Source organism: Rhinoderma darwinii (genome assembly GCF_050947455.1).
Source record: "Rhinoderma darwinii isolate aRhiDar2 chromosome 2 unlocalized genomic scaffold, aRhiDar2.hap1 SUPER_2_unloc_20, whole genome shotgun sequence".
NCBI lineage: Eukaryota > Metazoa > Chordata > Amphibia > Anura > Rhinodermatidae > Rhinoderma > Rhinoderma darwinii.
The window spans coordinates 308,421-596,778 of record NW_027461686.1 but is presented as its reverse complement, the minus strand read 5'-3'; positions in this window follow the sequence as shown (position 1 = coordinate 596,778).

Genomic DNA, 288,358 nt, shown 5'->3' with positions numbered 1-288,358 from the left:
CTATAGAATCAATACATTTTGTAAAAAAAAAGTGCTTGTAAAGGGGTATACACTTCTGGGTGAATTAATTCTGTGTTTTCCTGTTTATTGTAAAAAAGTTGGACATTTTTTGGTATAGTTTTCAATTTTGTTTTATACTTGCACACATTTCATGTTAATGTTGTACTCTCATTTGATTTTGATTGGCTGTGTATAATCATGGAGATTTTATCTAGATTCTTTTACTATATTTTATATGTTATTCTGTTACATTGAAGTTAGATGTACCTCAAATCATTATAGTTACATTGGTAATATGGTGAGATTGCTATCATATCACTGTGTCATTTCCATTATGTTCATCTAATTTCCAATGGAGATGTCTGGTCAGAAGTGGTTTGTTTGGTTCAGTTGCTGGGCCCTCCTTGGATATTGGTGCTTCATGTGAAGTGGAATTACTTAGGGTAGGTCCCTTTTGCTGGATTTGGTCAGGGCAATAAAGAGAGATGTAATGCTTATGTTATTGCTCCTCTCTCTCAAGGTAAAATTGTGTGGTCTGAGATGGTATCATGTTTGTTTTGGAGAAATACCACAGACCAATAACCTTGAAAGGTATTGGGAATAAAGAGGTCTGCTTTTTTCAAAATTCTGTGTAGGTGTCATAGTATGGCGCCATTTGCTGGTTAGGAAGTCATCTGATTTTATTTTAGTGATGGTGTTCACTGTTTTTTTTTTTAGTCTTTGAAACCAGTGACTCCACAGGGACTTGGTTTTGGTAAATTTGTCACCAGTCTCTACTTCTGTGTACCAGAGTAGTATGTGATATCTGATAGCCAGGGGTTTGAAACTATTTTTTTAAGAATTCTGTACTGACTGGATTTCCGGATTATGAGGTCCTAGGCTATAGGAACTTTAGTATTTGCTGCTATTTACAATAAGTGACACATAAGATTGGTAAAGACACCAATTTTGGAGATGGAGAGGCAAGGCTGAAGGGGAGGAGGAGGCCTTTATTTGAACATAACAATTCTTGTGTTGTTATGTTCAAAAGTCTTATCTAGTAAGTTTCCCATAGGAAGGTATTCGGAATAGAGACATATTTTTTTTTCAAAATTCCATGTAGGTGTCGTGGTATGGCACCATTTGCTTGTTAGGAAGTCATATGAGTTTATTTTACATGATGGTGTTCATTATGTTATTTTAGTCTTTGAAGCCAGTGACTCTATAGGGACTTGTTTTTTGATTACATTTGCCACCAGTCTCTACTTATTTGTCCCAGAGTAGTATGTGATATCTCATAGGCAGGGATTTGAAACTATTTTTTTAAGAATTCTGGACTGACTGGTTTCCTGGATGATGAGGTCTTAGGCTATGGGAACTTTACTGTCTGCTGATTTTTATAATAAGTAACGCAAAGAATTGGTAAAGACACCAATTTTGGAGATGGAGAGGAAAGGCTGAAGGAGAGGAGGAGGCCTTTATTTGAAGATAACAATTCTTGTGTTGTTATGTTCAAAAGTCTTATCTAGTAAGTTTCCCATAGCTCGCTATCTTTTTTTCCAAATTCTTCATGTACCCACTATCTGACAAATATAATAGAAGTAGCATTATTTACTCACCTAATATTCCAAGAGCTGTTTTACAAATGGTTGGAGACTCATATGTATATTGGGCTTAAAGCCAATGCCTGTAGTGGTGCCATAGGTTTAGATAAAGAACCAGGACTGAAGCAGATTTTGAGAGCTTTTGTGTGATGATAAATTGTGTAGACTTAGGATATCCAGACCTTGTACGTTTTCCAATGCGTAGCTATCATGTGTTGTACTATAGAATCAATACATTTTGTAAAAAAAAAAGTGCTTGTAAAGGGGTATACACTTCTGGGTGAATTAATTCAGTGTTTTCCTGTTTATTGTAAAAAAGTTGGGATTTTTTTGGTATAGTTTTCAATTTTGTTTTATACTTGCACACATTTCATGTTAATGTTGTACTCTCATTTGATTTTGATTGGCTGTGTATAATAATGGAGATTTTATCTAGATTCTTTTACTATATTTTATATGTTATTCTGTTACATTGAAGTTAGATGTACCTCAAATCATTATAGTTACATTGGTAATATGGTGAGATTGCTATCATATCACTGTGTCATTTCCATTATGTTCATCTAATTTCCAATGGAGATGTCTGGTCAGAAGTGGTTTGTTTGGTTCAGTTGCTGGGCCCTCCTTGGATATTGGTGCTTCATGTGAAGTGGAATAACTTAGGGTAGGTCCCTTTAGCTGGATTTGATCAGGGCAATAAAGAGAGATGTAATGCTTATGTTATTGCTCCTCTCTCTCTCAAGGTAAAATTGTGTGGTCTGAGATGGTATCAGGTTTGTTTTGGAGAAATACCACAGACCAATAACCTTGAAAGGTATTGGGAATAAAGAGTTCTGCTTTTTTCAAAATTCTGTGTAGGTGTCATAGTATGGCACCATTTGCTGGTTAGGAAGTCATCTGATTTGATTTTAGTGATGGTGTTCACTGTGTTTTTTTAGTCTTTGAAACCAGTGACTCCACAGGGACTTGGTTTCGGTAAATTTGTCACCAGTCTCTACTTCGGTGTACCAGAGTAGTATGTGATATCTGATAGCCAGGGGTTTGAAACAATTTTTTTAAGAATTCTGTACTGACTGGATTTCCGGATTATGAGGTCCTAGGCTATAGGAACTTTAGTATTTGCTGCTATTTACAATAAGTGACACATAAGATTGGTAAAGACACCAATTTTGGAGATGGAGAGGCAAGGCTAAAGGGGAGGAGGAGGCCTTTATTTGAAGATAACAATTCTTGTGTTGTTATGTTCAAAAGTCTTATCTAGTAAGTTTCCCATAGGAAGGTATTGGGAATAGAGACATATTTTTTTTTTCAAAATTCCATGTAGGTGTCGTGGTATGGCACCATTTGCTTGTTAGGAAGTCATATGAGTTTATTTTACATGATGGTGTTCATTATGTTATTTTAGTCTTTGAAGCCAGTGACTCTATAGGGACTTGTTTTTTGATTACATTTGCCACCAGTCTCTACTTATTTGTCCCAGAGTAGTATGTGATATCTCATAGGCAGGGATTGGAAACTATTTTTTTAAGAATTCTGGACTGACTGGTTTCCTGGATGATGAGGTCTTAGGCTATGGGAACTTTACTGTCTGCTGATTTTTATAATAAGTAACGCAAAGAATTGGTAAAGACACCAATTTTGGAGATGGAGAGGAAAGGCTGAAGGGGAGGAGGAGGCCTTTATTTGAAGATAGCAATTCTTGTGTTGTTATGTTCAAAAGTCTTATCTAGTAAGTTTCCCATAGCTCGCTATCTTTTTTTCTAAATTCTTCATGTACCCACTATCTGACAAATATAATAGAAGTTGCATTATTTACTCACCTAATATACCAAGAGCTGTTTTACAAATGGTTGGAGACTCATATGTATATTGGGCTTAAAGCCAATGCCTGTAGTGGTGCCATAGGTTTAGATAAAGAACCAGGACTGAAGCAGATTTTGAGAGCTTTTGTGTGATGATAAATTGTGTAGACTTTGGATATCCAGACCTTGTACGTTTTCCAATGCGTAGCTATCATGTGTTGTACTATAGAATCAATACATTTTGTAAAAAAAAAGTGCTTGTAAAGGGGTATACACTTCTGGGTGAATTAATTCTGTGTTTTCCTGTTTATTGTAAAAAAGTTGGACATTTTTTGGTATAGTTTTCAATTTTGTTTTATACTTGCACACATTTCATGTTAATGTTGTACTCTCATTTGATTTTGATTGGCTGTGTATAATCATGGAGATTTTATCTAGATTCTTTTACTATATTTTATATGTTATTCTGTTACATTGAAGTTAGATGTACCTCAAATCATTATAGTTACATTGGTAATATGGTGAGATTGCTATCATATCACTGTGTCATTTCCATTATGTTCATCTAATTTCCAATGGAGATGTCTGGTCAGAAGTGGTTTGTTTGGTTCAGTTGCTGGGCCCTCCTTGGATATTGGTGCTTCATGTGAAGTGGAATTACTTAGGGTAGGTCCCTTTTGCTGGATTTGGTCAGGGCAATAAAGAGAGATGTAATGCTTATGTTATTGCTCCTCTCTCTCAAGGTAAAATTGTGTGGTCTGAGATGGTATCATGTTTGTTTTGGAGAAATACCACAGACCAATAACCTTAAAAGGTATTGGGAATAAAGAGGTCTGCTTTTTTCAAAATTCTGTGTAGGTGTCATAGTATGGCGCCATTTGCTGGTTAGGAAGTCATCTGATTTGATTTTAGTGATGGTGTTCACTGTTTTTTTTTTTAGTCTTTGAAACCAGTGACTCCACAGGGACTTGGTTTTGGTAAATTTGTCACCAGTCTCTACTTCTGTGTACCAGAGTAGTATGTGATATCTGATAGCCAGGGGTTTGAAACTATTTTTTTAAGAATTCTGTACTGACTGGATTTCCGGATTATGAGGTCCTAGGCTATAGGAACTTTAGTATTTGCTGCTATTTACAATAAGTGACACATAAGATTGGTAAAGACACCAATTTTGGAGATGGAGAGGCAAGGCTGAAGGGGAGGAGGAGGCCTTTATTTGAACATAACAATTCTTGTGTTGTTATGTTCAAAAGTCTTATCTAGTAAGTTTCCCATAGGAAGGTATTGGGAATAGAGACATATTTTTTTTTCAAAATTCCATGTAGGTGTCGTGGTATGGCACCATTTGCTTGTTAGGAAGTCATATGAGTTTATTTTACATGATGGTGTTCATTATGTTATTTTAGTCTTTGAAGCCAGTGACTCTATAGGGACTTGTTTTTTGATTACATTTGCCACCAGTCTCTACTTATTTGTCCCAGAGTAGTATGTGATATCTCATAGGCAGGGATTTGAAACTATTTTTTTAAGAATTCTGGACTGACTGGTTTCCTGGATGATGAGGTCTTAGGCTATGGGAACTTTACTGTCTGCTGATTTTTATAATAAGTAACGCAAAGAATTGGTAAAGACACCAATTTTGGAGATGGAGAGGAAAGGCTGAAGGGGAGGAGGAGGCCTTTATTTGAAGATAACAATTCTTGTGTTGTTATGTTCAAAAGTCTTATCTAGTAAGTTTCCCATAGCTCGCTATCTTTTTTTCCAAATTCTTCATGTACCCACTATCTGACAAATATAATAGAAGTAGCATTATTTACTCACCTAATATTCCAAGAGCTGTTTTACAAATGGTTGGAGACTCATATGTATATTGGGCTTAAAGCCAATGCCTGTAGTGGTGCCATAGGTTTAGATAAAGAACCAGGACTGAAGCAGATTTTGAGAGCTTTTGTGTGATGATAAATTGTGTAGACTTAGGATATCCAGACCTTGTACGTTTTCCAATGCGTAGCTATCATGTGTTGTACTATAGAATCAATACATTTTGTAAAAAAAAAAGTGCTTGTAAAGGGGTATACACTTCTGGGTGAATTAATTCAGTATTTTCCTGTTTATTGTAAAAAAGTTGGGATTTTTTTGGTATAGTTTTCAATTTTGTTTTATACTTGCACACATTTCATGTTAATGTTGTACTCTCATTTGATTTTGATTGGCTGTGTATAATAATGGAGATTTTATCTAGATTCTTTTACTATATTTTATATGTTATTCTGTTACATTGAAGTTAGATGTACCTCAAATCATTATAGTTACATTGGTAATATGGTGAGATTGCTATCATATCACTGTGTCATTTCCATTATGTTCATCTAATTTCCAATGGAGATGTCTGGTCAGAAGTGGTTTGTTTGGTTCAGTTGCTGGGCCCTCCTTGGATATTGGTGCTTCATATGAAGTGGAATTACTTAGGGTAGGTCCCTTTTGCTGGATTTGGTCAGGGCAATAAAGAGAGATGTAATGCTTATGTTATTGCTCCTCTCTCTCAAGGAAAAATTGTGTGGTCTGAGATGGTATCATGTTTGTTTTGGAGAAATACCACAGACCAATAACCTTAAAAGGTATTGGGAATAAAGAGGTCTGCTTTTTTCAAAATTCTGTGTAGGTGTCATAGTATGGCGCCATTTGCTGGTTAGGAAGTCATCTGATTTTATTTTAGTGATGGTGTTCACTGTTTTTTTTTTAGTCTTTGAAACCAGTGACTCCACAGGGACTTGGTTTTGGTAAATTTGTCACCAGTCTCTACTTCTGTGTACCAGAGTAGTATGTGATATCTGATAGCCAGGGGTTTGAAACTATTTTTTTAAGAATTCTGTACTGACTGGATTTCCGGATTATGAGGTCCTAGGCTATAGGAACTTTAGTATTTGCTGCTATTTACAATAAGTGACACATAAGATTGGTAAAGACACCAATTTTGGAGATGGAGAGGCAAGGCTGAAGGGGAGGAGGAGGCCTTTATTTGAAGATAACAATTCTTGTGTTGTTATGTTCAAAAGTCTTATCTAGTAAGTTTCCCATAGGAAGGTATTGGGAATAGAGACATATTTTTTTTTTCAAAATTCCATGTAGGTGTCGTGGTATGGCACCATTTGCTTGTTAGGAAGTCATATGAGTTTATTTTACATGATGGTGTTCATTATGTTATTTTAGTCTTTGAAGCCAGTGACTCTATAGGGACTTGTTTTTTGATTACATTTGCCACCAGTCTCTACTTATTTGTCCCAGAGTAGTATGTGATATCTCATAGGCAGGGATTGGAAACTATTTTTTTAAGAATTCTGGACTGACTGGTTTCCTGGATGATGAGGTCTTAGGCTATGGGAACTTTACTGTCTGCTGATTTTTATAATAAGTAACGCAAAGAATTGGTAAAGACACCAATTTTGTAGATGGAGAGGAAAGGCTGAAGGGGAGGAGGAGGCCTTTATTTGAAGATAGCAATTCTTGTGTTGTTATGTTCAAAAGTCTTATCTAGTAAGTTTCCCATAGCTCGCTATCTTTTTTTCTAAATTCTTCATGTACCCACTATCTGACAAATATAATAGAAGTTGCATTATTTACTCACCTAATATACCAAGAGCTGTTTTACAAATGGTTGGAGACTCATATGTATATTGGGCTTAAAGCCAATGCCTGTAGTGGTGCCATAGGTTTAGATAAAGAACCAGGACTGAAGCAGATTTTGAGAGCTTTTGTGTGATGATAAATTGTGTAGACTTTGGATATCCAGACCTTGTACGTTTTCCAATGCGTAGCTATCATGTGTTGTACTATAGAATCAATACATTTTGTAAAAAAAAAGTGCTTGTAAAGGGGTATACACTTCTGGGTGAATTAATTCTGTGTTTTCCTGTTTATTGTAAAAAAGTTGGACATTTTTTGGTATAGTTTTCAATTTTGTTTTATACTTGCACACATTTCATGTTAATGTTGTACTCTCATTTGATTTTGATTGGCTGTGTATAATCATGGAGATTTTATCTAGATTCTTTTACTATATTTTATATGTTATTCTGTTACATTGAAGTTAGATGTACCTCAAATCATTATAGTTACATTGGTAATATGGTGAGATTGCTATCATATCACTGTGTCATTTCCATTATGTTCATCTAATTTCCAATGGAGATGTCTGGTCAGAAGTGGTTTGTTTGGTTCAGTTGCTGGGCCCTCCTTGGATATTGGTGCTTCATGTGAAGTGGAATTACTTAGGGTAGGTCCCTTTTGCTGGATTTGGTCAGGGCAATAAAGAGAGATGTAATGCTTATGTTATTGCTCCTCTCTCTCAAGGTAAAATTGTGTGGTCTGAGATGGTATCATGTTTGTTTTGGAGAAATACCACAGACCAATAACCTTAAAAGGTATTGGGAATAAAGAGGTCTGCTTTTTTCAAAATTCTGTGTAGGTGTCATAGTATGGCGCCATTTGCTGGTTAGGAAGTCATCTGATTTGATTTTAGTGATGGTGTTCACTGTTTTTTTTTTTAGTCTTTGAAACCAGTGACTCCACAGGGACTTGGTTTTGGTAAATTTGTCACCAGTCTCTACTTCTGTGTACCAGAGTAGTATGTGATATCTGATAGCCAGGGGTTTGAAACTATTTTTTTAAAAATTCTGTACTGACTGGATTTCCGGATTATGAGGTCCTAGGCTATAGGAACTTTAGTATTTGCTGCTATTTACAATAAGTGACACATAAGATTGGTAAAGACACCAATTTTGGAGATGGAGAGGCAAGGCTGAAGGGGAGGAGGAGGCCTTTATTTGAACATAACAATTCTTGTGTTGTTATGTTCAAAAGTCTTATCTAGTAAGTTTCCCATAGGAAGGTATTGGGAATAGAGACATATTTTTTTTTCAAAATTCCATGTAGGTGTCGTGGTATGGCACCATTTGCTTGTTAGGAAGTCATATGAGTTTATTTTACATGATGGTGTTCATTATGTTATTTTAGTCTTTGAAGCCAGTGACTCCATAGGGGCTTGTTTTTTGATTAAATTTGCCACCAGTCTCTACTTATTTGTCCCAGAGTAGTATGTGATATCTCATAGGCAGGGATTTGAAACTATTTTTTTAAGAATTCTGGACTGACTGGTTTCCTGGATGATGAGGTCTTAGGCTATGGGAACTTTACTGTCTGCTGATTTTTATAATAAGTAACGCAAAGAATTGGTAAAGACACCAATTTTGGAGATGGAGAGGAAAGGCTGAAGGGGAGGAGGAGGCCTTTATTTGAAGATAACAATTCTTGTGTTGTTATGTTCAAAAGTCTTATCTAGTAAGTTTCCCATAGCTCGCTATCTTTTTTTCCAAATACTTCATGTACCCACTATCTGACAAATTTAATTGAAGTAGCATTATTTACTCACCTAATATACCAAGAGCTGTTTTACAAATGGTTGGAGACTCATATGTATATTGGGCTTAAAGCCAATGCCTGTAGTGGTGCCATAGGTTTAGATAAAGAACCAGGACTGAAGCAGATTTTGAGAGCTTTTGTGTGATGATAAATTGTGTAGACTTAGAATATCCAGACCTTGTACGTTTTCCAATGCGTAGCTATCATGTGTTGTACTATAGAATCAATACATTTTGTAAAAAAAAAAAGTGCTTGTAAAGGGGTATACACTTCTGGGTGAATTAATTCTGTGTTTTCCTGTTTACTGTAAAAAAGTTGGGATTTTTTGGTATAGTTTTCAATTTTGTTTTATACTTGCACACATTTCATGTTAATGTTGTACTCTTATTTGATTTTGATTGGCTGTGTATAATCATGGAGATTTTATCTAGATTCTTTTACTATATTTTATATGTTATTCTGTTACATTGAAGTTAGATGTACCTCAAATCATTATAGTTACATTGGTAATATGGTGAGATTGCTATCATATCACTGTGTCATTTCCATTATGTTCATCTTTTTTCCAATGGAGATGTCTGGTCAGAAGTGGTTTGTTTGGTTCAGTTGCTGGGCCCTCCTTGGATATTGGTGCTTCATGTGAAGTGGAATAACTTAGGGTAGGTCCCTTTAGCTGGATTTGGTCAGGGCAATAAAGAGAGATGTAATGCTTATGTTATTGCTCCTCTCTCTCAAGGTAAAATTGTGTGGTCTGAGATGGTATCAGGTTTGTTTTGGAAAAATACCACAGACCAATAACCTTGAAAGGTATTGGGAATAAAGAGGTCTGCTTTTTTCAAAATTCTGTGTAGGTGTCATAGTATGGCGCCATTTGCTGGTTAGGAAGTCATCTGATTTGATTTTAGTGATGGTGTTCACTGTGTTTTTTTAGTCTTTGAAACCAGTGACTCCACAGGGTCTTGGTTTTGGTAAATTTGTCACCAGTCTCTACTTCTGTGTACCAGAGTAGTATGTGATATCTGATAACCAGGGGTTTGAAACTATTTTTTTAAGAATTCTGTACTGACTGGATTTCCGGATTATGAGGTCCTAGGCTATAGGAACTTTAGTATTTGCTGCTATTTACAATAAGTGACACAAAAGATTGGTAAAGACACAAATTTTGGAGATGGAGAGGCAAGGCTGAAGGGGAGGAGGAGGCCTTTATTTGAACATAACAATTCTTGTGTTGTTATGTTCAAAAGTCTTATCTAGTAAGTTTCCCATAGGAAGGTATTGGGAATAGAGACATATTTTTTTTTCAAAATTCCATGTAGGTGTCGTGGTATGGCACCATTTGCTTGTTAGGAAGTCATATGAGTTTATTTTACATGATGGTGTTCATTATGTTATTTTAGTCTTTGAAGCCAGTGACTCCATAGGGGCTTGTTTTTTTATTAAATTTGCCACCAGTCTCTACTTATTTGTCCCAGAGTAGTATGTGATATCTCATAGGCAGGGATTTGAAACTATTTTTTTAAGAATTCTGGACTGACTGGTTTCCTGGATGATGAGGTCTTAGGCTATGGGAACTTTACTGTCTGCTGATTTTTATAATAAGTAACGCAAAGAATTGGTAAAGACACCAATTTTTGAGATGGAGAGGAAAGGCTGAAGGGGAGGAGGAGGATTTTATTTGAAGATAACAATTCTTGTGTTGTTATGTTCAAAAGTCTTATCTAGTAAGTTTCCCATAGCTCGCTATCTTTTTTTCCAAATTCTTCATGTACCCACTATCTGACAAATATAATAGAAGTAGCATTATTTACTCACCTAATATACCAAGAGCTGTTTTACAAATGGTTGGAGACTCATATGTATATTGGGCTTAAAGCCAATGCCTGTAGTGGTGCCATAGGTTTAGATAAAGAACCAGGACTGAAGCAGATTTTGAGAGCTTTTGTGTGATGATAAATTGTGTAGACTTAGGATATCCAGACCTTGTACGTTTTCCAATGCGTAGCTATCATTTGTTGTACTATAGAATCAATACATTTTGTAAAAAAAAAAGTGCTTGTAAAGGGGTATACACTTCTGGGTGAATTAATTCTGTGTTTTCCTGTTTATTGTAAAAAAGTTGGAAATTTTTTGGTATAGTTTTCAATTTTGTTTTATACTTGCACACATTTCATGTTAATGTTGTACTCTCATTTGATTTTGATTGGCTGTGTATAATCATGGAGATTTTATCTAGATTCTTTTACTATATTTTATATGTTATTCTGTTACATTGAAGTTAGATGAACCTCAAATCATTATAGTTACATTGGTAATATGGTGAGATTGCTATCATATCACTGTGTCATTTCCATTATGTTCATCTAATTTCCAATGGAGATGTCTGGTCAGAAGTGGTTTGTTTGGTTCAGTTGCTGGGCCCTCCTTGGATATTGGTGCTTCATGTGAAGTGGATTAACTTAGGGTAGGTCCCTTTAGCTGGATTTGGTCAGGGCAATAAAGAGAGATGTAATGCCTATGTTATTGCTCCTCTCTCTCAAGGTAAAATTGTGTGGTCTGAGATGGTATCATGTTTGTTTTGGAGAAATACCACAGACCAATAACCTTGAAAGGTATTGGGAATAAAGAGGTCTGCTTTTTTCAAAATTCTGTGTAGGTGTCATAGTATGGCGCCATTTGCTGGTTAGGAAGTCATCTGATTTGATTTTAGTGATGGTGTTCACTGTGTTTTTTTAGTCTTTGAAACCAGTGACTCCACAGGGACTTGGTTTTGGTAAATTTGTCACCAGTCTCTACTTCTGTGTACCAGAGTAGTATGTGATATCTGATAGCCAGGGGTTTGAAACAATTTTTTTAAGAATTCTGTACTGACTGGATTTCCGCATTATGAGGTCCTAGGCTATAGGAACTTTAGTATTTGCTGCTATTTACAATAAGTGACACATAGGATTGGTAAAGACACCAATTTTGGAGATGGAGAGGAAAGGCTGAAGGGGAGGAGGAGGCCTATATTTGAAGATAACAATTCTTGTGTTGTTATGTTCAAAAGTCTTATCTAGTAAGTTTCCCATAGGAAGGTATTGGGAATAGAGACATATTTATTTTTCAAAATTCCATGTAGGTGTCGTGGTATGGCACCATTTGCTTGTTAGGAAGTCATATGAGTTTATTTTACATGATGGTGTTCATTATGTTATTTTAGTCTTTGATGCCAGTGACTCCATAGGGACTTGTTTTTTGATTAAATTTGCCACCAGTCTCTACTTATTTGTCCCAGAGTAGTATGTGATATCTCATAGGCAGGGATTTGAAACTATTTTTTTAAGAATTCTGGACTGACTGGTTTCCTGGATGATGAGGTCTTAGGCTATGGGAACTTTACTGTCTGCTGATTTTTATAATAAGTAACGCAAAGAATTGGTAAAGACACCAATTTTGGAGATGGAGAGGAAAGGCTGAAGGGGAGGAGGAGGCCTTTATTTGAAGATAACAATTCTTGTGTTGTTATGTTCAAAAGTCTTATCTAGTAAGTTTCCCATAGCTCGCTATCTTTTTTTCCAAATTCTTCATGTACCCACTATCTGACAAATATAATAGAAGTAGCATTATTTACTCACCTAATATACCAAGAGCTGTTTTACAAATGGTTGGAGACTCATATGTATATTGGACTTAAAGCCAATGCCTGTAGTGGTGCCATAGGTTTAGATAAAGAACCAGGACTGAAGCAGATTTTGAGAGCTTTTGTGTGATGATAAATCGTGTAGACTTAGGATATCCAGACCTTGTACGTTTTCCAATGCGTAGCTATCATGTGTTGTACTATAGAATCGATACATTTTGTAAAAAAAAAAGTGCTTGTAAAGGGGTATACACTTCTGGGTGAATTAATTCCGTGTTTTCCTGTTTATTGTAAAAAAGTTGGAAATTTTTTGGTATAGTTTTCAATTTTGTTTTATACTTGCACACATTTCATGTTAATGTTGTACTGTCATTTGATTTTGATTGGCTGTGTATAATCATGGAGATTTTATCTATATTCTTTTACTATATTTTATATGTTATTCTGTTACATTGAATTTAGATGTACCTCAAATCATTATAGTTACATTGGTAAAATGGTGAGATTGCTATCATATCACTGTGTCATTTCCATTATGTTCATCTAATTTCCAATGGAGATGTCTGGTCAGAAGTGGTTTGTTTGGTTCAGTTGCTGGGCCCTCCTTGGATATTGGTGCTTCATGTGAAGTGGAATAACTTAGGGTAGGTCCCTTTAGCTGGATTTGGTCAGGGCAATACAGAGAGATGTAATGCTTATGTTATTGCTCCTCTCTCTCAAGGTAAAATTGTGTGGTCTGAGATGGTATCATGTTTGTTTTGGAGAAATACCACAGACCAATAACCTTGAAAGGTATTGGGAATAAAGAGGTCTGCTTTTTTCAAAATTCTGTGTAGGTGTCATAGTATGGTTCCATTTGCTGGTTAGGAAGTCATCTGATTTGATTTTAGTGATGGTGTTCACTGTGTTTTTTTAGTCTTTGAAACCAGTGACTCCACAGGGACTTGGTTTTGGTAAATTTGTCACCAGTCTCTACTTCTGTATACCAGAGTAGTGTGTGATATCTGATAGCCAGGGGTTTGAAACTATTAATTTAAGAATTCTGTACTGACTGGATTTCCGGATTATGAGGTCCTAGGCTATAGGAACTTTAGTATTTGCTGCTATTTACAATAAGTGACACATAAGATTGGTAAAGACACCAATTTTGGAAATGGAGAGGCAAGGCTGAAGGGGAGGAGGAGGCCTTTATTTGAAGATAACAATTCTTGTGTTGTTATGTTCAAAAGTCTTATCTAGTAAGTTTCCCATAGGAAGGTATTGGGAATAGAGACATTTTTTTTTTTTCAAAATTCCATGTAGGTGTCGTGGTATGGCACCATTTGCTTGTTAGGAAGTCATATGAGTTTATTTTACATGATTGTGTTCATTATGTTATTTTAGTCTTTGAAGCCAGTGACTCCACAGGGACTTGTTTTTTGATTACATTTGCCACCAGTCTCTACTTATTTGTCCCAGAGTAGTATGTGATATCTCATAGGCAGGGATTTGAAACTATTTTTTTAAGAATTCTGGACTGACTGGTTTCCTGGATGATGAGGTCTTAGGCTATGGGATATTTACTGTCTGCTGATTTTTATAATAAGTGACGCAAAGAATTGGTAAAGACACCAATTTTGGAGATGGAGAGGAAAGGCTGAAGGGGAGGAGGAGGCCTTTATTTGAAGATAACAATTCTTGTGTTGTTATGTTCAAAAGTCTTATCTAGTAAGTTTCCCATAGCTCGCTATCTTTTTTTCCAAATTCTTCATGTACCCACTATCTGACAAATATAATTGAAGTAGCATTATTTACTCACCTAATATTCCAAGAGCTGTTTTACAAATGGTTGGAGACTCATATGTATATTGGGCTTAAAGCCAATGCCTGTAGTGGGGCCATAGGTTTAGATAAAGAACCAGGACTGAAGCAGATTTTGAGAGCTTTTGTGTGATGATAAATTGTGTAGACTTAGGATATCCAGACCTTGTACGTTTTCCAATGCATAGCTATCATGTGTTGTACTATAGAATCGATACATTTTGTAAAAAAAAAAAGTGCTTGTAAAGGGGTATACACTTCTGGGTGAATTAATTCTGTTTTCCTGTTTACTGTAAAAAAGTTGGGATTTTTTGGTATAGTTTTCAATTTTGTTTTATACTTGCACACATTTCATGTTAATGTTGTACTCTCATTTGATTTTGATTGGCTGTGTATAATCATGGAGATTTTATCTAGATTATTTTACTATATTTTATATGTTATTCTGTTACATTGAAGTTAGATGTACCTCAAATCATTATAGTTATATTGGTAATATGGTGAGATTGCTATCATATCACTGTGTCATTTCCATTATGTTCATCTAATTTCCAATGGAGATGTCTGGTCAGAAGTGGTTTGTTTGGTTCAGTTGCTGGGACCTCCTTGGATATTGGTGCTTCATGTGAAGTGGAATAACTTAGGGTAGGTCCCTTTAGCTGGATTTGGTCAGGGCAATAAAGAGAGATGTAATGCTTATGTTATTGCTCCTCTCTCTCAAAGTAAAATTGTGTGGTCTGAGATGGTATCATGTTTGTTTTTGGGAAATACCACAGACCAATAACCTTGAAAGGTATTGGGAATAAAGAGGTCTGCTTTTTTCAAAATTCTGTGTAGGTGTCATAGTATGGCGCCATTTGCTGGTTAGGAAGTCATCTGATTTGATTTTAGTGATGGTGTTCACTGTTTTTTTTTAGTCTTTGAAACCAGTGACTCCACAGGGACTTGGTTTTGGTAAATTTGTCACCAGTCTCTACTTCTGTGTACCAGAGTAGTATGTGATATCTGATAGCCAAGGGTTTGAAACTATTTTTTTAAGAATTCTGTACTGACTGGATTTCCGGATTATGAGGTCCTAGGCTATAGGAACTTTAGTATTTGCTGCTATTTACAATAAGTGACACATAAGATTGGTAAAGACACCAATTTTGGAGATGGAGAGGCAAGGCTGAAGGGGAGGAGGAGGCCTTTATTTGAAGATAACAATTCTTGTGTTGTTATGTTCAAAAGTCTTATCTAGTAAGTTTCCCATAGGAAGGTATTGGCAATAGAGACATATTTTTATTTTCAAAATTCCATGTAGGTGTCGTGGTATGGCACCATTTGCTTGTTAGGAAGTCATATGAGTTTATTTTACATGATGGTGTTCATTATGTTATTTTAGTCTTTGAAGCCAGTGACTCCATAGGGACTTGTTTTTTGATTAAATTTGCCACCAGTCTCTACTTATTTGTCCCAGAGTAGTATGTGATATCTCATAGGCAGGGATTTGAAACTATTTTTTTAAGAATTCTGGACTGACTGGTTTCCTGGATGATGAGGTCTTAGGCTATGGGAACTTTACTGTCTGCTGATTTTTATAATAAGTAACGCAAAGAATTGGTAAAGACACCAATTTTGGAGATGGAGAGGAAAGGCTGAAGGGGAGGAGGAGGCCTTTATTTGAAGGTAACAATTCTTGTGCTGTTATGTTCAAAAGTCTTATCTAGTAAGTTTCCCATAGCTCGCTATCTTTTTTTTCCAAATTCTTCATGTACCCACTATCTGACAAATATAATAAAAGTAGCATTATTTACTCACCTAATATACCAAGAGCTTTTTTACAAATGGTTGGAGACTCATATGTATATTGGGCTTATAGCCAATGCCTGTACTGGTGCCATAGGTTTAGATAAAGAACCAGGACTGAAGCAGATTTTGAGAGCTTTTGTGTGATGATAAATTGTGTAGACTTAGGATATCCAGACCTTGTACGTTTTCCAATGCGTAGCTATCATGTGTTGTACTATAGAATCAATACATTTTGTAAAAAAAAGTGCTTGTAAATGGGTATACACTTCTGGGTGAATTAATTCTGTGTTTTCCTGTTTACTGTAAAAAAGTTGGGATTTTTTGGTATAGTTTTCAATTTTGTTTTATGCTTACACACATTTCATGTTAATGTTGTACTCTTATTTGATTTTGATTGGCTGTGTATAATCATGGAGATTTTATCTAGATTCTTTTACTATATTTTATATGTTATTCTGTTACATTGAAGTTAGATGTACCTCAAATCATTATAGTTACATTGGTAATATGGTGAGATTGCTATCATATCACTGTGTCATTTCCATTATGTTCATCTAATTTCCAATGGAGATGTCTGGTCAGAAGTGGTTTGTTTGGTTCAGTTGCTGGGCCCTCCTTGGATATTGGTGCTTCATGTGAAGTGGAATAACTTAGGGTAGGTCCCTTTAGCTGGATTTGGTCAGGGCAATAAAGAGAGATGTAATGCTTATGTTATTGCTCCTCTCTCTCAAGGTAAAATTGTGTGGTCTGAGATGGTATCAGGTTTGTTTTGGAGAAATACCACAGACCAATAACCTTGAAAGGTATTGGGAATAAAGATTTCTGCTTTTTTCAAAATTCTGTGTAGATGTCATAGTATGGCGCCATTTGCTGGTTAGGAAGTCATCTGATTTGATTTTAGTGATGGTGTTCACTGTGTTTTTTTAGTCTTTGAAACCAGTGACTCCACAGGGACTTGGTTTTGGTAAATTTGTCACCAGTCTCTACTTCTGTGTACCAGAGTAGTATGTGATATCTGATAGCCAGGGGTTTGAAACTATTTTTTAAAGAATTCTGTACTGACTGGATTTCCGGATTATGAGGTCCTAGGCTATAGGAACTTTAGTATTTGCTGCTATTTACAATAAGTGACACATAAGATTGGTAAAGACACCAATTTTGGAGATGGAGAGGCAAGGCTGAAGGGGAGGAGGGGGCCTTTATTTGAAGATAACAATTCTTGTGTTGTTATGTTCAAAAGTCTTATCTAGTAAGTTTCCCATAGGAAGGTATTGGGAATAGAGACATATTTTTTTTTCAAAATTCCATGTAGGTGTCGTGGTATGGCACCATTTGCTTGTTAGGAAGTCATATGAGTTTATTTTATATGATGGTGTTCATTATGTTATTTTAGTCTTTGAAGCCAGTGACTCCATAGGGGCTTGTTTTTTGATTAAATTTGCCACCAGTCTCTACTTATTTGTCCCAGAGTAGTATGTGATATCTCATAGGCAGGGATTTGAAACTATTTTTTTAAGAATTCTGGACTGACTGGTTTCCTGGATGATGAGGTCTTAGGCTATGGGAACTTTACTGTCTGCTGATTTTTATAATAAGTAACGTAAAGAATTGGTAAAGACACCAATTTTGGAGATGGAGAGGAAAGGCTGAAGGGGAGGAGGAGGCCTTTATTTGAAGATAACAATTCTTGTGTTGTTATGTTCAAAAGTCTTATCTAGTAATTTTCCCATAGCTCGCTATCTTTTTTTCCAAATTCTTCATGTACCCACTATCTGACAAATATAATTGAAGTAGCATTATTTACTCACCTAATATACCAAGAGCTGTTTTACAAATGGTTGGAGACTCATATGTATATTGGGCTTAAAGCCAATGCCTGTAGTGGTGCCATAGGTTTAGATAAAGAACCAGGACTGAAGCAGATTTTGAGAGCTTTTGTGTGATGATAAATTGTGTAGACTTAGGATATCCAGACCTTGTACGTTTTCCAATGCGTAGCTATCATGTGTTGTACTATAGAATCAATACATTTTGTAAAAAAAAGTGCTTGTAAAGGGGTATACACTTCTGGGTGAATTAATTCTGTGTTTTCCTGTTTACTGTAAAAAAGTTGGGATTTTTTGGTATAGTTTTCAATTTTGTTTTATGCTTACACACATTTCATTTTAATGTTGTACTCTTATTTGATTTTGATTGGCTGTGTATAATCATGGAGATTTTATCTAGATTCTTTTACTATATTTTATATGTTATTCTGTTACATTGAAGTTAGATGTACCTCAAATCATTATAGTTACATTGGTAATATGGTGAGATTGCTATCATATCACTGTGTCATTTCCATTATGTTCATCTAATTTCCAATGGAGATGTCTGGTCAGAAGTGGTTTGTTTGGTTCAGTTGCTGGGCCCTCCTTGGATATTGGTACTTCATGTGAAGTGGAATAACTTAGGGTAGGTCCCTTTAGCTGGATTTGGTCAGGGCAATAAAGAGAGATGTAATGCTTATGTTATTGCTCCTCTCTCTCAAGGTAAAATTGTGTGGTCTGAGATGGTATCATGTTTGTTTTGGAGAAATACCACAGACCAATAACCTTGAAAGGTATTGGGAATAAAGAGGTCTGCTTTTTTCAAAATTCTGTGTAGGTGTCTTAGTATGGCGCCATTTGCTGGTTAGGAAGTCATCTGATTTGATTTTAGTGATGGTGTTCACTGTGTTTTTTTAGTCTTTGAAACCAGTGACTCCACAGGGACTTGGTTTTGGTAAATTTGTCACCAGTCTCTACTTCTGTGTACCAGAGTAGTATGTGATATCTGATAGCCAGGGGTTTGAAACTATTTTTTTAAGAATTCTGTACTGACTGGATTTCCGGATTATGAGGTCCTAGGCTATAGGAACTTTAGTATTTGCTGCTATTTACAATAAGTGACACATAAGATTGGTAAAGACACCAATTTTGGAGATGGAGAGGCAAGGCTGAAGGGGAGGAGGAGGCCTTTATTTGAAGATAACAATTCTTGTGTTGTTATGTTCAAAAGTCTTATCTAGTAAGTTTCCCATAGGAAAGTATTGGGAATAGAGACATATTTTTTTTTCAAAATTCCATGTAGGTGTCGTGGTATGGCACCATTTGCTTGTTAGGAAGTCATATGAGTTTATTTTACATGATGGTGTTCATTATGTTATTTTAGTCTTTGAAGCCAGTGACTCCATAGGGACTTGTTTTTTGATTATATTTGCCACCAGTCTCTACTTATTTGTCCCAGAGTAGTATGTGATATCTCATAGGCAGGGATTTGAAACTATTTTTTTAAGAATTCTGGACTGACTGGATTCCTGGATGATGAGGTCTTAGGCTATGGGAACTTTACTGTCTGCTGATTTTTATAATAAGTAACGCAAAGAATTGGTAAAGACACCAATTTTGGAGATGGAGAGGAAAGGCTGAAGGGGAGGAGGAGGCCTTTATTTGAAGATAACAATTCTTGTGTTGTTATGTTCAAAAGTCTTATCTAGTAAGTTTCCCATAGCTCGCTATCATTTTTTCCAAATTCTTCATGTACCCACTATCTGACAAATATAATTGAAGTAGCATTATTTACTCACCTAATATACCAAGAGCTGTTTTACAAATGGTTGGAGACTCATATGTATATTGGGCTTAAAGCCAATGCCTGTAGTGGTGCCATAGGTTTAGATAAAGAACCAGGACTGAAGCAGATTTTGAGAGCTTTTGTGTGATGATAAATTGTGTAGACTTAGGATATCCAGACCTTGTACGTTTTCCAATGCGTAGCTATCATGTGTTGTACTATAGAATCAATAAATTTTGGAAAAAAAAGTGCTTGTAAAGGGGTATACACTTCTGGGTGAATTAATTCTGTGTTTTCCTGTTTATTGTAAAAAAGTTGGGATTTTTTGGTATAGTTTTCAATTTTGTTTTATACTTGCACACATTTCATGTTAATGTTGTACTCTCATTTGATTTTGATTGGCTGTGTATAATCATGGAGATTTTATCTAGATTATTTTACTATATTTTATATGTTATTCTGTTACATTGAAGTTAGATGTACCTCAAATCATTATAGTTACATTGGTAATATGGTGAGATTGCTATCATATCACTGTGTCATTTCCATTATGTTCATCTAATTTCCAATGGAGATGTCTGGTCAGAAGTGGTTTGTTTGGTTCAGTTGCTGGGCCCTCCTTGGATATTGGTGCTTCATGTGAAGTGGAATAACTTAGGGTAGGTCCCTTTAGCTGGATTTGGTCAGGGCAATACAGAGAGATGTAATGCTTATGTTATTGCTCCTCTCTCTCAAGGTAAAATTGTGTGGTCTGAGATGGTATCATGTTTGTTTTGGAGAAATACCACAGACCAATAACCTTGAAAGGTATTGGGAATAAAGACGTCTGCTTTTTTCAAAATTCTGTGTAGGTGTCATAGTATGGCGCCATTTGCTGGTTAGGAAGTCATCTGATTTGATTTTAGTGATGGTGTTCACTGTGTTTTTTTAGTCTTTGAAACCAGTGACTCCACAGGGACTTGGTTTTGGTAAATTTGTCACCAGTCTCTACTTCTGTGTACCAGAGTAGTATGTGATATCTGATAGCCAGGGGTTTGAAACTATTTTTTTAAGAATTCTGTACTGACTGGATTTCCGGATTATGAGGTCCTAGGCTATAGGAACTTTAGTATTTGCTGCTATTTACAATAAGTGACACATAAGATTGGTAAAGACACCAATATTGGAGATGGAGAGGCAAGGCTGAAGAGGAAGAGGAGGCTTTTATTTGAAGATAACAAATCCTTTGTTGTTATGTTCAAAAGTCTTATCTAGTAAGTTTCCCATAGGAAGGTATTGGGAATAGAGACATATTTTTTTTTCAAAATTCCATGTAGGTGTCGTGGTATGGCACCATTTGCTTGTTAGGAAGTCATATGAGTTTATTTTACATGATGGTGTTCATTATGTTATTTTAGTCTTTGAAGCCAGTGACTCCATAGGGACTTGTTTTTTGATTAAATTTGCCACCAGTCTCTACTTATTTGTCCCAGAGTAGTATGTGATATCTCATAGGCAGGGATTTGAAACTATTTTTTTAAGAATTCTGGACTGACTGGTTTCCTGGATGATGAGGTCTTGGGCTATGGGAACTTTACTGTCTGCTTATTTTTATAATAAGTAACGCAAAGAATTGGTAAAGACACCAATTTTGGAGATGGAGAGGAAAGGCTGAAGGGGAGGAGGAGGCCTTTATTTGAAGATAACAATTCTTGTGTTGTTGTGTTCAAAAGTCTTATCTAGTAAGTTTCCCATAGCTCGCTATCTTTTTTTCCAAATTCTTCATGTACCCACTATCTGACAAATATAATAGAAGTAGCATTATTTACTCACCTAATATTCCAAGAGCTGTTTTACAAATGGTTGGAGACTCATATGTATATTGGGCTTAAAGCCAATGCCTGTAGTGGTGCCATAGGTTTAGATAAAGAACCAGGACTGAAGCAGATTTTGAGAGCTTTTGTGTGATGATAAATTGTGTAGACTTAGGATATCCAGACCTTGTACGTTTTCCAATGCATAGCTATCATGTGTTGTACTATAAAATCAATACATTTTGTAAAAAAAAGTGCTTGTAAAGGGGTATACACTTCTGGGTGAATTAATTCTGTGTTTTCCTGTTTACTGTAAAAAAGTTGGGATTTTTTGGTATAGTTTTCAATTTTGTTTTATACTTGCACACATTTCATGTTAATGTTGTACTCTCATTTGATTTTGATTGGCTGTGTATAATCATCTAGATTTTATCTAGATTCTTTTACTATATTTTATATGTTATTCTGTTACATTGAAGTTAGATGTACCTCAAATCATTATAGTTACATTGGTAATATGGTGAGATTGCTATCATATCACTGTGTCATTTCCATTATGTTCATCTAATTTCCAATGGAGATGTCTGGTCAGAAGTGGTTTGTTTGGTTCAGTTGCTGGGCCCTCCTTGGATATTGGTGCTTCATGTGAAGTGGAATAACTTAGGGTAGGTCCCTTTAGCTGGATTTGGTCAGGGCAATAAAGAGAGATGTAATGCTTATGTTATTGCTCCTCTCTCTCAAGGTAAAATTGTGTGGTCTGAGATGGTATCATGTTTGTTTTGGAGAAATACCACAGACCAATAACCTTGAAAGGTATTGGGAATAAAGAGGTCTGCTTTTTTCAAAATTCTGTGTAGGTGTCATAGTATGGCGCCATTTGCTGGTTAGGAAGTCATCTGATTTGATTTAAGTGATGGTGTTCACTGTGTTTTTTTTAGTCTTTGAAACCAGTGACTCCACAGGGACTTGGTTTTGGTAAATTTGTCACCAGTCTCTACTTCTGTGTACCAGAGTAGTATGTGATATCTGATAGCCAGGGGTTTGAAACTATTTTTTTAAGAATTCTGTACTGACTGGATTTCCGGATTATGAGGTCCTAGGCTATAGGAACTTTAGTATTTGCTGCTATTTACAATAAGTGACACATAAGATTGGTAAAGACACCAATATTGGAGATGGAGAGGCAAGGCTGAAGGGGAGGAGGAGGCCTTTATTTGAAGATAACAATTCCTTTGTTGTTATGTTCAAAAGTCTTATCTAGTAAGTATCCCATAGAAAGGTATTGGGAATAGAGACATATTTTTTTTTCAAAATTCCATGTAGGTGTCGTGGTATGGCACCATTTGCTTGTTAGGAAGTCATATAAGTTTATTTTACATGATGGTGTTCATTATGTTATTTTAGTCTCTGAAGCCAGTGACTCCATAGGGACTTGTTTTTTGATTACATTTGCCACCAGTCTCTACTTATTTGTCCCAGAGTAGTATGTGATATCTCATAGGCAGGGATTTGAAACTATTTTTTTAAGAATTCTGGACTGACTGGTTTCCTGGATGATGAGGTCTTAGGCTATGGGAACTTTGCTGTCTGCTGATTTTTATAATAAGTAACGCAAAGAATTGGTAAAGACACCAATTTTGGAGATGGAGAGGAAAGGCTGAAGGGGAGGAGGAGGCCTTTATTTGAAGATAACAATTCTTGTGTTGTTATGTTCAAAAGTCTTATCTAGTAAGTTTCCCATAGCTCGCTATCTTTTTATCCAAATTCTTCATGTACCCACTATCTGACAAATATAATAGAAGTAGCATTATTTACTCACCTAATATACCAAGAGCTGTTTTACAAATGGTTGGAGAGTCATATGTATATTGGGCTTAAAGCCAATGCCTGTAGTGGGGCCATAGGTTTAGATAAAGAACCAGGACTGAAGCAGATTTTGAGAGCTTTTGTGTGATGATAAATTGTGTAGACTTAGGATATCCAGACCTTGTACGTTTTCCAATGCATAGCTATCATGTGTTGTACTATAGAATCAATACATTTTGTAAAAAAAAGTGCTTGTAAAGGGGTATACACTTCTGGGTGAATTAATTCTGTGTTTTCCTGTTTACTGTAAAAAAGTTGGGATTTTTTGGTATAGTTTTCAATTTTGTTTTATGCTTACACACATTTCATGTTAATGTTGTACTCTTATTTGATTTTGATTGGCTGTGTATAATCATGGAGATTTTATCTAGATTCTTTTACTATATTATATATGTTATTCTGTTACATTGAAGTTAGATGTACCTCAAATCATTATAGTTACATTGGCAATATGGTGAGATTGCTATCATATCACTGTGTCATTTCCATTATGTTCATCTAATTTCCAATGGAGATGTCTGGTCAGAAGTGGTTTGTTTGGTTCAGTTGCTGGGACCTCCTTGGATATTGGTGCTTCATGTGAAGTGGAATAACTTAGGGTAGGTCCCTTTAGCTGCATTTGGTCAGGGCAATAAAGAGAGATGTAATGCTTATGTTATTGCTCCTCTCTCTCAAGGTAAAATTGTGTGGTCTGAGATGGTATCATGTTTGTTTTTGAGAAATACCACAGACCAATAACCTTGAAAGATATTGGGAATAAAGAGGTCTGCTTTTTTCAAAATTCTGTGTAGGTGTCATAGTATGGCGCCATTTGCTGGTTAGGAAGTCATCTGATTTGATTTTAGTGATGGTGTTCACTGTTTTTTTTTTAGTCTTTGAAACCAGTGACTCCACAGGGACTTGGTTTTGGTAAATTTGTCACCAGTCTCTACTTCTGTGTACCAGAGTAGTATGTGATATCTGATAGCCATGGGTTTGAAACTATTTTTTTAAGAATTCTGTACTGACTGGATTTCCGGATTATGAGGTCCTAGGCTATAGGAACTTTAGTATTTGCTGCTATTTACAATAAGTGACACATAAGATTGGTAAGGACACCAATTTTGGAGATGGAGAGGCAAGGCTGAAGGGGAGGAGGAGGCCTTTATTTGAAGATAACAATTCTTGTGTTGTTATGTTCAAAAGTCTTATCTAGTAAGTTTCCCATAGGAAGGTATTGGGAATAGAGACATATTTTTTTTTCAAAATTCCATGTAGGTGTCGTGGTATGGCACCATTTGCTTGTTAGGAAGTCATATGAGTTTATTTTACATGATGGTGTTCATTATGTTATTTTAGTCTTTGAAGCCAGTGACTCCATAGGGACTTGTTTTTTGATTAAATTTGCCACCAGTCTCTACTTATTTGTCCCAGAGTAGTATGTGATATCTCATAGGCAGGGTTTTGAAACTATTTTTTTAAGAATTCTGGACTGACTGGTTTCCTGGATGATGAGGTCTTAGGCTATGGGAACTTTACTGTCTGCTGATTTTTATAATAAGTAACGCAAAGAATTTGTAAAGACACCAATTTTGGAGATGGAGAGGAAAGGCTGAAGGGGAGGAGGAGGCCTTTATTTGAAGATAACAATTCTAGTGTTGTTATGTTCAAAAGTCTTATCTAGTAAGTTTCCCAGAGCTCGCTATCTTTTTTTCCAAATTCTTCATGTACCCACTATCTGACAAATATAAAAGAAGTAGCATTATTTACTCACCTAATATACCAAGAGCTGTTTTACAAATGGTTGGAGACTCATATGTATATTGTGCTTAAAGCCAATGCCTGTAGTGGTGCCATAGGTTTAGATAAAGAACCAGGACTGAAGCAGATTTTGAGAGCTTTTGTGTGATGATAAATTGTGTAGACTTAGGATATCCAGACCTTGTACGTTTTCCAATGCGTAGCTATCATGTGTTGTACTATAGAATCAATACATTTTGTAAAAAAAAAGTGCTTGTAAAGGGGTATACACTTCTGGGTGAATTAATTCTGTGTTTTCCTGTTTATTGTAAAAAAGTTGGACATTTTTTGGTATACTTTTCAATTTTGTTTTATACTTGCACACATTTCATGTTAATGTTGTACTCTCATTTGATTTTGATTGGCTGTGTATAATAATGGAGATTTTATCTAGATTCTTTTACTATATTTTATATGTTATTCTGTTACATTGAAGTTAGATGTACCTCAAATCATTATAGTTACATTGGTAATATGGTGAGATTGCTATCATATCACTGTGTCATTTCCATTATGTTCATCTAATTTCCAATGGAGATGTCTGGTCAGAAGTGGTTTGTTTGGTTCAGTTGCTGGGCCCTCCTTGGATATTGGTGCTTCATGTGAAGTGGAATAACTTAGGGTAGGTCCCTTTAGCTGGATTTGGTCAGGGCAATAAAGAGAGATGTAATGCTTATGTTATTGCTCCTCTCTCTCAAGGTAAAAATTGTGTGATCTGAGATGGTATCATGTTTGTTTTGGAGAAATACCACAGACCAATAACCTTGAAAGGTATTGGGAATAAAGAGGTCTGCTTTTTTCAAAATTCTGTGTAGGTGTCATAGTATGGCGCCATTTGCTGGTTAGGAAGTCATCTGATTTGATTTTAGTGATGGTGTTCACTGTGTTTTTTTAGTCTTTGAAACTAGTGACTCCACAGGGACTTGGTTTTGGTAAATTTGTCACCAGTCTCTACTTCTGTGTACCAGAGTAGTATGTGATATCTGATAGCCAGGGGTTTGAAACTATTTTTTTAAGAATTCTGTACTGACTGGATTTCCGGATTATGAGGTCCTAGGCTATAGGAACTTTAGTATTTGCTGCTATTTACAATAAGTGACACATAAGATTGGTAAAGACACCAATTTTGGAGATGGAGAGGCAAGGCTGAAGGGGAGGAGGAGGCCTTTATTTGAAGACAACAATTCTTGTGTTGGTATGTTCAAAAGTCTTATCTAGTAAGTTTCCCATAGAAAGGTATTGGGAATAGAGACATATTTTTTTTTTCAAAATTCCATGTAGGTGTCGTGGTATGGCACCATTTGCTTGTTAGGAAGTCATATAAGTTTATTTTACATGATGGTGTTCATTATGTTATTTTAGTCTCTGAAGCCAGTGACTCCATAGGGACTTGTTTTTTGATTACATTTGCCACCAGTCTCTACTTATTTGTCCCAGAGTAGTATGTGATATCTCATAGGCAGGGATTTGAAACAATTTTTTTAAGAATTCTGGACTGACTGGTTTCCTGGATGATGAGGTCTTAGGCTATGGGAACTTTACTGTCTGCTGATTTTTATAATAAGTAACGCAAAGAATTGGTAAAGACACCAATTTTGGAGATGGAGAGGAAAGGCTGAAGGGGAGTAGGAGGCCTTTATTTGAAGATAACAATTCTTGTGTTATGTTCAAAAGTCTTATCTAGTAAGTTTCCCATAGCTCGCTATATTTTTTTTCAAATTCTTCATGTACCCACTATCTGACAAATATAATAGAAGTAGCATTATTTACTCACCTAATATACCAAGAGCTGTTTTACAAATGGTTGGAGACTCATATGTATATTGGGCTTATAGCCAATGCCTGTAGTGGTGCCATAGGTTTAGATAAAGAACCAGGACTGAAGCAGATTTTGAGAGCTTTTGTGTGATGATAAATTGTGTAGACTTAGGATATCCAGACCTTGTACGTTTTCCAATGCGTAGCTATCATGTGTTGTACTATAGAATCAATACATTTTATTAAAAAAAAAGTGCTTGTAAAGGGGTATACACTTCTGGGTGAATTAATTCTGTGTTTTCCTGTTTACTGTAAAAAAGTTGGGATTTTTTGGTATAGTTTTCAATTTTGTTTTATACTTGCACACATTTCATGTTAATGTTGTACTCTCATTTGATTTTGATTGGCTGTGTATAATCATGGAGATTTTATCTAGATTATTTTACTATATTTTATATGTTATTCTGTTACATTGAAGTTAGATGTACCTCACATCATTATAGTTACATTGGTAATATGGTGAGATTGCTATCATATCACTGTGTCATTTCCATTATGTTCATCTAATTTCCAATGGAGATGTCTGGTCAGAAGTGGTTTGTTTGGTTCAGTTGCTGGGCCCTCCTTGGATATTGGTGCTTCATGTGAAGTGGAATAACTTAGGGTAGGTCCCTTTAGCTGGATTTGGTCAGGGCAATAAAGAGAGATGTAATGCTTATGTTATTGCTCCTCTCTCTCAAGGTAAAATTGTGTGGTCTGAGATGGTATCAGGTTTGTTTTGGAGAAATACCACAGACCAATAACCTTGAAAGGTATTGGGAATAAAGAGGTCTGCTTTTTTCAAAATTCTGTGTAGGTGTCATGGTATGGCGCCATTTGCTGGTTAGGAAGTCACCTGATTTGATTTTAGTGATGGTGTTCACTGTGTTTTTTTAGTCTTTGAAACCAGTGACTCCACAGGGACTTGGTTTTGGTAAATTTGTCACCAGTCTCTACTTCTGTGTACCAGAGTAGTATGTGATATCTGATAGCCAGGGGTTTGAAACTATTTTTTTAAGAATTCTGTACTGACTGGATTTCCGGATTATGAGGTCCTAGGCTATAGGAACTTTAGTATTTGCTGCTATTTACAATAAGTGACACAAAAAATTGGTAAAGACACAAATTTTGGAGATGGAGAGGCAAGGCTGAAGGGGAGGAGGAGGCCTTTATTTGAACATAACAATTCTTGTGTTGTTATGTTCAAAAGTCTTATCTAGTAAGTTTCCTATAGGAAGGTATTGGGAATAGAGACATATTTTTTTTTCAAAATTCCATGTAGGTGTCGTGGTATGGCACCATTTGCTTGTTAGGAAGTCATATGAGTTTATTTTACATGATGGTGTTCATTATGTTATTTTAGTCTTTGAAGCCAGTGACTCCATAGGGACTTGTTTTTTGATTAAATTTCCACCAGTCTCTACTTATTTGTCCCAGAGTAGTATGTGATATCTCATAGGCAGGGATTTGAAACTATTTTTTTAAGAATTCTGGACTGACTGGTTTCCTGGATGATGAGGTCTTAGGCTATGGGAACTTTACTGTCTGCTGATTTTTATAATAAGTAACGCAAAGAATTGGTAAAGACACCAATTTTGGAGATGGAGAGGAAATGCTGAAGGGGAGGAGGAGGCCTTTATTTGAAGATAACAATTCTTGTGTTGTTATGTTTAAAAGTCTTATCTAGTAAGTTTCCCATAGCTCGCTATCTTTATTTCCAAATTCTTCATGTACCCACTATCTGACAAATATAATAGAAGTAGCATTATTTACTCACCTAATATTCCAAGAGCTGTTTTACAAATGGTTGGAGACTCATATGTATATTGGGCTTAAAGCCAATGCCTGTAGTGGTGCCATAGGTTTAGATAAAGAACCAGGACTGAAGCAGATTTTGAGAGCTTTTGTGTGATGATAAATTGTGTAGACTTAGGATATCCAGACCTTGTACGTTTTCCAATGCGTAGCTATCATGTGTTGTACTATAGAATCAATACATTTTGGAAAAAAAAAAGTGCTTGTATAACGGTATACACTTCTGGGTGAATTAATTCTGTGTTTTCCTGTTTATTGTAAAAAAGTTGGGATTTTTTGGTATAGTTTTCAATTTTGTTTTATACTTGCACACATTTCATGTTAATGTTGAACTCTCATTTGATTTTGATTGGCTATGTATAATCATGGAGATTTTATCTAGATTATTTTACTATTTTTTATATGTTATTCTGTTACATTGAAGTTAGATGTACCTCAAATCATTATAGTTACATTGGTAATATGGTGAGATTGCTATCATATCACTGTGTCATTTCCATTATGTTCATCTAATTTCCAATGGAGATGTCTGGTCAGAAGTGGTTTGTTTGGTTCAGTTGCTGGGCCCTCCTTGGATATTGGTGCTTCATGTGAAGTGGAATAACTTAGGGTAGGTCCCTTTAGCTGGATTTGGTCAGGGCAATAAAGAGAGATGTAATGCCTATGTTATTACTCCTCTCTCTCAAGGTAAAATTGTGTGGTCTGAGATGGTATCATGTTTGTTTTGGAGAAATACCACAGACCAATAACCTTGAAAGGTATTGGGAATAAAGAGGTCTGTTTTTTTTCAAAATTCTGTGTAGGTGTCATAGTATGGCGCCATTTGCTGGTTAGGAAGTCATCTGATTTGATTTTAGTGATGGTGTTCACTGTGTTTTTTTAGTCTTTGAAACCAGTGACTCCACAGGGACTTGGTTTTGGTAAATTTGTCACCAGTCTCTACTTCTGTGTACCAGAGTAGTATGTGATATCTGATAGCCAGGGGTTTGAAACAATTTTTTAAAGAATTCTGTACTGACTGGATTTCCGGATTATGAGGTCCTAGGCTATAGGAACTTTAGTATTTGCTGCTATTTACAATAAGTGACACATAAGATTGGTAAAGACACCAATTTTGGAGATGGAGAGGCAAGGCTGAAGGGGAGGAGGAGGCCTTTATTTGAAGATAACAATTCTTGTGTTGTTATGTTCAAAAGTCTTATCTAGTAAGTTTCCCATAGCTCGCTATCTTTTTTTCCAAATTCTTCATGTACCCACTATCTGACAAATATAATTGAAGTAGCATTATTTACTCACCTAATATACCAAGAGCTGTTTTACAAATGGTTGGAGACTCATATGTATATTGGGCTTAAAGCCAATGCCTGTAGTGGTGCCATAGGTTTAGATAAAGAACCAGGACTGAAGCAGATTTTGAGAGCTTTTGTGTGATGATAAATTGTGTAGACTTAGGATATCCAGACCTTGTACGTTTTCCAATGCGTAGCTATCATGTGTTGTACTATAGAATCAATACATTTTGTAAAAAAAAGTGCTTGTAAAGGGGTATACACTTCTGGGTGAATTAATTCTGTGTTTTCCTGTTTATTGTAAAAAAGTTGGACATTTTTTGGTATAGTTTTCAATTTTGTTTTATACTTGCACACATTTCATGTTAATGTTGTACTCTCATTTGATTTTGATTGGCTGTGTATAATCATGGAGATTTTATCTAGATTATTTTACTATATTTTATATGTTATTCTGTTACATTGAAGTTAGATGTACCTCAAATCATAGTAGTTACATTGGTAATATGGTGAGATTGCTATCATATCACTGTGTCATTTCCATTATGTTCATCTAATTTCCAATGGAGATGTCTGGTCAGAAGTGGTTTGTTTGGTTCAGTTGCTGGGCCCTCCTTGGATATTGGTGCTTCATGTGAAGTGGAATAACTTAGGGTAGGTCCCTTTTGCTGGATTTGGTCAGGGCAATAAAGAGAGATGTAATGCTTATGTTATTGCTCCTCTCTCTGAAGGTAAAATTGTGTGGTCTGAGATGGTATCATGTTTGTTTTGGAGAAATACCACAGACCAATAACCTTAAAAGGTATTGGGAATAAAGAGGTCTGCTTTTTTCAAAATTCTGTGTAGGTGTCATAGTATGGCGCCATTTGCTGGTTAGGAAGTCATCTGATTTTATTTTAGTGATGGTGTTCACTGGTTTTTTTTTAGTCTTTGAAACTAGTGACTCCACAGGGACTTGGTTTTGGTAAATTTGTCACCAGTCTCTACTTCTGTGTACCAGAGTAGTATGTGATATCTGATAGCCAGGGGTTTGAAACTATTTTTTTAAGAATTCTGTACTGACTGGATTTCCGGATTATGAGGTCCTAGGCTATAGGAACTTTAGTATTTGCTGCTATTTACAATAAGTGACACATAAGATTGGTAAAGACACCAATTTTGGAGATGGAGAGGCAAGGCTGAAGGGGAGGAGGAGGCCTTTATTTGAAGATAACAATTCTTGTGTTGTTATGTTCAAAAGTCTTATCTAGTAAGTTTCCCATAGGAAGGTATTGGGAATAGAGACATATTTTTTTTTCAAAATTCCATGGAGGTGTCGTGGTATGGCACCATTTGCTTGTTAGGAAGTCATATGAGTTTATTTTACATGATTGTGTTCATTATGTTATTTTAGTCTTTGAAGCCAGTGACTCCATAGGGACTTGTTTTTTTATTAAATTTGCCACCAGTCTCTACTTATTTGTCCCAGAGTAGTATGTGATATCTCATAGGCAGGGATTTGAAACTATTTTTTTAAGAATTCTGGACTGACTGGTTTCCTGGATGATGAGGTCTTAGGCGATGGGAAATTTACTGTCTGCTGATTTTTATAATAAGTAACGCAAAGAATTGGTAAAGACACCAATTTTGGAGATGGAGAGGAAAGGCTGAAGGGGGGGAGGAGGCCTTTATTTGAAGATAACAATTCTTGTGTTGTTATGTTCAAAAGTCTTATCTAGTAAGTTTCCCATAGCTCGCTATCTTTTTTTCCAAATACTTCATGTACCCACTATCTTACAAATTTAATTGAAGTAGCATTATTTACTCACCTAATATACCAAGAGCTGTTTTACAAATGGTTGGAGACTCATATGTATATTGTGCTTAAAGCCAATGCCTGTAGTGGTGCCATAGGTTTAGATAAAGAACCAGGACTGAAGCAGATTTTGAGAGCTTTTGTGTGATGATAAATTGTGTAGACTTAGGATATCCAGACCTTGTACGTTTTCCAATGCGTAGCTATCATGTGTTGTACTATAGAATCAATACATTTTGTTAAAAAAAAGTGCTTGTAAAGGGGTATACACTTCTGGGTGAATTAATTCTGTGTTTTCCTGTTTACTGTAAAAAAGTTGGGATTTTTTGGTATAGTTTTCAATTTTGTTTTATGCTTACACACATTTCATTTTAATGTTGTACTCTTATTTGATTTTGATTGGCTGTGTATAATCATGGAGATTTTATCTAGATTCTTTTACTATATTTTATATGTTATTCTGTTACATTGAAGTTAGATGTACCTCAAATCATTATAGTTACATTGGTAATATGGTGAGATTGCTATCATATCACTGTGTCATTTCCATTATGTTCATCTAATTTCCAATGGAGATGTCTGGTCAGAAGTGGTTTGTTTGGTTCAGTTGCTGGGCCCTCCTTGGATATTGGTGCTTCATGTGAAGTGGAATAACTTAGGGTAGGTCCCTTTAGCTGGATTTGGTCAGGGTAATAAAGAGAGATGTAATGCTTATGTTATTGCTCCTCTCTCTCAAGGTAAAATTTTGTGGTCTGAGATGGTATCATGTTTGTTTTGGAGAAATACCACAGACCAATAACCTTGAAAGGTATTGGGAATAAAGAGGTCTGCTTTTTTCAAAATTCTGTGTAGGTGTCATAGTATGGCGCCATTTGCTGGTTAGGAAGTCATCTGATTTGATTTTAGTGATGGTGTTCACTGTGTTTTTTTAGTCTTTGAAACCAGTGACTCCACAGGGACTTGGTTTTGGTAAATTTGTCACCAGTCTCTACTTCTGTGTACCAGAGTAGTATGTGATATCTGATAGCCAGGGGTTTGAAACAATTTTTTTAAGAATTCTGTACTGACTGGATTTCCGGATTATGAGGTCCTAGGCTATAGGAACTTTAGTATTTGCTGCTATTTACAATAAGTGACACATAAGATTGGTAAAGACACCAATTTTGGAGATGGAGAGGCAAGGCTGAAGGGGAGGAGGAGGCCTTTATTTGAAGATAACAATTCTTGTGTTGTTATGTTCAAAAGTCTTATGTAGTAAGTTTCCCATAGGAAGGTATTGGGAATAGAAACATATTTTTTTTTTCAAAATTCCATGTAGGTGTCGTGGTATGGCACCATTTGCTTGTTAGGAAGTCATATGAGTTTATTTTACATGATGGTGTTCATTATGTTATTTTAGTCTTTGAAGCCAGTGACTCCATAGGGACTTGTGTTTTGATTAAATTTGCCACCAGTCTCTACTTATTTGTCCCAGAGTAGTATGTGATATCTCATAGGCAGGGATTTGAAACTATTTTTTTAAGAATTCTGGACTGACTGGTTTCCTGGATGATGAGGTCTTAGGCTATGGGAACTTTACTGTCTGCTGATTTTTATAATAAGTAACGCAAAGAATTGGTAAAGACACCAATTTTGGAGATGGAGAGGAAAGGCTGAAGGGGAGGAGGAGGCCTTTATTTGAAGATAACAATTCTCGTGTTGTTATGTTCAAAAGTCTTATCTAGTAAGTTTCCCATAGCTCGCTATCTTTTTTTCCAAATTCTTCATGTACCCACTATCTGACAAATATAATTGAAGTAGCATTATTTACTCACCTAATATACCAAGAGCTGTTTTACAAATGGTTGGAAACTCATATGTATATTGGGCTTAAAGCCAATGCCTGTAGTGGTGCCATAGGTTTAGATAAAGAACCAGGACTGAAGCAGATTTTGAGAGCTTTTGTGTGATGATAAATTGTGTAGACTTAGGATATCCAGACCTTGTACGTTTTCCAATGCGTAGCTATCATGTGTTGTACTATAGAATCAATACATTTTGTAAAAAAAAAAGTGCTTGTAAAGGGGTATACACTTCTGGGTGAATTAATTCTGTGTTTTCCTGTTTACTGTAAAAAAGTTGGGATTTTTTGGTATCGTTTTCAATTTTGTTTTATACTTGCACACATTTCATGATAATGTTGTACTCTCATTTGATTTTGATTGGCTGTGTATAATCATGGAGATTTTATCTAGATTCTTTTACTATAGTTTATATGTTATTCTGTTACATTGAAGTTAGATGTACCTCAAATCATTATAGTTACATTGGTAATATGGTGAGATTGCTATCATATCACTGTGTCATTTCCATTATGTTCATCTAATTTCCAATGGAGATGTCTGGTCAGAAGTGGTTTGTTTGGTTCAGTTGCTGGGCCCTCCTTGGATATTGGTGCTTCATGTGAAGTGGAATAACTTAGGGTAGGTCCCTTTAGCTGGATTTGGTCAGGGTAATAAAGAGAGATGTAATGCTTATGTTATTGCTCCTCTCTCTCAAGGTAAAATTTTGTGGTCTGAGATGGTATCATGTTTGTTTTGGAGAAATACCACAGACCAATAACCTTGAAAGGTATTGGGAATAAAGAGGTCTGCTTTTTTCAAAATTCTGTGTAGGTGTCATAGTATGGCGCCATTTGCTGGTTAGGAAGTCATCTGATTTGATTTTAGTGATGGTGTTCACTGTGTTTTTTTAGTCTTTGAAACCAGTGACTCCACAGGGACTTGGTTTTGGTAAATTTGTCACCAGTCTCTACTTCTGTGTACCAGAGTAGTATGTGATATCTGATAGCCAGGGGTTTGAAACAATTTTTTTAAGAATTCTGTACTGACTGGATTTCCGGATTATGAGGTCCTAGGCTATAGGAACTTTAGTATTTGCTGCTATTTACAATAAGTGACACATAAGATTGGTAAAGACACCAATTTTGGAGATGGAGAGGCAAGGCTGAAGGGGAGGAGGAGGCCTTTATTTGAAGATAACAATTCTTGTGTTGTTATGTTCAAAAGTCTTATGTAGTAAGTTTCCCATAGGAAGGTATTGGGAATAGAAACATATTTTTTTTTTCAAAATTCCATGTAGGTGTCGTGGTATGGCACCATTTGCTTGTTAGGAAGTCATATGAGTTTATTTTACATGATGGTGTTCATTATGTTATTTTAGTCTTTGAAGCCAGTGACTCCATAGGGACTTGTGTTTTGATTAAATTTGCCACCAGTCTCTACTTATTTGTCCCAGAGTAGTATGTGATATCTCATAGGCAGGGATTTGAAACTATTTTTTTAAGAATTCTGGACTGACTGGTTTCCTGGATGATGAGGTCTTAGGCTATGGGAACTTTACTGTCTGCTGATTTTTATAATAAGTAACGCAAAGAATTGGTAAAGACACCAATTTTGGAGATGGAGAGGAAAGGCTGAAGGGGAGGAGGAGGCCTTTATTTGAAGATAACAATTCTCGTGTTGTTATGTTCAAAAGTCTTATCTAGTAAGTTTCCCATAGCTCGCTATCTTTTTTTCCAAATTCTTCATGTACCCACTATCTGACAAATATAATTGAAGTAGCATTATTTACTCACCTAATATACCAAGAGCTGTTTTACAAATGGTTGGAAACTCATATGTATATTGGGCTTAAAGCCAATGCCTGTAGTGGTGCCATAGGTTTAGATAAAGAACCAGGACTGAAGCAGATTTTGAGAGCTTTTGTGTGATGATAAATTGTGTAGACTTAGGATATCCAGACCTTGTACGTTTTCCAATGCGTAGCTATCATGTGTTGTACTATAGAATCAATACATTTTGTAAAAAAAAAAGTGCTTGTAAAGGGGTATACACTTCTGGGTGAATTAATTCTGTGTTTTCCTGTTTACTGTAAAAAAGTTGGGATTTTTTGGTATCGTTTTCAATTTTGTTTTATACTTGCACACATTTCATGATAATGTTGTACTCTCATTTGATTTTGATTGGCTGTGTATAATCATGGAGATTTTATCTAGATTCTTTTACTATAGTTTATATGTTATTCTGTTACATTGAAGTTAGATGTACCTCAAATCATTATAGTTACATTGGTAATATGGTGAGATTGCTATCATATCACTGTGTCATTTCCATTATGTTCATCTAATTTCCAATGGAGATGTCTGGTCAGAAGTCTTTTGTTTGGTTCAGTTGCTGGGCCCTCCTTGGATATTGGTGCTTCATGTGAAGTGGAATAACTTAGGGTAGGTCCCTTTAGCTGGATTTGGTCAGGGCAATAAAGAGAGATGTAATGCTTATGTTATTGCTCCTCTCTCTCAAGGTAAAATTGTGTGATCTGAGATGGTATCATGTTTGTTTTGGAGAAATACCACAGACCAATAACCTTTAAAGGTATTGGGAATAAAGAGGTCTGCTTTTTTCAAAATTCTGTGTAGGTGTCATAGTATGGCGCCATTTGCTGGTTAGGAAGTCATCTGATTTGATTTTAGTGATGATGTTCACTGTGTTTTTTTAGTCTTTGAAACCAGTGACTCCACAGGGACTTGGTTTTGGTAAATTTGTCACCAGTCTCTACTTCTGTGTACCAGAGTAGTATGTGATATCTGATAGCCAGGGGTTTGAAACTATTTTTTTAAGAATTCTGTACTGACTGGATTTCCGGATTATGAGGTCCTAGGCTATAGGAACTTTAGTATTTGCTGCTATTTACAATAAGTGACACATAAGATTGGTAAAGACACCAATTTTGGAGATGGAGAGGCAAGGCTGAAGGGGAGGAGGAGGCCTTTATTTGAAGATAACAATTCTTGTGTTGTTATGTTCAAAAGTCTTATCTAGTAAGTTTCCCATAGGAAGGTATTGGGAATAGAGACATATTTTTTTTTCAAAATTCCATGTAGGTGTCGTGGTATGGCACCATTTGCTTGTTAGGAAGTCATATGAGTTTATTTTACATGATGGTGTTCATTATGTTATTTTAGTCTTTGAAGCCAGTGACTCCATAGGGGCTTGTTTTTTGATTAAATTTGCCACCAGTCTCTACTTATTTGTCCCAGAGTAGTATGTGATATCTCATAGGCAGGGATTTGAAACAATTTTTTTAAGAATTCTGGACTGACTGGTTTCCTGGATGATGAGGTCTTAGGCTATGGGAACTTTACTGTCTGCTGATTTTTGTAATAAGTAACGCAAAGAATTGGTAAAGACACCAATTTTGGAGATGGAGAGGAAAGGCTGAAGGGGAGGAGGAGGCCTTTATTTGAAGATAACAATTCTTGTGTTGTTATGTTCAAAAGTCTTATCTAGTAAGTTTCCCATAGCTCGCTATCTTTTTTTCCAAATTCTTCATGTACCCACTATCTGACAAATATAATAGAAGTAGCATTATTTACTCACCTAATATTCCAAGAGCTGTTTTACAAATGTTTGGAGACTCATATGTATATTGGGCTTAAAGCCAATGCCTGTAGTGGTGCCATAGGTTCAGATAAAGAACCAGGACTGAAGCAGATTTTGAGAGCTTTTGTGTGATGATAAATTGTGTAGACTTAGGAAATCCACACCTTGTATGTTTTCCAATGCGTAGCTATCATGTGTTGTACTATAGAATCAATACATTTTGTAAAAAAAAGTGCTTGTAAAGGGGTATACACTTCTGGGTGAATTAATTCTGTGTTTTCCTGTTTATTGTAAAAAAGTTGGAAATTTTTTGGTATAGTTTTCAATTTTGTTTTATACTTGCACACATTTTATGTTAATGTTGTACTCTAATTTGATTTTGATTGGCTGTGTATAATCATGGAGACTTTATCTAGATTCTTTTACTATATTTTATATGTTATTCTGTTACATTGAAGTTAGATGTACCTCAAATCATTATAGTTACATTGGTAATATGGTGAGATTGCTATCATATTACTGTGTCATTTCCATTATGTTCATCTAATTTCCAATGGAGATGTCTGGTCAGAAGTGGTTGTTTGGTTCAGTTGCTGGGCCCTCCTTGGATATTGGTGCTTCATGTGAAGTGGAATAACTTAGGGTAGGTCCCTTTAGCTGGATTTGGTCAGGGCAGTAAAGAGAGATGTAATGCTTATGTTATTGCTCCTCTCTCTCAAGGTAAAATTGTGTGGTCTGAGATGGTATCATGTTTGTTTTGGAGAAATGCCACAGACCAATAACCTTGAAAGGTATAGGGAATAAAGAGGTCTGCTTTTTTCAAAATTCTGTGTAGGTGTCATAGTATGGCGCCATTTGCTGGTTAGGAAGTCATCTGATTTGATTTTAGTGATGGTGTTCACTGTGTTTTTTTAGTCTTTGAAACCAGTGACTCCACAGGGACTTGATTTTGGTAAATTTGTCACCAGTCTCTACTTCTATGTACCAGAGTAGTATGTGATATCTGATAGCCAGGGGTTTGAAACTATTTTTTTAAGAATTCTGTACTGACTGGATTTCAGGATTATAAGGTCCTAGGCTATAGGAACTATAGTATTTGCTGCTATTTACAATAAGTGACACATAAGATTGGTAAAGACACCAATTTTGGAGATGGAGAGGCAAGGCTGAAGTGGAGGAGGAGGCCTTTATCTGAAGATAACAATTCTTGTGTTGTTATGTTCAAAAGTCTTATCTAGTAAGTTTCCCATAGGAAGGTATTGGGAATAGAGACATATTTTTTTTTCAAAATTCCATGTAGGTGTCGTGGTATGGCACCATTTGCTTGTTAGGAAGTCATATGAGTTTATTTTACATGATGGTGTTCATTATGTTATTTTAGTCTTTGAAGCCAGTGACTCCATAGGGACTTGTTTTTTGATTAAATTTGCCACCAGTCTCTACTAATTTGTCCCAGAGTAGAATGTGATATCTCATAGGCAGGGATTTGAAACAATTTTTTTAAGAATTCTGGACTGACTGATTTCCTGGATAATGAGGTCTTAGGCTATGGGAACTTTACTGTCTGCTGATTTTTATAATAAGTAACGCAAAGAATTGGTAAAGACACCAATTTTGGAGATGGAGAGGAAAGGCTGAAGGGGAGGAGGAGGCCTTTATTTGAAGATAACAATTCTTGTGTTGTTATGTTCAAATGTCTTATCTATTAAGTTTCCCATAGCTCGCTATCTTTTTTTCCAAATTCTTCATGTACCCACTATCTGACAAATATAATAGAAGTAGCATTATTTACTCACCTAATATTCCAAGAGCTGTTTTACAAATGGTTGGAGACTCATATGTATATTGGGCTTAAAGCCAATGCCTGTAGTGGTGCCATAGGTTTAGATAAAGAACCAGGACTGAAGCAGATTTTGAGAGCTTTTGTGTGATGATAAATTGTGTAGACTTAGGATATCCAGACCTTGTACGTTTTCCAATGCATAGCTATCATGTGTTGTACTATAGAATCAATACATTTTGTAAAAAAAAGTGCTTGTAAAGGGGTATACACTTCTGGGTGAATTAATTCTGTGTTTTCCTGTTTACTGTAAAAAAGTTGGGATTTTTTGGTATAGTTTTCAATTTTGTTTTATACTTGCACACATTTCATGTTAATGTTGTACTCTCATTTGATTTTGATTGGCTGTGTATAATCATGGAGATTTTATCTAGATTCTTTTACTATATTTTATATGTTATTCTGTTACATTGAAGTTAGATGTACCTCAAATCATTATAGTTACATTGGTAGTATGGTGAGATTGCTATCATATCACTGTGTCATTTCCATTATGTTCATCTAATTTCCAATGGAGATGTCTGGTCAGAAGTGGTTTGTTTGGTTCAGTTGCTGGGCCCTCCTTGGATATTGGTGCTTCATGTGAAGTGGAATAACTTAGGGTAGGTCCCTTTAGCTGGATTTGATCAGGGCAATAAAGAGAGATGTAATGCTTATGTTATTGCTCCTCTCTCTCAAGGTAAAATTGTGTGGTCTGAGATGGTATCAGGTTTGTTTTGTAGAAATACCACAGACCAATAACCTTAAAGGTATTGGGAATAAAGAGGTCTGCTTTTTTCAAAATTCTGTGTAGGTGTCATAGTATGGCGCCATTTGCTGGTTAGGAAGTCACCTGATTTGATTTTAGTGATGGTGTTCACTGTGTTTTTTTAGTCTTTGAAACCAGTGACTCCACAGGGACTTGGTTTTGGTAAATTTGTCACCAGTCTCTACTTCTGTGTACCAGAGTAGTATGTGATATCTGATAGCCAGGGGTTTGAAACTATTTTTTTAAGAATTCTGTACTGACTGGATTTCCGCATTATGAGGTCCTAGGCTATAGGAACTTTAGTATTTGCTGCTATTTACAATAAGTGACACAAAAGATTGGTAAAGACACCAATTTTGGAGATGGAGAGGAAAGGCTGAAGGGGAGGAGGAGGCCTTTATTTGAACATAACAATTCTTGTGTTGTTATGTTCAAAAGTCTTATCTAGTAAGTTTCCCATAGGAAGGTATTGGGAATGGAGACATACTTTTTTTTCAAAATTCCATGTAGGTGTCATGGTATGGCACCATTTGCTTGTTAGGAAGTCATATGAGTTTATTTTACATGATTGTGTTCATTATGTTATTTTAGTCTTTGAAGCCAGTGACTCCATAGGGACTTGTTTTTTGATTAAATTTGCCACCAGTCTCTACTTATTTGTCCCAGAGTAGTATGTGATATCTCATAGGCAGGGATTTGAAACTATTTTTTTTAAGAATTCTGGACTGACTGGTTTCCTGGATGATGAGGTCTTAGGCTATGGGAACTTTACTGTCTGCTGATTTTTATAATAAGTAACGCAAAGAATTGGTAAAGACACCAATTTTGGAGATGGAGAGGAAAGGCTGAAGGGGAGGAGGAGGCCTTTATTTGAAGATAACAATTCTTGTGTTGTTATGTTCAAAAGTCTTATCTAGTAAGTTTCCCATAGCTCGCTATCTTTTTTTCCAAATTCTTCATGTACCCACTATCTGACAAATATAATAGAAGTAGCATTATTTACTCACCTAATATACCAAGAGCTGTTTTACAAATGGTTGGAGACTCATATGTATATTGGGCTTAAAGCCAATGCCTGTAGTGGTGCCATAGGTTTAGATAAAGAACCAGGACTGAAGCAGATTTTGAGAGCTTTTGTGTGATGATAAATTGTGTAGACTTAGGATATCCAGACCTTGTACGTTTTCCAATGCATAGCTATCATGTGTTGTACTATAGAATCAATACATTTTGTAAAAAAAAAGTGCTTGTAAAGGGGTATACACTTCTGGGAGAATTAATTCTGTGTTTTCCTGTTTACTGTAAAAAAGTTGGGATTTTTTGGTATTGTTTTCAATTTTGTTTTATACTTGCACACATTTCATGTTAATGTTGTACTCTCATTTGATTTTGATTGGCTGTGTATAATCATGGAGATTTAATCTAGATTATTTTACTATATTTTATATGTTATTCTGTTACATTGAAGTTAGATGTACCTCAAATCATTATAGTTACATTGGTAATATGGTGAGATTGCTATCATATCACTGTGTCATTTCCATTATGTTCATCTAATTTCCAATGGAGATGTCTGGTCAGAAGTGGTTTGTTTGGTTCAGTTGCTGGGCCCTCCTTGGATATTGGTGCTTCATGTGAAGTGGAATAACTTAGGGTAGGTCCCTTTAGCTGGATTTGATCAGGGCAATAAAGAGTGATGTAATGCTTATGTTATTGCTCCTCTCTCTCAAGGTAAAATTGTGTGGTCTGAGATGGTATCATGTTTGTTTTGTAGAAATACCACAGACCAATAACCTTAAAGGTATTGGGAATAAAGAGGTCTGCTTTATTCAAAATTCTGTGTAGGTGTCATAGTATGGCGCCATTTGCTGGTTAGGAAGTCATCTGATTTGATTTTAGTGATGGTGTTCACTGTGTTTTTTTAGTCTTTGAAACCAGTGACTCCACAGGGACTTGGTTTTGGTAAATTTGTCACCAGTCTCTACTTCTGTGTACCAGAGTAGTATGTGATATCTGATAGCCAGGGGTTTGAAACTATTTTTTTTAAGAATTCTGTACTGACTGGATTTCCGGATTATGAGGTCCTAGGCTATAGGAACTTTAGTATTTGCTGCTATTTACAATAAGTGACACATAAGATTGGTAAGGACACCAATTTTGGAGATGGAGAGGCAAGGCTGAAGGGGAGGAGGAGGCCTTTATTTGAAGATAACAATTCTTGTGTTGTTATGTTCAAAAGTCTTATCTAGTAAGTTTCCCATAGGAAGGTATTGGGAATAGAGACATATTTTTTTTTTCAAAATTCCATATAGTTGTCGTGGTATGGCACCATTTGCTTGTTAGGAAGTCATATGAGTTTATTTTACATGATGGTGTTCATTATGTTATTTTAGTCTTTGAAGCCAGAGACTCCATAGGGACTTGTTTTTTGATTAAATTTGCCACCAGTCTCTACTTATTTGTCCCAGAGTAGTAAGTGATATCTCATAGGCAGGGATTTGAAACTATTTTTTTAAGAATTCTGGACTGACTGGTTTCCTGGATGATGAGGTCTTAGGCTATGGGAACTTTACTATCTGCTGATTTTTATAATAAGTAACGCAAAGAATTGGTAAAGACACCAATTTTGGAGATGGAGAGGAAAGGCTGAAGGGGAGGAGGAGGCCTTTATTTGAAGATAACAATTCTTGTGTTGTTATGTTCAAAAGTCTTATCTAGTAAGTTTCCCATAGCTCGCTATCTTTTTTTCCAAATTCTTCATGTACCCACTATCTGACAAATATAATAGAAGTAGCATTATTTACTCACCTAATATTCCAAGAGCTGTTTTACAAATGGTTGGAGACTCATATGTATATTGGGCTTAAAGCCAATGCCTGTAGTGGTGCCATAGGTTTAGATAAAGAACCAGGACTGAAGCAGATTTTGAGAGCTTTTGTGTGATGATAAATTGTGTAGACTTACGATATCCAGACCTTGTACGTTTTTCAATGCGTAGCTATCATGTGTTGTACTATAGAATCAATACATTTTGGAAAAAAAAAGTGCTTGTAAAGGGGTATACACTTCTGGGTGAATTAATTCTGTGTTTTCCTGTTTATTGTAAAAAAGTTGGGATTTTTTGGTATAGTTTTCAATTTTGTTATATACTTGCACACATTTCATGTTAATGTTGTACTCTCATTTGATTTTGATTGGCTGTGTATAATCATGGAGATTTTATCTAGATTATTTTACTATATTTTATATGTTATTCTGTTACATTGAAGTTAGATGTACCTCAAATCATTATAGTTACAATGGTAATATGGTGAGATTGCTATCATATCACTGTGTCATTTCCATTATATTCATCTAATTTCCAATGGAGATGTCTGGTCAGAAGTGGTTTGTTTGGTTCAGTTGCTGGGCCCTCCTTGGATATTGGTGCTTCATGTGAAGTGGAATAACTTAGGGTAGGTCCCTTTAGCTGGATTTGATCAGGGCAATAAAGAGAGATGTAATGCTTATGTTATTGCTCCTCTCTCTCAAGGTAAAATTGTGTGGTCTGAGATGGTATCATGTTTGTTTTGGAGAAATACTACAGACCAATAACCTTGAAAGGTATTGGGAATAAAGAGGTGTGCTTTTTTCAAAATTCTGTGCAGGTGTCATAGTATGGCACCATTTGCTGATTAGGAAGTCATCTGATTTGATTTTAGTGATGGTGTTCACTGTATTTTTTTAGTCTTTGAAACCAGTGACTCCACAGGGACTTGGTTTTGGTAAATTTGTCACCAGTCTCTACTTCTGTGTACCAGAGTAGTATTGTGATATCTGATAGCCAGGGGTTTGAAACTATTTTTTTAAGAATTCTGTACTGACTGGATTTCCGGATTATGAGGTCCTAGGCTATAGGAACTTTAGTATTTGCTGCTATTTACAATAAGTGACACAAAAGATTGGTAAAGACACCAATTTTGGAGATGGAGAGGAAAGGCTGAAGGGGAGGAGGAGGCCTTTATTTGAACATAACAATTCTTGTGTTGTTATGTTCAAAAGTCTTATCTAGTAAGTTTCCCATAGGAAGGTATTGGGAATGGAGACATATTTTTTTTTCAAAATTCCATGTAGGTGTCATGGTATGGCACCATTTGCTTGTTAGGAAGTCATATGAGTTTATTTTACATGATTGTGTTCATTATGTTATTTTAGTCTTTGAAGCCAGTGACTCCATAGGGACTTGTTTTTTGATTAAATTTGCCACCAGTCTCTACTTATTTGTCCCAGAGTAGTATGTGATATCTCATAGGCAGGGATTTGAAACTATTTTTTTTAAGAATTCTGGACTGACTGGTTTCCTGGATGATGAGGTCTTAGGCTATGGGAACTTTACTGTCTGCTGATTTTTATAATAAGTAACGCAAAGAATTGGTAAAGACACCAATTTTGGAGATGGAGAGGAAAGGCTGAAGGGGAGGAGGAGGCCTTTATTTGAAGATAACAATTCTTGTGTTGTTATGTTCAAAAGTCTTATCTAGTAAGTTTCCCATAGCTCGCTATCTTTTTTTCCAAATTCTTCATGTACCCACTATCTGACAAATATAATAGAAGTAGCATTATTTACTCACCTAATATACCAAGAGCTGTTTTACAAATGGTTGGAGACTCATATGTATATTGGGCTTAAAGCCAATGCCTGTAGTGGTGCCATAGGTTTAGATAAAGAACCAGGACTGAAGCAGATTTTGAGAGCTTTTGTGTGATGATAAATTGTGTAGACTTAGGATATCCAGACCTTGTACGTTTTCCAATGCATAGCTATCATGTGTTGTACTATAGAATCAATACATTTTGTAAAAAAAAAGTGCTTGTAAAGGGGTATACACTTCTGGGAGAATTAATTCTGTGTTTTCCTGTTTACTGTAAAAAAGTTGGGATTTTTTGGTATTGTTTTCAATTTTGTTTTATACTTGCACACATTTCATGTTAATGTTGTACTCTCATTTGATTTTGATTGGCTGTGTATAATCATGGAGATTTAATCTAGATTATTTTACTATATTTTATATGTTATTCTGTTACATTGAAGTTAGATGTACCTCAAATCATTATAGTTACATTGGTAATATGGTGAGATTGCTATCATATCACTGTGTCATTTCCATTATGTTCATCTAATTTCCAATGGAGATGTCTGGTCAGAAGTGGTTTGTTTGGTTCAGTTGCTGGGCCCTCCTTGGATATTGGTGCTTCATGTGAAGTGGAATAACTTAGGGTAGGTCCCTTTAGCTGGATTTGATCAGGGCAATAAAGAGTGATGTAATGCTTATGTTATTGCTCCTCTCTCTCAAGGTAAAATTGTGTGGTCTGAGATGGTATCATGTTTGTTTTGTAGAAATACCACAGACCAATAACCTTAAAGGTATTGGGAATAAAGAGGTCTGCTTTATTCAAAATTCTGTGTAGGTGTCATAGTATGGCGCCATTTGCTGGTTAGGAAGTCATCTGATTTGATTTTAGTGATGGTGTTCACTGTGTTTTTTTAGTCTTTGAAACCAGTGACTCCACAGGGACTTGGTTTTGGTAAATTTGTCACCAGTCTCTACTTCTGTGTACCAGAGTAGTATGTGATATCTGATAGCCAGGGGTTTGAAACTATTTTTTTTAAGAATTCTGTACTGACTGGATTTCCGGATTATGAGGTCCTAGGCTATAGGAACTTTAGTATTTGCTGCTATTTACAATAAGTGACACATAAGATTGGTAAGGACACCAATTTTGGAGATGGAGAGGCAAGGCTGAAGGGGAGGAGGAGGCCTTTATTTGAAGATAACAATTCTTGTGTTGTTATGTTCAAAAGTCTTATCTAGTAAGTTTCCCATAGGAAGGTATTGGGAATAGAGACATATTTTTTTTTTCAAAATTCCATGTAGGTGTCATGGTATGGCACCATTTGCTTGTTAGGAAGTCATATGAGTTTATTTTACATGATTGTGTTCATTATGTTATTTTAGTCTTTGAAGCCAGTGACTCCATAGGGACTTGTTTTTTGATTAAATTTGCCACCAGTCTCTACTTATTTGTCCCAGAGTAGTATGTGATATCTCATAGGCAGGGATTTGAAACTATTTTTTTAAGAATTCTGGACTGACTGGTTTCCTGGATGGTGAGGTCTTAGGCTATGGGAACTTTACTGTCTGCTGATTTTTATAATAACTAACGCAAAGAATTGGTAAAGACACCAATTTTGGAGATGGAGAGGAAAGGCTGAAGGGGAGGAGGAGGCCTTTATTTGAAGATAACAATTCTTGTGTTGTTATGTTCAAAAGTCTTATCTAGTAAGTTTCCCATAGCTCGCTATCTTTTTTTCCAAATTCTTCATGTACCCACTATCTGACAAATATAATAGAAGTAGCATTATTTACTCACCTAATATACCAAGAGCTGTTTTACAAATGGTTGGAGACTCATATGTATATTGGGCTTAAAGCCAATGCCTGTAGTGGTGCCATAGGTTTAGATAAAGAACCAGGACTGAAGCAGATTTTGAGAGCTTTTGTGTGATGATAAATTGTGTAGACTTAGGATATCCAGACCTTGTACGTTTTCCAATGCGTAGCTATCATGTGTTGTACTATAGAATCAATACATTTTGTAAAAAAAAAAAAAGTGCTTGTAAAGGGGTATACACTTCTGGGTGAATTAATTCTGTGTTTTCCTGTTTACTGTAAAAAAGTTGGGATTTTTTGGTATCGTTTTCAATTTTGTTTTATACTTGCACACATTTCATGATAATGTTGTACTCTCATTTGATTTTGATTGGCTGTGTATAATCATGGAGATTTTATCTAGATTCTTTTACTATATTTTATATGTTATTCTGTTACATTGAAGTTAGATGTACCTCAAATCATTATAGTTACATTGGTAATATGGTGAGATTGCTATCATATCACTGTGTCATTTCCATTATGTTCATCTAATTTCCAATGGAGATGTCTGGTCAGAAGTGGTTTGTTTGGTTCAGTTGCTGGGCCCTCCTTGGATATTGGTGCTTCATGTGAAGTGGAATAACTTAGGGTAGGTCCCTTTAGCTGGATTTGATCAGGGCAATAAAGAGAGATGTAATGCTTATGTTATTGCTCCTCTCTCTCAAGGTAAAATTGTGTGGTCTGAGATGGTATCATGTTTGTTTTGTAGAAATACGACAGACCAATAACCTTAAAGGTATTGGGAATAAAGAGGTCTGCTTTTTTCAAAATTCTGTGTAGGTGTCATAGTATGGCGCCATTTGCTGGTTAGGAAGTCACCTGATTTGATTTTAGTGATGGTGTTCACTGTGTTTTTTTAGTCTTTGAAACCAGTGACTCCACAGGGACTTGGTTTTGGTAAATTTGTCACCAGTCTCTACTTCTGTGTACCAGAGTAGTATGTGATATCTGATAGCCAGGGGTTTGAAACTATTTTTTTAAGAATTCTGTACTGACTGGATTTCCGCATTATGAGGTCCTAGGCTATAGGAACTTTAGTATTTGCTGCTATTTACAATAAGTGACACAAAAGATTGGTAAAGACACCAATTTTGGAGATGGAGAGGAAAGGCTGAAGGGGAGGAGGAGGCCTTTATTTGAACATAACAATTCTTGTGTTGTTATGTTCAAAAGTCTTATCTAGTAAGTTTCCCATAGGAAGGTATTGGGAATGGAGACATACTTTTTTTTCAAAATTCCATGTAGGTGTCATGGTATGGCACCATTTGCTTGTTAGGAAGTCATATGAGTTTATTTTACATGATTGTGTTCATTATGTTATTTTAGTCTTTGAAGCCAGTGACTCCATAGGGACTTGTTTTTTGATTAAATTTGCCACCAGTCTCTACTTATTTGTCCCAGAGTAGTATGTGATATCTCATAGGCAGGGATTTGAAACTATTTTTTTAAGAATTCTGGACTGACTGGTTTCCTGGATGATGAGGTCTTAGGCTATGGGAACTTTACTGTCTGCTGATTTTTATAATAAGTAACGCAAATAATTGGTAAAGACACCAATTTTGGAGATGGAGAGGAAAGGCTGAAGGGGAGGAGGAGGCCTTTATTTGAAGATAACAATTCTTGTGTTGTTATGTTCAAAAGTCTTATCTAGTAAGTTTCCCATAGCTCGCTATCTTTTTTTCCAAATTCTTCATGTACCCACTATCTGACAAATATAATAGAAGTAGCATTATTTACTCACCTAATATACCAAGAACTGTTTTACAAATGGTTGGAGACTCATATGTATATTGGGCTTAAAGCCAATGCCTGTAGTGGTGCCATAGGTTTAGATAAAGAACCAGGACTGAAGCAGATTTTGAGAGCTTTTGTGTGATGATAAATTGTGTAGACTTAGGATATCCAGACCTTGTACGTTTTCCAATGCGTAGCTATCATGTGTTGTACTATAGAATCAATACATTTTGTAAAAAAAAAAGTGCTTGTAAAGGGGTATACACTTCTGGGAGAATTAATTCTGTGTTTTCCTGTTTACTGTAAAAAAGTTGGGATTTTTTGGTATCGTTTTCAATTTTGTTTTATACTTGCACACATTTCATGATAATGTTGTACTCTCATTTGATTTTGATTGGCTGTGTATAATCATGGAGATTTTATCTAGATTCTTTTACTATATTTTATATGTTATTCTGTTACATTGAAGTTAGATGTACCTCAAATCATTATAGTTACATTGGTAATATGGTGAGATTGCTATCATATCACTGTGTCATTTCCATTATGTTCATCTAATTTCCAATGCAGATGTCTGGTCAGAAGTGGTTTGTTTGGTTCAGTTGCTGGGCCCTCCTTGGATATTGGTGCTTCATGTGAAGTGGAATAACTTAGGGTAGGTCCCTTTAGCTGGATTTGATCAGGGCAATAAAGAGAGATGTAATGCTTATGTTATTGCTCCTCTCTCTCAAGGTAAAATTGTGTGGTCTGAGATGGTATCAGGTTTGTTTTGTAGAAATACCACAGACCAATAACCTTAAAGGTATTGGGAATAAAGAGGTCTGCTTTTTTCAAAATTCTGTGTAGGTGTCATAGTATGGCGCCATTTGCTGGTTAGGAAGTCACCTGATTTGATTTTAGTGATGGTGTTCACTGTGTTTTTTTAGTCTTTGAAACCAGTGACTCCACAGGGACTTGGTTTTGGTAAATTTGTCACCAGTCTCTACTTCTGTGTACCAGAGTAGTATGTGATATCTGATAGCCAGGGGTTTGAAACTATTTTTTTAAGAATTCTGTACTGACTGGATTTCCGGATTATGAGGTCCTAGGCTATAGGAACTTTAGTATTTGCTGCTATTTACAATAAGTGACACAAAAGATTGGTAAAGACACCAATTTTGGAGATGGAGAGGAAAGGCTGAAGGGGAGGAGGAGGCATTTATTTGAACATAACAATTCTTGTGTTGTTATGTTCAAAAGTCTTATCTAGTAAGTTTCCCATAGGAAGGTATTGGGAATGGAGACATATTTTTTTTTCAAAATTCCATGTAGGTGTCATGGTATGGCACCATTTGCTTGTTAGGAAGTCATATGAGTTTATTTTACATGATTGTGTTCATTATGTTATTTTAGTCTTTGAAGCCAGTGACTCCATAGGGACTTGTTTTTTGATTAAATTTGCCACCAGTCTCTACTTATTTGTCCCAGAGTAGTATGTGATATCTCATAGGCAGGGATTTGAAACTATTTTTTTAAGAATTCTGGACTGACTGGTTTCCTGGATGATGAGGTCTTAGGCTATGGGAACTTTACTGTCTGCTGATTTTTATAATAAGTAACGCAAAGAATTGGTAAAGACACCAATTTTGGAGATGGAGAGGAAAGGCTGAAGGGGAGGAGGAGGCCTTTATTTGAAGATAACAATTCTTGTGTTGTTATGTTCAAAAGTCTTATCTAGTAAGTTTCCCATAGCTCGCTATCTTTTTTTCCAAATTCTTCATGTACCCACTATCTGACAAATATAATAGAAGTAGCATTATTTACTCACCTAATATACCAAGAGCTGTTTTACAAATGGTTGGAGACTCATATGTATATTGGGCTTAAAGCCAATGCCTGTAGTGGTGCCATAGGTTTAGATAAAGAACAAGGACTGAAGCAGATTTTGAGAGCTTTTGTGTGATGATAAATTGTGTAGACTTAGGATATCCAAACCTTGTACGTTTTCCAATGCGTAGCTATCATTTGTTGTACTATAGAATCAATACATTTTGTAAAAAAAAAAGTGCTTGTAAAGGGGTATACACTTCTGGGTGAATTAATTCTGTGTTTTCCTGTTTACTGTAAAAAAGTTGGGATTTTTTGGTATCGTTTTCAATTTTGTTTTATACTTGCACACATTTCATGATAATGTTGTACTCTCATTTGATTTTGATTGGCTGTGTATAATCATGGAGATTTTATCTAGATTCTTTTACTATATTTTATATGTTATTCTGTTACATTGAAGTTAGATGTACCTCAAATCATTATAGTTACATTGGTAATATGGTGAGATTGCTATCATATCACTGTGTCATTTCCATTATGTTCATCTAATTTCCAATGGAGATGTCTGGTCAGAAGTGGTTTGTTTGGTTCAGTTGCTGGGCCCTCCTTGGATATTGGTGCTTCATGTGAAGTGGAATAACTTAGGGTAGGTCCCTTTAGCTGGATTTGATCAGGGCAATAAAGAGAGATGTAATGCTTATGTTATTGCTCCTCTCTCTCAAGGTAAAATTGTGTGGTCTGAGATGGTATCATGTTTGTTTTGTAGAAATACGACAGACCAATAACCTTAAAGGTATTGGGAATAAAGAGGTCTGCTTTTTTCAAAATTCTGTGTAGGTGTCATAGTATGGCGCCATTTGCTGGTTAGGAAGTCACCTGATTTGATTTTAGTGATGGTGTTCACTGTGTTTTTTTAGTCTTTGAAACCAGTGACTCCACAGGGACTTGGTTTTGGTAAATTTGTCACCAGTCTCTACTTCTGTGTACCAGAGTAGTATGTGATATCTGATAGCCAGGGGTTTGAAACTATTTTTTTAAGAATTCTGTACTGACTGGATTTCCGCATTATGAGGTCCTAGGCTATAGGAACTTTAGTATTTGCTGCTATTTACAATAAGTGACACAAAAGATTGGTAAAGACACCAATTTTGGAGATGGAGAGGAAAGGTTGAAGGGGAGGAGGAGGCCTTTATTTGAACATAACAATTCTTGTGTTGTTATGTTCAAAAGTCTTATCTAGTAAGTTTCCCATAGGAAGGTATTGGGAATGGAGACATACTTTTTTTTCAAAATTCCATGTAGGTGTCATGGTATGGCACCATTTGCTTGTTAGGAAGTCATATGAGTTTATTTTACATGATTGTGTTCATTATGTTATTTTAGTCTTTGAAGCCAGTGACTCCATAGGGACTTGTTTTTTGATTAAATTTGCCACCAGTCTCTACTTATTTGTCCCAGAGTAGTATGTGATATCTCATAGGCAGGGATTTGAAACTATTTTTTTAAGAATTCTGGACTGACTGGTTTCCTGGATGATGAGGTCTTAGGCTATGGGAACTTTACTGTCTGCTGATTTTTATAATAAGTAACGCAAATAATTGGTAAAGACACCAATTTTGGAGATGGAGAGGAAAGGCTGAAGGGGAGGAGGAGGCCTTTATTTGAAGATAACAATTCTTGTGTTGTTATGTTCAAAAGTCTTATCTAGTAAGTTTCCCATAGCTCGCTATCTTTTTTTCCAAATTCTTCATGTACCCACTATCTGACAAATATAATAGAAGTAGCATTATTTACTCACCTAATATACCAAGAACTGTTTTACAAATGGTTGGAGACTCATATGTATATTGGGCTTAAAGCCAATGCCTGTAGTGGTGCCATAGGTTTAGATAAAGAACCAGGACTGAAGCAGATTTTGAGAGCTTTTGTGTGATGATAAATTGTGTAGACTTAGGATATCCAGACCTTGTACGTTTTCCAATGCGTAGCTATCATGTGTTGTACTATAGAATCAATACATTTTGTAAAAAAAAAAGTGCTTGTAAAGGGGTATACACTTCTGGGTGAATTAATTCTGTGTTTTCCTGTTTACTGTAAAAAAGTTGGGATTTTTTGGTATCGTTTTCAATTTTGTTTTATACTTGCACACATTTCATGATAATGTTGTACTCTCATTTGATTTTGATTGGCTGTGTATAATCATGGAGATTTTATCTAGATTCTTTTACTATATTTTATATGTTATTCTGTTACATTGAAGTTAGATGTACCTCAAATCATTATAGTTACATTGGTAATATGGTGAGATTGCTATCATATCACTGTGTCATTTCCATTATGTTCATCTAATTTCCAATGCAGATGTCTGGTCAGAAGTGGTTTGTTTGGTTCAGTTGCTGGGCCCTCCTTGGATATTGGTGCTTCATGTGAAGTGGAATAACTTAGGGTAGGTCCCTTTAGCTGGATTTGATCAGGGCAATAAAGAGAGATGTAATGCTTATGTTATTGCTCCTCTCTCTCAAGGTAAAATTGTGTGGTCTGAGATGGTATCAGGTTTGTTTTGTAGAAATACCACAGACCAATAACCTTAAAGGTATTGGGAATAAAGAGGTCTGCTTTTTTCAAAATTCTGTGTAGGTGTCATAGTATGGCGCCATTTGCTGGTTAGGAAGTCACCTGATTTGATTTTAGTGATGGTGTTCACTGTGTTTTTTTAGTCTTTGAAACCAGTGACTCCACAGGGACTTGGTTTTGGTAAATTTGTCACCAGTCTCTACTTCTGTGTACCAGAGTAGTATGTGATATCTGATAGCCAGGGGTTTGAAACTATTTTTTTAAGAATTCTGTACTGACTGGATTTCCGGATTATGAGGTCCTAGGCTATAGGAACTTTAGTATTTGCTGCTATTTACAATAAGTGACACAAAAGATTGGTAAAGACACCAATTTTGGAGATGGAGAGGAAAGGCTGAAGGGGAGGAGGAGGCATTTATTTGAACATAACAATTCTTGTGTTGTTATGTTCAAAAGTCTTATCTAGTAAGTTTCCCATAGGAAGGTATTGGGAATGGAGACATATTTTTTTTTCAAAATTCCATGTAGGTGTCATGGTATGGCACCATTTGCTTGTTAGGAAGTCATATGAGTTTATTTTACATGATTGTGTTCATTATGTTATTTTAGTCTTTGAAGCCAGTGACTCCATAGGGACTTGTTTTTTGATTAAATTTGCCACCAGTCTCTACTTATTTGTCCCAGAGTAGTATGTGATATCTCATAGGCAGGGATTTGAAACTATTTTTTTAAGAATTCTGGACTGACTGGTTTCCTGGATGATGAGGTCTTAGGCTATGGGAACTTTACTGTCTGCTGATTTTTATAATAAGTAACGCAAAGAATTGGTAAAGACACCAATTTTGGAGATGGAGAGGAAAGGCTGAAGGGGAGGAGGAGGCCTTTATTTGAAGATAACAATTCTTGTGTTGTTATGTTCAAAAGTCTTATCTAGTAAGTTTCCCATAGCTCGCTATCTTTTTTTCCAAATTCTTCATGTACCCACTATCTGACAAATATAATAGAAGTAGCATTATTTACTCACCTAATATACCAAGAGCTGTTTTACAAATGGTTGGAGACTCATATGTATATTGGGCTTAAAGCCAATGCCTGTAGTGGTGCCATAGGTTTAGATAAAGAACAAGGACTGAAGCAGATTTTGAGAGCTTTTGTGTGATGATAAATTGTGTAGACTTAGGATATCCAAACCTTGTACGTTTTCCAATGCGTAGCTATCATTTGTTGTACTATAGAATCAATACATTTTGTAAAAAAAAAAGTGCTTGTAAAGGGGTATACACTTCTGGGTGAATTAATTCTGTGTTTTCCTGTTTACTGTAAAAAAGTTGGGATTTTTTGGTATCGTTTTCAATTTTGTTTTATACTTGCACACATTTCATGATAATGTTGTACTCTCATTTGATTTTGATTGGCTGTGTATAATCATGGAGATTTTATCTAGATTCTTTTACTATATTTTATATGTTATTCTGTTACATTGAAGTTAGATGTACCTCAAATCATTATAGTTACATTGGTAATATGGTGAGATTGCTATCATATCACTGTGTCATTTCCATTAAGTTCATCTAATTTCCAATGCAGATGTCTGGTCAGAAGTGGTTTGTTTGGTTCAGTTGCTGGGCCCTCCTTGGATATTGGTGCTTCATGTGAAGTGGAATAACTTAGGGTAGGTCCCTTTAGCTGGATTTGATCAGGGCAATAAAGAGAGATGTAATGCTTATGTTATTGCTCCTCTCTCTCAAGGTAAAATTTTGTGGTCTGAGATGGTATCAGGTTTGTTTTGTAGAAATACCACAGACCAATAACCTTAAAGGTATTGGGAATAAAGAGGTCTGCTTTTTTCAAAATTCTGTGCAGGTGTCATAGTATGGCACCATTTGCTGGTTAGGAAGTCATCTGATTTGATTTTAGTGATGATGTTCACTGTGTTTTTTTAGTCTTTGAAACCAGTGACTCCACAGGGACTTGGTTTTGGTAAATTTTTCACCAGTCTCTACTTCTGTGTACCAGAGTAGTATGTGATATCTGATAGCCAGGGGTTTGAAACTATTTTTTTAAGAATTCTGTACTGACTGGATTTCCGGATTATGAGGTCCTAGGCTATAGGAACTTTAGTATTTGCTGCTATTTACAATAAGTGACACAAAAGATTGGTAAAGACACCAATTTTGGAGATGGAGAGGAAAGGCTGAAGGGGAGGAGGAGGCCTTTATTTGAACATAACAATTCTTGTGTTGTTATGTTCAAAAGTCTTATCTAGTAAGTTTCCCATAGGAAGGTATTGGGAATGGAGACATATTTTTTTTTCAAAATTCCATGTAGGTGTCGTGGTATGGCACCATTTGCTTGTTAGGAAGTCATATGAGTTTATTTTACATGATTGTGTTCATTATGTTATTTTAGTCTTTGAAGCCAGTGACTCCATAGGGACTTGTTTTTTGATTAAATTTGCCACCAGACTCTACTTATTTGTCCCAGAGTAGTATGTGATATCTCATAGGCAGGGATTTGAAACTATTTTTTTAAGAATTCTGGACTGACTGGTTTCCTGGATGATGAGGTCTTAGGCTATGGGAACTTTACTGTCTGCTGATTTTTATAATAAGTAACGCAAAGAATTGGTAAAGACACCAATTTTGGAGATGGAGAGGAAAGGCTGATGGGGAGGAGGAGGCCTTTATTTGAAGATAACAATTCTTGTGTTGTTATGTTCAAAAGTCTTATCTAGTAAGTTTCCCATAGCTCGCTATCTTTTTTTCCAAATTCTTCATGTACCCACTATCTGACAAATATAATAGAAGTAGCATTATTTACTCACCTAATATTCCAAGAGCTGTTTTACAAATGGTTGGAGACTCATATGTATATTGGGCTTAAAGCCAATGCCTGTAGTGGTGCCATAGGTTTAGATAAAGAACCATGACTGAAGCAGATTTTGAGAGCTTTTGTGTGATGATAAATTGTGTAGACTTAGGATATCCAGACCTTGTACGTTTTCCAATGCGTAGCTATCATGTGTTGTACTATAGAATCAATAAATTTTGTAAAAAAAAAAGTGCTTGTAAATGGGTATACACTTCTGGGTGAATTAATTCTGTGTTTTCCTGTTTACTGTAAAAAAGTTGGGATTTTTTGGTATCGTTTTCAATTTTGTTTTATACTTGCACACATTTCATGATAATGTTGTACTCTCATTTGATTTTGATTGGCTGTGTATAATCATGGAGATTTTATCTAGATTCTTTTACTATATTTTATATGTTATTCTGTTACATTGAAGTTAGATGTACCTCAAATCATTATAGTTACATTGGTAATATGGTGAGATTGCTATCATATCACTGTGTCATTTCCATTATGTTCATCTAATTTCCAATGCAGATGTCTGGTCAGAAGTGGTTTGTTTGGTTCAGTTGCTGGGCCCTCCTTGGATATTGGTGCTTCATGTGAAGTGGAATAACTTAGGGTAGGTCCCTTTAGCTGGATTTGATCAGGGCAATAAAGAGAGATGTAATGCTTATGTTATTGCTCCTCTCTCTCAAGGTAAAATTTTGTGGTCTGAGATGGTATCAGGTTTGTTTTGTAGAAATACCACAGACCAATAACCTTAAAGGTATTGGGAATAAAGAGGTCTGCTTTTTTCAAAATTCTGTGTAGGTGTCATAGTATGGCGCCATTTGCTGGTTAGGAAGTCATCTGATTTGATTTTAGTGATGGTGTTCACTGTGTTTTTTTAGTCTTTGAAACCAGTGACTCCACAGGGACTTGGTTTTGGTAAATTTTTCACCAGTCTCTACTTCTGTGTACCAGAGTAGTATGTGATATCTGATAGCCAGGGGTTTGAAACTATTTTTTTTAAGAATTCTGTACTGACTGGATTTCCGGATTATGAGGTCCTAGGCTATAGGAACTTTAGTATTTGCTGCTATTTACAATAAGTGACACAAAAGATTGGTAAAGACACCAATTTTGGAGATGGAGAGGAAAGGCTGAAGGGGAGGAGGAGGCCTTTATTTGAACATAACAATTCTTGTGTTGTTATGTTCAAAAGTCTTATCTAGTAAGTTTCCCATAGGAAGGTATTGGGAATGGAGACATATTTTTTTTTCAAAATTCCATGTAGGTGTCGTGGTATGGCACCATTTGCTTGTTAGGAAGTCATATGAGTTTATTTTACATGATTGTATTCATTATGTTATTTTAGTCTTTGAAGCCAGTGACTCCATAGGGACTTGTTTTTTGATTAAATTTGCCACCAGACTCTACTTATTTGTCCCAGAGTAGTATGTGATATCTCATAGGCAGGGATTTGAAACTATTTTTTTAAGAATTCTGGACTGACTGGTTTCCTGGATGATGAGGTCTTAGGCTATGGGAACTTTACTGTCTGCTGATTTTTATAATAAGTAACGCAAAGAATTGGTAAAGACACCAATTTTGGAGATGGAGAGGAAAGGCTGATGGGGAGGAGGAGGCCTTTATTTGAAGATAACAATTCTTGTGTTGTTATGTTCAAAAGTCTTATCTAGTAAGTTTCCCATAGCTCGCTATCTTTTTTTCCAAATTCTTCATGTACCCACTATCTGACAAATATAATAGAAGTAGCATTATTTACTCACCTAATATTCCAAGAGCTGTTTTACAAATGGTTGGAGACTCATATGTATATTGGGCTTAAAGCCAATGCCTGTAGTGGTGCCATAGGTTTAGATAAAGAACCATGACTGAAGCAGATTTTGAGAGCTTTTGTGTGATGATAAATTGTGTAGACTTAGGATATCCAGACCTTGTACGTTTTCCAATGCGTAGCTATCATGTGTTGTACTATAGAATCAATACATTTTGTAAAAAAAAAAGTGCTTGTAAAGGGGTATACACTTCTGGGTGAATTAATTCTGTGTTTTCCTGTTTACTGTAAAAAAGTTGGGATTTTTTGGTATTGTTTTCAATTTTGTTTTATACTTGCACACATTTCATGTTAATGTTGTACTCTCATTTGATTTTGATTGGCTGTGTATAATCATGGAGATTTAATCTAGATTATTTTACTATATTTTATATGTTATTCTGTTACATTGAAGTTAGATGTACCTCAAATCATTATAGTTACATTGGTAATATGGTGAGATTGCTATCATATCACTGTGTCATTTCCATTATGTTCATCTAATTTCCAATGGAGATGTCTGGTCAGACGTGGTTTGTTTGGTTCAGTTGCTGGGCCCTCCTTGGATATTGGTGCTTCATGTGAAGTGGAATAACTTAGGGTAGGTCCCTTTAGCTGGATTTGATCAGGGCAATAAAGAGAGATGTAATGCTTATGTTATTGCTCCTCTCTCTCAAGGTAAAATTGTGTGGTCTGAGATGGTATCATGTTTGTTTTGTAGAAATACCACAGACCAATAACCTTAAAGGTATTGGGAATAAAGAGGTCTGCTTTATTCAAAATTCTGTGTAGGTGTCATAGTATGGCGCCATTTGCTGGTTAGGAAGTCATCTGATTTGATTTTAGTGATGGTGTTCACTGTGTTTTTTTAGTCTTTGAAACCAGTGACTCCACAGGGACTTGGTTTTGGTAAATTTGTCACCAGTCTCTACTTCTGTGTACCAGAGTAGTATGTGATATCTGATAGCCAGGGGTTTGAAACTATTTTTTTTAAGAATTCTGTACTGACTGGATTTCCGGATTATGAGGTCCTAGGCTATAGGAACTTTAGTATTTGCTGCTATTTACAATAAGTGACACATAAGATTGGTAAGGACACCAATTTTGGAGATGGAGAGGCAAGGCTGAAGGGGAGGAGGAGGCCTTTATTTGAAGATAACAATTCTTGTGTTGTTATGTTCAAAAGTCTTATCTAGTAAGTTTCCCATAGGAAGGTATTGGGAATAGAGACATATTTTTTTTTCAAAATTCCATATAGGTGTCGTGGTATGGCACCATTTGCTTGTTAGGAAGTCATATAAGTTTATTTTACATGATGGTGTTCATTATGTTATTTTAGTCTTTGAAGCCAGAGACTCCATAGGGACTTGTTTTTTGATTAAATTTGCCACCAGTCTCTACTTATTTGTCCCAGAGTAGTAAGTGATATCTCATAGGCAGGGATTTGAAACTATTTTTTTAAGAATTCTGGACTGACTGGTTTCCTGGATGATGAGGTCTTAGGCTATGGGAACTTTACTATCTGCTGATTTTTATAATAAGTAACGCAAAGAATTGGTAAAGACACCAATTTTGGAGATGGAGAGGAAAGGCTGAAGGGGAGGAGGAGGCCTTTATTTGAAGATAACAATTCTTGTGTTGTTATGTTCAAAAGTCTTATCTAGTAAGTTTCCCATAGCTCGCTATCTTTTTTTCCAAATTCTTCATGTACCCACTATCTGACAAATATAATAGAAGTAGCATTATTTACTCACCTAATATTCCAAGAGCTGTTTTACAAATGGTTGGAGACTCATATGTATATTGGGCTTAAAGCCAATGCCTGTAGTGGTGCCATAGGTTTAGATAAAGAACCAGGACTGAAGCAGATTTTGAGAGCTTTTGTGTGATGATAAATTGTGTAGACTTACGATATCCAGACCTTGTAAGTTTTTCAATGCGTAGCTATCATGTGTTGTACTATAGAATCAATACATTTTGGAAAAAAAAAGTGCTTGTAAAGGAGTATACACTTCTGGGTGAATTAATTCTGTGTTTTCCTGTTTATTGTAAAAAAGTTGGGATTTTTTGGTATAGTTTTCAATTTTGTTATATACTTGCACACATTTCATGTTAATGTTGTACTCTCATTTGATTTTGATTGGCTGTGTATAATCATGGAGATTTTATCTAGATTATTTTACTATATTTTATATGTTATTCTGTTACATTGAAGTTAGATGTACCTCAAATCATTATAGTTACATTGGTAATATGGTGAGATTGCTATCATATCACTGTGTCATTTCCATTATGTTCATCTAATTTCCAATGGAGATGTCTGGTCAGAAGTGGTTTGTTTGGTTCAGTTGCTGGGCCCTCCTTGGTTATTGGTGCTTCATGTGAAGTGGAAAAACTTAGGGTAGGTCCCTTAAGCTGGATTTGGTCAGGACAATAAAGAGAGATGTAATGCTTATGTTATTGCTCCTCTCTCTCAAGGTAAAATTGTGTGGTCTGAGATGGTATCAGGTTTGTTTTGGAGAAATACCACAGACCAATAACCTTAAAAGGTATTGGGAATTAAGAGGTCTGCTTTTTTCAAAATTCTGTGTAGGTGTCATAGTATGGCGCCATTTGCTGGTTAGGAAGTCATCTGATTTGATTTTAGTGATGGTGTTCACTGTTTTTTTTTAGTCTTTGAAACCAGTGACTCCACAGGGACTTGGTTTTGGTAAATTTGTCACCAGTCTCTACTTCTGTGTACCAGAGTAGTATGTGATATCTGATAGCCAGGGGTTTGAAACTATTTTTTTAAGAATTCTGTACTGACTGGATTTCCGAATTATGAGGTCCTAGGCTATAGGAACTTTAGTATTTGCTGCTATTTACAATAAGTGACACATAAGATTGGTAAAGACACCAATTTTGGAGATGGAGAGGCAAGGCTGAAGGGGAGGAGGAGGCCTTTATTTGAAGATAACAATTCTTGTGTTGTTATGTTCAAAAGTCTTATCTAGTAAGTTTCCCATAGGAAGGTATTGGGAATAGAGACATATTTTTTTTTCAAAATTCCATGTAGGTGTCGTGGTATGGCACCATTTGCTTGTTAGGAAGTCATATGAGTTTATTTTACATGATGGTGTTCATTATGTTATTTTAGTCTTTGAAGCCAGTGACTCCATAGGGACTTGTTTTTTGATTAAATTTGCCACCAGTCTCTACTTATTTGTCCCAGAGTAGTATGTGATATCTCATAGGCAGGGATTTGAAACTATTTTTTTAAGAATTCTGGACTGACTGGTTTCCTGGATGATGAGGTCTTAGGCTATGGGAACTTTACTGTCTGCTGATTTTTATAATAAGTAACGCAAAGAATTGGTAAAGACACCAATTTTGGAGATGGAGAGGAAAGGCTGAAGGGGAGGAGGAGGCCTTTATTTGAAGATAACAATTCTTGTGTTGTTATGTTCAAAAGTCTTATCTAGTTAGTTTCCCATAGCTCGCTATCTTTTTTTCCAAATTCTTCATGTACCCACTATCTGACAAATATAATAGAAGTAGCATTATTTACTCACCTAATATTCCAAGAGCTGTTTTACAAATGGTTGAAGACTCATATGTATATTGGGCTTAAAGCCAATGCCTGTAGTGGTGCCATAGGTTTAGATAAAGAACCAGGACTGAAGCAGATTTTGAGAGCTTTTGTGTGATGATAAATTGTGTAGACTTAGGATATCCAGACCTTGTACGTTTTCCAATGTGTAGCTATCATGTGTTGTACTATAGAATCAATATATTTTGGAAAAAAAAAAGTGCTTGTAAAGGGGTATACACTTCTGGGTGAATTAATTCTGTGTTTTCCTGTTTATTGTAAAAAAGTTGGGATTTTTTGGTATAGTTTTCAATTTTGTTTTATACTTGCACACATTTCATGTTAATGTTGTACTCTCATTTGATTTTGATTGGCTGTGTATAATCATGGAGATTTTATCTAGATTCTTTTACTATATTTTATATGTTATTCTGTTACATTGAAGTTAGACGCACCTTAAATCATTATAGTTACATAGGTAATATGGTGAGATTGCTATCATATCACTGTGTCATTTCCATTATGTTCATCTAATTTCCAATGGAGATGTCTGGTCAGAAGTGGTTTGTTTGGTTCAGTTGCTGGGCCCTCCTTGGATATTGGTGCTTCATGTGAAGTGGAATAACTTAGGGTAGGTCCCTTTAGCTAGATTTGGTCAGGGCAATAAAGAGAGCTGTAATGCTTATGTTATTGCTCCTCTCTCTCAAGGTAAAATTGTGTGGTCTGAGATGGTATCAGGTTTGTTTTGGAGAAATACCACAGACCAATAACCTTAAAAGGTATTGGGAATTAAGAGGTCTGCTTTTTTCAAAATTCTGTGTAGGTGTCATAGTATGGCGCCATTTGCTGGTTAGGAAGTCATCTGATTTGATTTTAGTGATGGTGTTCACTGTGTTTTTTTAGTCTTTGAAACCAGTGACTCCGCAGGAACTTGGTTTTGGTAAATTTGTCACCAGTCTCTACTTCTGTGTACCAGAGTAGTATGTGATATCTGATAGCCAGGGGTTTGAAACTATTTTTTTAAGAATTCTGTACTGACTGGATTTCCGGATTATGAGGTCCTAGGCTATAGGAACTTTAGTATTTGCTGCTATTTACAATAAGTGACACATAAGATTGGTAAAGACACCAATTTTGGAGATGGAGAGGCAAGGCTGAAGGGGAGGAGGAGGCCTTTATTTGAAGATAACAATTCTTGTGTTGTTATGTTCAAAAGTCTTATCTAGTAAGTTTCCCATAGGAAGGTATTGGGAATAGAGACAAATATTTTTTTCAAAATTCCATGTAGGTGTCGTGGTATGGCACCATTTGCTTGTTAGGAAGTCATATGAGTTTATTTTACATGATGGTGTTCATTATGTTATTTTAGTCTTTGAAGCCAGTGACTCCATAGGGACTTGTTTTTTGATTAAATTTGCCACCAGTCTCTACTTATTTGTCCCAGAGTAGTATGTGATATCTCATAGGCAGGGATTTGAAACTATTTTTTTAAGAATTCTGGACTGACTGGTTTCCTGGCTGATGAGGTCTTAGGCTATGGGAACTTTACTGTCTGCTGATTTTTATAATAAGTAACGCAAAGAATTGGTAAAGACACCAATTTTGGAGATGGAGAGGAAAGGCTAAATGGGAGGAGGAGGCCTTTATTTGAAGATAACAATTCTTGTGTTGTTATGTTCAAAAGATTATCTATGAAGTTTCCCATAGCTCGCTATCTTTTTTTCCAAATTCTTCATGTACCCACTATCTGACAAATTTAATAGAAGTAGCATTATTTACTCACCTAATATTCCAAGAGCTGTTTTACAAATGGTTGGAGACTCATATGTATATTGGGCTTAAAGCCAATGCCTGTAGTTGTGCCATAGGTTTAGATAAAGAACCAGGACTGAAGCAGATTTTGAGAGCTTTTGTGTGATGATAAATTGTGTAGACTTAGGATATCCAGACCTTGTACGTTTTCCAATGCGTAGCTATCATGTGTTTTACTATAGAATCAATACATTTTGTAAAAAAAAAAGTGCTTGTAAAGGGGTATACACTTCTGGGTGAATTAATTCTGTGTTTTCCTGTTTACTGTAAAAAAGTTGGGATTTTTTGGTATAGTTTTCAATTTTGTTTTATACTTGCACACATTTCATGTTAATGTTGTACTCTCATTTGATTTTGATTGGCTGTGTATAATCATGGAGATTTTATCTAGATTCTTTTACTATATTTTATATGTTATTCTGTTACATTGAAGTTAGATGTACATTAAATCATTATAGTTACATTGGTAATATGGTGAGATTGCTATCATATCACTGTGTCATTTCCATTATGTTCATCTAATTTCCAATGGAGATGTCTGGTCAGAAGTGGTTTGTTTGGTTCAGTTGCTGGGCCCTCCTTGGATATTGGTGCTTCATGTGAAGTGGAATAACTTAGGGTAGGTCCCTTTAGCTGGATTTGATCAGGGCAATAAAGAGAGATGTAATGCTTATGTTATTGCTCCTCTCTCTCAAGGTAAAATTGTGTGGTCTGAGATGGTATCAGGTTTGTTTTGGAGAAATACCACAGACCAATAACCTTGAAAGGTATTGGGAATAAAGAGGTCTGCTTTTTTCAAAATACTGTGTAGGTGTCATAGTATGGCGCCATTTGCTGGTTAGGAAGTCATCTGATTTGATTTTAGTGATGGTGTTCACTGTGTTTTTTTAGTCTTTGAAACCAGTGACTCCACAGGGACTTGGTTTTGGTAAATTTGTCACCAGTCTCTACTTCTGTGTACCAGAGTAGTATGTGATATCTGATAGCCAGGGGTTTGAAACTATTTTTTTAAGAATTCTGTACTGACTGGATTTCTGGATTATGAGGTCCTAGGCTATAGGAACTTTAGTATTGGCTGCTATTTACAATAAGTGACACATAAGATTGGTAAAGACACCAATTTTGGAGATGGAGAGGCAAGGCTGAAGGGGAGGAGGAGGCCTTTATTTGAAGATAACTATTCTTGTGTTGTTATGTTCAAAAGTCTTATCTCGTAAGTTTCCCATAGGAAGGTATTGTGAATAGAGACATATGTTTTTTTCAAAATTCCATGTAGGTGTCGTGGTATGGCACCATTTGCCTTGTTAGGAAGTCATATGAATTTATTTTACATGATGGTGTTCATTATGTTATTTTAGTCTTTGAAGCCAGTGACTCCATAGGGACTTGTTTTTTTATTAAATTTGCCACCAGTCTCTACTTATTTGTCCCAGAGTAGTATGTGATATCTCATAGGCAGGGATTTGAAACTATTTTTTTAAGAATTCTGGACTGACTGGTTTCCTGGATGATGAGGTCTTAGGCTATGGGAACTTTACTGTCTGCTGATTTTTATAATAAGTAACGCAAAGAATTGGTAAAGACACAATTTTGGAGATGGAGAGGAAAGGCTGAAGGGGAGGAGGAGGCCTTTATTTGAAGATAACAATTCTTGTGTTGTTATGTTCAAAAGTCTTATCTAGTAAGTTTCCCATAGCTCGCTATCTTTTTTTCCAAATTCTTCATGTACCCACTATCTGACAAATATAATAGAAGTAGCATTATTTACTCACCTAATATACCAAAAGCTGTTTTACAAATGGTTGGAGACTCATATGTATATTGGGCTTAAGCCAATACCTGTAGTGGTGCCATAGGCTTAGATAAAGAACCAGGACTGAAGCAGATTTTGAGAGCTTTTGTGTGATGATAAATTGTGTAGACTTAGGATATCCAGACCTTGTACGTTTTCCAATGCGTAGCTATCATGTGTTGTACTATAGAATCAATACATTTTGTAAAAAAAAGCGCTTGTAAAGGGGTATACACTTCTGGGTGAATTAATTCTGTGTTTTCCTGTTTACTGTAAAAAAGTTGGGATTTTTTGGTATAGTTTTCAATTTTGTTTTATACTTACACACATTTCATGTAAATGTTGTACTCTCATTTGATTTTGATTGGCTGTGTATAATCATGGAGATTTTATCTAGATTCTTTTACTATATTTTATATGTTATTCTGTTACATTGAAGTTAGATGTACCTCAAATCATTATAGTTACATTGGTAATATGGTGAGATTGCTATCATATCACTGTGTCATTTCCATTATGTTCATCTAATTTCCAATGGAGATGTCTGGTCAGAAGTGGTTTGTTTGGTTCAGTTGCTGGGCCCTCCTTGGATATTGGTGCTTCATGTGAAGTGGAATAACTTAGGGTAGGTCCCTTTAGCTGGATTTGGTCAGGGCAATAAAGAGAGATGTAATGCTTATGTTATTGCTCCTCTCTCTCAAGGTAAAATTGTGTGGTCTGAAATGGTATAATGTTTGTTTTGGAGAAATACCACAGACCAATAACCTTGAAAGGTATAGGGCATAAAGAGGTCTGCTTTTTTCAAAATTCTGTGTAGGTGTCATAGTATGGCGCCATTTGCTGGTTAGGAAGTCATCTGATTTGATTTTAGCGATGGTGTTCACTGTGTTTTTTTAGTCTTTGAAACCAGTGATTCCACAGGGACTTGGTTTTGGTAAATTTGTCACCAGTCTCTACTTCTGTGTACCAGAGTAGTATGTGATATCTGATAGCCAGGGGTTTGAAACTATTTTTTTAAGAATTCTGTACTGACTGGATTTCCGGATTATGAGGTCCTAGGCTATAGGAACTTTAGTATTTGCTGCTATTTACAATAAGTGACACATAAGATTGGTAAAGACACCAATTTTGGAGATGGAGAGGCAAGGCTGAAGGGGAGGAGGAGGCCTTTATTTGAAGATAACAATTCTTGTGTTGTTATGTTCAAAAGTCTTATCTAGTAAGTTTCCCATAGGAAGGTATTGGGAATAGAGACATATTTGTTTTTCAAAATTCCATGTAGGTGTCTTGGTATGGCACCATTTGCATGTTAGGAAGTCATATGAATTTATTTTACATGATGGTGTTCATTATGTTATTTTAGTCTTTGAAGCCAGTGACTCCATAGGGACTTGTTTTTTTATTAAATTTGCCACCAGTCTCTACTTATTTGTCCCAGAGTAGTATGTGATATCTCATAGGCAGGGATTTGAAACTATTTTTTTAAGAATTCTGGACTGACTGGTTTCCTGGATGATGAGGTCTTAGGCTATGGGAACTTTACTGTCTGCTGATTTTTATAATAAGTAACGCAAAGAATTGGTAAAGACACCAATTTTGGAGATGGAGATTAAAGGCTGAAGGAAAGGAGGAGGCCTTTATTTGAAGATAACAATTCTTGTGTTGTTATGTTCAAAAGTCTTATCTAGTAAGTTTCCCATAGCTCGCTATCTTTTTTTCCAAATTCTTCATGTACCCACTATCTGACAAATATAATAGAAGTAGCATTATTTACTCACCTAATATACCAAGAGCTGTTTTACAAATGGTTGGAGACTCATATGTATATTGAGCTTAAATCCAATGCCTGTAGTGGTGCCATAGGTTTAGATAAAGAACCAGGACTGAAGCAGATTTTGAGAGCTATTGTGTGATGATAAATTGTGTAGACTTAGGATATCCAGACCTTGTACGTTTTCCAATGTGTAGCTATCATGTGTTGTACTATAGAATCAATACATTTTGGAAAAAAAAGTGCTTGTAAAGGGGTATACACTTCTAGGTGAATTAATTCTGTGTTTTCCTGTTTATTGTAAAAAAGTTGGGATTTTTTGGTATAGTTTTCAATTTTGTTTTATACTTGCACACATTTCATGTTAATGTTGTACTCTCATTTGATTTTGATTGGCTGTGTATAATCATGGAGATTTTATCTAGATTCTTTTACTATATTTTATATGTTATTCTGTTACATTTAAGTTAGACGCACCTTAAATCATTATAGTTACATTGGTAATATGGTGAGATTGCTATCATATCACTGTGTCATTTCCATTATGTTCATCTAATTTCCAATGGAGATGTCTGGTCAGAAGTGGTTTGTTTGGTTCAGTTGCTGGGCCCTCCTTGGATATTGGTGCTTCATGTGAAGTGGAATAACCTAAGCGTAGGTCCCTTTAGCTGGATTTGGTCAGGGCAATAAAGAGAGATGTAATGCTTATGTTATTGCTCCTCTCTCTCAAGGTAAAATTGTGTGGTCTGAGATGGTATCAGGTTTGTTTTGGAGAAATACCACAGACCAATAACCTTGAAAGGTATTGGGAATAAAGATTTCTGCTTTTTTCAAAATTCTGTGTAGATGTCATAGTATGCGCCATTTGCTGGTTAGGAAGTCATCTGATTTGATTTTAGTGATGGTGTTCACTGTGTTTTTTTAGTCTTTGAAACCAGTGACTCCACAGGGACTTGGTTTTGGTAAATTTGTCACCAGTCTCTACTTCTGTGTACCAGAGTAGTATGTGATATCTGATAGCCAGGGGTTTGAAACTATTTTTTTTAAGAATTCTGTACTGACTGGATTTCCGGATTATGAGGTCCTAGGCTATAGGAACTTTAGTATTTGCTGCTATTTACAATAAGTGACACATAAGATTGGTAAATACACCAATTTTGGAGATGGAGAGGCAAGGCTGAAGGGGAGGAGGAGGCCTTTATTTGAAGATAACAATTCTTGTGTTGTTATGTTCAAAAGTCTTATCTAGTAAGTTTCCCATAGGAAGGTATTGGGAATAGAGACATATTTTTTTCAAAATTCCATGTAGGTGTCGTGGTATGGCACCATTTGCTTGTTAGGAAGTCATATGAGTTTATTTTACATGATGGTGTTCATTATGTTATTTTAGTCTTTGAAGCCAGTGACTCCATAGGGACTTGTTTTTTGATTAAATTTGCCACCAGTCTCTACTTATTTGTCCCAGAGTAGTATGTGATATCTCATAGGCAGGGATTTGAAACTATTTTTTTAAGAATTCTGGACTGACTGGTTTCCTGGATGATGAGGTCTTAGGCTATGGGAACTTTACTGTCTGCTGATTTTTATAATAAGTAACGCAAAAAATTGGTAAAAACACCAATTTTGGAGATGGAGAGGAAAGGCTGAAGGGGAGGAGGAGGCCTTTATTTGAAGATAACAATTCTTGTGTTGTTATGTTCAAAAGTCTTATCTAGTAAGTTTCCCATAGGTCGCTATCTTTTTTTCCAAATTCTTCATGTACCCACTATCTGACAAATATAATAGAAGTAGCATTATTTACTCACCTAATATACCAAAAGCTGTTTTACAAATGGTTGGAGACTCATATGTATATTGGGCTTAAGCCAATGCCTGTAGTGGTGCCATAGGCTTAGATAAAGAACCAGGACTGAAGCAGATTTTGAGAGCTTTTGTGTGATGATAAATTGTGTAGACTTAGGATATCCAGACCTTGTACGTTTTCCAATGCGTAGCTATCATGTGTTGTACTATAGAATCAATAGATTTTGTAAAAAAAAAGTGCTTGTAAAGGGGTATACACTTCTGGGTGAATTAATTCTGTGTTTTCCTGTTTACTGTAAAAAAGTTGGGATTTTTTGGTATAGTTTTCAATTTTGTTTTATACTTACACACATTTCATGTTAATGTTGTACTCTCATTTGATTTTGATTGGCTGTGTATAATCATGGAGATTTTATCTAGATTCTTTTACTATATTTTATATGTTATTCTGTTACATTGAAGTTAGATGTACCTCAAATCATTATAGTTACATTGGTAATATGGTGAGATTGCTATCATATCACTGTGTCATTTCCATTATGTTCATCTAATTTCCAATGGAGATGTCTGGTCAGAAGTGGTTTGTTTGGTTCAGTTGCTGGGCCCTCCTTGGATATTGGTGCTTTATGTGAAGTGGAATAACTTAGGGTAGGTCACTTTAGCTGGATTTGGTCAGGGCAATAAAGAGAGATGTAATGCTTATGTTATTGCTCCTCTCTCTCAAGGTAAAATTGTGTGGTCTGAGATGGTATCATGTTTGTTTTGGAGAAATACCACAGACCAATAACCTTGAAAGGTATTGGGCATAAAGAGGTCTGCTTTTTTCAAAATTCTGTGTAGGTGTCATAGTATGGCACCATTTGCTGGTTAGGAAGTCATCTGATTTGATTTTAGTGATGGTGTTCACTGTGTTTTTTTAGTCTTTGAAACCAGTGACTCCACAGGTACTTACTTTTGGTAAATTTGTCACCAGTCTCTACTTCTGTGTACCAGAGTAGTATGTGATATCTGATAGCCAGGGGTTTGAAACTATTTTTTTAAGAATTCTGTTCTGACTGGATTTCCGGATTATGAGGTCCTAGGCTATAGGAACTTTAGTATTTGCTGCTATTTACAGTAAGTGACACATAAGATTGGTAAAGACACCAATTTTGGAGATGGACAGGCAAGGCTGAAGGGGAGGAGGAGGCCTTTATTTGAAGATAACAATTCTTGTGTTGTTATGTTCAAAAGTCTTATCTAGTAAGTTTCCCATAGGAAGGTATTGGGAATAGAGACATATTTTTTTTTCAAAATTCCATGTAGGTGTCGTGGTATGGCACCATTTGCTTGTTAGGAAGTCATATGAGTTTATTTTACATGATGGTGTTCATTATGTTATTTTAGTCTTTGAAGCCAGTGACTCCATAGGGACGTGTTTTTTGATTAAATTTGCCACCAGTCTCTACTTATTTGTCCCAGAGTAGTATGTGATATCTCATAGGCAGGGATTTGAAACTATTTTTTTAAGAATTCTGGACTGACTGGTTTCCTGGATGATGAGGTCTTAGGCTATGGGAACTTTACTGTCTGCTGATTTTTATAATAAGTAACGCAAAGATTTGGTAAAGACACCAATTTTGGAGACGGAGAGGAAAGGCTGAAGGGGAGGAGGAGGCCTTTATTTGAAGATAACTATTCTTTTGTTGTTATGTTCAAAAGTCTTATCTAGTAAGTTTCCCATAGCTGGCTATCTTTTTTTCCAAATTTTTCATGTACCCACTATCTGACAAATATAATAGAAGTAGCATTATTTACTCACCTAATATACCAAAAGCTGTTTTACAAATGGTTGGAGACTCATATGTATATTGGGCTTAAAGCCAATGCCTGTAGTGGTGCCATAGGTTTAGATAAAGAACCAGGACTGAAGCAGATTTTGAGAGCTTTTGTGTGATGATAAATTGTGTAGACTTAGGATATCCAGACCTTGTACGTTTTCCAATGCATAGCTATCATGTGTTGTACTATAGAATCAATACATTTTGTAAAAAAAAAAGTGCTTGTAAAGGGGTATACACTTCTGGGTGAATTAATTCTGTGTTTTCCTGTTTACTGTAAAAAAGTTGGGATTTTTTGGTATAGTTTTCAATTTTGTTTTATACTTACACACATTTCATGTTAATGTTGTACTCTCATTTGATTTTGATTGGCTGTGTATAATCATGGAGATTTTATCTAGATTCTTTTACTATATTTTATATGTTATTCTGTTACATTGAAGTTAGATGTACCTCAAATCATTATAGTTACATTGGTAATATGGTGAGATTGCTATCATATCACTGTGTCATTTCCATTATGTTCATCTAATTTCCAATGGAGATGTCTGGTCAGAAGTGGTTTGTTTGGTTCAGTTGCTGGGCCCTCCTTGGATATTGGTGCTTTATGTGAAGTGGAATAACTTAGGGTAGGTCACTTTAGCTGGATTTGGTCAGGGCAATAAAGAGAGATGTAATGCTTATGTTATTGCTCCTCTCTCTCAAGGTAAAATTGTGTGGTCTGAGATGGTATCATGTTTGTTTTGGAGAAATACCACAGACCAATAACCTTGAAAGGTATTGGGCATAAAGAGGTCTGCTTTTTTCAAAATTCTGTGTAGGTGTCATAGTATGGCACCATTTGCTGGTTAGGAAGTCATCTGATTTGATTTTAGTGATGGTGTTCACTGTGTTTTTTTAGTCTTTGAAACCAGTGACTCCACAGGTACTTACTTTTGGTAAATTTGTCACCAGTCTCTACTTCTGTGTACCAGAGTAGTATGTGATATCTGATAGCCAGGGGTTTGAAACTATTTTTTTAAGAATTCTGTACTGACTGGATTTCCGGATTATGAGGTCCTAGGCTATAGGAACTTTAGTATTTGCTGCTATTTACAATAAGTGACACATAAGATTGGTAAAGACACCAATTTTGGAGATGGAGAGGCAAGGCTGAAGGGGAGGAGGAGGCCTTTATTTGAAGATAACAATTCTTGTGTTGTTATGTTCAAAAGTCTTATTTAGTAAGATTCCCATAGGAAGGTATTGGGAATAGAGACATATATTTTTTTCAAAATTCCATGTAGGTGTCGTGGTATGGCACCATTTGCTTGTTAGGAAGTCATATGAGTTTATTTTACATGATGGTGTTCATTATGTTATTTTAGTCTTTGAAGCCAGTGACTCCATAGGGACTTGTTTTTTGATTAAATTTGCCACCAGTCTCTACTTATTTGTCCCAGAGTAGTATGTGATATCTCATAGGCAGGGATTTGAAGCTATTTTTTTTATGAATTCTGGACTGACTGGTTTCCTGGATGATGAGGTCTTAGGCTATGGGAACTTTACTGTCTGCTCATTTTTATAATAAGTAACGCAAAGAATTGGTAAAGACACCAATTTTGGAGATGGAGAGGAAAGGCTGAAGGGGAGGAGGAGGCCTTTATTTGAAGATAACAATTCTTGTGTTGTTATGTTCAAAAGTCTTATCTAGTAAGTTTCCCATAGCTCGCTATCTTTTTTTCCAAATTCTTCATGTACCCACTATCTGACAAATATAATAGAAGTAGCATTATTTACTCACCTAATATTCCAAGAGCTGTTTTACAAATGGTTGGAGACTCATATGTATATTGGGATTAAAGCCAATGCCTGTAGTGGTGCCATAGGTTTAGATAAAGAACCAGGACTGAAGCAGATTTTGAGAGCTTTTGTGTGATGATAAATTGTGTAGACTTAGGCTATCCAGACCTTGTACGTTTTCCAATGCGTAGCTATCATGTGTTGTACTATAGAATCAATACATTTTGTAAAAAAAAAGTACTAGTAAAGGGGTATACACTTCTGGGTGAATTAATTCTGTGTTTTCCTGTTTATTGTAAAAAAGTTGGACATTTTTTGGTATAGTTTTCAATTTTGTTTTATACTTGCACACATTTCATGTTAATGTTGTACTCTCATTTGATTTTGATTGGCTGTGTATAATCATGGAGATTTTATCTAGATTATTTTACTATATTTTATATGTTATTCTGTTACATTGAAGTTAGATGTACCTCAAATTATTATAGTTACATTGGTAATATGGTGAGATTGCTATCATATCACTGTGTCATTTCCATTATGTTCATCTAATTTCCAATGGAGATGTCTGGTCAGAAGTGGTTTGTTTGGTTCAGTTGCTGGGCCCTCCTTGGATATTGGTGCTTCATGTGAAGTGGAATAACTTAGGGTAGGTCCTTTTAGCTGGATTTGGTCAGGGCAGTAACGAGGAGATGTAATGCTTATGTTATTGCTCCTCTCTCTCAAGGTAAAATTGTGTGGTCTCAGATGGTATCATGTTTGTTTTGGAGAAATACCACAGACCAATAACCTTGAAAAGTATTGGGAATAAAGAGGTCTGCTTTTTTCAAAATTCTGTGTAGGTGTCATAGTATGGCGCCACTTGCTGGTTAGGAAGTCATCTGATTTGATTTTAGTGATGGTGTTCACTGTGTTTTTTTAGTCTTTGAAACCAGTGACTCCACAGGGACTTGGTTTTGGTAAATTTGTCACCAGTCTCTACTTCTGTGTACCAGAGAAGTATGTGATATCTGATAGCCAGGGGTTTGAAACTATTTTTTTAAGAATTCTGTACTGACTGGATTTCCGGATTATGAGGTCCTAGGCTATAGGAACTTTAGTATTTGCTGCTATTTACAATAAGTGACACATAAGATTGGTAAAGACACCAATTTTGGAGATGGAGAGGCAAGGCTGAAGGGGAGGAGGAGGCCTTTATTTGAAGATAACAATTCTTGTGTTGTTATGTTCAAAAGTCTTATCTAGTAAGTTTCCCATAGGAAGGTATTGGGAATAGAGACACTTTTTTTTATTTTCAAAATTCCATGTAGGTGTCGTGGTATGGCACCATTTGCTTGTTAGGAAGTCATATGAGTTTATTTTACATGATGGTGTTCATTATGTTATTTTAGTCTTTGAAGCCAGTGACTCCATAGGGACTTGTTTTTTGATTAAATTTGCCACCAGTCTCTACTTATTTGTTCCAGAGTAGTATGTGATATCTCATAGGCAGGGATTTGAAACTATTTTTTAAAGAATTCTGGACTGACTGGTTTCCTTGATGATGAGGTCTTAGGCTATGGGAACTTTACTGTCTGCTGATTTTTATAATAAGTAACGCAAAGAATTGGTAAAGACACCAATTTTGGAGATGGAGAGGAAAGGCTGAAGGGGAGGAGGAGGCCTTTATTTGAAGATAACAATTCTTGTGTTGTTATGTTCAAAAGTCTTATCTAGTAAGTTTCTCATAGCTCGCTATCTTTTTTTCCAAATTCTTCATGTACCCACTATCTGACAAATATAATAGAAGTAGCATTATTTACTCACCTAATATTTCAAGAGCTGTTTTACAAATGGTTGGAGACTCATATGTATATTGGGCTTAAAGCCAATGCCTGTAGTGGTGCCATAGGTTTAGATAAAGAACCAGGACTGAAGCAGATTTTGAGAGCTTTTGTGTGATGATAAATTGTGTAGACTTAGGATATCCAGACCTTGTACATTTTCCAATGCGTAGCTATCATGTGTTGTACTATAGAATCAATACATTTTGGGAAAAAAAAGTGCTTGTAAAGGGTTATACACTTCTGGGTGAATTAATTCTGTGTTTTCCTGTTTATTGTAAAAAAGTTGGGATTTTTTGGTATAGTTTTCAATTTTGTTTTATACTTGCACACATTTCATGTTAATGTTGTACTCTCATTTGATTTTGATTGGCTGTGTATAATCATGGAGATTTTATCTAGATTCTTTTACTATATTTTATATGTTATTCTGTTACATTGAAGTTAGATGTACCTCAAATCATTATAGTTACATTGGTAATATGGTGAGATTGCTATCATATCACTGTGTCATTTCCATTATGTTCATCTAATTTCCAATGGAGATGTCTGGTCAGAAGTGATTTGTTTGGTTCAGTTGCTGGGCCCTCCTTGGATATTGGTGCTTCATGTGAAGTGGAATAACTTAGGGTAGGACCCTTTAGCTGGATTTGGTCAGGGCAATAAAGAGAGATGTAATGCTTATGTTATTGCTCCTCTCTCTCAAGGTAAAATTGTGTGGTCTGAGATGGTATCATGTTTGTTTTGGAGAAATACCACAGACCAATAACCTTGAAAGGTATTGGGAATAAAGACGTCTGCTTTTTTCAAAATTCTGTGTAGGTGTCATAGTATGGCGCCATTTGCTGCTTAGGAAGTCATCTGATTTGATTTTAGCGATGGTTTTCACTGTGTTTTTTTAGTCTTTGAAACCAGTGACTCCACAGGGACTTGGTTTTTGTAAATTTATCACCAGTCTCTACTTCTGTGTACCAGAGTAGTATGTAATATCTGATAGCCAGGGGTTTGAAACTATTTTTTTAAGAATACTGTACTGACTGGATTTCCGCATTATGAGGTCCTAGGCTATAGGAACTTTAGTATTTGCTGCTATTTACAATAAGTGACACATAAGATTGGTAAAGACACCAATTTTGGAGATGGAGAGGCAAGGCTGAAGGGGAGGAGGAGGCCTTTATTTGAAGATAACAATTCTTGTGTTGTTATGTTCAAAAGTCTTACCTAGTAAGTTTCCCATAGGAAGGTATTGGAAATAGAGACATATTTTTTTTTCAAAATTCCATGTAGGTGTCCTGGTATGGCACCATTTGCTTGTTAGGAAGTCATATGAGTTTATTTTACATGATGGTGTTCATTATGTTATTTTAGTCTTTGAAGCCAGTGACTCCATAGGGACTTGTTTTTTGATAAAATTTGTCACCAGTCTCTACTTATTTGTCCCAGAGTAGTATGTGATATCTCATAGGCAGGGATTTGAAACTATTTTATTAAGAATTCTGGACTGACTGGTTTCCTGGATGATGAGGTCTTAGGCTATGGGAACTTTACTGTCTGCTGATTTTTATAATAAGTAACGCAAAGAATTGGTAAAGACACCAATTTTGGAGATGGAGAGGAAAGGCTGAAGGGGAGGAGGAGGCCTTTATTTGAAGATAACAATTCTTGTGTTGTTATGTTCAAAAGTCTTATCTAGTAAGTTTCCCATAGCTCGCTATCTTTTTTTCCAAATTCTTCATGTACCCACTATCTGACAAATATAATAGAAGTAGCATTATTTACTCACCTAATATTCCAAGAGCTGTTTTACAAATGGTTGGAGACTCATATGTATATTGGGCTTAAAGCCAATGCCTGTAGTGGTGCCATAGGTTTAGATAAAGAACCAGGACTGAAGCAGATTTTGAGAGCTTTTGTGTGATGATAAATTGTGTAGACTTAGGATATACAGACCTTGTACGTTTTCCAATGCATAGCTATCATGTGTTGTACTATAGAATCAATACATTTTGGGAAAAAAATGTGCTTGTAAAGGGGTATACACTTCTGGGTGAATTAATTCTGTGTTTTTCCTGTTTATTGTAAAAAAGTTGGGATTTTTTGGTATAGTTTTCAATTTTGTTTTATACTTGCACACATTTCATGTTAATGTTGTACTCTCATTTGATTTTGATTGGCTGTGTATAATCATGGAGATTTTATCTAGATTCTTTTACTATATGTTATATGTTATTCTGTTACATTGAAGTTAGATGTACCTCAAATCATTATAGTTACATTGGTAATATGGTGAGATTGCTATCATATCACTGTGTCATTTCCATTATGTTCATCTAATTTCCAATGGAGATGTCTGGTCAGAAGTGGTTTGTTTGGTTCAGTTGCTGGGCCCTCCTTGGATATTGGTGCTTCATGTGAAGTGGAATAACTTAGGGTAGGTGCCTTTAGCTGGATTTGATCAGGGCAATAAAGAGAGATGTAATGCTTATGTTATTGCTCCTCTCTCTCAAGGTAAAATTGTGTGGTCTGAGATGGTATCAGGTTTGTTTTGGATAAATACCACAGACCAATAACCTTGAAAGGTATTGGGAATAAAGAGGTCTGCTTTTTTCAAAATTCTGTGTAGGTGTCATAGTATGGCACCATTTGCTGGTTAGGAAGTCATCTGATTTGATTTTAGTGATGGTGTTCACTGTGTTTTTTTAGTCTTTGAAACCAGTGACTCCACAGGGACTTGGTTTTGGTAAATTTGTCACCAGTCTCTACTTCTGTGTACCAGAGTAGTATGTGATATCTGATAGCCAGGGGTTTGAAACTATTTTTTTAAGAATTCTGTACTGACTGGATTTCTGGATTATGAGGTCCTAGGCTATAGGAACTTTAGTATTGGCTGCTATTTACAATAAGTGACACATAAAATTGGTAAAGACACCAATTTTGGAGATGGAGAGGCAAGGCTGAAGGGGAGGAGGAGGCCTTTATTTGAAGATAACTATTCTTGTGTTGTTATGTTCAAAAGTCTTATCTAGTAAGTTTCCCATAGGAAGGTATTGGGAATAGAGACATATGTTTTTTTCAAAATTCCATGTAGGTGTCGTGGTATGGCACCATTTGCATGTTAGGAAGTCATATGAATTTATTTTACATGATGGTGTTCATTATGTTATTTTAGTCTTTGAAGCCAGTGACTCCATAGGGACTTGTTTTTTTATTAAATTTGCCACCAGTCTCTACTTATTTGTCCCAGAGTAGTATGTGATATCTCATAGGCAGGGATTTGAAACTATTTTTTTAAGAATTCTGGACTGACTGGTTTCCTGGATGATGAGGTCTTAGGCTATGGGAACTTTACTGTCTGCTGATTTTTATAATAAGTAACGCAAAGAATTGGTAAAGACACCAATTTTGGAGATGGAGAGGAAAGGCTGAAGGGGAGGAGAAGGCCTTTATTTGAAGATAACAATTCTTGTGTTGTTATGTTCAAAAGTCTTATCTAGTAAGTTTCCCATAGCTCGCTATCTTTTTTCCAAATTCTTCATGTACCCACTATCTGACAAATATAATAGAAGTAGCATTATTTACTCACCTAATATACCAAGAGCTGTTTTACAAATGGTTGGAGACTCATATGTATATTGGGCTTAAAGCCAATGCCTGTAGTGGTGCCATAGGTTTAGATAAAGAACCAGGACTGAAGCAGATTTTGAGAGCTTTTGTGTGATGATAAATTGTGTAGACTTAGGATATCCAGACCTTGTACTTTTTCCAATGCATAGCTATCATGTGTTGTACTATAGAATCAATACATTTTGTAAAAAAAAAGTGCTTGTAAAGGGGTATACACTTCTGGGTGAATTAATTCTGTGTTTTCCTGTTTACTGTAAAAAAGTTGGGATTTTTTGGTATAGTTTTCAATTTTGTTTTATACTTGCACACATTTCATGTTAATGTTGTACTCTCATTTGATTTTGATTGGCTGTGTATAATCATGGAGATTTTATCTAGATTCTTTTACTATATTTTATATGTTATTCTGTTACATTGAAGTTAGATGTACCTCAAATCATTATAGTTACATTGGTAATATGGTGAGATTGCTATCATATCACTGTGTCATTTCCATTATGTTCATCTAATTTCCAATGGAGATGTCTGGTCAGAAGTGGTTTGTTTGGTTCAGTTGCTGGGCCCTCCTTGGATATTGGTGCTTCATGTGAAGTGGAATAACTTAGGGTAGGTCCCTTTAGCTGGATTTGGTCAGGGCAATAAAGAGAGATGTAATGCTTATGTTATTGCTCCTCTCTCTCAAGGTAAAATTGTGTGGTCTGAAATGGTATCATGTTTGTTTTGGAGAAATACCACAGACCAATAACCTTGAAAGGTATTGGGAATAAAGATTTCTGCTTTTTTCAAAATTCTGTGTAGATGTCATAGTATGGCGCCATTTGCTGGTTAGGAAGTCATCTGATTTGATTTTAGTGATGGTGTTCACTGTGTTTTTTTAGTCTTTGAAACCAGTGACTCCACAGGTACTTACTTTTGGTAAATTTGTCACCAGTCTCTACTTCTGTGTACCAGAGTAGTATGTGATATCTGATAGCCAGGGGTTTGAAACTATTTTTTTAAGAATTCTGTTTAGACTGGATTTCCGGATTATGAGGTCCTAGGCTATAGGAACTTTAGTATTTGCTGCTATTTACAGTAAGTGACACATAAGATTGGTAAAGACACCAATTTTGGAGATGGACAGGCAAGGCTGAAGGGGAGGAGGAGGCCTTTATTTGAAGATAACAATTCTTGTGTTGTTATGTTCAAAAGTCTTATCTAGTAAGTTTCCCATAGGAAGGTATTGGGAATAGAGACATATTTTTTTTTCAAAATTCCATGTAGGTGTCGAGGTATGGCACCATTTGCTTGTTAGGAAGTCATATGAGTTTATTTTACATGATGGTGTTCATTATGTTATTTTAGTCTTTGAAGCCAGTGACTCCATAGGGACGTGTTTTTTGATTAAATTTGCCACCAGTCTCTACTTATTTGTCCCAGAGTAGTATGTGATATCTCATAGGCAGGGATTTGAAACTATTTTTTTAAGAATTCTGGACTGACTGGTTTCCTGGATGATGAGGTCTTAGGCTATGGGAACTTTACTGTCTGCTGATTTTTATAATAAGTAACGCAAAGATTTGGTAAAGACACCAATTTTGGAGACGGAGAGGAAAGGCTGAAGGGGAGGAGGAGGCCTTTATTTGAAGATAACTATTCTTGTGTTGTTATGTTCAAAAGTCTTATCTAGTAAGTTTCCCATAGCTGGCTATCTTTTTTTCCAAATTTTTCATGTACCCACTATCTGACAAATATAATAGAAGTAGCATTATTTACTCACCTAATATACCAAAAGCTGTTTTACAAATGGTTGGAGACTCATATGAATATTGGGCTTAAAGCCAATGCCTGTAGTGGTGCCATAGGTTTAGATAAAGAACCAGGACTGAAGCAGATTTTGAGAGCTTTTGTGTGATGATAAATTGTGTAGACTTAGGATATCCAGACCTTGTACGTTTTCCAATGCATAGCTATCATGTGTTGTACTATAGAATCAATACATTTTGTAAAAAAAAAAGTGCTTGTAAAGGGGTATACACTTCTGGGTGAATTAATTCTGTGTTTTCCTGTTTACTGTAAAAAAGTTGGGATTTTTTGGTATAGTTTTCAATTTTGTTTTATACTTACACACATTTCATGTTAATGTTGTACTCTCATTTGATTTTGATTGGCTGTGTATAATCATGGAGATTTTATCTAGATTCTTTTACTATATTTTATATGTTATTCTGTTACATTGAAGTTAGATGTACCTCAAATCATTATAGTTACATTGGTAATATGGTGAGATTGCTATCATATCACTGTGTCATTTCCATTATGTTCATCTAATTTCCAATGGAGATGTCTGGTCAGAAGTGGTTTGTTTGGTTCAGTTGCTGGGCCCTCCTTGGATATTGGTGCTTCATGTGAAGTGGAATAACTTAGGGTAGGTCCTTTTAGCTGGATTTGGTCAGGGCAGTAACGAGGAGATGTAATGCTTATGTTATTGCTCCTCTCTCTCAAGGTAAAATTGTGTGGTCTCAGATGGTATCATGTTTGTTTTGGAGAAATACCACAGACCAATAACCTTGAAAAGTATTGGGAATAAAGAGGTCTGCTTTTTTCAAAATTCTGTGTAGGTGTCATAGTATGGCGCCACTTGCTGGTTAGGAAGTCATCTGATTTGATTTTAGTGATGGTGTTCACTGTGTTTTTTTAGTCTTTGAAACCAGTGACTCCACAGGGACTTGGTTTTGGTAAATTTGTCACCAGTCTCTACTTCTGTGTACCAGAGAAGTATGTGATATCTGATAGCCAGGGGTTTGAAACTATTTTTTTAAGAATTCTGTACTGACTGGATTTCCGGATTATGAGGTCCTAGGCTATAGGAACTTTAGTATTTGCTGCTATTTACAATAAGTGACACATAAGATTGGTAAAGACACCAATTTTGGAGATGGAGAGGCAAGGCTGAAGGGGAGGAGGAGGCCTTTATTTGAAGATAACAATTCTTGTGTTGTTATGTTCAAAAGTCTTATCTAGTAAGTTTCCCATAGGAAGGTATTGGGAATAGAGGTGTGGTGGTATGGCACCATTTGCTTGTTAGGAAGTCATGTGAGTTTATTTTACATGATGGTGTTCATTATGTTATTTTAGTCTTTGAAGCCAGTGACTCCATAGGGACTTGTTTTTTTATTAAATTTGCCACCAGTCTCTACTTATTTGTTCCAGAGTAGTATGTGATATCTCATAGGCAGGGATTTGAAACTATTTTTTTAAGAATTCTGGACAGACTTGTTTCCTGGATGATGAGGTCTTAGGCTATGGGAACTTTACTGTCTGCTGATTTTTATAATAAGTAACGCAAAGAATTGGTAAAGACACCAATTTTGGAGATGGAGAGGAAAGGCTGAAGGGGAGGAGGAGGCCTTTATTTGAAGATAACAATTCTTGTGTTGTTATGTTCAAAAGTCTTATCTAGTAAGTTTCCCATAGCTCGCTATCTTTTATTCCAAATTCTTCATGTACCCACTATCTGACAAATATAATAGAAGTAGCATTATTTACTCACCTAATATTCCAAGAGCTGTTTTACAAATGGTTGGAGACTCATATGTATATTGGGCTTAAAGCCAATGCCTGTAGTGGTGCCATAGGTTTAGATAAAGAACCAGGACTGAAGCAGATTTTCAGAGCTTTTGTGTGATGATAAATTGTGTAGACTTAGGATATCCAGACCTTGTACGTTTTCCAATGCGTAGCTATCATGTGTTGTACTATAGAATCAATACATTTTGGAAAAAAAAGTGCTTGTAAAGGGGTATACACTTCTGGGTGAATTAATTCTGTGTTTTCCTGTTTATTGTAAAAAAGTTGGGATTTTTTGGTATAGTTTTCAATTTTGTTTTATACTTGCACACATTTCATGTTAATGTTGTACTCTCATTTGATTTTGATTGGCTGTGTATAATCATGGAGATTTTATCTAGATTATTTTACTATATTTTATATGTTATTCTGTTACATTGAAGTTAGATGTACCTCAAATCATTATAGTTACATTGGTAATATGGTGAGATTGCTATCATATCACTGTGTCATTTCCATTATGTTCATCTAATTTCCAATGGAGATGTCTGGTCAGAAGTGGTTTGTTTGGTTCAGTTGCTGGGCCCTCCTTGGATATTGGTGCTTCATGTGAAGTGGAATAACTTAGGGTAGGTCCCTTTAGCTGGATTTGATCAGGGCAATAAAGAGAGATGTAATGCTTATGTTATTGCTCCTCTCTCTCTCAAGGTAAAATTGTGTGGTCTGAGATGGTATCAGGTTTGTTTTGGAGAAATACCACAGACCAATAACCTTGAAAGGTATTGGGAATAAAGAGTTCTGCTTTTTTCAAAATTCTGTGTAGGTGTCATAGTATGGCACCATTTGCTGGTTAGGAAGTCATCTGATTTGATTTTAGTGATGGTGTTCACTGTGTTTTTTTAGTCTTTGAAACCAGTGACTCCACAGGGACTTGGTTTCGGTAAATTTGTCACCAGTCTCTACTTCGGTGTACCAGAGTAGTATGTGATATCTGATAGCCAGGGGTTTGAAACTATTTTTTTAAGAATTCTGTACTGACTGGATTTCCGGATTATGAGGTCCTAGGCTATAGGAACTTTAGTATTTGCTGCTATTTACAATAAGTGACACATAAGATTGGTAAAGACACCAATTTTGGAGATGGAGAGGCAAGGCTAAAGGGGAGGAGGAGGCCTTTATTTGAAGATAACAATTCTTGTGTTGTTATGTTCAAAAGTCTTATCTAGTAAGTTTCCCATAGGAAGGTATTGGGAATAGAGACATATTTTTTTTTCAAAATTCCATGTAGGTGTCGTGGTATGGCACCATTTGCTTGTTAGGAAGTCATATGAGTTTATTTTACATGATGGTGTTCATTATGTTATTTTAGTCTTTGAAGCCAGTGACTCTATAGGGACTTGTTTTTTGATTACATTTGCCACCAGTCTCTACTTATTTGTCCCAGAGTAGTATGTGATATCTCATAGGCAGGGATTTGAAACTATTTTTTTAAGAATTCTGGACTGACTGGTTTCCTGGATGATGAGGTCTTAGGCTATGGGAACTTTACTGTCTGCTGATTTTTATAATAAGTAACGCAAAGAATTGGTAAAGACACCAATTTTGGAGATGGAGAGGAAAGGCTGAAGGAGAGGAGGAGGCCTTTATTTGAAGATAACAATTCTTGTGTTGTTATGTTCAAAAGTCTTATCTAGTAAGTTTCCCATAGCTCGCTATCTTTTTTTCCAAATTCTTCATGTACCCACTATCTGACAAATATAATAGAAGTAGCATTATTTACTCACCTAATATTCCAAGAGCTGTTTTACAAATGGTTGGAGACTCATATGTATATTGGGCTTAAAGCCAATGCCTGTAGTGGTGCCATAGGTTTAGATAAAGAACCAGGACTGAAGCAGATTTTGAGAGCTTTTGTGTGATGATAAATTGTGTAGACTTAGGATATCCAGACCTTGTACGTTTTCCAATGCGTAGCTATCATGTGTTGTACTATAGAATCAATACATTTTGTAAAAAAAAAAGTGCTTGTAAAGGGGTATACACTTCTGGGTGAATTAATTCAGTGTTTTCCTGTTTATTGTAAAAAAGTTGGGATTTTTTTGGTATAGTTTTCAATTTTGTTTTATACTTGCACACATTTCATGTTAATGTTGTACTCTCATTTGATTTTGATTGGCTGTGTATAATAATGGAGATTTTATCTAGATTATTTTACTATATTTTATATGTTATTCTGTTACATTGAAGTTAGATGTACCTCAAATCATTATAGTTACATTGGTAATATGGTGAGATTGCTATCATATCACTGTGTCATTTCCATTATGTTCATCTAATTTCCAATGGAGATGTCTGGTCAGAAGTGGTTTGTTTGGTTCAGTTGCTGGGCCCTCCTTGGATATTGGTGCTTCATGTGAAGTGGAATAACTTAGGGTAGGTCCCTTTAGCTGGATTTGATCAGGGCAATAAAGAGAGATGTAATGCTTATGTTATTGCTCCTCTCTCTCTCAAGGTAAAATTGTGTGGTCTGAGATGGTATCAGGTTTGTTTTGGAGAAATACCACAGACCAATAACCTTGAAAGGTATTGGGAATAAAGAGTTCTGCTTTTTTCAAAATTCTGTGTAGGTGTCATAGTATGGCACCATTTGCTGGTTAGGAAGTCATCTGATTTGATTTTAGTGATGGTGTTCACTGTGTTTTTTTAGTCTTTGAAACCAGTGACTCCACAGGGACTTGGTTTCGGTAAATTTGTCACCAGTCTCTACTTCGGTGTACCAGAGTAGTATGTGATATCTGATAGCCAGGGGTTTGAAACAATTTTTTTAAGAATTCTGTACTGACTGGATTTCCGGATTATGAGGTCCTAGGCTATAGGAACTTTAGTATTTGCTGCTATTTACAATAAGTGACACATAAGATTGGTAAAGACACCAATTTTGGAGATGGAGAGGCAAGGCTAAAGGGGAGGAGGAGGCCTTTATTTGAAGATAACAATTCTTGTGTTGTTATGTTCAAAAGTCTTATCTAGTAAGTTTCCCATAGGAAGGTATTGGGAATAGAGACATATTTTTTTTTTCAAAATTCCATGTAGGTGTCGTGGTATGGCACCATTTGCTTGTTAGGAAGTCATATGAGTTTATTTTACATGATGGTGTTCATTATGTTATTTTAGTCTTTGAAGCCAGTGACTCTATAGGGACTTGTTTTTTGATTACATTTGCCACCAGTCTCTACTTATTTGTCCCAGAGTAGTATGTGATATCTCATAGGCAGGGATTGGAAACTATTTTTTTAAGAATTCTGGACTGACTGGTTTCCTGGATGATGAGGTCTTAGGCTATGGGAACTTTACTGTCTGCTGATTTTTAAAATAAGTAACGCAAAGAATTGGTAAAGACACCAATTTTGGAGATGGAGAGGAAAGGCTGAAGGGGAGGAGGAGGCCTTTATTTGAAGATAGCAATTCTTGTGTTGTTATGTTCAAAAGTCTTATCTAGTAAGTTTCCCATAGCTCGCTATCTTTTTTTCTAAATTCTTCATGTACCCACTATCTGACAAATATAATAGAAGTTGCATTATTTACTCACCTAATATACCAAGAGCTGTTTTACAAATGGTTGGAGACTCATATGTATATTGGGCTTAAAGCCAATGCCTGTAGTGGTGCCATAGGTTTAGATAAAGAACCAGGACTGAAGCAGATTTTGAGAGCTTTTGTGTGATGATAAATTGTGTAGACTTTGGATATCCAGACCTTGTACGTTTTCCAATGCGTAGCTATCATGTGTTGTACTATAGAATCAATACATTTTGTAAAAAAAAAGTGCTTGTAAAGGGGTATACACTTCTGGGTGAATTAATTCTGTGTTTTCCCGTTTATTGTAAAAAAGTTGGACATTTTTTGGTATAGTTTTCAATTTTGTTTTATACTTGCACACATTTCATGTTAATGTTGTACTCTCATTTGATTTTGATTGGCTGTGTATAATCATGGAGATTTTATCTAGATTCTTTTACTATATTTAATATGTTATTCTGTTACATTGAAGTTAGATGTACCTCAAATCATTATAGTTACATTGGTAATATGGTGAGATTGCTATCATATCACTGTGTCATTTCCATTATGTTCATCTAATTTCCAATGGAGATGTCTGGTCAGAAGTGGTTTGTTTGGTTCAGTTGCTGGGCCCTCCTTGGATATTGGTGCTTCATGTGAAGTGGAATTACTTAGGGTAGGTCCCTTTTGCTGGATTTGGTCAGGGCAATAAAGAGAGATGTAATGCTTATGTTATTGCTCCTCTCTCTCAAGGTAAAATTGTGTGGTCTGAGATGGTATCATGTTTGTTTTGGAGAAATACCACAGACCAATAACCTTAAAAGGTATTGGGAATAAAGAGGTCTGCTTTTTTCAAAATTCTGTGTAGGTGTCATAGTATGGCGCCATTTGCTGGTTAGGAAGTCATCTGATTTGATTTTAGTGATGGTGTTCACTGTTTTTTTTTTTAGTCTTTGAAACCAGTGACTCCACAGGGACTTGGTTTTGGTAAATTTGTCACCAGTCTCTACTTCTGTGTACCAGAGTAGTATGTGATATCTGATAGCCAGGGGTTTGAAACTATTTTTTTAAGAATTCTGTACTGACTGGATTTCCGGATTATGAGGTCCTAGGCTATAGGAACTTTAGTATTTGCTGCTATTTACAATAAGTGACACATAAGATTGGTAAAGACACCAATTTTGGAGATGGAGAGGCAAGGCTGAAGGGGAGGAGGAGGCCTTTATTTGAACATAACAATTCTTGTGTTGTTATGTTCAAAAGTCTTATCTAGTAAGTTTCCCATAGGAAGGTATTGGGAATAGAGACATATTTTTTTTTCAAAATTCCATGTAGGTGTCGTGGTATGGCACCATTTGCTTGTTAGGAAGTCATATGAGTTTATTTTACATGATGGTGTTCATTATGTTATTTTAGTCTTTGAAGCCAGTGACTCTATAGGGACTTGTTTTTTGATTACATTTGCCACCAGTCTCTACTTATTTGTCCCAGAGTAGTATGTGATATCTCATAGGCAGGGATTTGAAACTATTTTTTTAAGAATTCTGGACTGACTGGTTTCCTGGATGATGAGGTCTTAGGCTATGGGAACTTTACTGTCTGCTGATTTTTATAATAAGTAACGCAAAGAATTGGTAAAGACACCAATTTTGGAGATGGAGAGGAAAGGCTGAAGGGGAGGAGGAGGCCTTTATTTGAAGATAACAATTCTTGTGTTGTTATGTTCAAAAGTCTTATCTAGTAAGTTTCCCATAGCTCGCTATCTTTTTTTCCAAATTCTTCATGTACCCACTATCTGACAAATATAATAGAAGTAGCATTATTTACTCACCTAATATTCCAAGAGCTGTTTTACAAATGGTTGGAGACTCATATGTATATTGGGCTTAAAGCCAATGCCTGTAGTGGTGCCATAGGTTTAGATAAAGAACCAGGACTGAAGCAGATTTTGAGAGCTTTTGTGTGATGATAAATTGTGTAGACTTAGGATATCCAGACCTTGTACGTTTTCCAATGCGTAGCTATCATGTGTTGTACTATAGAATCAATACATTTTGTAAAAAAAAAAGTGCTTGTAAAGGGGTATACACTTCTGGGTGAATTAATTCAGTGTTTTCCTGTTTATTGTAAAAAAGTTGGGATTTTTTTGGTATAGTTTTCAATTTTGTTTTATACTTGCACACATTTCATGTTAATGTTGTACTCTCATTTGATTTTGATTGGCTGTGTATAATAATGGAGATTTTATCTAGATTCTTTTACTATATTTTATATGTTATTCTGTTACATTGAAGTTAGATGTACCTCAAATCATTATAGTTACATTGGTAATATGGTGAGATTGCTATCATATCACTGTGTCATTTCCATTATGTTCATCTAATTTCCAATGGAGATGTCTGGTCAGAAGTGGTTTGTTTGGTTCAGTTGCTGGGCCCTCCTTGGATATTGGTGCTTCATGTGAAGTGGAATAACTTAGGGTAGGTCCCTTTAGCTGGATTTGATCAGGGCAATAAAGAGAGATGTAATGCTTATGTTATTGCTCCTCTCTCTCTCAAGGTAAAATTGTGTGGTCTGAGATGGTATCAGGTTTGTTTTGGAGAAATACCACAGACCAATAACCTTGAAAGGTATTGGGAATAAAGAGTTCTGCTTTTTTCAAAATTCTGTGTAGGTGTCATAGTATGGCACCATTTGCTGGTTAGGAAGTCATCTGATTTGATTTTAGTGATGGTGTTCACTGTGTTTTTTTAGTCTTTGAAACCAGTGACTCCACAGGGACTTGGTTTCGGTAAATTTGTCACCAGTCTCTACTTCGGTGTACCAGAGTAGTATGTGATATCTGATAGCCAGGGGTTTGAAACAATTTTTTTAAGAATTCTGTACTGACTGGATTTCCGGATTATGAGGTCCTAGGCTATAGGAACTTTAGTATTTGCTGCTATTTACAATAAGTGACACATAAGATTGGTAAAGACACCAATTTTGGAGATGGAGAGGCAAGGCTGAAGGGGAGGAGGAGGCCTTTATTTGAAGATAACAATTCTTGTGTTGTTATGTTCAAAAGTCTTATCTAGTAAGTTTCCCATAGGAAGGTATTGGGAATAGAGACATATTTTTTTTTTCAAAATTCCATGTAGGTGTCGTGGTATGGCACCATTTGCTTGTTAGGAAGTCATATGAGTTTATTTTACATGATGGTGTTCATTATGTTATTTTAGTCTTTGAAGCCAGTGACTCTATAGGGACTTGTTTTTTGATTACATTTGCCACCAGTCTCTACTTATTTGTCCCAGAGTAGTATGTGATATCTCATAGGCAGGGATTGGAAACTATTTTTTTAAGAATTCTGGACTGACTGGTTTCCTGGATGATGAGGTCTTAGGCTATGGGAACTTTACTGTCTGCTGATTTTTATAATAAGTAACGCAAAGAATTGGTAAAGACACCAATTTTGGAGATGGAGAGGAAAGGCTGAAGGGGAGGAGGAGGCCTTTATTTGAAGATAGCAATTCTTGTGTTGTTATGTTCAAAAGTCTTATCTAGTAAGTTTCCCATAGCTCGCTATCTTTTTTTCTAAATTCTTCATGTACCCACTATCTGACAAATATAATAGAAGTTGCATTATTTACTCACCTAATATACCAAGAGCTGTTTTACAAATGGTTGGAGACTCATATGTATATTGGGCTTAAAGCCAATGCCTGTAGTTGTGCCATAGGTTTAGATAAAGAACCAGGACTGAAGCAGATTTTGAGAGCTTTTGTGTGATGATAAATTGTGTAGACTTTGGATATCCAGACCTTGTACGTTTTCCAATGCGTAGCTATCATGTGTTGTACTATAGAATCAATACATTTTGTAAAAAAAAAGTGCTTGTAAAGGGGTATACACTTCTGGGTGAATTAATTCTGTGTTTTCCTGTTTATTGTAAAAAAGTTGGACATTTTTTGGTATAGTTTTCAATTTTGTTTTATACTTGCACACATTTCATGTTAATGTTGTACTCTCATTTGATTTTGATTGGCTGTGTATAATCATGGAGATTTTATCTAGATTCTTTTACTATATTTTATATGTTATTCTGTTACATTGAAGTTAGATGTACCTCAAATCATTATAGTTACATTGGTAATATGGTGAGATTGCTATCATATCACTGTGTCATTTCCATTATGTTCATATAATTTCCAATGGAGATGTCTGGTCAGAAGTGGTTTGTTTGGTTCAGTTGCTGGGCCCTCCTTGGATATTGGTGCTTCATGTGAAGTGGAATTACTTAGGGTAGGTCCCTTTTGCTGGATTTGGTCAGGGCAATAAAGAGAGATGTAATGCTTATGTTATTGCTCCTCTCTCTCAAGGTAAAATTGTGTGGTCTGAGATGGTATCATGTTTGTTTTGGAGAAATACCACAGACCAATAACCTTAAAAGGTATTGGGAATAAAGAGGTCTGCTTTTTTCAAAATTCTGTGTAGGTGTCATAGTATGGCGCCATTTGCTGGTTAGGAAGTCATCTGATTTGATTTTAGTGATGGTGTTCACTGGTTTTTTTTTTAGTCTTTGAAACCAGTGACTCCACAGGGACTTGGTTTTGGTAAATTTGTCACCAGTCTCTACTTCTGTGTACCAGAGTAGTATGTGATATCTGATAGCCAGGGGTTTGAAACTATTTTTTTAAGAATTCTGTACTGACTGGATTTCCGGATTATGAGGTCCTAGGCTATAGGAACTTTAGTATTTGCTGCTATTTACAATAAGTGACACATAGGATTGGTAAAGACACCAATTTTGGAGATGGAGAGGCAAGGCTGAAGGGGAGGAGGAGGCCTTTATTTGAAGATAACAATTCTTGTGTTGTTATGTTCAAAAGTCTTATCTAGTAAGTTTCCCATAGGAAGGTATTGGGAATAGAGACATATTTTTTTTTCAAAATTCCATGTAGGTGTCGTGGTATGGCACCATTTGCTTGTTAGGAAGTCATATGAGTTTATTTTACAGGATGGTGTTCATTATGTTATTTTAGTCTTTGAAGCCAGTGACTCTATAGGGACTTGTTTTTTGATTAAATTTGCCAACAGTCTCTACTTATTTGTCCCAGAGTAGTATGTGATATCTCATAGGCAGGGATTTGAAACTATTTTTTTAAGAATTCTGCACTGACTGGTTTCCTGGATGATGAGGTCTTAGGCTATGGGAACTTTACTGTCTGCTGACTTTTATAATAAGTAACGCAAAGAATTGGTAAAGACACCAATTTTGGAGATGGAGAGAAAAGGCTGAAGGGGAGGAGGAGGCCTTTATTTGAAGATAACAATTCTTGTGTTGTTATGTTCAAAAGTCTTATCTAGTAAGTTTCCCATAGCTCGCTATCTTTTTTTCCAAATTCTTCATGTACCCACTATCTGACAAATATAATAGAAGTAGCATTATTTACTCACCTAATATTCCAAGAGCTGTTTTACAAATGGTTGGAGACTCATATGTATATTGGGCTTAAAGCCATTGCCTGTAGTGGTGCCATAGGTTTAGATAAAGAACCAGGACTGAAGCAGATTTTGAAAGCTTTTGTGTGATGATAAATTGTGTAGACTTAGGATATCCACACCTTGTTCGTTTTCCAATGTGTAGCTATCATGTGTTGTACTATAGAATCAATACATTTTGTAAAAAAAAAAGTGCTTGTAAAGGGGTATACACTTCTGGGTGAATTAATTCTGTGTTTTCCTGTTTACTGTAAAAAAGTTGGGATTTTTTTGCTATAGTTTTCAATTTTGTTTTATACTTGCACACATTTCATGTTAATGTTGTACTCTCATTTGATTTTGATTGGCTGTGTATAATCATGGAGAAATTATATCTAGATTATTTTACTATATTTTATATGTTATTCTGTTACATTGAAGTTAGATGTACCTCAAATCATTATAGTTACATTGGTAATATGGTGAGATTGCTATCATATCACTGTGTCATGTCCATTATGTTCATCTAATTTCCAATGGAGATGTCTGGTCAGAAGTGGTTTGTTTGGTTCAGTTGCTGGGCCCTCCTTGGATATTGGTGCTTCATGTGAAGTGGAATAACTTAGGGTAGGTCCCTTTAGCTGGATTTGATCAGGGCAATAAAGAGAGATGTAATGCTTATGTTATTGCTCCTCTCTCTCAAGGTAAAATTGTGTGGTCTGAGATGGTATCATGTTTGTTTTGGAGAAATACCACAGACCAATAACCTTGAAAGGTATTGGGAATAAAGAGGTCTGCTTTTTTCAAAATTCTGTGTAGGTGTCATAGTATGGCGCCATTTGCTGGTTAGGAAGTCACCTGATTTGATTTTAGTGATGGTGTTCACTGTGTTTTTTTAGTCTTTGAAACCAGTGACTCCACAGGGACTTGGTTTTGGTAAATTTGTCACCAGTCTCTACTTCTGTGTACCAGAGTAGTATGTGATATCTGATAGCCAGGGGTTTGAAACTATTTTTTTAAGAATTCTGTACTGACTGGATTTCCGGATTATGAGGTCCTAGGCTATAGGAACTTTAGTATTTGCTGCTATTTACAATAAGTGACACATAAGATTGGTAAATACACCAATTTTGGAGATGGAGAGGCAAGGCTGAAGGGGAGGTGGAGGCCTTTATTTGAAGATAACAATTCTTGTGTTGTTATGTTCAAAAGTCTTATCTAGTAAGTTTCCCATAGGAAGGTATTGGGAATAGAGACATATTTTTTTTTCAAAATTCCATGTAGGTGTCGTGGTATGGCACCATTTGCTTGTTAGGAAGTCATATGAGTTTATTTTACATGATGGTGTTCATTATGTTATTTTAGTCTTTGAAGCCAGTGACTCTATAGGGACTTGTTTTTTGATTAAATTTGCCACCAGTCTCTACTTATTTGTCCCAGAGTAGTATGTGATATCTCATAGGCAGGGATTTGAAACTATTTTTTTAAGAATTCTGGACTGACTGGTTTCCTGGATGATGAGGTCTTAGGCTATGGGAACTTTACTGTCTGCTGATTTTTATAATAAGTAACGCAAAGAATTGGTAAAGACACCAATTTTGGAGATGGAGAGGAAAGGCTGAAGGGGAGGAGGAGGCCTTTATTTGAAGATAGCAATTCTTGTGCTGTTATGTTCAAAAGTCTTATCTAGTAAGTTTCCCATAGCTCGCTATCTTTTTTTCTAAATTCTTCATGTACCCACTATCTGACAAATATAATTGACGTAGCATTATTTACTCACCTAATATACCAAGAGCTGTTTTACAAATGGTTGGAGACTCATATGTATATTGGGCTTAAAGCCAATGCCTGTAGTGGTGCCATATGTTTCGATAAAGAACCAGGACTGAAGCAGATTTTGAGAGCTTTTGTGTGATGATAAATTGTGTAGACTTTGGATATCCAGACCTTGTACGTTTTCCAATGCGTAGCTATCATGTGTTGTACTATAGAATCAATACATTTTGTAAAAAAAAAAGTGCTTGTAAAGGGGTATACACTTCTGGGTGAATTAATTCTGTGTTTTCCTGTTTATTGTAAAAAAGTTGGACATTTTTTGGTATAGTTTTCAATTTTGTTTTATACTTGCACACATTTCATGTTAATGTTGTACTCTCATTTGATTTTGATTGGCTGTGTATAATCATGGAGATTTTATCTAGATTCTTTTACTATATTTTATATGTTATTCTGTTACATTGAAGTTAGATGTACCTCAAATCATTATAGTTACATTGGTAATATGGTGAGATTGCTATCATATCACTGTGTCATTTCCATTATGTTCATCTAATTTCCAATGGAGATGTCTGGTCAGAAGTGGTTTGTTTGGTTCAGTAGCTGGGCCCTCCTTGGATATTGGTGCTTCATGTGAAGTGGAATAACTTAGGGTAGGTCCCTTTAGCTGGATTTGGTCAGGGCAATAAAGAGAGATGTAATGCTTATGTTATTGCTCCTCTCTCTCTCAAGGTAAAAATGTGTGGTCTGAGATGGTATCATGTTTGTTTTGGAGAAATACCACAGACCAATAACCTTGAAAGGTATTGGGAATAAAGAGGTCTGCTTTTTTCAAAATTCTGTGTAGGTGTCATAGTATGGCGCCATTTGCTGGTTAGGAAGTCACCTGATTTGATTTTAGTGATGGTGTTCACTGTGTTTTTTTAGTCTTTGAAACCAGTGACTCCACAGGGACTTGGTTTTGGTAAATTTGTCACCAGTCTCTACTTCTGTGTACCAGAGTAGTATGTGATATCTGATAGCCAGGGGTTTGAAACTATTTTTTTAAGAATTCTGTACTGACTGGATTTCCGCATTATGAGGTCCTAGGCTATAGGAACTTTAGTATTTGCTGCTATTTACAATAAGTGACACATAAGATTGGTAAAGACACCAATTTTGGAGATGGAGAGGAAAGGCTGAAGGGGAGGAGGAGGCCTTTATTTGAAGATAACAATTCTTGTGTTGTTATGTTCAAAAGTCTTATCTAGTAAGTTTCCCATAGGAAGGAATTGGGAATAGAGACATATTTATTTTTCAGAATTCCATGTAGGTGTCGTGGTATGGCACCATTTGCTTGTTAGGAAGTCATATGAGTTTATTTTACATGATGGTGTTCATTATGTTATTTTAGTCTTTGAAGCCAGTGACTCCATAGGGACTTGTTTTTTGATTAAATTTGCCACCAGTCTCTACTTATTTGTCCCAGAGTAGTATGTGATATCTCATAGGCAGGGATTTGAAACTATTTTTTTTAAGAATTCTGGACTGACTGGTTTCCTGGATGATGAGGTCTTAGGCTATGGGAACTTTACTGTCTGCTGATTTTTATAATAAGTAACGCAAAGAATTGGTAAAGACACCAATTTTGGAGATGGAGAGGAAAGGCTGAAGGGGAGGAGGAGGCCTTTATTTGAAGATAAAAATTCTTGTGTTGTTATGTTCAAAAGTCTTATCTAGTAAGTTTCCCATAGCTCGCTATCTTTTTTTCCAAATTCTTCATGTACCCACTATCTGACAAATATAATAGAAGTAGCATTATTTACTCACCTAATATACCAAGAGCTGTTTTACAAATGGTTGGAGACTCATATGTATATTGGGCTTAAAGCCAATGCCTGTAGTGGTGCCATATGTTTAGATAAAGAACCAGGACTGAAGCAGATTTAGAGAGCTTTTATGTGATGATAAATTGTGTAGACTTAGGATATCCAGACCTTGTACGTTTTCCAATGCATAGCCATCATGTGTTGTACTATAGAATCAATACATTTTGTAAAAAAAAAAGTGCTTGTAAAGGGGTATACACTTCTGGGTGAATTAATTCTGTGTTTTCCTGTTTACTGTAAAAAAGTTGGGATTTTTTTGGTATAGTTTTCAATTTTGTTTTATACTTGCACACATTTCATGTTAATGTTGTACTCTCATTTGATTTTGATTGGCTGTGTATAATCATGGAGATTTTATCTAGATTATTTTACTATATTTTATATGTTATTCTGTTACATTGAAGTTAGATGTACCTCAAATCATTATAGTTACATTGGTAATATGGTGAGATTGCTATCATATCACTGTGTCATTTCCATTATGTTCATCTAATTTCCAATGGAGATGTCTGGTCAGAAGTGGTTTGTTTGGTTCAGTTGCTGGGCCCTCCTTGGATATTGGTGCTTCATGTGAAGTGGAATAACTTAGGGTAGGTCCCTTTAGCTGGATTTGGTCAGGGCAATAAAGAGAGATGTAATGCTTATGTTATTGCTCCTCTCTCTCTCAAGGTAAAATTGTGTGGTCTGAGATGGTATCATGTTTGTTTTGGAGAAATACCACAGACCAATAACCTTGAAAGGAATTGGGAATAAAGAGGTCTGCTTTTTTCAAAATTCTGTGTAGGTGTCATAGTATGGCGCCATTTGCTGGTTAGGAAGTCACCTGATTTGATTTTAGTGATGGTGTTCACTGTGTTTTTTTAGTCTTTGAAACCAGTGACTCCACAGGGACTTGGTTTTGGTAAATTTGTCACCAGTCTCTACTTCTGTGTACCAGAGTAGTATGTGATATCTGATAGCCAGGGGTTTGAAACTATTTTTTTAAGAATTCTGTACTGACTGGATTTCCGCATTATGAGGTCCTAGGCTATAGGAACTTTAGTATTTGCTGCTATTTACAATAAGTGACACATAAGATTGGTAAAGACACCAATTTTGTAGATGGAGAGGAAAGGCTGAAGGGGAGGAGGAGGCCTTTATTTGAAGATAACAATTCTTGTGTTATGTTCAAAAGTCTTATCTAGTAAGTTTCCCATAGGAAGGTATTGGGAATAGAGACATATTTTTTTTTCAAAATTCCATGTAGGTGTCGTGGTATGGCACCATTTGCTTGTTAGGAAGTCATATGAGTTTATTTTACATGATGGTGTTCATTATGTTATTTTAGTCTTTGAAGCCAGTGACTCCATAGGGACTTGTTTTTTGATTAAATTTGCCACCAGTCTCTACTTATTTGTCCCAGAGTAGTATGTGATATCTCATAGGCAGGGATTTGAAACTATTTTTTTAAGAATTCTGGACTGACTGGTTTCCTGGATGATGAGGTCTTAGGCTATGGGAACTTTACTGTCTGCTGATTTTTATAATAAGTAACGCAAAGAATTGGTAAAGACACCAATTTTGGAGATGGAGAGGAAAGGCTGAAGGGGAGGAGGAGGCCTTTATTTGAAGATAACAATTCTTGTTTTGTTATGTTCAAAAGTCTTATCTAGTAAGTTTCCCATAGCTCGCTATCTTTTTTTCCAAATTCTTCATGTACCCACTATCTGACAAATATAATAAAAGTAGCATTATTTACTCACCTAATATACCAAGAGCTGTTTTACAAATGGTTGGAGACTCATATGTATATTGGACTTAAAGCCAATGCCTGTAGTGGTGCCATAGGTTTAGATAAAGAACCAGGACTGAAGCAGACTTTGAGAGCTTTTGTGTGATGATAAATTGTGTAGACTTAGGATATCCAGACCTTGTACGTTTTCCAATGCGTAGCTATCATTTGTTGTACTATAGAATCAATACATTTTGTAAAAAAAAAAAGTGCTTGTAAAGGGGTATACACTTCTGGGTGAATTAATTCTGTGTTTTCCTGTTTATTGTAAAAAAGTTGGAAATTTTTTGGTATAGTTTTCAATTTTGTTTTATACTTGCACACATTTCATGTTAATGTTGTACTCTCATTTGATTTTGATTGGCTGTGTATAATCATGGAGATTTTATCTAGATTATTTTACTATATTTTATATGTTATTCTGTTACATTGAAGTTAGATGTACCTCAAATCATTATAGTTACATTGGTAATATGGTGAGATTTCTATCATATCACTGTGTCATTTCTATTATGTTCATCTAATTTCCAATGGAGATGTCTGGTCAGAAGTGGTTTGTTTGGTTCAGTTGCTGGGCCCTCCTTGGATATTGGTGCTTCATGTGAAGTGGATTAACTTAGGGTATGTCCCTTTAGCTGGATTTGGTCAGGGCAATAAAGAGAGATGTAATGCCTATGTTATTGCTCCTCTCTCTCAAGGTAAAATTGTGTGGTCTGAGATGGTATCATGTTTGTTTTGGAGAAATACCACAGACCAATAACCTTGAAAGGTATTGGGAATAAAGAGGTCTGCTTTTTTCAAAATTCTGTGTAGGTGTCATAGTATAGCGCCATTTGCTGGTTAGGAAGTCACCTGATTTGATTTTAGTGATGGTGTTCACTGTGTTTTTTTAGTCTTTGAAACCAGTGACTCCACAGGGACTTGGTTTTGGTAAATTTGTCACCAGTCTCTACTTCTGTGTACCAGAGTAGTATGTGATATCTGATAGCCAGGGGTTTGAAACAATTTTTTTAAGAATTCTGTACTGACTGGATTTCCGCATTATGAGGTCCTAGGCTATAGGAACTTTAGTATTTGCTGCTATTTTCAATAAGTGACACATAAGATTGGTAAAGACACCAATTTTGGAGATGGAGAGGAAAGGCTGAAGGGGAGGAGGAGACCTTTATTTGAAGATAACAATTCTTGTGTTATGTTCAAAAGTCTTATCTAGTAAGTTTCCCATAGGAAGGTATTGGGAATAGAGACATATTTTTTTTTCAAAATTCCATGTAGGTGTCGTGGTATGGCACCATTTGCTTGTTAGGAAGTCATATGAGTTTATTTTACATGATGGTGTTCATTATGTTATTTTAGTCTTTGAAGCCAGTGACTACATAGGGACTTGTTTTTTGATTAAATTTGCCACCAGTCTCTACTTATTTGTCCCAGAGTAGTATGTGATATCTCATAGGCAGGGATTTGAAACAATTTTTTTTAAGAATTCTGGACTGACTGGTTTCCTGGATGATGAGGTCTTAGGCTATGGGAACTTTACTGTCTGCTGATTTTTATAATAAGTAACGCAAAGAATTGGTAAAGACACCAATTTTGGAGATGGAGAGGAAAGGCTGAAGGGGAGGAGGAGGCCTTTATTTGAAGATAACAATTCTTGTGTTGTTATGTTCAAAAGTCTTATCTAGTAAGTTTCCCATAGCTCGCTATCTTTTTTTCCAAATTCTTCATGTACCCACTATCTGACAAATATAATAGAAGTAGCATTATTTACTCACCTAATATACCAAGAGCTGTTTTACAAATGGTTGGAGACTCATATGTATATTGGGCTTAAAGCCAATGCCTGTAGTGGTGCCATATGTTTAGATAAAGAACCAGGACTGAAGCAGATTTAGAGAGCTTTTATGTGATGATAAATTGTGTAGACTTAGGATATCCAGACCTTGTACGTTTTCCAATGCATAGCCATCATGTGTTGTACTATAGAATCAATACATTTTGTAAAAAAAAAAGTGCTTGTAAAGGGGTATACACTTCTGGGTGAATTAATTCTGTGTTTTCCTGTTTACTGTAAAAAAGTTGGGATTTTTTGGTATAGTTTTCAATTTTGTTTTATACTTGCACACATTTCATGTTAATGTTGTACTCTCATTTGATTTTGATTGGCTGTGTATAATCATGGAGATTTTATCTAGATTATTTTACTATATTTTAAAATGTTATTCTGTTACATTGAAGTTAGATGTACCTCAAATCATTATAGTTACATTGGTAATATGGTGAGATTGCTATCATATCACTGTGTCATTTCCATTATGTTCATCTAATTTCCAATGGAGATGTCTGGTCAGAAGTGGTTTGTTTGGTTCAGTTGCTGGGCCCTCCTTGGATATTGGTGCTTCATGTGAAGTGGAATAACTTAGGGTAGGTCCCTTTAGCTGGATTTGGTCAGGGCAATAAAGAGAGATGTAATGCTTATGTTATTGCTCCTCTCTCTCTCTCAAGGTAAAATTGTGTGGTCTGAGATGGTATCATGTTTGTTTTGGAGAAATACCACAGACCAATAACCTTGAAAGGTATTGGGAATAAAGAGGTCTGCTTTTTTCAAAATTCTGTGTAGGTGTCATAGTATGGCGCCATTTGCTGGTTAGGAAGTCACCTGATTTGATTTTAGTGATGGTGTTCACTGTGTTTTTTTAGTCTTTGAAACCAGTGACTCCACAGGGACTTGGTTTTGGTAAATTTGTCACCAGTCTCTACTTCTGTGTACCAGAGTAGTATGTGATAGCTGATAGCCAGGGGTTTGAAACTATTTTTTTAAGAATTCTGTACTGACTGGATTTCCGCATTATGAGGTCCTAGGCTATAGGAACTTTAGTATTTGCTGCTATTTACAATAAGTGACACATAAGATTGGTAAAGACACCGATTTTGTAGATGGAGAGGAAAGGCTGAAGGGGAGGAGGAGGCCTTTATTTGAAGATAACAATTCTTGTGTTATGTTCAAAAGTCTTATCTAGTAAGTTTCCCATAGGAAGGTATTGGGAATAGAGACATATTTTTTTTTTCAAAATTCCATGTAGGTGTCGTGGTATGGCACCATTTGCTTGTTAGGAAGTCATATGAGTTTATTTTACATGATGGTGTTCATTATGTTATTTTAGTCTTTGAAGCCAGTGACTCCATAGGGACTTGTTTTTTGATTAAATTTGCCACCAGTCTCTACTTATTTGTCCCAGAGTAGTATGTGATATCTCATAGGCAGGGATTTGAAACTATTTTTTTAAGAATTCTGGACTGACTGGTTTCCTGGATGATGAGGTCTTAGGCTATGGGAACTTTACTGTCTGCTGATTTTTATAATAAGTAATGCAAAGAATTGGTAAAGACACCAATTTTGGAGATGGAGAGGAAAGGCTGAAGGGGAGGAGGAGGCCTTTATTTGAAGATAACAATTCTTGTGTTGTTATGTTCAAAAGTCTTATCTAGTAAGTTTCCCATAGCTCGCTATCTTTTTTTCCAAATTCTTCATGTACCCACTATCTGACAAATATAATAAAAGTAGCATTATTTACTCACCTAATATACCAAGAGCTGTTTTACAAATGGTTGGAGACTCATATGTATATTGGACTTAAAGCCAATGCCTGTAGTGGTGCCATAGGTTTAGATAAAGAACCAGGACTGAAGCAGACTTTGAGAGCTTTTGTGTGATGATAAATTGTGTAGACTTAGGATATCCAGACCTTGTACGTTTTCCAATGCGTAGCTATCATTTGTTGTACTATAGAATCAATACATTTTGTAAAAAAAAAAAGTGCTTGTAAAGGGGTATACACTTCTGGGTGAATTAATTCTGTGTTTTCCTGTTTATTGTAAAAAAGTTGGAAATTTTTTGGTATAGTTTTCAATTTTGTTTTATACTTGCACACATTTCATGTTAATGTTGTACTCTCATTTGATTTTGATTGGCTGTGTATAATCATGGAGATTTTATCTAGATTATTTTACTATATTTTATATGTTATTCTGTTACATTGAAGTTAGATGTACCTCAAATCATTATAGTTACATTGGTAATATGGTGAGATTGCTATCATATCACTGTGTCATTTCTATTATGTTCATCTAATTTCCAATGGAGATGTCTGGTCAGAAGTGGTTTGTTTGGTTCAGTTGCTGGGCCCTCCTTGGATATTGGTGCTTCATGTGAAGTGGATTAACTTAGGGTATGTCCCTTTAGCTGGATTTGGTCAGGGCAATAAAGAGAGATGTAATGCCTATGTTATTGCTCCTCTCTCTCAAGGTAAAATTGTGTGGTCTGAGATGGTATCATGTTTGTTTTGGAGAAATACCACAGACCAATAAGCTTGAAAGGTATTGGGAATAAAGAGGTCTGCTTTTTTCAAAATTCTGTGTAGGTGTCATAGTATAGCGCCATTTGCTGGTTAGGAAGTCACCTGATTTGATTTTAGTGATGGTGTTCACTGTGTTTTTTTAGTCTTTGAAACCAGTGACTCCACAGGGACTTGGTTTTGGTAAATTTGTCACCAGTCTCTACTTCTGTGTACCAGAGTAGTATGTGATATCTGATAGCCAGGGGTTTGAAACAATTTTTTTAAGAATTCTGTACTGACTGGATTTCCGCATTATGAGGTCCTAGGCTATAGGAACTTTAGTATTTGCTGCTATTTTCAATAAGTGACACATAAGATTGGTAAAGACACCAATTTTGGAGATGGAGAGGAAAGGCTGAAGGGGAGGAGGAGACCTTTATTTGAAGATAACAATTCTTGTGTTATGTTCAAAAGTCTTATCTAGTAAGTTTCCCATAGGAAGGTATTGGGAATAGAGACATATTTTTTTTTCAAAATTCCATGTAGGTGTCGTGGTATGGCACCATTTGCTTGTTAGGAAGTCATATGAGTTTATTTTACATGATGGTGTTCATTATGTTATTTTAGTCTTTGAAGCCAGTGACTACATAGGGACTTGTTTTTTGATTAAATTTGCCACCAGTCTCTACTTATTTGTCCCAGAGTAGTATGTGATATCTCATAGGCAGGGATTTGAAACAATTTTTTTTAAGAATTCTGGACTGACTGGTTTCCTGGATGATGAGGTCTTAGGCTATGGGAACTTTACTGTCTGCTGATTTTTATAATAAGTAACGCAAAGAATTGGTAAAGACACCAATTTTGGAGATGGAGAGGAAAGGCTGAAGGGGAGGAGGAGGCCTTTATTTGAAGATAACAATTCTTGTGTTGTTATGTTCAAAAGTCTTATCTAGTAAGTTTCCCATAGCTCGCTATCTTTTTTTCCAAATTCTTCATGTACCCACTATCTGACAAATATAATAGAAGTAGCATTATTTACTCACCTAATATACCAAGAGCTGTTTTACAAATGGTTGGAGACTCATATGTATATTGGGCTTAAAGCCAATGCCTGTAGTGGTGCCATATGTTTAGATAAAGAACCAGGACTGAAGCAGATTTAGAGAGCTTTTATGTGATGATAAATTGTGTAGACTTAGGATATCCAGACCTTGTACGTTTTCCAATGCATAGCCATCATGTGTTGTACTATAGAATCAATACATTTTGTAAAAAAAAAAGTGCTTGTAAAGGGGTATACACTTCTGGGTGAATTAATTCTGTGTTTTCCTGTTTACTGTAAAAAAGTTGGGATTTTTTGGTATAGTTTTCAATTTTGTTTTATACTTGCACACATTTCATGTTAATGTTGTACTCTCATTTGATTTTGATTGGCTGTGTATAATCATGGAGATTTTATCTAGATTATTTTACTATATTTTAAAATGTTATTCTGTTACATTGAAGTTAGATGTACCTCAAATCATTATAGTTACATTGGTAATATGGTGAGATTGCTATCATATCACTGTGTCATTTCCATTATGTTCATCTAATTTCCAATGGAGATGTCTGGTCAGAAGTGGTTTGTTTGGTTCAGTTGCTGGGCCCTCCTTGGATATTGGTGCTTCATGTGAAGTGGAATAACTTAGGGTAGGTCCCTTTAGCTGGATTTGGTCAGGGCAATAAAGAGAGATGTAATGCTTATGTTATTGCTCCTCTCTCTCTCTCAAGGTAAAATTGTGTGGTCTGAGATGGTATCATGTTTGTTTTGGAGAAATACCACAGACCAATAACCTTGAAAGGTATTGGGAATAAAGAGGTCTGCTTTTTTCAAAATTCTGTGTAGGTGTCATAGTATGGCACCATTTGCTGGTTAGGAAGTCACCTGATTTGATTTTAGTGATGGTGTTCACTGTGTTTTTTTAGTCTTTGAAACCAGTGACTCCACAGGGACTTGGTTTTGGTAAATTTGTCACCAGTCTCTACTTCTGTGTACCAGAGTAGTATGTGATAGCTGATAGCCAGGGGTTTGAAACTATGTTTTTAAGAATTCTGTACTGACTGGATTTCCGCATTATGAGGTCCTAGGCTATAGGAACTTTAGTATTTGCTGCTATTTACAATAAGTGACACATAAGATTGGTAAAGACACCGATTTTGTAGATGGAGAGGAAAGGCTGAAGGGGAGGAGGAGGCCTTTATTTGAAGATAACAATTCTTGTGTTATGTTCAAAAGTCTTATCTAGTAAGTTTCCCATAGGAAGGTATTGGGAATAGAGACATATTTTTTTTTTCAAAATTCCATGTAGGTGTCGTGGTATGGCACCATTTGCTTGTTAGGAAGTCATATGAGTTTATTTTACATGATGGTGTTCATTATGTTATTTTAGTCTTTGAAGCCAGTGACTCCATAGGGACTTGTTTTTTGATTAAATTTGCCACCAGTCTCTACTTATTTGTCCCAGAGTAGTATGTGATATCTCATAGGCAGGGATTTGAAACTATTTTTTTAAGAATTCTGGACTGACTGGTTTCCTGGATGATGAGGTCTTAGGCTATGGGAACTTTACTGTCTGCTGATTTTTATAATAAGTAACGCAAAGAATTGGTAAAGACACCAATTTTGGAGATGGAGAGGAAAGGCTGAAGGGGAGGAGGAGGCCTTTATTTGAAGATAACAATTCTTGTGTTGTTATGTTCAAAAGTCTTATCTAGTAAGTTTCCCATAGCTCGCTATCTTTTTTTCCAAATTCTTCATGTACCCACTATCTGACAAATATAATAAAAGTAGCATTATTTACTCACCTAATATACCAAGAGCTGTTTTACAAATGGTTGGAGACTCATATGTATATTGGACTTAAAGCCAATGCCTGTAGTGGTGTCATAGGTTTAGATAAAGAACCAGGACTGAAGCAGACTTTGAGAGCTTTTGTGTGATGATAAATTGTGTAGACTTAGGATATCCAGACCTTGTACGTTTTCCAATGCGTAGCTATCATTTGTTGTACTATAGAATCAATACATTTTGTAAAAAAAAAAAGTGCTTGTAAAGGGGTATACACTTCTGGGTGAATTAATTCTGTGTTTTCCTGTTTATTGTAAAAAAGTTGGAAATTTTTTGGTATAGTTTTCAATTTTGTTTTATACTTGCACACATTTCATGTTAATGTTGTACTCTCATTTGATTTTGATTGGCTGTGTATAATCATGGAGATTTTATCTAGATTATTTTACTATATTTTATATGTTATTCTGTTACATTGAAGTTAGATGTACCTCAAATCATTATAGTTACATTGGTAATATGGTGAGATTGCTATCATATCACTGTGTCATTTCTATTATGTTCATCTAATTTCCAATGGAGATGTCTGGTCAGAAGTGGTTTGTTTGGTTCAGTTGCTGGGCCCTCCTTGGATATTGGTGCTTCATGTGAAGTGGATTAACTTAGGGTATGTCCCTTTAGCTGGATTTGGTCAGGGCAATAAAGAGAGATGTAATGCCTATGTTATTGCTCCTCTCTCTCAAGGTAAAATTGTGTGGTCTGAGATGGTATCATGTTTGTTTTGGAGAAATACCACAGACCAATAACCTTGAAAGGTATTGGGAATAAAGAGGTCTGCTTTTTTCAAAATTCTGTGTAGGTGTCATAGTATAGCGCCATTTGCTGGTTAGGAAGTCACCTGATTTGATTTTAGTGATGGTGTTCACTGTGTTTTTTTAGTCTTTGAAACCAGTGACTCCACAGGGACTTGGTTTTGGTAAATTTGTCACCAGTCTGTACTTCTGTGTACCAGAGTAGTATGTGATATCTGATAGCCAGGGGTTTGAAACAATTTTTTTAAGAATTCTGTACTGACTGGATTTCCGCATTATGAGGTCCTAGGCTATAGGAACTTTAGTATTTGCTGCTATTTTCAATAAGTGACACATAAGATTGGTAAAGACACCAATTTTGGAGATGGAGAGGAAAGGCTGAAGGGGAGGAGGAGGCCTTTATTTGAAGATAACAATTCTTGTGTTATGTTCAAAAGTCTTATCTAGTAAGTTTCCCATAGGAAGGTATTGGGAATAGAGACATATTTTTTTTTCAAAATTCCATGTAGGTGTCGTGGTATGGCACCATTTGCTTGTTAGGAAGTCATATGAGTTTATTTTACATGATGGTGTTCATTATGTTATTTTAGTCTTTGAAGCCAGTGACTACATAGGGACTTGTTTTTTGATTAAATTTGCCACCAGTCTCTACTTATTTGTCCCAGAGTAGTATGTGATATCTCATAGGCACGGATTTGAAACTATTTTTTTAAGAATTCTGGACTGACTGGTTTCCTGGATGATGAGGTCTTAGGCTATGGGAACTTTACTGTCTGCTGATTTTTATAATAAGTAACGCAAAGAATTGGTAAAGACACCAATTTTGGAGATGGAGAGGAAAGGCTGAAGGGGAGGAGGAGGCCTTTATTTGAAGATAACAATTCTTGTGTTGTTATGTTCAAAAGTCTTATCTAGTAAGTTTCCCATAGCTCGCTATCTTTTTTTCCAAATTCTTCATGTACCCACTATCTGACAAATATAATAGAAGTAGCATTATTTACTCACCTAATATACCAAGAGCTGTTTTACAAATGGTTGGAGACTCATATGTATATTGGGCTTAAAGCCAATGCCTGTAGTGGTGCCATATGTTTAGATAAAGAACCAGGACTGAAGCAGATTTAGAGAGCTTTTATGTGATGATAAATTGTGTAGACTTAGGATATCCAGACCTTGTACGTTTTCCAATGCGTAGCCATCATGTGTTGTACTATAGAATCAATACATTTTGTAAAAAAAAAAGTGCTTGTAAAGGGGTATACACTTCTGGGTGAATTAATTCTGTGTTTTCCTGTTTACTGTAAAAAAGTTGGGATTTTTTTGGTATAGTTTTCAATTTTGTTTTATACTTGCACACATTTCATGTTAATGTTGTACTCTCATTTGATTTTGATTGGCTGTGTATAATCATGGAGATTTTATCTAGATTATTTTACTATATTTTATATGTTATTCTGTTACATTGAAGTTAGATGTACCTCAAATCATTATAGTTACATTGGTAATATGGTGAGATTGCTATCATATCACTGTGTCATTTCCATTATGTTCATCTAATTTCCAATGGAGATGTCTGGTCAGAAGTGGTTTGTTTGGTTCAGTTGCTGGGCCCTCCTTGGATATTGGTGCTTCATGTGAAGTGGAATAACTTAGGGTAGGTCCCTTTAGCTGGATTTGGTCAGGGCAATAAAGAGAGATGTAATGCTTATGTTATTGCTCCTCTCTCTCTCAAGGTAAAATTGTGTGGTCTGAGATGGTATCATGTTTGTTTTGGAGAAATACCACAGACCAATAACCTTGAAAGGTATTGGGAATAAAGAGGTCTGCTTTTTTCAAAATTCTGTGTAGGTGTCATAGTATAGCGCCATTTGCTGGTTAGGAAGTCACCTGATTTGATTTTAGTGATGGTGTTCACTGTGTTTTTTTAGTCTTTGAAACCAGTGACTCCACAGGGACTTGGTTTTGGTAAATTTGTCACCAGTCTCTACTTCTGTGTACCAGAGTAGTATGTGATATCTGATAGCCAGGGGTTTGAAACAATTTTTTTAAGAATTCTGTACTGACTGGATTTCCGCATTATGAGGTCCTAGGCTATAGGAACTTTAGTATTTGCTGCTATTTACAATAAGTGACACATAAGATTTGTAAAGACACCAATTTTGGAGATGGATGGGAAAGGCTGAAGGGGAGGAGGAGGCCTTTATTTGAAGATAACAATTCTTGTGTTGTTATGTTCAAAAGTCTTATCTAGTAAGTTTCCCATAGCTCGCTATCTTTTTTTCCAAATTCTTCATGTACCCACTATCTGACAAATATAATAGAAGTAGCATTATTTACTCACCTAATATACCAAGAGCTGTTTTACAAATGGTTGGAGACTCATATGTATATTGGACTTAAAGCCAATGCCTGTAGTGGGGCCACAGGTTTAGATAAAGAACCAGGACGGAAGCAGATTTTGAGAGCTTTTGTGTGATGATAAATCGTGTAGACTTAGGATATCCAGACCTTGTACGTTTTCCAATGCGTAGCTATCATGTGTTGTACTATAGAATCAATACATTTTGTAAAAAAAAAAGTGCTTGTAAAGGGGTATACACTTCTGGGTGAATTAATTCTGTGTTTTCCTGTTTATTGTAAAAAAGTTGGAAATTTTTTGGTATAGTTTTCAATTTTGTTTTATACTTGCACACATTTCATGTTAATGTTGTACTCTCATTTGATTTTGATTGGCTGTGTATAATCATGGAGATTTTATCTAGATTATTTTACTATATTTTATATGTTATTCTGTTACATTGAAGTTAGATGTACCTCAAATCATTATAGTTACATTGGTAATATGGTGAGATTGCTATCATATCACTGTGTCATTTCCATTATGTTCATCTAATTTCCAATGGAGATGTCTGGTCAGAAGTGGTTTGTTTGGTTCAGTTGCTGGGCCCTCCTTGGATATTGGTGCTTCATGTGAAGTGGAATAACTTAGGGTAGGTCCCTTTAGCTGGATTTGGTCAGGGCAATAAAGAGAGATGTAATGCTTATGTTATTGCTCCTCTCTCTCTCTCTCAAGGTAAAATTGTGTGGTCTGAGATGGTATCATGTTTGTTTTGGAGAAATACCACAGACCAATAACCTTGAAAGGTATTGGGAATAAAGAGGTCTGCTTTTTTCAAAATTCTGTGTAGGTGTCATAGTATGGCGCCATTTGCTGGTTAGGAAGTCACCTGATTTGATTTTAGTGATGGTGTTCACTGTGTTTTTTTAGTCTTTGAAACCAGTGACTCCACAGGGACTTGGTTTTGGTAAATTTGTCACCAGTCTCTACTTCTGTGTACCAGAGTAGTATGTGATAGCTGATAGCCAGGGGTTTGAAACTATTTTTTTAAGAATTCTGTACTGACTGGATTTCCACATTATGAGGTCCTAGGCTATAGGAACTTTAGTATTTGCTGCTATTTACAATAAGTGACACATAAGATTGGTAAAGACACCGATTTTGTAGATGGAGAGGAAAGGCTGAAGGGGAGGAGGAGGCCTTTATTTGAAGATAACAATTCTTGTGTTATGTTCAAAAGTCTTATCTAGTAAGTTTCCCATAGGAAGGTATTGGGAATAGAGACATATTTTTTTTTTCAAAATTCCATGTAGGTGTCGTGGTATGGCACCATTTGCTTGTTAGGAAGTCATATGAGTTTATTTTACATGATGGTGTTCATTATGTTATTTTAGTCTTTGAAGCCAGTGACTCCATAGGGACTTGTTTTTTGATTAAATTTGCCACCAGTCTCTACTTATTTGTCCCAGAGTAGTATGTGATATCTTATAGGCAGGGATTTGAAACTATTTTTTTAAGAATTCTGGACTGACTGGTTTCCTGGATGATGAGGTCTTAGGCTATGGGAACTTTACTGTCTGCTGATTTTTATAATAAGTAACGCAAAGAATTGGTAAAGACACCAATTTTGGAGATGGAGAGGAAAGGCTGAAGGGGAGGAGGAGGCCTTTATTTGAAGATAACAATTCTTGTGTTGTTATGTTCAAAAGTCTTATCTAGTAAGTTTCCCATAGCTCGCTATCTTTTTTTCCAAATTCTTCATGTACCCACTATCTGACAAATATAATTGAAGTAGCATTATTTACTCACCTAATATTCCAAGAGCTGTTTTACAAATGGTTGGAGACTCATATGTATATTGGACTTAAAGCCAATGCCTGTAGTGGTGCCATAGGTTTAGATAAAGAACCAGGACTGAAGCAGATTTTGAGAGCTTTTGTGTGATGATAAATTGTGTAGACTTAGGATATCCAGACCTTGTACGTTTTCCAATGCGTAGCTATCATTTGTTGTACTATAGAATCAATACATTTTGTAAAAAAAAAAAGTGCTTGTAAAGGGGTATACACTTCTGGGTGAATTAATTCTGTGTTTTCCTGTTTATTGTAAAAAAGTTGGACATTTTTTGGTATAGTTTTCAATTTTGTTTTATACTTGCACACATTTCATGTTAATGTTGTACTCTCATTTGATTTTGATTGGCTGTGTATAATCATGGAGATTTTATCTAGATTCTTTTACTATATTTTATATGTTATTCTGTTACATTGAAGTTAGATGTACCTCAAATCATTATAGTTACATTGGTAATATGGTGAGATTGCTATCATATCACTGTGTCATTTCCATTATGTTCATCTAATTTCCAATGGAGATGTCTGGTCAGAAGTGGTTTGTTTGGTTCAGTTGCTGGGCCCTCCTTGGATATTGGTGCTTCATGTGAAGTGGATTAACTTAGGGTAGCTCCCTTTAGCTGGATTTGGTCAGGGCAATAAAGAGAGATGTAATGCCTATGTTATTGCTCCTCTCTCTCAAGGTAAAATTGTGTGGTCTGAGATGGTATCATGTTTGTTTTGGAGAAATACCACAGACCAATAACCTTGAAAGGTATTGGGAATAAAGAGGTCTGCTTTTTTCAAAATTCTGTGTAGGTGTCATAGTATAGCGCCATTTGCTGGTTAGGAAGTCATCTGATTTGATTTTAGTGATGGTGTTCACTGTGTTTTTTTAGTCTTTGAAACCAGTGACTCCACAGGGACTTGGTTTTGGTAAATTTGTCACCAGTCTCTACTTCTGTGTACCAGAGTAGTATGTGATATCTGATAGCCAGGGGTTTGAAACAATTTTTTTAAGAATTCTGTACTGACTGGATTTCTGCATTATGAGGTCCTAGGCTATAGGAACTTTAGTATTTGCTGCTATTTACAATAAGTGACACATAAGATTGGTAAAGACACCAATTTTGGAGATGGAGAGGAAAGGCTGAAGGGGAGGAGGAGGCCTTTATTTGAAGATAACAATTCTTGTGTTATGTTCAAAAGTCTTATCTAGTAAGTTTCCCATAGGAAGGTATTGGGAATAGAGACATATTTTTTTTTCAAAATTCCATGTAGGTGTCGTGGTATGGCACCATTTGCTTGTTAGGAAGTCATATGAGTTTATTTTACATGATGGTGTTCATTATGTTATTTTAGTCTTTGAAGCCAGTGACTCCATAGGGACTTGTTTTTTGATTAAATTTGCCACCAGTCTCTACTTATTTGTCCCAGAGTAGTATGTGATATCTCATAGGCAGGGATTTGAAACTATTTTTTTAAGAATTCTGGACTGACTGGTTTCCTGGATGATGAGGTCTTAGGCTATGGGAACTTTACTGTCTGCTGATTTTTATAATAAGTAACGCAAAGAATTGGTAAAGACACCAATTTTGGAGATGGAGAGGAAAGGCTGAAGGGGAGGAGGAGGCCTTTATTTGATGATAACAATTCTTGTGTTGTTATGTTCAAAAGTCTTATCTAGTAAGTTTCCCATAGCTCGCTATCTTTTTTTCCAAATTCTTCATGTACCCACTATCTGACAAATATAATAGAAGTAGCATTATTTACTCACCTAATATACCAAGAGCTGTTTTACAAATGGTTGGAGACTCATATGTATATTGGGCTTAAAGCCAATGCCTGTAGTGGTGCCATATGTTTAGATAAAGAACCAGGACTGAAGCAGATTTAGAGAGCTTTTATGTGATGATAAATTGTGTAGACTTAGGATATCCAGACCTTGTACGTTTTCCAATGCGTAGCCATCATGTGTTGTACTATAGAATCAATACATTTTGTAAAAAAAAAAAGTGCTTGTAAAGGGGTATACACTTCTGGGTGAATTAATTCTGTGTTTTCCTGTTTACTGTAAAAAAGTTGGGATTTTTTTGGTATAGTTTTCAATTTTGTTTTATACTTGCACACATTTCATGTTAATGTTGTACTCTCATTTGATTTTGATTGGCTGTGTATAATCATGGAGATTTTATCTAGATTATTTTACTATATTTTAAAATGTTATTCTGTTACATTGAAGTTAGATGTACCTCAAATCATTATAGTTACATTGGTAATATGGTGAGATTGCTATCATATCACTGTGTCATTTCCATTATGTTCATCTAATTTCCAATGGAGATGTCTGGTCAGAAGTGGTTTGTTTGGTTCAGTTGCTGGGCCCTCCTTGGATATTGGTGCTTCATGTGAAGTGGAATAACTTAGGGTAGGTCCCTTTAGCTGGATTTGGTCAGGGCAATAAAGAGAGATGTAATGCTTATGTTATTGCTCCTCTCTCTCTCAAGGTAAAATTGTGTGGTCTGAGATGGTATCATGTTTGTTTTGGAGAAATACCACAGACCAATAACCTTGAAAGGTATTGGGAATAAAGAGGTCTGCTTTTTTCAAAATTCTGTGTAGGTGTCATAGTATGGCGCCATTTGCTGGTTAGGAAGTCACCTGATTTGATTTTAGTGATGGTGTTCACTGTGTTTTTTTAGTCTTTGAAACCAGTGACTCCACAGGGACTTGGTTTTGGTAAATTTGTCACCAGTCTCTACTTCTGTGTACCAGAGTAGTATGTGATATCTGATAGCCAGGGGTTTGAAACAATTTTTTTAAGAATTCTGTACTGACTGGATTTCCGCATTATGAGGTCCTAGGCTATAGGAACTTTAGTATTTGCTGCTATTTACAATAAGTGACACATAAGATTGGTAAAGACACCAATTTTGGAGATGGAGAGGAAAGGCTGAAGGGGAGGAGGAGGCCTTTATTTGAAGATAACAATTCTTGTGTTGTTATGTTCAAAAGTCTTATCTAGTAAGTTTCCCATAGGAAGGTATTGGGAATAGAGACATATTTTTTTTTCAAAATTCCATGTAGGTGTCGTGGTATGGCACCATTTGCTTGTTAGGAAGTCATATGAGTTTATTTTACATGATGGTGCTCATTATGTTATTTTAGTCTTTGAAGCCAGTGACTCCATAGGGACTTGTTTTTTGATTAAATTTGCCACCAGTCTCTACTTATTTGTCCCAGAGTAGTATGTGATATCTCATAGGCAGGGATTTGAAACTATTTTTTTAAGAATTCTGGACTGACTGGTTTCCTGGATGATGAGGTCTTAGGCTATGGGAACTTTACTGTCTGCTGATTTTTATAATAAGTAACGCAAAGAATTGGTAAAGACACCAATTTTGGAGATGGAGAGGAAAGGCTGAAGGGGAGGAGGAGGCCTTTATTTGAAGATAACAATTCTTGTGTTGTTATGTTCAAAAGTCTTATCTAGTAAGTTTCCCATAGCTCGCTATCTTTTTTTCCAAATTCTTCATGTACCCACTATCTGACAAATATAATTGAAGTAGCATTATTTACTCACCTAATATTCCAAGAGCTGTTTTACAAATGGTTGGAGACTCATATGTATATTGGACTTAAAGCCAATGCCTGTAGTGGTGCCATAGGTTTAGATAAAGAACCAGGACTGAAGCAGATTTTGAGAGCTTTTGTGTGATGATAAATTGTGTAGACTTAGGATATCCAGACCTTGTACGTTTTCCAATGCGTAGCTATCATTTGTTGTACTATAGAATCAATACATTTTGTAAAAAAAAAAAGTGCTTGTAAAGGGGTATACACTTCTGGGTGAATTAATTCTGTGTTTTCCTGTTTATTGTAAAAAAGTTGGAAATTTTTTGGTATAGTTTTCAATTTTGTTTTATACTTGCACACATTTCATGTTAATGTTGTACTCTCATTTGATTTTGATTGGCTGTGTATAATCATGGAGATTTTATCTAGATTCTTTTACTATATTTTATATGTTATTCTGTTACATTGAAGTTAGATGTACCTCAAATCATTATAGTTACATTGGTAATATGGTGAGATTGCTATCATATCACTGTGTCATTTCCATTATGTTCATCTAATTTCCAATGGAGATGTCTGGTCAGAAGTGGTTTGTTTGGTTCAGTTGCTGGGCCCTCCTTGGATATTGGTGCTTCATGTGAAGTGGATTAACTTAGGGTAGGTCCCTTTAGCTGGATTTGGTCAGGGCAATAAAGAGAGATGTAATGCCTATGTTATTGCTCCTCTCTCTCAAGGTAAAATTGTGTGGTCTGAGATGGTATCATGTTTGTTTTGGAGAAATACCACAGACCAATAACCTTGAAAGGTATTGGGAATAAAGAGGTCTGCTTTTTTCAAAATTCTGTGTAGGTGTCATAGTATAGCGCCATTTGCTGGTTAGGAAGTCACCTGATTTGATTTTAGTGATGGTGTTCACTGTGTTTTTTTAGTCTTTGAAACCAGTGACTCCACAGGGACTTGGTTTTGGTAAATTTGTCACCAGTCTCTACTTCTGTGTACCAGAGTAGTATGTGATATCTGATAGCCAGGGGTTTGAAACAATTTTTTTAAGAATTCTGTACTGACTGGATTTCTGCATTATGAGGTCCTAGGCTATAGGAACTTTAGTATTTGCTGCTATTTACAATAAGTGACACATAAGATTGGTAAAGACACCAATTTTGGAGATGGAGAGGAAAGGCTGAAGGGGAGGAGGAGGCCTTTATTTGAAGATAACAATTCTTGTGTTATGTTCAAAAGTCTTATCTAGTAAGTTTCCCATAGGAAGGTATTGGGAATAGAGACATATTTTTTTTTCAAAATTCCATGTAGGTGTCGTGGTATGGCACCATTTGCTTGTTAGGAAGTCATATGAGTTTATTTTACATGATGGTGTTCATTATGTTATTTTAGTCTTTGAAGCCAGTGACTCCATAGGGACTTGTTTTTTGATTAAATTTGCCACCAGTCTCTACTTATTTGTCCCAGAGTAGTATGTGATATCTCATAGGCAGGGATTTTAAACTATTTTTTTAAGAATTCTGGACTGACTGGTTTCCTGGATGATGAGGTCTTAGGCTATGGGAACTTTACTGTCTGCTGATTTTTATAATAAGTAACGCAAAGAATTGGTAAAGACACCAATTTTGGAGATGGAGAGGAAAGGCTGAAGGGGAGAAGGAGGCCTTTATTTGATGATAACAATTCTTGTGTTGTTATGTTCAAAAGTCTTATCTAGTAAGTTTCCCATAGCTCGCTATCTTTTTTTCCAAATTCTTCATGTACCCACTATCTGACAAATATAATAGAAGTAGCATTATTTACTCACCTAATATACCAAGAGCTGTTTTACAAATGGTTGGAGACTCATATGTATATTGGGCTTAAAGCCAATGCCTGTAGTGGTGCCATATGTTTAGATAAAGAACCAGGACTGAAGCAGATTTAGAGAGCTTTTATGTGATGATAAATTGTGTAGACTTAGGATATCCAGACCTTGTACGTTTTCCAATGCGTAGCCATCATGTGTTGTACTATAGAATCAATACATTTTGTAAAAAAAAAAAGTGCTTGTAAAGGGGTATACACTTCTGGGTGAATTAATTCTGTGTTTTCCTGTTTACTGTAAAAAAGTTGGGATTTTTTTGGTATAGTTTTCAATTTTGTTTTATACTTGCACACATTTCATGTTAATGTTGTACTCTCATTTGATTTTGATTGGCTGTGTATAATCATGGAGATTTTATCTAGATTATTTTACTATATTTTATATGTTATTCTGTTACATTGAAGTTAGATGTACCTCAAATCATTATAGTTACATTGGTAATATGGTGAGATTGCTATCATATCACTGTGTAATTTCCATTTTGTTCATCTAATTTCCAATGGAGATGTCTGGTCAGAAGTGGTTTGTTTGGTTCAGTTGCTGGGCCCTCCTTGGATATTGGTGCTTCATGTGAAGTGGAATAACTTAGGGTAGGTCCCTTTAGCTGGATTTGGTCAGGGCAATAAAGAGAGATGTAATGCTTATGTTATTGCTCCTCTCTTTCTCAAGGTAAAAATGTGTGGTCTGAGATGGTATCATGTTTGTTTTGGAGAAATACCACAGACCAATAACCTTGAAAGGTATTGGGAATAAAGAGGTCTGCTTTTTTCAAAATTCTGTGTAGGTGTCATAGTATGGCGCCATTTGCTGGTTAGGAAGTCACCTGATTTGATTTTAGTGATGGTGTTCACTGTGTTTTTTTAGTCTTTGAAACCAGTGACTCCACAGGGACTTGGTTTTGGTAAATTTGTCACCAGTCTCTACTTCTGTGTACCAGAGTAGTGTGTGATATCTGATAGCCAGGGGTTTTAAACTATTTTTTTAAGAATTCTGTACTGACTGGATTTCCGGATTATGAGGTCCTAGGCTATAGGAACTTTAGTATTTGCTGCTATTTACAATACGTGACACATAAGATTGGTAAAGACACCAATTTTGGAGATGGAGAGGCAAAGCTGAAGGGGAGGAGGAGGACTTTATTTGAAGATAACAATTCTTGTGTTGTTATGTTCAAAAGTCTTATCTAGTAAGTTTCCCATAGGAAGGTATTGGGAATAGAGACATATTTTTTTTTCAAAATTCCATGTAGGTGTCGTGGTATGGCACCATTTGCTTGTTAGGAAGTCATATGAGTTTATTTTACATGATGGTGTTCATTATGTTATTTTAGTCTTTGAAGCGAGTGACTCCATAGGGACTTGTTTTTTGATTAAATTATAAACCAGTCTCTACTTATTTTTCCCAGAGTAGTATGTGATATCTCATAGGCAGGGATTTGAAACTATTTTTTTAAGAATTCTGGACTGACTGGTTTCCTGGATGATGAGGTCTTAGGCTATGGGAACTTTACTGTCTACTGATTTTTATAATAAGTAACGCAAAGAATTTGTAAAGACACCAATTTTGGAGATGGAGAGGAAAGGCTGAAGGGGAAGAGGAGGCCTTTATTTGAAGATAACAATTCTTGTGTTGTTATGTTCAAAAGTCTTATCTAGTAAGTTTCCCATAGCTCGCTATCTTTTTTTCCAAATTCTTCATGTACCCACTATCTGACAAATATAATATAAGTAGCATTATTTACTCACCTAATATACCAAGAGCTGTTTTACAAATGGTTGGAGACTCATATGTATATTGGGCTTAAAGCCAATGCCTGTAGTGGTGCCATAGGTTTAGATAAAGAACCAGGACTGAAGCAGATTTTGAGAGCTTTTGTGTGATGATAAATTGTGTAGACTTAGGATATCCAGACCTTGTATGTTTTCCAATGCATAGCTATCATGTGTTGTACTATAGAATCAATACATTTTGTAAAAAAAAAAGTGCTTGTAAAGGGGTATACACTTCTGGGTAAATTAATTCTGTTTTTTCCTGTTTATTGTAAAAAAGTTGGAAATTTTTTGGTATAGTTTTCAATTTTGTTTTATACTTGCACACATTTCATGTTAATGTTGTACTCTCATTTGATTTTGATTGGCTGTGTATAATCATGGAGATTTTATCTAGATTCTTTTACTATATTTTATATGTTATTCTGTTACATTGAAGTTAGATGTACCTCAAATCATTATAGTTACATTGGTAATATGGTGAGATTGCTATCATATCACTGTGTCATTTCCATTATGTTCATCTAATTTCCAATGGAGATGTCTGGTCAGAAGTGGTTTGTTTGGTTCAGTTGCTGGGCCCTCCTTGGATATTGGTACTTCATGTGAAGTGGAATAACTTAGGGTAGGTCCCTTTAGCTGGATTTGGTCAGGGCAATAAAGAGAGATGTAATGCTTATGTTATTGCTCCTCTCTCTCAAGGTAAAATTGTGTGGTCTGAGATGGTATCATGTTTGTTTTGGAGAAATACCACAGACCAATAACCTTGAAAGGTATTGGGAATAAAGAGGTCTGCTTTTTTCAAAATTCTGTGTAGGTGTCATAGTATGGCACCATTTGCTGGTTAGGAAGTCATCTGATTTGATTTTAGTGATGGTGTTCACTGTGTTTTTTTAGTCTTTGAAACCAGTGACTCCACAGGGACTTGGTTTTGGTAAATTTGTCACCAGTCTCTACTTCTGTGTACCAGAGTAGTATGAGATATCTGATAGCCAGGGGTTTGAAACTATTTTTTTAAGAATTCTGTACTGACTGGATTTCCGCATTATGAGGTCATAGGCTATAGGAACTTTAGTATTTGCTGCTATTTACAATAAGTGACACATAAGATTGGTAAAGACACCAATTTTGGAGATGGAGAGGCAAGGCTGAAGGGGAGGAGGAGGCCTTTATTTGAAGATAACAATTCTTGTGTTGTTATGTTCAAAAGTCTTATCTAGTAAGTTTCCCATAGGAAGGTATTGGGAATAGAGACATATTTTTTTTTCAAAATTCCATGTAGGTGTCGTGGTATGGCACCATTTGCTTGTTAGGAAGTCATATGAGTTTATTTCACATGATGGTGTTCATTATGTTATTTTAGTCTTTGAAGCCAGTGACTCCATAGGGACTTGTTTTTTGATTAAATTTGCCACCAGTCTCTACTTATTTGTCCCAGAGTAGTATGTGATATCTCATAGGCAGGGATTTGAAACTATTTTTTTAAGAATTCTGGACTGACTGGTTTCCTGGATGATGAGGTCTTAGGCTATGGGAACTTTACTGTCTACTGATTTTTATAATAAGTAACGCAAAGAATTGGTAAATACACCAATTTTGGAGATGGAGAGGAAAGGCTGAAGGGGAGGAGGAGGCCTTTATTTGAAGATAACAATTCTTGTGTTGTTATGTTCAAAAGTCTTATCTAGTAAGTTTCCCATAGCTCGCTATCTTTTTTTCCAAATTCTTCATGTACCCACTATCTGACAAATATAATAGAAGTAGCATTATTTACTCACCTAATATACCAAGAGCTGTTTTACAAATGGTTGGAGACTCATATGTATATTGGGCTTAAAGCCAATGCCTGTAGTGGTGCCATATGTTTAGATAAAGAACCAGGACTGAAGCAGATTTTGAGAGCTTTTGTGTGATGATAAATTGTGTAGACTTAGGATATCCAGACCTTGTATGTTTTCCAATGCGTAGCTATCATGTGTTGTACTATAGAATCAATACATTTTGTAAAAAAAAAAGTGCTTGTAAAGGGGTATACACTTCTGGGTGAATTAATTCTGTGTTTTCCTGTTTATTGTAAAAAAGTTGGAAATTTTTTGGTATAGTTTTCAATTTTGTTTTATACTTGCACACATTTCATGTTAATGTTGTACTCTCATTTGATTTTGATTGGCTGTGTATAATCATGGAGATTTTATCTAGATTCTTTTACTATATTTTATATGTTATTCTGTTACATTCAAGTTAGATGTACCTCAAATCATTCTAGTTACATTGGTAATATGGTGAGATTGCTATCATATCACTGTGTCATTTCCATTATGTTCATCTAATTTCCAATGGAGATGTCTGGTCAGAAGTGGTTTGTTTGGTTCAGTTGCTGGGCCCTCCTTGGATATTGGTGCTTCATGTGAAGTGGAATAACTTAGGGTAGGTCCCTTTAGCTGAATTTGGTCGGGGCAATAAAGAGAGATGTAATGCTTATGTTATTGCTCCTCTCTCTCAAGGTAAAATTGTGTGGTCTGAGATGGTATCATGTTTGTTTTGGAGAAATACCACAGACCAATAACCTTGAAAGGAATTGGGAATAAAGAGGTCTGCTTTTTTCAAAATTCTGTGTAGGTGTCATAGTATGGCGCCATTTGCTGGTTAGGAAGTCATCTGATTTGATTTTAGTGATGGTGTTCACTGTGTTTTTTTAGTCTTTGAAACCAGTGACTCCACAGGGACTTGGTTTTGGTAAATTTGTCACCAGTCTCTACTTCTGTGTACCAGAGTAGTATGTCATATCTAATAGCCAGGGGTTTGAAACTATTTTTTTAAGAATTCTGTACTGACTGGATTTCCGCATTATGAGGTCCTAGGCTATAGGAACTTTAGTATTTGCTGCTATTTACAATAAGTGACACATAAGATTGGTAAAGACACCAATTTTGGAGATGGAGAGGAAAGGCTGAAGGGGAGGAGGAGGCCTTTATTTGAAGATAACAATTCTTGTGTTGTTATGTTCAAAAGTCTTATCTAGTAAGTTTCCCATAGGAAGGAATTGGGAATAGAGACATATTTTTTTTTCAAAATTCCATGTTGGTGTCGTGGTATGGCACCATTTGCATGTTAGGAAGTCATATGAATTTATTTTACATGATTGTGTTCATTATGTTATTTTAGTCTTTGAAGCCAGTGACTCCACAGGGACTTGTTTTTTGATTAAATTTGCCACCAGTCTCTACTTATTTGTCCCAGAGTAGTATGTGATATCTCATAGGCAGGGATTTGAAACTATTTTTTTAAGAATTCTGGACTGACTGGTTTCCTGGATGATGAGGTCTTAGGCTATGGGAACTTTACTGTCTGCTGATTTTTATAATAAGTAACGCAAAGAATTGGTAAAGACACCAATTTTGGAGATGGAGAGGAAAGGCTGAAGGGGAGGAGGAGGCCTTTATTTGAAGATAACAATTCTTGTGTTGTTATGTTCAAAAGTCTTATCTAGTAAGTTTCCCATAGCTCGCTATCTTTTTTTCCAAATTCTTCATGTACCCACTATCTGACAAATATAATTGAAGTAGCATTATTTACTCACCTAATATTCCAAGAGCTGTTTTACAAATGGTTGGAGACTCATATGTATATTGGGCTTAAAGCCAATGCCTGTAGTGGGGCCATAGGTTTAGATAAAGAACCAGGACTGAAGCAGATTTTGAGAGGTTTTGTGTGATGATAAATTGTGTAGACTTAGGATATCCAGACCTTGTACGTTTTCCAATGCATAGCTATCATGTGTTGTACTATAGAATCGATACATTTTGTAAAAAAAAAAGTGCTTGTAAAGGGGTATACACTTCTGGGTGAATTAATTCTGTTTTCCTGTTTACTGTAAAAAAGTTGGGATTTTTTGGTATAGTTTTCAATTTTGTTTTATACTTGCACACATTTCATGTTAATGTTGTACTCTCATTTGATTTTGATTGGCTGTGTATAATCATGGAGATTTTATCTAGATTATTTTACTATATTTTATACGTTATTCTGTTACATTGAAGTTAGATGTACCTCAAATCATTATAGTTACATTGGTAATATGGTGAGATTGCTATCATATCACTGTGTCATTTCCATTATGTTCATCTAATTTCCAATGGAGATGTCTGGTCAGAAGTGGTTTGTTTGGTTCAGTTGCTGGGCCCTCCTTGGATATTGGTGCTTCATGTGAAGTGGAATAACTTAGGGTAGGTCCCTTTTGCTGGATTTGGTCAAGGCAATAAAGAGAGATGTAATGCTTATGTTATTGCTCCTCTCTCTCAAGGTAAAATTGTGTGGTCTGAGATGGTATCATGTTTGTTTTGGAGAAATACCACAGACCAATAACCTTAAAAGGTATTGGGAATAAAGAGGTCTGCTTTTTTCAAAATTCTGTGTAGGTGTCATAGTATGGCGCCATTTGCTGGTTAGGAAGTCATCTGATTTTATTTTAGTGATGGTGTTCACTGTTTTTTTTTTAGTCTTTGAAACCAGTGACTCCAGAGGGACTTGGTTTTGGTAAATTTGTCACCAGTCTCTACTTCTGTGTACCAGAGTAGTATGTGATATCTGATAGCCAGGGGTTTGAAACTATTTTTTCAAGAATTCTGTACTGACTGGATTTCCAGATTATGAGGTCCTAGGCTATAGGAACTTTAGTATTTGCTGCTATTTACAATAAGTGACACATAAGATTGGTAAAGACACCAATTTTGGAGATGGAGAGGCAAGGCTGAAGGGGAGGAGGAGGCCTTTATTTGAAGATAACAATTCTTGTGTTGTTATGTTCAAAAGTCTTATCTAGTAAGTTTCCCATAGGAAGGTATTGGGAATAGAGACATATTTTTTTTTCAAAATTCCATGTAGGTGTCGTGGTATGGCACCATTTGCTTGTTAGGAAGTCATATAAGTTTATTTTACATGATGGTGTTCATTATGTTATTTTAGTCTTTGAAGCCAGTGACTCCATAGGGACTTGTTTTTTGATTAAATTTGCCACCAGTCTCTACTTATTTGTCCCAGAGTAGTATGTGATATCTCATAGGCAGGGATTTGAAACTATTTTTTTAAGAATTCTGGACTGACTGGTTTCCTGGATGATGAGGTCTTAGGCTATGGGAACTTTACTGTCTGCTGATTTTTATAATAAGTAACGCAAAGAATTGGTAAAGACACCAATTTTGGAGATGGAGAGGAAAGGCTGAAGGGGAGGAGGAGGCCTTTATTTGAAGATAACAATTCTTGTGTTGTTATGTTCAAAAGTCTTATCTAGTAAGTTTCCCATAGCTCGCTATCTTTTTTTCCAAATTCTTCATGTACCCACTATCTGAGAATATAATTGAAGTAGCATTATTTACTCACCTAATATACCAAGAGCTGTTTTACAAATGGTTGGAGACTCATATGTATATTGGGCTTAAAGCCAATGCCTGTAGTGGTGCCATAGGTTTAGATAAAGAACCAGGACTGAAGCAGATTTTGAGAGCTTTTGTGTGATGATAAATTGTGTAGACTTAGGATATCCAGACCTTGTACGTTTTCCAATGCGTAGCTATCATGTGTTGTACTATAGAATCAATACATTTTGTAAAAAAAAGTGCTTGTAAAGGGGTATACACTTCTGGGTGAATTAATTCTGTGTTTTCCTGTTTACTGTAAAAAACTTGGGATTTTTTGGTATAGTTTTCAATTTTGTTTTATGCTTACACACATTTCATTTTAATGTTGTACTCTTATTTGATTTTGATTGGCTGTGTATAATCATGGAGATTTTATCTAGATTCTTTTACTATATTTTATATGTTATTCTGTTACATTGAAGTTAGATGTACCTCAAATCATTATAGTTACATTGGTAATATGGTGAGATTGCTATCATATCACTGTGTCATTTCCATTATGTTCATCTAATTTCCAATGGAGATGTCTGGTCAGAAGTGGTTTGTTTGGTTCAGTTGCTGGGCCCTCCTTGGATATTGGTGCTTCATGTGAAGTGGAATAACTTAGGGTAGGTCCCTTTAGCTGGATTTGGTCAGGGCAATAAAGAGAGATGTAATGCTTATGTTATTGCTCCTCTCTCTCAAGGTAAAATTGTGTGGTCTGAGATGGTATCATGTTTGTTTTGGAGAAATACCACAGACCAATAACCTTGAAAGGTATTGGGAATAAAGAGGTCTGCTTTTTTCAAAATTCTGTGTAGGTGTCATAGTATGGCGCCATTTGCTGGTTAGGAAGTCATCTGATTTGATTTAAGTGATGGTGTTCACTGTGTTTTTTTTAGTCTTTGAAACCAGTGACTCCACAGGGACTTTGTTTTGGTAAATTTGTCACCAGTCTCTACTTCTGTGTACCAGAGTAGTATGTGATATCTGATAGCCAGGGGTTTGAAACTATTTTTTTAAGAATTCTGTACTGACTGGATTTCCGGATTATGAGGTCCTAGGCTATAGGAACTTTAGTATTTGCTGCTATTTACAATAAGTGACACATAAGATTGGTAAAGACACCAATATTGGAGATGGAGAGGCAAGGCTGAAGGGGAGGAGGAGGCCTTTATTTGAAGATAACAATTCCTTTGTTGTTATGTTCAAAAGTCTTATCTAGTAAGTATCCCATAGAAAGGTATTGGGAATAGAGACATATTTTTTTTTCAAAATTCCATGTAGGTGTCGTGGTATGGCACCATTTGCTTGTTAGGAAGTCATATAAGTTTATTTTACATGATGGTGTTCATTATGTTATTTTAGTCTCTGAAGCCAGTGACTCCATAGGGACTTGTTTTTTGATTACATTTGCCACCAGTCTCTACTTATTTGTCCCAGAGTAGTATGTGATATCTCATAGGCAGGGATTTGAAACTATTTTTTTAAGAATTCTGGACTGACTGGTTTCCTGGATGATGAGGTCTTAGGCTATGGGAACTTTGCTGTCTGCTGATTTTTATAATAAGTAACGCAAAGAATTGGTAAAGACACCAATTTTGGAGATGGAGAGGAAAGGCTGAAGGGGAGGAGGAGGCCTTTATTTGAAGATAACAATTCTTGTGTTGTTATGTTCAAAAGTCTTATCTAGTAAGTTTCCCATAGCTCGCTATCTTTTTTTCCAAATTCTTCATGTACCCACTATCTGACAAATATAATAGAAGTAGCATTATTTACTCACCTAATATTCCAAGAGCTGTTTTACAAATGGTTGGAGACTCATATGTATATTGGGCTTAAAGCCAATGCCTGTAGTGGTGCCATAGGTTTAGGTAAAGAACCAGGACTGAAGCAGATTTTGAGAGCTTTTGTGTGATGATAAATTGTGTAGACTTAGGATATCCAGACCTTGTACGTTTTCCAATGCGTAGCTATCATGTGTTGTACTATAGAATCAATAAATTTTGGAAAAAAAAGTGCTTGTAAAGGGGTATACACTTCTGGGTGAATTAATTCTGTGTTTTCCTGTTTATTGTAAAAAAGTTGGGATTTTTTGGTATAGTTTTCAATTTTGTTTTATACTTGCACACATTTCATGTTAATGTTGTACTCTCATTTGATTTTGATTGGCTGTGTATAATCATGGAGATTTTATCTAGATTATTTTACTATATTTTATATGTTATTCTGTTACATTGAAGTTAGATGTACCTCAAATCATTATAGTTACATTGGTAATATGGTGAGATTGCTATCATATCACTGTGTCATTTCCATTATGTTCATCTAATTTCCAATGGAGATGTCTGGTCAGAAGTGGTTTGTTTGGTTCAGTTGCTGGGCCCTCCTTGGATATTGGTGCTTCATGTGAAGTGGAATAACTTAGGGTAGGTCCCTTTAGCTGGATTTGATCAGGGCAATAAAGAGAGATGTAATGCTTGTGTTATTGCTCCTCTCTCTCAAGGTAAAATTGTGTGGTCTGAGATGGTATCATGTTTGTTTTGGAGAAATACCACAGACCAATAACCTTGAAAGGTATTGGGAATAAAGAGGTCTGCTTTTTTCAAAATTCTGTGTAGGTGTCATAGTATGGCGGCATTTGCTGGTTAGGAAGTCATCTGATTTGATTTTAGTGATGGTGTTCACTGTGTTTTTTTAGTCTTTGAAACCAGTGACTCCACAGGGACTTGGTTTTGGTAAATTTGTCACCAGTCTCTACTTCTGTGTACCAGAGTAGTATGTGATATCTGATAGCCAGGGGTTTGAAACTATTTTTTTAAGAATTCTGTACTGACTGGATTTCCGGATTATGAGGTCCTAGGCTATAGGAACTTTAGTATTTGCTGCTATTTACAATAAGTGACACATAAGATTGGTAAAGACACCAATATTGGAGATGGAGAGGCAAGGCTGAAGAGGAAGAGGAGGCTTTTATTTGAAGATAACAAATCCTTTGTTGTTATGTTCAAAAGTCTTATCTAGTAAGTTTCCCATAGGAAGGTATTGGGAATAGAGACATATTTTTTTTTCAAAATTCCATGTAGGTGTCGTGGTATGGCACCATTTGCTTGTTAGGAAGTCATATGAGTTTATTTTACATGATGGTGTTCATTATGTTATTTTAGTCTTTGAAGCCAGTGACTCCATAGGGACTTGTTTTTTTATTAAATTTGCCACCAGTCTCTACTTATTTGTCCCAGAGTAGTATGTGATATCTCATAGGCAGGGATTTGAAACTATTTTTTTAAGAATTCTGGACTGACTGGTTTCCTGGATGATGAGGTCTTAGGCTATGGGAACTTTACTGTCTGCTTATTTTTATAATAAGTAACGCAAAGAATTGGTAAAGACACCAATTTTGGAGATGGAGAGGAAAGGCTGAAGGGGAGGAGGAGGCCTTTATTTGAAGATAACAATTCTTGTGTTGTTATGTTCAAAAGTCTTATCTAGTAAGTTTCCCATAGCTCGCTATCTTTTTTTCCAAATTCTTCATGTACCCACTATCTGACAAATATAATAGAAGTAGCATTATTTACTCACCTAATATTCCAAGAGCTGTTTTACAAATGGTTGGAGACTCATATGTATATTGGGCTTATAGCCAATGCCTGTAGTGGTGCCATAGGTTTAGATAAAGAACCAGGACTGAAGCAGATTTTGAGAGCTTTTGTGTGATGATAAATTGTGTAGACTTAGGATATCCAGACCTTGTACGTTTTCCAATGCATAGCTATCATGTGTTGTACTATAGAATCGATACATTTTGTAAAAAAAAAGTGCTTGTAAAGGGGTATACACTTCTGGGTGAATTAATTCTGTGTTTTCCTGTTTACTGTAAAAAAGTTGGGATTTTTTGGTATAGTTTTCAATTTTGTTTTATACTTGCACACATTTCATGTTAATGTTGTACTCTTATTTGATTTTGATTGGCTGTGTATAATCATGGAGATTTTATCTAGATTCTTTTACTATATTTGATATGTTATTCTGTTACATTGAAGTTAGATGTACCTCAAATCATTATAATTACATTGGTAATATGGTGAGATTGCTATCATATCACTGTGTCATTTCCATTATGTTCATCTAATTTCCAATGGAGATGTCTGGTCAGAAGTGGTTTGTTTGGTTCAGTTGCTGGGCCCTCCTTGGATATTGGTGCTTCATGTGAAGTGGAATAAGTTAGGGTAGGTCCCTTTAGCTGGATTTGGTCAGGGCAATAAAGAGAGATGTAATGCTTATGTTATTGCTCCTCTCTCTCAAGGTAAAATTTTGTGGTCTGAGATGGTATCATGTTTGTTTTGGAGAAATACCACAGACCAATAACCTTGAAAGGTATTGGGAATAAAGAGGTCTGCTTTTTTCAAAATTCTGTGTAGGTGTCATAGTATGGCGCCATTTGCTGGTTAGGAAGTCATCTGATTTGATTTTAGTGATGGTGTTCACTGTGTTTTTTTAGTCTTTGAAACCAGTGACTCCACAGGGACTTGGTTTTGGTAATTTTTTTTACCAGTCTCTACTTCTGTGTACCAGAGAAGTATGTGATATCTGATAGCCAGGGGTTTGAAACTATTTTTTTAAGAATTCTGTACTGACTGGATTTCCGGATTATGAGGTCCTAGGCTATAGGAACTTTAGTATTTGCTGCTATTTACAATACGTGACACATAAGATTGGTAAAGACACCAATTTTGGAGATGGAGAGGAAAGGCTGAAGGGGAGGAGGAGGCCTTTATTTGAAGATAACAATTCTTGTGTTGTTATGTTCAAAAGTCTCATCTAGTAAGTTTCCCATAGGAAGGTATTGGGAATAGAGACATATTTTTTTTTCAAAATTCCATGTAGGTGTCGTGGTATGGCACCATTTTCTTGTTAGGAAGTCATATAAGTTTATTTTACATGATGGTGCTCATTATGTTATTTTAGTCTTTGAAGCCAGTGACTCCGTAGGGACTTGTTTTTTTATTAAATTTGCCACCAGTCTCTACTTATTTGTCCCAGTGTAGTATGTGATATCTCTTAGGCAGGGATTTGAAACTATTTTTTTATGAATTCTGGACTGACTGGTTTCCTGGATGATGAGGTCTTAGGCTATGGGAACTTTACTGTCTACTGATTTTTATAATAAGTAACGCAAAGAATTGGTAAAGACACCAATTTTGGAGATGGAGAGGAAATGCTGAAGGGGAGGAGGAGGCCTTTATTTGAAGATAACAATTCTTGTGTTGTTATGTTCAAAAGTCCTATCTAGTAAGTTTCCCATAGCTCGCTATCTTTTTTTCCAAATTCTTCATGTACCCACTATCTGACAAATATAATAGAAGTAGCATTATTTACTCACCTAATATTCCAAGAGCTGTTTTACAAATGGTTGGAGACTCATATGTATATTGGGCTTAAAGCCAATGCCTGTAGTGGTGCCATAGGTTTAGATAAAGAACCAGGACTGAAGCAGATTTTGAGAGCTTTTGTGTGATGATAAATTGTGTAGACTTAGGATATCCAGACCTTGTACGTTTTCCAATGCATAGCTATCATGTGTTGTACTATAGAATCAATACATTTTGTAAAAAAAAAAGTGCTTTGTAAAGGGGTAAACACTTCTGCGTGAATTAATTCTGTGTTTTCCTGTTTATTGTAAAAAAGTTGGACATTTTTTGGTATAGTTTTCAATTTTGTTTTATACTTGCACACATTTCATGTTAATGTTCTACTCTCATTTGATTTTGATTGGCTGTGTATAATCATGGAGATTTTATCTAGATTCTTTTAATATATTTTATATGTTATTCTGTTACATTGAAGTTAGATGTACCTCAAATCATTATAGTTACATTGGTAATATGGTGAGATTGCTATCATATCACTGTGTCATTTCCATTATGTTCATCTAATTTCCAATGGAGATGTCTGGTCAGAAGTGGTTTGTTTGGTTCAGTTGCTGGGCCCTCCTTGGATATTGGTGCTTCATGTGAAGTGGAATAACTTAGGGTAGGTGCCTTTAGCTGGATTTGGTCAGGGCAATAAAGAGAGATGTAATGCTTATGTTATTGCTCCTCTCTCTCAAGGTAAAATTGTGTGGTCTGAGATGGTATCATGTTTGTTTTTGAGAAATACCACAGACCAATAACCTTGAAAGATATTGGGAATAAAGAGGTCTGCTTTTTTCAAAATTCTGTGTAGGTGTCATAGTATGGCGCCATTTGCTGGTTAGGAAGTCATCTGATTTGATTTTAGTTATGGTGTTCACTGTTTTTTTTTAGTCTTTGAAACCAGTGACTCCACAGGGACTTGGTTTTGGTAAATTTGTCACCAGTCTCTACTTCTGTGTACCAGAGTAGTATGTGATATCTGATAGCCATGGGTTTGAAACTATTTTTTTAAGAATTCTGTACTGACTGGATTTCCGGATTATGAGGTCCTAGGCTATAGGAACTTTAGTATTTGCTGCTATTTACAATAAGTGACACATAAGATTGGTAAAGACACCAATTTTGGAGATGGAGAGGCAAGGCTGAAGGGGAGGAGGAGGCCTTTATTTGAAGATAACAATTCTTGTGTTGTTATGTTCAAAAGTCTTATGTAGTAAGTTTCCCATAGGAAGGTATTGGGAATAGAAACATATTTTTTTTTTCAAAATTCCATGTAGGTGTCGTGGTATGGCACCATTTGCTTGTTAGGAAGTCATATGAGTTTATTTTACATGATGGTGTTCATTATGTTATTTTAGTCTTTAAAGCCAGTGACTCCATAGGGACTTGTTTTTTGATTAAATTTGCCACCAGTCTCTACTTATTTGTCCCAGAGTAGTATGTGATATCTCATAGGCAGGGATTTGAAACTATTTTTTTAAGAATTCTGGACTGACTGGTTTCCTGGATGATGAGGTCTTAGGCTATGGGAACTTTACTGTCTGCTGATTTTTATAATAAGTAACGCAAAGAATTGGTAAAGACACCAATTTTGGAGATGGAGAGGAAAGGCTGAAGGGGAGGAGGAGGCCTTTATTTGAAGATAACAATTCTTGTGTTGTTATGTTCAAAAGTCTTATCTAGTAAGTTTCCCATAGCTCGCTATCTTTTTTTCCAAATTCTTCATGTACCCACTATCTGACAAATATAATAGAAGTAGCATTATTTACTCACCTAATATACCAAGAGCTGTTTTACAAATGGTTGGAGACTCATATGTATATTGGGCTAAAAGCCAATGCCTGTAGTGGTGCCATAGGTTTAGATAAAGAACCAGGACTGAAGCAGATTTTGAGAGCTTTTGTGTGATGATAAATTGTGTAGACTTAGGAAATCCACACCTTGTATGTTTTCCAATGCATAGCTATCATGTGTTGTACTATAGAATCAATAAATTTTGTCAAAAAAAAAGTGCTTGTAAAGGGGTATACACTTCTGGGTGAATTAATGTTTTCCTGTTTACTGTAAAAAAGTTGGGATTTGTTGGTATAGTTTTCAATTTTGTTTTATACTTGCACACATTTCATGTTAATGTTGTACTCTCATTTGATTTTGATTGGCTGTGTATAATCATGGAGATTTTATCTAGATTATTTTACTATATTTTATATGTTATTCTGTTACATTGAAGTTAGATGTACCTCAAATCATTATAGTTACATTGGTAATATGGTGAGATTGCTATCATATCACTGTGTCATTTCCATTATGTTCATCTAATTTCCAATGGAGATGTCTGGTCAGAAGTGGTTTGTTTGGTTCAGTTGCTGGGCCCTCCTTGGATATTGGTGCTTCATGTGAAGTGGAATAACTTAGGGTAGGTCCCTTTAGCTAGATTTGGTCAGGGCAATAAAGAGAGATGTAATGCTTATGTTATTGCTCCTCTCTCTCAAGGTAAAATTGTGTGGTCTGAGATGGTATCATGTTTGTTTTGGAGAAATACTACAGACCAATAACCTTGAAAGGTATTGGGAATAAAGAGGTCTGCTTTTTTCAAAATTCTGTGTAGGTGTCATAGTATGGCGCCATTTGCTGGTTAGGAAGTCATCTGATTTGATTTTAGTGATGGTGTTCACTGTGTTTTTTTTAGTCTTTGAAACCAGTGACTCCACAGGGACTTGGTTTTGGTAAATTTGTCACCAGTCTCTACTTCTGTGTACCAGAGTAGTATGTGATATCTGATAGCCAGGGGTTTGAAACTATTTTTTTAAGAATTCTGTACTGACTGGATTTCCGGATTATGAGGTCCTAGGCTATAGGAACTTTAGTATTTGCTGCTATTTACAATAAGTGACACAAAAGATTGGTAAAGACACCAATTTTGGAGATGGAAAGGCAAGGCTGAAGGGGAGGAGGAGGCCTTTATTTGAACATAACAATTCTTGTGTTGTTATGTTCAAAAGTCTTACCTAGTAAGTTTCCCATAGGAAGGTATTGGGAATAGAGACATATTTTTTTTTCAAAATTCCATGTTGGTGTCGTGGTATGGCACCATTTGCATGTTAGGAAGTCATATGAATTTATTTTACATGATTGTGTTCATTATGTTATTTTAGTCTTTGAAGCCAGTGACTCCACAGGGACTTGTTTTTTGATTAAATTTGCCACCAGTCTCTACTTATTTGTCCCAGAGTAGTATGTGATATCTCATAGGCAGGGATTTGAAACTATTTTTTTAAGAATTCTGGACTGACTGGTTTCCTGGATGATGAGGTCTTAGGCTATGGGAACTTTACTGTCTGCTGATTTTTATAATAAGTAACGCAAAGAATTGGTAAAGACACCAATTTTGGAGATGGAGAGGAAAGGCTGAAGGGGAGGAGGAGGCCTTTATTTGAAGATAACAATTCTTGTGTTGTTATGTTCAAAAGTCTTATCTAGTAAGTTTCCCATAGCTCGCTATCTTTTTTTCCAAATTCTTCATGTACCCACTATCTGACAAATATAATTGAAGTAGCATTATTTACTCACCTAATATTCCAAGAGCTGTTTTACAAATGGTTGGAGACTCATATGTATATTGGGCTTAAAGCCAATGCCTGTAGTGGGGCCATAGGTTTAGATAAAGAACCAGGACTGAAGCAGATTTTGAGAGCTTTTGTGTGATGATAAATTGTGTAGACTTAGGATATCCAGACCTTGTACGTTTTCCAATGCATAGCTATCATGTGTTGTATTATAGAATCGATACATTTTGTAAAAAAAAAAGTGCTTGTAAAGGGGTATACACTTCTGGGTGAATTAATTCTGTTTTCCTGTTTACTGTAAAAAAGTTGGGATTTTTTGGTATAGTTTTCAATTTTGTTTTATACTTGCACACATTTCATGTTAATGTTGTACTCTCATTTGATTTTGATTGGCTGTGTATAATCATGGAGATTTTATCTAGATTATTTTACTATATTTTATACGTTATTCTGTTACATTGAAGTTAGATGTACCTCAAATCATTATAGTTACATTGGTAATATGGTGAGATTGCTATCATATCACTGTGTCATTTCCATTATGTTCATCTAATTTCCAATGGAGATGTCTGGTCAGAAGTGGTTTGTTTGGTTCAGTTGCTGGGCCCTCCTTGGATATTGGTGCTTCATGTGAAGTGGAATAACTTAGGGTAGGTCCCTTTTGCTGGATTTGGTCAAGGCAATAAAGAGAGATGTAATGCTTATGTTATTGCTCCTCTCTCTCAAGGTAAAATTGTGTGGTCTGAGATGGTATCATGTTTGTTTTGGAGAAATACCACAGACCAATAACCTTAAAAGGTATTGGGAATAAAGAGGTCTGCTTTTTTCAAAATTCTGTGTAGGTGTCATAGTATGGCGCCATTTGCTGGTTAGGAAGTCATCTGATTTTATTTTAGTGATGGTGTTCACTGTTTTTTTTTAGTCTTTGAAACTAGTGACTCCACAGGGACTTGGTTTTGGTAAATTTGTCACCAGTCTCTACTTCTGTGTACCAGAGTAGTATGTGATATCTGATAGCCAAGGGTTTGAAACTATTTTTTTAAGAATTCTGTACTGACTGGATTTCCGGATTATGAGGTCCTAGGCTATAGGAACTTTAGTATTTGCTGCTATTTACAATAAGTGACACATAAGATTGGTAAAGACACCAATTTTGGAGATGGAGAGGCAAGGCTGAAGGGGAGGAGGAGGCCTTTATTTGAAGATAACAATTCTTGTGTTGTTATGTTCAAAAGTCTTATCTAGTAAGTTTCCCATAGGAAGGTATTGGCAATAGAGACATATTTTTATTTTCAAAATTCCATGTAGGTGTCGTGGTATGGCACCATTTGCTTGTTAGGAAGTCATATGAGTTTATTTTACATGATGGTGTTCATTATGTTATTTTAGTCTTTGAAGCCAGTGACTCCATAGGGACTTGTTTTTTTATTAAATTTGCCACCAGTCTCTACTTATTTGTCCCAGAGTAGTATGTGATATCTCATAGGCAGGGATTTGAAACTATTTTTTTAAGAATTCTGGACTGACTGGTTTCCTGGATGATGAGGTCTTAGGCTATGGGAACTTTACTGTCTGCTGATTTTTATAATAAGTAACGCAAAGAATTGGTAAAGACACCAATTTTGGAGATGGAGAGGAAAGGCTGAAGGGGAGGAGGAGGCCTTTATTTGAAGATAACAATTCTTGTGCTGTTATGTTCAAAAGTCTTATCTAGTAAGTTTCCCATAGCTCGCTATCTTTTTTTCCAAATTCTTCATGTACCCACTATCTGACAAATATAATAGAAGTAGCATTATTTACTCACCTAATATACCAAGAGCTGTTTTACAAATGTTTGGAGACTCATATGTATATTGGGCTTAAAGCCAATGCCTGTAGTGGTGCCATAGGTTTAGATAAAGAACCAGGACTGAAGCAGATTTTGAGAGCTTTTGTGTGATGATAAATTGTGTAGACTTAGGATATCTAGACCTTGTACGTTTTCCAATGCATAGCTATCATGTGTTGTACTATAGAATCGATACATTTTGTAAAAAAAAAGTGCTTGTAAAGGGGTATACACTTCTGGGTGAATTAATTCTGTGTTTTCCTGTTTACTGTAAAAAAGTTGGGATTTTTTTTTGGTATAGTTTTCAATTTTGTTTTATACTTGCACACATTTCATGTTAATGTTGTACTCTCATTTGATTTTGATTGGCTGTGTATAATCATGGAGATTTTATCTAGATTCTTTTAATATATTTTATATGTTATTCTGTTACATTGAAGTTAGATGTACCTCAAATCATTATAGTTACATTGGTAATATGGTGAGATTGCTATCATATCACTGTGTCATTTCCATTATGTTCATCTAATTTCCAATGGAGATGTCTGGTCAGAAGTGGTTTGTTTGGTTCAGTTGCTGGGCCCTCCTTGGATATTGGTGCTTCATGTGATGTGGAATTACTTAGGGTAGGTCCCTTTTGCTGGATTTGGTGAGGGCAATAAAGAGAGATGTAATGCTTATGTTATTGCTCCTCTCTCTCAAGGTAAAATTGTGTGGTCTGAGATGGTATCATGTTTGTTTTGGAGAAATACCACAGACCAATAACCTTAAAAGGTATTGGGAATAAAGAGGTCTGCTTTTTTCAAAATTCTGTGTAGGTGTCATAGTATGGCGCCATTTGCTGGTTAGGAAGTCATCTGATTTTATTTTAGTGATGGTGTTCACTGTTTTTTTTTTAGTCTTTGAAACCAGTGACTCCACAGGGACTTGGTTTTGGTAAATTTGTCACCAGTCTCTACTTCTGTGTACCAGAGTAGTATGTGATATCTGATAGCCAGGGGTTTGAAACTATTTTTTCAAGAATTCTGTACTGACTGGATTTCCGGATTATGAGGTCCTAGGCTATAGGAACTTTAGTATTTGCTGCTATTTACAATAAGTGACACATAAGATTGGTAAAGACACCAATTTTGGAGATGGAGAGGCAAGGCTGAAGGGGAGGAGGAGGCCTTTATTTGAAGATAACAATTCTTGTGTTGTTATGTTCAAAAGTCTTATGTAGTAAGTTTCCCATAGGAAGGTATTGGGAATAGAGACATATTTTTTTTTCAAAATTCCATGTAGGTGTCGTGGTATGGCACCATTTGCTCGTTAGGAAGTCATATAAGTTTATTTTACATGATGGTGTTCATTATGTTATTTTAGTCTTTGAAGCCAGTGACTCCATAGGGACTTGTTTTTTGATTAAATTTGCCACCAGTCTCTACTTATTTGTCCCAGAGTAGTATGTGATATCTCATAGGCAGGGATTTGAAACTATTTTTTTAAGAATTCTGGACTGACTGGTTTCCTGGATGATGAGGTCTTAGGCTATGGGAACTTTACTGTCTGCTGATTTTTATAATAAGTAACGCAAAGAATTGGTAAAGACACCAATTTTGGAGATGGAGAGGAAAGGCTGAAGGGGAGGAGGAGGCCTTTATTTGAAGATAACAATTCTTGTGTTGTTATGTTCAAAAGTCTTATCTAGTAAGTTTCCCATAGCTCGCTATCTTTTTTTCCAAATTCTTCATGTACCCACTATCTGAGAATATAATTGAAGTAGCATTATTTACTCACCTAATATACCAAGAGCTGTTTTACAAATGGTTGGAGACTCATATGTATATTGGGCTTAAAGCCAATGCCTGTAGTGGTGCCATAGGTTTAGATAAAGAACCAGGACTGAAGCAGATTTTGAGAGCTTTTGTGTGATGATAAATTGTGTAGACTTAGGATATCCAGACCTTGTACGTTTTCCAATGCGTAGCTATCATGTGTTGTACTATAGAATCAATACATTTTGTAAAAAAAAGTGCTTGTAAAGGGGTATACACTTCTGGGTGAATTAATTCTGTGTTTTCCTGTTTACTGTAAAAAACTTGGGATTTTTTGGTATAGTTTTCAATTTTGTTTTATGCTTACACACATTTCATTTTAATGTTGTACTCTTATTTGATTTTGATTGGCTGTGTATAATCATGGAGATTTTATCTAGATTCTTTTACTATATTTTATATGTTATTCTGTTACATTGAAGTTAGATGTACCTCAAATCATTATAGTTACATTGGTAATATGGTGAGATTGCTATCATATCACTGTGTCATTTCCATTATGTTCATCTAATTTCCAATGGAGATGTCTGGTCAGAAGTGGTTTGTTTGGTTCAGTTGCTGGGCCCTCCTTGGATATTGGTGCTTCATGTGAAGTGGAATAACTTAGGGTAGGTCCCTTTAGCTGGATTTGGTCAGGGCAATAAAGAGAGATGTAATGCTTATGTTATTGCTCCTCTCTCTCAAGGTAAAATTGTGTGGTCTGAGATGGTATCATGTTTGTTTTGGAGAAATACCACAGACCAATAACCTTGAAAGGTATTGGGAATAAAGAGGTTTGCTTTTTTCAAAATTCTGTGTAGGTGTCATAGTATGGCGCCATTTGCTGGTTAGGAAGTCATCTGATTTGATTTAAGTGATGGTGTTCACTGTGTTTTTTTTAGTCTTTGAAACCAGTGACTCCACAGGGACTTTGTTTTGGTAAATTTGTCACCAGTCTCTACTTCTGTGTACCAGAGTAGTATGTGATATCTGATAGCCAGGGGTTTGAAACAATTTTTTAAGAATTCTGTACTGACTGGATTTCCGGATTATGAGGTCCTAGGCTATAGGAACTTTAGTATTTGCTGCTATTTACAATAAGTGACACATAAGATTGGTAAAGACACCAATATTGGAGATGGAGAGGCAAGGCTGAAGGGGAGGAGGAGGCCTTTATTTGAAGATAACAATTCCTTTGTTGTTATGTTCAAAAGTCTTATCTAGTAAGTATCCCATAGAAAGGTATTGGGAATAGAGACATATTTTTTTTTCAAAATTCCATGTAGGTGTCGTGGTATGGCACCATTTGCTTGTTAGGAAGTCATATAAGTTTATTTTACATGATGGTGTTCATTATGTTATTTTAGTCTCTGAAGCCAGTGACTCCATAGGGACTTGTTTTTTGATTACATTTGCCACCAGTCTCTACTTATTTGTCCCAGAGTAGTATGTGATATCTCATAGGCAGGGATTTGAAACTATTTTTTTAAGAATTCTGGACTGACTGGTTTCCTGGATGATGAGGTCTTAGGCTATGGGAACTTTGCTGTCTGCTGATTTTTATAATAAGTAACGCAAAGAATTGGTAAAGACACCAATTTTGGAGATGGAGAGGAAAGGCTGAAGGGGAGGAGGAGGCCTTTATTTGAAGATAACAATTCTTGTGTTGTTATGTTCAAAAGTCTTATCTAGTAAGTTTCCCATAGCTCGCTATCTTTTTTTCCAAATTCTTCATGTACCCACTATCTGACAAATATAATTGACGTAGCATTATTTACTCACCTAATATACCAAGAGCTGTTTTACAAATGGTTGGAGACTCATATGTATATTGGGCTTAAAGCCAATGCCTGTAGTGGTGCCATAGGTTTAGATAAAGAACCAGGACTGAAGCAGATTTTGAGAGCTTTTGTGTGATGATAAATTGTGTAGACTTAGGATATCCAGACCTTGTACGTTTTCCAATGCGTAGCTATCATGTGTTGTACTATAGAATCAATACATTTTGTAAAAAAAAGTGCTTGTAAAGGGGTATACACTTCTGGGTGAATTAATTCTGTGTTTTCCTGTTTACTGTAAAAAAGTTGGGATTTTTTGGTATAGTTTTCAATTTTGTTTTATGCTTACACACATTTCATGGTAATGTTGTACTCTTATTTGATTTTGATTGGCTGTGTATAATCATGGAGATTTTATCTAGATTCTTTTACTATATTTTATATGTTATTCTGTTACATTGAAGTTAGATGTACCTCAAATCATTATAGTTACATTGGTAATATGGTGAGATTGCTATCATATCACTGTGTCATTTCCATTATGTTCATCTAATTTCCAATGGAGATGTCTGGTCAGAAGTGGTTTGTTTGGTTCAGTTGCTGTGCCCTCCTTGGATATTGGTGCTTCATGTGAAGTGGAATAACTTAGGGTAGGTCCCTTTAGCTGGATTTGGTAAGGGCAATAAAGAGAGATGTAATGCTTATGTTATTGCTCCTCTCTCTCAAGGTAAAATTGTGTGGTCTGAGATGGTATCAGGTTTGTTTTGGAGAAATACCACAGACCAATAACCTTGAAAGGTATTGGGAATAAAGAGGTCTGCTTTTTTCAAAATTCTGTGTAGGTGTCATAGTATGGCGCCATTTGCTGGTTAGGAAGTCATCTGATTTGATTTTAGTGATGGTGTTCACTGTGTTTTTTTAGTCTTTGAAACCAGTGACTCCACAGGGACTTGGTTTTGGTAAATTTGTCACCAGTCTCTACTTCTGTGTACCAGAGTAGTATGTGATATCTGATAGCCAGGGGTTTGAAACAATTTTTTTAAGAATTCTGTACTGACTGGATTTCCGGATTATGAGGTCCTAGGCTATAGGAACTTTAGTATTTGCTGCTATTTACAATAAGTGACACATAAGATTGGTAAAGACACCAATTTTGGAGATGGAGAGGCAAGGCTGAAGGGGAGGAGGAGGCCTTTATTTGAACATAACAATTCTTGTGTTGTTATGTTCAAAAGTCTTATCTAGTAAGTTTCCCATAGGAAGGTATTGGGAATAGAGACATATTTTTTTTTCAAAATTCCATGTAGGTGTCGTGGTATGGCACCATTTGCTTGTTAGGAAGTCATATGGGTTTATTTTACATGATGGTGTTCATTATGTTATTTTAGTCTTTGAAGCCAGTGACTCCATAGGGGCTTGTTTTTTTATTAAATTTGCCACCAGTCTCTACTTATTTGTCCCAGAGTAGTATGTGATATCTCATAGGCAGGGATTTGAAACTATTTTTTTAAGAATTCTGGACTGACTGGTTTCCTGGATGATGAGGTCTTAGGCTATGGGAACTTTACTGTCTGCTGATTTTTATAATAAGTAACGCAAAGAATTGGTAAAGACACCAATTTTTGAGATGGAGAGGAAAGGCTGAAGGGGAGGAGGAGGCCTTTATTTGAAGATAACAATTCTTGTGTTGTTATGTTCAAAAGTCTTATCTAGTAAGTTTCCCATAGCTCGCTATCTTTTTTTCCAAATTCTTCATGTACCCACTATCTGACAAATATAATTGACGTAGCATTATTTACTCACCTAATATACCAAGAGCTGTTTTACAAATGGTTGGAGACTCATATGTATATTGGGCTTAAAGCCAATGCCTGTAGTGGTGCCATAGGTTTAGATAAAGAACCAGGACTGAAGCAGATTTTGAGAGCTTTTGTGTGATGATAAATTGTGTAGACTTAGGATATCCAGACCTTGTACGTTTTCCAATGCGTAGCTATCATGTGTTGTACTATAGAATCAATACATTTTGTAAAAAAAAAAGTGCTTGTAAAGGGGTATACACTTCTGGGTGAATTAATTCCGTGTTTTCCTGTTTATTGTAAAAAAGTTGGAAATTTTTTGGTATAGTTTTCAATTTTGTTTTATACTTGCACACATTTCATGTTAATGTTGTACTGTCATTTGATTTTGATTGGCTGTGTATAATCATGGAGATTTTATCTATATTCTTTTACTATATTTTATATGTTATTCTGTTACATTGAATTTAGATGTACCTCAAATCATTATAGTTACATTGGTAAAATGGTGAGATTGCTATCATATCACTGTGTCATTTCCATTATGTTCATCTAATTTCCAATGGAGATGTCTGGTCAGAAGTGGTTTGTTTGGTTCAGTTGCTGGGCCCTCCTTGGATATTGGTGCTTCATGTGAAGTGGAATAACTTAGGGTAGGTCCCTTTAGCTGGATTTGGTCAGGGCAATACAGAGAGATGTAATGCTTATGTTATTGCTCCTCTCTCTCAAGGTAAAATTGTGTGGTCTGAGATGGTATCATGTTTGTTTTGGAGAAATACCACAGACCAATAACCTTGAAAGGTATTGGGAATAAAGAGGTCTGCTTTTTTCAAAATTCTGTGTAGGTGTCATAGTATGGTTCCATTTGCTGGTTAGGAAGTCATCTGATTTGATTTTAGTGATGGTGTTCACTGTGTTTTTTTAGTCTTTGAAACCAGTGACTCCACAGGGACTTGGTTTTGGTAAATTTGTCACCAGTCTCTACTTCTGTGTACCAGAGTAGTGTGTGATATCTGATAGCCAGTGGTTTATTTTTTTAAGAATTCTGTACTGATTGGATTTCCGGATTATGAGGTCCTAGGCTATAGGAACTTTAGTATTTGCTGCTATTTACAATAAGTGACACATAAGATTGGTAAAGACACCAATTTTGGAGATGGAGAGGCAAAGCTGAAGGGGAGGAGGAGGCCTTTATTTGAAGATAACAATTCTTGTGTTGTTATGTTCAAAAGTCTTATCTAGTAAGTTTCCCATAGGAAGGTATTGGGAATAGAGACATATTTTTTTTTTCAAAATTCCATGTAGGTGTCGTGGTATGGCACCATTTGCTTGTTAGGAAGTTATATAAGTTTATTTTACATGATGGTGCTCATTATGTTATTTTAGTCTTTGAAGCCAGTGACTCCATAGGGACTTGTTTTTTGATTAAATTTGCCACCAGTCTCTACTTATTTGTCCCAGAGTAGTATGTGATATCTCATAGGCAGGGATTTGAAACAATTTTTTTAAGAATTCTGGACTGACTGGTTTCCTGGATGATGAGGTCTTAGGCTATGGGAACTTTACTGTCTGCTGATTTTTATAATAAGTAACGCAAAGAATTGGTAAAGACACCAATTTTGGAGATGGAGAGGAAAGGCTGAAGGGGAGGAGGAGGCCTTTATTTGAAGATAAAAATTCTTGTGTTGTTATGTTCAAAAGTCTTATCTAGTAAGTTTCCCATAGCTCGCTATCTTTTTTTCCAAATTCTTCATGTACCCACTATCTGACAAATATAATAGAAGTAGCATTATTTACTCACCTAATATACCAAGAGCTGTTTTACAAATGGTTGGAGACTCATATGTATATTGGGCTTAAAGCCAATTCCTGTAGTGGTGCCATATGTTTAGATAAAGAACCAGCACTGAAGCAGATTTTGAGAGCTTTTATGTGATGATAAATTGTGTAGACTTAGGATATCCAGACCTTGTACGTTTTCCAATGCATAGCTATCATGTGTTGTACTATAGAATCAATAAATTTTGGAAAAAAAAGTGCTTGTAAAGGGGTATACACTTCTGGGTGAATTAATTCTGTGTTTTCCTGTTTATTGTAAAAAAGTTGGGATTTTTTGGTATAGTTTTCAATTTTGTTTTATACTTGCACACATTTCATGTTAATGTTGTACTCTCATTTGATTTTGATTGGCTGTGTATAATCATGGAGATTTTATCTAGATTATTTTACTATATTTTATATGTTATTCTGTTACATTGAAGTTAGATGTACCTCAAATCATTATAGTTACATTGGTAATATGGTGAGATTGCTATCATATCACTGTGTCATTTCCATTATGTTCATCTAATTTCCAATGGAGATGTCTGGTCAGAAGTGGTTTGTTTGGTTCAGTTGCTGGGCCCTCCTTGGATATTGGTGCTTCATGTGAAGTGGAATAACTTAGGGTAGGTCCCTTTAGCTGGATTTGGTCAGGGCAATAAAGAGAGATGTAATGCCTATGTTATTGCTCCTCTCTCTCAAGGTAAAATTGTGTGGTCTGAGATGGTATCATGTTTGTTTTGGAGAAATACCACAGACCAATAACCTTGAAAGGTATTGGGAATAAAGAGGTCTGCTTTTTTCAAAATTCTGTGTAGGTGTCATAGTATGGCGCCATTTGCTGGTTAGGAAGTCACCTGATTTGATTTTAGTGATTGTGTTCACTGTGTTTTTTTAGTCTTTGAAACCAGTGACTCCACAGCGACTTGGTTTTGGTAAATTTGTCACCAGTCTCTACTTCTGTGTACCAGAGTAGTATGTGATATCTGATAGCCAGGGGTTTGAAACTATTTTTTTAAGAATTCTGTACTGACTGGATTTCCGCATTATGAGGTCATAGGCTATAGGAAATTTAGTATTTGCTGCTATTTACAATAAGTGACACATAAGATTGGTAAAGACACCAATTTTGGAGATGGAGAGGCAAGGCTGAAGGGGAGGAGGAGGCCTTTATTTGAAGATAACAATTCTTGTGTTGTTATGTTCAAAAGTCTTATCTAGTAAGTTTCCCATAGGAAGGTATTGGGAATAGGGAAATATTTTTTTTTCAAAATTCCATGTAGGTGTCGTGGTATGGCACCATTTGCTTGTTAGGAAGTCATATGAGTTTATTTTACATGATGGTGTTCATTATGTTATTTTAGTCTTTGAAGCGAGTGACTCCATAGGGACTTGTTTTTTGATTAAATTTGCCACCAGTCTCTACTTATTTTTCCCAGAGTAGTATGTGATATCTCATAGGCAGGGATTTGAAACTATTTTTTTAAGAATTCTGGACTGACTGGTTTCCTGGATGATGAGGTCTTAGGCTATGGGAACTTTACTGTCTGCTGATTTTTATAATAAGTAACGCAAAGAATTGGTAAAGACACCAATTTTTGAGATGGAGAGGAAAGGCTGAAGGGGAGGAGGAGGATTTTATTTGAAGATAACAATTCTTGTGTTGTTATGTTCAAAAGTCTTATCTAGTAAGTTTCCCATAGCTCGCTATCTTTTTTTCCAAATTTTTCATGTACCCACTATCTGACAAATATAATAGAAGTAGCATTATTTACTCACCTAATATACCAAGAGCTGTTTTACAAATGGTTGGAGACTCATATGTATATTGGGCTTAAAGCCAATGCCTGTAGTGGTGCCATAGGTTTAGATAAAGAACCAGGACTGAAGCAGATTTTGAGAGCTTTTGTGTGATGATAAATTGTGTAGACTTAGGATATCCAGACCTTGTACGTTTTCCAATGCGTAGCTATCATGTGTTGTACTATAGAATAAATACATTTTTTAGTGCTTGTAAAGGGGTATACACTTCTGGGTGAATTTATTCTGTGTTTTCCTGTTTACTGTAAAAAAGTTGGGATTTTTTGGTATAGTTTTCAATTTTGTTTTATACTTACACACATTTCATGTTAATGTTGTACTCTCATTTGATTTTGATTGGCTGTGTATAATCATGGAGATTTTATCTAGATTCTTTTACTATATTTTATATGTTATTCTGTTACATTGAAGTTAAATGTACCTCAAATCATTATAGTTACATTGGTAATATGGTGAGATTGCTATCATATCACTGTGTCATTTCCATTATGTTCATCTAATTTCCAATGGAGATGTCTGGTCAGAAGTGGTTTGTTTGGTTCAGTTGCTGGGCCCTCCTTGGATATTGGTGCTTCATGTGAAGTGGAATAACTTAGGGTAGGTCCCTTTAGCTGGATTTGGTCAGGGCAATAAAGAGAGATGTAATGCTTATGTTATTGCTCCTCTCTCTCACGGTAAAATTGTGTGGTCTGAGATGGTATCATGTTTGTTTTGGAGAAATACCACAGAATAATAACCTTTAAAGGAATTGGGAATAAAGAGGTCTGCTTTTTTCAAAATTCTGTGTAGGTGTCATAGTATGGCGCCATTTGCTGGTTAGGAAGTCATCTGATTTGATTTTAGCGATGGTGTTCACTGTGTTTTTTTAGTCTTTGAAACCAGTGACTCCACAGGGACTTGGTTTTGGTAAATTTGTCACCAGTCTCTACTTCTGTCTACCAGAGTAGTATGTGATATCTGATAGCCAGGGGTTTGAAACTATTTTTTTAAGAATTCTGTACTGACTGGATTTCCGGATTATGAGGTCCTAGGCTATAGGAACTTTAGTATTTGCTGCTATTTACAATAAGTGACACATAAGATTGGTAAAGACACCAATTTTGGAGATGGAGAGGCAAGGCTGAAGGGGAGGAGGAGGCCTTTATTTGAAGATAACAATTCTTGTGTTGTTATGTTCAAAAGTCTTATCTAGTAAGTTTCCCATAGGAAGGTATTGGAAATAGAGACATATTTTTTTTTCAAAATTCCATGTAGGTGTCGTGGTATGGCACCCTTTTCTTGTTAGGAAGTCATATGAGTTTATTTTACATGATGGTGTTCATTATGTTATTTTAGTCTTTGAAGCCAGTGACTCCATAGGGACTTGTTTTTTGATTAAATTTGCCACCAGTCTCTACTTATTTTTCCCAGAGTAGTATGTGATATCTCATAGGCAGGGATTTGAAACTATTTTTTTAAGAATTCTGGACTGACTGGTTTCCTGGATGATGAGGTCTTAGGCTATGGGAACTTTACTGTCTGCTGATTTTTATAATAAGTAACGCAAAGAATTGGTAAAGACACCAATTTTTGAGATGGAGAGGAAAGGCTGAAGGGGAGGAGGAGGATTTTATTTGAAGATAACAATTCTTGTGTTGTTATGTTCAAAAGTCTTATCTAGTAAGTTTCCCATAGCTCGCTATCTTTTTTTCCAAATTTTTCATGTACCCACTATCTGACAAATATAATAGAAGTAGCATTATTTACTCACCTAATATACCAAGAGCTGTTTTACAAATGGTTGGAGACTCATATGTATATTGGGCTTAAAGCCAATGCCTGTAGTGGTGCCATAGGTTTAGATAAAGAACCAGGACTGAAGCAGATTTTGAGAGCTTTTGTGTGATGATAAATTGTGTAGACTTAGGATATCCAGACCTTGTACGTTTTCCAATGCGTAGCTATCATGTGTTGTACTATAGAATAAATACATTTTTTAGTGCTTGTAAAGGGGTATACACTTCTGGGTGAATTTATTCTGTGTTTTCCTGTTTACTGTAAAAAAGTTGGGATTTTTTGGTATAGTTTTCAATTTTGTTTTATACTTACACACATTTCATGTTAATGTTGTACTCTCATTTGATTTTGATTGGCTGTGTATAATCATGGAGATTTTATCTAGATTCTTTTACTATATTTTATATGTTATTCTGTTACATTGAAGTTAAATGTACCTCAAATCATTATAGTTACATTGGTAATATGGTGAGATTGCTATCATATCACTGTGTCATTTCCATTATGTTCATCTAATTTCCAATGGAGATGTCTGGTCAGAAGTGGTTTGTTTGGTTCAGTTGCTGGGCCCTCCTTGGATATTGGTGCTTCATGTGAAGTGGAATAACTTAGGGTAGGTCCCTTTAGCTGGATTTGGTCAGGGCAATAAAGTGAGATGTAATGCTTATGTTATTGCTCCTCTCTCTCACGGTAAAATTGTGTGGTCTGAGATGGTATCATGTTTGTTTTGGAGAAATACCACAGAATAATAACCTTTAAAGGAATTGGGAATAAAGAGGTCTGCTTTTTTCAAAATTCTGTGTAGGTGTCATAGTATGGCGCCATTTGCTGGTTAGGAAGTCATCTGATTTGATTTTAGCGATGGTGTTCACTGTGTTTTTTTAGTCTTTGAAACCAGTGACTCCACAGGGACTTGGTTTTGGTAAATTTGTCACCAGTCTCTACTTCTGTCTACCAGAGTAGTATGTGATATCTGATAGCCAGGGGTTTGAAACTATTTTTTTAAGAATTCTGTACTGACTGGATTTCCGGATTATGAGGTCCTAGGCTATAGGAACTTTAGTATTTGCTGCTATTTACAATAAGTGACACATAAGATTGGTAAAGACACCAATTTTGGAGATGGAGAGGCAAGGCTGAAGGGGAGGAGGAGGCCTTTATTTGAAGATAACAATTCTTGTGTTGTTATGTTCAAAAGTCTTATCTAGTAAGTTTCCCATAGGAAGGTATTGGAAATAGAGACATATTTTTTTTTCAAAATTCCATGTAGGTGTCGTGGTATGGCACCCTTTTCTTGTTAGGAAGTCATATGAGTTTATTTTACATGATGGTGTTCATTATGTTATTTTAGTCTTTGAAGCCAGTGACTCCATAGGGACTTGTTTTTTGATTAAATTTGCCACCAGTCTCTACTTATTTTTCCCAGAGTAGTATGTGATATCTCATAGGCAGGGATTTGAAACTATTTTTTTAAGAATTCTGGACTGACTGGTTTCCTGGATGATGAGGTCTTAGGCTATGGGAACTTTACTGTCTGCTGATTTTTATAATAAGTAACGCAAAGAATTGGTAAAGACACCAATTTTTGAGATGGAGAGGAAAGGCTGAAGGGGAGGAGGAGGATTTTATTTGAAGATAACAATTCTTGTGTTGTTATGTTCAAAAGTCTTATCTAGTAAGTTTCCCATAGCTCGCTATCTTTTTTTCCAAATTTTTCATGTACCCACTATCTGACAAATATAATAGAAGTAGCATTATTTACTCACCTAATATACCAAGAGCTGTTTTACAAATGGTTGGAGACTCATATGTATATTGGGCTTAAAGCCAATGCCTGTAGTGGTGCCATAGGTTTAGATAAAGAACCAGGACTGAAGCAGATTTTGAGAGCTTTTGTGTGATGATAAATTGTGTAGACTTAGGATATCCAGACCTTGTACGTTTTCCAATGCGTAGCTATCATGTGTTGTACTATAGAATAAATACATTTTTTAGTGCTTGTAAAGGGGTATACACTTCTGGGTGAATTTATTCTGTGTTTTCCTGTTTACTGTAAAAAAGTTGGGATTTTTTGGTATAGTTTTCAATTTTGTTTTATACTTACACACATTTCATGTTAATGTTGTACTCTCATTTGATTTTGATTGGCTGTGTATAATCATGGAGATTTTATCTAGATTCTTTTACTATATTTTATATGTTATTCTGTTACATTGAAGTTAAATGTACCTCAAATCATTATAGTTACATTGGTAATATGGTGAGATTGCTATCATATCACTGTGTCATTTCCATTATGTTCATCTAATTTCCAATGGAGATGTCTGGTCAGAAGTGGTTTGTTTGGTTCAGTTGCTGGGCCCTCCTTGGATATTGGTGCTTCATGTGAAGTGGAATAACTTAGGGTAGGTCCCTTTAGCTGGATTTGGTCAGGGCAATAAAGAGAGATGTAATGCTTATGTTATTGCTCCTCTCTCTCACGGTAAAATTGTGTGGTCTGAGATGGTATCATGTTTGTTTTGGAGAAATACCACAGAATAATAACCTTTAAAGGAATTGGGAATAAAGAGGTCTGCTTTTTTCAAAATTCTGTGTAGGTGTCATAGTATGGCGCCATTTGCTGGTTAGGAAGTCATCTGATTTGATTTTAGCGATGGTGTTCACTGTGTTTTTTTAGTCTTTGAAACCAGTGACTCCACAGGGACTTGGTTTTGGTAAATTTGTCACCAGTCTCTACTTCTGTCTACCAGAGTAGTATGTGATATCTGATAGCCAGGGGTTTGAAACTATTTTTTTAAGAATTCTGTACTGACTGGATTTCCGGATTATGAGGTCCTAGGCTATAGGAACTTTAGTATTTGCTGCTATTTACAATAAGTGACACATAAGATTGGTAAAGACACCAATTTTGGAGATGGAGAGGCAAGGCTGAAGGGGAGGAGGAGGCCTTTATTTGAAGATAACAATTCTTGTGTTGTTATGTTCAAAAGTCTTATCTAGTAAGTTTCCCATAGGAAGATATTGGAAATAGAGACATATTTTTTTTTCAAAATTCCATGTAGGTGTCGTGGTATGGCACCCTTTTCTTGTTAGGAAGTCATATGAGTTTATTTTACATGATGGTGTTCATTATGTTATTTTAGTCTTTGAAGCCAGTGACTCCATAGGGACTTGTTTTTTGATTCAATTTGCCACCAGTCTCTACTTATTTTTCCCAGAGTAGTATGTGATATCTCATAGGCAGGGATTTGAAACTATTTTTTTAAGAATTCTGGACTGACTGGTTTCCTGGATGATGAGGTCTTAGGCTATGGGAACTTTACTGTCTACTGATTTTTATAATAAGTAACGCAAAGTATTGGTAAAGACACCAATTTTGGAGATGGAGAGGAAAGGCTGAAGGGGAAGAGGAGGCCTTTATTTGAAGATAACAATTCTTGTGTTGTTATGTTCAAAAGTCTTATCTAGTAAGTTTCCCATAGCTCGCTATCTTTTTTTCCAAATTCTTCATGTACCCACTATCTGACAAATATAATAGAAGTAGCATTATTTACTCACCTAATATACCAAGAGCTGTTTTACAAATGGTTGGAGACTCATATGTATATTGGGCTTAAAGCCAATGCCTGTAGTGGTGCCATATGTTTAGATAAAGAACCAGGACTGAAGCAGATTTTGAGAGCTTTTGTGTGATGATAAATCGTGTAGACTTAGGATATCCAGACCTTGTACGTTTTCCAATGCGTAGCTATCATGTGTTGTACTATAGAATCAATACATTTTGTAAAAAAAAAAGTGCTTGTAAAGGGGTATACACTTCTGGGTGAATTAATTCCGTGTTTTCCTGTTTATTGTAAAAAAGTTGGAAATTTTTTGGTATAGTTTTCAATTTTGTTTTATACTTGCACACATTTCATGTTAATGTTGTACTCTCATTTGATTTTGATTGGCTGTGTATAATCATGAAGATTTTATCTAGATTATTTTACTATATTTTATATGTTATTCTGTTACATTGAAGTTAAATGTACCTCAAATCATTATAGTTACATTGGTAATATGGTGTGATTGCTATCATATCACTGTGTCATTTCCATTATGTTCATCTAATTTCCAATGGAGATGTCTGGTCAGAAGTGGTTTGTTTGGTTCAGTTGCTGGGCCCTCCTTGGATATTGGTGCTTCATGTGAAGTGGAATAACTTAGGGTAGGTCCCTTTAGCTGGATTTGGTCATGGCAATTAAGAGAGATGTAATGCTTATGTTATTGCTCCTATCTCTCAAGGTAAAATTGTGTGGTCTGAGATGGTATCATGTTTGTTTTGGAGAAATACCACAGAATAATAACCTTGAAAGGAATTGGGAATAAAGAGGTCTGCTTTTTTCAAAATTCTGTGTAGGTGTCATAGTATGGCGCCATTTGCTGGTTAGGAAGTCATCTGATTTGATTTTAGCGATGGTGTTCACTGTGTTTTTTTAGTCTTTGAAACCAGTGACTCCACAGGGACTTGGTTTTGGTAAATTTGTCACCAGTCTCTACTTCTGTGTACCAGAGTAGTATGTGATATCTGATAGCCAGGGGTTTGAAACTATTTATTTAAGAATTCTGTACTGACTGGATTTCCGGATTATGAGGTCCTAGGCTATAGGAACTTTAGTATTTGCTGCTATTTACAATAAGTGACACATAAGATTGGTAAAGACACCAATTTTGGAGATGGAGAGGCAAGGCTGAAGGGGAGGAGGAGGCCTTTATTTGAAGATAACAATTCTTGTGTTGTTATGTTCAAAAGTCTTATCTAGTAAGTTTACCATAGGAAGGTATTGGAAATAGAGACATATTTTTTTTTCAAAATTCCATGTAGGTGTCGTGGTATGGCACCCTTTTCTTGTTAGGAAGTCATATGAGTTTATTTTACATGATGGTGTTCATTATGTTATTTTAGTCTTTGAAGCCAGTGACTCCATAGGGACTTGTTTTTTGATTAAATTTGCCACCAGTCTCTACTTATTTTTCCCAGAGTAGTATGTGATATCTCATAGGCAGGGATTTGAAACTATTTTTTTAAGAATTCTGGACTGACTGGTTTCCTGGATGATGAGGTCTTAGGCTATGGGAACTTTACTGTCTACTGATTTTTATAATAAGTAACGCAAAGAATTGGTAAAGACACCAATTTTGGAGATGGAGAGGAAAGGCTGAAGGGGAAGAGGAGGCCTTTATTTGAAGATAACAATTCTTGTGTTGTTATGTTCAAAAGTCTTATCTAGTAAGTTTCCCATAGCTCGCTATCTTTTTTTCCAAATTCTTCATGTACCCACTATCTGACAAATATAATAGAAGTAGCATTATTTACTCACCTAATATACCAAGAGCTGTTTTACAAATGGTTGGAGACTCATATGTATATTGGGCTTAAAGCCAATGCCTGTAGTGGTGCCATAGGTTTAGATAAAGAACCAGGACTGAAGCAGATTTTGAGAGCTTTTGTGTGATGATAAATTGTGTAGACTTAGGATATCCAGTTCTTGTGCGTTTTCCAATGCGTAGCTATCATGTGTTGTACTATAGAATCAATACATTTTGGAAAAAAAAGTGCTTGTAAAGGGGTATACACTTCTGGGTGAATTAATTCTGTGTTTTCCTGTTTATTGTAAAAAAGTTGTGATTTTTTGGTATAGTTTTCAATTTTGTTTTATATTTGCACACATTTCATGTTAATGTTGTACTCTCATTTGATTTTGATTGGCTGTGTATAATCATGGAGATTTTATCTAGATTCTTTTACTATATTTTACATGTTATTCTGTTACATTGAAGTTAGATGTACCTCAAATCATTATAGTTAAATTGGTAATATGGTCAGATTGCTATCATATCACTGTGTCATTTCCATTATGTTCATCTAATTTCCAATGGAGATGTCTGGTCAGAAGTGGTTTGTTTGGTTCAGTTGCTGGGCCCTCCTTGGATATTGGTGCTTCATGTGAAGTGGAATAACTTAGGGTAGGTCCCTTTAGCTGGATTTGGTCAGGGCAATAAAGAGAGATGTAATGCTTATGTTATTGCTCCTCTTTCTCAAGGTAAAATTGTGTGGTCTGAGATGGTATCATGTTTGTTTTGGAGAAATACTACAGACCAATAACCTTGAAAGGTATTGTGAATAAAGAGGTCTGCTTTTTTCAAAATTCTGTGTAGGTGTCATAGTATGGCGCCATTTGCTGGTTAGGAAGTCATCTGATTTGATTTTAGTGATGGTGTTCACTGTGTTTTTTTAGTCTTTGAAACCAGTGACTACACAGGGACTTGGTTTTGGTAAATTTGTCACCAGTCTCTACTTCTGTGTACCAGAGTAGTATGTGATATCTGATAGCCAGGGGTTTGAAACTATTTTTTTTAAGAATTCTGTACTGACTGCATTTCCGGATTATGAGGTCCTAGGCTATAGGAACTTTAGTATTTGCTGCTATTTACAATAAGTGACACATAAGATTGGTAAAGACACCAATTTTGGAGATGGAGAGGCAAGGCTGAAGGGGAGGAGGAGGCCTTCATTTGAAGATAACAATTCTTGTGTTGTTATGTTCAAAAGTCTTATCTAGTAAGTTTCCCATAGGAATGTATTGGGAATAGAGATATATTTTTTTTTCAAAATTCCATGTAGGTGTCGTGGTATGGCACCATTTGCATGTTAGGAAGTCATATGAATTTATTTTACATGATGGTGTTCATTATGTTATTTTAGTCTTTAAAGCCAGTGACTCCATAGGGACTTGTTTTTTGATTAAATTTGCCACCAGTCTCTACTTATTTGTCCCAGAGTAGTATGTGATATCTCATAGGCAGGGATTTGAAACAATTTTTTTAAGAATTCTGGACTGACTGGTTTCCTGGATGATGAGGTCTTAGGCTATGGGAACTTTACTGTCTGCTGATTTTTATAATAAGTAACGTAAAGAATTGGTAAAGACACCAATTTTGGAGATGGAGAGGAAAGGCTGAAGGGGAGGAGGAGGCCTTTATTTGAAGATAACAGTTCTTGTGTTGTTATGTTCAAAAGTCTTATCTAGTAAGTTTCCCATAGCTCGCTATCTTTTTTTCCAAATTCTTCATGTACCCACTATCTGACAATTATAATAGAAGTAGCATTATTTACTCACCTAATATTCCAAGAGCTGTTTTACAAATGGTTGGAGACTCATATGTATATTGGGCTAAAAGCCAATGCCTGTAGTGGTGCCATAGGTTTAGATAAAGAACCAGGACTGAAGCAGATTTTGAGAGATTTTGTGTGATGATAAATCGTGTAGACTTAGGATATCCAGACCTTGTACGTTTTCCAATGCGTAGCTATCATGTGTTGTACTATAGAATCAATACATTTTGTAAAAAAAAAAGTGCTTGTAAAGGGGTATACACTTCTGGGTGAATTAATGTTTTCCTGTTTACTGTAAAAAAGTTGGGATTTGTTGGTATAGTTTTCAATTTTGTTTTATACTTGCACACATTTCATGTTAATGTTGTACTCTCATTTGATTTTGATTGGCTGTGTATAATCATGGAGATTTTATCTAGATTATTTTACTATATTTTATATGTTATTCTGTTACATTGAAGTTAGATGTACCTCAAATCATTATAGTTACATTGGTAATATGGTGAGATTGCTATCATATCACTGTGTCATTTCCATTATGTTCATCTAATTTCCAATGGAGATGTCTGGTCAGAAGTGGTTTGTTTGGTTCAGTTGCTGGGCCCTCCTTGGATATTGGTGCTTCATGTGAAGTGGAATAACTTAGGGTAGGTCCCTTTAGCTAGATTTGGTCAGGGCAATAAAGAGAGATGTAATGCTTATGTTATTGCTCCTCTCTCTCAAGGTAAAATTGTGTGGTCTGAGATGGTATCATGTTTGTTTTGGAGAAATACTACAGACCAATAACCTTGAAAGGTATTGGGAATAAAGAGGTCTGCTTTTTTCAAAATTCTGTGTAGGTGTCATAGTATGGCGCCATTTGCTGGTTAGGAAGTCATCTGATTTGATTTTAGTGATGGTGTTCACTGTGTTTTTTTAGTCTTTGAAACCAGTGACTCCACAGGGACTTGGTTTTGGTAAATTTGTCACCAGTCTCTACTTCTGTGTACCAGAGTAGTATGTGATATCTGATAGCCAGGGGTTTGAAACTATTTTTTTAAGAATTCTGTACTGACTGGATTTCCGGATTATGAGGTCCTAGGCTATAGGAACTTTAGTATTTGCTGCTATTTACAATAAGTGACACAAAAGATTGGTAAAGACACCAATTTTGGATATGGAAAGGCAAGGCTGAAGGGGAGGAGGAGGCCTTCATTTGAACATAACAATTCTTGTGTTGTTATGTTCAAAAGTCTTACCTAGTAAGTTTCCCATAGGAAGGTATTGGGAATAGAGACATTTTTTTTTTTCAAAATTCCATGTAGGTGTCGTGGTATGGCACCATTTGCATGTTAGGAAGTCATATGAATTTATTTTACATGATGGTGTTCATTATGTTATTTTAGTCTTTAAAGCCAGTAACTCCATAGGGACTTGTTTTTTTATTAAATTTGCCACCAGTCTCTACTTATTTGTCCCAGAGTAGTATGTGATATCTCATAGGCAGGGATTTGAAACTATTTTTTTAAGAATTCTGGACTGACTGGTTTCCTGGATGATGAGGTCTTAGGCTATGGGAACTTTACTGTCTGCTTATTTTTATAATAAGTAACGCAAAGAATTGGTAAAGACACCAATTTTGGAGATGGAGAGGAAAGGCTGAAGGGGAGGAGGAGGCCTTTATTTGAAGCTAACAATTCTTGTGTTGTTATGTTCAAAAGTCTTATCTAGTAAGTTTCCAATAGCTCGCTATCTTTTTTTCCAAATTCTTCATGTACCCACTATCTGACAAATATAATAGAAGTAGCATTATTTACTCACCTAATATACCAAGAGCTGTTTTACAAATGGTTGGAGACTCATATGTATATTGGGCTTAAAGCCAATGCCTGTAGTGGGGCCATAGGTTTAGATAAAGAACCAGGACTGAAGCAGATTTTGAGAGCTTTTGTGTGATGATAAATTGTGTAGAATTAGGATATCCAGACCTTGTACGTTTTCCAATGCATAGCTATCATGTGTTGTACTATAGAATCGATACATTTTGTAAAAAAAAAAAGTGCTTGTAAAGGGGTATACACTTCTGGGTGAATTAATTCTGTGTTTTCCTGTTTACTGTAAAAAAGTTGGGATTTTTTGGTATAGTTTTCTATTTTGTTTTATACTTGCACACATTTCATGTTAATGTTGTACTCTCATTTGATTTTGATTGGCTGTGTATAATTATGGAGATTTTATCTAGATTCTTTTACTATATTTTATATGTTATTCTGTTACATTGAAGTTAGATGTACCTCAAATCATTATAGTTACATTGGTAATATGGTGAGATTGCTATCATATCACTGTGTCATTTCCATTATGTTCATCTAATTTCCAATGGAGATGTCTGGTCAGAAGTGGTTTGTTTGGTTCAGTTGCTGGGCCCTCCTTGGATATTGGTGCTTCATGTGATGTGGAATTACTTAGGGTAGGTCCCTTTTGCTGGATTTGGTCAGGGCAATAAAGAGAGATGTAATGCTTATGTTATTGCTCCTCTCTCTCAAGGTAAAATTGTGTGGTCTGAGATGGTATCATGTTTGTTTTGGAGAAATACCACAGACCAATAACCTTAAAAGGTATTGGGAATAAAGTGGTCTGCTTTTTTCAAAATTCTGTGTAGGTGTCATAGTATGGCACCATTTGCTGGTTAGGAAGTCATCTGATTTTATTTTAGTGATGGTGTTAACTGTTTTTTTTTTAGTCTTTGAAACCAGTGACTCCACAGGGAATTGGTTTTGGTAAATTTGTCACCAGTCTCTACTTCTGTGTACCAGAGTAGTATGTGATATCTGATAGCCAGGGGTTTGAAACTATTAATTTAAGAATTCTGTACTGACTGGATTTCCGGATTATGAGGTCCTAGGCTATAGGAACTTTAGTATTTGCTGCTATTTACAATAAGTGACACATAAGATTGGTAAAGACACCAATTTTGGAAATGGAGAGGCAAGGCTGAAGGGGAGGAGGAGGCCTTTATTTGAAGATAACAATTCTTGTGTTGTTATGTTCAAAAGTCTTATCTAGTAAGTTTCCCATAGGAAGGTATTGGGAATAGAGACATTTTTTTTTTTCAAAATTCCATGTAGGTGTCGTGGTATGGCACCATTTGCTTGTTAGGAAGTCATATGAGTTTATTTTACATGATTGTGTTCATTATGTTATTTTAGTCTTTGAAGCCAGTGACTCCACAGGGACTTGTTTTTTGATTAAATTTGCCACCAGTCTCTACTTATTTGTCCCAGAGTAGTATGTGATATCTCATAGGCAGGGATTTGAAACAATTTTTTTAAGAATTCTGGACTGACTGGTTTCCTGGATGATGAGGTCTTAGGCTATGGGATATTTACTGTCTGCTGATTTTTATAATAAGTAACGCAAAGAATTGGTAAAGACACCAATTTTGGAGATGGAGAGGAAAGGCTGAAGGGGAGGAGGAGGCCTTTATTTGAAGATAACAATTCTTGTGTTGTTATGTTCAAAAGTCTTATCTAGTAAGTTTCCCATAGCTCGCTATCTTTTTTTCCAAATTCTTCATGTACCCACTATCTGACAAATATAATTGAAGTAGCATTATTTACTCACCTAATATTCCAAGAGCTGTTTTACAAATGGTTGGAGACTCATATGTATATTGGGCTTAAAGCCAATGCCTGTAGTGGGGCCATAGGTTTAGATAAAGAACCAGGACTGAAGCAGATTTTGAGAGCTTTTGTGTGATGATAAATTGTGTAGACTTAGGATATCCAGACCTTGTACGTTTTCCAATGCATAGCTATCATGTGTTGTACTATAGAATCAATACATTTTGTAAAAAAAAAAAGTGCTTGTAAAGGGGTATACACTTCTGGGTGAATTAATTCTGTTTTCCTGTTTACTGTAAAAAAGTTGGGATTTTTTGGTATAGTTTTCAATTTTGTTTTATACTTGCACACATTTCATGTTAATGTTGTACTCTCATTTGATTTTGATTGGCTGTGTATAATCATGGAGATTTTATCTAGATTATTTTACTATATTTTATATGTTATTCTGTTACATTGAAGTTAGATGTACCTCAAATCATTATAGTTACATTGGTAATATGGTGAGATTGCTATCATATCACTGTGTCATTTCCATTATGTTCATCTAATTTCCAATGGAGATGTCTGGTCAGAAGTGGTTTGTTTGGTTCAGTTGCTGGGACCTCCTTGGATATTGGTGCTTCATGTGAAGTGGAATAACTTAGGGTAGGTCCCTTTAGCTGGATTTGGTCAGGGCAATAAAGAGAGATGTAATGCTTATGTTATTGCTCCTCTCTCTCAAAGTAAAATTGTGTGGTCTGAGATGGTATCATGTTTGTTTTTGGGAAATACCACAGACCAATAACCTTGAAAGGTATTGGGAATAAAGATTTCTGCTTTTTTCAAAATTCTGTGTAGATGTCATAGTATGGCGCCATTTGCTGGTTAGGAAGTCATCTGATTTGATTTTAGTGATGGTGTTCACTGTGTTTTTTTAGTCTTTGAAACCAGTGACTCCACAGGGACTTGGTTTTGGTAAATTTGTCACCAGTCTCTACTTCTGTGTACCAGAGTAGTATGTGATATCTGATAGCCAGGGGTTTGAAACTATTTTTTAAAGAATTCTGTACTGACTGGATTTCCGGATTATGAGGTCCTAGGCTATAGGAACTTTAGTATTTGCTGCTATTTACAATAAGTGACACATAAGATTGGTAAAGACACCAATTTTGGAGATGGAGAGGCAAGGCTGAAGGGGAGGAGGAGGCCTTCATTTGAAGATAACAATTGTTGTGTTGTTATGTTCAAAAGTCTTATCTAGTAAGTTTCCCATAGGAATGTATTGGGAATAGAGACATATTTTTTTTTCAAAATTCCATGTAGGTGTCGTGGTATGGCACCATTTGCTTGTTAGGAAGTCATATGAGTTTATTTTATATGATGGTGTTCATTATGTTATTTTAGTCTTTGAAGCCAGTGACTCCATAGGGGCTTGTTTTTTGATTAAATTTGCCACCAGTCTCTACTTATTTGTCCCAGAGTAGTATGTGATATCTCATAGGCAGGGATTTGAAACTATTTTTTTTAAGAATTCTGGACTGACTGGTTTCCTGGATGATGAGGTCTTAGGCTATGGGAACTTTACTGTCTGCTGATTTTTATAATAAGTAACGTAAAGAATTGGTAAAGACACCAATTTTGGAGATGGAGAGGAAAGGCTGAAGGGGAGGAAGAGGCCTTTATTTGAAGATAACAATTCTTGTGTTGTTATGTTCAAAAGTCTTATCTAGTAATTTTCCCATAGCTCGCTATCTTTTTTTCCAAATTCTTCATGTACCCACTATCTGACAAATATAATTGAAGTAGCATTATTTACTCACCTAATATACCAAGAGCTGTTTTACAAATGGTTGGAGACTCATATGTATAGTGGGCTTAAAGCCAATGCCTGTAGTGGTGCCATAGGTTTAGATAAAGAACCAGGACTGAAGCAGATTTTGAGAGCTTTTGTGTGATGATAAATTGTGTAGACTTAGGATATCCAGACCTTGTACGTTTTCCAATGCGTAGCTATCATGTGTTGTACTATAGAATCAATACATTTTGTAAAAAAAAGTGCTTGTAAAGGGGTATACACTTCTGGGTGAATTAATTCTGTGTTTTCCTGTTTACTGTAAAAAAGTTGGGATTTTTTGGTATAGTTTTCAATTTTGTTTTATGCTTACACACATTTCATTTTAATGTTGTACTCTTATTTGATTTTGATTGGCTGTGTATAATCATGGAGATTTTATCTAGATTCTTTTACTATATTTTATATGTTATTCTGTTACATTGAAGTTAGATGTACCTCAAATCATTATAGTTACATTGGTAATATGGTGAGATTGCTATCATATCACTGTGTCATTTCCATTATGTTCATCTAATTTCCAATGGAGATGTCTGGTCAGAAGTGGTTTGTTTGGTTCAGTTGCTGGGCCCTCCTTGGATATTGGTACTTCATGTGAAGTGGAATAACTTAGGGTAGGTCCCTTTAGCTGGATTTGGTCAGGGCAATAAAGAGAGATGTAATGCTTATGTTATTGCTCCTCTCTCTCAAGGTAAAATTGTGTGGTCTGAGATGGTATCATGTTTGTTTTGGAGAAATACCACAGACCAATAACCTTGAAAGGTATTGGGAATAAAGTGGTCTGCTTTTTTCAAAATTCTGTGTAGGTGTCATAGTATGGCGCCATTTGCTGGTTAGGAAGTCATCTGATTTGATTTTAGTGATGATGTTCACTGTGTTTTTTTAGTCTTTGAAACCAGTGACTCCACAGGGACTTGGTTTTGGTAAATTTGTCACCAGTCTCTACTTCTGTGTACCAGAGTAGTATGTGATATCTGATAGCCAGGGGTTTGAAACTATTTTTTTAAGAATTCTGTACTGACTGGATTTCCGGATTATGAGGTCCTAGGCTATAGGAACTTTAGTATTTGCTGCTATTTACAATAAGTGACACATAAGATTGGTAAAGACACCAATTTTGGAGATGGAGAGGAAAGGCTGAAGAGGAAGAGGAGGCTTTTATTTGAAGATAACAAATCCTTTGTTGTTATGTTCAAAAGTCTTATCTAGTAAGTTTCCCATAGGAAGGTATTGGGAATAGAGACATATTTTTTTTTCAAAATTCCATGTAGGTGTCGTGGTATGGCACCATTTGCTTGTTAGGAAGTCATATGAGTTTATTTTACATGATGGTGTTCATTATGTTATTTTAGTCTTTGAAGCCAGTGACTCCATAGGGACTTGTTTTTTGATTACATTTGCCACCAGTCTCTACTTATTTGTCCCAGAGTAGTATGTGATATCTCATAGGCAGGGATTTGAAACTATTTTTTTAAGAATTCTGGACTGACTGGTTTCCTGGATGATGAGGTCTTAGGCTATGGGAACTTTACTGTCTGCTTATTTTTATAATAAGTAACGCAAAGAATTGGTAAAGACACCAATTTTGGAGATGGAGAGGAAAGGCTGAAGGGGAGGAGGAGGCCTTTATTTGAAGATAACAATTCTTGTGTTGTTGTGTTCAAAAGTCTTATCTAGTAAGTTTCCCATAGCTCGCTATCTTTTTTTCCAAATTCTTCATGTACCCACTATCTGACAAATATAATAGAAGTAGCATTATTTACTCACCTAATATTCCAAGAGCTGTTTTACAAATGGTTGGAGACTCATATGTATATTGGGCTTAAAGCCAATGCCTGTAGTGGTGCCATAGGTTTAGATAAAGAACCAGGACTGAAGCAGATTCTGAGAGCTTTTGTGTGATGATAAATTGTGTAGACTTAGGATATCCAGACCTTGTACGTTTTCCAATGCATAGCTATCATGTGTTGTACTATAAAATCAATACATTTTGTAAAAAAAAGTGCTTGTAAAGGGGTATATACACTTCTGGGTGAATTAATTCTGTGTTTTCCTGTTTACTGTAAAAAAGTTGGGATTTTTTGGTATAGTTTTCAATTTTGTTTTATACTTGCACACATTTCATGTTAATGTTGTACTCTCATTTGATTTTGATTGGCTGTGTATAATCATGGAGATTTTATCTAGATTCTTTTACTATATTTTATATGTTATTCTGTTACATTGAAGTTAGATGTACCTCAAATCATTATAGTTACATTGGTAATATGGTGAGATTGCTATCATATCACTGTGTCATTTCCATTATGTTCATCTAATTTCCAATGGAGATGTCTGGTCAGAAGTGGTTTGTTTGGTTCAGTTGCTGGGCCCTCCTTGGATATTGGTGCTTCATGTGAAGTGGAATTACTTAGGGTAGGTCCCTTTAGCTGGATTTGGTCAGGGCAATAAAGAGAGATGTAATGCTTATGTTATTGCTCCTCTCTCTCAAGGTAAAATTGTGTGGTCTGAGATGGTATCATGTTTGTTTTGGAGAAATACCACAGACCAATAACCTTGAAAGGTATTGGGAATAAAGAGGTCTGCTTTTTTCAAAATTCTGTGTAGGTGTCATAGTATGGCGCCATTTGCTGGTTAGGAAGTCATCTGATTTGATTTAAGTGATGGTGTTCACTGTGTTTTTTTTAGTCTTTGAAACCAGTGACTCCACAGGGACTTGGTTTTGGTAAATTTGTCACCAGTCTCTACTTCTGTGTACCAGAGTAGTATGTGATATCTGATAGCCAGGGGTTTGAAACTATTTTTTTAAGAATTCTGTACTGACTGGATTTCCGGATTATGAGGTCCTAGGCTATAGGAACTTTAGTATTTGCTGCTATTTACAATAAGTGACACATAAGATTGGTAAAGACACCAATATTGGAGATGGAGAGGCAAGGCTGAAGGGGAGGAGGAGGCCTTTATTTGAAGATAACAATTCCTTTGTTGTTATGTTCAAAAGTCTTATCTAGTAAGTATCCCATAGAAAGGTATTGGGAATAGAGACATATTTTTTTTTCAAAATTCCATGTAGGTGTCGTGGTATGGCACCATTTGCTTGTTAGGAAGTCATATAAGTTTATTTTACATGATGGTGTTCATTATGTTATTTTAGTCTCTGAAGCCAGTGACTCCATAGGGACTTGTTTTTTGATTACATTTGCCACCAGTCTCTACTTATTTGTCCCAGAGTAGTATGTGATATCTCATAGGCAGGGATTTGAAACTATTTTTTTAAGAATTCTGGACTGACTGGTTTCCTGGATGATGCGGTCTTAGGCTATGGGAACTTTACTGTCTACTGATTTTTATAATAAGTAACGCAAAGAATTGGTAAAGACACCAATTTTGGAGATGGAGAGGAAAGGCTGAAGGGGAGGAGGCCTTTATTTGAAGATAACAATTCTTGTGTTGTTATGTTCAAAAGTCTTATCTAGTAAGTTTCCCATAGCTCGCTATCTTTTTTTCCAAATTCTTCATGTACCCACTATCTGACAAATATAATAGAAGTAGCATTATTTACTCACCTAATATTCCAAGAGCTGTTTTACAAATGGTTGGAGACTCATATGTATATTGGGCTTAAAGCCAATGCCTGTAGTGGTGCCATAGGTTTAGATAAAGAACCAGGACTGAAGCAGATTTTGAGAGCTTTTGTGTGATGATAAATTGTGTAGACTTAGGATATCCAGACCTTGTACGTTTTCCAATGCATAGCTATCATGTGTTGTACTATAAAATCAATACATTTTGTAAAAAAAAGTGCTTGTAAAGGGGTATATACACTTCTGGGTGAATTAATTCTGTGTTTTCCTGTTTACTGTAAAAAAGTTGGGATTTTTTGGTATAGTTTTCAATTTTGTTTTATACTTGCACACATTTCATGTTAATGTTGTACTCTCATTTGATTTTGATTGGCTGTGTATAATCATGGAGATTTTATCTAGATTCTTTTACTATATTTTATATGTTATTCTGTTACATTGAAGTTAGATGTACCTCAAATCATTATAGTTACATTGGTAATATGGTGAGATTGCTATCATATCACTGTGTCATTTCCATTATGTTCATCTAATTTCCAATGGAGATGTCTGGTCAGAAGTGGTTTGTTTGGTTCAGTTGCTGGGCCCTCCTTGGATATTGGTGCTTCATGTGAAGTGGAATAACTTAGGGTAGGTCCCTTTAGCTGGATTTGGTCAGGGCAATAAAGAGAGATGTAATGCTTATGTTATTGCTCCTCTCTCTCAAGGTAAAATTGTGTGGTCTGAGATGGTATCATGTTTGTTTTGGAGAAATACCACAGACCAATAACCTTGAAAGGTATTGGGAATAAAGAGGTCTGCTTTTTTCAAAATTCTGTGTAGGTGTCATAGTATGGCGCCATTTGCTGGTTAGGAAGTCATCTGATTTGATTTTAGTGATGGTGTTCACTGTGTTTTTTTAGTCTTTGAAACCAGTGACTCCACAGGGACTTGGTTTTGGTAAATTTGTCACCAGTCTCTACTTCTGTGTACCAGAGTAGTATGTGATATCTGATAGCCAGGGGTTTGAAACTATTTTTTTAAGAATTCTGTACTGACTGGATTTCCGGATTATGAGGTCCTAGGCTATAGGAACTTTAGTATTTGCTGCTATTTACAATAAGTGACACATAAGATTGGTAAAGACACCAATATTGGAGATGGAGAGGCAAGGCTGAAGAGGAAGAGGAGGCTTTTATTTGAAGATAACAAATCCTTTGTTGTTATGTTCAAAAGTCTTATCTAGTAAGTTTCCCATAGGAAGGTATTGGGAATAGAGACATATTTTTTTTTCAAAATTCCATGTAGGTGTCGTGGTATGGCACCATTTGCTTGTTAGGAAGTCATATGAGTTTATTTTACATGATGATGTTCATTATGTTATTTTAGTCTTTAAAGCCAGTGACTCCATAGGGACTTGTTTTTTTATTAAATTTGCCACCAGTCTCTACTTATTTGTCCCAGAGTAGTATGTGATATCTCATAGGCAGGGATTTGAAACTATTTTTTTAAGAATTCTGGACTGACTGGTTTCCTGGATGATGAGGTCTTAGGCTATGGGAACTTTACTGTCTGCTTATTTTTATAATAAGTAACGCAAAGAATTGGTAAAGACACCAATTTTGGAGATGGAGAGGAAAGGCTGAAGGGGAGGAGGAGGCCTTTATTTGAAGATAACAATTCTTGTGTTGTTATGTTCAAAAGTCTTATCTAGTAAGTTTCCCATAGCTCGCTATCTTTTTTTCCAAATTCTTCATGTACCCACTATCTGACAAATATAATAGAAGTAGCATTATTTACTCACCTAATATTCCAAGAGCTGTTTTACAAATGGTTGGAGACTCATATGTATATTGGGCTTAAAGCCAATGCCTGTAGTGGTGCCATAGGTTTAGATAAAGAACCAGGACTGAAGCAGATTTTGAGAGCTTTTGTGTGATGATAAATTGTGTAGACTTAGGATATCCAGACCTTGTACGTTTTCCAATGCATAGCTATCATGTGTTGTACTATAGAATCGATACATTTTGTAAAAAAAAAGTGCTTGTAAAGGGGTATACACTTCTGGGTGAATTAATTCTGTGTTTTCCTGTTTACTGTAAAAAAGTTGGGATTTTTTGGTATAGTTTTCAATTTTGTTTTATACTTGCACACATTTCATGTTAATGTTGTACTCTTATTTGATTTTGATTGGCTGTGTATAATCATGGAGATTTTATCTAGATTCTTTTACTATATTTGATATGTTATTCTGTTACATTGAAGTTAGATGTACCTCAAATCATTATAGTTACATTGGTAATATGGTGAGATTGCTATCATATCACTGTGTCATTTCCATTATGTTCATCTAATTTCCAATGGAGATGTCTGGTCAGAAGTGGTTTGTTTGGTTCAGTTGCTGGGCCCTCCTTGGATATTGGTGCTTCATGTGAAGTGGAATAAGTTAGGGTAGGTCCCTTTAGCTGGATTTGGTCAGGGCAATAAAGAGAGATGTAATGCTTATGTTATTGCTCCTCTCTCTCAAGGTAAAATTTTGTGGTCTGAGATGGTATCATGTTTGTTTTGGAGAAATACCACAGACCAATAACCTTGAAAGGTATTGGGAATAAAGAGGTCTGCTTTTTTCAAAATTCTGTGTAGGTGTCATAGTATGGCGCCATTTGCTGGTTAGGAAGTCATCTGATTTGATTTTAGTGATGGTGTTCACTGTGTTTTTTTAGTCTTTGAAACCAGTGACTACACAGGGACTTGGTTTTGGTAAATTTGTCACCAGTCTCTACTTCTGTGTACCAGAGAAGTATGTGATATCTGATAGCCAGGGGTTTGAAACTATTTTTTTAAGAATTCTGTACTGACTGGATTTCCGGATTATGAGGTCCTAGGCTATAGGAACTTTAGTATTTGCTGCTATTTACAATACGTGACACATAAGATTGGTAAAGACACCAATTTTGGAGATGGAGAGGAAAGGCTGAAGGGGAGGAGGAGGCCTTTATTTGAAGATAACAATTCTTGTGTTGTTATGTTCAAAAGTCTCATCTAGTAAGTTTCCCATAGGAAGGTATTGGGAATAGAGACATATTTTTTTTTCAAAATTCCATGTAGGTGTCGTGGTATGGCACCATTTTCTTGTTAGGAAGTCATATAAGTTTATTTTACATGATGGTGCTCATTATGTTATTTTAGTCTTTGAAGCCAGTGACTCCGTAGGGACTTGTTTTTTTATTAAATTTGCCACCAGTCTCTACTTATTTGTCCCAGTGTAGTATGTGATATCTCATAGGCAGGGATTTGAAACTATTTTTTTATGAATTCTGGACTGACTGGTTTCCTGGATGATGAGGTCTTAGGCTATGGGAACTTTACTGTCTGCTGATTTTTATAATAAGTAACGCGAAGAATTGGTAAAGACACCAATTTTGGAGATGGAGAGGAAAGGCTGAAGGGGAGGAGGAGGCCTTTATTTGAAGATAACAATTCTTGTGTTGTTATGTTCAAAAGTCTTATCTAGTAAGTTTCCCATAGCTCGCTATCTTTTTATCCAAATTCTTCATGTACCCACTATCTGACAAATATAATAGAAGTAGCATTATTTACTCACCTAATATACCAAGAGCTGTTTTACAAATGGTTGGAGAGTCATATGTATATTGGGCTTAAAGCCAATGCCTGTAGTGGGGCCATAGGTTTAGATAAAGAACCAGGACTGAAGCAGATTTTGAGAGCTTTTGTGTGATTATAAATTGTGTAGACTTAGGATATCCAGACCTTGTACGTTTTCCAATGCATAGCTATCATGTGTTGTACTATAGAATCAATACATTTTGTAAAAAAAAGTGCTTGTAAAGGGGTATACACTTCTGGGTGAATTAATTCTGTGTTTTCCTGTTTACTGTAAAAAAGTTGGGATTTTTTGGTATAGTTTTCAATTTTGTTTTATGCTTACACACATTTCATGTTAATGTTGTACTCTTATTTGATTTTGATTGGCTGTGTATAATCATGGAGATTTTATCTAGATTCTTTTACTATATTTTATATGTTATTCTGTTACATTGAAGTTAGATGTACCTCAAATCATTATAGTTACATTGGCAATATGGTGAGATTGCTATCATATCACTGTGTCATTTCCATTATGTTCATCTAATTTCCAATGGAGATGTCTGGTCAGAAGTGGTTTGTTTGGTTCAGTTGCTGGGACCTCCTTGGATATTGGTGCTTCATGTGAAGTGGAATAACTTAGGGTAGGTCCCTTTAGCTGCATTTGGTCAGGGCAATAAAGAGAGATGTAATGCTTATGTTATTGCTCCTCTCTCTCAAGGTAAAATTGTGTGGTCTGAGATGGTATCATGTTTGTTTTTGAGAAATACCACAGACCAATAACCTTGAAAGATATTGGGAATAAAGAGGTCTGCTTTTTTCAAAATTCTGTGTAGGTGTCATAGTATGGCGCCATTTGCTGGTTAGGAAGTCATCTGATTTGATTTTAGTGATGGTGTTCACTGTTTTTTTTTAGTCTTTGAAACCAGTGACTCCACAGGGACTTGGTTTTGGTAAATTTGTCACCAGTCTCTACTTCTGTGTACCAGAGTAGTATGTGATATCTGATAGCCATGGGTTTGAAACTATTTTTTTAAGAATTCTGTACTGACTGGATTTCCGGATTATGAGGTCCTAGGCTATAGGAACTTTAGTATTTGCTGCTATTTACAATAAGTGACACATAAGATTGGTAAAGACACCAATTTTGGAGATGGAGAGGCAAGGCTGAAGGGGAGGAGGAGGCCTTTATTTGAAGATAACAATTCTTGTGTTGTTATGTTCAAAAGTCTTATCTAGTAAGTTTCCCATAGGAAGGTATTGGGAATAGAGACATATTTTTTTTTCAAAATTCCATGTAGGTGTCGTGGTATGGCACCATTTGCTTGTTAGGAAGTCATATGAGTTTATTTTACATGATGGTGTTCATTATGTTATTTTAGTCTTTGAAGCCAGTGACTCCATAGGGACTTGTTTTTTGATTAAATTTGCCACCAGTCTCTACTTATTTGTCCCAGAGTAGTATGTGATATCTCATAGGCAGGGTTTTGAAACTATTTTTTTAAGAATTCTGGACTGACTGGTTTCCTGGATGATGAGGTCTTAGGCTATGGGAACTTTACTGTCTGCTGATTTTTATAATAAGTAACGCAAAGAATTTGTAAAGACACCAATTTTGGAGATGGAGAGGAAAGGCTGAAGGGGAGGAGGAGGCCTTTATTTGAAGATAACAATTCTAGTGTTGTTATGTTCAAAAGTCTTATCTAGTAAGTTTCCCAGAGATCGCTATCTTTTTTTCCAAATTCTTCATGTACCCACTATCTGACAAATATAAAAGAAGTAGCATTATTTACTCACCTAATATACCAAGAGCTGTTTTACAAATGGTTGGAGACTCATATGTATATTGTGCTTAAAGCCAATGCCTGTAGTGGTGCCATAGGTTTAGATAAAGAACCAGGACTGAAGCAGATTTTGAGAGCTTTTGTGTGATGATAAATTGTGTAGACTTAGGATATCCAGACCTTGTACGTTTTCCAATGCGTAGCTATCATGTGTTGTACTATAGAATCAATACATTTTGTAAAAAAAAAGTGCTTGTAAAGGGGTATACACTTCTGGGTGAATTAATTCTGTGTTTTCCTGTTTATTGTAAAAAAGTTGGACATTTTTTGGTATACTTTTCAATTTTGTTTTATACTTGCACACATTTCATGTTAATGTTGTACTCTCATTTGATTTTGATTGGCTGTGTATAATAATGGAGATTTTATCTAGATTCTTTTACTATATTTTATATGTTATTCTGTTACATTGAAGTTAGATGTACCTCAAATCATTATAGTTACATTGGTAATATGGTGAGATTGCTATCATATCACTGTGTCATTTCCATTATGTTCATCTAATTTCCAATGGAGATGTCTGGTCAGAAGTGGTTTGTTTGGTTCAGTTGCTGGGCCCTCCTTGGATATTGGTGCTTCATGTGAAGTGGAATAACTTAGGGTAGGTCCCTTTAGCTGGATTTGGTCAGGGCAGTAAAGAGGAGATGTAATGCTTATGTTATTGTTCCTCTCTCTCAAGGTAAAATTGTGTGGTCTGAGATGGTATCATGTTTGTTTTGGAGAAATACCACAGACCAATAACCTTGAAAGGTATTGGGAATAAAGAGGTCTGCTTTTTTCAAAATTCTGTGTAGGTGTCATAGTATGGCGCCATTTGCTGGTTAGGAAGTCATCTGATTTGATTTTAGTGATGATGTTCACTGTGTTTTTTTAGTCTTTGAAACCAGTGACTCCACAGGGACTTGGTTTTGGTAAATTTGTCACCAGTCTCTACTTCTGTGTACCAGAGTAGTATGTGATATCTGATAGCCAGGGGTTTGAAACTATTTATTTAAGAATTCTGTACTGACTGGATTTCCGTATTATGAGGTCCTAGGCTATAGGAACTTTAGTATTTGCTGCTATTTACAATAAGTGACACATAAGATTGGTAAAGACACCAATTTTGGAGATGTAGAGGCAAGGCTGAAGGGGAGGAGGTGGCCTTTATTTGAAGATAACAATTCTTGTGTTGTTATGTTCAAAAGTCTTATCTAGTAAGTTTCCCATAGGAAGGTATTGGGAATAGAGACATATTTTTTTTTTTAAAAATTCCATGTAAGTGTCGTGGTATGGCACCATTTGCTTGTTAGGAAGTCATATGAGTTTATTTTACATGATGGTGTTCATTATGTTATTTTAGTCTTTGAAGCCAGTGACTCCATAGGGACTTGTGTTTTGATTAAATTTGCCACCAGTCTCTACTTATTTGTCCCAGAGTAGTATGTGATATCTCATAGGCAGGGATTTGAAGCTATTTTTTTAAGAATTCTGGACTGACTGGTTTCCTGGATGATGAGGTCTTAGGCTATGGGAACTTTACTGTCTGCTGATTTTTATAATAAGTAACGCAAAGAATTGGTAAAGACACCAATTTTGGAGATGGAGAGGAAAGGCTGAAGGGGAGGAGGAGGCCTTTATTTGAAGATAACAATTCTTGTGTTGTTATGTTCAAAAGTCTTATCTAGTAAGTTTCCCATAGCTCGCTATCTTTTTTTCCAAATTCTTCCTGTACCCACTATCTGACAAATATAATAGAAGTAGCATTATTTACTCCCCTAATATTCCAAGAGCTGTTTTACAAATGGTTGGAGAATCATATGTATATTGGGCTTAAAGCCAATGCCTGTAGTGGTGCCATAGGTTTAGATAAAGAACCAGGACTGAAGCAGATTTTGAGAGCTTTTGTGTGATGATAAATTGTGTAGACTTAGGATATCCAGACCTTGTACGTTTTCCAATGCGTAGCTATCATGTGTTGTACTATAGAATCAATACATTTTGGAAAAAAAAGTGCTTGTAAAGGGGTATACACTTCTGGGTGAATTAATTCTGTGTTTTCCTGTTTATTGTAAAAAAGTTAGAAATTTTTTGGTATAGTTTTCAATTTTGTTTTATACTTGCACACATTTCATGTTAATGTTGTACTCTCATTTGATTTTGATTGGCTGTGTAAAATCATGGAGATTTTATCTAGATTCTTTTGCTATATTTTATATGTTATTCTGTTACATTGAAGTTAGATGTACCTCAAATCATTATAGTTACATTGGTAATATGGTGAGATTGCTATCATATCACTGTGTCATTTCCATTATGTTCATCTAATTTCCAATGGAGATGTCTGGTCAGAAGTGGTTTGTTTGGTTCAGTTGCTGGGCCCTCCTTGGATATTGGTGCTTCATGTGAAGTGGAATAACTTAGGGTAGGTCCCTTTAGCTGGATTTGGTCAGGGCAGTAAAGAGGAGATGTAATGCTTATGTTATTGTTCCTCTCTCTCAAGGTAAAATTGTGTGGTCTGAGATGGTATCATGTTTGTTTTGGAGAAATACCACAGACCAATAACCTTGAAAGGTATTGGGAATAAAGAGGTCTGCTTTTTTCAAAATTCTGTGTAGGTGTCATAGTATGGCGCCATTTGCTGGTTAGGAAGTCATCTGATTTGATTTTAGTGATGATGTTCACTGTGTTTTTTTAGTCTTTGAAACCAGTGACTCCACAGGGACTTGGTTTTGGTAAATTTGTCACCAGTCTCTACTTCTGTGTACCAGAGTAGTATGTGATATCTGATAGCCAGGGGTTTGAAACTATTTATTTAAGAATTCTGTACTGACTGGATTTCCGTATTATGAGGTCCTAGGCTATAGGAACTTTAGTATTTGCTGCTATTTACAATAAGTGACACATAAGATTGGTAAAGACACCAATTTTGGAGATGTAGAGGCAAGGCTGAAGGGGAGGAGGTGGCCTTTATTTGAAGATAACAATTCTTGTGTTGTTATGTTCAAAAGTCTTATCTAGTAAGTTTCCCATAGGAAGGTATTGGGAATAGAGACATATTTTTTTTTTTAAAAATTCCATGTAAGTGTCGTGGTATGGCACCATTTGCTTGTTAGGAAGTCATATGAGTTTATTTTACATGATGGTGTTCATTATGTTATTTTAGTCTTTGAAGCCAGTGACTCCATAGGGACTTGTGTTTTGATTAAATTTGCCACCAGTCTCTACTTATTTGTCCCAGAGTAGTATGTGATATCTCATAGGCAGGGATTTGAAACTATTTTTTTAAGAATTCTGGACTGACTGGTTTCCTGGATGATGAGGTCTTAGGCTATGGAAACTTTACTGTCTGCTGATTTTTATAATAAGTAACGCAAAGAATTGGTAAAGACACCAATTTTGGAGATGGAGAGGAAAGGCTGAAGGGGAGGAGGAGGCCTTTATTTGAAGATAACAATTCTTGTGTTGTTATGTTCAAAAGTCTTATCTAGTAAGTTTCCCATAGCTCGCTATCTTTTTTTCCAAATTCTTCCTGTACCCACTATCTGACAAATATAATAGAAGTAGCATTATTTACTCCCCTAATATTCCAAGAGCTGTTTTACAAATGGTTGGAGAATCATATGTATATTGGGCTTAAAGCCAATGCCTGTAGTGGTGCCATAGGTTTAGATAAAGAACCAGGACTGAAGCAGATTTTGAGAGCTTTTGTGTGATGATAAATTGTGTAGACTTAGGATATCCAGACCTTGTACGTTTTCCAATGCGTAGCTATCATGTGTTGTACTATAGAATCAATACATTTTGTAAAAGAAAGTGCTTGTAAAGGGGTATACACTTCTGGGTGAATTAATTCTGTGTTTTCCTGTTTATTGTAAAAAAGTTAGAAATTTTTTGGTATAGTTTTCAATTTTGTTTTATACTTGCACACATTTCATGTTAATGTTGTACTCTCATTTGATTTTGATTGGCTGTGTAAAATCATGGAGATTTTATCTAGATTCTTTTGCTATATTTTATATGTTATTCTGTTACATTGAAGTTAGATGTACCTCAAATCATAGTAGTTACATTGGTAATATGGTGAGATTGCTATCATATCACTGTGTCATTTCCATTATGTTCATCTAATTTCCAATGGAGATGTCTGGTCAGAAGTGGTTTGTTCGGTTCAGTTGCTGGGCCCTCCTTGGATATTGGTGCTTCATGTGAAGTGGAATAACTTAGGGTAGGTCCCTTTTGCTGGATTTGGTCAGGGCAATAAAGAGAGATGTAATGCTTATGTTATTGCTCCTCTCTCTCAAGGTAAAATTGTGTGGTCTGAGATGGTATCATGTTTGTTTTGGAGAAATACCACAGACCAATAACCTTGAAAGGTATTGGGAATAAAGAGGTCTGCTTTTTTCAAAATTCTGTGTAGGTGTCATAGTATGGCGCCATTTGCTGGTTAGGAAGTCATCTGATTTGATTTTAGTGATGGTGTTCACTGTGTTTTTTTAGTCTTTGAAACCAGTGACTCCACAGGGACTTGTTTTTGGTAAATTTGTCACCAGTCTCTACTTCTGTGTACCAGAGTAGTATGTGATATCTGATAGCCAGGGGTTTGAAACTATTTTTTTAAGAATTCTGTACTGACTGGATTTCCGGATTATGAGGTCCTAGGCTATAGGAACTTTAGTATTTGCTGCTATTTACAATAAGTGACACATAAGATTAGTAAAGACACCCATTTTGGAGATAGAGAGGCAAGGCTGAAGGGGAGGAGGAGGCCTTTATTTGAAGATAACAATTCTTGTGTTGTTATGTTCAAAAGTCTTATCTAGTAAGTTTCCCATAGGAAGGTATTGGGAATAGAGACATATTTTTTTTTCAAAATTCCATGTAGGTGTCGTGGTATGGCACCATTTGCTTGTTAGGAAGTCATATGAGTTTATTTTACATGATGGTGTTCATTATGTTATTTTAGTCTTTGAAGCCAGTGACTCCATAGGGGCTTGTTTTTTGATTACATTTGCCACCAGTCTCTACTTATTTGTCCCAGAGTAGTATGTGATATCTCATAGGCAGGGATTTGAAACTATTTTTTTAAGAATTCTGGACTGACTGGTTTCCTGGATGATGAGGTCTTAGGCTATGGGAACTTTACTGTCTGCTGATTTTTATAATAAGTAACGCAAAGAATTGGTAAAGACACCAATTTTGGAGATGGAGAGGAAAGGCTGAAGGGGAGGAGGAGGCCTTTATTTGAAGATAACAATTCTTGTGTTGTTATGTTCAAAAGTCTTATCTAGTAAGTTTCCCATAGCTCGCTATCTTTTTTTCCAAATTCTTCCTGTACCCACTATCTGACAAATATAATAGAAGTAGCATTATTTACTCCCCTAATATTCCAAGAGCTGTTTTACAAATGGTTGGAGAATCATATGTATATTGGGCTTAAAGCCAATGCCTGTAGTGGTGCCATAGGTTTAGATAAAGAACCAGGACTGAAGCAGATTTTGAGAGCTTTTGTGTGATGATAAATTGTGTAGACTTAGGATATCCAGACCTTGTACGTTTTCCAATGCGTAGCTATCATGTGTTGTACTATAGAATCAATACATTTTGGAAAAAAAAAAGTGCTTGTATAGGGGTATACACTTCTGGGTGAATTTATTCTGTGTTTTCCTGTTTATTGTAAAAAAGTTGGGATTTTTTGGTATAGTTTTCAATTTTGTTTTATACTTGCACACATTTCATGTTAATGTTGAACTCTCATTTGATTTTGATTGGCTATGTATAATCATGGAGATTTTATCTAGATTATTTTACTATATTTTATATGTTATTCTGTTACATTGAAGTTAGATGTACCTCAAATCATTATAGTTACATTGGTAATATGGTGAGATTGCTATCATATCACTGTGTCATTTCCATTATGTTCATCTAATTTCCAATGGAGATGTCTGGTCAGAAGTGGTTTGTTTGGTTCAGTTGCTGGGCCCTCCTTGGATATTGGTGCTTCATGTGAAGTGGAATAACTTAGGGTAGGTCCCTTTAGCTGGATTTGGTCAGGGCAATAAAGAGAGATGTAATGCTTATGTTATTGCTCCTCTCTCTCAAGGTAAAATTGTGTGGTCTGAGACGGTATCAGGTTTGTTTTGGAGAAATACCACAGACCAATAACCTTGAAACGTATTGGGAATAAAGAGGTCTGCTTTTTTCAAAATTCTGTGTAGGTGTCATAGTATGGCGCCATTTGCTGGTTAGGAAGTCACCTGATTTGATTTTAGTGATGGTGTTCACTGTGTTTTTTTAGTCTTTGAAACCAGTGACTCCACAGGGACTTGGTTTTGGTAAATTTGTCACCAGTCTCTACTTCTGTGTACCAGAGTAGTATGTGATATCTGATAGCCAGGGGTTTGAAACTATTTTTTTAAGAATTCTGTACTGACTGGATTTCCGGATTATGAGGTCCTAGGCTATAGGAACTTTAGTATTTGCTGCTATTTACAATAAGTGACACATAAGATTGGTAAAGACACCAATTTTGGAGATGGAGAGGCAAGGCTGAAGGGGAGGAGGAGGCCTTTATTTGAAGATAACAATTCTTGTGTTGTTATGTTCAAAAGTCTTATGTAGTAAGTTTCCCATAGGAAGGTATTGGGAATAGAAACATATTTTTTTTTTCAAAATTCCATGTAGGTGTCGTGGTATGGCACCATTTGCTTGTTAGGAAGTCATATGAGTTTATTTTACATGATGGTGTTCATTATGTTATTTTAGTCTTTGAAGCCAGTGACTCCATAGGGACTTGTGTTTTGATTAAATTTGCCACCAGTCTCTACTTATTTGTCCCAGAGTAGTATGTGATATCTCATAGGCAGGGATTTGAAACTATTTTTTTAAGAATTCTGGACTGACTGGTTTCCTGGATGATGAGGTCTTAGGCTATGGGAACTTTACTGTCTGCTGATTTTTATAATAAGTAACGCAAAGAATTGGTAAAGACACCAATTTTGGAGATGGAGAGGAAAGGCTGAAGGGGAGGAGGAGGCCTTTATTTGAAGATAACAATTCTTGTGTTGTTATGTTTAAAAGTCTTATCTAGTAAGTTTCCCATAGCTCGCTATCTTTATTTCCAAATTCTTCATGTACCCACTATCTGACAAATATAATAGAAGTAGCATTATTTACTCACCTAATATTCCAAGAGCTGTTTTACAAATGGTTGGAGACTCATATGTATATTGGGCTTAAAGCCAATGCCTGTAGTGGTGCCATAGGTTTAGATAAAGAACCAGGACTGAAGCAGATTTTGAGAGCTTTTGTGTGATGATAAATTGTGTAGACTTAGGATATCCAGACCTTGTACGTTTTCCAATGCGTAGCTATCATGTGTTGTACTATAGAATCAATACATTTTGGAAAAAAAAAAGTGCTTGTATAACGGTATACACTTCTGGGTGAATTAATTCTGTGTTTTCCTGTTTATTGTAAAAAAGTTGGGATTTTTTGGTATAGTTTTCAATTTTGTTTTATACTTGCACACATTTCATGTTAATGTTGAACTCTCATTTGATTTTGATTGGCTATGTATAATCATGGAGATTTTATCTAGATTATTTTACTATTTTTTATATGTTATTCTGTTACATTGAAGTTAGATGTACCTCAAATCATTATAGTTACATTGGTAATATGGTGAGATTGCTATCATATCACTGTGTCATTTCCATTATGTTCATCTAATTTCCAATGGAGATGTCTGGTCAGAAGTGGTTTGTTTGGTTCAGTTGCTGGGCCCTCCTTGGATATTGGTGCTTCATGTGAAGTGGAATAACTTAGGGTAGGTCCCTTTAGCTGGATTTGGTCAGGGCAATAAAGAGAGATGTAATGCCTATGTTATTACTCCTCTCTCTCAAGGTAAAATTGTGTGGTCTGAGATGGTATCATGTTTGTTTTGGAGAAATACCACAGACCAATAACCTTGAAAGGTATTGGGAATAAAGAGGTCTGTTTTTTTTCAAAATTCTGTGTAGGTGTCATAGTATGGCGCCATTTGCTGGTTAGGAAGTCATCTGATTTGATTTTAGTGATGGTGTTCACTGTGTTTTTTTAGTCTTTGAAACCAGTGACTCCACAGGGACTTGGTTTTGGTAAATTTGTCACCAGTCTCTACTTCTGTGTACCAGAGTAGTATGTGATATCTGATAGCCAGGGGTTTGAAACAATTTTTTAAAGAATTCTGTACTGACTGGATTTCCGGATTATGAGGTCCTAGGCTATAGGAACTTTAGTATTTGCTGCTATTTACAATAAGTGACACATAAGATTGGTAAAGACACCAATTTTGGAGATGGAGAGGCAAGGCTGAAGGGGAGGAGGAGGCCTTTATTTGAAGATAACAATTCTTGTGTTGTTATGTTCAAAAGTCTTATCTAGTAAGTTTCCCATAGCTCGCTATCTTTTTTTCCAAATTCTTCATGTACCCACTATCTGACAAATATAATTGAAGTAGCATTATTTACTCACCTAATATACCAAGAGCTGTTTTACAAATGGTTGGAGACTCATATGTATATTGGGCTTAAAGCCAATGCCTGTAGTGGTGCCATAGGTTTAGATAAAGAACCAGGACTGAAGCAGATTTTGAGAGCTTTTGTGTGATGATAAATTGTGTAGACTTAGGATATCCAGACCTTGTACGTTTTCCAATGCGTAGCTATCATGTGTTGTACTATAGAATCAATACATTTTGTAAAAAAAAGTGCTTGTAAAGGGGTATACACTTCTGGGTGAATTAATTCTGTGTTTTCCTGTTTATTGTAAAAAAGTTGGACATTTTTTGGTATAGTTTTCAATTTTGTTTTATACTTGCACACATTTCATGTTAATGTTGTACTCTCATTTGATTTTGATTGGCTGTGTATAATCATGGAGATTTTATCTAGATTATTTTACTATATTTTATATGTTATTCTGTTACATTGAAGTTAGATGTACCTCAAATCATAGTAGTTACATTGGTAATATGGTGAGATTGCTATCATATCACTGTGTCATTTCCATTATGTTCATCTAATTTCCAATGGAGATGTCTGGTCAGAAGTGGTTTGTTTGGTTCAGTTGCTGGGCCCTCCTTGGATATTGGTGCTTCATGTGAAGTGGAATAACTTAGGGTAGGTCCCTTTTGCTGGATTTGGTCAGGGCAATAAAGAGAGATGTAATGCTTATGTTATTGCTCCTCTCTCTCAAGGTAAAATTGTGTGGTCTGAGATGGTATCATGTTTGTTTTGGAGAAATACCACAGACCAATAACCTTAAAAGGTATTGGGAATAAAGAGGTCTGCTTTTTTCAAAATTCTGTGTAGGTGTCATAGTATGGCGCCATTTGCTGGTTAGGAAGTCATCTGATTTTATTTTAGTGATGGTGTTCACTGTTTTTTTTTTAGTCTTTGAAACTAGTGACTCCACAGGGACTTGGTTTTGGTAAATTTGTCACCAGTCTCTACTTCTGTGTACCAGAGTAGTATGTGATATCTGATAGCCAGGGGTTTGAAACTATTTTTTTAAGAATTCTGTACTGACTGGATTTCCGGATTATGAGGTCCTAGGCTATAGGAACTTTAGTATTTGCTGCTATTTACAATAAGTGACACATAAGATTGGTAAAGACACCAATTTTGGAGATGGAGAGGCAAGGCTGAAGGGCAGGAGGAGGCCTTTATTTGAAGATAACAATTCTTGTGTTGTTATGTTCAAAAGTCTTATCTAGTAAGTTTCCCATAGGAAGGTATTGGGAATAGAGACATATTTTTTTTTCAAAATTCCATGTAGGTGTCGTGGTATGGCACCATTTGCTTGTTAGGAAGTCATATGAGTTTATTTTACATGATTGTGTTCATTATGTTATTTTAGTCTTTGAAGCCAGTGACTCCACAGGGACTTGTTTTTTTATTAAATTTGCCACCAGTCTCTACTTATTTGTCCCAGAGTAGTATGTGATATCTCATAGGCAGGGATTTGAAACTATTTTTTTAAGAATTCTGGACTGACTGGTTTCCTGGATGATGAGGTCTTAGGCGATGGGAAATTTACTGTCTGCTGATTTTTATAATAAGTAACGCAAAGAATTGGTAAAGACACCAATTTTGGAGATGGAGAGGAAAGGCTGAAGGGGGGGAGGAGGCCTTTATTTGAAGATAACAATTCTTGTGTTGTTATGTTCAAAAGTCTTATCTAGTAAGTTTCCCATAGCTCGCTATCTTTTTTTCCAAATACTTCATGTACCCACTATCTTACAAATTTAATTGAAGTAGCATTATTTACTCACCTAATATACCAAGAGCTGTTTTACAAATGGTTGGAGACTCATATGTATATTGTGCTTAAAGCCAATGCCTGTAGTGGTGCCATAGGTTTAGATAAAGAACCAGGACTGAAGCAGATTTTGAGAGCTTTTGTGTGATGATAAATTGTGTAGACTTAGGATATCCAGACCTTGTACGTTTTCCAATGCGTAGCTATCATGTGTTGTACTATAGAATCAATACATTTTGTTAAAAAAAAGTGCTTGTAAAGGGGTATACACTTCTGGGTGAATTAATTCTGTGTTTTCCTGTTTACTGTAAAAAAGTTGGGATTTTTTGGTATAGCTTTCAATTTTGTTTTATGCTTACACACATTTCATTTTAATGTTGTACTCTTATTTGATTTTGATTGGCTGTGTATAATCATGGAGATTTTATCTAGATTCTTTTACTATATTTTATATGTTATTCTGTTACATTGAAGTTAGATGTACCTCAAATCATTATAGTTACATTGGTAATATGGTGAGATTGCTATCATATCACTGTGTCATTTCCATTATGTTCATCTAATTTCCAATGGAGATGTCTGGTCAGAAGTGGTTTGTTTGGTTCAGTTGCTGGGCCCTCCTTGGATATTGGTGCTTCATGTGAAGTGGAATAACTTAGGGTAGGTCCCTTTAGCTGGATTTGGTCAGGGCAATAAAGAGAGATGTAATGCTTATGTTATTGCTCCTCTCTCTCAAGGTAAAATTTTGTGGTCTGAGATGGTATCATGTTTGTTTTGGAGAAATACCACAGACCAATAACCTTGAAAGGTATTGGGAATAAAGAGGTCTGCTTTTTTCAAAATTCTGTGTAGGTGTCATAGTATGGCGCCATTTGCTGGTTAGGAAGTCATCTGATTTGATTTTAGTGATGGTGTTCACTGTGTTTTTTTAGTCTTTGAAACCAGTGACTCCACAGGGACTTGGTTTTGGTAAATTTGTCACCAGTCTCTACTTCTGTGTACCAGAGTAGTATGTGATATCTGATAGCCAGGGGTTTGAAACAATTTTTTAAAGAATTCTGTACTGACTGGATTTCCGGATTATGAGGTCCTAGGCTATAGGAACTTTAGTATTTGCTGCTATTTACAATAAGTGACACATAAGATTGGTAAAGACACCAATTTTGGAGATGGAGAGGCAAGGCTGAAGGGGAGGAGGAGGCCTTTATTTGAAGATAACAATTCTTGTGTTGTTATGTTCAAAAGTCTTATCTAGTAAGTTTCCCATAGCTCGCTATCTTTTTTTCCAAATTCTTCATGTACCCACTATCTGACAAATATAATTGAAGTAGCATTATTTACTCACCTAATATACCAAGAGCTGTTTTACAAATGGTTGGAGACTCATATGTATATTGGGCTTAAAGCCAATGCCTGTAGTGGTGCCATAGGTTTAGATAAAGAACCAGGACTGAAGCAGATTTTGAGAGCTTTTGTGTGATGATAAATTGTGTAGACTTAGGATATCCAGACCTTGTACGTTTTCCAATGCGTAGCTATCATGTGTTGTACTATAGAATCAATACATTTTGTAAAAAAAAGTGCTTGTAAAGGGGTATACACTTCTGGGTGAATTAATTCTGTGTTTTCCTGTTTATTGTAAAAAAGTTGGACATTTTTTGGTATAGTTTTCAATTTTGTTTTATACTTGCACACATTTCATGTTAATGTTGTACTCTCATTTGATTTTGATTGGCTGTGTATAATCATGGAGATTTTATCTAGATTATTTTACTATATTTTATATGTTATTCTGTTACATTGAAGTTAGATGTACCTCAAATCATAGTAGTTACATTGGTAATATGGTGAGATTGCTATCATATCACTGTGTCATTTCCATTATGTTCATCTAATTTCCAATGGAGATGTCTGGTCAGAAGTGGTTTGTTTGGTTCAGTTGCTGGGCCCTCCTTGGATATTGGTGCTTCATGTGAAGTGGAATAACTTAGGGTAGGTCCCTTTTGCTGGATTTGGTCAGGGCAATAAAGAGAGATGTAATGCTTATGTTATTGCTCCTCTCTCTCAAGGTAAAATTGTGTGGTCTGAGATGGTATCATGTTTGTTTTGGAGAAATACCACAGACCAATAACCTTAAAAGGTATTGGGAATAAAGAGGTCTGCTTTTTTCAAAATTCTGTGTAGGTGTCATAGTATGGCGCCATTTGCTGGTTAGGAAGTCATCTGATTTTATTTTAGTGATGGTGTTCACTGTTTTTTTTTTAGTCTTTGAAACTAGTGACTCCACAGGGACTTGGTTTTGGTAAATTTGTCACCAGTCTCTACTTCTGTGTACCAGAGTAGTATGTGATATCTGATAGCCAGGGGTTTGAAACTATTTTTTTAAGAATTCTGTACTGACTGGATTTCCGGATTATGAGGTCCTAGGCTATAGGAACTTTAGTATTTGCTGCTATTTACAATAAGTGACACATAAGATTGGTAAAGACACCAATTTTGGAGATGGAGAGGCAAGGCTGAAGGGGAGGAGGAGGCCTTTATTTGAAGATAACAATTCTTGTGTTGTTATGTTCAAAAGTCTTATCTAGTAAGTTTCCCATAGGAAGGTATTGGGAATAGAGACATATTTTTTTTTCAAAATTCCATGTAGGTGTCGTGGTATGGCACCATTTGCTTGTTAGGAAGTCATATGAGTTTATTTTACATGATTGTGTTCATTATGTTATTTTAGTCTTTGAAGCCAGTGACTCCATAGGGACTTGTTTTTTTATTAAATTTGCCACCAGTCTCTACTTATTTGTCCCAGAGTAGTATGTGATATCTCATAGGCAGGGATTTGAAACTATTTTTTTAAGAATTCTGGACTGACTGGTTTCCTGGATGATGAGGTCTTAGGCGATGGGAAATTTACTGTCTGCTGATTTTTATAATAAGTAACGCAAAGAATTGGTAAAGACACCAATTTTGGAGATGGAGAGGAAAGGCTGAAGGGGGGGAGGAGGCCTTTATTTGAAGATAACAATTCTTGTGTTGTTATGTTCAAAAGTCTTATCTAGTAAGTTTCCCATAGCTCGCTATCTTTTTTTCCAAATACTTCATGTACCCACTATCTTACAAATTTAATTGAAGTAGCATTATTTACTCACCTAATATACCAAGAGCTGTTTTACAAATGGTTGGAGACTCATATGTATATTGTGCTTAAAGCCAATGCCTGTAGTGGTGCCATAGGTTTAGATAAAGAACCAGGACTGAAGCAGATTTTGAGAGCTTTTGTGTGATGATAAATTGTGTAGACTTAGGATATCCAGACCTTGTACGTTTTCCAATGCGTAGCTATCATGTGTTGTACTATAGAATCAATACATTTTGTTAAAAAAAAGTGCTTGTAAAGGGGTATACACTTCTGGGTGAATTAATTCTGTGTTTTCCTGTTTACTGTAAAAAAGTTGGGATTTTTTGGTATAGCTTTCAATTTTGTTTTATGCTTACACACATTTCATTTTAATGTTGTACTCTTATTTGATTTTGATTGGCTGTGTATAATCATGGAGATTTTATCTAGATTCTTTTACTATATTTTATATGTTATTCTGTTACATTGAAGTTAGATGTACCTCAAATCATTATAGTTACATTGGTAATATGGTGAGATTGCTATCATATCACTGTGTCATTTCCATTATGTTCATCTAATTTCCAATGGAGATGTCTGGTCAGAAGTGGTTTGTTTGGTTCAGTTGCTGGGCCCTCCTTGGATATTGGTGCTTCATGTGAAGTGGAATAACTTAGGGTAGGTCCCTTTAGCTGGATTTGGTCAGGGCAATAAAGAGAGATGTAATGCTTATGTTATTGCTCCTCTCTCTCAAGGTAAAATTTTGTGGTCTGAGATGGTATCATGTTTGTTTTGGAGAAATACCACAGACCAATAACCTTGAAAGGTATTGGGAATAAAGAGGTCTGCTTTTTTCAAAATTCTGTGTAGGTGTCATAGTATGGCGCCATTTGCTGGTTAGGAAGTCATCTGATTTGATTTTAGTGATGGTGTTCACTGTGTTTTTTTAGTCTTTGAAACCAGTGACTCCACAGGGACTTGGTTTTGGTAAATTTGTCACCAGTCTCTACTTCTGTGTACCAGAGTAGTATGTGATATCTGATAGCCAGGGGTTTGAAACAATTTTTTTAAGAATTCTGTACTGACTGGATTTCCGGATTATGAGGTCCTAGGCTATAGGAACTTTAGTATTTGCTGCTATTTACAATAAGTGACACATAAGATTGGTAAAGACACCAATTTTGGAGATGGAGAGGCAAGGCTGAAGGGGAGGAGGAGGCCTTTATTTGAAGATAACAATTCTTGTGTTGTTATGTTCAAAAGTCTTATGTAGTAAGTTTCCCATAGGAAGGTATTGGGAATAGAAACATATTTTTTTTTTCAAAATTCCATGTAGGTGTCGTGGTATGGCACCATTTGCTTGTTAGGAAGTCATATGAGTTTATTTTACATGATGGTGTTCATTATGTTATTTTAGTCTTTGAAGCCAGTGACTCCATAGGGACTTGTGTTTTGATTAAATTTGCCACCAGTCTCTACTTATTTGTCCCAGAGTAGTATGTGATATCTCATAGGCAGGGATTTGAAACTATTTTTTTAAGAATTCTGGACTGACTGGTTTCCTGGATGATGAGGTCTTAGGCTATGGGAACTTTACTGTCTGCTGATTTTTATAATAAGTAACGCAAAGAATTGGTAAAGACACCAATTTTGGAGATGGAGAGGAAAGGCTGAAGGGGAGGAGGAGGCCTTTATTTGAAGATAACAATTCTCGTGTTGTTATGTTCAAAAGTCTTATCTAGTAAGTTTCCCATAGCTCGCTATCTTTTTTTCCAAATTCTTCATGTACCCACTATCTGACAAATATAATTGAAGTAGCATTATTTACTCACCTAATATACCAAGAGCTGTTTTACAAATGGTTGGAGACTCATATGTATATTGGGCTTAAAGCCAATGCCTGTAGTGGTGCCATAGGTTTAGATAAAGAACCAGGACTGAAGCAGATTTTGAGAGCTTTTGTGTGATGATAAATTGTGTAGACTTAGGATATCCAGACCTTGTACGTTTTCCAATGCGTAGCTATCATGTGTTGTACTATAGAATCAATACATTTTGTAAAAAAAAAAGTGCTTGTAAAGGGGTATACACTTCTGGGTGAATTAATTCTGTGTTTTCCTGTTTACTGTAAAAAAGTTGGGATTTTTTGGTATAGTTTTCAATTTTGTTTTATACTTGCACACATTTCATGATAATGTTGTACTCTCATTTGATTTTGATTGGCTGTGTATAATCATGGAGATTTTATCTAGATTCTTTTACTATAGTTTATATGTTATTCTGTTACATTGAAGTTAGATGTACCTCAAATCATTATAGTTACATTGGTAATATGGTGAGATTGCTATCATATCACTGTGTCATTTCCATTATGTTCATCTAATTTCCAATGGAGATGTCTGGTCAGAAGTCTTTTGTTTGGTTCAGTTGCTGGGCCCTCCTTGGATATTGGTGCTTCATGTGAAGTGGAATAACTTAGGGTAGGTCCCTTTAGCTGGATTTGGTCAGGGCAATAAAGAGAGATGTAATGCTTATGTTATTGCTCCTCTCTCTCAAGGTAAAATTGTGTGGTCTGAGATGGTATCAGGTTTGTTTTGGAGAAATACCACAGACCAATAACTTTGAAAGGTATTGGGAATAAAGAGGTCTGCTTTTTTCAAAATTCTGTGTAGGTGTCATAGTATGGCGCCATTTGCTGGTTAGGAAGTCATCTGATTTGATTTTAGTGATGGTGTTCACTGTGTTTTTTTAGTCTTTGAAACCAGTGACTCCACAGGGACTTGGTTTTGGTAAATTTGTCATCAGTCTCTACTTCTGTGTACCAGAGTAGTATGTGATATCTGATAGCCTGGGGTTTGAAACTATTTTTTTAAGAATTCTGTACTGACTGGATTTCCGGATTATGAGGTCCTAGGCTATAGGAACTTTAGTATTTGCTGCTATTTACAATAAGTGACACATAAGATTGGTAAAGACACGAATTTTGGAGATGGAGAGGCAAGGCTGAAGGGGAGGAGGAGGCCTTTATTTGAACATAACAATTCTTGTGTTGTTATGTTCAAAAGTCTTATCTAGTAAGTTTCCCATAGGAAGGTATTGGGAATAGAGACATATTTTTTTTTCAAAATTCCATGTAGGTGTCGTGGTATGGCACCATTTGCTTGTTAGGAAGTCATATGGGTTTATTTTACATGATGGTGTTCATTATGTTATTTTAGTCTTTGAAGCCAGTGACTCCATAGGGGCTTGTTTTTTGATTAAATTTGCCACCAGTCTCTACTTATTTGTCCCAGAGTAGTATGTGATATCTCATAGGCAGGGATTTGAAACTATTTTTTTAAGAATTCTGGACTGACTGGTTTCCTGGATGATGAGGTCTTAGGCTATGGGAACTTTACTGTCTGCTGATTTTTATAATAAGTAACGCAAAGAATTGGTAAAGACACCAATTTTTGAGATGGAGAGGAAACGCTGAAGGGGAGGAGGAGGCCTTTATTTGAAGATAACAATTCTTGTGTTGTTATGTTCAAAAGTCTTATCTAGTAAGTTTCCCATAGCTCGCTATCTTTTTTTCCAAATTCTTCATGTACCCACTATCTGACAAATATAATAGAAGTAGCATTATTTACTCACCTAATATTCCAAGAGCTGTTTTACAAATGTTTGGAGACTCATATGTATATTGGGCTTAAAGCCAATGCCTGTAGTGGTGCCATAGGTTCAGATAAAGAACCAGGACTGAAGCAGATTTTGAGAGCTTTGGTGTGATGATAAATTGTGTAGACTTAGGATATCCAGACCTTGTACGTTTTCCAATGCGTAGCTATCATGTGTTGTACTATAGAATCAATACATTTTGTAAAAAAAAGTGCTTGTAAAGGGGTATACACTTCTGGGTGAATTAATTCTGTGTTTTCCTGTTTATTGTAAAAAAGTTGGAAATTTTTTGGTATAGTTTTCAATTTTGTTTTATACTTGCACACATTTCATGTTAATGTTGTACCCTCATTTGATTTTGATTGGCTGTGTATAATCATGGAGATTTTATCTAGATTCTTTTACTATATTTTATATGTTATTCTGTTACATTGAAGTTAGATGTACCTCAAATCATTATAGTTACATTGGTAATATGGTGAGATTGCTATAATATCACTGTGTCATTTCCATTATGTTCATCTAATTTCCAATGGAGATGTCTGGTCAGAAGTGGTTTGTTTGGTTCAGTTGCTGGGCCCTCCTTGGATATTGGTGCTTCATGTGAAGTGGAATAACTTAGGGTAGGTCCCTTTAGCTGGATTTGGTCAGGGCAATAAAGAGAGATGTAATGCTTATGTTATTGCTCCTCTCTCTCAAGGTAAAATTGTGTGATCTGAGATGGTATCATGTTTGTTTTGGAGAAATACCACAGACCAATAACCTTTAAAGGTATTGGGAATAAAGAGGTCTGCTTTTTTCAAAATTCTGTGTAGGTGTCATAGTATGGCGCCATTTGCTGGTTAGGAAGTCATCTGATTTGATTTTAGTGATGATGTTCACTGTGTTTTTTTAGTCTTTGAAACCAGTGACTCCACAGGGACTTGGTTTTGGTAAATTTGTCACCAGTCTCTACTTCTGTGTACCAGAGTAGTATGTGATATCTGATAGCCAGGGGTTTGAAACTATTTTTTTAAGAATTCTGTACTGACTGGATTTCCGGATTATGAGGTCCTAGGCTATAGGAACTTTAGTATTTGCTGCTATTTACAATAAGTGACACATAAGATTGGTAAAGACACCAATTTTGGAGATGGAGAGGCAAGGCTGAAGGGGAGGAGGAGGCCTTTATTTGAAGATAACAATTCTTGTGTTGTTATGTTCAAAAGTCTTATCTAGTAAGTTTCCCATAGGAAGGTATTGGGAATAGAGACATATTTTTTTTTCAAAATTCCATGTAGGTGTCGTGGTATGGCACCATTTGCTTGTTAGGAAGTCATATGAGTTTATTTTACATGATGGTGTTCATTATGTTATTTTAGTCTTTGAAGCCAGTGACTCCATAGGGGCTTGTTTTTTGATTAAATTTGCCACCAGTCTCTACTTATTTGTCCCAGAGTAGTATGTGATATCTCATAGGCAGGGATTTGAAACAATTTTTTTAAGAATTCTGGACTGACTGGTTTCCTGGATGATGAGGTCTTAGGCTATGGGAACTTTACTGTCTGCTGATTTTTGTAATAAGTAACGCAAAGAATTGGTAAAGACACCAATTTTGGAGATGGAGAGGAAAGGCTGAAGGGGAGGAGGAGGCCTTTATTTGAAGATAACAATTCTTGTGTTGTTATGTTCAAAAGTCTTATCTAGTAAGTTTCCCATAGCTCGCTATCTTTTTTTCCAAATTCTTCATGTACCCACTATCTGACAAATATAATAGAAGTAGCATTATTTACTCACCTAATATACCAAGAGCTGTTTTACAAATGGTTGGAGACTCATATGTATATTGGGCTTAAAGCCAATGCCTGTAGTGGTGCCATAGGTTCAGATAAAGAACCAGGACTGAAGCAGATTTTGAGAGCTTTTGTGTGATGATAAATTGTGTAGACTTAGGAAATCCACACCTTGTATGTTTTCCAATGCGTAGCTATCATGTGTTGTACTATAGAATCAATACATTTTGTAAAAAAAAGTGCTTGTAAAGGGGTATACACTTCTGGGTGAATTAATTCTGTGTTTTCCTGTTTATTGTAAAAAAGTTGGAAATTTTTTGGTATAGTTTTCAATTTTGTTTTATACTTGCACACATTTGATGTTAATGTTGTACTCTAATTTGATTTTGATTGGCTGTGTATAATCATGGAGACTTTATCTAGATTCTTTTACTATATTTTATATGTTATTCTGTTACATTGAAGTTAGATGTACCTCAAATCATTATAGTTACATTGGTAATATGGTGAGATTGCTATCATATTACTGTGTCATTTCCATTATGTTCATCTAATTTCCAATGGAGATGTCTGGTCAGAAGTGGTTGTTTGGTTCAGTTGCTGGGCCCTCCTTGGATATTGGTGCTTCATGTGAAGTGGAATAACTTAGGGTAGGTCCCTTTAGCTGGATTTGGTCAGGGCAGTAAAGAGAGATGTAATGCTTATGTTATTGCTCCTCTCTCTCAAGGTAAAATTGTGTGGTCTGAGATGGTATCATGTTTGTTTTGGAGAAATGCCACAGACCAATAACCTTGAAAGGTATAGGGAATAAAGAGGTCTGCTTTTTTCAAAATTCTGTGTAGGTGTCATAGTATGGCGCCATTTGCTGGTTAGGAAGTCATCTGATTTGATTTTAGTGATGGTGTTCACTGTGTTTTTTTAGTCTTTGAAACCAGTGACTCCACAGGGACTTGATTTTGGTAAATTTGTCACCAGTCTCTACTTCTATGTACCAGAGTAGTATGTGATATCTGATAGCCAGGGGTTTGAAACTATTTTTTTAAGAATTCTGTACTGACTGGATTTCAGGATTATAAGGTCCTAGGCTATAGGAACTATAGTATTTGCTGCTATTTACAATAAGTGACACATAAGATTGGTAAAGACACCAATTTTGGAGATGGAGAGGCAAGGCTGAAGCGGAGGAGGAGGCCTTTATCTGAAGATAACAATTCTTGTGTTGTTATGTTCAAAAGTCTTATCTAGTAAGTTTCCCATAGGAAGGTATTGGGAATAGAGACATATTTTTTTTTCAAAATTCCATGTAGGTGTCGTGGTATGGCACCATTTGCTTGTTAGGAAGTCACATGAGTTTATTTTACATGATGGTGTTCATTATGTTATTTTAGTCTTTGAAGCCAGTGACTCCATAGGGACTTGTTTTTTGATTAAATTTGCCACCAGTCTCTACTAATTTGTCCCAGAGTAGAATGTGATATCTCATAGGCAGGGATTTGAAACAATTTTTTTAAGAATTCTGGACTGACTGATTTCCTGGATAATGAGGTCTTAGGCTATGGGAACTTTACTGTCTGCTGATTTTTATAATAAGTAACGCAAAGAATTGGTAAAGACACCAATTTTGGAGATGGAGAGGAAAGGCTGAAGGGGAGGAGGAGGCCTTTATTTGAAGATAACAATTCTTGTGTTGTTATGTTCAAATGTCTTATCTATTAAGTTTCCCATAGCTCGCTATCTTTTTTTCCAAATTCTTCATGTACCCACTATCTGACAAATATAATAGAAGTAGCATTATTTACTCACCTAATATTCCAAGAGCTGTTTTACAAATGGTTGGAGACTCATATGTATATTGGGCTTAAAGCCAATGCCTGTAGTGGTGCCATAGGTTTAGATAAAGAACCAGGACTGAAGCAGATTTTGAGAGCTTTTGTGTGATGATAAATTGTGTAGACTTAGGATATCCAGACCTTGTACGTTTTCCAATGCGTAGCTATCATGTGTTGTACTATAGAATCAATACATTTTGTAAAAAAAAGTGCTTGTAAAGGGGTATACACTTCTGGGTGAATTAATTCTGTGTTTTCCTGTTTACTGTAAAAAAGTTGGGATTTTTTGGTATAGTTTTCAATTTTGTTTTATACTTGCACACATTTCATGTTAATGTTGTACTCTCATTTGATTTTGATTGGCTGTGTATAATCATGGAGATTTTATCTAGATTCTTTTACTATATTTTATATGTTATTCTGTTACATTGAAGTTAGATGTACCTCAAATCATTATAGTTACATTGGTAATATGGTGAGATTGCTATCATATCACTGTGTCATTTCCATTATGTTCATCTAATTTCCAATGGAGATGTCTGGTCAGAAGTGGTTTGTTTGGTTCAGTTGCTGGGCCCTCCTTGGATATTGGTGCTTCATGTGAAGTGGAATAACTTAGGGTAGGTCCCTTTAGCTGGATTTGGTCAGGGCAGTAAAAAGGAGATGTAATGCTTATGTTATTGTTCCTCTCTCTCAAGGTAAAATTGTGTGGTCTGAGATGGTATCATGTTTGTTTTGGAGAAATACCACAGACCAATAACCTTGAAAGGTATTGGGAATAAAGAGGTCTGCTTTTTTCAAAATTCTGTGTAGGTGTCATAGTATGGCACCATTTGCTGGTTAGGAAGTCATCTGATTTGATTTTAGTGATGGTGTTCACTGTGTTTTTTTAGTCTTTGAAACCAGTGACTCCACAGGGACTTGGTTTTGGTAAATTTGTCGCCAGTCTCTACTTCTGTGTACCAGAGTAGTATGTGATTTCTGATAGCCAGGGGTTTGAAACTATTTTTTTAAGAATTCTGTACTGACTGGATTTCCGGATTAGGAGGTCCTAGGCTATAGGAACTTTAGTATTTGCTGCTATTTACAATAAGTGACACAAAAGATTGGTAAAGACACCAATTTTGGAGATGGAGAGGAAAGGCTGAAGGGGAGGAGGAGGCCTTTATTTGAACACAACAATTCTTGTGTTGTTATGTTCAAAAGTCTTATCTAGTAAGTTTCCCATAGGAAGGTATTGGGAATGGAGACATATTTTTTTTTCAAAATTCCATGTAGGTGTCGTGGTATGGCACCATTTGCTTGTTAGGAAGTCATATGAGTTTATTTTACATGATGGTGTTCATTATGTTATTTTAGTTTTTGAAGCCAGTGACTCCATAGGGACTTGATTTTTGATTAAATTTGCCACCAGTCTCTACTAATTTGTCCCAGAGTAGTATGTGATATCTCATAGGCAGGGATTTGAAACAATTTTTTTAAGAATTCTGGACTGACTGGTTTCCTCGATAATGAGGTCTTAGTCTATGGGAACTTTACTGTCTGCTGATTTTTATAATAAGTAACGCAAAGAATTAGTAAAGACACCAATTTTGGAGATGGAGAGGAAAGGCTGAAGGGGAGGAGGAGGCCTTTATTTGAAGATAACAATTCTTGTGTTGTTATGTTCAAAAGTCTTATCTAGTAAGTTTCCCATAGCTCGCTATCTTTTTTTCCAAATTCTTCATGTACCCACTATCTGACAAATATAATAGAAGTAGCATTATTTACTCACCTAAGATTCCAAGAGCTGTTATACAAATGGTTGGAGACTCATATGTATATTGGGCTTAAAGCCAATGCCTGTAGTGGTGCCATAGGTTTAGATAAAGAACCAGGACTGAAGCAGATTTTGAGAGCTTTTGTGTGATGATAAATTGTGTAGACTTAGGATATCCAGACCTTGTACGTTTTCCAATGCGTAGCTATCATGTGTTGTACTATAGAATCAATACATTTTGTAAAAAAAAAAGTGCTTGTAAATGGGTATACACTTCTGGGTGAATTAATTCTGTGTTTTCCTGTTTACTGTAAAAAAGTTGGGATTTTTTGGTATTGTTTTCAATTTTGTTTTATACTTGCACACATTTCATGTTAATGTTGTACTCTCATTTGATTTTGATTGGCTGTGTATAATCATGGAGATTTAATCTAGATTATTTTACTATATTTTATATGTTATTCTGTTACATTGAAGTTAGATGTACCTCAAATCATTATAGTTACATTGGTAATATGGTGAGATTGCTATCATATCACTGTGTCATTTCCATTATGTTCATCTAATTTCCAATGGAGATGTCTGGTCAGACGTGGTTTGTTTGGTTCAGTTGCTGGGCCCTCCTTGGATATTGGTGCTTCATGTGAAGTGGAATAACTTAGGGTAGGTCCCTTTAGCTGGATTTGATCAGGGCAATAAAGAGAGATGTAATGCTTATGTTATTGCTCCTCTCTCTCAAGGTAAAATTGTGTGGTCTGAGATGGTATCATGTTTGTTTTGTAGAAATACCACAGACCAATAACCTTAAAGGTATTGGGAATAAAGAGGTCTGCTTTATTCAAAATTCTGTGTAGGTGTCATAGTATGGCGCCATTTGCTGGTTAGGAAGTCATCTGATTTGATTTTAGTGATGGTGTTCACTGTGTTTTTTTAGTCTTTGAAACCAGTGACTCCACAGGGACTTGGTTTTGGTAAATTTGTCACCAGTCTCTACTTCTGTGTACCAGAGTAGTATGTGATATCTGATAGCCAGGGGTTTGAAACTATTTTTTTTAAGAATTCTGTACTGACTGGATTTCCGGATTATGAGGTCCTAGGCTATAGGAACTTTAGTATTTGCTGCTATTTACAATAAGTGACACATAAGATTGGTAAGGACACCAATTTTGGAGATGGAGAGGCAAGGCTGAAGGGGAGGAGGAGGCCTTTATTTGAAGATAACAATTCTTGTGTTGTTATGTTCAAAAGTCTTATCTAGTAAGTTTCCCATAGGAAGGTATTGGGAATAGAGACATATTTTTTTTTCAAAATTCCATATAGGTGTCGTGGTATGGCACCATTTGCTTGTTAGGAAGTCATATGAGTTTATTTTACATGATGGTGTTCATTATGTTATTTTAGTCTTTGAAGCCAGAGACTCCATAGGGACTTGTTTTTTGATTAAATTTGCCACCAGTCTCTACTTATTTGTCCCAGAGTAGTAAGTGATATCTCATAGGCAGGGATTTGAAACTATTTTTTTAAGAATTCTGGACTGACTGGTTTCCTGGATGATGAGGTCTTAGGCTATGGGAACTTTACTATCTGCTGATTTTTATAATAAGTAACGCAAAGAATTGGTAAAGACACCAATTTTGGAGATGGAGAGGAAAGGCTGAAGGGGAGGAGGAGGCCTTTATTTGAAGATAACAATTCTTGTGTTGTTATGTTCAAAAGTCTTATCTAGTAAGTTTCCCATAGCTCGCTATCTTTTTTTCCAAATTCTTCATGTACCCACTATCTGACAAATATAATAGAAGTAGCATTATTTACTCACCTAATATTCCAAGAGCTGTTTTACAAATGGTTGGAGACTCATATGTATATTGGGCTTAAAGCCAATGCCTGTAGTGGTGCCATAGGTTTAGATAAAGAACCATGACTGAAGCAGATTTTGAGAGCTTTTGTGTGATGATAAATTGTGTAGACTTAGGATATCCAGACCTTGTACGTTTTCCAATGCGTAGCTATCATGTGTTGTACTATAGAATCAATACATTTTGTAAAAAAAAAAGTGCTTGTAAATGGGTATACACTTCTGGGTGAATTAATTCTGTGTTTTCCTGTTTACTTTAAAAAAGTTGGGATTTTTTGGTATCGTTTTCAATTTTGTTTTATACTTGCACACATTTCATGATAATGTTGTACTCTCATTTGATTTTGATTGGCTGTGTATAATCATGGAGATTTTATCTAGATTCTTTTACTATATTTTATATGTTATTCTGTTACATTGAAGTTAGATGTACCTCAAATCATTATAGTTACATTGGTAATATGGTGAGATTGCTATCATATCACTGTGTCATTTCCATTATGTTCATCTAATTTCCAATGCAGATGTCTGGTCAGAAGTGGTTTGTTTGGTTCAGTTGCTGGGCCCTCCTTGGATATTGGTGCTTCATGTGAAGTGGAATAACTTAGGGTAGGTCCCTTTAGCTGGATTTGATCAGGGCAATAAAGAGAGATGTAATGCTTATGTTATTGCTCCTCTCTCTCAAGGTAAAATTGTGTGGTCTGAGATGGTATCATGTTTGTTTTGGAGAAATACTACAGACCAATAACCTTGAAAGGTATTGGGAATAAAGAGGTGTGCTTTTTTCAAAATTCTGTGCAGGTGTCATAGTATGGCACCATTTGCTGGTTAGGAAGTCATCTGATTTGATTTTAGTGATGGTGTTCACTGTATTTTTTTAGTCTTTGAAACCAGTGACTCCACAGGGACTTGGTTTTGGTAAATTTGTCACCAGTCTCTACTTCTGTGTACCAGAGTAGTATTGTGATATCTGATAGCCAGGGGTTTGAAACTATTTTTTTAAGAATTCTGTACTGACTGGATTTCCGGATTATGAGGTCCTAGGCTATAGGAACTTTAGTATTTGCTGCTATTTACAATAAGTGACACAAAAGATTGGTAAAGACACCAATTTTGGAGATGGAGAGGAAAGGCTGAAGGGGAGGAGGAGGCCTTTATTTGAACATAACAATTCTTGTGTTGTTATGTTCAAAAGTCTTATCTAGTAAGTTTCCCATAGGAAGGTATTGGGAATGGAGACATATTTTTTTTTCAAAATTCCATGTAGGTGTCATGGTATGGCACCATTTGCTTGTTAGGAAGTCATATGAGTTTATTTTGCATGATTGTGTTCATTATGTTATTTTAGTCTTTGAAGCCAGTGACTCCATAGGGACTTGTTTTTTGATTAAATTTGCCACCAGTCTCTACTTATTTGTCCCAGAGTAGTATGTGATATCTCATAGGCAGGGATTTGAAACTATTTTTTTAAGAATTCTGGACTGACTGGTTTCCTGGATGATGAGGTCTTAGGCTATGGGAACTTTACTGTCTGCTGATTTTTATAATAAGTAACGCAAAGAATTGGTAAAGACACCAATTTTGGAGATGGAGAGGAAAGGCTGAAGGGGAGGAGGAGGCCTTTATTTGAAGATAACAATTCTTGTGTTGTTATGTTCAAAAGTCTTATCTAGTAAGTTTCCCATAGCTCGCTATCTTTTTTTCCAAATTCTTCATGTACCCACTATCTGACAAATATAATAGAAGTAGCATTATTTACTCACCTAATATACCAAGAGCTGTTTTACAAATGGTTGGAGACTCATATGTATATTGGGCTTAAAGCCAATGCCTGTAGTGGTGCCATAGGTTTAGATAAAGAACAAGGACTGAAGCAGATTTTGAGAGCTTTTGTGTGATGATAAATTGTGTAGACTTAGGATATCCAAACCTTGTACGTTTTCCAATGCGTAGCTATCATTTGTTGTACTATAGAATCAATACATTTTGTAAAAAAAAAAGTGCTTGTAAAGGGGTATACACTTCTGGGTGAATTAATTCTGTGTTTTCCTGTTTACTGTAAAAAAGTTGGGATTTTTTGGTATCGTTTTCAATTTTGTTTTATACTTACACACATTTCATGATAATGTTGTACTCTCATTTGATTTTGATTGGCTGTGTATAATCATGGAGATTTTATCTAGATTCTTTTACTATATTTTATATGTTATTCTGTTACATTGAAGTTAGATGTACCTCAAATCATTATAGTTACATTGGTAATATGGTGAGATTGCTATCATATCACTGTGTCATTTCCATTAAGTTCATCTAATTTCCAATGCAGATGTCTGGTCAGAAGTGGTTTGTTTGGTTCAGTTGCTGGGCCCTCCTTGGATATTGGTGCTTCATGTGAAGTGGAATAACTTAGGGTAGCTCCCTTTAGCTGGATTTGATCAGGGCAATAAAGAGAGATGTAATGCTTATGTTATTGCTCCTCTCTCTCAAGGTAAAATTTTGTGGTCTGAGATGGTATCAGGTTTGTTTTGTAGAAATACCACAGACCAATAACCTTAAAGGTATTGGGAATAAAGAGGTCTGCTTTTTTCAAAATTCTGTGTAGGTGTCATAGTATGGCGCCATTTGCTGGTTAGGAAGTCACCTGATTTGATTTTAGTGATGGTGTTCACTGTGTTTTTTTAGTCTTTGAAACCAGTGACTCCACAGGGACTTGGTTTTGGTAAATTTGTCACCAGTCTCTACTTCTGTGTACCAGAGTAGTATGTGATATCTGATAGCCAGGGGTTTGAAACTATTTTTTTAAGAATTCTGTACTGACTGGATTTCCGGATTATGAGGTCCTAGGCTATAGGAACTTTAGTATTTGCTGCTATTTACAATAAGTGACACAAAAGATTGGTAAAGACACCAATTTTGGAGATGGAGAGGAAAGGCTGAAGGGGAGGAGGAGGCCTTTATTTGAACATAACAATTCTTGTGTTGTTATGTTCAAAAGTCTTATCTAGTAAGTTTCCCATAGGAAGGTATTGGGAATGGAGACATATTTTTTTTTCAAAATTCCATGTAGGTGTCGTGGTATGGCACCATTTGCTTGTTAGGAAGTCATATGAGTTTATTTTACATGATTGTGTTCATTATGTTATTTTAGTCTTTGAAGCCAGTGACTCCATAGGGACTTGTTTTTTGATTAAATTTGCCACCAGACTCTACTTATTTGTCCCAGAGTAGTATGTGATATCTCATAGGCAGGGATTTGAAACTATTTTTTTAAGAATTCTGGACTGACTGGTTTCCTGGATGATGAGGTCTTAGGCTATGGGAACTTTACTGTCTGCTGATTTTTATAATAAGTAACGCAAAGAATTGGTAAAGACACCAATTTTGGAGATGGAGAGGAAAGGCTGAAGGGGAGGAGGAGGCCTTTATTTGAAGATAACAATTCTTGTGTTGTTATGTTCAAAAGTCTTATCTAGTAAGTTTCCCATAGCTCGCTATCTTTTTTTCCAAATTCTTCATGTACCCACTATCTGACAAATATAATAGAAGTAGCATTATTTACTCACCTAATATACCAAGAGCTGTTTTACAAATGGTTGGAGACTCATATGTATATTGGGCTTAAAGCCAATGCCTGTAGTGGTGCCATAGGTTTAGATAAAGAACCAGGACTGAAGCAGATTTTGAGAGCTTTTGTGTGATGATAAATTTTGTAGACTTAGGATATCCAAACCTTGTACGTTTTCCAATGCGTAGCTATCATGTGTTGTACTATAGAATCAATACATTTTGTAAAAAAAAAAGTGCTTGTAAAGGGGTATACACTTCTGGGTGAATTAATTCTGTGTTTTCCTGTTTACTGTAAAAAAGTTGGGATTTTTTGGTATCGTTTTCAATTTTGTTTTATACTTGCACACATTTCATGATAATGTTGTACTCTCATTTGATTTTGATTGGCTGTGTATAATCATGGAGATTTTATCTAGATTCTTTTACTATATTTTATATGTTATTCTGTTACATTGAAGTTAGATGTACCTCAAATCATTATAGTTACATTGGTAATATGGTGAGATTGCTATCATATCACTGTGTCATTTCCATTAAGTTCATCTAATTTCCAATGCAGATGTCTGGTCAGAAGTGGTTTGTTTGGTTCAGTTGCTGGGCCCTCCTTGGATATTGGTGCTTCATGTGAAGTGGAATAACTTAGGGTAGGTCCCTTTAGCTGGATTTGATCAGGGCAATAAAGAGAGATGTAATGCTTATGTTATTGCTCCTCTCTCTCTCTCAAGGTAAAATTTTGTGGTCTGAGATGGTATCAGGTTTGTTTTGTAGAAATACCACAGACCAATAACCTTAAAGGTATTGGGAATAAAGAGGTCTGCTTTTTTCAAAATTCTGTGTAGGTGTCATAGTATGGCGCCATTTGCTGGTTAGGAAGTCATCTGATTTGATTTTAGTGATGGTGTTCACTGTGTTTTTTTAGTCTTTGAAACCAGTGACTCCACAGGGACTTGGTTTTGGTAAATTTTTCACCAGTCTCTACTTCTGTGTACCAGAGTAGTATGTGATATCTGATAGCCAGGGGTTTGAAACTATTTTTTTTAAGAATTCTGTACTGACTGGATTTCCGGATTATGAGGTCCTAGGCTATAGGAACTTTAGTATTTGCTGCTATTTACAATAAGTGACACAAAAGATTGGTAAAGACACCAATTTTGGAGATGGAGAGGAAAGGCTGAAGGGGAGGAGGAGGCCTTTATTTGAACATAACAATTCTTGTGTTGTTATGTTCAAAAGTCTTATCTAGTAAGTTTCCCATAGGAAGGTATTGGGAATGGAGACATATTTTTTTTTCAAAATTCCATGTAGGTGTCGTGGTATGGCACCATTTGCTTGTTAGGAAGTCATATGAGTTTATTTTACATGATTGTATTCATTATGTTATTTTAGTCTTTGAAGCCAGTGACTCCATAGGGACTTGTTTTTTGATTAAATTTGCCACCAGACTCTACTTATTTGTCCCAGAGTAGTATGTGATATCTCATAGGCAGGGATTTGAAACTATTTTTTTAAGAATTCTGGACTGACTGGTTTCCTGGATGATGAGGTCTTAGGCTATGGGAACTTTACTGTCTGCTGATTTTTATAATAAGTAACGCAAAGAATTGGTAAAGACACCAATTTTGGAGATGGAGAGGAAAGGCTGATGGGGAGGAGGAGGCCTTTATTTGAAGATAACAATTCTTGTGTTGTTATGTTCAAAAGTCTTATCTAGTAAGTTTCCCATAGCTCGCTATCTTTTTTTCCAAATTCTTCATGTACCCACTATCTGACAAATATAATAGAAGTAGCATTATTTACTCACCTAATATTCCAAGAGCTGTTTTACAAATGGTTGGAGACTCATATGTATATTGGGCTTAAAGCCAATGCCTGTAGTGGTGCCATAGGTTTAGATAAAGAACCATGACTGAAGCAGATTTTGAGAGCTTTTGTGTGATGATAAATTGTGTAGACTTAGGATATCCAGACCTTGTACGTTTTCCAATGCGTAGCTATCATGTGTTGTACTATAGAATCAATACATTTTGTAAAAAAAAAAGTGCTTGTAAAGGGGTATACACTTCTGGGTGAATTAATTCTGTGTTTTCCTGTTTACTGTAAAAAAGTTGGGATTTTTTGGTATTGTTTTCAATTTTGTTTTATACTTGCACACATTTCATGTTAATGTTGTACTCTCATTTGATTTTGATTGGCTGTGTATAATCATGGAGATTTAATCTAGATTATTTTACTATATTTTATATGTTATTCTGTTACATTGAAGTTAGATGTACCTCAAATCATTATAGTTACATTGGTAATATGGTGAGATTGCTATCATATCACTGTGTCATTTCCATTATGTTCATCTAATTTCCAATGGAGATGTCTGGTCAGACGTGGTTTGTTTGGTTCAGTTGCTGGGCCCTCCTTGGATATTGGTGCTTCATGTGAAGTGGAATAACTTAGGGTAGGTCCCTTTAGCTGGATTTGATCAGGGCAATAAAGAGAGATGTAATGCTTATGTTATTGCTCCTCTCTCTCAAGGTAAAATTGTGTGGTCTGAGATGGTATCATGTTTGTTTTGTAGAAATACCACAGACCAATAACCTTAAAGGTATTGGGAATAAAGAGGTCTGCTTTATTCAAAATTCTGTGTAGGTGTCATAGTATGGCGCCATTTGCTGGTTAGGAAGTCATCTGATTTGATTTTAGTGATGGTGTTCACTGTGTTTTTTTAATCTTTGAAACCAGTGACTCCACAGGGACTTGGTTTTGGTAAATTTGTCACCAGTCTCTACTTCTGTGTACCAGAGTAGTATGTGATATCTGATAGCCAGGGGTTTGAAACTATTTTTTTTAAGAATTCTGTACTGACTGGATTTCCGGATTATGAGGTCCTAGGCTATAGGAACTTTAGTATTTGCTGCTATTTACAATAAGTGACACATAAGATAGGTAAGGACACCAATTTTGGAGATGGAGAGGCAAGGCTGAAGGGGAGGAGGAGGCCTTTATTTGAAGATAACAATTCTTGTGTTGTTATGTTCAAAAGTCTTATCTAGTAAGTTTCCCATAGGAAGGTATTGGGAATAGAGACATATTTTTTTTTCAAAATTCCATATAGGTGTCGTGGTATGGCACCATTTGCTTGTTAGGAAGTCATATAAGTTTATTTTACATGATGGTGTTCATTATGTTATTTTAGTCTTTGAAGCCAGAGACTCCATAGGGACTTGTTTTTTGATTAAATTTGCCACCAGTCTCTACTTATTTGTCCCAGAGTAGTAAGTGATATCTCATAGGCAGGGATTTGAAACTATTTTTTTAAGAATTCTGGACTGACTGGTTTCCTGGATGATGAGGTCTTAGGCTATGGGAACTTTACTATCTGCTGATTTTTATAATAAGTAACGCAAAGAATTGGTAAAGACACCAATTTTGGAGATGGAGAGGAAAGGCTGAAGGGGAGGAGGAGGCCTTTATTTGAAGATAACAATTCTTGTGTTGTTATGTTCAAAAGTCTTATCTAGTAAGTTTCCCATAGCTCGCTATCTTTTTTTCCAAATTCTTCATGTACCCACTATCTGACAAATATAATAGAAGTAGCATTATTTACTCACCTAATATTCCAAGAGCTGTTTTACAAATGGTTGGAGACTCATATGTATATTGGGCTTAAAGCCAATGCCTGTAGTGGTGCCATAGGTTTAGATAAAGAACCAGGACTGAAGCAGATTTTGAGAGCTTTTGTGTGATGATAAATTGTGTAGACTTACGATATCCAGACCTTGTAAGTTTTTCAATGCGTAGCTATCATGTGTTGTACTATAGAATCAATACATTTTGGAAAAAAAAAGTGCTTGTAAAGGGGTATACACTTCTGGGTGAATTAATTCTGTGTTTTCCTGTTTATTGTAAAAAAGTTGGGATTTTTTGGTATAGTTTTCAATTTTGTTATATACTTGCACACATTTCATGTTAATGTTGTACTCTCATTTGATTTTGATTGGCTGTGTATAATCATGGAGATTTTATCTAGATTATTTTACTATATTTTATATGTTATTCTGTTACATTGAAGTTAGATGTACCTCAAATCATTATAGTTACATTGGTAATATGGTGAGATTGCTATCATATCACTGTGTCATTTCCATTATGTTCATCTAATTTCCAATGGAGATGTCTGGTCAGAAGTGGTTTGTTTGGTTCAGTTGCTGGGCCCTCCTTGGTTATTGGTGCTTCATGTGAAGTGGAAAAACTTAGGGTAGGTCCCTTAAGCTGGATTTGGTCAGGACAATAAAGAGAGATGTAATGCTTATGTTATTGCTCCTCTCTCTCAAGGTAAAATTGTGTGGTCTGAGATGGTATCAGGTTTGTTTTGGAGAAATACCACAGACCAATAACCTTAAAAGGTATTGGGAATTAAGAGGTCTGCTTTTTTCAAAATTCTGTGTAGGTGTCATAGTATGGCGCCATTTGCTGGTTAGGAAGTCATCTGATTTAATTATAGTGATGGTGTTCACTGTGTTTTTTTAGTCTTTGAAACCAGTGACTCCACAGGGACTTGGTTTTGGTAAATTTGTCACCAGTCTCTACTTCTGTGTACCAGAGTAGTATGTGATATCTGATAGCCAGGGGTTTGAAACTATTTTTTTAAGAATTCTGTACTGACTGGATTTCCGAATTATGAGGTCCTAGGCTATAGGAACTTTAGTATTTGCTGCTATTTACAATAAGTGACACATAAGATTGGTAAAGACACCAATTTTGGAGATGGAGAGGCAAGGCTGAAGGGGAGGAGGAGGCCTTTATTTGAAGATAACAATTCTTGTGTTGTTATGTTCAAAAGTCTTATCTAGTAAGTTTCCCATAGGAAGGTATTGGGAATAGAGACATATTTTTTTTTCAAAATTCCATGTAGGTGTCGTGGTATGGCACCATTTGCTTGTTAGGAAGTCATATGAGTTTATTTTACATGATGGTGTTCATTATGTTATTTTAGTCTTTGAAGCCAGTGACTCCATAGGGACTTGTTTTTTTTATTAAATTTGCCACCAGTCTCTACTTATTTGTCCCAGAGTAGTATGTGATATCTCATAGGCAGGGATTTGAAACTATTTTTTTAAGAATTCTGGACTGACTGGTTTCCTGGATGATGAGGTCTTAGGCTATGGGAACTTTACTGTCTGCTGATTTTTATAATAAGTAACGCAAAGAATTGGTAAAGACACCAATTTTGGAGATGGAGAGGAAAGGCTGAAGGGGAGGAGGAGGCCTTTATTTGAAGATAACAATTCTTGTGTTGTTATGTTCAAAAGTCTTATCTAGTTAGTTTCCCATAGCTCGCTATCTTTTTTTCCAAATTCTTCATGTACCCACTATCTGACAAATATAATAGAAGTAGCATTATTTACTCACCTAATATTCCAAGAGCTGTTTTACAAATGGTTGAAGACTCATATGTATATTGGGCTTAAAGCCAATGCCTGTAGTGGTGCCATAGGTTTAGATAAAGAACCAGGACTGAAGCAGATTTTGAGAGCTTTTGTGTGATGATAAATTGTGTAGACTTAGGATATCCAGACCTTGTACGTTTTCCAATGCGTAGCTATCATGTGTTGTACTATAGAATCAATATATTTTGGAAAAAAAAAGTGCTTGTAAAGGGGTATACACTTCTGGGTGAATTAATTCTGTGTTTTCCTGTTTATTGTAAAAAAGTTGGGATTTTTTGGTATAGTTTTCAATTTTGTTTTATACTTGCACACATTTCATGTTAATGTTGTACTCTCATTTGATTTTGATTGGCTGTGTATAATCATGGAGATTTTATCTAGATTCTTTTACTATATTTTATATGTTATTCTGTTACATTGAAGTTAGACGCACCTTAAATCATTATAGTTACATTGGTAATATGGTGAGATTGCTATCATATCACTGTGTCATTTCCATTATGTTCATCTAATTTCCAATGGAGATGTCTGGTCAGAAGTGGTTTGTTTGGTTCAGTTGCTGGGCCCTCCTTGGATATTGGTGCTTCATGTGAAGTGGAATAACTTAGGGTAGGTCCCTTTTGCTGGATTTGGTCAGGGCAATAAAGAGATATGTAATGCTTACGTTATTGCTCCTCTCTCTCAAGGTAAAATTGTGTGGTCTGAAATGGTATCATGTTTGTTTTGGAGAAATACCACAGACCAATAACCTTAAAAGGTATTGGGAATTAAGAGGTCTGCTTTTTTCAAAATTCTGTGTAGGTGTCATAGTATGGCGCCATTTGCTGGTTAGGAAGTCATCTGATTTGATTTTAGTGATGGTGTTCACTGTGTTTTTTTAGTCTTTGAAACCAGTGACTCCGCAGGAACTTGGTTTTGGTAAATTTGTCACCAGTCTCTACTTCTGTGTACCAGAGTAGTATGTGATATCTGATAGCCAGGGGTTTGAAACTATTTTTTTAAGAATTCTGTACTGACTGGATTTCCGGATTATGAGGTCCTAGGCTATAGGAACTTTAGTATTTGCTGCTATTTACAATAAGTGACACATAAGATTGGTAAAGACACCAATTTTGGAGATGGAGAGGCAAGGCTGAAGGGGAGGAGGAGGCCTTTATTTGAAGATAACAATTCTTGTGTTGTTATGTTCAAAAGTCTTATCTAGTAAGTTTCCCATAGGAAGGTATTGGGAATAGAGACATATATTTTTTTCAAAATTCCATGTAGGTGTCGTGGTATGGCACCATTTGCTTGTTAGGAAGTCATATGAGTTTATTTTACATGATGGTGTTCATTATGTTATTTTAGTCTTTGAAGCCAGTGACTCCATAGGGACTTGTTTTTTGATTAAATTTGCCACCAGTCTCTACTTATTTGTCCCAGAGTAGTATGTGATATCTCATAGGCAGGGATTTGAAACTATTTTTTTAAGAATTCTGGACTGACTGGTTTCCTGGCTGATGAGGTCTTAGGCTATGGGAACTTTACTGTCTGCTGATTTTTATAATAAGTAACGCAAAGAATTGGTAAAGACACCAATTTTGGAGATGGAGAGGAAAGGCTAAATGGGAGGAGGAGGCCTTTATTTGAAGATAACAATTCTTGTGTTGTTATGTTCAAAAGATTATCTATGAAGTTTCCCATAGCTCGCTATCTTTTTTTCCAAATTCTTCATGTACCCACTATCTGACAAATTTAATAGAAGTAGCATTATTTACTCACCTAATATTCCAAGAGCTGTTTTACAAATGGTTGGATACTCATATGTATATTGGGCTTAAAGCCAATGCCTGTAGTTGTGCCATAGGTTTAGATAAAGAACCAGGACTGAAGCAGATTTTGAGAGCTTTTGTGTGATGATAAATTGTGTAGACTTAGGATATCCAGACCTTGTACGTTTTCCAATGCGTAGCTATCATGTGTTTTACTATAGAATCAATACATTTTGTAAAAAAAAAAGTGCTTGTAAAGGGGTATACACTTCTGGGTGAATTAATTCTGTGTTTTCCTGTTTACTGTAAAAAAGTTGGGATTTTTTGGTATAGTTTTCAATTTTGTTTTATACTTGCACACATTTCATGTTAATGTTGTACTCTCATTTGATTTTGATTGGCTGTGTATAATCATGGAGATTTTATCTAGATTCTTTTACTATATTTTATATGTTATTCTGTTACATTGAAGTTAGATGTACATTAAATCATTATAGTTACATTGGTAATATGGTGAGATTGCTATCATATCACTGTGTCATTTCCATTATGTTCATCTAATTTCCAATGGAGATGTCTGGTCAGAAGTGGTTTGTTTGGTTCAGTTGCTGGGCCCTCCTTGGATATTGGTGCTTCATGTGAAGTGGAATAACTTAGGGTAGGTCCCTTTAGCTGGATTTGATCAGGGCAATAAAGAGAGATGTAATGCTTATGTTATTGCTCCTCTCTCTCAAGGTAAAATTGTGTGGTCTGAGATGGTATCAGGTTTGTTTTGGAGAAATACCACAGACCAATAACCTTGAAAGGTATTGGGAATAAAGAGGTCTGCTTTTTTCAAAATTCTGTGTAGGTGTCATAGTATGGCGCCATTTGCTGGTTAGGAAGTCATCTGATTTGATTTTAGTGATGGTGTTCACTGTGTTTTTTTAGTCTTTGAAACCAGTGACTCCACAGGGACTTGGTTTTGGTAAATTTGTCACCAGTCTCTACTTCTGTGTACCAGAGTAGTATGTGATATCTGATAGCCAGGGGTTTGAAACTATTTTTTTAAGAATTCTGTACTGACTGGATTTCTGGATTATGAGGTCCTAGGCTATAGGAACTTTAGTATTGGCTGCTATTTACAATAAGTGACACATAAGATTGGTAAAGACACCAATTTTGGAGATGGAGAGGCAAGGCTGAAGGGGAGGAGGAGGCCTTTATTTGAAGATAACTATTCTCGTGTTGTTATGTTCAAAAGTCTTATCTCGTAAGTTTCCCATAGGAAGGTATTGTGAATAGAGACATATGTTTTTTTCAAAATTCCATGTAGGTGTCGTGGTATGGCACCATTTGCATGTTAGGAAGTCATATGAATTTATTTTACATGATGGTGTTCATTATGTTATTTTAGTCTTTGAAGCCAGTGACTCCATAGGGGCTTGTTTTTTGATTACATTTGCCACCAGTCTCTACTTATTTGTCCCAGAGTAGTATGTGATATCTCATAGGCAGGGATTTGAAACTATTTTTTTAAGAATTCTGGACTGACTGGTTTCCTGGATGATGAGGTCTTAGGCTATGGGAACTTTACTGTCTGCTGATTTTTATAATAAGTAACGCAAAGAATTGGTAAAGACACAATTTTGGAGATGGAGAGGAAAGGCTGAAGGGGAGGAGGAGGCCTTTATTTGAAGATAACAATTCTTGTGTTGTTATGTTCAAAAGTCTTATCTAGTAAGTTTCCCATAGCTCGCTATCTTTTTTTCCAAATTCTTCATGTACCCACTATCTGACAAATGTAATAGAAGTAGCATTATTTACTCACCTAATATACCAAAAGCTGTTTTACAAATGGTTGGAGACTCATATGTATATTGGGCTTAAGCCAATGCCTGTAGTGGTGCCATAGGCTTAGATAAAGAACCAGGACTGAAGCAGATTTTGAGAGCTTTTGTGTGATGATAAATTGTGTAGACTTAGGATATCCAGACCTTGTACGTTTTCCAATGCGTAGCTATCATGTGTTGTACTATAGAATCAATACATTTTGTAAAAAAAAGTGCTTGTAAAGGGGTATACACTTCTGGGTGAATTAATTCTGTGTTTTCCTGTTTACTGTAAAAAAGTTGGGATTTTTTGGTATAGTTTTCAATTTTGTTTTATACTTACACACATTTCATGTAAATGTTGTACTCTCATTTGATTTTGATTGGCTGTGTATAATCATGGAGATTTTATCTAGATTCTTTTACTATATTTTATATGTTATTCTGTTACATTGAAGTTAGATGTACCTCAAATCATTATAGTTACATTGGTAATATGGTGAGATTGCTATCATATCACTGTGTCATTTCCATTATGTTCATCTAATTTCCAATGGAGATGTCTGGTCAGAAGTGGTTTGTTTGGTTCAGTTGCTGGGCCCTCCTTGGATATTGGTGCTTCATGTGAAGTGGAATAACTTAGGGTAGGTCCCTTTAGCTGGATTTGGTCAGGGCAATAAAGAGAGATGTAATGCTTATGTTATTGCTCCTCTCTCTCAAGGTAAAATTGTGTGGTCTGAGATGGTATCAGGTTTGTTTTGGAGAAATACCACAGACCAATAACCTTGAAAGGTATTGGGAATAAAGATTTCTGCTTTTTTCAAAATTCTGTGTAGATGTCATAGTATGGCGCCATTTGCTGGTTAGGAAGTCATCTGATTTGATTTTAGTGATGGTGTTCACTGTGTTTTTTTAGTCTTTGAAACCAGTGACTCCACAGGGACTTGGTTTTGGTAAATTTGTCACCAGTCTCTACTTCTGTGTACCAGAGTAGTATGTGATATCTGATAGCCAGGGGTTTGAAACTATTTTTTTAAGAATTCTGTACTGACTGGATTTCCGGATTATGAGGTCCTAGGCTATAGGAACTTTAGTATTTGCTGCTATTTACAATAAGTGACACATAAGATTGGTAAATACACCAATTTTGGAGATGGAGAGGCAAGGCTGAAGGGGAGGAGGAGGCCTTTATTTGAAGATAACAATTCTTGTGTTGTTATGTTCAAAAGTCTTATCTAGTAAGTTTCCCATAGGAAGGTATTGGGAATAGAGACATATTTTTTTCAAAATTCCATGTAGGTGTCGTGGTATGGCACCATTTGCTTGTTAGGAAGTCATATGAGTTTATTTTACATGATGGTGTTCATTATGTTATTTTAGTCTTTGAAGCCAGTGACTCCATAGGGACTTGTTTTTTGATTAAATTTGCCACCAGTCTCTACTTATTTGTCCCAGAGTAGTATGTGATATCTCATAGGCAGGGATTTGAAACTATTTTTTTAAGAATTCTGGACTGACTGGTTTCCTGGATGATGAGGTCTTAGGCTATGGGAACTTTACTGTCTGCTGATTTTTATAATAAGTAACGCAAAAAATTGGTAAAAACACCAATTTTGGAGATGGAGAGGAAAGGCTGAAGGGGAGGAGGAGGCCTTTATTTGAAGATAACAATTCTTGTGTTGTTATGTTCAAAAGTCTTATCTAGTAAGTTTCCCATAGGTCGCTATCTTTTTTTCCAAATTCTTCATGTACCCACTATCTGACAAATATAATAGAAGTAGCATTATTTACTCACCTAATATACCAAAAGCTGTTTTACAAATGGTTGGAGACTCATATGTATATTGGGCTTAAGCCAATGCCTGTAGTGGTGCCATAGGCTTAGATAAAGAACCAGGACTGAAGCAGATTTTGAGAGCTTTTGTGTGATGATAAATTGTGTAGACTTAGGATATCCAGACCTTGTACGTTTTCCAATGCGTAGCTATCATGTGTTGTACTATAGAATCAATACATTTTGTAAAAAAAAGTGCTTGTAAAGGGGTATACACTTCTGGGTGAATTAATTCTGTGTTTTCCTGTTTACTGTAAAAAAGTTGGGATTTTTTGGTATAGTTTTCAATTTTGTTTTATACTTACACACATTTCATGTAAATGTTGTACTCTCATTTGATTTTGATTGGCTGTGTATAATCATGAAGATTTTATCTAGATTCTTTTACTATATTTTATATGTTATTCTGTTACATTGAAGTTAGATGTACCTCAAATCATTATAGTTACATTGGTAATATGGTGAGATTGCTATTATATCACTGTGTCATTTCCATTATGTTCATCTAATTTCCAATGGAGATGTCTGGTCAGAAGTGGTTTGTTTGGTTCAGTTGCTGGGCCCTCCTTGGATATTGGTGCTTCATGTGAAGTGGAATAACTTAGGGTAGGTCCCTTTAGCTGGATTTGGTCAGGGCAATAAAGAGAGATGTAATGCTTATGTTATTGCTCCTCTCTCTCAAGGTAAAGTTGTGTGGTCTGAGATGGTATCATGTTTGTTTTGTAGAAATACCACAGACCAATAACCTTAAAGGTATTGGGAATAAAGAGGTCTGCTTTATTCAAAATTCTGTGTAGGTGTCATAGTATGGCGCCATTTGCTGGTTAGGAAGTCACCTGATTTGATTTTAGTGATGGTGTTCACTGTGTTTTTTTAGTCTTTGAAACCAGTGACTCCACAGGGACTTGGTTTTGGTAAATTTGTCACCAGTCTCTACTTCTGTGTACCAGAGTAGTATGTGATATCTGATAGCCAGGGGTTTGAAACTATTTTTTTAAGAATTCTGTACTGACTGGATTTCCGGATTATGAGGTCCTAGGCTATAGGAACTTTAGTATTTGCTGCTATTTACAATAAGTGACACATAAGATTGGTAAAGACACCAATTTTGGAGATGGAGAGGCAAGGCTGAAGGGGAGGAGGAGGCCTTTATTTGAACATAACAATTCTTGTGTTGTTATGTTCAAAAGTCTTATCTAGTAAGTTTCCCATAGGAAGGTATTGGGAATGGAGACATATTTTTTTTTCAAAATTCCATGTAGGTGTCGTGGTATGGCACCATTTGCTTGTTAGGAAGTCATATGAGTTTATTTTACATGATTGTGTTCATTATGTTATTTTAGTCTTTGAAGCCAGTGACTCCATAGGGACTTGTTTTTTGATTAAATTTGCCACCAGTCTCTACTTATTTGTCCCAGAGTAGTATGTGATATCTCATAGGCAGGGATTTGAAACTATTTTTTTAAGAATTCTGGACTGACTGGTTTCCTGGATGATGAGGTCTTAGGCTATGGGAACTTTACTGTCTGCTGATTTTTATAATAAGTAACGCAAAGAATTGGTAAAGACACCAATTTTGGAGATGGAGAGGAAAGGCTGAAGGGGAGGAGGAGGCCTTTATTTGAAGATAACAATTCTTGTGTTGTTATGTTCAAAAGTCTTATCTAGTAAGTTTCCCATAGCTCGCTATCTTTTTTTCCAAATTCTTCATGTACCCACTATCTGACAAATATAATAGAAGTAGCATTATTTACTCACCTAATATACCAAGAGCTGTTTTACAAATGGTTGGAGACTCATATGTATATTGGGCTTAAAGCCAATGCCTGTAGTGGTGCCATAGGTTTAGATAAAGAACCAGGACTGAAGCAGATTTTGAGAGCTTTTGTGTGATGATAAATTGTGTAGACTTACGATATCCAGACCTTGTACGTTTTTCAATGCGTAGCTATCATGTGTTGTACTATAGAATCAATACATTTTGGAAAAAAAAAGTGCTTGTAAAGGGGTATACACTTCTGGGTGAATTAATTCTGTGTTTTCCTGTTTATTGTAAAAAAGTTGGGATTTTTTGGTATCGTTTTCAATTTTGTTTTATACTTGCACACATTTCATGTTAATGTTGTACTCTTATTTGATTTTGATTGGCTGTGTATAATCATGGAGATTTTATCTAGATTCTTTTACTATATTTTATATGTTATTCTGTTACATTGAAGTTAGATGTACCTCAAATCATTATAGTTACATTGGTAATATGGTGAGATTGCTATCATATCACTGTGTCATTTCCATTATGTTCATCTAATTTCCAATGCAGATGTCTGGTCAGAAGTGGTTTGTTTGGTTCAGTTGCTGGGCCCTCCTTGGATATTGGTGCTTCATGTGAAGAGGAATAACTTAGGGTAGGTCCCTTTAGCTGGATTTGATCAGGGCAATAAAGAGAGATGTAATGCTTATGTTATTGCTCCTCTCTCTCAAGGTAAAATTGTGTGGTCTGAGATGGTATCATGTTTGTTTTGGAGAAATACTACAGACCAATAACCTTGAAAGGTATTGGGAATAAAGAGGTGTGCTTTTTTCAAAATTATGTGCAGGTGTCATAGTATGGCACCATTTGCTGGTTAGGAAGTCATCTGATTTGATTTTAGTGATGGTGTTCACTGTATTTTTTTAGTCTTTGAAACCAGTGACTCCACAGGGACTTGGTTTTGGTAAATTTGTCACCAGTCTCTACTTCTGTGTACCAGAGTAGTATTGTGATATCTGATAGCCAGGGGTTTGAAACTATTTTTTTAAGAATTCTGTACTGACTGGATTTCCGGATTATGAGGTCCTAGGCTATAGGAACTTTAGTATTTGCTGCTATTTACAATAAGTGACACAAAAGATTGGTAAAGACACCAATTTTGGAGATGGAGAGGAAAGGCTGAAGGGGAGGAGGAGGCCTTTATTTGAACATAACAATTCTTGTGTTGTTATGTTCAAAAGTCTTATCTAGTAAGTTTCCCATAGGAAGGTATTGGGAATGGAGACATATTTTTTTTTCAAAATTCCATGTAGGTGTCATGGTATGGCACCATTTGCTTGTTAGGAAGTCATATGAGTTTATTTTACATGATTGTGTTCATTATGTTATTTTAGTCTTTGAAGCCAGTGACTCCATAGGGACTTGTTTTTTGATTAAATTTGCCACCAGTCTCTACTTATTTGTCCCAGAGTAGTATGTGATATCTCATAGGCAGGGATTTGAAACTATTTTTTTAAGAATTCTGGACTGACTGGTTTCCTGGATGATGAGGTCTTAGGCTATGGGAACTTTACTGTCTGCTGATTTTTATAATAAGTAACGCAAAGAATTGGTAAAGACACCAATTTTGGAGATGGAGAGGAAAGGCTGAAGGGGAGGAGGAGGCCTTTATTTGAAGATAACAATTCTTGTGTTGTTATGTTCAAAAGTCTTATCTAGTAAGTTTCCCATAGCTCGCTATCTTTTTTTCCAAATTCTTCATGTACCCACTATCTGACAAATATAATAGAAGTAGCATTATTTACTCACCTAATATACCAAGAGCTGTTTTACAAATGGTTGGAGACTCATATGTATATTGGGCTTAAAGCCAATGCCTGTAGTGGTGCCATAGGTTTAGATAAAGAACAAGGACTGAAGCAGATTTTGAGAGCTTTTGTGTGATGATAAATTGTGTAGACTTAGGATATCCAAACCTTGTGCGTTTTCCAATGCGTAGCTATCATTTGTTGTACTATAGAATCAATACATTTTGTAAAAAAAAAAGTGCTTGTAAAGGGGTATACACTTCTGGGTGAATTAATTCTGTGTTTTCCTGTTTACTGTAAAAAAGTTGGGATTTTTTGGTATCTTTTTCAATTTTGTTTTATACTTGCACACATTTCATGATAATGTTGTACTCTCATTTGATTTTGATTGGCTGTGTATAATCATGGAGATTTTATCTAGATTCTTTTACTATATTTTATATGTTATTCTGTTACATTGAAGTTAGATGTACCTCAAATCATTATAGTTACATTGGTAATATGGTGAGATTGCTATCATATCACTGTGTCATTTCCATTAAGTTCATCTAATTTCCAATGCAGATGTCTGGTCAGAAGTGGTTTGTTTGGTTCAGTTGCTGGGCCCTCCTTGGATATTGGTGCTTCATGTGAAGTGGAATAACTTAGGGTAGGTCCCTTTAGCTGGATTTGATCAGGGCAATAAAGAGAGATGTAATGCTTATGTTATTGCTCCTCTCTCTCAAGGTAAAATTTTGTGGTCTGAGATGGTATCAGGTTTGTTTTGTAGAAATACCACAGACCAATAACCTTAAAGGTATTGGGAATAAAGAGGTCTGCTTTTTTCAAAATTCTGTGTAGGTGTCATAGTATGGCGCCATTTGCTGGTTAGGAAGTCACCTGATTTGATTTTAGTGATGGTGTTCACTGTGTTTTTTTAGTCTTTGAAACCAGTGACTCCACAGGGACTTGGTTTTGGTAAATTTGTCACCAGTCTCTACTTCTGTGTACCAGAGTAGTATGTGATATCTGATAGCCAGGGGTTTGAAACTATTTTTTTAAGAATTCTGTACTGACTGGATTTCCGGATTATGAGGTCCTAGGCTATAGGAACTTTAGTATTTGCTGCTATTTACAATAAGTGACACAAAAGATTGGTAAAGACACCAATTTTGGAGATGGAGAGGAAAGGCTGAAGGGGAGGAGGAGGCCTTTATTTGAACATAACAATTCTTGTGTTGTTATGTTCAAAAGTCTTATCTAGTAAGTTTCCCATAGGAAGGTATTGGGAATGGAGACATATTTTTTTTTCAAAATTCCATGTAGGTGTCGTGGTATGGCACCATTTGCTTGTTAGGAAGTCATATGAGTTTATTTTACATGATTGTGTTCATTATGTTATTTTAGTCTTTGAAGCCAGTGACTCCATAGGGACTTGTTTTTTGATTAAATTTGCCACCAGACTCTACTTATTTGTCCCAGAGTAGTATGTGATATCTCATAGGCAGGGATTTGAAACTATTTTTTTAAGAATTCTGGACTGACTGGTTTCCTGGATGATGAGGTCTTAGGCTATGGGAACTTTACTGTCTGCTGATTTTTATAATAAGTAACGCAAAGAATTGGTAAAGACACCAATTTTGGAGATGGAGAGGAAAGGCTGAAGGGGAGGAGGAGGCCTTTATTTGAAGATAACAATTCTTGTGTTGTTATGTTCAAAAGTCTTATCTAGTAAGTTTCCCATAGCTCGCTATCTTTTTTTCCAAATTCTTCATGTACCCACTATCTGACAAATATAATAGAAGTAGCATTATTTACTCACCTAATATACCAAGAGCTGTTTTACAAATGGTTGGAGACTCATATGTATATTGGGCTTAAAGCCAATGCCTGTAGTGGTGCCATAGGTTTAGATAAAGAACCAGGACTGAAGCAGATTTTGAGAGCTTTTGTGTGATGATAAATTGTGTAGACTTACGATATCCAGACCTTGTACGTTTTTCAATGCGTAGCTATCATGTGTTGTACTATAGAATCAATACATTTTGGAAAAAAAAAGTGCTTGTAAAGGGGTATACACTTCTGGGTGAATTAATTCTGTGTTTTCCTGTTTATTGTAAAAAAGTTGGGATTTTTTGGTATAGTTTTCAATTTTGTTATATACTTGCACACATTTCATGTTAATGTTGTACTCTCATTTGATTTTGATTGGCTGTGTATAATCATGGAGATTTTATCTAGATTATTTTACTATATTTTATATGTTATTCTGTTACATTGAAGTTAGATGTACCTCAAATCATTATAGTTACATTGGTAATATGGTGAGATTGCTATCATATCACTGTGTCATTTCCATTATATTCATCTAATTTCCAATGGAGATGTCTGGTCAGAAGTGGTTTGTTTGGTTCAGTTGCTGGGCCCTCCTTGGATATTGGTGCTTCATGTGAAGTGGAATAACTTAGGGTAGGTCCCTTTAGCTGGATTTGATCAGGGCAATAAAGAGAGATGTAATGCTTATGTTATTGCTCCTCTCTCTCAAGGTAAAATTGTGTGGTCTGAGATGGTATCATGTTTGTTTTGGAGAAATACTACAGACCAATAACCTTGAAAGGTATTGGGAATAAAGAGGTGTGCTTTTTTCAAAATTCTGTGCAGGTGTCATAGTATGGCACCATTTGCTGGTTAGGAAGTCATCTGATTTGATTTTAGTGATGGTGTTCACTGTATTTTTTTAGTCTTTGAAACCAGTGACTCCACAGGGACTTGGTTTTGGTAAATTTGTCACCAGTCTCTACTTCTGTGTACCAGAGTAGTATTGTGATATCTGATAGCCAGGGGTTTGAAACTATTTTTTTAAGAATTCTGTACTGACTGGATTTCCGGATTATGAGGTCCTAGGCTATAGGAACTTTAGTATTTGCTGCTATTTACAATAAGTGACACAAAAGATTGGTAAAGACACCAATTTTGGAGATGGAGAGGAAAGGCTGAAGGGGAGGAGGAGGCCTTTATTTGAACATAACAATTCTTGTGTTGTTATGTTCAAAAGTCTTATCTAGTAAGTTTCCCATAGGAAGGTATTGGGAATGGAGACATATTTTTTTTTTCAAAATTCCATGTAGGTGTCATGGTATGGCACCATTTGCTTGTTAGGAAGTCATATGAGTTTATTTTACATGATTGTGTTCATTATGTTATTTTAGTCTTTGAAGCCAGTGACTCCATAGGGACTTGTTTTTTGATTAAATTTGCCACCAGTCTCTACTTATTTGTCCCAGAGTAGTATGTGATATCTCATAGGCAGGGATTTGAAACTATTTTTTTAAGAATTCTGGACTGACTGGTTTCCTGGATGATGAGGTCTTAGGCTATGGGAACTTTACTGTCTGCTGATTTTTATAATAAGTAACGCAAAGAATTGGTAAAGACACCAATTTTGGAGATGGAGAGGAAAGGCTGAAGGGGAGGAGGAGGCCTTTATTTGAAGATAACAATTCTTGTGTTGTTATGTTCAAAAGTCTTATCTAGTAAGTTTCCCATAGCTCGCTATCTTTTTTTCCAAATTCTTCATGTACCCACTATCTGACAAATATAATAGAAGTAGCATTATTTACTCACCTAATATACCAAGAGCTGTTTTACAAATGGTTGGAGACTCATATGTATATTGGGCTTAAAGCCAATGCCTGTAGTGGTGCCATAGGTTTAGATAAAGAACAAGGACTGAAGCAGATTTTGAGAGCTTTTGTGTGATGATAAATTGTGTAGACTTAGGATATCCAAACCTTGTGCGTTTTCCAATGCGTAGCTATCATTTGTTGTACTATAGAATCAATACATTTTGTAAAAAAAAAAGTGCTTGTAAAGGGGTATACACTTCTGGGTGAATTAATTCTGTGTTTTCCTGTTTACTGTAAAAAAGTTGGGATTTTTTGGTATCTTTTTCAATTTTGTTTTATACTTGCACACATTTCATGATAATGTTGTACTCTCATTTGATTTTGATTGGCTGTGTATAATCATGGAGATTTTATCTAGATTCTTTTACTATATTTTATATGTTATTCTGTTACATTGAAGTTAGATGTACCTCAAATCATTATAGTTACATTGGTAATATGGTGAGATTGCTATCATATCACTGTGTCATTTCCATTAAGTTCATCTAATTTCCAATGCAGATGTCTGGTCAGAAGTGGTTTGTTTGGTTCAGTTGCTGGGCCCTCCTTGGATATTGGTGCTTCATGTGAAGTGGAATAACTTAGGGTAGGTCCCTTTAGCTGGATTTGATCAGGGCAATAAAGAGAGATGTAATGCTTATGTTATTGCTCCTCTCTCTCAAGGTAAAATTTTGTGGTCTGAGATGGTATCAGGTTTGTTTTGTAGAAATACCACAGACCAATAACCTTAAAGGTATTGGGAATAAAGAGGTCTGCTTTTTTCAAAATTCTGTGTAGGTGTCATAGTATGGCGCCATTTGCTGGTTAGGAAGTCACCTGATTTGATTTTAGTGATGGTGTTCACTGTGTTTTTTTAGTCTTTGAAACCAGTGACTCCACAGGGACTTGGTTTTGGTAAATTTGTCACCAGTCTCTACTTCTGTGTACCAGAGTAGTATGTGATATCTGATAGCCAGGGGTTTGAAACTATTTTTTTAAGAATTCTGTACTGACTGGATTTCCGGATTATGAGGTCCTAGGCTATAGGAACTTTAGTATTTGCTGCTATTTACAATAAGTGACACAAAAGATTGGTAAAGACACCAATTTTGGAGATGGAGAGGAAAGGCTGAAGGGGAGGAGGAGGCCTTTATTTGAACATAACAATTCTTGTGTTGTTATGTTCAAAAGTCTTATCTAGTAAGTTTCCCATAGGAAGGTATTGGGAATGGAGACATATTTTTTTTTCAAAATTCCATGTAGGTGTCGTGGTATGGCACCATTTGCTTGTTAGGAAGTCATATGAGTTTATTTTACATGATTGTGTTCATTATGTTATTTTAGTCTTTGAAGCCAGTGACTCCATAGGGACTTGTTTTTTGATTAAATTTGCCACCAGACTCTACTTATTTGTCCCAGAGTAGTATGTGATATCTCATAGGCAGGGATTTGAAACTATTTTTTTAAGAATTCTGGACTGACTGGTTTCCTGGATGATGAGGTCTTAGGCTATGGGAACTTTACTGTCTGCTGATTTTTATAATAAGTAACGCAAAGAATTGGTAAAGACACCAATTTTGGAGATGGAGAGGAAAGGCTGAAGGGGAGGAGGAGGCCTTTATTTGAAGATAACAATTCTTGTGTTGTTATGTTCAAAAGTCTTATCTAGTAAGTTTCCCATAGCTCGCTATCTTTTTTTCCAAATTCTTCATGTACCCACTATCTGACAAATATAATAGAAGTAGCATTATTTACTCACCTAATATACCAAGAGCTGTTTTACAAATGGTTGGAGACTCATATGTATATTGGGCTTAAAGCCAATGCCTGTAGTGGTGCCATAGGTTTAGATAAAGAACCAGGACTGAAGCAGATTTTGAGAGCTTTTGTGTGATGATAAATTGTGTAGACTTACGATATCCAGACCTTGTACGTTTTTCAATGCGTAGCTATCATGTGTTGTACTATAGAATCAATACATTTTGGAAAAAAAAAGTGCTTGTAAAGGGGTATACACTTCTGGGTGAATTAATTCTGTGTTTTCCTGTTTATTGTAAAAAAGTTGGGATTTTTTGGTATAGTTTTCAATTTTGTTATATACTTGCACACATTTCATGTTAATGTTGTACTCTCATTTGATTTTGATTGGCTGTGTATAATCATGGAGATTTTATCTAGATTATTTTACTATATTTTATATGTTATTCTGTTACATTGAAGTTAGATGTACCTCAAATCATTATAGTTACATTGGTAATATGGTGAGATTGCTATCATATCACTGTGTCATTTCCATTATATTCATCTAATTTCCAATGGAGATGTCTGGTCAGAAGTGGTTTGTTTGGTTCAGTTGCTGGGCCCTCCTTGGATATTGGTGCTTCATGTGAAGTGGAATAACTTAGGGTAGGTCCCTTTAGCTGGATTTGATCAGGGCAATAAAGAGAGATGTAATGCTTATGTTATTGCTCCTCTCTCTCAAGGTAAAATTGTGTGGTCTGAGATGGTATCATGTTTGTTTTGGAGAAATACTACAGACCAATAACCTTGAAAGGTATTGGGAATAAAGAGGTGTGCTTTTTTCAAAATTCTGTGCAGGTGTCATAGTATGGCACCATTTGCTGGTTAGGAAGTCATCTGATTTGATTTTAGTGATGGTGTTCACTGTATTTTTTTAGTCTTTGAAACCAGTGACTCCACAGGGACTTGGTTTTGGTAAATTTGTCACCAGTCTCTACTTCTGTGTACCAGAGTAGTATTGTGATATCTGATAGCCAGGGGTTTGAAACTATTTTTTTAAGAATTCTGTACTGACTGGATTTCCGGATTATGAGGTCCTAGGCTATAGGAACTTTAGTATTTGCTGCTATTTACAATAAGTGACACAAAAGATTGGTAAAGACACCAATTTTGGAGATGGAGAGGAAAGGCTGAAGGGGAGGAGGAGGCCTTTATTTGAACATAACAATTCTTGTGTTGTTATGTTCAAAAGTCTTATCTAGTAAGTTTCCCATAGGAAGGTATTGGGAATGGAGACATATTTTTTTTTTCAAAATTCCATGTAGGTGTCATGGTATGGCACCATTTGCTTGTTAGGAAGTCATATGAGTTTATTTTACATGATTGTGTTCATTATGTTATTTTAGTCTTTGAAGCCAGTGACTCCATAGGGACTTGTTTTTTGATTAAATTTGCCACCAGTCTCTACTTATTTGTCCCAGAGTAGTATGTGATATCTCATAGGCAGGGATTTGAAACTATTTTTTTAAGAATTCTGGACTGACTGGTTTCCTGGATGATGAGGTCTTAGGCTATGGGAACTTTACTGTCTGCTGATTTTTATAATAAGTAACGCAAAGAATTGGTAAAGACACCAATTTTGGAGATGGAGAGGAAAGGCTGAAGGGGAGGAGGAGGCCTTTATTTGAAGATAACAATTCTTGTGTTGTTATGTTCAAAAGTCTTATCTAGTAAGTTTCCCATAGCTCGCTATCTTTTTTTCCAAATTCTTCATGTACCCACTATCTGACAAATATAATAGAAGTAGCATTATTTACTCACCTAATATACCAAGAGCTGTTTTACAAATGGTTGGAGACTCATATGTATATTGGGCTTAAAGCCAATGCCTGTAGTGGTGCCATAGGTTTAGATAAAGAACCAGGACTGAAGCAGATTTTGAGAGCTTTTGTGTGATGATAAATTGTGTAGACTTAGGATATCCAAACCTTGTACGTTTTCCAATGCGTAGCTATCATGTGTTGTACTATAGAATCAATACATTTTGTAAAAAAAAAAGTGCTTGTAAAGGGGTATACACTTCTGGGTGAATTAATTCTGTGTTTTCCTGTTTACTGTAAAAAAGTTGGGATTTTTTGGTATCGTTTTCAATTTTGTTTTATACTTGCACACATTTCATGATAATGTTGTACTCTCATTTGATTTTGATTGGCTGTGTATAATCATGGAGATTTTATCTAGATTCTTTTACTATATTTTATATGTTATTCTGTTACATTGAAGTTAGATGTACCTCAAATCATTATAGTTACATTGGTAATATGGTGATATTGCTATCATATCACTGTGTCATTTCCATTAAGTTCATCTAATTTCCAATGCAGATGTCTGGTCAGAAGTGGTTTGTTTGGTTCAGTTGCTGGGCCCTCCTTGGATATTGGTGCTTCATGTGAAGTGGAATAACTTAGGGTAGGTCCCTTTAGCTGGATTTGATCAGGGCAATAAAGAGAGATGTAATGCTTATGTTATTGCTCCTCTCTCTCAAGGTAAAATTTTGTGGTCTGAGATGGTATCATGTTTGTTTTGTAGAAATACCACAGACCAATAACCTTAAAGGTATTGGGAATAAAGAGGTCTGCTTTTTTCAAAATTCTGTGTAGGTGTCATAGTATGGCGCCATTTGCTGGTTAGGAAGTCATCTGATTTGATTTTAGTGATGGTGTTCACTGTGTTTTTTTAGTCTTTGAAACCAGTGACTCCACAGGGACTTGGTTTTGGTAAATTTGTCACCAGTCTCTACTTCTGTGTACCAGAGTAGTATGTGATATCTGATAGCCAGGGGTTTGAAACTATTTTTTTTAAGAATTCTGTACTGACTGGATTTCCGGATTATGAGGTCCTAGGCTATAGGAACTTTAGTATTTGCTGCTATTTACAATAAGTGACACAAAAGATTGGTAAAGACACCAATTTTGGAGATGGAGAGGAAAGGCTGAAGGGGAGGAGGAGGCCTTTATTTGAACATAACAATTCTTGTGTTGTTATGTTCAAAAGTCTTATCTAGTAAGTTTCCCATAGGAAGGTATTGGGAATGGAGACATATTTTTTTTTCAAAATTCCATGTAGGTGTCGTGGTATGGCACCATTTGCTTGTTAGGAAGTCATATGAGTTTATTTTACATGATTGTATTCATTATGTTATTTTAGTCTTTGAAGCCAGTGACTCCATAGGGACTTGTTTTTTGATTAAATTTGCCACCAGACTCTACTTATTTGTCCCAGAGTAGTATGTGATATCTCATAGGCAGGGATTTGAAACTATTTTTTTAAGAATTCTGGACTGACTGGTTTCCTGGATGATGAGGTCTTAGGCTATGGGAACTTTACTGTCTGCTGATTTTTATAATAAGTAACGCAAAGAATTGGTAAAGACACCAATTTTGGAGATGGAGAGGAAAGGCTGATGGGGAGGAGGAGGCCTTTATTTGAAGATAACAATTCTTGTGTTGTTATGTTCAAAAGTCTTATCTAGTAAGTTTCCCATAGCTCGCTATCTTTTTTTCCAAATTCTTCATGTACCCACTATCTGACAAATATAATAGAAGTAGCATTATTTACTCACCTAATATTCCAAGAGCTGTTTTACAAATGGTTGGAGACTCATATGTATATTGGGCTTAAAGCCAATGCCTGTAGTGGTGCCATAGGTTTAGATAAAGAACCATGACTGAAGCAGATTTTGAGAGCTTTTGTGTGATGATAAATTGTGTAGACTTAGGATATCCAGACCTTGTACGTTTTCCAATGCGTAGCTATCATGTGTTGTACTATAGAATCAATACATTTTGTAAAAAAAAAAGTGCTTGTAAAGGGGTATACACTTCTGGGTGAATTAATTCTGTGTTTTCCTGTTTACTGTAAAAAAGTTGGGATTTTTTGGTATTGTTTTCAATTTTGTTTTATACTTGCACACATTTCATGTTAATGTTGTACTCTCATTTGATTTTGATTGGCTGTGTATAATCATGGAGATTTAATCTAGATTATTTTACTATATTTTATATGTTATTCTGTTACATTGAAGTTAGATGTACCTCAAATCATTATAGTTACATTGGTAATATGGTGAGATTGCTATCATATCACTGTGTCATTTCCATTATGTTCATCTAATTTCCAATGGAGATGTCTGGTCAGACGTGGTTTGTTTGGTTCAGTTGCTGGGCCCTCCTTGGATATTGGTGCTTCATGTGAAGTGGAATAACTTAGGGTAGGTCCCTTTAGCTGGATTTGATCAGGGCAATAAAGAGAGATGTAATGCTTATGTTATTGCTCCTCTCTCTCAAGGTAAAATTGTGTGGTCTGAGATGGTATCATGTTTGTTTTGTAGAAATACCACAGACCAATAACCTTAAAGGTATTGGGAATAAAGAGGTCTGCTTTATTCAAAATTCTGTGTAGGTGTCATAGTATGGCGCCATTTGCTGGTTAGGAAGTCATCTGATTTGATTTTAGTGATGGTGTTCACTGTGTTTTTTTAATCTTTGAAACCAGTGACTCCACAGGGACTTGGTTTTGGTAAATTTGTCACCAGTCTCTACTTCTGTGTACCAGAGTAGTATGTGATATCTGATAGCCAGGGGTTTGAAACTATTTTTTTTAAGAATTCTGTACTGACTGGATTTCCGGATTATGAGGTCCTAGGCTATAGGAACTTTAGTATTTGCTGCTATTTACAATAAGTGACACATAAGATTGGTAAGGACACCAATTTTGGAGATGGAGAGGCAAGGCTGAAGGGGAGGAGGAGGCCTTTATTTGAAGATAACAATTCTTGTGTTGTTATGTTCAAAAGTCTTATCTAGTAAGTTTCCCATAGGAAGGTATTGGGAATAGAGACATATTTTTTTTTCAAAATTCCATATAGGTGTCGTGGTATGGCACCATTTGCTTGTTAGGAAGTCATATAAGTTTATTTTACATGATGGTGTTCATTATGTTATTTTAGTCTTTGAAGCCAGAGACTCCATAGGGACTTGTTTTTTGATTAAATTTGCCACCAGTCTCTACTTATTTGTCCCAGAGTAGTAAGTGATATCTCATAGGCAGGGATTTGAAACTATTTTTTTAAGAATTCTGGACTGACTGGTTTCCTGGATGATGAGGTCTTAGGCTATGGGAACTTTACTATCTGCTGATTTTTATAATAAGTAACGCAAAGAATTGGTAAAGACACCAATTTTGGAGATGGAGAGGAAAGGCTGAAGGGGAGGAGGAGGCCTTTATTTGAAGATAACAATTCTTGTGTTGTTATGTTCAAAAGTCTTATCTAGTAAGTTTCCCATAGCTCGCTATCTTTTTTTCCAAATTCTTCATGTACCCACTATCTGACAAATATAATAGAAGTAGCATTATTTACTCACCTAATATTCCAAGAGCTGTTTTACAAATGGTTGGAGACTCATATGTATATTGGGCTTAAAGCCAATGCCTGTAGTGGTGCCATAGGTTTAGATAAAGAACCAGGACTGAAGCAGATTTTGAGAGCTTTGGTGTGATGATAAATTGTGTAGACTTAGGATATCCAGACCTTGTACGTTTTCCAATGCGTAGCTATCATGTGTTGTACTATAGAATCAATACATTTTGGAAAAAAAAAGTGCTTGTAAAAGGGTATACACTTCTGGGTGAATTAATTCTGTGTTTTCCTGTTTATTGTAAAAAAGTTGGGATTTTTTGGTATAGTTTTCAATTTTGTTATATACTTGCACACATTTCATGTTAATGTTGTACTCTCATTTGATTTTGATTGGCTGTGTATAATCATGGAGATTTTATCTAGATTATTTTACTATATTTTATATGTTATTCTGTTACATTGAAGTTAGATGTACCTCAAATCATTATAGTTACATTGGTAATATGGTGAGATTGCTATCATATCACTGTGTCATTTCCATTATGTTCATCTAATTTCCAATGGAGATGTCTGGTCAGAAGTGGTTTGTTTGGTTCAGTTGCTGGGCCCTCCTTGGTTATTGGTGCTTCATGTGAAGTGGAAAAACTTAGGGTAGGTCCCTTAAGCTGGATTTGGTCAGGACAATAAAGAGAGATGTAATGCTTATGTTATTGCTCCTCTCTCTCAAGGTAAAATTGTGTGGTCTGAGATGGTATCAGGTTTGTTTTGGAGAAATACCACAGACCAATAACCTTAAAAGGTATTGGGAATTAAGAGGTCTGCTTTTTTCAAAATTCTGTGTAGGTGTCATAGTATGGCGCCATTTGCTGGTTAGGAAGTCATCTGATTTAATTATAGTGATGGTGTTCACTGTGTTTTTTTAGTCTTTGAAACCAGTGACTCCACAGGGACTTGGTTTTGGTAAATTTGTCACCAGTCTCTACTTCTGTGTACCAGAGTAGTATGTGATATCTGATAGCCAGGGGTTTGAAACTATTTTTTTAAGAATTCTGTACTGACTGGATTTCCGAATTATGAGGTCCTAGGCTATAGGAACTTTAGTATTTGCTGCTATTTACAATAAGTGACACATAAGATTGGTAAAGACACCAATTTTGGAGATGGAGAGGCAAGGCTGAAGGGGAGGAGGAGGCCTTTATTTGAAGATAACAATTCTTGTGTTGTTATGTTCAAAAGTCTTATCTAGTAAGTTTCCCATAGGAAGGTATTGGGAATAGAGACATATTTTTTTTTCAAAATTCCATGTAGGTGTCGTGGTATGGCACCATTTGCTTGTTAGGAAGTCATATGAGTTTATTTTACATGATGGTGTTCATTATGTTATTTTAGTCTTTGAAGCCAGTGACTCCATAGGGACTTGTTTTTTTGATTAAATTTGCCACCAGTCTCTACTTATTTGTCCCAGAGTAGTATGTGATATCTCATAGGCAGGGATTTGAAACTATTTTTTTAAGAATTCTGGACTGACTGGTTTCCTGGATGATGAGGTCTTAGGCTATGGGAACTTTACTGTCTGCTGATTTTTATAATAAGTAACGCAAAGAATTGGTAAAGACACCAATTTTGGAGATGGAGAGGAAAGGCTGAAGGGGAGGAGGAGGCCTTTATTTGAAGATAACAATTCTTGTGTTGTTATGTTCAAAAGTCTTATCTAGTTAGTTTCCCATAGCTCGCTATCTTTTTTTCCAAATTCTTCATGTACCCACTATCTGACAAATTTAATAGAAGTAGCATTATTTACTCACCTAATATTCCAAGAGCTGTTTTACAAATGGTTGGAGACTCATATGTATATTGGGCTTAAAGCCAATGCCTGTAGTTGTGCCATAGGTTTAGATAAAGAACCAGGACTGAAGCAGATTTTGAGAGCTTTTGTGTGATGATAAATTGTGTAGACTTAGGATATCCAGACCTTGTACGTTTTCCAATGCGTAGCTATCATGTGTTTTACTATAGAATCAATACATTTTGTAAAAAAAAAAGTGCTTGTAAAGGGGTATACACTTCTGGGTGAATTAATTCTGTGTTTTCCTGTTTACTGTAAAAAAGTTGGGATTTTTTGGTATAGTTTTCAATTTTGTTTTATACTTGCACACATTTCATGTTAATGTTGTACTCTCATTTGATTTTGATTGGCTGTGTATAATCATGGAGATTTTATCTAGATTCTTTTACTATATTTTATATGTTATTCTGTTACATTGAAGTTAGATGTACATTAAATCATTATAGTTACATTGGTAATATGGTGAGATTGCTATCATATCACTGTGTCATTTCCATTATGTTCATCTAATTTCCAATGGAGATGTCTGGTCACAAGTGGTTTGTTTGGTTCAGTTGCTGGGCCCTCCTTGGATATTGGTGCTTCATGTGAAGTGGAATAACTTAGGGTAGGTCCCTTTAGCTGGATTTGATCAGGGCAATAAAGAGAGATGTAATGCTTATGTTATTGCTCCTCTCTCTCAAGGTAAAATTGTGTGGTCTGAGATGGTATCAGGTTTGTTTTGGAGAAATACCACAGACCAATAACCTTGAAAGGTATTGGGAATAAAGAGGTCTGCTTTTTTCAAAATTCTGTGTAGGTGTCATAGTATGGCGCCATTTGCTGGTTAGGAAGTCATCTGATTTGATTTTAGTGATGGTGTTCACTGTGTTTTTTTAGTCTTTGAAACCAGTGACTCCACAGGGACTTGGTTTTGGTAAATTTGTCACCAGTCTCTACTTCTGTGTACCAGAGTAGTATGTGATATCTGATAGCCAGGGGTTTGAAACTATTTTTTTAAGAATTCTGTACTGACTGGATTTCTGGATTATGAGGTCCTAGGCTATAGGAACTTTAGTATTGGCTGCTATTTACAATAAGTGACACATAAGATTGGTAAAGACACCAATTTTGGAGATGGAGAGGCAAGGCTGAAGGGGAGGAGGAGGCCTTTATTTGAAGATAACTATTCTTGTGTTGTTATGTTCAAAAGTCTTATCTCGTAAGTTTCCCATAGGAAGGTATTGTGAATAGAGACATATGTTTTTTTCAAAATTCCATGTAGGTGTCGTGGTATGGCACCATTTGCATGTTAGGAAGTCATATGAATTTATTTTACATGATGGTGTTCATTATGTTATTTTAGTCTTTGAAGCCAGTGACTCCATAGGGACTTGTTTTTTTATTAAATTTGCCACCAGTCTCTACTTATTTGTCCCAGAGTAGTATGTGATATCTCATAGGCAGGGATTTGAAACTATTTTTTTAAGAATTCTGGACTGACTGGTTTCCTGGATGATGAGGTCTTAGGCTATGGGAACTTTACTGTCTGCTGATTTTTATAATAAGTAACGCAAAGAATTGGTAAAGACACAATTTTGGAGATGGAGAGGAAAGGCTGAAGGGGAGGAGGAGGCCTTTATTTGAAGATAACAATTCTTGTGTTGTTATGTTCAAAAGTCTTATCTAGTAAGTTTCCCATAGCTCGCTATCTTTTTTTCCAAATTCTTCATGTACCCACTATCTGACAAATATAATAGAAGTAGCATTATTTACTCACCTAATATACCAAAAGCTGTTTTACAAATGGTTGGAGACTCATATGTATATTGAGCTTAAATCCAATGCCTGTAGTGGTGCCATAGGTTTAGATAAAGAACCAGGACTGAAGCAGATTTTGAGAGCTATTGTGTGATGATAAATTGTGTAGACTTAGGATATCCAGACCTTGTACGTTTTCCAATGTGTAGCTATCATGTGTTGTACTATAGAATCAATACATTTTGGAAAAAAAAGTGCTTGTAAAGGGGTATACACTTCTGGGTGAATTAATTCTGTGTTTTCCTGTTTATTGTAAAAAAGTTGGGATTTTTTGGTATAGTTTTCAATTTTGTTTTATACTTGCACACATTTCATGTTAATGTTGTACTCTCATTTGATTTTGATTGGCTGTGTATAATCATGGAGATTTTATCTAGATTCTTTTACTATATTTTATATGTTATTCTGTTACATTGAAGTTAGACGCACCTTAAATCATTATAGTTACATTGGTAATATGGTGAGATTGCTATCATATCACTGTGTCATTTCCATTATGTTCATCTAATTTCCAATGGAGATGTCTGGTCAGAAGTGGTTTGTTTGGTTCAGTTGCTGGGCCCTCCTTGGATATTGGTGCTTCATGTGAAGTGGAATAACTTAGGGTAGGTCCCTTTAGCTGGATTTGGTCAGGGCAATAAAGAGAGATGTAATGCTTATGTTATTGCTCCTCTCTCTCAAGGTAAAATTGTGTGGTCTGAAATGGTATCATGTTTGTTTTGGAGAAATACCACAGACCAATAACCTTGAAAGGTATAGGGCATAAAGAGGTCTGCTTTTTTCAAAATTCTGTGTAGGTGTCATAGTATGGCGCCATTTGCTGGTTAGGAAGTCATCTGATTTGATTTTAGCGATGGTGTTCACTGTGTTTTTTTAGTCTTTGAAACCAGTGATTCCACAGGGACTTGGTTTTGGTAAATTTGTCACCAGTCTCTACTTCTGTGTACCAGAGTAGTATGTGATATCTGATAGCCAGGGGTTTGAAACTATTTTTTTAAGAATTCTGTACTGACTGGATTTCCGGATTATGAGGTCCTAGGCTATAGGAACTTTAGTATTTGCTGCTATTTACAATAAGTGACACATAAGATTGGTAAAGACACCAATTTTTGAGATGGAGAGGCAAGGCTGAAGGGGAGGAGGAGGCCTTTATTTGAAGATAACAATTCTTGTGTTGTTATGTTCAAAAGTCTTATCTAGTAAGTTTCCCATAGGAAGGTATTGGGAATAGAGACATATTTGTTTTTCAAAATTCCATGTAGGTGTCTTGGTATGGCACCATTTGCATGTTAGGAAGTCATATGAATTTATTTTACATGATGGTGTTCATTATGTTATTTTAGTCTTTGAAGCCAGTGACTCCATAGGGACTTGTTTTTTGATTAAATTTGCCACCAGTCTCTACTTATTTGTCCCAGAGTAGTATGTGATATCTCATAGGAAGGGATTTGAAACTATTTTTTTAAGAATTCTGGACTGACTGGTTTCCTGGATGATGAGGTCTTAGGCTATGGGAACTTTACTGTCTGCTGATTTTTATAATAAGTAACGCAAAGAATTGGTAAAGACACCAATTTTGGAGATGGAGATTAAAGGCTGAAGGAAAGGAGGAGGCCTTTATTTGAAGATAACAATTCTTGTGTTGTTATGTTCAAAAGTCTTATCTAGTAAGTTTCCCATAGCTCGCTATCTTTTTTTCCAAATTCTTCATGTACCCACTATCTGACAAATATAATAGAAGTAGCATTATTTACTCACCTAATATACCAAGAGCTGTTTTACAAATGGTTGGAGACTCATATGTATATTGAGCTTAAATCCAATGCCTGTAGTGGTGCCATAGGTTTAGATAAAGAACCAGGACTGAAGCAGATTTTGAGAGCTATTGTGTGATGATAAATTGTGTAGACTTAGGATATCCAGACCTTGTACGTTTTCCAATGTGTAGCTATCATGTGTTGTACTATAGAATCAATACATTTTGGAAAAAAAAGTGCTTGTAAAGGGGTATACACTTCTGGGTGAATTAATTCTGTGTTTTCCTGTTTATTGTAAAAAAGTTGGGATTTTTTGGTATAGTTTTCAATTTTGTTTTATACTTGCACACATTTCATGTTAATGTTGTACTCTCATTTGATTTTGATTGGCTGTGTATAATCATGGAGATTTTATCTAGATTCTTTTACTATATTTTATATGTTATTCTGTTACATTGAAGTTAGACGCACCTTAAATCATTATAGTTACATTGGTAATATGGTGAGATTGCTATCATATCACTGTGTCATTTCCATTATGTTCATCTAATTTCCAATGGAGATGTCTGGTCAGAAGTGGTTTGTTTGGTTCAGTTGCTGGGCCCTCCTTGGATATTGGTGCTTCATGTGAAGTGGAATAACCTAAGCGTAGGTCCCTTTAGCTGGATTTGGTCAGGGCAATAAAGAGAGATGTAATGCTTATGTTATTGCTCCTCTCTCTCAAGGTAAAATTGTGTGGTCTGAGATGGTATCAGGTTTGTTTTGGAGAAATACCACAGACCAATAACCTTGAAAGGTATTGGGAATAAAGATTTCTGCTTTTTTCCAAATTCTGTGTAGATGTCATAGTATGGCGCCATTTGCTGGTTAGGAAGTCATCTGATTTGATTTTAGTGATGGTGTTCACTGTGTTTTTTTAGTCTTTGAAACCAGTGACTCCACAGGGACTTGGTTTTGGTAAATTTGTCACCAGTCTCTACTTCTGTGTACCAGAGTAGTATGTGATATCTGATAGCCAGGGGTTTGAAACTATTTTTTTAAGAATTCTGTACTGACTGGATTTCCGGATTATGAGGTCCTAGGCTATAGGAACTTTAGTATTTGCTGCTATTTACAATAAGTGACACATAAGATTGGTAAATACACCAATTTTGGAGATGGAGAGGCAAGGCTGAAGGGGAGGAGGAGGCCTTTATTTGAAGATAACAATTCTTGTGTTGTTGTGTTCAAAAGTCTTATCTAGTAAGTTTCCCATAGGAAGGTATTGGGAATAGAGACATATTTTTTTCAAAATTCCATGTAGGTGTCGTGGTATGGCACCATTTGCTTGTTAGGAAGTCATATGAGTTTATTTTACATGATGGTGTTCATTATGTTATTTTAGTCTTTGAAGCCAGTGACTCCATAGGGACTTGTTTTTTGATTAAATTTGCCACCAGTCTCTACTTATTTGTCCCAGAGTAGTATGTGATATCTCATAGGCAGGGATTTGAAACTATTTTTTTAAGAATTCTGGACTGACTGGTTTCCTGGATGATGAGGTCTTAGGCTATGGGAACTTTACTGTCTGCTGATTTTTATAATAAGTAACGCAAAAAATTGGTAAAAACACCAATTTTGGAGATGGAGAGGAAAGGCTGAAGGGGAGGAGGAGGCCTTTATTTGAAGATAACAATTCTTGTGTTGTTATGTTCAAAAGTCTTATCTAGTAAGTTTCCCATAGGTCGCTATCTTTTTTTCCAAATTCTTCATGTACCCACTATCTGACAAATATAATAGAAGTAGCATTATTTACTCACCTAATATACCAAAAGCTGTTTTACAAATGGTTGGAGACTCATATGTATATTGGGCTTAAGCCAATGCCTGTAGTGGTGCCATAGGCTTAGATAAAGAACCAGGACTGAAGCAGATTTTGAGAGCTTTTGTGTGATGATAAATTGTGTAGACTTAGGATATCCAGACCTTGTACGTTTTCCAATGCGTAGCTATCATGTGTTGTACTATAGAATCAATACATTTTGTAAAAAAAAGTGCTTGTAAAGGGGTATACACTTCTGGGTGAATTAATTCTGTGTTTTCCTGTTTACTGTAAAAAAGTTGGGATTTTTTGGTATAGTTTTCAATTTTGTTTTATACTTACACACATTTCATGTAAATGTTGTACTCTCATTTGATTTTGATTGGCTGTGTATAATCATGAAGATTTTATCTAGATTCTTTTACTATATTTTATATGTTATTCTGTTACATTGAAGTTAGATGTACCTCAAATCATTATAGTTACATTGGTAATATGGTGAGATTGCTATCATATCACTGTGTCATTTCCATTATGTTCATCTAATTTCCAATGGAGATGTCTGGTCAGAAGTGGTTTGTTTGGTTCAGTTGCTGGGCCCTCCTTGGATATTGGTGCTTCATGTGAAGTGGAATAACTTAGGGTAGGTCCCTTTAGCTGGATTTGGTCAGGGCAATAAAGAGAGATGTAATGCTTATGTTATTGCTCCTCTCTCTCAAGGTAAAATTGTGTGGTCTGAGATGGTATCATGTTTGTTTTGGAGAAATACCACAGACCAATAACCTTGAAAGGTATTGGGCATAAAGAGGTCTGCTTTTTTCAAAATTCTGTGTAGGTGTCATAGTATGGCGCCATTTGCTGGTTAGGAAGTCATCTGATTTGATTTTAGCGATGGTGTTCACTGTGTTTTTTTAGTCTTTGAAACCAGTGACTCCACAGGGACTTGGTTTTGGTAAATTTGTCACCAGTCTCTACTTCTGTGTACCAGAGTAGTATGTGATATCTGATAGCCAGGGGTTTGAAACTATTCTTTTAAGAATTCTGTACTGACTGGATTTCCGGATTATGAGGTCCTAGGCTATAGGAACTTTAGTATTTGCTGCTATTTACAATAAGTGACACATAAGATTGGTAAAGACACTAATTTTGGAGATGGAGAGGCAAGGCTGAAGGGGAGGAGGAGGCCTTTATTTGAAGATAACAATTCTTGTGTTGTTATGTTCAAAAGTCTTATCTAGTAAGTTTCCCATAGGAAGGTATTGGGAATAGAGACATATTTTTTTTTCAAAATTCCATGTAGGTGTCGTGGTATGGCACCATTTGCTTGTTAGGAAGTCATATGAGTTTATTTTACATGATGGTGTTCATTATGTTATTTTAGTCTTTGAAGCCAGTGACTCCATAGGGACGTGTTTTTTGATTAAATTTGCCACCAGTCTCTACTTATTTGTCCCAGAGTAGTATGTGATATCTCATAGGCAGGGATTTGAAACTATTTTTTTAAGAATTCTGGACTGACTGGTTTCCTGGATGATGAGGTCTTAGGCTATGGGAACTTTACTGTCTGCTGATTTTTATAATAAGTAACGCAAAGATTTGGTAAAGACACCAATTTTGGAGACGGAGAGGAAAGGCTGAAGGGGAGGAGGAGGCCTTTATTTGAAGATAACTATTCTTGTGTTGTTATGTTCAAAAGTCTTATCTAGTAAGTTTCCCATAGCTGGCTATCTTTTTTTCCAAATTTTTCATGTACCCACTATCTGACAAATATAATAGAAGTAGCATTATTTACTCACCTAATATACCAAAAGCTGTTTTACAAATGGTTGGAGACTCATATGTATATTGGGCTTAAAGCCAATGCCTGTAGTGGTGCCATAGGTTTAGATAAAGAACCAGGACTGAAGCAGATTTTGAGAGCTTTTGTGTGATGATAAATTGTGTAGACTTAGGATATCCAGACCTTGTACGTTTTCCAATGCATAGCTATCATGTGTTGTACTATAGAATCAATACATTTTGTAAAAAAAAAAGTGCTTGTAAAGGGGTATACACTTCTGGGTGAATTAATTCTGTGTTTTCCTGTTTACTGTAAAAAAGTTGGGATTTTTTGGTATAGTTTTCAATTTTGTTTTATACTTACACACATTTCATGTTAATGTTGTACTCTCATTTGATTTTGATTGGCTGTGTATAATCATGGAGATTTTATCTAGATTCTTTTACTATATTTTATATGTTATTCTGTTACATTGAAGTTAGATGTACCTCAAATCATTATAGTTACATTGGTAATATGGTGAGATTGCTATCATATCACTGTGTCATTTCCATTATGTTCATCTAATTTCCAATGGAGATGTCTGGTCAGAAGTGGTTTGTTTGGTTCAGTTGCTGGGCCCTCCTTGGATATTGGTGCTTTATGTGAAGTGGAATAACTTAGGGTAGGTCACTTTAGCTGGATTTGGTCAGGGCAATAAAGAGAGATGTAATGCTTATGTTATTGCTCCTCTCTCTCAAGGTAAAATTGTGTGGTCTGAGATGGTATCATGTTTGTTTTGGAGAAATACCACAGACCAATAACCTTGAAAGGTATTGGGCATAAAGAGGTCTGCTTTTTTCAAAATTCTGTGTAGGTGTCATAGTATGGCACCATTTGCTGGTTAGGAAGTCATCTGATTTGATTTTAGTGATGGTGTTCACTGTGTTTTTTTAGTCTTTGAAACCAGTGACTCCACAGGTACTTACTTTTGGTAAATTTGTCACCAGTCTCTACTTCTGTGTACCAGAGTAGTATGTGATATCTGATAGCCAGGGGTTTGAAACTATTTTTTTAAGAATTCTGTACTGACTGGATTTCCGGATTATGAGGTCCTAGGCTATAGGAACTTTAGTATTTGCTGCTATTTACAATAAGTGACACATAAGATTGGTAAAGATACCAATTTTGGAGATGGAGAGGCAAGGCTGAAGGGGAGGAGGAGGCCTTTATTTGAAGATAACAATTCTTGTGTTGTTATGTTCAAAAGTCTTATTTAGTAAGTTTCCCATAGGAAGGTATTGGGAATAGAGACATATATTTTTTTCAAAATTCCATGTAGGTGTCGTGGTATGGCACCATTTGCTTGTTAGGAAGTCATATGAGTTTATTTTACATGATGGTGTTCATTATGTTATTTTAGTCTTTGAAGCCAGTGACTCCATAGGGACTTGTTTTTTGATTAAATTTGCCACCAGTCTCTACTTATTTGTCCCAGAGTAGTATGTGATATCTCATAGGCAGGGATTTGAAGCTATTTTTTTTATGAATTCTGGACTGACTGGTTTCCTGGATGATGAGGTCTTAGGCTATGGGAACTTTACTGTCTGCTCATTTTTATAATAAGTAACGCAAAGAATTGGTAAAGACACCAATTTTGGAGATGGAGAGGAAATGCTGAAGGGGAGGAGGAGGCCTTTATTTGAAGATAACAATTCTTGTGTTGTTATGTTCAAAAGTCTTATCTAGTAAGTTTCCCATAGCTCGCTATCTTTTTTTCCAAATTCTTCATGTACCCACTATCTGACAAATATAATAGAAGTAGCATTATTTACTCACCTAATATACAAAGAGCTGTTTTACAAATGGTTGGAGACTCATATGTATATTGGGCTTAAAGCCAATGCCTGTAGTGGTGCCATAGGTTTAGATAAAGAACCAGGACTGAAGCAGATTTTGAGAGCTTTTGTGTGATGATAAATTGTGTAGACTTAGGATATCCAGACCTTGTACGTTTTCCAATGCATAGCTATCATGTGTTGTACTATAGAATCAATACATTTTGTAAAAAAAAAGTGCTTGTAAAGGGGTATACACTTCTGGGTGAATTAATTCTTTGTTTTCCTGTTTACTGTAAAAAAGTTGGGATTTTTTGGTATAGTTTTCAATTTTGTTTTATACTTACACACATTTCATGTTAATGTTGTACTCTCGTTTGATTTTGATTGGCTGTGTATAATCATGGAGATTTTATCTAGATTCTTTTACTATATTTTATATGTTATTCTGTTACATTGAAGTTAGATGTACCTCAAATCATTATAGTTACATTGGTAATATGGTGAGATTGCTATCATATCACTGTGTCATTTCCATTATGTTCATCTAATTTCCAATGGAGATGTCTGGTCAGAAGTGGTTTGTTTGGTTCAGTTGCTGGGCCCTCCTTGGATATTGGTGCTTCATGTGAAGTGGAATAACTTAGGGTAGGTCCCTTTAGCTGGATTTGGTCAGGGCAATAAAGAGAGATGTAATGCTTATGTTATTGCTCCTCTCTCTCAAGGTAAAATTGTGTGGTCTGAGATGGTATCAGGTTTGTTTTGGAGAAATACCACAGACCAATAACCTTGAAAGGTATTGGGAATAAAGAGTTCTGCTTTTTTCAAAATTCTGTATAGGTGTCATAGTATGGCACCATTTGCTGGTTAGGAAGTCATCTGATTTGATTTTAGTGATGGTGTTCACTGTGTTTTTTTAGTCTTTGAAACCAGTGACTCCACAGGTACTTACTTTTGGTAAATTTGTCACCAGTCTCTACTTCTGTGTACCAGAGTAGTATGTGATATCTGATAGCCAGGGGTTTGAAACTATTTTTTTAAGAATTCTGTTCTGACTGGATTTCCGTATTATGAGGTCCTAGGCTATAGGAACTTTAGTATTTGCTGCTATTTACAGTAAGTGACACATAAGATTGGTAAAGACACCAATTTTGGAGATGGACATGCAAGGCTGAAGGGGAGGAGGAGGCCTTTATTTGAAGATAACAATTCTTGTGTTGTTATGTTCAAAAGTCTTATCTAGTAAGTTTCCCATAGGAAGGTATTGGGAATAGAGACATATTTTTTTTTCAAAATTCCATGTAGGTGTCGTGGTATGGCACCATTTGCTTGTTAGGAAGTCATATGAGTTTATTTTACATGATGGTGTTCATTATGTTATTTTAGTCTTTGAAGCCAGTGACTCCATAGGGACGTGTTTTTTGATTAAATTTGCCACCAGTCTCTACTTATTTGTCCCAGAGTAGTATGTGATATCTCATAGGCAGGGATTTGAAACTATTTTTTTAAGAATTCTGGACTGACTGGTTTCCTGGATGATGAGGTCTTAGGCTATGGGAACTTTACTGTCTGCTGATTTTTATAATAAGTAACGCAAAGATTTGGTAAAGACACCAATTTTGGAGACGGAGAGGAAAGGCTGAAGGGGAGGAGGAGGCCTTTATTTGAAGATAACTATTCTTGTGTTGTTATATTCAAAAGTCTTATCTAGTAAGTTTCCCATAGCTGGCTATCTTTTTTTCCAAATTCTTCATGTACCCACTATCTGACAAATATAATAGAAGTAGCATTATTTACTCACCTAATATACCAAAAGCTGTTTTACAAATGGTTGGAGACTCATATGTATATTGGGCTTAAAGCCAATGCCTGTAGTGGTGCCATAGGTTTAGATAAAGAACCAGGACTGAAGCAGATTTTGAGAGCTTTTGTGTGATGATAAATTGTGTAGACTTAGGATATCCAGACCTTGTACGTTTTCCAATGCATAGCTATCATGTGTTGTACTATAGAATCAATAAATTTTGTAAAAAAAAAAGTGCTTGTAAAGGGGTATACACTTCTGGGTGAATTAATTCTGTGTTTTCCTGTTTACTGTAAAAAAGTTGGGATTTTTTGGTATAGTTTTCAATTTTGTTTTATACTTACACACATTTCATGATAATGTTGTACTCTCATTTGATTTTGATTGGCTGTGTATAATCATGGAGATTTTATCTAGATTCTTTTACTATATTTTATATGTTATTCTGTTACATTGAAGTTAGATGTACCTCAAATCATTATAGTTACATTGGTAATATGGTGAGATTGCTATCATATCACTGTGTCATTTCCATTATGTTCATCTAATTTCCAATGGAGATGTCTGGTCAGAAGTGGTTTGTTTGGTTCAGTTGCTGGGCCCTCCTTGGATATTGGTGCTTTATGTGAAGTGGAATAACTTAGGGTAGGTCACTTTAGCTGGATTTGGTCAGGGCAATAAAGAGAGATGTAATGCTTATGTTATTGCTCCTCTCTCTCAAGGTAAAATTGTGTGGTCTGAGATGGTATCATGTTTGTTTTGGAGAAATACCACAGACCAATAACCTTGAAAGGTATTGGGCATAAAGAGGTCTGCTTTTTTCAAAATTCTGTGTAGGTGTCATAGTATGGCACCATTTGCTGGTTAGGAAGTCATCTGATTTGATTTTAGTGATGGTGTTCACTGTGTTTTTTTAGTCTTTGAAACCAGTGACTCCACAGGTACTTACTTTTGGTAAATTTGTCACCAGTCTCTACTTCTGTGTACCAGAGTAGTATGTGATATCTGATAGCCAGGGGTTTGAAACTATTTTTTTAAGAATTCTGTACTGACTGGATTTCCGGATTATGAGGTCCTAGGCTATAGGAACTTTAGTATTTGCTGCTATTTACAATAAGTGACACATAAGATTGGTAAAGACACCAATTTTGGAGATGGAGAGGCAAGGCTGAAGGGGAGGAGGAGGCCTTTATTTGAAGATAACAATTCTTGTGTTGTTATGTTCAAAAGTCTTATTTAGTAAGTTTCCCATAGGAAGGTATTGGGAATAGAGACATATATTTTTTTCAAAATTCCATGTAGGTGTCGTGGTATGGCACCATTTGCTTGTTAGGAAGTCATATAAGTTTATTTTACATGATGGTGTTCATTATGTTATTTTAGTCTTTGAAGCCAGTGACTCCATAGGGACTTGTTTTTTGATTAAATTTGCCACCAGTCTCTACTTATTTGTCCCAGAGTAGTATGTGATATCTCATAGGCAGGGATTTGAAGCTATTTTTTTTATGAATTCTGGACTGACTGGTTTCCTGGATGATGAGGTCTTAGGCTATGGGAACTTTACTGTCTGCTCATTTTTATAATAAGTAACGCAAAGAATTGGTAAAGACACCAATTTTGGAGATGGAGAGGAAAGGCTGAAGGGGAGGAGGAGGCCTTTATTTGAAGATAACAATTCTTGTGTTGTTATGTTCAAAAGTCTTATCTAGTAAGTTTCCCATAGCTCGCTATCTTTTTTTCCAAATTCTTCATGTACCCACTATCTGACAAATATAATAGAAGTAGCATTATTTACTCACCTAATATACCAAGAGCTGTTTTACAAATGGTTGGAGACTCATATGTATATTGGGCTTAAAGCCAATGCCTGTAGTGGTGCCATAGGTTAAGATAAAGAACCAGGACTGAAGCAGATTTTGAGAGCTTTTGTGTGATGATAAATTGTGTAGACTTAGGATATCCAGACCTTGTACGTTTTCCAATGCATAGCTATCATGTGTTGTACTATAGAATCAATACATTTTGTAAAAAAAAAGTGCTTGTAAAGGGGTATACACTTCTGGGTGAATTAATTCTGTGTTTTCCTGTTTACTGTAAAAAAGTTGGGATTTTTTGGTATAGTTTTCAATTTTGTTTTATACTTACACACATTTCATGTTAATGTTGTACTCTCATTTGATTTTGATTGGCTGTGTATAATCATGGAGATTTTATCTAGATTCTTTTACTATATTTTATATGTTATTCTGTTACATTGAAGTTAGATGTACCTCAAATCATTATAGTTACATTGGTAATATGGTGAGATTGCTATCATATCACTGTGTCATTTCCATTATGTTCATCTAATTTCCAATGGAGATGTCTGGTCAGAAGTGGTTTGTTTGGTTCAGTTGCTGGGCCCTCCTTGGATATTGGTGCTTCATGTGAAGTGGAATAACTTAGGGTAGGTCCCTTTAGCTGGATTTGGTCAGGGCAATAAAGAGAGATGTAATGCTTATGTTATTGCTCCTCTCTCTCAAGGTAAAATTGTGTGGTCTGAGATGGTATCATGTTTGTTTTGGAGAAATACCACAGACCAATAACCTTGAAAGGTATTGGGAATAAAGAGGTCTGCTTTTTTCAAAATTCTGTGTAGGTGTCATAGTATGGCGCCACTTGCTGGTTAGGAAGTCATCTGATTTGATTTTAGTGATGGTGTTCACTGTGTTTTTTTAGTCTTTGAAACCAGTGACTCCACAGGGACTTGGTTTTGGTAAATTTGTCACCAGTCTCTACTTCTGTGTACCAGAGTAGTATGTGATATCTGATAGCCAGGGGTTTGAAACTATTTTTTTAAGAATTCTGTACTGACTGGATTTCCGGATTATGAGGTCCTAGGCTATAGGAACTTTAGTATTTGCTGCTATTTACAATAAGTGACACATAAGATTGGTAAAGACACCAATTTTGGAGATGGAGAGGCAAGGCTGAAGGGGAGGAGGAGGCCTTTATTTGAAGATAACAATTCTTGTGTTGTTATGTTCAAAAGTCTTATCTAGTAAGTTTCCCATAGGAAGGTATTGGGAATAGAGACACTTTTTTTTATTTTCAAAATTCCATGTAGGTGTCGTGGTATGGCACCATTTGCTTGTTAGGAAGTCATATGAGTTTATTTTACATGATGGTGTTCATTATGTTATTTTAGTCTTTGAAGCCAGTGACTCCATAGGGACTTGTTTTTTGATTAAATTTGCCACCAGTCTCTACTTATTTGTCCCAGAGTAGTATGTGATATCTCATAGGCAGGGATTTGAAACTATTTTTTTAAGAATTCTGGACTGACTGGTTTCCTGGATGATGAGTTCTTAGGCTATGGGAAATTTACTGTCTGCTGATTTTTATAATAAGTAACGCAAAGAATTGGTAAAGTCACCAATTTTGGAGATGGAGAGGAAAGGCTGAAGGGGAGGAGGAGGCCTTTATTTGAAGATAACAATTCTTGTGTTGTTATGTTCAAAAGTCTTATCTAGTAAGTTTCCCATAGCTCGCTATCTTTTTTTCCAAATTCTTCATGTACCCACTATCTGACAAATATAATAGAAGTAGCATTATTTACTCACCTAATATTCCAAGAGCTGTTTTACAAATGGTTGGAGACTCATATGTATATTGGGATTAAAGCCAATGCCTGTAGTGGTGCCATAGGTTTAGATAAAGAACCAGGACTGAAGCAGATTTTGAGAGCTTTTGTGTGATGATAAATTGTGTAGACTTAGGATATCCAGACCTTGTACGTTTTCCAATGCGTAGCTATCATGTGTTGTACTATAGAATCAATACATTTTGTAAAAAAAAAGTACTAGTAAAGGGGTATACACTCCTGGGTGAATTAATTCTGTGTTTTCCTGTTTATTGTAAAAAAGTTGGACATTTTTTGGTATAGTTTTCAATTTTGTTTTATACTTGCACACATTTCATGTTAATGTTGTACTCTCATTTGATTTTGATTGGCTGTGTATAATCATGGAGATTTTATCTAGATTATTTTACTATATTTTATATGTTATTCTGTTACATTGAAGTTAGATGTACCTCAAATTATTATAGTTACATTGGTAATATGGTGAGATTGCTATCATATCACTGTGTCATTTCCATTATGTTCATCTAATTTCCAATAGAGATGTCTGGTCAGAAGTGGTTTGTTTGGTTCAGTTGCTGGGCCCTCCTTGGATATTGGTGCTTCATGTGAAGTGGAATAACTTAGGGTAGGTCCTTTTAGCTGGATTTGGTCAGGGCAGTAACGAGGAGATGTAATGCTTATGTTATTGCTCCTCTCTCTCAAGGTAAAATTGTGTGGTCTCAGATGGTATCATGTTTGTTTTGGAGAAATACCACAGACCAATAACCTTGAAAAGTATTGGGAATAAAGAGGTCTGCTTTTTTCAAAATTCTGTGTAGGTGTCATAGTATGGCGCCACTTGCTGGTTAGGAAGTCATCTGATTTGATTTTAGTGATGGTGTTCACTGTGTTTTTTTAGTCTTTGAAACCAGTGACTCCACAGGGACTTGGTTTTGGTAAATTTGTCACCAGTCTCTACTTCTGTGTACCAGAGAAGTATGTGATATCTGATAGCCAGGGGTTTGAAACTATTTTTTTAAGAATTCTGTACTGACTGGATTTCCGGATTATGAGGTCCTAGGCTATAGGAACTTTAGTATTTGCTGCTATTTACAATAAGTGACACATAAGATTGGTAAAGACACCAATTTTGGAGATGGAGAGGCAAGGCTGAAGGGGAGGAGGAGGCCTTTATTTGAAGATAACAATTCTTGTGTTGTTATGTTCAAAAGTCTTATCTAGTAAGTTTCCCATAGCTCGCTATCTTTTTTTCCAAATTCTTCATGTACCCACTATCTGACAAATATAATAGAAGTAGCATTATTTACTCACCTAATATTCCAAGAGCTGTTTTACAAATGGTTGGAGACTCATATGTATATTGGGCTTAAAGCCAATGCCTGTAGTGGTGCCATAGGTTTAGATAAAGAACCAGGACTGAAGCAGATTTTGAGAGCTTTTGTGTGATGATAAATTGTGTAGACTTAGGATATACAGACCTTGTACGTTTTCCAATGCATAGCTATCATGTGTTGTACTATAGAATCAATACATTTTGGGAAAAAAATGTGCTTGTAAAGGGGTATACACTTCTGGGTGAATTAATTCTGTGTTTTTCCTGTTTATTGTAAAAAAGTTGGGATTTTTTGGTATAGTTTTCAATTTTGTTTTATACTTGCACACATTTCATGTTAATGTTGTACTCTCATTTGATTTTGATTGGCTGTGTATAATCATGGAGATTTTATCTAGATTATTTTACTATATTTTATATGTTATTCTGTTACATTGAAGTTAGATGTACCTCAAATCATTATAGTTACATTGGTAATATGGTGAGATTGCTATCATATCACTGTGTCATTTCCATTATGTTCATCTAATTTCCAATGGAGATGTCTGGTCAGAAGTGGTTTGTTTGGTTCAGTTGCTGGGCCCTCCTTGGATATTGGTGCTTCATGTGAAGTGGAATAACTTAGGGTAGGTCCCTTTAGCTGGATTTGGTCAGGGCAATAAAGAGAGATGTAATGCTTATGTTATTGCTCCTCTCTCTCAAGGTAAAATTGTGTGGTCTGAGATGGTATCATGTTTGTTTTGGAGAAATACCACAGACCAATAACCTTGAAAGGTATTGGGAATAAAGAGGTCTGCTTTTTTCAAAATTCTGTGTAGGTGTCATAGTATGGCGCCATTTGCTGGTTAGGAAGTCACCTGATTTGATTTTAGTGATTGTGTTCACTGTGTTTTTTTAGTCTTTGAAACCAGTGACTCCACAGCGACTTGGTTTTGGTAAATTTGTCACCAGTCTCTACTTCTGTGTACCAGAGTAGTATGTGATATCTGATAGCCAGGGGTTTGAAACTATTTTTTTAAGAATTCTGTACTGACTGGATTTCCGCATTATGAGGTCATAGGCTATAGGAACTTTAGTATTTGCTGCTATTTACAATAAGTGACACATAAGATTGGTAAAGACACAAATTTTGGAGATGGAGAGGCAAGGCTGAAGGGGAGGAGGAGGCCTTTATTTGAAGATAACAATTCTTGTGTTGTTATGTTCAAAAGTCTTATCTAGTAAGTTTCCCATAGGAAGGTATTGGGAATAGGGAAATATTTTTTTTTCAAAATTCCATGTAGGTGTCGTGGTATGGCACCATTTGCTTGTTAGGAAGTCATATGAGTTTATTTTACATGATGGTGTTCATTATGTTATTTTAGTCTTTGAAGCCAGTGACTCCATAGGGACTTGTTTTTTTATTAAATTTGCCACCAGTCTCTACTTATTTGTCCCAGAGTAGTATGTGATATCTCATAGGCAGGGATTTGAAACTATTTTTTTAAGAATTCTGGACTGACTGGTTTCCTGGATGATGAGGTCTTAGGCTATGGGAACTTTACTGTCTGCTGATTTTTATAATAAGTAACGCAAAGAATTGGTAAAGACACCAATTTTGGAGATGGAGAGGAAAGGCTGAAGGGGAGGAGGAGGCCTTTATTTGAAGATAACAATTCTTGTGTTGTTATGTTCAAAAGTCTTATCTAGTAAGTTTCCCATAGCTCGCTATCTTTTTTTCCAAATTCTTCATGTACCCACTATCTGACAAATATAATTGAAGTAGCATTATTTACTCACCTAATATTCCAAGAGCTGTTTTACAAATGGTTGGAGACTCATATGTATATTGGGCTTAAAGCCAATGCCTGTAGTGGGGCCATAGGTTTAGATAAAGAACCAGGACTGAAGCAGATTTTGAGAGCTTTTGTGTGATGATAAATTGTGTAGACTTAGGATATCCAGACCTTGTACGTTTTCCAATGCATAGCTATCATGTGTTGTACTATAGAATCGATACATTTTGTAAAAAAAAAAGTGCTTGTAAAGGGGTATACACTTCTGGGTGAATTAATTCTGTTTTCCTGTTTACTGTAAAAAAGTTGGGATTTTTTGGTATAGTTTTCAATTTTGTTTTATACTTGCACACATTTCATGTTAATGTTGTACTCTCATTTGATTTTGATTGGCTGTGTATAATCATGGAGATTTTATCTAGATTATTTTACTATATTTTATACGTTATTCTGTTACATTGAAGTTAGATGTACCTCAAATCATTATAGTTACATTGGTAATATGGTGAGATTGCTATCATATCACTGTGTCATTTCCATTATGTTCATCTAATTTCCAATGGAGATGTCTGGTCAGAAGTGGTTTGTTTGGTTCAGTTGCTGGGCCCTCCTTGGATATTGGTGCTTCATGTGAAGTGGAATAACTTAGGGTAGGTCCCTTTTGCTGGATTTGGTCAAGACAATAAAGAGAGATGTAATGCTTATGTTATTGCTCCTCTCTCTCAAGGTAAAATTGTGTGGTCTGAGATGGTATCATGTTTGTTTTGGAGAAATACCACAGACCAATAACCTTAAAAGGTATTGGGAATAAAGAGGTCTGCTTTTTTCAAAATTCTGTGTAGGTGTCATAGTATGGCGCCATTTGCTGGTTAGGAAGTCATCTGATTTTATTTTAGTGATGGTGTTCACTGTTTTTTTTTAGTCTTTGAAACTAGTGACTCCACAGGGACTTGGTTTTGGTAAATTTGTCACCAGTCTCTACTTCTGTGTACCAGAGTAGTATGTGATATCTGATAGCCAAGGGTTTGAAACTATTTTTTTAAGAATTCTGTACTGACTGGATTTCCGGATTATGAGGTCCTAGGCTATAGGAACTTTAGTATTTGCTGCTATTTACAATAAGTGACACATAAGATTGGTAAAGACACCAATTTTGGAGATGGAGAGGCAAGGCTGAAGGGGAGGAGGAGGCCTTTATTTGAAGATAACAATTCTTGTGTTGTTATGTTCAAAAGTCTTATCTAGTAAGTTTCCCATAGGAAGGTATTGGCAATAGAGACATATTTTTATTTTCAAAATTCCATGTAGGTGTCGTGGTATGGCACCATTTGCTTGTTAGGAAGTCATATGAGTTTATTTTACATGATGGTGTTCATTATGTTATTTTAGTCTTTGAAGCCAGTGACTCCATAGGGACTTGTTTTTTTATTAAATTTGCCACCAGTCTCTACTTATTTGTCCCAGAGTAGTATGTGATATCTCATAGGCAGGGATTTGAAACTATTTTTTTAAGAATTCTGGACTGACTGGTTTCCTGGATGATGAGGTCTTAGGCTATGGGAACTTTACTGTCTGCTGATTTTTATAATAAGTAACGCAAAGAATTGGTAAAGACACCAATTTTGGAGATGGAGAGGAAAGGCTGAAGGGGAGGAGGAGGCCTTTATTTGAAGATAACAATTCTTGTGCTGTTATGTTCAAAAGTCTTATCTAGTAAGTTTCCCATAGCTCGCTATCTTTTTTTCCAAATTCTTCATGTACCCACTATCTGACAAATATAATAGAAGTAGCATTATTTACTCACCTAATATACCAAGAGCTGTTTTACAAATGTTTGGAGACTCATATGTATATTGGGCTTAAAGCCAATGCCTGTAGTGGTGCCATAGGTTTAGATAAAGAACCAGGACTGAAGCAGATCTTGAGAGCTTTTGTGTGATGATAAATTGTGTAGACTTAGGATATCCAGACCTTGTACGTTTTCCAATGCATAGCTATCATGTGTTGTACTATAGAATCGATACATTTTGTAAAAAAAAAGTGCTTGTAAAGGGGTATACACTTCTGGGTGAATTAATTCTGTGTTTTCCTGTTTACTGTAAAAAAGTTGGGATTTTTTGGTATAGTTTTCAATTTTGTTTTATACTTGCACACATTTCATGTTAATGTTGTACTCTCATTTGATTTTGATTGGCTGTGTATAATCATGGAGATTTTATCTAGATTCTTTTACTATATTTTATATGTTATTCTGTTACATTGAAGTTAGATGTACCTCAAATCATTATAGTTACATTGGTAATATGGTGAGATTGCTATCATATCACTGTGTCATTTCCATTATGTTCATCTAATTTCCAATGGAGATGTCTGGTCAGAAGTGGTTTGTTTGGTTCAGTTGCTGGGCCCTCCTTGGATATTGGTGCTTCATGTGATGTGGAATTACTTAGGGTAGGTCCCTTTTGCTGGATTTGGTGAGGGCAATAAAGAGAGATGTAATGCTTATGTTATTGCTCCTCTCTCTCAAGGTAAAATTGTGTGGTCTGAGATGGTATCATGTTTGTTTTGGAGAAATACCACAGACCAATAACCTTAAAAGGTATTGGGAATAAAGAGGTCTGCTTTTTTCAAAATTCTGTGTAGGTGTCATAGTATGGCGCCATTTGCTGGTTAGGAAGTCATCTGATTTGATTTTAGTGATGGTGTTCACTGTGTTTTTTTAGTCTTTGAAACCAGTGACTCCACAGGGACTTGGTTTTGGTAAATTTGTCACCAGTCTCTACTTCTGTGTACCAGAGTAGTATGTGATATCTGATAGCCAGGGGTTTGAAACTATTTTTTTAAGAATTCTGTACTGACTGGATTTCCGGATTATGAGGTCCTAGGCTATAGGAACTTTAGTATTTGCTGCTATTTACAATAAGTGACACATAAGATTGGTAAAGACACCAATTTTGGAGATGGAGAGGCAAGGCTGAAGGGGAGGAGGAGGCCTTCATTTGAAGATAACAATTGTTGTGTTGTTATGTTCAAAAGTCTTATCTAGTAAGTTTCCCATAGGAATGTATTGGGAATAGAGACATATTTTTTTTTCAAAATTCCATGTAGGTGTCGTGGTATGGCACCATTTGCATGTTAGGAAGTCATATTAATTTATTTTACATGATGGTGTTCATTATGTTATTTTAGTCTTTAAAGCCAGTGACTCCATAGGGACTTGTTTTTTGATTAAATTTGCCACCAGTCTCTACTTATTTGTCCCAGAGTAGTATGTGATATCTCATAGGCAGGGATTTGAAACTATTTTTTTAAGAATTCTGGACTGACTGGTTTCCTGGATGATGAGGTCTTAGGCTATGGGAACTTTACTGTCTGCTGATTTTTATAATAAGTAACGCAAAGAATTGGTAAAGACACCAATTTTGGAGATGGATGGGAAAGGCTGAAGGGGAGGAGGAGGCCTTTATTTGAAGATAACAATTCTTGTGTTGTTATGTTCAAAAGTCTTATCTAGTAAGTTTCCCATAGCTTGCTATCTTTTTTTCCAAATTCTTCATGTACCCACTATCTGACAAATATAATAGAAGTAGCATTATTTACTCACCTAATATACCAAGAGCTGTTTTACAAATGGTTGGAGACTCATATGTATATTGGGCTAAAAGCCAATGCCTGTAGTGGTGCCATAGGTTTAGATAAAGAACCAGGACTGAAGCAGATTTTGAGAGCTTTTGTGTGATGATAAATTGTGTAGACTTAGGAAATCCACACCTTGTATGTTTTCCAATGCATAGCTATCATGTGTTGTACTATAGAATCAATAAATTTTGTCAAAAAAAAGTGCTTGTAAAGGGGTATACACTTCTGGGTGAATTAATGTTTTCCTGTTTACTGTAAAAAAGTTGGGATTTGTTGGTATAGTTTTCAATTTTGTTTTATACTTGCACACATTTCATGTTAATGTTGTACTCTCATTTGATTTTGATTGGCTGTGTATAATCATGGAGATTTTATCTAGATTATTTTACTATATTTTATATGTTATTCTGTTACATTGAAGTTAGATGTACCTCAAATCATTATAGTTACATTGGTAATATGGTGAGATTGCTATCATATCACTGTGTCATTTCCATTATGTTCATCTAATTTCCAATGGAGATGTCTGGTCAGAAGTGGTTTGTTTGGTTCAGTTGCTGGGCCCTCCTTGGATATTGGTGCTTCATGTGAAGTGGAATAACTTAGGGTAGGTCCCTTTAGCTAGATTTGGTCAGGGCAATAAAGAGAGATGTAATGCTTATGTTATTGCTCCTCTCTCTCAAGGTAAAATTGTGTGGTCTGAGATGGTATCATGTTTGTTTTGGAGAAATACTACAGACCAATAACCTTGAAAGGTATTGGGAATAAAGAGGTCTGCTTTTTTCAAAATTCTGTGTAGGTGTCATAGTATGGCGCCATTTGCTGGTTAGGAAGTCATCTGATTTGATTTTAGTGATGGTGTTCACTGTGTTTTTTTTAGTCTTTGAAACCAGTGACTCCACAGGGACTTGGTTTTGGTAAATTTGTCACCAGTCTCTACTTCTGTGTACCAGAGTAGTATGTGATATCTGATAGCCAGGGGTTTGAAACTATTTTTTTAAGAATTCTGTACTGACTGGATTTCCGGATTATGAGGTCCTAGGCTATAGGAACTTTAGTATTTGCTGCTATTTACAATAAGTGACACAAAAGATTGGTAAAGACACCAATTTTGGAGATGGAAAGGCAAGGCTGAAGGGGAGGAGGAGGCCTTTATTTGAACATAACAATTCTTGTGTTGTTATGTTCAAAAGTCTTACCTAGTAAGTTTCCCATAGGAAGGTATTGGGAATAGAGACATATTTTTTTTTCAAAATTCCATGTTGGTGTCGTGGTATGGCACCATTTGCATGTTAGGAAGTCATATGAATTTATTTTACATGATTGTGTTCATTATGTTATTTTAGTCTTTGAAGCCAGTGACTCCACAGGGACTTGTTTTTTGATTAAATTTGCCACCAGTCTCTACTTATTTGTCCCAGAGTAGTATGTGATATCTCATAGGCAGGGATTTGAAACTATTTTTTTAAGAATTCTGGACTGACTGGTTTCCTGGATGATGAGGTCTTAGGCTATGGGAACTTTACTGTCTGCTGATTTTTATAATAAGTAACGCAAAGAATTGGTAAAGACACCAATTTTGGAGATGGAGAGGAAAGGCTGAAGGGGAGGAGGAGGCCTTTATTTGAAGATAACAATTCTTGTGTTGTTATGTTCAAAAGTCTTATCTAGTAAGTTTCCCATAGCTCGCTATCTTTTTTTCCAAATTCTTCATGTACCCACTATCTGACAAATATAATTGAAGTAGCATTATTTACTCACCTAATATTCCAAGAGCTGTTTTACAAATGGTTGGAGACTCATATGTATATTGGGCTTAAAGCCAATGCCTGTAGTGGGGCCATAGGTTTAGATAAAGAACCAGGACTGAAGCAGATTTTGAGAGCTTTTGTGTGATGATAAATTGTGTAGACTTAGGATATCCAGACCTTGTACGTTTTCCAATGCATAGCTATCATGTGTTGTACTATAGAATCGATACATTTTGTAAAAAAAAAAGTGCTTGTAAAGGGGTATACACTTCTGGGTGAATTAATTCTGTTTTCCTGTTTACTGTAAAAAAGTTGGGATTTTTTGGTATAGTTTTCAATTTTGTTTTATACTTGCACACATTTCATGTTAATGTTGTACTCTCATTTGATTTTGATTGGCTGTGTATAATCATGGAGATTTTATCTAGATTATTTTACTATATTTTATACGTTATTCTGTTACATTGAAGTTAGATGTACCTCAAATCATTATAGTTACATTGGTAATATGGTGAGATTGCTATCATATCACTGTGTCATTTCCATTATGTTCATCTAATTTCCAATGGAGATGTCTGGTCAGAAGTGGTTTGTTTGGTTCAGTTGCTGGGCCCTCCTTGGATATTGGTGCTTCATGTGAAGTGGAATAACTTAGGGTAGGTCCCTTTTGCTGGATTTGGTCAAGGCAATAAAGAGAGATGTAATGCTTATGTTATTGCTCCTCTCTCTCAAGGTAAAATTGTGTGGTCTGAGATGGTATCATGTTTGTTTTGGAGAAATACCACAGACCAATAACCTTAAAAGGTATTGGGAATAAAGAGGTCTGCTTTTTTCAAAATTCTGTGTAGGTGTCATAGTATGGCGCCATTTGCTGGTTAGGAAGTCATCTGATTTTATTTTAGTGATGGTGTTCACTGTTTTTTTTTAGTCTTTGAAACTAGTGACTCCACAGGGACTTGGTTTTGGTAAATTTGTCACCAGTCTCTACTTCTGTGTACCAGAGTAGTATGTGATATCTGATAGCCAAGGGTTTGAAACTATTTTTTTAAGAATTCTGTACTGACTGGATTTCCGGATTATGAGGTCCTAGGCTATAGGAACTTTAGTATTTGCTGCTATTTACAATAAGTGACACATAAGATTGGTAAAGACACCAATTTTGGAGATGGAGAGGCAAGGCTGAAGGGGAGGAGGAGGCCTTTATTTGAAGATAACAATTCTTGTGTTGTTATGTTCAAAAGTCTTATCTAGTAAGTTTCCCATAGGAAGGTATTGGCAATAGAGACATATTTTTATTTTCAAAATTCCATGTAGGTGTCGTGGTATGGCACCATTTGCTTGTTAGGAAGTCATATGAGTTTATTTTACATGATGGTGTTCATTATGTTATTTTAGTCTTTGAAGCCAGTGACTCCATAGGGACTTGTTTTTTTATTAAATTTGCCACCAGTCTCTACTTATTTGTCCCAGAGTAGTATGTGATATCTCATAGGCAGGGATTTGAAACTATTTTTTTAAGAATTCTGGACTGACTGGTTTCCTGGATGATGAGGTCTTAGGCTATGGGAACTTTACTGTCTGCTGATTTTTATAATAAGTAACGCAAAGAATTGGTAAAGACACCAATTTTGGAGATGGAGAGGAAAGGCTGAAGGGGAGGAGGAGGCCTTTATTTGAAGATAACAATTCTTGTGCTGTTATGTTCAAAAGTCTTATCTAGTAAGTTTCCCATAGCTCGCTATCTTTTTTTCCAAATTCTTCATGTACCCACTATCTGACAAATATAATAGAAGTAGCATTATTTACTCACCTAATATACCAAGAGCTGTTTTACAAATGTTTGGAGACTCATATGTATATTGGGCTTAAAGCCAATGCCTGTAGTGGTGCCATAGGTTTAGATAAAGAACCAGGACTGAAGCAGATTTTGAGAGCTTTTGTGTGATGATAAATTGTGTAGACTTAGGATATCTAGACCTTGTACGTTTTCCAATGCATAGCTATCATGTGTTGTACTATAGAATCGATACATTTTGTAAAAAAAAAGTGCTTGTAAAGGGGTATACACTTCTGGGTGAATTAATTCTGTGTTTTCCTGTTTACTGTAAAAAAGTTGGGATTTTTTTTTGGTATAGTTTTCAATTTTGTTTTATACTTGCACACATTTCATGTTAATGTTGTACTCTCATTTGATTTTGATTGGCTGTGTATAATCATGGAGATTTTATCTAGATTCTTTTAATATATTTTATATGTTATTCTGTTACATTGAAGTTAGATGTACCTCAAATCATTATAGTTACATTGGTAATATGGTGAGATTGCTATCATATCACTGTGTCATTTCCATTATGTTCATCTAATTTCCAATGGAGATGTCTGGTCAGAAGTGGTTTGTTTGGTTCAGTTGCTGGGCCCTCCTTGGATATTGGTGCTTCATGTGATGTGGAATTACTTAGGGTAGGTCCCTTTTGCTGGATTTGGTGAGGGCAATAAAGAGAGATGTAATGCTTATGTTATTGCTCCTCTCTCTCAAGGTAAAATTGTGTGGTCTGAGATGGTATCATGTTTGTTTTGGAGAAATACCACAGACCAATAACCTTAAAAGGTATTGGGAATAAAGAGGTCTGCTTTTTTCAAAATTCTGTGTAGGTGTCATAGTATGGCGCCATTTGCTGGTTAGGAAGTCATCTGATTTTATTTTAGTGATGGTGTTCACTGTTTTTTTTTTAGTCTTTGAAACCAGTGACTCCACAGGGACTTGGTTTTGGTAAATTTGTCACCAGTCTCTACTTCTGTGTACCAGAGTAGTATGTGATATCTGATAGCCAGGGGTTTGAAACTATTTTTTCAAGAATTCTGTACTGACTGGATTTCCAGATTATGAGGTCCTAGGCTATAGGAACTTTAGTATTTGCTGCTATTTACAATAAGTGACACATAAGATTGGTAAAGACACCAATTTTGGAGATGGAGAGGCAAGGCTGAAGGGGAGGAGGAGGCCTTTATTTGAAGATAACAATTCTTGTGTTGTTATGTTCAAAAGTCTTATCTAGTAAGTTTCCCATAGGAAGGTATTGGGAATAGAGACATATTTTTTTTTCAAAATTCCATGTAGGTGTCGTGGTATGGCACCATTTGCTTGTTAGGAAGTCATATAAGTTTATTTTACATGATGGTGTTCATTATGTTATTTTAGTCTTTGAAGCCAGTGACTCCATAGGGACTTGTTTTTTGATTAAATTTGCCACCAGTCTCTACTTATTTGTCCCAGAGTAGTATGTGATATCTCATAGGCAGGGATTTGAAACTATTTTTTTAAGAATTCTGGACTGACTGGTTTCCTGGATGATGAGGTCTTAGGCTATGGGAACTTTACTGTCTGCTGATTTTTATAATAAGTAACGCAAAGAATTGGTAAAGACACCAATTTTGGAGATGGAGAGGAAAGGCTGAAGGGGAGGAGGAGGCCTTTATTTGAAGATAACAATTCTTGTGTTGTTATGTTCAAAAGTCTTATCTAGTAAGTTTCCCATAGCTCGCTATCTTTTTTTCCAAATTCTTCATGTACCCACTATCTGAGAATATAATTGAAGTAGCATTATTTACTCACCTAATATACCAAGAGCTGTTTTACAAATGGTTGGAGACTCATATGTATATTGGGCTTAAAGCCAATGCCTGTAGTGGTGCCATAGGTTTAGATAAAGAACCAGGACTGAAGCAGATTTTGAGAGCTTTTGTGTGATGATAAATTGTGTAGACTTAGGATATCCAGACCTTGTACGTTTTCCAATGCGTAGCTATCATGTGTTGTACTATAGAATCAATACATTTTGTAAAAAAAAGTGCTTGTAAAGGGGTATACACTTCTGGGTGAATTAATTCTGTGTTTTCCTGTTTACTGTAAAAAACTTGGGATTTTTTGGTATAGTTTTCAATTTTGTTTTATGCTTACACACATTTCATTTTAATGTTGTACTCTTATTTGATTTTGATTGGCTGTGTATAATCATGGAGATTTTATCTAGATTCTTTTACTATATTTTATATGTTATTCTGTTACATTGAAGTTAGATGTACCTCAAATCATTATAGTTACATTGGTAATATGGTGAGATTGCTATCATATCACTGTGTCATTTCCATTATGTTCATCTAATTTCCAATGGAGATGTCTGGTCAGAAGTGGTTTGTTTGGTTCAGTTGCTGGGCCCTCCTTGGATATTGGTGCTTCATGTGAAGTGGAATAACTTAGGGTAGGTCCCTTTAGCTGGATTTGGTCAGGGCAATAAAGAGAGATGTAATGCTTATGTTATTGCTCCTCTCTCTCAAGGTAAAATTGTGTGGTCTGAGATGGTATCATGTTTGTTTTGGAGAAATACCACAGACCAATAACCTTGAAAGGTATTGGGAATAAAGAGGTCTGCTTTTTTCAAAATTCTGTGTAGGTGTCATAGTATGGCGCCATTTGCTGGTTAGGAAGTCATCTGATTTGATTTAAGTGATGGTGTTCACTGTGTTTTTTTTAGTCTTTGAAACCAGTGACTCCACAGGGACTTTGTTTTGGTAAATTTGTCACCAGTCTCTACTTCTGTGTACCAGAGTAGTATGTGATATCTGATAGCCAGGGGTTTGAAACTATTTTTTTAAGAATTCTGTACTGACTGGATTTCCGGATTATGAGGTCCTAGGCTATAGGAACTTTAGTATTTGCTGCTATTTACAATAAGTGACACATAAGATTGGTAAAGACACCAATATTGGAGATGGAGAGGCAAGGCTGAAGGGGAGGAGGAGGCCTTTATTTGAAGATAACAATTCCTTTGTTGTTATGTTCAAAAGTCTTATCTAGTAAGTATCCCATAGAAAGGTATTGGGAATAGAGACATATTTTTTTTTCAAAATTCCATGTAGGTGTCGTGGTATGGCACCATTTGCTTGTTAGGAAGTCATATAAGTTTATTTTACATGATGGTGTTCATTATGTTATTTTAGTCTCTGAAGCCAGTGACTCCATAGGGACTTGTTTTTTGATTACATTTGCCACCAGTCTCTACTTATTTGTCCCAGAGTAGTATGTGATATCTCATAGGCAGGGATTTGAAACTATTTTTTTAAGAATTCTGGACTGACTGGTTTCCTGGATGATGAGGTCTTAGGCTATGGGAACTTTGCTGTCTGCTGATTTTTATAATAAGTAACGCAAAGAATTGGTAAAGACACCAATTTTGGAGATGGAGAGGAAAGGCTGAAGGGGAGGAGGAGGCCTTTATTTGAAGATAACAATTCTTGTGTTGTTATGTTCAAAAGTCTTATCTAGTAAGTTTCCCATAGCTCGCTATCTTTTTTTCCAAATTCTTCATGTACCCACTATCTGACAAATATAATAGAAGTAGCATTATTTACTCACCTAATATTCCAAGAGCTGTTTTACAAATGGTTGGAGACTCATATGTATATTGGGCTTAAAGCCAATGCCTGTAGTGGTGCCATAGGTTTAGGTAAAGAACCAGGACTGAAGCAGATTTTGAGAGCTTTTGTGTGATGATAAATTGTGTAGACTTAGGATATCCAGACCTTGTACGTTTTCCAATGCGTAGCTATCATGTGTTGTACTATAGAATCAATAAATTTTGGAAAAAAAAGTGCTTGTAAAGGGGTATACACTTCTGGGTGAATTAATTCTGTGTTTTCCTGTTTATTGTAAAAAAGTTGGGATTTTTTGGTATAGTTTTCAATTTTGTTTTATACTTGCACACATTTCATGTTAATGTTGTACTCTCATTTGATTTTGATTGGCTGTGTATAATCATGGAGATTTTATCTAGATTATTTTACTATATTTTATATGTTATTCTGTTACATTGAAGTTAGATGTACCTCAAATCATTATAGTTACATTGGTAATATGGTGAGATTGCTATCATATCACTGTGTCATTTCCATTATGTTCATCTAATTTCCAATGGAGATGTCTGGTCAGAAGTGGTTTGTTTGGTTCAGTTGCTGGGCCCTCCTTGGATATTGGTGCTTCATGTGAAGTGGAATAACTTAGGGTAGGTCCCTTTAGCTGGATTTGATCAGGGCAATAAAGAGAGATGTAATGCTTGTGTTATTGCTCCTCTCTCTCAAGGTAAAATTGTGTGGTCTGAGATGGTATCATGTTTGTTTTGGAGAAATACCACAGACCAATAACCTTGAAAGGTATTGGGAATAAAGAGGTCTGCTTTTTTCAAAATTCTGTGTAGGTGTCATAGTATGGCGGCATTTGCTGGTTAGGAAGTCATCTGATTTGATTTTAGTGATGGTGTTCACTGTGTTTTTTTAGTCTTTGAAACCAGTGACTCCACAGGGACTTGGTTTTGGTAAATTTGTCACCAGTCTCTACTTCTGTGTACCAGAGTAGTATGTGATATCTGATAGCCAGGGGTTTGAAACTATTTTTTTAAGAATTCTGTACTGACTGGATTTCCGGATTATGAGGTCCTAGGCTATAGGAACTTTAGTATTTGCTGCTATTTACAATAAGTGACACATAAGATTGGTAAAGACACCAATATTGGAGATGGAGAGGCAAGGCTGAAGAGGAAGAGGAGGCTTTTATTTGAAGATAACAAATCCTTTGTTGTTATGTTCAAAAGTCTTATCTAGTAAGTTTCCCAGAGGAAGGTATTGGGAATAGAGACATATTTTTTTTTCAAAATTCCATGTAGGTGTCGTGGTATGGCACCATTTGCTTGTTAGGAAGTCATATGAGTTTATTTTACATGATGGTGTTCATTATGTTATTTTAGTCTTTGAAGCCAGTGACTCCATAGGGACTTGTTTTTTTATTAAATTTGCCACCAGTCTCTACTTATTTGTCCCAGAGTAGTATGTGATATCTCATAGGCAGGGATTTGAAACTATTTTTTTAAGAATTCTGGACTGACTGGTTTCCTGGATGATGAGGTCTTAGGCTATGGGAACTTTACTGTCTGCTTATTTTTATAATAAGTAACGCAAAGAATTGGTAAAGACACCAATTTTGGAGATGGAGAGGAAAGGCTGAAGGGGAGGAGGAGGCCTTTATTTGAAGATAACAATTCTTGTGTTGTTATGTTCAAAAGTCTTATCTAGTAAGTTTCCCATAGCTCGCTATCTTTTTTTCCAAATTCTTCATGTACCCACTATCTGACAAATATAATAGAAGTAGCATTATTTACTCACCTAATATTCCAAGAGCTGTTTTACAAATGGTTGGAGACTCATATGTATATTGGGCTTATAGCCAATGCCTGTAGTGGTGCCATAGGTTTAGATAAAGAACCAGGACTGAAGCAGATTTTGAGAGCTTTTGTGTGATGATAAATTGTGTAGACTTAGGATATCCAGACCTTGTACGTTTTCCAATGCATAGCTATCATGTGTTGTACTATAGAATCGATACATTTTGTAAAAAAAAAGTGCTTGTAAAGGGGTATACACTTCTGGGTGAATTAATTCTGTGTTTTCCTGTTTACTGTAAAAAAGTTGGGATTTTTTGGTATAGTTTTCAATTTTGTTTTATACTTGCACACATTTCATGTTAATGTTGTACTCTTATTTGATTTTGATTGGCTGTGTATAATCATGGAGATTTTATCTAGATTCTTTTACTATATTTGATATGTTATTCTGTTACATTGAAGTTAGATGTACCTCAAATCATTATAATTACATTGGTAATATGGTGAGATTGCTATCATATCACTGTGTCATTTCCATTATGTTCATCTAATTTCCAATGGAGATGTCTGGTCAGAAGTGGTTTGTTTGGTTCAGTTGCTGGGCCCTCCTTGGATATTGGTGCTTCATGTGAAGTGGAATAAGTTAGGGTAGGTCCCTTTAGCTGGATTTGGTCAGGGCAATAAAGAGAGATGTAATGCTTATGTTATTGCTCCTCTCTCTCAAGGTAAAATTTTGTGGTCTGAGATGGTATCATGTTTGTTTTGGAGAAATACCACAGACCAATAACCTTGAAAGGTATTGGGAATAAAGAGGTCTGCTTTTTTCAAAATTCTGTGTAGGTGTCATAGTATGGCGCCATTTGCTGGTTAGGAAGTCATCTGATTTGATTTTAGTGATGGTGTTCACTGTGTTTTTTTAGTCTTTGAAACCAGTGACTCCACAGGGACTTGGTTTTGGTAATTTTTTTTACCAGTCTCTACTTCTGTGTACCAGAGAAGTATGTGATATCTGATAGCCAGGGGTTTGAAACTATTTTTTTAAGAATTCTGTACTGACTGGATTTCCGGATTATGAGGTCCTAGGCTATAGGAACTTTAGTATTTGCTGCTATTTACAATACGTGACACATAAGATTGGTAAAGACACCAATTTTGGAGATGGAGAGGAAAGGCTGAAGGGGAGGAGGAGGCCTTTATTTGAAGATAACAATTCTTGTGTTGTTATGTTCAAAAGTCTCATCTAGTAAGTTTCCCATAGGAAGGTATTGGGAATAGAGACATATTTTTTTTTCAAAATTCCATGTAGGTGTCGTGGTATGGCACCATTTTCTTGTTAGGAAGTCATATAAGTTTATTTTACATGATGGTGCTCATTATGTTATTTTAGTCTTTGAAGCCAGTGACTCCGTAGGGACTTGTTTTTTTATTAAATTTGCCACCAGTCTCTACTTATTTGTCCCAGTGTAGTATGTGATATCTCTTAGGCAGGGATTTGAAACTATTTTTTTATGAATTCTGGACTGACTGGTTTCCTGGATGATGAGGTCTTAGGCTATGGGAACTTTACTGTCTACTGATTTTTATAATAAGTAACGCAAAGAATTGGTAAAGACACCAATTTTGGAGATGGAGGGGAAATGCTGAAGGGGAGGAGGAGGCCTTTATTTGAAGATAACAATTCTTGTGTTGTTATGTTCAAAAGTCTTATCTAGTAAGTTTCCCATAGCTCGCTATCTTTTTTTCCAAATTCTTCATGTACCCACTATCTGACAAATATAATAGAAGTAGCATTATTTACTCACCTAATATACCAAGAGCTGTTTTACAAATGGTTGGAGACTCATATGTATATTGGGCTTAAAGCCAATGCCTGTAGTGGTGCCATAGGTTTAGATAAAGAACCAGGACTGAAGCAGATTTTGAGAGCTTTTGTGTGATGATAAATTGTGTAGACTTAGGATATCCAGACCTTGTACGTTTTCCAATGCATAGCTATCATGTGTTGTACTATAGAATCAATACATTTTGTAAAAAAAAAAGTGCTTTGTAAAGGGGTAAACACTTCTGCGTGAATTAATTCTGTGTTTTCCTGTTTATTGTAAAAAAGTTGGACATTTTTTGGTATAGTTTTCAATTTTGTTTTATACTTGCACACATTTCATGTTAATGTTCTACTCTCATTTGATTTTGATTGGCTGTGTATAATCATGGAGATTTTATCTAGATTCTTTTAATATATTTTATATGTTATTCTGTTACATTGAAGTTAGATGTACCTCAAATCATTATAGTTACATTGGTAATATGGTGAGATTGCTATCATATCACTGTGTCATTTCCATTATGTTCATCTAATTTCCAATGGAGATGTCTGGTCAGAAGTGGTTTGTTTGGTTCAGTTGCTGGGCCCTCCTTGGATATTGGTGCTTCATGTGAAGTGGAATAACTTAGGGTAGGTGCCTTTAGCTGGATTTGGTCAGGGCAATAAAGAGAGATGTAATGCTTATGTTATTGCTCCTCTCTCTCAAGGTAAAATTGTGTGGTCTGAGATGGTATCATGTTTGTTTTTGAGAAATACCACAGACCAATAACCTTGAAAGATATTGGGAATAAAGAGGTCTGCTTTTTTCAAAATTCTGTGTAGGTGTCATAGTATGGCGCCATTTGCTGGTTAGGAAGTCATCTGATTTGATTTTAGTTATGGTGTTCACTGTTTTTTTTTAGTCTTTGAAACCAGTGACTCCACAGGGACTTGGTTTTGGTAAATTTGTCACCAGTCTCTACTTCTGTGTACCAGAGTAGTATGTGATATCTGATAGCCATGGGTTTGAAACTATTTTTTTAAGAATTCTGTACTGACTGGATTTCCGGATTATGAGGTCCTAGGCTATAGGAACTTTAGTATTTGCTGCTATTTACAATAAGTGACACATAAGATTGGTAAAGACACCAATTTTGGAGATGGAGAGGCAAGGCTGAAGGGGAGGAGGAGGCCTTTATTTGAAGATAACAATTCTTGTGTTGTTATGTTCAAAAGTCTTATGTAGTAAGTTTCCCATAGGAAGGTATTGGGAATAGAAACATATTTTTTTTTTCAAAATTCCATGTAGGTGTCGTGGTATGGCACCATTTGCTTGTTAGGAAGTCATATGAGTTTATTTTACATGATGGTGTTCATTATGTTATTTTAGTCTTTAAAGCCAGTGACTCCATAGGGACTTGTTTTTTGATTAAATTTGCCACCAGTCTCTACTTATTTGTCCCAGAGTAGTATGTGATATCTCATAGGCAGGGATTTGAAACTATTTTTTTAAGAATTCTGGACTGACTGGTTTCCTGGATGATGAGGTCTTAGGCTATGGGAACTTTACTGTCTGCTGATTTTTATAATAAGTAACGCAAAGAATTGGTAAAGACACCAATTTTGGAGATGGAGAGGAAAGGCTGAAGGGGAGGAGGAGGCCTTTATTTGAAGATAACAATTCTTGTGTTGTTATGTTCAAAAGTCTTATCTAGTAAGTTTCCCATAGCTCGCTATCTTTTTTTCCAAATTCTTCATGTACCCACTATCTGACAAATATAATAGAAGTAGCATTATTTACTCACCTAATATACCAAGAGCTGTTTTACAAATGGTTGGAGACTCATATGTATATTGGGCTAAAAGCCAATGCCTGTAGTGGTGCCATAGGTTTAGATAAAGAACCAGGACTGAAGCAGATTTTGAGAGCTTTTGTGTGATGATAAATTGTGTAGACTTAGGAAATCCACACCTTGTATGTTTTCCAATGCATAGCTATCATGTGTTGTACTATAGAATCAATAAATTTTGTCAAAAAAAAAGTGCTTGTAAAGGGGTATACACTTCTGGGTGAATTAATGTTTTCCTGTTTACTGTAAAAAAGTTGGGATTTGTTGGTATAGTTTTCAATTTTGTTTTATACTTGCACACATTTCATGTTAATGTTGTACTCTCATTTGATTTTGATTGGCTGTGTATAATCATGGAGATTTTATCTAGATTATTTTACTATATTTTATATGTTATTCTGTTACATTGAAGTTAGATGTACCTCAAATCATTATAGTTACATTGGTAATATGGTGAGATTGCTATCATATCACTGTGTCATTTCCATTATGTTCATCTAATTTCCAATGGAGATGTCTGGTCAGAAGTGGTTTGTTTGGTTCAGTTGCTGGGCCCTCCTTGGATATTGGTGCTTCATGTGAAGTGGAATAACTTAGGGTAGGTCCCTTTAGCTAGATTTGGTCAGGGCAATAAAGAGAGATGTAATGCTTATGTTATTGCTCCTCTCTCTCAAGGTAAAATTGTGTGGTCTGAGATGGTATCATGTTTGTTTTGGAGAAATACTACAGACCAATAACCTTGAAAGGTATTGGGAATAAAGAGGTCTGCTTTTTTCAAAATTCTGTGTAGGTGTCATAGTATGGCGCCATTTGCTGGTTAGGAAGTCATCTGATTTGATTTTAGTGATGGTGTTCACTGTGTTTTTTTTAGTCTTTGAAACCAGTGACTCCACAGGGACTTGGTTTTGGTAAATTTGTCACCAGTCTCTACTTCTGTGTACCAGAGTAGTATGTGATATCTGATAGCCAGGGGTTTGAAACTATTTTTTTAAGAATTCTGTACTGACTGGATTTCCGGATTATGAGGTCCTAGGCTATAGGAACTTTAGTATTTGCTGCTATTTACAATAAGTGACACAAAAGATTGGTAAAGACACCAATTTTGGAGATGGAAAGGCAAGGCTGAAGGGGAGGAGGAGGCCTTTATTTGAACATAACAATTCTTGTGTTGTTATGTTCAAAAGTCTTACCTAGTAAGTTTCCCATAGGAAGGTATTGGGAATAGAGACATATTTTTTTTTCAAAATTCCATGTTGGTGTCGTGGTATGGCACCATTTGCATGTTAGGAAGTCATATGAATTTATTTTACATGATTGTGTTCATTATGTTATTTTAGTCTTTGAAGCCAGTGACTCCACAGGGACTTGTTTTTTGATTAAATTTGCCACCAGTCTCTACTTATTTGTCCCAGAGTAGTATGTGATATCTCATAGGCAGGGATTTGAAACTATTTTTTTAAGAATTCTGGACTGACTGGTTTCCTGGATGATGAGGTCTTAGGCTATGGGAACTTTACTGTCTGCTGATTTTTATAATAAGTAACGCAAAGAATTGGTAAACACACCAATTTTGGAGATGGAGAGGAAAGGCTGAAGGGGAGGAGGAGGCCTTTATTTGAAGATAACAATTCTTGTGTTGTTATGTTCAAAAGTCTTATCTAGTAAGTTTCCCATAGCTCGCTATCTTTTTTTCCAAATTCTTCATGTACCCACTATCTGACAAATATAATTGAAGTAGCATTATTTACTCACCTAATATTCCAAGAGCTGTTTTACAAATGGTTGGAGACTCATATGTATATTGGGCTTAAAGCCAATGCCTGTAGTGGGGCCATAGGTTTAGATAAAGAACCAGGACTGAAGCAGATTTTGAGAGCTTTTGTGTGATGATAAATTGTGTAGACTTAGGATATCCAGACCTTGTACGTTTTCCAATGCATAGCTATCATGTGTTGTATTATAGAATCGATACATTTTGTAAAAAAAAAAGTGCTTGTAAAGGGGTATACACTTCTGGGTGAATTAATTCTGTTTTCCTGTTTACTGTAAAAAAGTTGGGATTTTTTGGTATAGTTTTCAATTTTGTTTTATACTTGCACACATTTCATGTTAATGTTGTACTCTCATTTGATTTTGATTGGCTGTGTATAATCATGGAGATTTTATCTAGATTATTTTACTATATTTTATACGTTATTCTGTTACATTGAAGTTAGATGTACCTCAAATCATTATAGTTACATTGGTAATATGGTGAGATTGCTATCATATCACTGTGTCATTTCCATTATGTTCATCTAATTTCCAATGGAGATGTCTGGTCAGAAGTGGTTTGTTTGGTTCAGTTGCTGGGCCCTCCTTGGATATTGGTGCTTCATGTGAAGTGGAATAACTTAGGGTAGGTCCCTTTTGCTGGATTTGGTCAAGGCAATAAAGAGAGATGTAATGCTTATGTTATTGCTCCTCTCTCTCAAGGTAAAATTGTGTGGTCTGAGATGGTATCATGTTTGTTTTGGAGAAATACCACAGACCAATAACCTTAAAAGGTATTGGGAATAAAGAGGTCTGCTTTTTTCAAAATTCTGTGTAGGTGTCATAGTATGGCGCCATTTGCTGGTTAGGAAGTCATCTGATTTTATTTTAGTGATGGTGTTCACTGTTTTTTTTTAGTCTTTGAAACTAGTGACTCCACAGGGACTTGGTTTTGGTAAATTTGTCACCAGTCTCTACTTCTGTGTACCAGAGTAGTATGTGATATCTGATAGCCAAGGGTTTGAAACTATTTTTTTAAGAATTCTGTACTGACTGGATTTCCGGATTATGAGGTCCTAGGCTATAGGAACTTTAGTATTTGCTGCTATTTACAATAAGTGACACATAAGATTGGTAAAGACACCAATTTTGGAGATGGAGAGGCAAGGCTGAAGGGGAGGAGGAGGCCTTTATTTGAAGATAACAATTCTTGTGTTGTTATGTTCAAAAGTCTTATCTAGTAAGTTTCCCATAGGAAGGTATTGGCAATAGAGACATATTTTTATTTTCAAAATTCCATGTAGGTGTCGTGGTATGGCACCATTTGCTTGTTAGGAAGTCATATGAGTTTATTTTACATGATGGTGTTCATTATGTTATTTTAGTCTTTGAAGCCAGTGACTCCATAGGGACTTGTTTTTTTATTAAATTTGCCACCAGTCTCTACTTATTTGTCCCAGAGTAGTATGTGATATCTCATAGGCAGGGATTTGAAACTATTTTTTTAAGAATTCTGGACTGACTGGTTTCCTGGATGATGAGGTCTTAGGCTATGGGAACTTTACTGTCTGCTGATTTTTATAATAAGTAACGCAAAGAATTGGTAAAGACACCAATTTTGGAGATGGAGAGGAAAGGCTGAAGGGGAGGAGGAGGCCTTTATTTGAAGATAACAATTCTTGTGCTGTTATGTTCAAAAGTCTTATCTAGTAAGTTTCCCATAGCTCGCTATCTTTTTTTCCAAATTCTTCATGTACCCACTATCTGACAAATATAATAGAAGTAGCATTATTTACTCACCTAATATACCAAGAGCTGTTTTACAAATGTTTGGAGACTCATATGTATATTGGGCTTAAAGCCAATGCCTGTAGTGGTGCCATAGGTTTAGATAAAGAACCAGGACTGAAGCAGATTTTGAGAGCTTTTGTGTGATGATAAATTGTGTAGACTTAGGATATCTAGACCTTGTACGTTTTCCAATGCATAGCTATCATGTGTTGTACTATAGAATCGATACATTTTGTAAAAAAAAAGTGCTTGTAAAGGGGTATACACTTCTGGGTGAATTAATTCTGTGTTTTCCTGTTTACTGTAAAAAAGTTGGGATTTTTTTTTGGTATAGTTTTCAATTTTGTTTTATACTTGCACACATTTCATGTTAATGTTGTACTCTCATTTGATTTTGATTGGCTGTGTATAATCATGGAGATTTTATCTAGATTCTTTTAATATATTTTATATGTTATTCTGTTACATTGAAGTTAGATGTACCTCAAATCATTATAGTTACATTGGTAATATGGTGAGATTGCTATCATATCACTGTGTCATTTCCATTATGTTCATCTAATTTCCAATGGAGATGTCTGGTCAGAAGTGGTTTGTTTGGTTCAGTTGCTGGGCCCTCCTTGGATATTGGTGCTTCATGTGATGTGGAATTACTTAGGGTAGGTCCCTTTTGCTGGATTTGGTGAGGGCAATAAAGAGAGATGTAATGCTTATGTTATTGCTCCTCTCTCTCAAGGTAAAATTGTGTGGTCTGAGATGGTATCATGTTTGTTTTGGAGAAATACCACAGACCAATAACCTTAAAAGGTATTGGGAATAAAGAGGTCTGCTTTTTTCAAAATTCTGTGTAGGTGTCATAGTATGGCGCCATTTGCTGGTTAGGAAGTCATCTGATTTTATTTTAGTGATGGTGTTCACTGTTTTTTTTTTAGTCTTTGAAACCAGTGACTCCACAGGGACTTGGTTTTGGTAAATTTGTCACCAGTCTCTACTTCTGTGTACCAGAGTAGTATGTGATATCTGATAGCCAGGGGTTTGAAACTATTTTTTCAAGAATTCTGTACTGACTGGATTTCCGGATTATGAGGTCCTAGGCTATAGGAACTTTAGTATTTGCTGCTATTTACAATAAGTGACACATAAGATTGGTAAAGACACCAATTTTGGAGATGGAGAGGCAAGGCTGAAGGGGAGGAGGAGGCCTTTATTTGAAGATAACAATTCTTGTGTTGTTATGTTCAAAAGTCTTATCTAGTAAGTTTCCCATAGGAAGGTATTGGGAATAGAGACATATTTTTTTTTCAAAATTCCATGTAGGTGTCGTGGTATGGCACCATTTGCTTGTTAGGAAGTCATATAAGTTTATTTTACATGATGGTGTTCATTATGTTATTTTAGTCTTTGAAGCCAGTGACTCCATAGGGACTTGTTTTTTGATTAAATTTGCCACCAGTCTCTACTTATTTGTCCCAGAGTAGTATGTGATATCTCATAGGCAGGGATTTGAAACTATTTTTTTAAGAATTCTGGACTGACTGGTTTCCTGGATGATGAGGTCTTAGGCTATGGGAACTTTACTGTCTGCTGATTTTTATAATAAGTAACGCAAAGAATTGGTAAAGACACCAATTTTGGAGATGGAGAGGAAAGGCTGAAGGGGAGGAGGAGGCCTTTATTTGAAGATAACAATTCTTGTGTTGTTATGTTCAAAAGTCTTATCTAGTAAGTTTCCCATAGCTCGCTATCTTTTTTTCCAAATTCTTCATGTACCCACTATCTGAGAATATAATTGAAGTAGCATTATTTACTCACCTAATATACCAAGAGCTGTTTTACAAATGGTTGGAGACTCATATGTATATTGGGCTTAAAGCCAATGCCTGTAGTGGTGCCATAGGTTTAGATAAAGAACCAGGACTGAAGCAGATTTTGAGAGCTTTTGTGTGATGATAAATTGTGTAGACTTAGGATATCCAGACCTTGTACGTTTTCCAATGCGTAGCTATCATGTGTTGTACTATAGAATCAATACATTTTGTAAAAAAAAGTGCTTGTAAAGGGGTATACACTTCTGGGTGAATTAATTCTGTGTTTTCCTGTTTACTGTAAAAAACTTGGGATTTTTTGGTATAGTTTTCAATTTTGTTTTATGCTTACACACATTTCATTTTAATGTTGTACTCTTATTTGATTTTGATTGGCTGTGTATAATCATGGAGATTTTATCTAGATTCTTTTACTATATTTTATATGTTATTCTGTTACATTGAAGTTAGATGTACCTCAAATCATTATAGTTACATTGGTAATATGGTGAGATTGCTATCATATCACTGTGTCATTTCCATTATGTTCATCTAATTTCCAATGGAGATGTCTGGTCAGAAGTGGTTTGTTTGGTTCAGTTGCTGGGCCCTCCTTGGATATTGGTGCTTCATGTGAAGTGGAATAACTTAGGGTAGGTCCCTTTAGCTGGATTTGGTCAGGGCAATAAAGAGAGATGTAATGCTTATGTTATTGCTCCTCTCTCTCAAGGTAAAATTGTGTGGTCTGAGATGGTATCATGTTTGTTTTGGAGAAATACCACAGACCAATAACCTTGAAAGGTATTGGGAATAAAGAGGTTTGCTTTTTTCAAAATTCTGTGTAGGTGTCATAGTATGGCGCCATTTGCTGGTTAGGAAGTCATCTGATTTGATTTAAGTGATGGTGTTCACTGTGTTTTTTTTAGTCTTTGAAACCAGTGACTCCACAGGGACTTTGTTTTGGTAAATTTGTCACCAGTCTCTACTTCTGTGTACCAGAGTAGTATGTGATATCTGATAGCCAGGGGTTTGAAACTATTTTTTTAAGAATTCTGTACTGACTGGATTTCCGGATTATGAGGTCCTAGGCTATAGGAACTTTAGTATTTGCTGCTATTTACAATAAGTGACACATAAGATTGGTAAAGACACCAATATTGGAGATGGAGAGGCAAGGCTGAAGGGGAGGAGGAGGCCTTTATTTGAAGATAACAATTCCTTTGTTGTTATGTTCAAAAGTCTTATCTAGTAAGTATCCCATAGAAAGGTATTGGGAATAGAGACATATTTTTTTTTCAAAATTCCATGTAGGTGTCGTGGTATGGCACCATTTGCTTGTTAGGAAGTCATATAAGTTTATTTTACATGATGGTGTTCATTATGTTATTTTAGTCTCTGAAGCCAGTGACTCCATAGGGACTTGTTTTTTGATTACATTTGCCACCAGTCTCTACTTATTTGTCCCAGAGTAGTATGTGATATCTCATAGGCAGGGATTTGAAACTATTTTTTTAAGAATTCTGGACTGACTGGTTTCCTGGATGATGAGGTCTTAGGCTATGGGAACTTTGCTGTCTGCTGATTTTTATAATAAGTAACGCAAAGAATTGGTAAAGACACCAATTTTGGAGATGGAGAGGAAAGGCTGAAGGGGAGGAGGAGGCCTTTATTTGAAGATAACAATTCTTGTGTTGTTATGTTCAAAAGTCTTATCTAGTAAGTTTCCCATAGCTCGCTATCTTTTTTTCCAAATTCTTCATGTACCCACTATCTGACAAATATAATTGACGTAGCATTATTTACTCACCTAATATACCAAGAGCTGTTTTACAAATGGTTGGAGACTCATATGTATATTGGGCTTAAAGCCAATGCCTGTAGTGGTGCCATAGGTTTAGATAAAGAACCAGGACTGAAGCAGATTTTGAGAGCTTTTGTGTGATGATAAATTGTGTAGACTTAGGATATCCAGACCTTGTACGTTTTCCAATGCGTAGCTATCATGTGTTGTACTATAGAATCAATACATTTTGTAAAAAAAAGTGCTTGTAAAGGGGTATACACTTCTGGGTGAATTAATTCTGTGTTTTCCTGTTTACTGTAAAAAAGTTGGGATTTTTTGGTATAGTTTTCAATTTTGTTTTATGCTTACACACATTTCATGGTAATGTTGTACTCTTATTTGATTTTGATTGGCTGTGTATAATCATGGAGATTTTATCTAGATTCTTTTACTATATTTTATATGTTATTCTGTTACATTGAAGTTAGATGTACCTCAAATCATTATAGTTACATTGGTAATATGGTGAGATTGCTATCATATCACTGTGTCATTTCCATTATGTTCATCTAATTTCCAATGGAGATGTCTGGTCAGAAGTGGTTTGTTTGGTTCAGTTGCTGTGCCCTCCTTGGATATTGGTGCTTCATGTGAAGTGGAATAACTTAGGGTAGGTCCCTTTAGCTGGATTTGGTAAGGGCAATAAAGAGAGATGTAATGCTTATGTTATTGCTCCTCTCTCTCAAGGTAAAATTGTGTGGTCTGAGATGGTATCAGGTTTGTTTTGGAGAAATACCACAGACCAATAACCTTGAAAGGTATTGGGAATAAAGAGGTCTGCTTTTTTCAAAATTCTGTGTAGGTGTCATAGTATGGCGCCATTTGCTGGTTAGGAAGTCATCTGATTTGATTTTAGTGATGGTGTTCACTGTGTTTTTTTAGTCTTTGAAACCAGTGACTCCACAGGGACTTGGTTTTGGTAAATTTGTCACCAGTCTCTACTTCTGTGTACCAGAGTAGTATGTGATATCTGATAGCCAGGGGTTTGAAACAATTTTTTTAAGAATTCTGTACTGACTGGATTTCCGGATTATGAGGTCCTAGGCTATAGGAACTTTAGTATTTGCTGCTATTTACAATAAGTGACACATAAGATTGGTAAAGACACCAATTTTGGAGATGGAGAGGCAAGGCTGAAGGGGAGGAGGAGGCCTTTATTTGAACATAACAATTCTTGTGTTGTTATGTTCAAAAGTCTTATCTAGTAAGTTTCCCATAGGAAGGTATTGGGAATAGAGACATATTTTTTTTTCAAAATTCCATGTAGGTGTCGTGGTATGGCACCATTTGCTTGTTAGGAAGTCATATGAGTTTATTTTACATGATTGTGTTCATTATGTTATTTTAGTCTTTGAAGCCAGTGACTCCATAGGGACTTGTTTTTTGATTAAATTTGCCACCAGACTCTACTTATTTGTCCCAGAGTAGTATGTGATATCTCATAGGCAGGGATTTGAAACTATTTTTTTAAGAATTCTGGACTGACTGGTTTCCTGGATGATGAGGTCTTAGGCTATGGGAACTTTACTGTCTGCTGATTTTTATAATAAGTAACGCAAAGAATTGGTAAAGACACCAATTTTTGAGATGGAGAGGAAAGGCTGAAGGGGAGGAGGAGGCCTTTATTTGAAGATAACAATTCTTGTGTTGTTATGTTCAAAAGTCTTATCTAGTAAGTTTCCCATAGCTCGCTATCTTTTTTTCCAAATTCTTCATGTACCCACTATCTGACAAATATAATTGACGTAGCATTATTTACTCACCTAATATACCAAGAGCTGTTTTACAAATGGTTGGAGACTCATATGTATATTGGGCTTAAAGCCAATGCCTGTAGTGGTGCCATAGGTTTAGATAAAGAACCAGGACTGAAGCAGATTTTGAGAGCTTTTGTGTGATGATAAATTGTGTAGACTTAGGATATCCAGACCTTGTACGTTTTCCAATGCGTAGCTATCATGTGTTGTACTATAGAATCAATACATTTTGTAAAAAAAAGTGCTTGCAAAGGGGTATACACTTCTGGGTGAATTAATTCTGTGTTTTCCTGTTTACTGTAAAAAAGTTGGGATTTTTTGGTATAGTTTTCAATTTTGTTTTATGCTTACACACATTTCATGTTAATGTTGTACTCTTATTTGATTTTGATTGGCTGTGTATAATCATGGAGATTTTATCTAGATTCTTTTACTATATTTTATATGTTATTCTGTTACATTGAAGTTAGATGTACCTCAAATCATTATAGTTACATTGGTAATATGGTGAGATTGCTATCATATCACTGTGTCATTTCCATTATGTTCATCTAATTTCCAATGGAGATGTCTGGTCAGAAGTGGTTTGTTTGGTTCAGTTGCTGGGCCCTCCTTGGATATTGGTGCTTCATGTGAAGTGGAATAACTTAGGGTAGGTCCCTTTAGCTGGATTTGGTCAGGGCAATAAAGAGAGATGTAATGCTTATGTTATTGCTCCTCTCTCTCAAGGTAAAATTGTGTGGTCTGAGATGGTATCAGGTTTGTTTTGGAGAAATACCACAGACCAATAACCTTGAAAGGTATTGGGCATAAAGAGGTCTGCTTTTTTCAAAATTCTGTGTAGGTGTCATAGTATGGCGCCATTTGCTGGTTAGGAAGTCATCTGATTTGATTTTAGTGATGGTGTTCACTGTGTTTTTTTAGTCTTTGAAACCAGTGACTCCACAGGGACTTGGTTTTGGTAAATTTGTCACCAGTCTCTACTTCTGTGTACCAGAGTAGTATGTGATATCTGATAACCAGGGGTTTGAAACTATTTTTTTAAGAATTCTGTACTGACTGGATTTCCGGATTATGAGGTCCTAGGCTATAGGAACTTTAGTATTTGCTGCTATTTACAATAAGTGACACAAAAGATTGGTAAAGACACCAATTTTGGAGATGGAGAGGCAAGGCTGAAGGGGAGGAGGAGGCCTTTATTTGAACATAACAATTCTTGTGTTGTTATGTTCAAAAGTCTTATCTAGTAAGTTTCCCATAGGAAGGTATTGGGAATAGAGACATATTTTTTTTTCAAAATTCCATGTAGGTGTCGTGGTATGGCACCATTTGCTTGTTAGGAAGTCATATGAGTTTATTTTACATGATGGTGTTCATTATGTTATTTTAGTCTTTGAAGCCAGTGACTCCATAGGGGCTTGTTTTTTTATTAAATTTGCCACCAGTCTCTACTTATTTGTCCCAGAGTAGTATGTGATATCTCATAGGCAGGGATTTGAAACTATTTTTTTAAGAATTCTGGACTGACTGGTTTCCTGGATGATGAGGTCTTAGGCTATGGGAACTTTACTGTCTACTGATTTTTATAATAAGTAACGCAAAGAATTGGTAAAGACACCAATTTTGGAGATGGAGAGGAAAGGCTGAAGGGGAAGAGGAGGCCTTTATTTGAAGATAACAATTCTTGTGTTGTTATGTTCAAAAGTCTTATCTAGTAAGTTTCCCATAGCTCGCTATCTTTTTTTCCAAATTCTTCATGTACCCACTATCTGACAAATATAATAGAAGTAGCATTATTTACTCACCTAATATACCAAGAGCTGTTTTACAAATGGTTGGAGACTCATATGTATATTGGGCTTAAAGCCAATGCCTGTAGTGGTGCCATATGTTTAGATAAAGAACCAGGACTGAAGCAGATTTTGAGAGCTTTTGTGTGATGATAAATCGTGTAGACTTAGGATATCCAGACCTTGTACGTTTTCCAATGCGTAGCTATCATGTGTTGTACTATAGAATCAATACATTTTGTAAAAAAAAAAGTGCTTGTAAAGGGGTATACACTTCTGGGTGAATTAATTCCGTGTTTTCCTGTTTATTGTAAAAAAGTTGGAAATTTTTTGGTATAGTTTTCAATTTTGTTTTATACTTGCACACATTTCATGTTAATGTTGTACTGTCATTTGATTTTGATTGGCTGTGTATAATCATGGAGATTTTATCTATATTCTTTTACTATATTTTATATGTTATTCTGTTACATTGAATTTAGATGTACCTCAAATCATTATAGTTACATTGGTAAAATGGTGAGATTGCTATCATATCACTGTGTCATTTCCATTATGTTCATCTAATTTCCAATGGAGATGTCTGGTCAGAAGTGGTTTGTTTGGTTCAGTTGCTGGGCCCTCCTTGGATATTGGTGCTTCATGTGAAGTGGAATAACTTAGGGTAGGTCCCTTTAGCTGGATTTGGTCAGGGCAATACAGAGAGATGTAATGCTTATGTTATTGCTCCTCTCTCTCAAGGTAAAATTGTGTGGTCTGAGATGGTATCATGTTTGTTTTGGAGAAATACCACAGACCAATAACCTTGAAAGGTATTGGGAATAAAGAGGTCTGCTTTTTTCAAAATTCTGTGTAGGTGTCATAGTATGGTTCCATTTGCTGGTTAGGAAGTCATCTGATTTGATTTTAGTGATGGTGTTCACTGTGTTTTTTTAGTCTTTGAAACCAGTGACTCCACAGGGACTTGGTTTTGGTAAATTTGTCACCAGTCTCTACTTCTGTGTACCAGAGTAGTGTGTGATATCTGATAGCCAGGGGTTTATTTTTTTAAGAATTCTGTACTGATTGGATTTCCGGATTATGAGGTCCTAGGCTATAGGAACTTTAGTATTTGCTGCTATTTAGATTACGTGACACATAAGATTGGTAAAGACACCAATTTTGGAGATGGAGAGGCAAAGCTGAAGGGGAGGAGGAGGCCTTTATTTGAAGATAACAATTCTTGTGTTGTTATGTTCAAAAGTCTTATCTAGTAAGTTTCCCATAGGAAGGTATTGGGAATAGAGACATATTTTTTTTTTCAAAATTCCATGTAGGTGTCGTGGTATGGCACCATTTGCTTGTTAGGAAGTTATATAAGTTTATTTTACATGATGGTGCTCATTATGTTATTTTAGTCTTTGAAGCCAGTGACTCCATAGGGACTTGTTTTTTGATTAAATTTGCCACCAGTCTCTACTTATTTGTCCCAGAGTAGTATGTGATATCTCATAGGCAGGGATTTGAAACAATTTTTTTAAGAATTCTGGACTGACTGGTTTCCTGGATGATGAGGTCTTAGGCTATGGGAACTTTACTGTCTGCTGATTTTTATAATAAGTAACGCAAAGAATTGGTAAAGACACCAATTTTGGAGATGGAGAGGAAAGGCTGAAGGGGAGGAGGAGGCCTTTATTTGAAGATAAAAATTCTTGTGTTGTTATGTTCAAAAGTCTTATCTAGTAAGTTTCCCATAGCTCGCTATCTTTTTTTCCAAATTCTTCATGTACCCACTATCTGACAAATATAATAGAAGTAGCATTATTTACTCACCTAATATACCAAGAGCTGTTTTACAAATGGTTGGAGACTCATATGTATATTGGGCTTAAAGCCAATTCCTGTAGTGGTGCCATATGTTTAGATAAAGAACCAGCACTGAAGCAGATTTTGAGAGCTTTTATGTGATGATAAATTGTGTAGACTTAGGATATCCAGACCTTGTACGTTTTCCAATGCATAGCTATCATGTGTTGTACTATAGAATCAATAAATTTTGGGAAAAAAAGTGCTTGTAAAGGGGTATACACTTCTGGGTGAATTAATTCTGTGTTTTCCTGTTTATTGTAAAAAAGTTGGGATTTTTTGGTATAGTTTTCAATTTTGTTTTATACTTGCACACATTTCATGTTAATGTTGTACTCTCATTTGATTTTGATTGGCTGTGTATAATCATGGAGATTTTATCTAGATTATTTTACTATATTTTATATGTTATTCTGTTACATTGAAGTTAGATGTACCTCAAATCATTATAGTTACATTGGTAATATGGTGAGATTGCTATCATATCACTGTGTCATTTCCATTATGTTCATCTAATTTCCAATGGAGATGTCTGGTCAGAAGTGGTTTGTTTGGTTCAGTTGCTGGGCCCTCCTTGGATATTGGTGCTTCATGTGAAGTGGAATAACTTAGGGTAGGTCCCTTTAGCTGGATTTGGTCAGGGCAATAAAGAGAGATGTAATGCCTATGTTATTGCTCCTCTCTCTCAAGGTAAAATTGTGTGGTCTGAGATGGTATCATGTTTGTTTTGGAGAAATACCACAGACCAATAACCTTGAAAGGTATTGGGAATAAAGAGGTCTGCTTTTTTCAAAATTCTGTGTAGGTGTCATAGTATGGCGCCATTTGCTGGTTAGGAAGTCACCTGATTTGATTTTAGTGATTGTGTTCACTGTGTTTTTTTAGTCTTTGAAACCAGTGACTCCACAGCGACTTGGTTTTGGTAAATTTGTCACCAGTCTCTACTTCTGTGTACCAGAGTAGTATGTGATATCTGATAGCCAGGGGTTTGAAACTATTTTTTTAAGAATTCTGTACTGACTGGATTTCCGCATTATGAGGTCATAGGCTATAGGAAATTTAGTATTTGCTGCTATTTACAATAAGTGACACATAAGATTGGTAAAGACACCAATTTTGGAGATGGAGAGGCAAGGCTGAAGGGGAGGAGGAGGCCTTTATTTGAAGATAACAATTCTTGTGTTGTTATGTTCAAAAGTCTTATCTAGTAAGTTTCCCATAGGAAGGTATTGGGAATAGGGAAATATTTTTTTTTCAAAATTCCATGTAGGTGTCGTGGTATGGCACCATTTGCTTGTTAGGAAGTCATATGAGTTTATTTTACATGATGGTGTTCATTATGTTATTTTAGTCTTTGAAGCGAGTGACTCCATAGGGACTTGTTTTTTGATTAAATTTGCCACCAGTCTCTACTTATTTTTCCCAGAGTAGTATGTGATATCTCATAGGCAGGGATTTGAAACTATTTTTTTAAGAATTCTGGACTGACTGGTTTCCTGGATGATGAGGTCTTAGGCTATGGGAACTTTACTGTCTGCTGATTTTTATAATAAGTAACGCAAAGAATTGGTAAAGACACCAATTTTTGAGATGGAGAGGAAAGGCTGAAGGGGAGGAGGAGGATTTTATTTGAAGATAACAATTCTTGTGTTGTTATGTTCAAAAGTCTTATCTAGTAAGTTTCCCATAGCTCGCTATCTTTTTTTCCAAATTTTTCATGTACCCACTATCTGACAAATATAATAGAAGTAGCATTATTTACTCACCTAATATACCAAGAGCTGTTTTACAAATGGTTGGAGACTCATATGTATATTGGGCTTAAAGCCAATGCCTGTAGTGGTGCCATAGGTTTAGATAAAGAACCAGGACTGAAGCAGATTTTGAGAGCTTTTGTGTGATGATAAATTGTGTAGACTTAGGATATCCAGACCTTGTACGTTTTCCAATGCGTAGCTATCATGTGTTGTACTATAGAATAAATAAATTTTTTAGTGCTTGTAAAGGGGTATACACTTCTGGGTGAATTTATTCTGTGTTTTCCTGTTTACTGTAAAAAAGTTGGGATTTTTTGGTATAGTTTTCAATTTTGTTTTATACTTACACACATTTCATGTTAATGTTGTACTCTCATTTGATTTTGATTGGCTGTGTATAATCATGGAGATTTTATCTAGATTCTTTTACTATATTTTATATGTTATTCTGTTACATTGAAGTTAAATGTACCTCAAATCATTATAGTTACATTGGTAATATGGTGAGATTGCTATCATATCACTGTGTCATTTCCATTATGTTCATCTAATTTCCAATGGAGATGTCTGGTCAGAAGTGGTTTGTTTGGTTCAGTTGCTGGGCCCTCCTTGGATATTGGTGCTTCATGTGAAGTGGAATAACTTAGGGTAGGTCCCTTTAGCTGGATTTGGTCAGGGCAATAAAGAGAGATGTAATGCTTATGTTATTGCTCCTCTCTCTCACGGTAAAATTGTGTGGTCTGAGATGGTATCATGTTTGTTTTGGAGAAATACCACAGAATAATAACCTTTAAAGGAATTGGGAATAAAGAGGTCTGCTTTTTTCAAAATTCTGTGTAGGTGTCATAGTATGGCGCCATTTGCTGGTTAGGAAGTCATCTGATTTGATTTTAGCGATGGTGTTCACTGTGTTTTTTTAGTCTTTGAAACCAGTGACTCCACAGGGACTTGGTTTTGGTAAATTTGTCACCAGTCTCTACTTCTGTCTACCAGAGTAGTATGTGATATCTGATAGCCAGGGGTTTGAAACTATTTTTTTAAGAATTCTGTACTGACTGGATTTCCGGATTATGAGGTCCTAGGCTATAGGAACTTTAGTATTTGCTGCTATTTACAATAAGTGACACATAAGATTGGTAAAGACACCAATTTTGGAGATGGAGAGGCAAGGCTGAAGGGGAGGAGGAGGCCTTTATTTGAAGATAACAATTCTTGTGTTGTTATGTTCAAAAGTCTTATCTAGTAAGTTTCCCATAGGAAGGTATTGGAAATAGAGACATATTTTTTTTTCAAAATTCCATGTAGGTGTCGTGGTATGGCACCCTTTTCTTGTTAGGAAGTCATATGAGTTTATTTTACATGATGGTGTTCATTATGTTATTTTAGTCTTTGAAGCCAGTGACTCCATAGGGACTTGTTTTTTGATTAAATTTGCCACCAGTCTCTACTTATTTTTCCCAGAGTAGTATGTGATATCTCATAGGCAGGGATTTGAAACTATTTTTTTAAGAATTCTGGACTGACTGGTTTCCTGGATGATGAGGTCTTAGGCTATGGGAACTTTACTGTCTGCTGATTTTTATAATAAGTAACGCAAAGAATTGGTAAAGACACCAATTTTTGAGATGGAGAGGAAAGGCTGAAGGGGAGGAGGAGGATTTTATTTGAAGATAACAATTCTTGTGTTGTTATGTTCAAAAGTCTTATCTAGTAAGTTTCCCATAGCTCGCTATCTTTTTTTCCAAATTTTTCATGTACCCACTATCTGACAAATATAATAGAAGTAGCATTATTTACTCACCTAATATACCAAGAGCTGTTTTACAAATGGTTGGAGACTCATATGTATATTGGGCTTAAAGCCAATGCCTGTAGTGGTGCCATAGGTTTAGATAAAGAACCAGGACTGAAGCAGATTTTGAGAGCTTTTGTGTGATGATAAATTGTGTAGACTTAGGATATCCAGACCTTGTACGTTTTCCAATGCGTAGCTATCATGTGTTGTACTATAGAATAAATACATTTTTTAGTGCTTGTAAAGGGGTATACACTTCTGGGTGAATTTATTCTGTGTTTTCCTGTTTACTGTAAAAAAGTTGGGATTTTTTGGTATAGTTTTCAATTTTGTTTTATACTTACACACATTTCATGTTAATGTTGTACTCTCATTTGATTTTGATTGGCTGTGTATAATCATGGAGATTTTATCTAGATTCTTTTACTATATTTTATATGTTATTCTGTTACATTGAAGTTAAATGTACCTCAAATCATTATAGTTACATTGGTAATATGGTGAGATTGCTATCATATCACTGTGTCATTTCCATTATGTTCATCTAATTTCCAATGGAGATGTCTGGTCAGAAGTGGTTTGTTTGGTTCAGTTGCTGGGCCCTCCTTGGATATTGGTGCTTCATGTGAAGTGGAATAACTTAGGGTAGGTCCCTTTAGCTGGATTTGGTCAGGGCAATAAAGTGAGATGTAATGCTTATGTTATTGCTCCTCTCTCTCACGGTAAAATTGTGTGGTCTGAGATGGTATCATGTTTGTTTTGGAGAAATACCACAGAATAATAACCTTTAAAGGAATTGGGAATAAAGAGGTCTGCTTTTTTCAAAATTCTGTGTAGGTGTCATAGTATGGCGCCATTTGCTGGTTAGGAAGTCATCTGATTTGATTTTAGCGATGGTGTTCACTGTGTTTTTTTAGTCTTTGAAACCAGTGACTCCACAGGGACTTGGTTTTGGTAAATTTGTCACCAGTCTCTACTTCTGTCTACCAGAGTAGTATGTGATATCTGATAGCCAGGGGTTTGAAACTATTTTTTTAAGAATTCTGTACTGACTGGATTTCCGGATTATGAGGTCCTAGGCTATAGGAACTTTAGTATTTGCTGCTATTTACAATAAGTGACACATAAGATTGGTAAAGACACCAATTTTGGAGATGGAGAGGCAAGGCTGAAGGGGAGGAGGAGGCCTTTATTTGAAGATAACAATTCTTGTGTTGTTATGTTCAAAAGTCTTATCTAGTAAGTTTCCCATAGGAAGGTATTGGAAATAGAGACATATTTTTTTTTCAAAATTCCATGTAGGTGTCGTGGTATGGCACCCTTTTCTTGTTAGGAAGTCATATGAGTTTATTTTACATGATGGTGTTCATTATGTTATTTTAGTCTTTGAAGCCAGTGACTCCATAGGGACTTGTTTTTTGATTAAATTTGCCACCAGTCTCTACTTATTTTTCCCAGAGTAGTATGTGATATCTCATAGGCAGGGATTTGAAACTATTTTTTTAAGAATTCTGGACTGACTGGTTTCCTGGATGATGAGGTCTTAGGCTATGGGAACTTTACTGTCTGCTGATTTTTATAATAAGTAACGCAAAGAATTGGTAAAGACACCAATTTTTGAGATGGAGAGGAAAGGCTGAAGGGGAGGAGGAGGATTTTATTTGAAGATAACAATTCTTGTGTTGTTATGTTCAAAAGTCTTATCTAGTAAGTTTCCCATAGCTCGCTATCTTTTTTTCCAAATTTTTCATGTACCCACTATCTGACAAATATAATAGAAGTAGCATTATTTACTCACCTAATATACCAAGAGCTGTTTTACAAATGGTTGGAGACTCATATGTATATTGGGCTTAAAGCCAATGCCTGTAGTGGTGCCATAGGTTTAGATAAAGAACCAGGACTGAAGCAGATTTTGAGAGCTTTTGTGTGATGATAAATTGTGTAGACTTAGGATATCCAGACCTTGTACGTTTTCCAATGCGTAGCTATCATGTGTTGTACTATAGAATAAATACATTTTTTAGTGCTTGTAAAGGGGTATACACTTCTGGGTGAATTTATTCTGTGTTTTCCTGTTTACTGTAAAAAAGTTGGGATTTTTTGGTATAGTTTTCAATTTTGTTTTATACTTACACACATTTCATGTTAATGTTGTACTCTCATTTGATTTTGATTGGCTGTGTATAATCATGGAGATTTTATCTAGATTCTTTTACTATATTTTATATGTTATTCTGTTACATTGAAGTTAAATGTACCTCAAATCATTATAGTTACATTGGTAATATGGTGAGATTGCTATCATATCACTGTGTCATTTCCATTATGTTCATCTAATTTCCAATGGAGATGTCTGGTCAGAAGTGGTTTGTTTGGTTCAGTTGCTGGGCCCTCCTTGGATATTGGTGCTTCATGTGAAGTGGAATAACTTAGGGTAGGTCCCTTTAGCTGGATTTGGTCAGGGCAATAAAGAGAGATGTAATGCTTATGTTATTGCTCCTCTCTCTCACGGTAAAATTGTGTGGTCTGAGATGGTATCATGTTTGTTTTGGAGAAATACCACAGAATAATAACCTTTAAAGGAATTGGGAATAAAGAGGTCTGCTTTTTTCAAAATTCTGTGTAGGTGTCATAGTATGGCGCCATTTGCTGGTTAGGAAGTCATCTGATTTGATTTTAGCGATGGTGTTCACTGTGTTTTTTTAGTCTTTGAAACCAGTGACTCCACAGGGACTTGGTTTTGGTAAATTTGTCACCAGTCTCTACTTCTGTCTACCAGAGTAGTATGTGATATCTGATAGCCAGGGGTTTGAAACTATTTTTTTAAGAATTCTGTACTGACTGGATTTCCGGATTATGAGGTCCTAGGCTATAGGAACTTTAGTATTTGCTGCTATTTACAATAAGTGACACATAAGATTGGTAAAGACACCAATTTTGGAGATGGAGAGGCAAGGCTGAAGGGGAGGAGGAGGCCTTTATTTGAAGATAACAATTCTTGTGTTGTTATGTTCAAAAGTCTTATCTAGTAAGTTTCCCATAGGAAGGTATTGGAAATAGAGACATATTTTTTTTTCAAAATTCCATGTAGGTGTCGTGGTATGGCACCCTTTTCTTGTTAGGAAGTCATATGAGTTTATTTTACATGATGGTGTTCATTATGTTATTTTAGTCTTTGAAGCCAGTGACTCCATAGGGACTTGTTTTTTGATTCAATTTGCCACCAGTCTCTACTTATTTTTCCCAGAGTAGTATGTGATATCTCATAGGCAGGGATTTGAAACTATTTTTTTAAGAATTCTGGACTGACTGGTTTCCTGGATGATGAGGTCTTAGGCTATGGGAACTTTACTGTCTACTGATTTTTATAATAAGTAACGCAAAGTATTGGTAAAGACACCAATTTTGGAGATGGAGAGGAAAGGCTGAAGGGGAAGAGGAGGCCTTTATTTGAAGATAACAATTCTTGTGTTGTTATGTTCAAAAGTCTTATCTAGTAAGTTTCCCATAGCTCGCTATCTTTTTTTCCAAATTCTTCATGTACCCACTATCTGACAAATATAATAGAAGTAGCATTATTTACTCACCTAATATACCAAGAGCTGTTTTACAAATGGTTGGAGACTCATATGTATATTGGGCTTAAAGCCAATGCCTGTAGTGGTGCCATATGTTTAGATAAAGAACCAGGACTGAAGCAGATTTTGAGAGCTTTTGTGTGATGATAAATCGTGTAGACTTAGGATATCCAGACCTTGTACGTTTTCCAATGCGTAGCTATCATGTGTTGTACTATAGAATCAATACATTTTGTAAAAAAAAGTGCTTGTAAAGGGGTATACACTTCTGGGTGAATTAATTCTGTGTTTTCCTGTTTACTGTAAAAAAGTTGGGATTTTTTGGTATAGTTTTCAATTTTGTTTTATGCTTACACACATTTCATTTTAATGTTGTACTCTTATTTGATTTTGATTGGCTGTGTATAATCATGGAGATTTTATCTAGATTCTTTTACTATATTTTATATGTTATTCTGTTACATTGAAGTTAGATGTACCTCAAATCATTATAGTTACATTGGTAATATGGTGAGATTGCTATCATATCACTGTGTCATTTCCATTATGTTCATCTAATTTCCAATGGAGATGTCTGGTCAGAAGTGGTTTGTTTGGTTCAGTTGCTGGGCCCTCCTTGGATATTGGTACTTCATGTGAAGTGGAATAACTTAGGGTAGGTCCCTTTAGCTGGATTTGGTCAGGGCAATAAAGAGAGATGTAATGCTTATGTTATTGCTCCTCTCTCTCAAGGTAAAATTGTGTGGTCTGAGATGGTATCATGTTTGTTTTGGAGAAATACCACAGACCAATAACCTTGAAAGGTATTGGGAATAAAGTGGTCTGCTTTTTTCAAAATTCTGTGTAGGTGTCATAGTATGGCGCCATTTGCTGGTTAGGAAGTCATCTGATTTGATTTTAGTGATGATGTTCACTGTGTTTTTTTAGTCTTTGAAACCAGTGACTCCACAGGGACTTGGTTTTGGTAAATTTGTCACCAGTCTCTACTTCTGTGTACCAGAGTAGTATGTGATATCTGATAGCCAGGGGTTTGAAACTATTTTTTTAAGAATTCTGTACTGACTGGATTTCCGGATTATGAGGTCCTAGGCTATAGGAACTTTAGTATTTGCTGCTATTTACAATAAGTGACACATAAGATTGGTAAAGACACCAATATTGGAGATGGAGAGGCAAGGCTGAAGAGGAAGAGGAGGCTTTTATTTGAAGATAACAAATCCTTTGTTGTTATGTTCAAAAGTCTTATCTAGTAAGTTTCCCATAGGAAGGTATTGGGAATAGAGACATATTTTTTTTTCAAAATTCCATGTAGGTGTCGTGGTATGGCACCATTTGCTTGTTAGGAAGTCATATGAGTTTATTTTACATGATGGTGTTCATTATGTTATTTTAGTCTTTGAAGCCAGTGACTCCATAGGGACTTGTTTTTTGATTACATTTGCCACCAGTCTCTACTTATTTGTCCCAGAGTAGTATGTGATATCTCATAGGCAGGGATTTGAAACTATTTTTTTAAGAATTCTGGACTGACTGGTTTCCTGGATGATGAGGTCTTAGGCTATGGGAACTTTACTGTCTGCTTATTTTTATAATAAGTAACGCAAAGAATTGGTAAAGACACCAATTTTGGAGATGGAGAGGAAAGGCTGAAGGGGAGGAGGAGGCCTTTATTTGAAGATAACAATTCTTGTGTTGTTGTGTTCAAAAGTCTTATCTAGTAAGTTTCCCATAGCTCGCTATCTTTTTTTCCAAATTCTTCATGTACCCACTATCTGACAAATATAATAGAAGTAGCATTATTTACTCACCTAATATTCCAAGAGCTGTTTTACAAATGGTTGGATACTCATATGTATATTGGGCTTAAAGCCAATGCCTGTAGTGGTGCCATAGGTTTAGATAAAGAACCAGGACTGAAGCAGATTCTGAGAGCTTTTGTGTGATGATAAATTGTGTAGACTTAGGATATCCAGACCTTGTACGTTTTCCAATGCATAGCTATCATGTGTTGTACTATAAAATCAATACATTTTGTAAAAAAAAGTGCTTGTAAAGGGGTATACACTTCTGGGTGAATTAATTCTGTGTTTTCCTGTTTACTGTAAAAAAGTTGGGATTTTTTGGTATAGTTTTCAATTTTGTTTTATACTTGCACACATTTCATGTTAATGTTGTACTCTCATTTGATTTTGATTGGCTGTGTATAATCATGGAGATTTTATCTAGATTCTTTTACTATATTTTATATGTTATTCTGTTACATTGAAGTTAGATGTACCTCAAATCATTATAGTTACATTGGTAATATGGTGAGATTGCTATCATATCACTGTGTCATTTCCATTATGTTCATCTAATTTCCAATGGAGATGTCTGGTCAGAAGTGGTTTGTTTGGTTCAGTTGCTGGGCCCTCCTTGGATATTGGTGCTTCATGTGAAGTGGAATTACTTAGGGTAGGTCCCTTTAGCTGGATTTGGTCAGGGCAATAAAGAGAGATGTAATGCTTATGTTATTGCTCCTCTCTCTCAAGGTAAAATTGTGTGGTCTGAGATGGTATCATGTTTGTTTTGGAGAAATACCATAGACCAATAACCTTGAAAGGTATTGGGAATAAAGAGGTCTGCTTTTTTCAAAATTCTGTGTAGGTGTCATAGTATGGCGCCATTTGCTGGTTAGGAAGTCATCTGATTTGATTTAAGTGATGGTGTTCACTGTGTTTTTTTTAGTCTTTGAAACCAGTGACTCCACAGGGACTTGGTTTTGGTAAATTTGTCACCAGTCTCTACTTCTGTGTACCAGAGTAGTATGTGATATCTGATAGCCAGGGGTTTGAAACTATTTTTTTAAGAATTCTGTACTGACTGGATTTCCGGATTATGAGGTCCTAGGCTATAGGAACTTTAGTATTTGCTGCTATTTACAATAAGTGACACATAAGATTGGTAAAGACACCAATATTGGAGATGGAGAGGCAAGGCTGAAGGGGAGGAGGAGGCCTTTATTTGAAGATAACAATTCCTTTGTTGTTATGTTCAAAAGTCTTATCTAGTAAGTATCCCATAGAAAGGTATTGGGAATAGAGACATATTTTTTTTTCAAAATTCCATGTAGGTGTCGTGGTATGGCACCATTTGCTTGTTAGGAAGTCATATAAGTTTATTTTACATGATGGTGTTCATTATGTTATTTTAGTCTCTGAAGCCAGTGACTCCATAGGGACTTGTTTTTTGATTACATTTGTCACCAGTCTCTACTTATTTGTCCCAGAGTAGTATGTGATATCTCATAGGCAGGGATTTGAAACTATTTTTTTAAGAATTCTGGACTGACTGGTTTCCTGGATGATGAGGTCTTAGGCTATGGGAACTTTACTGTCTACTGATTTTTATAATAAGTAACGCAAAGAATTGGTAAAGACACCAATTTTGGAGATGGAGAGGAAAGGCTGAAGGGGAGGAGGCCTTTATTTGAAGATAACAATTCTTGTGTTGTTATGTTCAAAAGTCTTATCTAGTAAGTTTCCCATAGCTCGCTATCTTTTTTTCCAAATTCTTCATGTACCCACTATCTGACAAATATAATAGAAGTAGCATTATTTACTCACCTAATATTCCAAGAGCTGTTTTACAAATGGTTGGAGACTCATATGTATATTGGGCTTAAAGCCAATGCCTGTAGTGGTGCCATAGGTTTAGGTAAAGAACCAGGACTGAAGCAGATTTTGAGAGCTTTTGTGTGATGATAAATTGTGTAGACTTAGGATATCCAGACCTTGTACGTTTTCCAATGCGTAGCTATCATGTGTTGTACTATAGAATCAATAAATTTTGGAAAAAAAAGTGCTTGTAAAGGGGTATACACTTCTGGGTGAATTAATTCTGTGTTTTCCTGTTTATTGTAAAAAAGTTGGGATTTTTTGGTATAGTTTTCAATTTTGTTTTATACTTGCACACATTTCATGTTAATGTTGTACTCTCATTTGATTTTGATTGGCTGTGTATAATCATGGAGATTTTATCTAGATTATTTTACTATATTTTATATGTTATTCTGTTACATTGAAGTTAGATGTACCTCAAATCATTATAGTTACATTGGTAATATGGTGAGATTGCTATCATATCACTGTGTCATTTCCATTATGTTCATCTAATTTCCAATGGAGATGTCTGGTCAGAAGTGGTTTGTTTGGTTCAGTTGCTGGGCCCTCCTTGGATATTGGTGCTTCATGTGAAGTGGAATAACTTAGGGTAGGTCCCTTTAGCTAGATTTGATCAGGGCAATAAAGAGAGATGTAATGCTTGTGTTATTGCTCCTCTCTCTCAAGGTAAAATTGTGTGGTCTGAGATGGTATCATGTTTGTTTTGGAGAAATACCACAGACCAATAACCTTGAAAGGTATTGGGAATAAAGAGGTCTGCTTTTTTCAAAATTCTGTGTAGGTGTCATAGTATGGCGCCATTTGCTGGTTAGGAAGTCATCTGATTTGATTTTAGTGATGGTGTTCACTGTGTTTTTTTAGTCTTTGAAACCAGTGACTCCACAGGGACTTGGTTTTGGTAAATTTGTCACCAGTCTCTACTTCTGTGTACCAGAGTAGTATGTGATATCTGATAGCCAGGGGTTTGAAACTATTTTTTTAAGAATTCTGTACTGACTGGATTTCCGGATTATGAGGTCCTAGGCTATAGGAACTTTAGTATTTGCTGCTATTTACAATAAGTGACACATAAGATTGGTAAAGACACCAATATTGGAGATGGAGAGGCAAGGCTGAAGAGGAAGAGGAGGCTTTTATTTGAAGATAACAAATCCTTTGTTGTTATGTTCAAAAGTCTTATCTAGTAAGTTTCCCATAGGAAGGTATTGGGAATAGAGACATATTTTTTTTTCAAAATTCCATGTAGGTGTCGTGGTATGGCACCATTTGCTTGTTAGGAAGTCATATGAGTTTATTTTACATGATGGTGTTCATTATGTTATTTTAGTCTCTGAAGCCAGTGACTCCATAGGGACTTGTTTTTTTATTACATTTGCCACCAGTCTCTACTTATTTGTCCCAGAGTAGTATGTGATATCTCATAGGCAGGGATTTGAAACTATTTTTTTAAGAATTCTGGACTGACTGGTTTCCTGGATGATGAGGTCTTAGGCTATGGGAACTTTGCTGTCTGCTGATTTTTATAATAAGTAACGCAAAGAATTGGTAAAGACACCAATTTTGGAGATGGAGAGGAAAGGCTGAAGGGGAGGAGGAGGCCTTTATTTGAAGATAACAATTCTTGTGTTGTTATGTTCAAAAGTCTTATCTAGTAAGTTTCCCATAGCTCGCTATCTTTTTTTCCAAATTCTTCATGTACCCACTATCTGACAAATATAATAGAAGTAGCATTATTTACTCACCTAATATTCCAAGAGCTGTTTTACAAATGGTTGGAGACTCATATGTATATTGGGCTTAAAGCCAATGCCTGTAGTGGTGCCATAGGTTTAGGTAAAGAACCAGGACTGAAGCAGATTTTGAGAGCTTTTGTGTGATGATAAATTGTGTAGACTTAGGATATCCAGACCTTGTACGTTTTCCAATGCGTAGCTATCATGTGTTGTACTATAGAATCAATAAATTTTGGAAAAAAAAGTGCTTGTAAAGGGGTATACACTTCTGGGTGAATTAATTCTGTGTTTTCCTGTTTATTGTAAAAAAGTTGGGATTTTTTGGTATAGTTTTCAATTTTGATTTATACTTGCACACATTTCATGTTAATGTTGTACTCTCATTTGATTTTGATTGGCTGTGTATAATCATGGAGATTTTATCTAGATTATTTTACTATATTTTATATGTTATTCTGTTACATTGAAGTTAGATGTACCTCAAATCATTATAGTTACATTGGTAATATGGTGAGATTGCTATCATATCACTGTGTCATTTCCATTATGTTCATCTAATTTCCAATGGAGATGTCTGGTCAGAAGTGGTTTGTTTGGTTCAGTTGCTGGGCCCTCCTTGGATATTGGTGCTTCATGTGAAGTGGAATAACTTAGGGTAGGTCCCTTTAGCTGGATTTGATCAGGGCAATAAAGAGAGATGTAATGCTTGTGTTATTGCTCCTCTCTCTCAAGGTAAAATTGTGTGGTCTGAGATGGTATCATGTTTGTTTTGGAGAAATACCACAGACCAATAACCTTGAAAGGTATTGGGAATAAAGAGGTCTGCTTTTTTCAAAATTCTGTGTAGGTGTCATAGTATGGCGCCATTTGCTGGTTAGGAAGTCATCTGATTTGATTTTAGTGATGGTGTTCACTGTGTTTTTTTAGTCTTTGAAACCAGTGACTCCACAGGGACTTGGTTTTGGTAAATTTGTCACCAGTCTCTACTTCTGTGTACCAGAGTAGTATGTGATATCTGATAGCCAGGGGTTTGAAACTATTTTTTTAAGAATTCTGTACTGACTGGATTTCCGGATTATGAGGTCCTAGGCTATAGGAACTTTAGTATTTGCTGCTATTTACAATAAGTGACACATAAGATTGGTAAAGACACCAATATTGGAGATGGAGAGGCAAGGCTGAAGAGGAAGAGGAGGCTTTTATTTGAAGATAACAAATCCTTTGTTGTTATGTTCAAAAGTCTTATCTAGTAAGTTTCCCATAGGAAGGTATTGGGAATAGAGACATATTTTTTTTTCAAAATTCCATGTAGGTGTCGTGGTATGGCACCATTTGCTTGTTAGGAAGTCATATGAGTTTATTTTACATGATGGTGTTCATTATGTTATTTTAGTCTTTAAAGCCAGTGACTCCATAGGGACTTGTTTTTTTATTAAATTTGCCACCAGTCTCTACTTATTTGTCCCAGAGTAGTATGTGATATCTCATAGGCAGGGATTCGAAACTATTTTTTTAAGAATTCTGGACTGACTGGTTTCCTGGATGATGAGGTCTTAGGCTATGGGAACTTTACTGTCTGCTTATTTTTATAATAAGTAACGCAAAGAATTGGTAAAGACACCAATTTTGGAGATGGAGAGGAAAGGCTGAAGGGGAGGAGGAGGCCTTTATTTGAAGATAACAATTCTTGTGTTGTTATGTTCAAAAGTCTTATCTAGTAAGTTTCCCATAGCTCGCTATCTTTTTTTCCAAATTCTTCATGTACCCACTATCTGACAAATATAATAGAAGTAGCATTATTTACTCACCTAATATTCCAAGAGCTGTTTTACAAATGGTTGGAGACTCATATGTATATTGGGCTTAAAGCCAATGCCTGTAGTGGTGCCATAGGTTTAGATAAAGAACCAGGACTGAAGCAGATTTTGAGAGCTTTTGTGTGATGATAAATTGTGTAGACTTAGGATATCCAGACCTTGTACGTTTTCCAATGCATAGCTATCATGTGTTGTACTATAGAATCGATACATTTTGTAAAAAAAAAGTGCTTGTAAAGGGGTATACACTTCTGGGTGAATTAATTCTGTGTTTTCCTGTTTACTGTAAAAAAGTTGGGATTTTTTGGTATAGTTTTCAATTTTGTTTTATACTTGCACACATTTCATGTTAATGTTGTACTCTTATTTGATTTTGATTGGCTGTGTATAATCATGGAGATTTTATCTAGATTCTTTTACTATATTTGATATGTTATTCTGTTACATTGAAGTTAGATGTACCTCAAATCATTATAGTTACATTGGTAATATGGTGAGATTGCTATCATATCACTGTGTCATTTCCATTATGTTCATCTAATTTCCAATGGAGATGTCTGGTCAGAAGTGGTTTGTTTGGTTCAGTTGCTGGGCCCTCCTTGGATATTGGTGCTTCATGTGAAGTGGAATAAGTTAGGGTAGGTCCCTTTAGCTGGATTTGGTCAGGGCAATAAAGAGAGATGTAATGCTTATGTTATTGCTCCTCTCTCTCAAGGTAAAATTTTGTGGTCTGAGATGGTATCATGTTTGTTTTGGAGAAATACCACAGACCAATAACCTTGAAAGGTATTGGGAATAAAGAGGTCTGCTTTTTTCAAAATTCTGTGTAGGTGACATAGTATGGCGCCATTTGCTGGTTAGGAAGTCATCTGATTTGATTTTAGTGATGGTGTTCACTGTGTTTTTTTAGTCTTTGAAACCAGTGACTACACAGGGACTTGGTTTTGGTAAATTTGTCACCAGTCTCTACTTCTGTGTACCAGAGTAGTATGTGATATCTGATAGCCAGGGGTTTGAAACTATTTTTTTAAGAATTCTGTACTGACTGGATTTCCGGATTATGAGGTCCTAGGCTATAGGAACTTTAGTATTTGCTGCTATTTACAATAAGTGACACATAAGATTGGTAAAGACACCAATATTGGAGATGGAGAGGCAAGGCTGAAGAGGAAGAGGAGGCTTTTATTTGAAGATAACAAATCCTTTGTTGTTATGTTCAAAAGTCTTATCTAGTAAGTTTCCCATAGGAAGGTATTGGGAATAGAGACATATTTTTTTTTCAAAATTCCATGTAGGTGTCGTGGTATGGCACCATTTGCTTGTTAGGAAGTCATATGAGTTTATTTTACATGATGGTGTTCATTATGTTATTTTAGTCTTTAAAGCCAGTGACTCCATAGGGACTTGTTTTTTTAATAAATTTGCCACCAGTCTCTACTTATTTGTCCCAGAGTAGTATGTGATATCTCATAGGCAGGGATTTGAAACTATTTTTTTAAGAATTCTGGACTGACTGGTTTCCTGGATGATGAGGTCTTAGGCTATGGGAACTTTACTGTCTGCTTATTTTTATAATAAGTAACGCAAAGAATTGGTAAAGACACCAATTTTGGAGATGGAGAGGAAAGGCTGAAGGGGAGGAGGAGGCCTTTATTTGAAGATAACAATTCTTGTGTTGTTATGTTCAAAAGTCTTATCTAGTAAGTTTCCCATAGCTCGCTATCTTTTTTTCCAAATTCTTCATGTACCCACTATCTGACAAATATAATAGAAGTAGCATTATTTACTCACCTAATATTCCAAGAGCTGTTTTACAAATGGTTGGAGACTCATATGTATATTGGGCTTAAAGCCAATGCCTGTAGTGGTGCCATAGGTTTAGATAAAGAACCAGGACTGAAGCAGATTTTGAGAGCTTTTGTGTGATGATAAATTGTGTAGACTTAGGATATCCAGACCTTGTACGTTTTCCAATGCATAGCTATCATGTGTTGTACTATAAAATCAATACATTTTGTAAAAAAAAGTGCTTGTAAAGGGGTATATACACTTCTGGGTGAATTAATTCTGTGTTTTCCTGTTTACTGTAAAAAAGTTGGGATTTTTTGGTATAGTTTTCAATTTTGTTTTATACTTGCACACATTTCATGTTAATGTTGTACTCTCATTTGATTTTGATTGGCTGTGTATAATCATGGAGATTTTATCTAGATTCTTTTACTATATTTTATATGTTATTCTGTTACATTGAAGTTAGATGTACCTCAAATCATTATAGTTACATTGGTAATATGGTGAGATTGCTATCATATCACTGTGTCATTTCCATTATGTTCATCTAATTTCCAATGGAGATGTCTGGTCAGAAGTGGTTTGTTTGGTTCAGTTGCTGGGCCCTCCTTGGATATTGGTGCTTCATGTGAAGTGGAATAACTTAGGGTAGGTCCCTTTAGCTGGATTTGGTCAGGGCAATAAAGAGAGATGTAATGCTTATGTTATTGCTCCTCTCTCTCAAGGTAAAATTGTGTGGTCTGAGATGGTATCATGTTTGTTTTGGAGAAATACCACAGACCAATAACCTTGAAAGGTATTGGGAATAAAGAGGTCTGCTTTTTTCAAAATTCTGTGTAGGTGTCATAGTATGGCGCCATTTGCTGGTTAGGAAGTCATCTGATTTGATTTAAAGAGGCTCTGTCACCAGATTTTGCAACCCCTATCTGCTATTGCAGCAGATAGGCGCTGCAATGTAGATTACAGTAACGTTTTTATTTTTAAAAAACGAGCATTTTTGGCCAAGTTATGACCATTTTTGTAATTATGCAAATGAGGCTTGCAAAAGTCCAAGTGGGTGTGTTTAAAAGTACAAGTCCAAGTGGGTGTGTATTATGTGCGTACATCGGGGCGTTTTTAATACTTTCACTAGCTGGGCGCTCTGATGAGAAGTAACATCCTCTTCTCTTCAGAACGCCCAGCTTGTGACAGTGCAGATCTGTGACGTCACTCACAGGTCCTGCATCGTGACGGCCACATCGGCAGCAGAGGCTACAGTTGATTCTGCAGCAGCATCAGCGTTTGCAGGTAAGATCGACTTACCTGCAAACGCTGATGCTGCTGCAGAATCAGCTGTAGCCTCTGGTGCCGATGTGGCCGTCACGATGCAGGACCTGTGAGTGACGTCACAGATCTGCACTGTCACAAGCTGGGCGTTCTGAAGAGAAGAGGATGTTACTTCTCATCAGAGCGCCCAGCTAGTAAAAGTATTAAAAACGCCCCGATGTACGCACCTAATACACACCCACTTGGACTTGTACTTTTAAACACACCCACTTGGACTTTTGCAAGCCTCATTTGCATAACTACAAAAATGGTCATAACTTGGCCAAAAATGCTCGTTTTTTTTAAATAAAAACGTTACTGTAATCTACATTGCAGCGCCTATCTGCTGCAATAGCAGTATGGGGGCCAAAATCTGGTGACAGAGCCTCTTTAAGTGATGGTGTTCACTGTGTTTTTTTTAGTCTTTGAAACCAGTGACTCCACAGGGACTTTGTTTTGGCAAATTTGTCACCAGTCTCTACTTCTGTGTACCAGAGTAGTATGTGATATCTGATAGCCAGGGGTTTGAAACTATTTTTTTAAGAATTCTGTACTGACTGGTTTTCCGGATTATGAGGTCCTAGGCTATAGGAACTTTAGTATTTGCTGCTATTTACAATAAGTGACACATAAGATTGGTAAAGACACCAATATTGGAGATGGAGAGGCAAGGCTGAAGGGGAGGAGGAGGCCTTTATTTGAAGATAACAATTCCTTTGTTGTTATGTTCAAAAGTCTTATCTAGTAAGTATCCCATAGAAAGGTATTGGGAATAGAGACATATTTTTTTTTCAAAATTCCATGTAGGTGTCGTGGTATGGCACCATTTGCTTGTTAGGAAGTCATATAAGTTTATTTTACATGATGGTGTTCATTATGTTATTTTAGTCTCTGAAGCCAGTGACTCCATAGGGACTTGTTTTTTTATTACATTTGCCACCAGTCTCTACTTATTTGTCCCAGAGTAGTATGTGATATCTCATAGGCAGGGATTTGAAACTATTTTTTTAAGAATTCTGGACTGACTGGTTTCCTGGATGATGAGGTCTTAGGCTATGGGAACTTTGCTGTCTGCTGATTTTTATAATAAGTAACGCAAAGAATTGGTAAAGACACCAATTTTGGAGATGGAGAGGAAAGGCTGAAGGGGAGGAGGAGGCCTTTATTTGAAGATAACAATTCTTGTGTTGTTATGTTCAAAAGTCTTATCTAGTAAGTTTCCCATAGCTCGCTATCTTTTTTTCCAAATTCTTCATGTACCCACTATCTGACAAATATAATAGAAGTAGCATTATTTACTCACCTAATATTCCAAGAGCTGTTTTACAAATGGTTGGAGACTCATATGTATATTGGGCTTAAAGCCAATGCCTGTAGTGGTGCCATAGGTTTAGGTAAAGAACCAGGACTGAAGCAGATTTTGAGAGCTTTTGTGTGATGATAAATTGTGTAGACTTAGGATATCCAGACCTTGTACGTTTTCCAATGCGTAGCTATCATGTGTTGTACTATAGAATCAATAAATTTTGGAAAAAAAAGTGCTTGTAAAGGGGTATACACTTCTGGGTGAATTAATTCTGTGTTTTCCTGTTTATTGTAAAAAAGTTGGGATTTTTTGGTATCGTTTTCAATTTTGTTTTATACTTGCACACATTTCATGTTAATGTTGTACTCTCATTTGATTTTGATTGGCTGTGTATAATCATGGAGATTTTATCTAGATTATTTTACTATATTTTATATGTTATTCTGTTACATTGAAGTTAGATGTACCTCAAATCATTATAGTTACATTGGTAATATGGTGAGATTGCTATCATATCACTGTGTCATTTCCATTATGTTCATCTAATTTCCAATGGAGATGTCTGGTCAGAAGTGGTTTGTTTGGTTCAGTTGCTGGGCCCTCCTTGGATATTGGTGCTTCATGTGAAGTGGAATAACTTAGGGTAGGTCCCTTTAGCTGGATTTGATCAGGGCAATAAAGAGAGATGTAATGCTTGTGTTATTGCTCCTCTCTCTCAAGGTAAAATTGTGTGGTCTGAGATGGTATCATGTTTGTTTTGGAGAAATACCACAGACCAATAACCTTGAAAGGTATTGGGAATAAAGAGGTCTGCTTTTTTCAAAATTCTGTGTAGGTGTCATAGTATGGCGCCATTTGCTGGTTAGGAAGTCATCTGATTTGATTTTAGTGATGATGTTCACTGTGTTTTTTTAGTCTTTGAAACCAGTGACTCCACAGGGACTTGGTTTTGGTAAATTTGTCACCAGTCTCTACTTCTGTGTACCAGAGTAGTATGTGATATCTGATAGCCAGGGGTTTGAAACTATTTTTTTAAGAATTCTGTACTGACTGGATTTCCGGATTATGAGGTCCTAGGCTATAGGAACTTTAGTATTTGCTGCTATTTACAATAAGTGACACATAAGATTGGTAAAGACACCAATATTGGAGATGGAGAGGCAAGGCTGAAGAGGAAGAGGAGGCTTTTATTTGAAGATAACAAATCCTTTGTTGTTATGTTCAAAAGTCTTATCTAGTAAGTTTCCCATAGGAAGGTATTGGGAATAGAGACATATTTTTTTTTCAAAATTCCATGTAGGTGTCGTGGTATGGCACCATTTGCTTGTTAGGAAGTCATATGAGTTTATTTTACATGATGGTGTTCATTATGTTATTTTAGTCTTTAAAGCCAGTGACTCCATAGGGACTTGTTTTTTTATTAAATTTGCCACCAGTCTCTACTTATTTGTCCCAGAGTAGTATGTGATATCTCATAGGCAGGGATTTGAAACTATTTTTTTAAGAATTCTGGACTGACTGGTTTCCTGGATGATGAGGTCTTAGGCTATGGGAACTTTACTGTCTGCTTATTTTTATAATAAGTAACGCAAAGAATTGGTAAAGACACCAATTTTGGAGATGGAGAGGAAAGGCTGAAGGGGAGGAGGAGGCCTTTATTTGAAGATAACAATTCTAGTGTTGTTATGTTCAAAAGTCTTATCTAGTAAGTTTCCCAGAGATCGCTATCTTTTTTTCCAAATTCTTCATGTACCCACTATCTGACAAATATAAAAGAAGTAGCATTATTTACTCACCTAATATACCAAGAGCTGTTTTACAAATGGTTGGAGACTCATATGTATATTGTGCTTAAAGCCAATGCCTGTAGTGGTGCCATAGGTTTAGATAAAGAACCAGGACTGAAGCAGATTTTGAGAGCTTTTGTGTGATGATAAATTGTGTAGACTTAGGATATCCAGACCTTGTACGTTTTCCAATGCGTAGCTATCATGTGTTGTACTATAGAATCAATACATTTTGTAAAAAAAAAGTGCTTGTAAAGGGGTATACACTTCTGGGTGAATTAATTCTGTGTTTTCCTGTTTATTGTAAAAAAGTTGGACATTTTTTGGTATACTTTTCAATTTTGTTTTATACTTGCACACATTTCATGTTAATGTTGTACTCTCATTTGATTTTGATTGGCTGTGTATAATAATGGAGATTTTATCTAGATTCTTTTACTATATTTTATATGTTATTCTGTTACATTGAAGTTAGATGTACCTCAAATCATTATAGTTACATTGGTAATATGGTGAGATTGCTATCATATCACTGTGTCATTTCCATTATGTTCATCTAATTTCCAATGGAGATGTCTGGTCAGAAGTGGTTTGTTTGGTTCAGTTGCTGGGCCCTCCTTGGATATTGGTGCTTCATGTGAAGTGGAATAACTTAGGGTAGGTCCCTTTAGCTGGATTTGGTCAGGGCAATAAAGAGAGATGTAATGCTTATGTTATTGCTCCTCTCTCTCAAGGTAAAATTGTGTGGTTTGAGATGGTATCATGTTTGTTTTGGAGAAATACCACAGACCAATAAACTTGAAAGGTAATGGGAATAAAGAGGTCTGCTTTTTTCAAAATTCTGTGTAGGTGTCATAGTATGGCGCCATTTGCTGGTTAGGAAGTCATCTGATTTGATTTTAGTGATGGTGTTCACTGTGTTTTTTTAGTCTTTGAAACTAGTGACTCCACAGGGACTTGGTTTTGGTAAATTTGTCACCAGTCTCTACTTCTGTGTACCAGAGTAGTATGTGATATCTGATAGCCAGGGGTTTGAAACTATTTTTTTAAGAATTCTGTACTGACTGGATTTCCGGATTATGAGGTCCTAGGCTATAGGAACTTTAGTATTTGCTGCTATTTACAATAAGTGACACATAAGATTGGTAAAGACACCAATTTTGGAGATGGAGAGGCAAGGCTGAAGGGGAGGAGGAGGCCTTTATTTGAAGACAACAATTCTTGTGTTGGTATGTTCAAAAGTCTTATCTAGTAAGTTTCCCATAGAAAGGTATTGGGAATAGAGAAATATTTTTTTTTTCAAAATTCCATGTAGGTGTCGTGGTATGGCACCATTTGCTTGTTAGGAAGTCATATAAGTTTATTTTACATGATGGTGTTCATTATGTTATTTTAGTCTCTGAAGCCAGTGACTCCATAGGGACTTGTTTTTTTATTACATTTGCCACCAGTCTCTACTTATTTGTCCCAGAGTAGTATGTGATATCTCATAGGCAGGGATTTGAAACTATTTTTTTAAGAATTCTGGACTGACTGGTTTCCTGGATGATGAGGTCTTAGGCTATGGGAACTTTACTGTCTGCTGATTTTTATAATAAGTAACGCAAAGAATTGGTAAAGACACCAATTTTGGAGATGGAGAGGAAAGGCTGAAGGGGAGTAGGAGGCCTTTATTTGAAGATAACAATTCTTGTGTTATGTTCAAAAGTCTTATCTAGTAAGTTTCCCATAGCTCGCTATATTTTTTTTCAAATTCTTCATGTACCCACTATCTGACAAATATAATAGAAGTAGCATTATTTACTCACCTAATATACCAAGAGCTGTTTTACAAATGGTTGGAGACTCATATGTATATTGGGCTTATAGCCAATGCCTGTAGTGGTGCCATAGGTTTAGATAAAGAACCAGGACTGAAGCAGATTTTGAGAGCTTTTGTGTGATGATAAATTGTGTAGACTTAGGATATCCAGACCTTGTACGTTTTCCAATGCGTAGCTATCATGTGTTGTACTATAGAATCAATACATTTTATTAAAAAAAAAGTGCTTGTAAAGGGGTATACACTTCTGGGTGAATTAATTCTGTGTTTTCCTGTTTACTGTAAAAAAGTTGGGATTTTTTGGTATAGTTTTCAATTTTGTTTTATACTTGCACACATTTCATGTTAATGTTGTACTCTCATTTGATTTTGATTGGCTGTGTATAATCATGGAGATTTTATCTAGATTATTTTACTATATTTTATATGTTATTCTGTTACATTGAAGTTAGATGTACCTCACATCATTATAGTTACATTGGTAATATGGTGAGATTGCTATCATATCACTGTGTCATTTCCATTATGTTCATCTAATTTCCAATGGAGATGTCTGGTCAGAAGTGGTTTGTTTGGTTCAGTTGCTGGGCCCTCCTTGGATATTGGTGCTTCATGTGAAGTGGAATAACTTAGGGTAGGTCCCTTTAGCTGGATTTGGTCAGGGCAATAAAGAGAGATGTAATGCTTATGTTATTGCTCCTCTCTCTCAAGGTAAAATTGTGTGGTCTGAGATGGTATCATGTTTGTTTTGGAGAAATACCACAGACCAATAACCTTGAAAGGTATTGGGAATAAAGAGGTCTGCTTTTTTCAAAATTCTGTGTAGGTGTCATAGTATGGCGCCATTTGCTGGTTAGGAAGTCACCTGATTTGATTTTAGTGATGGTGTTCACTGTGTTTTTTTAGTCTTTGAAACCAGTGACTCCACAGGGACTTGGTTTTGGTAAATTTGTCACCAGTCTCTACTTCTGTGTACCAGAGTAGTATGTGATATCTGATAGCCAGGGGTTTGAAACTATTTTTTTAAGAATTCTGTACTGACTGGATTTCCGGATTATGAGGTCCTCAGGCTATAGGAACTTTAGTATTTGCTGCTATTTACAATAAGTGACACAAAAAATTGGTAAAGACACAAATTTTGGAGATGGAGAGGCAAGGCTGAAGGGGAGGAGGAGGCCTTTATTTGAACATAACAATTCTTGTGTTGTTATGTTCAAAAGTCTTATCTAGTAAGTTTCCTATAGGAAGGTATTGGGAATAGAGACATATTTTTTTTTCAAAATTCCATGTAGGTGTCGTGGTATGGCACCATTTGCTTGTTAGGAAGTCATATGAGTTTATTTTACATGATGGTGTTCATTATGTTATTTTAGTCTTTGAAGCCAGTGACTCCATAGGGACTTGTTTTTTGATTAAATTTCCACCAGTCTATACTTATTTGTCCCAGAGTAGTATGTGATATCTCATAGGCAGGGATTTGAAACTATTTTTTTAAGAATTCTGGACTGACTGGTTTCCTCCATGGTGAGGTCTTAGGCTATGGGAACTTTACTGTCTGCTGATTTTTATAATAAGTAACGCAAAGAATTGGTAAAGACACCAATTTTGGAGATGGAGAGGAAAGGCTGAAGGGGAGGAGGAGGCCTTTATTTGAAGATAACAATTCTTGTGTTGTTATGTTTAAAAGTCTTATCTAGTAAGTTTCCCATAGCTCGCTATCTTTATTTCCAAATTCTTCATGTACCCACTATCTGACAAATATAATAGAAGTAGCATTATTTACTCACCTAATATTCCAAGAGCTGTTTTACAAATGGTTGGAGACTCATATGTATATTGGGCTTAAAGCCAATGCCTGTAGTGGTGCCATAGGTTTAGATAAAGAACCAGGACTGAAGCAGATTTTGAGAGCTTTTGTGTGATGATAAATTGTGTAGACTTAGGATATCCAGACCTTCTACGTTTTCCAATGCGTAGCTATCATGTGTTGTACTATAGAATCAATACATTTTGGAAAAAAAAAAGTGCTTGTATAGGG